The sequence below is a fragment of the Pleuronectes platessa genome, chromosome 7 (genome assembly GCF_947347685.1).
Source record: "Pleuronectes platessa chromosome 7, fPlePla1.1, whole genome shotgun sequence".
Lineage (NCBI taxonomy): Eukaryota > Metazoa > Chordata > Actinopteri > Pleuronectiformes > Pleuronectidae > Pleuronectes > Pleuronectes platessa.
The window spans coordinates 14,812,337-15,096,265 of record NC_070632.1 but is presented as its reverse complement, the minus strand read 5'-3'; the positions used below and the strand labels follow the sequence as shown (position 1 = coordinate 15,096,265).

Here is a 283,929-nt window from a genome sequence, read left to right as displayed (position 1 = left end):
CTCTATCCAATTTTCTGTTAGAATTAAGAACTTAAAGATGTTATATATTCTTTATTAAAATGTCTAAAAATGACTTTTTATCTACCAATTTAAATGTTTCCAACAATATTCAAACCCAGAGAAATCCACAGCTTTATTCAATGTAATGGGACATTTTTGTTGCCTTTTAATTTGGCGTGAAATCCGCTTCACCTGAAACATTGTTCATCTCTGCGATAACTATGTGGGCTAACAACGTATAAAACACATGTAAAAACACGCTGCTAGCCAGTTAGCCAGTTGCTTTTTTCCCCCTCCACCATTAATCACTCGTTGATCATGATATTTCATTGAGGTTTGCTGCATAATGTGAATAAAGGCGATGAAGACAACAACTTCCATGATCCCAATCTGCTTCACAAAATCATCAAACAAGGTCTTTTTTTATAGTTGTGATTAAGAGCCCAAGCAGTCAAAGTTATGTATTGCACATTCAATCAATCAAATTATAATCTGTCTTGATATAGTTCACACCTACAGTACTCACACTTGTTGGTGTTTTATTCTGTAACAAAGCACAGTGTCAGTGACACTCTGTGAGGTGAGGTGGTTGAATAGTTCAGCACTTTTTCTTGGGAAAGTGATGAACTGCATTCATATGGACGTTGTACAGGTACATGCTAATAACATGAATATTGCAGATCTGTCTTCTGTCTTTCCGCTCCGGTTTCCCTCTCAGCTCTGAAAATCATATGCAAAAGAAAAAATTGCCCATGGCTACAGCAGGACGGAATATTCCTCCTGTCCTGTATAATATAATCTGAACTCTGGCCATCCTGTGTCCTGCAGTTCAACCCACAAATCAGTTCAGCTACTCAAGTCCATAACTGTAACTAAGTAGAATTATGGTCGCAGAGTGTCCAGTCTGAGAGTGAAGTTCATCCTCAGCAGTGTCCGGGGAAAACAGTATTCCTAAACACTGAGGTGTAATAAAAAGTAAAGTACCCACCAGTAGAGTTTTACTGGGATCAGGTGTAAGACATCGCTGCCTTGGCTGCACTTCATGCTGTCATTATTACTGCAATTCCCATAATGCACGTCAAATACCCTCTCGGGCTTTACGACTTCAATCCACTTGAGGCCGACTCCAGTGTGGGGTCCCTTTAAAAGTCATGAGTGTGAAGAGAGGAATAAAACAAGAAATCAGAGGAACTAAAGACAAAACACTGATGAGGGACAATGTTGCTGTAAAGAGTCTGAAATCACACTGGTGTGATGAAATCACGTGATTGGTCTTGTGTGTTTTGGGTCCAATTTGTTGATATACTATGTGAAAAGTGAAGAACTTATTTTCTGATCATATGTTGTGCTGGATAAAAAAAGGTTCCAAATATTGGCAGGGTAAAAATAGCACAGGACTTTAAAAGCTTAACGGGAATTCTCAGCACAGTCAGCAGGGATATAAATATTCAGATACCTCTGAAACTATACTTGAACTATATCATATCAGTAAATCTTGATTTTATTAATGGTCAGTACTTGTAATCATTTATTTCTTCACTATTCATGGTTGAAACTTGTGGCAGAGAATTCAATGAATCAGGATTTAGCTTTTACTTTGGTGCTGTTATGTTGCCCTGCACGCCCCCCCAAAGCATGTCTTCCCCTCCTGGGCTCTAACCCGTCTGATACGAAGGCATTTGGCTGAAACCAGCGGAGATGGTGTCTATGATGCAGCACATCATGACCTCCCTAATGAGGCCTGACTCTTAATGACTCATAGCCTCCAGCAGCAGACAGGGATGGCCAGTGGTAGGGCTTATCTCATTGGCCCTCTGTGTTGCACGGTTACACCTGTAACCTTTGGATCACTCCAAATTAGGTTGCTCCAGGAATCCTTCAGTAGTGATTACAAAGTAGATTGAGTGGCCGGAAGACTTCTCATAAAAATTGTATATGAGCCCTCAGCTTGAATTTAGAAGAGGGGTAATGGGCTGATTGCGCAAAGGCATGTTACGCGCAGAAGCCCACAACTGATCAGGCATTCTCTCTGCTGCTCCCGACAAGATTGCAATACCAAGCAACGTTTCTGTTGACTGCTTCCCATTATGTACATGTAGATGAACACGAGCAAGAGTTAAAACTAAGCATTGTGATGAATGAGCACAAAGAAGAATAAAATGAGCCCAAGAAGCGGCAGGGATATATCGATGGGAGGTGAGCTTCTGACTCGTGCCAGTCAGTCATGCCTGCTGAGCATCATTCACGGGAGAGTGCATGAGCTGTTTAGTCAGGGGACGGGGTGGTTAATTGCCTCGCACTTTAATAAGTCACACACTAAAGGCATGTGGCTTTAATCATGCAGATGTCTCTGCTGATAGGCAGCACAGGGGACAAAGGACTCTGTCTCATCAGTGTCAATGTTTCTGCAGGCAGTTGTCCGATGTTAACCAGGCTGCGCTCATGTCAGGAGTCAGAAGTTCTTATCCTCGCATATGCTACATCACACACCTGAACTCTACAGCGAGCATCTTGTACTTTTCAGTTGTGTCTCCATCAGTGGGCTAAAAGATGTTGCTATTTCAGCAGTTTGTCGGCACAATCAGATGCTGCAGCACATCTATTGAGAGGGTTTTGTAGTTGCAGTAATCAAAGGACCAGGAGAGAAATTCATTTATGGTGAATACGATCTCTGGAGGTTTTTTTCGCTCGGTGCAAAGTGAACATGTTTGAAGTGGAAACAGAAACAAACTGTTTTCCCGGATGTCAGCAGATGCAGGAAGGAGGCATACAGGAGAGCCCCGAGTGAGGAGTGTCATATCGATCGGACTTATCTGTCTTATGCAGGGCTCTTTTGTTCATGCATGTTGTATGCAGAATCGACAATGAACAGACGTTCACCCAGTCCACCGAATGGATTATTTTTGTCTGTAAAAAAATCTAATGAAATCCAAATTGCAGGAAATGAATAATCTGTTCTGTAAGGAAAAAAAAAATACTATATCAGTTTTATAAAGGCTCAATACAAATCTCTCAGTGGACATAGATTGTGACCAGATCTAACAGGCCTAACAGACCGATGTAATATATTTTGTTGACTTGTGTACTTGCTCTATCCAAAATGTTTCCAACGATATTCAAACTCCCTTTTTAGTCAGTTAGACATTTAGCTGTTTTAACCTTCCACTGTTTGTATTGTGCACTGGTAGTAGATCATGATTATGCATTGTGTTCGATGCATAAAATACAAAACACTTGAACACATTAACTCATCCGTGAACATGATTTACACCTGAGTCCCATTGGGTAGACTTCATCCGCAATGATGGTAAAGACAACAACTCCCATGATCCCACGCTTCCTAATGACGTCATCAAACTAGGTATTTTTTCATTGCTTTGATGAAAGATACCTTGTCAAAAATTTACATATTTGTACATTTAAATTATTGATGGCACATCAGTGGCAACCCGAACAGAAAATTTGATTTCACAGTTTTGTAACAGTAGCAGTTTTGTTGCACTTTTGATGACATTAGACAATAAATTAATGTTGCCTCCGTTGGGTATAACGATGGTTCAAGAAGTTAACACAATGCAAATTATTTTCAATTCATTACAAATAAAGTATGGAAGCCCTGAGAGACAAGTGCAATTTTTTTTGTCTTTGGCAGGTTGTGTTGCATGAATGGGTCAAACACAGGACTTGTACCCAGGACACTATAGTTTGAATCCTGATTTATCCTTGGAAAAAATGTTCAATGGTCCCTTCGAGCTTCTGTTCAAATCTAAAACCTAAAAACTTACATGTCAAAGCCGAATTCACAAATCTGAAGGGTTGTAAATTAAGCAAAAATGCTTTGTTGCATCTTTTAGGAACCTCATTATTACTTTAGTTGAGCATGAGCGAAATGCAACAACTGACTATCACCGGGGCTGGTGTTGAGTGAAAATGGGTCACAATGGAGAGGCTTCTTACCCAATCTGCTGAATCTAAACCACTAATCCAAATATTAATTATTCTCTATTTATAAAGCCATGCTTGTTGTAGTGATAGTGCAGTGTGCTGTATTTGCTTGCTGTTTGATCACATCTCTGGAGACTGGTCAATTTAAGTCCGGTTATTCATATCAAACAGAAAGTATGAGTGCAATAGACATTAAGGGTGATACACTCAGGATTTATGAATCACAGATAGCTAGAAACAGTATCGGCTGATGCTGATCTCCGTATTTATCTTCAGAAATCATGTACTGCTGCATGTCTGATGGTATACAGGTGGTTGGATTCAATTTCAGAAAATCTGTACTGGACTACTTCCAGTAGCTTGTGAAATTTTTACACCATGGTCAGTCTCTTCGGTTTTCTTCAGAGGATCAGTAAAGCTCTGATGTTGTCCTTCATAATAAAGCTGTTGACATGTATATACACAGTTATAATTGCAGCAGGCATACATCAGTGAAATATGAATGACCTGGCAGAGTGTAGCATTGATCCAAGTAGGACATGAGTTGTCTGAACCCTTCGTCTTGTGATCAGGGAATATGAATTCCATTATTTTGGGCTGATATTTTTTCCATCCTTGCTGTAGTGTAGCTGTTGTTTCTGTGTTGTCTTTGTTACCTGAGTGACTGAGCTGTTAAACTAGGCTCTCCTTCTCCCTTTAAGGTCAATTCATGCTTCTCTGTCGAGAGTACGCAGTAGCCTACACATAGACGTGTACCCTACGCAGAGCCATACGCCGTACCCTGATGTGCACCTCCCCAAAAATGTAACTACGCATGGAGACGACGTAGACTGCAAGAGCTGTTCAGTCGTATTTTGCGTATTCCTGCTGACAAATAGACCAACAGAAGCACAAGGGTGAAAACATAACCTCCTTGACCTATTTAGACTATTTGTCCTATTTAGACAGAAGATTGGCCGATAACGATCTGTAGCTGATTGATCTGAGCCCCCTATTAGACATAATGATTCCACCTTCAATAATTCCCCAGTATTGTCTGTGTCCATCCAGCTGGGCCTTAGCAACAGTTTACATGCAACAAAAAAAAGTTGAATAATTTATTTGGCCAGGAACAAAAACATGCGCATTATTTTGTTTTGATGTGTTTACATCTTAATTCATCATGCACAGAAAATGAGGGGCAGAAGAATCTCAAACCCGCCCTCTGACCTTTTGGGGGATTCATTATGAGCAGTGTAGTGAGAGTAATGATAAACACATCAATGTTCTTTTCATGCCTGCATTATCATCGCACTAACCCTTGTGTAGGCTTTGTTAATGAGAACAGATAACACGATCTTGTCACATTGTGGACAAGCCACTTGTAGTGTTGAAGTGTGAACAGAGTTCATTGTATGAGCCCCTCTTGAGTTAATGTAGGCGTTTATTCATGTGGGTAACTTTAGTGTGTCTGTCGATACGAGGTAGGAGGCAACACTGGAAAATGGAATAAAAACTGTGTGGTCGGATGTGGAGGCTGTGCAGAGTAAATTGGCCTTTCAAGAGTAGGTTTTGTGAACTATACCCCTGTTGAGATTCTTGATCCCATAAGAAATGGATGAGTTTGTGTGCACGCATGCGTGCGAGGGCAATGAAGGGAACGTGTCTTCTATGTGTCATCATAAGCTCATTATTTTTCTTCTCTCCCATAGATCCGCGACCTGTCATCACCTTTCGCAGCGAGTGTGTGCGTCTGAACACAGCGGCACTTCTGTCACTTTGTGCTTCCAGAGCCTCCTCAGCATCCACAAAACACCCAGGTACCACAGGCTGTAGGATTAGGTGAGTTTAAGGCCACGTGCCTGCGGCTATTAGATCCATCACTGTGGCTCTCTTCAAGGGCTCTGTAGCACTAACTTTGCTCAATAACATCACTCACAAAGACCCATTGCTTCACCTCATCTTGCCACATATTCAGGATAATCTTCATTTTATTACCTGCTGGTCTCTTGGTGCAGTGTTGTTACCGAGGCTACATCCACACTACTACGTTTTCATTTGAAATGCATCAACTCTGCTATGGATGCGCCTGCCGTCTACACTACTCCCCATTCTAGAGCTATGGTTGAGAAGTTTGGAAACGCTGCTGGACCCGTTTAAGTTTGAAAACTCCAGGGGTTGCGTTTAAGTCAGGGAGGGCAGAAATTAACATGTTTGAAATTGAAGATGTAAACACTCATAACAGCTTGCTGATTGGGTCTTAATGGTCCTGACGTAGCCTTTGCTGATTCGTCAGGCTCCTCTCACATGACCCCCTTCTAGAAGAGAACAACCAGCATTACCCTCGGCTACCAGTGTAAAACACAACATGGAGAATTAATTACAAGTGTTGCTGATTCTAAATTTTACAATGATACAACTGCTTACGTGTATAGGCGATGAGTTGTCATGTGATATGCATTTTCAGGTGTGGGTATGGAAAACACCATTATCAGAGTATAACTTATGAATGTGTTCTGAGCGATGGGACATTATGCAGGTGACAAGTTATTCTGCTTGTTCAGAGAAATGACAGAGAGTGGTGATATTATCCCACGGGCAATACAATCTTTCTTGTCAATCAAGCAGGGCCCCTTGTATTATTTTACCAGCATCATTTTAAAGAAGGGCCTGAATATGAAAGCAGCTGTTGCCTGTAGCATGTGTGCATCTTGATTAACCATCCTGTTAAGGAAATGAACGTGACTTTAACCTCGACCTGCTCAGACGAACTGCTACTTAGACGAAGTGGAGGCCTGATTGATTTTCTTTCACATGTGAGTGAACTACATGCAGCTATCAATGCAGAAGATTAGCTGAACATGTGAATGACGGTGTTATTGGATACAGTCACTCAGAAATATTGAACCCATCCACTGTTACACCCCCTCGAAGCCCATGCAGAGCACAAACAAGCTAATGTACACGCGCAAACGCACAATCACAACACACTAAGCCGTGCACAGTTGCAAAGACAACTCAGGAGTCAGTTATTTTGTATTCGTTCTCCTGTGTTTGTTGGTAATAATACAACATTAATGATACAACACTGTGTAAGTTTTCTCCAGAGGCCACATCATGCTCATGGTCCAGAGACCGAGAACTATAAATAAGATACAGTTAATGGCGTCCAGGCATAAAACCTACAGGATGCGATATGCTGTGTGAGTGAGTCATCCATACAGTCTTCATCTTGGCCAGCAGTTTACTCAGGTATGACCTGAACATGCGCCGAATCCATCATTATACGTGCTCTTGCTCTGCCTGTGCATCTAATGAAATAACCTCTAAGCAAATCAGCATCTCAGTCACTGTCACACGGAGGTCTCAATCCCGCGGCTGCTCCCCTAGAGCACACATGTGGCTTTTTGAAGGTCTCACTGAAGGAGATGAACCCAAGAGCAAATGTTAAAATGCTGTATATATTTAGATAATCCTAGGCTGCATAAAAAAGCACTTTGAAGTCGCCTACAGACAGTGAGAGGTCAGCAGTCACACACGTTTATTGCAAACCACACTTATGTGATGTGGATCTAATAAACTTGGGTAAGACATTAACTCTGATGCATGAAGACTGTCCGATGATAACCCCTTTCGAATCGTAGTCAACAACACGAGTACATTTACACTGATAAAACTTCTTCAGCGTGCGTCATCCATCTGCGCTGCTATAAACAATAGAGCTAAGCAACGACTGAGTCCTTGCAATAGATGCACTTATCCCTCCATCCCTCTATTATCTATACCTCTTATCCTTTAAGGGTTGCCATGAGGCTGGAGCCAATCCACGTAGACATTGAGTAAGAGGTGGTTACACCCTGGACAAGTCCCCTTTCCATCATAGGGCTGACATGCAGAAACAAGCCATTCACACTCACATTCAAATGGGCAATTTAGAGTCTTCAATTAACCTAACCTGCATGGAGGTTGGACAGGGAGGAGGGTAATATGGTCCCTGTTATCTGTGGGCTCTAGGGAAAAGAAAGAAAGTGTCATTTCTTATGTGACACTGTCAGAATTTTGTCACTGTCTATCTTTGATCTCAAGGCTATGACACCAGACAACTTTAATCCTCTCTCACAGGGCCACCATTTTGGATCCATGAGCGAAGATATTGCCACTATCTTTCACGATGGTCATCTTTCATCTGGGACTGCTCAAATCCACACAAGCTTATACCTCCCTTAAGAAAAGGGCTTGATATTTTGGAAAACAAAGTGTCCCTCAATGTGTTCAGAGAAAAAGCCAAAGAAAATGTCCACCTTGCATCATTTGTGTGAATTTGACCTGAACCAATTGTGCAGTTTATTTGTCCCAAACATCCAATTAACCAACTGCACAGTTAGCTGTTATCTAGCTAGAAAAGTTTACACTCAAGGTGTGTGTCACTTGTGTACTCCTCAACTTCTGACTGATATCTGAAGTCTTTATGAATTCTGGTCCATGTCCTTGTGTTCCTGTTTCCTCTCATCACTGTACATGTATGAAGCAGATTTCATGAAATGACAAGATATGTTTTTTTGCTACAGTGAAGCTTTTTGACCTCACATGCCCATAGTTAAAACTTACTGTGTATACAGTATGTCAGCAGAACACACTGTCAAGCTCACTAATTCAATATCTGATCTTTAGAGGTTGATTTGTTACTTTTGCACAGAGGCGCAAATTAAGGTTTGATGCTACAATAAATTGACAGCTGAGACAGACTTACGATAGTTTGGACGCATGTAAAATTGAGGCCTCGATATTTTGGCTCTATTCCTCCATCACTCCTGCAAAGTATCTGGTTCCAAATGACGCCATATAAGCCCAAGACGGCTGCATTTGTATCCAAGATTGTTCGGCCTCATTTCTGTGAGATGTGTCTTCCATCTTCTTAAACAGTCGGACAAGCTGCTGACTGTTGTTTCATACTGCACAGATATATAAGAATGGTATCTAACCTCTTTTTAAGTCATGGGAAAAACTTCAATGAGTGTTTTTCCAAAAATGATGAACTATGTCTCTAAATAGTATTGAATTACCATAGGTGCACTTCTTCTACACCCAATTAAGTCCTTATTGAAAAGGTCAAAATGAGAGAGGCTCATTGTATCCATTCAGCTATTTATCTTTATTTCCTGTCACCCTCTCACTGTGAAGGATGGGGTCATCTGTTGCCCCGCTGGCCCTGGTCCTCGTCCTGGGCTTCTCCCCTGGTGTATGGAGTCTGAACCCAGATGACCCCAATGTCTGCAGCCACTGGGAGAGGTGAGCGTCTATCCTCTTGTGTTTACCTCAGGACATTGAATTTTAGATTTGAAAGAGAATCTGCAGTTGTTTGAGAACACCGGCTCCCCAGACTGACATTGTCGATCCACAAACTTTTTTCCCTGTGTACCTGCAACAAGCACGGTGTTAACCAAAGTTCCAGACCTATCCTCAAAGTCCAAACAGCAGTATCGATCTCACACGGCTCAAGTCGCCAAGCACTGAGAGATTGTAGGAGTTGCAGCTTCAAATGAAATACGCAGGGAAATTGATCAGTGTACTCTCATTCCAATCAATCATGACAGCCATAGAGCCTGAATAATTATTAGTTGTGCTGGCCAGTGTCACTTTTGAGAAATAAGGAGGAATAATTTTCACTCCTCGATGCAAAGGGGTGGAAAGAAATTTGTGAAGATATATGATCTGGATTATTGCCTGACCAAGGTGAAGGTACTTGGGTATCATGGTTCTACTTTGCTGGCATCAAAATAAATTCCCTAAGTGTTCATGGCTTTGAGGTCCTCAAACTGCTGCTGGCTGCATATATCAATAACATGAATCACCTGATGCCCTTTCAAGTCTTTCCTTTGCATATCAAAGTTATTCTATAGCTTGATATGAACAGTATCTAATGACAGGACCCGTGTGCTGTTTTTTTATTTCAAATATTTCCAAGGACCATGAAAATCTATATTACTCACTAACATTTCACTATGATTATAACAGTCAGTATATTTAGATCCCAAAACTACAGATTCAAGTGTGATCATTTTTGGGGATAATTTGGAAGTTCTGACTAATTGCATGAAGTCACGACATCAATTAATAAAGAAGAAGAAAAAGATGAATCTGCCAGATGGGATCACAATAAACTAATCCAGATTTAATTGACATAGTTTTGCGATACACTTTTGGAACTGTGAGCAACAGCTAACAACTAACATGACAAGTGGTCCCAAGATAAAACCACAGTTTGATAAGAACTCACAGGCCATTACGGTCAGGAAGCACTAATGTTTCACAAAGCTTTTAATAAAATTTTATTTATGTGAAATTTTAATCTGAAAAGTTACTAGAAGCTGTGGGGGAGAGCTAGATGAAGTTAAATGAGTCAGAGGATTTATTGTGTAAACTTGAGCATGCTATTTCCCTCTGAATTATGGAGCTGAAGTATAAAGCAGCATAAAATGGAAAAAAGTATATTACTGGAGTCCCTTCTTCCTTCGACCACTTGTAAATGTACTTCTCTGTCTTTCAGCTACGCAGTGACTGTACAGGAATCCTACGCTCACCCGTTTGATCAGATCTATTACACCCGGTGCACGGACATCCTCAACTGGTTTAAATGCACCAGGCACAGGTACGTTTACAAGAGTCTTGTCCCCAAATTTATTACATCACTTGCCATCGACCTTTACTGTCCCCCAAAACCACATCCAAGTCCACGAAGGTCACAATAAACATACTTGTAAATGTTCTTGTGAAGGAGTCTGATCCAGAATCAGACTGTAATCATTTTACAATAAATGTTCAGATTACTCAAATGTTTATAGTGAGAATTGAGTTCAAATACTGGCTTTTATTTTGTGAGTATTTTACACAAAATTTCACTGGTGTTAATTCTTCTTCCTCTGTCCTATTTTATAAACTTGCCCATGAAAACGAAAATATTATGGTACAGGTAACATTTTCCTACCCTTTAGAAAGGGTGTCTCTGTGCATTACGTCGCCGTCTCTTTGTCTGTTTCTCCAGGATCAGCTATAAGACGGCTTACCGGCGGGGGGTGAGGACCATGTATAGACGCCGCTCACAGTGTTGCCCTGGTTACTTTGAGAGCGGAGACTTGTGTGTTCGTAAGTAACTCCTTTGTCGCTGATGACATTTCAGGTTATGTCTTAGAGAAAAGGAGTAAATATTAGGATTGATCCTTCAGCGCAGCGGCTTTACAACTCCCTGCCAGGCCGCTTTATCACGAGCGTCCAATGACGTTCCACCACAACCTCCTCCTTTAGAATTTATTCACTTTCAAGACGATTGAGCGTGATTTAACATAAAGGAACAGAGTTTAACACCATACCCTGCTCCCAGCTTTACTCTTCCCACAGGAGTCATTTAACTGAAGTTATATAACAATGAGAAAAATTAACGAGCCAAGAGGGCCCTAGTTACAGACTGAGTAGTTATAGCATCCACCATAAAAACTACACTGGAAATTCAATAACATAAAAGAAGCAGAAGCCATGGAAATTGGACCACAGCAATATGCTGATTACAATCCCTCACTGTCATTTTATATGGCTTCGTTAACGGTCATCAATTCTATTTTTACCCGCACACATCAAACTGCATATTTCTGCATGTTGGCCAAATAAAGACAGAACACATAGCTTCTGAGAGCTGTGTTTTTGATATTCTCGCCTTAACTAATGTTTTATTCTCTTTTAAATAAGAATAGACTCGCATTTTAATATTTTCCGAGATCTTTTTGCAGCACGAGGGAGTGACTGCTACGCTGACTGCAGCCATGTGTTTTTTTTCTCTTTGACCACAGCTGTGCGTGTCCTTGTCTATATGGCTTCACTCGCCTGCGGACAGCAAAGCACCGGGAAACCAGCCTGCCAAGAATAAGAGCTGGTGTGATTATCAGGGGGTCTTGAGGAGGGCGGCGCAGATTGATCAATAATGTATTCATTAACCATTCGGCTGACAGCGGAGGTATTTGTTCATTAATAGTCTTTCCAGGGTGTTAACCAGGTGAAGATGTGAAAATGGAGGTGCCTCTCACGTGTGGCCTCCCCCACTGTGGGAACAGTAGGTTTTATTTTTATATAATGTTGAGTTGAGGGTGACAGAACAGCCGGCCCCCCCTTTAAGTGGGGAGACTGCGTTGATCGGGGCCGAGAGGGCAGTGTGTGCTTTCTGCTGTCTCTGCAAACTGTTCCACCCTTTTTAATCCTAGCACTCTCACTACCAGGATTAAGAGATTTGTACTCCCAAAGCTGTTTTGCATGTAGCGACCAAAGGACGCCCCCTTCTGCGACAAGTAAATTGATCCCAAATTGTACTCAAGTCGTCTATTTCCGGACATTTGGTTGTGCACTGAATGCAAAATATCCCTCCCCCTTGTGTATTGTTAGTTTACTGTAGCTTCCTCCATAAATTCTGTTTCATTAAAAGTCAGAAATGTTTGAAGAGTGTTTGCCTTTTAATCCTGCTTCTGTTTTTTTTTATTTATTATCATCATAAACCCTTACTGTAGCTCTACTGAGAGCTAGAGTGGCTAATGAAGCTGGGGCCATGCAGACCTTGAATGAACCCAAATTATCACACAGATACACAGAGGGAGACGCTAAACCACCGACATAATCTTTACGGATGTTTTTACTCCCAACGAGGAGGTTATGTTTTTTACCCCTGCCCGTTTGTGTGTTGGTTGGTTTGGATGTAAGCAAGATTATATTAAAATAACTGAACGGATTTCCATGAATCTTGGTGGAGTTATGGAGCCAAGAAAGAATCCATTAAATTTGGTGTGGATCTGGAGGTGGAGGTGGATTTCTAAGGGAATCAAAAAAACTGCTATGTTTACAGACTGATATTTTATTGTGTAAATCCAAACACAAATTTTGATATAGTGATTTTATAAGTTGTTTCAAAAAGCCCAGTTCTCTGACGACGGGGATGTCACTTACTTCAGGATATTTTACCAGGACCAGTCCCCAAACTATGTTTAATCAGAAATCACACGCAAGAAGAGACACTTTGGGTATAATCCTCCGGCTCTTCTGTGTCATCCTGCTACAGAATGACACATCAAGCTGGAGGAGGTGAAACACTTCAGTGGACATCAGTTGGAAAGACAGCATTGTTTTGTCCAAACCCATCCGAGAGACACTAACCAAGCCGATTAAAGACATACCAAGGGGCATGTTACCACTTCATGTACCTTCACCGCCTTCGTCAGGCTGGTTGTTGCAGACAGGGCTTTAAGCATGGTTCACACTAGGGGGACTGCTGGGCCCTGGTGGGGGTAATTTTGTTTGTTATTTTATTTAATACCATCTTCATATGCAAGGTGTTAAATTTCCGGAGCAGTCCTCTATACGTTAAACTGTTTCGTGTTAGTTTCCGACATGAGGTCTTTATTAATTCTGCGTCCTATGATATGTAGTGACTTATTACCTTAATCTGTAACTAGCCTATACGTCGAGGATATGTAGAACTCGTTTCCCTCCCAATAAGCATGATTGTTATGATTGTGCTTGAGGAAGTGAGAGGAGCTCGCGAATGACAACAGCTTGTAATATCTTCCGAGGCTGGAGGTCTCTGCAGGGCTGTGAGTCCTCTCCTTCTAGCAGGGCATTTACTCCAGATGTCTCCCCCATGACTCTCGCGTGTCCACCGCCGCAATTTAATTCTGAAAATGACGTTCGGCGGCAGAATTAGTTGGGTTTTGATAAAGTTTCAGGCGGCGATACGTGAGCACATCTCACATTTGGGTTTTGATGATGGCGAAGATGATGAGATTTTATTTTTTTCTTCAGAAAGGAAGTCTGAGCTTTTGATTTCTTTTTCATTTTCGGCTTTGTTGCGTTTTTTTCTCTTTCTTTTTAATGCTTCAAAGACACAGTTTTAAAATAAATCTTCTCGGTGCCAGACGATGGAGACATGTGGAAGAAGCTTTGGAGGGAGTTGTTTGATATGTTCCGTAGACATCGCTCTTAAAATGATTCAGCCGTCATCACAGTAATGTTCCAGGTTTTTCACTTCATTTTGCACCACTAAACACCACTGTTACTAAAACCTTAAATAAACAGCATTGTACTGGTGAGTCTTTTCCCCATGAAGATCTGTTTTATCTGACATTTTAAGAGATTGTAGTTTGACTGTGTAAGAATATGAAATGTATTAACACTGCATGACAATCACCAATTAGCTCCATTGTTCCCTGCTCTGATAACACCTCTGCATAATGAGTTAGATGAGCTTTTTATCTAGATGAAAGACTCAATTTTCCGACAGATTCCTTAGACGTGAGTTAAGCAGAGTGATTCATGAATTTCAATTAAAATGAAAGACCTACCTCCTACTTTATTATGCCATCCCTTTAGTACACCGGTTCAGATCTCAGGAGAAGGGTGCGCTTTATCCTTTCTCCCATATTCAAAACTTCATTTCCATATTTCTTTTTTTCCTAAAGGATGTGACACATTTGCATTTCCCTGTTCTTGCTGATCAGAATTCGCTGATTGAAACCAAACGAATCATCTCATCATGGTGACATTGAATTCGTCTCCTCTTCCCTTTGAATACTCTGCATACTGTGGACTCATTGATTACAGGTAGTCGATGTCACACCTTCGTCAGCACAAATGTTCGAGCTCTTCCCCCTTTTCTTTCTGCTGTCCTACTGAAATTAGACAGTTTCCCTGTCAGAGAACTGATGCCTAGAAATCTGCCTTGAATTATCTTTCAATCTCTGGTTTAACATTTTTGCCTCTGGAGCATTTCTGCGATTATCACCGGCTTGTGAGTGTTTGGGATTCACTCCTCTTTCTCCTTTACCCGCTACATCTCTCTTCTGGCGGTGGATCCTAATCGAAGCCTGATTGAGTGATAATCTATAACAGCACTGTCCAGGCCTGCAGCCAGCTTCTGCTGACCTCTCTCTCTGCCTGCAGAATGAGCTCCATGGTGTTGCACACAGAGCTGCAACATCACCTAGGGGCTTATGGTGTTTAAATAGATGGGGTTCTTGTTCCCCTCTTTTCACGCTCTATCAAAAAACAGAAACATTTAGAAGCATCAGAGGAGCGATAGATATTCTGCATGTGTCACATATGCACCTGCCAAGTGAAAGGGTGAAATGCTGGTGAAATCCAGTCATGTATTGTTGAGTTGTTTTGTAGACACACACACACACACACACTGACAGGGGAAAAAAACAAATCCATGCTTGCACCTCTATGCAGGTGCCCAGGGTAAACAAGAGACGCACAGTTTGGATGAAGTGCTGGATGAGGTCTGATCAGTTAAGAGGACGGATTGTCTCTCCCACTGCCCTTGGGTTGTGTACCATTCCTCTTAAGGCCAAGTGGACTCCTGATTCCCATCAGGCGGGGTCTCTCTCTCTTGTTGTATGGGCCTGACTGTCTCCTTCCTCAGATAAGAGCCTGTATGTCTTAACTCTGCTGGCCAAATGCCCTTGCCACAGATTTATTCATGCTAAGTGCTTTTGTGATACTTTTCCTTCACACACAAAACTAGCACTGTAGGAAAAAAACAACAAAAAAACTCCTTGTAGGTCACTTTATTATCCAGCTGAACCAAACTTCCAGCTCATGCGAACACGCTCCCATGAATACTAATGTCGACCCAATCAATCGGGTGCCGTGTTGCTCGATATGAATGATCAAGAAAACTGCACACTTAGTAAACACTGCGGTGCCCGGACCAGCTACATTAAAGCATCACCGTATGACAAAGTACTGGCTGATCAAATTAGAGGGGATTTACAGCTTGTTCCCTCTCAGCTCAGCCTGCTGATAACAGCTCATTGTGCAAAGTAAAGCTCTGTGATACACCAAGATGTTGACCAAAGACTCAATCTCCTCAGAAATCACTGAGTCCAGTTTCAAGTAGAGAAGATGGATCTTGAATATGAGAGCCACAACTAAGATTTAGTTACTTGAAGGCATTGGAGAGAAACTGAGTGTTGAACCTCAAGGGCCATTATCTTTGAGCTGTTATCTTGGTGGTTTTTATTATGCTGTTTATTGGGGGTGTAATGATGTTTTACACTTGTTATGCACTGCTCTGATGAGGGACTGTCTCTGTTTGTCTCAGCACTGTGCACAGAGGAGTGTGTCCACAGGCGCTGCGTGTCTCCGGATACATGCCAGTGTGAGCCCGGATGGGGCGGGCTGGACTGCTCCAGTGGTGAGTGCACTTTGCTTCTTTAACTACAATGCATTTAGATTTATGTTATTTCTAAAGGTGTTCACAGCCAGGTAGTCCATAAGACTTTGCTGTGAATCTGTTTTTTTTCCTCAATGTACGTGTACCTCAAAGCTGCTCAGCTTTGTATCCTCTCTTCTTAGCAAACATAGCCAACGGAACAGGTAAGTCACAATGAATTCATTCTCATTTGCTGGAAGTGGAAATGATTTGCTAGATGAATATAGCGGATGGATGGATGGTTGCTTCCCCCTGTGTCTACACAGTTCTCTGCTATGGTCTTAATCATGATTAGACTGGTGCCGGAGACTTGTTCAGTGGAAGGATGAATCACTGCCAAGCTCAAACAAACCGTGGCGGTGGCCTTTATGTTGACTGGGTTTACCTCAGCTTCCAGAGCAGGATGGGCGGATGGAGTTAAATGTATCCACCCTGCAATCAGCTAAATGCTGGAGCGTCACTGGGGCCAGCCAGGAGGAAATAATCCATTTATACCTTTTGATATTTATGTCTACAGTGAAATATTGTACGTACAAACAGGAGGCCCTTCTTCTCAGGTCAGGACAGAGATAGCAATGACTAAGGCCACCATGTACAGAGTCAATCCTTCCCGACCCCAACTTCTCCACCTGACTTGTCCCAGTAGCATTTAACTCTCATTGCCTATTGCATATTTAGGAATGAGTAATGGGAGCTAAAATGAAATCAGTAGTGTTATTGTATAGATCTATGAGTTTTCATTAGCAAGAGAGCAATTCAACTGATTAGCAACTGTGTGTAAATCAGCTGCGCTCGCTGCAGTGCCGGTCCATTGGAGGTGGATTCATGGGCATAAGTGACAAGCCTGAGCTGTTTGCCTCTGCTCGCTCCCTGCAGACGTGGTGAGGGTCCTACGGGGAGGATGCTGAGTGCAGGGCCCCCCCGAGATGCTTGTCCCGCTCTCGGTTGGTTAGGGGTGCAGCGGCGTGTGCCTTTCAGCCTTCAGGTGCTGGGCTAATCCGCCTTATTAAAATAGACTTGATGATTGAGACAGAGGCATTATTCATAACTTTGGATTTCCATACCAGGCATGATTCCAGGCTTTTTCATTTACGAGCTTTCATCTGTAGAAATGAGCAATGTGTGCCAATTTTTAAATTAAATCTGCACTCTTTTTCCTTAGTGTAAATGGCTCTGCATGTTTATTTCGTCTTTCATTGTAAATCGTACTCTCACCCAGCACTGACGGGTGATGCGAGCTTTAATGGAATTCATGTAAGTGTATGTGACTGTCATGTTATGGTTCACATGGGCTGAAAAGTACATATTAACATTTATGTGGTTCAAACACAATCAATCCTGTGGTAGATCTTGTGTTGCAATATCTGGTTTTGCATCACAAGAGTCAGCTCCTTGATATGATAGCTGGTGAGAGGGCAGAGATGGCTGCTCGCATGACAAAGGATGTGTGATAAAATAAAAAGTGTGTCACCAAGGCTTGGAGATGAAGCCCAGCCGTGGGATGCTGAGCGGCCGAAAGCTGAAGTGACAGCCTTTCAGCCTCTGATCTGGAGCTGCATCAAAGGCTTGGACCATGTTTCTGGAGCAGCACCCACCAGAAAGCAGTTTTGTAAATGGGTCAGGTGGAGAAAATAAAGGAGTTGGACTGTTTGTGGCCAGAAAAGAGAAGGAGATAAAGGCAGGAGGGATTCGGTGTGTTGTGTCGGGAGAGCGCTGGTGAAGGCTGAAGAAAGATATCACATGTTTTTCCCCCGCTGGTGTCCACCTGCTGTAGACAGAAAAACATTTCATCCTCTTTCTCGGCCTGAGGCAACCGTCCCACTGAGATCAGACCTGCCCTGTGACCTGCATGGAGTCCTGGGGTGTCTTAGACTCATCTCAAGGACACACTGTTGGATATGAACCAAAGATAAAACAGCACTACAGGACGCCGCCTGTTGTTGACTGTTGTTTTCAAATGTGGTCTCGTTCGACATCTATGGCATGTGGATTTGGAGCAGTCAGTGTGGAGGCTGTGTTCTCTCAGTAGAGCGATGAATGATTAATTGCTGCTGTCGGTTGGTGCGATTGCCCTAATGCCTGTGTTTCCTGGTTGCGAACCCTAATGCCCTTTAACATGTTTTTCTGATCTCATGTTATGAAATGAGTACAGCTTGTGAGGACATGAGAGAGTGTGGTGACATGTACCGGTTCATGTTTTAATGTTTTCACTGCTGTGCTTGTGTTTTCTGTTGCTTTGCCTTCTGCTTGTTTTTTTTTTTGGTATATAATGAAATGTACTGTTTGTCTTGTGTGTGCTGCTGTGTTTGCTATTTGGGTTTCTCTTGAAAACATTGTTGTCAGTAGAATTATAATCATATAAAATAATACAGGTTTTTCACAGGGTCTTAGATTAAAAGTCTAACATATTTAATCCTTTAATAGAATTCTTTATCCCGGTACACTCGGCTTGGCTGTTGAAAATACTTCATATATGTATTATAATATATATTATTTATACACACCATATCATGGCATATTAAGGGATATTCACTACTTGGCTACTACATCTCATCTTTAATCATGGGGAAGTGTTAGTATTTCTGGGACTCTGATATTCCGTCACATCTTTCGTACTTGAGCATAGACTGTATATAAAAATGGACGACATGGCAGCTCCCCATAAGTGAAGCAGACGCGTATTGGTCTCGCCCGGTGGCTGGTTGAAGTAAAGGTCATAAATCTCGTCTCCTCCATGTTAATGGATGGGACATGGACCAAACTAAAAAGTGAAAGTGATTTTTGTCATTTTATGTAGTTCTTATCACACTGATGTTTGTTCAAGTGTTCATTTTTACAGATCAGTTTGAATCTAATCAGTTATTTAATGCTATAAAAACTGGGTAAAATGATTGACAGCTGAAGGTGACTCACATTTGGTCAAGTGCGTGTATCTTTATACTGTTGCCCCATCCCCTGATCACTGCTGTGCAAACTCGAGATATAGAGATAATTTTTCTTTCATTCCTGGATAGTGGGAGAAAGTGGAGACGAGTCATCCACCTTTATACCCAGTCTATGTACTTGACATTGGTCTTAAGCTAATGAATAGTTTCTTTAAAAGTCTTAAACTTTTTGAAACCTGGAGACATCCTGAAATATATGATGTAAAACCATAGGCTCAATATAATAGAGAAAGCAGCAATCTTTGCTGAGGCAGTTCAGATCGATGGAGCTCTGCTTATGTGTCTGAACAATATTGTTTTGTTCTGCTGAAATATCGTGTTTTACAAAAGTAGTGAACTTATTGGTTGTGGTACACGTTGCTCTAAAAGCCCACACTGTGAGATATAGTGTGCAATGAAATCATTGTAGAATATTGAGTTTATTGAATGAAAGCTGTGTTTTCAGAGTCTTATGAGTTTCTTTGGTGTAAAAGTAGACTTTGCTTTTTCTAAGGTTGCAGAGGAATGACCTCGCCCCTCTGCCGCCATCTCCATATACTGTCTTGCACTCGTGATTGAATCCGCCTTGATGAGCCAGGCACACGGGGTCACTTTATACTACAGTAATAACAGCTTTCAAATGCAGACAACGATAAAGATAGTTGTATGAACAAGGTATATTTAGTTAGGATTGCCATCACTTGGTAGATATTATGTGCATTGAAGCACTATCATTGATTTCATGTGCTTCAGTTGGATAATGACATGTCCTCCTGTGCAGCGAGCTATGCATAAATATGGAGGTTTGATTTTCTTTTTCTTTTTTTTTATTTCTTCCCTGTGCCTTCTCAGAGTGTGCTTCTCCTCATTGTGGAGGAAATGTTCGCCCACTTGTTCCGAGATGCTGCGAATCAATGCCACCGAGATAACGCATCTGAAAAGTCCAAGGAGTAGTTTAGCTTTGTTAACCACTGAGCATCCTTTGTGTTCCAAGAGGAAATCTATCACACTTAATAGCCAAATCTAATGTGGTCGGTCAGCCTTGGTCCAGGAGGTAACATATTCCTCCCTAATGTATTCAAATGGGAGGCCAGCCTCTGCTGCGGGTGCTGTACATACACATGCTTAATTGATGAATGTGGCCTGGGAACGCCTGTTTCTGGGGTATTGCTTGAGACACGCGATCTAACTTCTACTTATTTCATGTTAATTCTCAAATAGAACAGTAAGATTATTCATTATTAAGGGTTTTTACATCAGTGATTGGTTTCATTAGGGTTTTTTAACTCGCTGTGTTGAATCATTCAGTCGGGGTCAAGCAGAGATGGCAGATATTTCCTTTACCCTCATTAGCTCATTTTCTTGCCCCAACAGGCGTAGATGTAATGTGAAAGAGGAACCAGACCAAATCTGAGCAGTTTAACTTCATTTTGGCATGAAGAAAAAAAAAGAAAACAGGACTCCCTCTGGCACCTGTCGACAGTACTTACACATTAGTCTCAGACGTGCGTGTGAGCCAGATGGTTCCTCCTCAATCCCACAGCAGCAGGACATTGACAGGCATCGCTGTCAAAGACTAAGAGAGTGTGAATTACACTGGAAGGGACAGAGATGCTAACACAGATGTTGATTCATCACTCCAAATGTCTTTGTACTATCCTCCTGAAAAAAAAACATCGCTCCCCATTAATAAACATAATTACATTTTTGTGTGGGTGTGTGTGTGTGTCTGAATGTCTACATCTGTGTAAAAGCTCGCTCTTTTGACATTATGGCCCCATAAACAAAAAAACTAAAACAGGAAGAGTGGGATTTGCTCCCAACATCAGAACAAGAAGTCGAAATCGATTGGGTTCCTCATTATACAGGCTTGTAGAGGGAGACATTTTGGGAGAACCATAAATATTCTAACTGCATCATTCTGAAGGGGGATCCTTGCTGCTTGTAACAGTCGATGCTGACTGCCTTATTCGTTTTTGACAGATCAAAGAGTCCAGGATGGTATTTCTCCAGGGGACAGAAGATGGTCTGATCTATAGAGCCTCATGGAGCACACTTAATACTCTGTATGTGCGTGTGTGACCATGGAGCCCTCCTGCGTTGACAGAGCTTTGTTTTTGTGTAGTACACTGGGCTCCTGGGGAGCGGTGCAGCCAGTTTATTCACTGAGGAGTGTTTGAGAGTCATTGTATTTTTCTCCAACGTACATCCATTGAGATACCAACTCTTTTCTGACCCTATATCATATGGATGGACTGGAGATGGTGGAAGTTCAAACTTGACCCATAACATGTGTGTGTTCATAACAACAACAGCCCTGCATTAAAACAACATGAGCGGCTGTCGTGTGGATATATTTCATCGGGTTTGGATGAGGCATACATTAGGATCCACCAAATCTTATCAGATACCACACAAAAAACTGAAGTTAAAAGTTAACACTTTTAACTTCAGTTTCTAACTTTGTGAGGTAAACCATTCATGTTACAAAGTAATTACTTTCACTTATTTTATTGGTTTATCCAAAGTGGAGCCGGGCTGAAGTTTAGCTGGACAGCAACACAGCATCATTTGGCAAGGTGCTGTGGTTTGGGGTTTGTGGTATTACCCTGCAATTTCTTATTTGCCAAAGTCCCCTCTAATGACAACCTGCTGCTGTACGTCCTTGGATTGGCTGAATCCATTTACGTCTTCCAGAAATATATATCCGTGTGTCTTGCATATGTCAAGAATTGTTCATCTTATCGGCTTCCCACTGCTTTGAATTGTTTCTGGCCCATGGAAGTGCAGTGTTGAATTAGTAGGAGTAATACATTCAATCTAAATACACAGTTGACCAGCTATCTGCATCGACAGCGGCTGGGACTCATCAACCTAAGTGTCCTTGTTGATGATGACAACAGCGCGTTCATGACAGCGACAGATTAATCCTCGGGGTTATGCATGCTGAGTCAATCTTCACTGAACTTTGACTGAACAGGTGAACAGCTCTTTTTGCAGCAGTGGTGTCGCAGCTTCAGGGCTCTGCAGACTGCAGACGTCCTGCAGCTGGTCTTTCATCTTCAGCAGGTCACTTTTACAGTTTCAGATAGAAAACTGCAACCAGCGTCACCACAGGCCAAACAAACACGCATGTTTAGAAAGGGCACTGCACAAGTTCAAGTTAGTGAAGGGCCTGCATTTTTCTGCTGGTCTATTTTTGGTTTTCACGTACAAAATTGGATGGTCGCACATACTAATTTGTACAAACAAATAATGTGCTTTTAAGTATTTACACATAGACATTTTTATTCTGTATTACATTATATTTAGTTGTTAGAATTAGGGATGCACGATATGGATTTTTCACACTGATACGATTACCGATAATTACTTGCTTCACATGATGTCCGATACTGATAATAATTTCACGTTTCTTAAAAAGAAACACATAGCCTGTAGGCTGTGCACACCTGAGACTAAAATAGCTAAATATAGTAAACAAATATGGATGAATAAATATTCCATTGTTAACGCAACAGTTTTGACACTTTTCAGAAAACTTCAAACAACTTCAGGTGGAGGAGGAAAATTTCTCCTTCAAAATAATTTAAATAAATATTTAGAAATTTCAAATAAGACATGTCAATGTATTAATTCAGATCAAATAATGTGCATTCAGAAATAAGGGTTAGTTTAGATCTGAAAGGCTGATAAAAACTGACATTGGATATTGTGCTCAATAAAGAAAAGGAAAAAGGTTGAGGATAGCTTATGAACCTTTAGTGCATGAGAGTAAGGAATGGTTCTCTACACTTTGGACCTTTTATCTACTATAATTTCCATTTCCAATAAATAAATAATAATATCAAATTAACTAACCCTAATCATTGAGCCGATAATATATCTGACCGATACATATCGTGCATACTTGGTTAGTACACTAATTTCATGTTAAAGGGTACAATGCAGTTTGATATTGTAAAGTGGGTAGATTGTATTTCTCAATAAACACACCTTAAAACATTAAGCCAAGACAATTATATGAATTGATCACATAACATTGATTTACAGAGAGCTGTTGGCTGTTAAACAGAACAGACTGAACCATGTGAATGTGGACGTCACTACTGTCCCTTTGACAGAGATGCTACAGGATATGTCATGGACAACATGCTTTTCAGATCGTTGCCCGTATATATCTTCAGTTACTCATGTGACTTATATGTGGCATGAATCACCGTGCAGACTGACTTATGGTGAGTCCAGCCGATGAATTGTGGTGCACACATTGAAGCTGGGAGCCCAATCCTTGCTGGCACACAAACACACACACACACACACACACACACACACACACACACACACACACACACACACACACATGAATGCTGATCATGAAACATATTGTCACAGGAAGTGACCAACACATTCTTTTGCAAAGGTTTTGCATCATGCTTAAGCTGGTTTGATACGCACACACCTGCACATATAGACTCACCTACATCTGAAGTGAGTCTAGATGTGCATACATCTAACATTGTCTTTACATATTAGCCTCAGTCACTCAGTATACGGATGGACCTCGTCGGCGCTGAAGATATTTTGCACCATCCCATTAAGCAGGATTTATTGTTCCCCAAGAGCTCACTGCTCCATTACATTTGGTAGGATGCCTGAGAGAGAGAGAGAGATAGAGAGAGAGAGAGAGAGAGAGAGAGAGAGAGAGAGAGAGAGAGAGAGAGAGAGAGAGAGAGAGAGAGAGAGAGAGAGAGAGAGAGAGTGTCTGTGTGCCTTCCGTTCTACACACACAACCTGAGCCCAAAAAGCTGGTGCATTTCATGACACATTGTGGTGATGGTTAGTACAATACAACATTCAGTCCCACTCGTCATTATCACTGTGATGCTTGTCATTAGTCAGTGAGGGAGAGAGGGAGGGAGGAGCTCCTGGAATACACCAACCGTCCCTGAGACTCTGCATAGATGGCTTGATTTAATAAGGACATTAAAACGCCTTATCTCCTGTCCTTAAGAGAAGGTCAGTGTGTCTAAAATAACTGAAATGCTATGATAACAGTTTGGAGAGATAAGATAGCTCCTGAATACTAATGTAGAACAAAGACGTTTTAGGCTCCTTTCACAGTCTATAAGTCACTCTTGATTTTGTCGGGACATTGTTGTGTTTATGAAGTTTGTTTCCCAAGATTCAATTGATTTTTAACGGCCATTGGCTTTCATGAGTTCAGTGTGTGGTAGACACAATCCTGCACATTGAATTTAGGCTGCTATAGTTTTTAAACTCACCTCAGTTTAAGTCCCTCTAAATGCCTCAGACTAAATTTCTCTGTCAATGTCGACTGTTTGTGTGTGTCTGTTTTGACCAGTGGCACATGCTTTAAAGTATGTGACCTTTTGAAGCAAAGGTGTGAAGGCTTGAAGAGTTAAATCGACTCTCTTAAACATGATGAAAATACAAGTATTAAAGAAAAGTAATCAATGTTTCAGAAAATATGGTTTTCTCAAGGAGGTTTTTTCGTTCATTTTTAAAAAGCGAGGGTTTTTTACTCAGTAATATTTTTTCCGGATAATTAACTTTTGGAGTGATCGGCCAGTTTTAAAAAAATAAAAAATAATTCTGTCCCGCCAGTCAAATCTTTATGGATGGCAACGGCCAATGGCCACTGACGGATGTAGGATTTATCCCAGTGCTGCTGATGGTCAGTCTGACTGTGACAAACAGTCAGTGCGTTAGAGTGGGAGAGAGAGGGCGAGCGAGTCAAAGGGCAGGATTACCATTTGGTTTCAACTTTTGAAAATAAACGACAGATCCCGCGATGTAGTTCTGAATACACTAACAATAGGATGTTTACCTGCACACACAAGTGCTTCTGGGCACATGCAGCCCTCTCTCACAGTACTAGGCTGTATTGACAGATTGTTTAAGGGGGATGGGTTTCTGGTTTAAAGCGGATGATATTCCCCTGCATCCCCCTACAAATTGCCTACTGGTTTTCTCAACACAAACAAATCAATGTTGTGAACCCTATAATCACTTTCATTTACCGACCACTCATATTGTTTTTTCTAGTTTTGTTTGAGCAATTTTGAAAATAGAAAAGCCCCAAAATGGCCAATAATTCACAAAACAGAAAAATGAATGATAGAATATTATTTTGAAGATATTTTTATATTTTTTATCTTTAATATCCAGTCAATGCATTTTCGACAAGCGTGAGTGTGGGACCCTTTGTTGGGTTCCTAAACCTCAGACTGATATTTGTAACAGATACAAATATCTTCTCTCAGGACATTGTGCTTGTGGTAAATATAGTCAGAATAACATCCCGGGCTGTACCATTGTTCTTAGGGATAATCACAGCCTTCTGGGTGCTGTGTTGCAGTGTCCTTGGTTTGCTTTGGGAGTGGGAGCATATTAGCAGTCTTTCTCAGATCCTCTGGTGCACCTGCAATCTCCTGATGTTTAACCCTGGACTTCATTGGAGTGTTGCAGTGATTACAGGCCGTCCTGAGGGACATCGATTGTCCTGCTCCTCCTAGGCAAGCCCCACACAATGCTGACGAATGAACTCGTGGCCCTGCCAAGTCCAATTAACTGTCAGTGCCGCATCGACGAGCTCCTCCGTTTGTTGAGAGTGAAGAAAAACAAACTTTTAATCAAATTTGCCTCTGGGCCCTAGGGTATTTGGGGTTGTATTTTGCATTCCACTGTGTTCTGCCTCGCCTGCAGTTGTGCCACCCTCTTAGAAGGTTATATTGTATGTTGTTTGTGTGAGATAGCAGAATGCCCTCCACCTTCCTTTAATGGCAGCCCTATCTTTCCACTGATGAGTGGACTGATGAATCATCTATCTCCAATATCTTATTATTATATAGCCACAAAGAAGAATGACAAAAGTCTGGAAACCGGGTCAACTCATATAAAATGTATTCGCTCACATTTTCATTGTTTTCTATTACGCACAGAGCTTTGATCTGTGAAACTGACTCACTGTATTGTGTGTCTATCGTGAGTTTACTACATGTAGATACCAGAACATACTTTCTCCCTGACGCCCGAGTGCACGTCAGTATCTAGAATATCTATAAGCACCTTTGACTAGTTGATCAATAAAAGCTTAGGTTGCGATCTTGTAGAATACATTGTTTTTTTTTCCAAAGCATTAACGTCTCCACAAATACCCTCTGCTAATTCTACCAAGGTCGAGATAAACAACTCTACTCTCCTCGTCTCTGATTAGAGTAATGCAGACATTAAAAGCCCAGAAATTCAATTAAATTGGTGGCTTTTGCCACAGAGGAAAAAGGAAAAGGACGAAATGCGAAAAGACGATATCACATAGCTAGGACGTACTAAGTGGAACAAAGAGATGTAGCCTGGGATTTAAACATTGACAAAAGGGCATCTGGATGATAAGGATCAAAGGAAATTTTAGAGGAAATGTAATCATTACCAGACACAAGAATGCATTCATAAGCATCCAATCTGTGTGGTGCAGAAACTGATCCAAAATTAGTTGTAAAGCCAAAAAGAAAGAAAACAAGGTCAATGCTAATGTAGTCATCTTGTTTTGCGGAGCAGCTGAGCTCGTCTCCTAGACCATTGCAAAGTTAAGTCTGTCCTGAAAAAGCAGAGCTATAGGAGTACATCATGTCCTGTTGTGTGCACTTCATTAAGACCTTTCAATTGAGTTAAGATGGATAAAAGTGAGAAAAATGCTGACTTACAGATTCAGGCACCCGTATCCTCAAAGTGATGAATCTTCCCTGAGAAATTAGATTTGCAAAGAAACTTGACACAGTGTGATTCTCTCAGCCTCACACTTTAAACATTAGCTTGTATTATGATTCTGGGACTCACTTCCATTGCGGGCGTAGGCATACTGTAGTATGAATGACAAAATCGCCCTCCGCCACAGAACAAAAAGAGGGTTAAGGTCCATGGATCAATATCACCGGTCCTTGTCTTGACTCTGAAATAAGGGTTTGAATGGAAATTTTCTCTCTCGTGTCTTCTGTGTGTCCTCAAACGAGACAACTTCAGTTTAATCAAAAGTGACCAGTGATTAAATCTATTGTTGTGCTCGTTTTAAACATTTTAAACGCTTTTCCTTCGCTCATAGTAAATGTCATGTCGGCTGTAGAATCAGGATTTATGCTTCACAGTGACAAGGGCTGGCTCCTCCTGCTCTTTCCAGAAGGCTCCATTCATTTCTAAACTGTCCAATTTATATAACTACAATATCTCCACTCCATCTCTCTCTCTCTTACATACACACACAGTAATCCCTAAGTTGCTGTTGTATACCTTTCACTTCGCTTTGACTTTGAGAATCGTGGGAGAACACTTCATTGGCCTAGAGAGTTTTAGAGACTGGAAGAACAACACTACTTTCAGAGCCAGCAGTTCATTTGAAACAAACTCCGGGAATTTCTTTTTTTCGGGGGGTGAGAAGTCTCCAAAGTGTCTGCATTATCCTGGAGAGATGATGGTATAAAAGAAAAACCCTTAATCTACAGTTTTCTATGCAAATCAAAGGCTAGATGTTTTCCTCTTTCTGTCCTTTCATATTGCACCAGCCATCCATCCAGCGCCGCAGCTCTTCATACCTAATTGAGCAGAACACTCTGCTGTGGCTTTCCAACTTCTATTTTTCAGGTTTTTGAATATTTCACAAGATCCAGTGCTAATTTAGTAGGCTGTTAAACACACTGCTGTACCACATTTAGTCTGTTTTTAAATAAATATCAGAATTCTGCTCGAAAAATAGTTATCTGGATGTACAATTATCTCTTCCCGGTGTTCTTTCCGGCTTCTTTCTGGATGGTTTAGATAATTCAAATGCACAGGAGTGCAGTTTATAATAAGTAGACGGATGCCAGTAAAAGTCTTTGCCTCAACTTCCCTCACAGAATATAATCCAGTGTGTCAGTCTTTTGGCATGACTGGTGGTCAGACAGGTAGAAACTCCCTGTAAGATTTATGGCTCCTTGATTAGAATTAGCATAATGTGAGATCATTAAAAAGCAATTATCGTTATTTGTGTGTGTGTGTGTGTGCGTATGCGAGTTGGTGTTGTTGGGATTAATTTAGAAGGTGGGTAGGCGCCCTGATTGTCCGTATTTAAGCTAAATCATGTTTGTGTTTACAGTGAGGGACGGATCCATACGCCGTGACATGTTAGATGCATAACTTCATTGGTCTGAGTCAACAACTGACAAGTGCTGTTTGCTCACACAACACTCAGCGGTGGGAAACAGTCATTGGCGTACAAACAGAAAACATAATATCTTCGATAACAACTTCCATTGCAATTGCAGTCATACAACTCGCTGTGTTAGTCAATAGGTTCTGAGAAAAACATATAACTTGGAGGCCTATTTGTAACATCAGCAGAAAACTCTTATTTAATTTACTGTTGGAGCTTAGATTTCAACTTGAGTTATATGTATATGTGCAGGTCTTCAGCTTTTATGTTCTTCAATGTCTTTTCCAGTTGTGTTTGAATTTCTAAGTTCATATGGTTAAATAAAAAGTTCAGGTGTGTTCTTTCTTGCATTGACTGATATTTTACTTGTTGCACTTCAAGACTTGTCCACATTATTGATGACTAGGTTCAAGGAACCAAAAAAAGTGCGGCCTGATAGTTTAGTGTTTACCCCTACAGTTCTTACAGTATCAGCGGTATAGACGATGGATGGACCAAACGAAATAACTAAATTTAATGGACAGTAAAATTCGAGATAGCAAAAAATATTTTACTTTCTTATGTACGCCAGGTTCTTCAGCCCAAGTCCGACCCATATACATATACATGACTGTTAGGTGGTACTTTCAGATGTGAAACATGTCTGACGCTCACACAGAAAGTCTTCCTGGCAGCCAAAAGTGGAAAACTGCCATCACAACAGCTGCTTTTCAAGCAAACCAAGAGTTGAGGATTGTTTCTTTTCCTTTTACCATCGACCAAATGGCAGGTTTTTACTGAGGTTAATTCATGCTGTGGAAAATTTCTGCTAAAGAAAGTTATGGCACTAACTGCACTATACTGTTAGTGCAGTCACTAAAATACGAGTTGGACTGTCTTAGTTCCTCCTATATAGAGCATCAATTACATCCTTGACTGATCAATAGATTATTGGAAACAATTTGATAATAATTATATTGTTTGATTGTTTAAATATTCTCAAGCAAAATGTCAACATCATTTTCTTCCAGTAACTTGATTTTGATAGTAATCAGACTTTTACATCGTGAAATAATTTAAATTGTGGAATACAAACATCACATTCGAAACTATCATGTATATTTGGATAGACCAAGTTAATAATGAATGATAATAATTTTGAGAATAATTGATGATGAAAATAATCATTAGCTTTAGCCTTAATTTAACCTTTTAACTTAAAGACAAATATAATGCGTTTAATCTGGTTTCTTACTTTCAAGAACACATTTTTTATATCATATTAGTTTGGTGTATTAATGTTAGTTCACAGAAATAACAACATAATCCTCTGGGGATTATATCGTGTTGTCAGAGGAAAACAATTTGAAATATAACATTTTTTAAATAAACTTAACTTATCAAACAATTTTCAAAAGTTATTTGTATATGCTGAGCTGTGAATTTGACTGCATGATGGTGTTTGTCATGCTGAGGTTATGCTTTTCTGTTGTGTGTACTGTAATGTGCAGTGTGTGAGTGTGAACGTCTTTGTGTGTCCGCTGCAGGCTGCAGGATGTTGTGTTGTCTGTACAGTGTTGCATGCTGAGCTGCTGCTGATTCTGTGTGGTTATGTTTGATGATGCCCAAACAAACCTGCTTTTAAAACCTGCTAATTTCGGTGCAGCAGCCTGGCATGTACATAGATAATTGATGTCATCACCTAGATGTTAAAACAAACCCGGTTTAAAAAATCTCTTTTAAGCTCGCACCCCCACAATAGCAAGTCCTAGATTATCCTATAGCTGCGTCTTCCTGTGGTTCGTGGAGATAAACACAATAAATAAAAGGCTCCTCATACAGATCTGTTAGTGGACTGAGTTAAACTCTGCGTGCGTGTGTGTGTGTGTGTGTGTGTGTGTGTGTGTGTGTGTGTGTGTGTGTGTGTGTGTGTGTGTGTGAGTGTCTGTGTGTGTGTGGTACAGGACTAAAGTCATGCGATGCACATAGAGGTGCACTAATTAGAACCATGTGTACTAATTTAACAGCTTTGTCTGGTTTAACGCCTCATTTGTTAAGACCACTCATGCAAATACAGTTGGCCACTTTTCTAATTGGACAATAGACCCTCACTCTGCAGCCCTGCACTCAAACTGAAAGACTGACGGGAGAGCACACGGTTTTTGTATTGCTTATGTAGGTTTTCATTGAAGCATGTTTATAAACAAATATTAAGACAAGCCTCTCAAGATCCGAGGACGCACCTTCTCTAAATGTGTTGTACGAACAATGGTGTTATTCCATTTTCCTGCAGTGCTGGATTTGTTTAGCCAAGGGCTATTAATAGTCTTTCATTCAAAACTTTCCCGAGCAGTTAAAGCATAAATGTATTTTTAAAAATGTGTTTTAAATGTTAAAGTAGACACAATGCCGAATTGGCTCCTGTCTGTTGCTGATATTATTGGATAATAATTACTGACACAATAATATTTTTATAATTCATCACATTTTATTAAGTGACGATATGTTGTATATGTATAATGTATAAAGTAACTTAAAATAGAAGTTTGGTAAATAAAACCTAAAAGTTACATGTACTTGGTTACTTTTCATCAGTGAGGGAAACTCTCTCACACCAGAAAAAACGGAAAAAGGGAATATTCCCCCGAGGAAAATTCCTCATGAAGCTGATGAGGACGCCCCAACTGACATTACAGGAGCGTCCATCAGTCTGTAGTCTTTGGCCGCACCCCTTCGCATCGACTAATGTTGCCCTCTGACACATTCTGCTTCATCCTAATTAGATTTAATAATTGAAAATAGGAAATCAATGTCTGCAAATTAAGTGTGTTAACAGTTGTTTTTATCAGGCTGACATTGTTTTTTGAGCAGCCGTGTCAGTGCCAATGACTGATGTACTACTGCCGTGTGTTACATCTGTGATTCACTACAGTCGTGGCTCTATTATAGTTTCTACCCCAGCCCCTGTGTGTCGGTATGCGCTGTAGATAAATGTCTACCTCTCCTGTGATTGCTTTTTTGTTGTTGTCTTGTGGCAAGAGAGCAAATGATTTGTTTTCTGCAGGACAGGGTGAGGGATAAATTATTAATTGGATGGAACAGTGGGCTGTGTAACAATTTGCTCTTCCAGAAGTCATGTCAGGTTCAGTTGAGCAAGTGACTGGTTTACTGCGCTGAGGCGAAGGCATCTTTCACAGTCTGCTTGCACAGCTCAACATACAACAAATATTATCAGAAAAAGACGCTTCCCGTTTTAAGTAGCATCTCCTTCAAGTGCTTGTTCAGCATCAAGTGCAAAATGACCTGTCGTTTGGCGACCGGCAGCCCCTCTGACCACCTGAGAGGGGCGCTGGCGAGGAGACGTCTGGCACCTGCAGCACTCGTATTGATCCAGGTTCAGGTCCTGAGGAGAAGTTGGACAAATGATCAGATCCTCCTCCTCAGGATAAACAACCAGGTCAGGCTTTTTAATCAGTAATGCACAGTCTTAAAAGAATTAAGCTTTTCACTCATTAGTTTTGTGGTTCCAAATGGGCGACGTTTAGATTGTGTTACTTCTTATTTTCAGTCAGCCTTCTCCTGGGGGAATAAAAAAACTCTGTTGTTGAGAGAGTATCTATGTAACGTTGTGGGCTTGGTCCTGTGCTGCTTTATTCCCCGAGGGGGATGTGAACACATGGGGCTCGGCTAAGATGAATTAGGGCCGGACAAACGACACGCCCTGAAGCAGAAACCAGCCGCACACTGTTATTCCAATTCAGCAGACCTGCCCCCATGACTATTGGCAGTTTTTTTCTCCGTATATTTCGAAATTCATTTCTCAAGCTCACAGGGATGTATGTAAGCTGTTATCATGCTTTGCTGAGGACTAATAAATAACAGGGAAATAGGTGTCAGCAGCAGATAGAGCGGACAGTGCTTGGGGGCCGTCCTGTAGCGTATTGGCAGCTTTTGCAACCGCAGGTTTAACGACGCTGAGAGACATTTGTCACCCAATGCAAATGCAGCTACTGTTCTGGACAACAATCATCACTTTCTTTCAAGACCCTGGTACCAGTTTCTTTCTGTTTTCACTCTATTCGTCTGCTTCATTGAGGCAGAGAGAAGTGATTAATAGCTACGTTTTTTCTTCTAATAAATACTTCCTGTAACAAATAGCTCATAGTGACTGAAGAGCAGAATATTTAATATTCCCATGTCGGTTAAATTGCAGGCTGAAATGTTTCATTGTTCTTTAGAAAATGATAATTTAACATTTAAAAGCTCTAAAGAACGCCTGTCTCCTCGTGCTGTCTTGAAAGAGTGACTTGTCTGTATTAATTCTGGTCATGAATTGTAATTTGACAACTGATCTTTCAAAGAAAGAAAAAAAAAAAGAAAAGAACAAAGTTAGTTGCACAATTCATGAATGAGACAATGCAACACTTCTCAAGAAGAGCTGCTCCTCAACTCCTCAAAACGATGTGTCACACTGGTTTGTACGGTGGCCGAGACAAACTTGGGTGAACAAAACACAAATGCAAAAGTGACAACACTTTGATGAGAGAACAGCCACAACATGAAAGCTAAAGCCACAACCCGCATGAAAAATCCACACATAAACACAAACACAACCACTAGGGAAGTCAGTGACAATGGATGATGACAATGGAACAAGGGACTGCTCTCTCACACTACACCTCTCCTCCGCTCCCTTCACCGGTTACCAGTAGCTGCCCGTATCCGCTTCAAGACACTCGTACTGGTGTACCGTGCAGGACATGGTTAAACCTAACGCCCCAGCCCGTTCACTCTCAATGGTGGAACAAGCTCCCCAGTGACACCAGGGCAGCAGAAAGACTACACATCTTCCACCAGAGGCTAAAAACACATCTCTGTCGACTACACCTTGGTCAAGAAGATGATCTAAGTCAAGTTGCACTGATATGTTACACTTACATGTAGCACTTTGTAGTTTGGCTTTTTTGAAGCTAATGGACTCACATGATTTAATGTAATGTCATAATGACTGTTTATAATGAGATGCTTCTCTATTTGACGTGATACAGCACAATGCTTGAAGCATCCAAAAAGGAAGATTGCACCTGTACGATAAAACCTCAGACAAATATTTCATTTTAGGCTTCGACTGACTTTCTGTCCGGGTTTCACAAACGTTGGTTCACTTGACAGCAGTGAGTAATTTTGCACATTTCATGGTCGATATCCGTTGTCACTCACTTCTGTTGTGGTTGTGTTTCCTATATGTGGCTTTTCAATCGTGTTGTTGCTTTTGCATTTGTGTTTTCTTTGAATACGCTTCTATGAGACATCTCAGCCACAGTAAGCAATGAGTAAGAGACTCTCAGGAGCCAGGGCAATTTGTCTATAATGTCTGGTGCGAGTTAAGTTATTCCTCAAGTGTCGACAGTGTGTGTTAATAATAGTTATGTGACAGTGAGTTGCTCAGGCGAGTGAAGTCGGGCTGGGAGCCAAATATTCCAATCGCAGTAATGGTTTTCCCAGTTTAGAGATGGCAAAGCAGCGGGTGACTTGTCTGCGGCAGCTAAATCCAGTGGTTCATACCAGTGCAGCCCTGATTCTAATTGAAGTTTTCTTTTGCCCCTGATGAATAAATGAAGAAGAAAACTAGAATGCCATTTGAATGGTGTGAGACGCTACGTGTTTAAAGAGCTTGACTCAGGCACCTCATTTTAAATTTAGCTCTGAGAAGCTTACGGCAGCTTTCTGTGGCACCAGACTCTCCCCTCTCATACTGCATAGTGACAAACATTTTGCTGAAGAGGCCAAGTTCAGGAGAGTTTTCAGAATGCAGTCGGCTGCTGAAAGCGGTTCGGTTTTAATCCTGTTGCAGCCAGGCCCTGATCATGCCCACTCTTGGGCACACTTCAAAGCTCGGCGCCACCACGATGAAGGCTCTCTCAGCCCAGACTTTGGACACCACCTTGAGAAGTTTGCCGTCTGTCGGTACTTGATCTGTTTTGTTCCAGCCGAGGGAATTAGCACCTTGGGATTGGACCTTTCCTCGTGTGTGAGGTTATGCACATTCTATCTGTTATGTATTATGAGCTGTGAGAGTCGTGGCTCGCTGGTGAACGTTTCCTCTGGTTAGGGCTCACTGACCCAGACCAGACCCGTTAATGGGCTGGACTGCAGCTTCTCCATAGTTTCAGACTTGTGTGGGATTTGCTGCTTACAGACCACAACCCAAAGAGGGGGGCTCATCACTTCACTCAATTTAAGTGGACTCTCTGGAGGCTGAAGCCTCCATGCTACATGTTACACTCTCCTGCTGTGTCTCTCTGTCTTTGCCCACAGCTCATCATGATCTCTGACTCCTTAATCACAGTTAAATGCTGTCAAAGCCGGGAAGTGAGAGAATGCTGGGTAAAGTTTGAGAGCCTCTGTGTAGGAGAGAGACAGCGAGATAATGGGCTTTGCTCTCAATGTGCTGAGGCCTCTAACTGCAAGCTAAAGAAGGTTTAAAACTTCGAATAGTAACATTTCCTGAGCTTCTAAGCAGCAGAAACCTCTGCAAATGAAGTGTTGGATCGATTTTTCTGACCCTTTGTGTGTTTTTTACATCATATTCTAAATTATTAATGTAAGAGTAACAAATGTACCTCTTTAAATATGGTCAAGTCTGAGGCTAGAACCAGAGGTGATGATACCTCTACTTGTTTTTTTCTGCTGTGCTGAGGAACCACTGTTGAGCCGAGGGAGCTCTGATGAGTACTTCCACACTGCTGAACCAAGTTGCAGCTAAACCGCTCATCCATTAGCGCCGCCGCCAGCACAGACCTCCGATTTAATGTTCCTGGGTCGTTTGCGTGGCAGCAGCTCAACCTTCAGGGAACTTGTTCATGCCAGGCTTGAGGCCGGGAGCAGATTAGATCAAATCAATGTGAGCCCTGTAATGTGGCCTCTAGTCTTTCCAGCCATGAGAAGTAATACTGCGGTTGCCCAGTGTTTCGGGACCCCCTTCAGGGCAGACCTGTCTCTACCCACGAAAGGCTGATCATCTTCCAGCTGCGCACATGGAAAAACAGGCTTCACTGCAAAGAATGAAACGGGATTCATTAAGCTCTCGCTCTGGCTGATGAGAGCTCTGACAAAGCGAGCATACAAGGAGAGGGCGTAGCGTCTTTACATTTACAACTGGGTCTGCGATGATGTGAGAATCAATACTGGAATAGTCACCGTCCTGGTTGTTGTGCTGGTCTGGAGCTCAAGCTGTGCTTTTATGGGAGGCAGTACAGCTGCTGCTGATGGAGAGACATATAAGACCTTACCAATCACTTAAATCACCACTAGATCCCTGAGAGCGCAGGACCCTGGTGAGAGTGAAGACAGCCCACTACCCCAGCTCAATGCAGCTTGTTCTCCACATAAAAGCTGGTTGTTCATTTAACCTTGAGGATTAGCTATTTTCTTGTAGTTTATGGGGCCTATTGAGTTATTCTAAAAGACACATCCCTTGAGGAATGTGGAAATTGCTTGTTTTACCTCATCCCCTTAGGGCCCACTTAGTAATGTCACTGAGCTATTTATGCTAACCCATGTAAAGCAGTTAGGTTATATAACTTAACAAATTTTCTCCACTGCCAATACTAATATAAAGCTGGGAAGACTAATTTTGCTGCTCATCATTACTGAGCAATGACACCTCTGGGGTATTTGCAGAGTCGTTACCGAGGATGAACCTGGTCTCATCCAGGTGTTGTTCCATCAAAATGAAACTCTCCACAGAACAGGTTCACTATAATTAGTCAGTTAAAAGTTGATTTTGCAGAATTGCAACAGTGAGTGTTTATGAACAGCGTTCTCACTGCCTCTGGTACGTATAGATTTACTTTACTCCTGGACATTTCGACAGCTGACAGCAGAAACCTGAAAAAGGTGTTAAAGGACGTACAAGAAACAAACTGTTACAGACAGTATGAAGACTATCTTGTTCGTTGTGTTCTTAAACTCTAACTCCTCTTTGGCTATCCCTCTAGAGGTGTGAACAGCTTGCACATTTGCTTCCCTTTTGCAGATTAATTTCAGGGTGTTATTAGTAGGGATGTCCCGATCCGATATTGATATCGGAAATCAGTCCGATATCAGCCAAAAAAGTGAATATCGGATTTTATCGGACTGAATCTAAAAACTCCGATATAAGCGCTCCGATATAAGCTGTCCATTTACCGCTACAGGACTTCTATAATAGGTGACTCTGGTTTGATCACACTCAAACACAGTAGGTGGTAATGCCCCTTAATTAACGTTGGTGCCGGCCGCGGAAGAAGAGCGTCTCTGATCCAGCATGCACAGCCCACGTGATCACAACAACGACAACGTGTGTGCCTGCAGCAAGGTGTAGTGATGTCGGCTGTGTGGAAGTATTTCGCTCAATTGGATAGACCTACAACCAATCAGAGCAACGTAGTATGTGACGTATGCTAAGCAACGCATTGTGAGTTATTTACTAACCCGGGTTCACACCGGACGCTTCAGCGCAGCGCCAAGCCTTAAATAACAGCTGGCTCCCATCCACTCCCATGTTAAAACTTTGTGCCGGTCACACCGGAGGCTGAAGCACCGCGAGGCAGCCTTGGCGCAGCGCGGTGCTTCAGCCTCCGGTGTGACCGGCACAAAGCCGTGCAGCGATCTACTGGATCAACGGGTGATATTATTAGCGCTGCCCGGCGGTTCAGCGTCGCTTCAGTGTCCGGTGTGAACAGCCAAGCGCCGGGGCGATAGGGATTAGCGCGGTGCTCTGGCGTCGCCTCCACGTTCTGTGTTCCTCTTTCAAAATGAATGCGCTGTCGATGTCTTCTAAAACAGACTCAATGGCAGCATCTACACATCTCAGCTCGCCAGCGGCAGGCATGTTTGTTGAAAACGAATTCAACCCGAGGGCACTTTGGTGACGTGGTTGATTACGTCACCGTTGATCATCTGTCAATCATCGTATAAAGCCCGCCCTGACAATCTGATTGGCCCAGTCCGGCCATAATTTTTTCCCAATGGAGCGACCCCAGACCGAACTGCCCGACCAAATCTGTTGTGGGCGGGGCTAAATTCGTCTGGCATCCAGGCTATGACAAACTACCACGGGACAGCAAAAAGGCAATGGCCATAACAGAAAAGATAGCCCAGTTTATTGTGCTTGATGACCAGCCCCTGTCGGTGGTGAGTAATGTCGGGTTTAAACGCTTAATGGAGCACCTCGAACCTCGCTACATTATTCCTATAGTTTTTGTTGTTTTTGTCCCTGCCCACAGTTGTTTCCAACATATGCTGACAGTAGAAAAATAACTGAAGTGAACTTGAATTGTTTGCACTTTAAAATTTAATTTATTCTATTCAATTGTATAATGATGTTGGTAACCAGTGGTTATTTTGCACTTTAAATATAACATTTTGTTTTCATTGGATTTGTTGAGGTAATACTCTTATGTTGAAGGTTAAAATTTATGTAACCAATTGGTTAATAATACATGGGTCAGTTTTTCCTATACCTACTGTTGCTGACTATTGTTTTCTGTTATATCACTACAACATCAGTAACAGTAACATCACTTTATCAAGCCTTTTCTAACATTCCACACAACAAAATAAGGAATAAATATATGTATGATTTGTGCCTATATCGTATCGTATTGATATCGGTATCGGCCAATACTCAAGGCTACAATATCGGTATCGTATCGGAAGTGAAAAAGTTGTATCGGGACATCCCTAGTTATTAGGACCTTTCTCTAAGATGTTGTATGTCAACATCACATAGATTCACTCTGGGTCATTTTATTTCTTTGCCAGTTTCTTATTAACATAAAAAAAAAAAAATTCAGCTGTTGCATTCCATTTTTTGATAATGCAGAGTTTTAGTCATTTTCCATTTAGAGAAATGCAGGGAATTTGAAACAAACACATATAACCTCCAAAAAGTATTTTGATATTAACACTGGATCTAATAACTCAGTGTGTAGGCTGCATAAAGCGCCAAATCAGAGTTCACACAAGTTTGCTAGATGATTTATGCAAAGTGAAAAATTATGAGTGGATAAATCAAAAAGCCAATGGATAATCAAAATATATTTAAAGCTAAATTGTCATAAAATGACTGCTGATTGAAAAATCATACACTTCTTATCCTTCTTTGATTGTTAACTTAATATCTTCACGTTTTGAGCTGTTGGTCAAATAAAATAAAGAAGTTTGAAGATTTGGGCTTTGGGAAATCATGGTGGAAATTTTCCACCACATTTGACATGTTGCCTTCATTCTGTCATTTACCAACAAAACAATCAAGTAGTCTATATCTTAGCTGACAGAATAAGAGAAGTCTACTGTCAGCCTTCAAACTCTGCTGAACCCTTTGTGAGCTGATCATCAAGCACCAGTGACAGGCAAGAAAAGCTTGTATTAGCTGCTGAGTATGGGAGAGCATCAAAGTTATCTTTGTAACTTCCCAAATACACACAGTTAACTAAAGGGGGAGTAAATATTGATTATCAGTTAACAGTAAAAACTCCAAGTAACAAGGCCACTGTCACTGCTAACACATTAGCTGCATGGTTGTAAAAATAGCAAATATTGTCGGAGTACCTGTCCACCTTGTATTAATGCTGTTGTACCTAAACTGTCAGCGACAGAGAGCCGTTGTGAGCTCGTCCATAAAGAATTGGACTAAATGGAGCTAAACTGAAGGCTGTGTATAAAGATGGATGACTTGTGTCTACTTCCTTTCAATTAAGCTAAAATATCCGGGAGACGGTGCAGCCATCCTGTGGTGGTGACGTCATTTTGAGCCAGAGTCAGCACAGTAAGTCTAGTGATAGAGGAATAGAACCACTGTATCGACGTCTGGCCGATACGATCGACCATTTAGGAGTCAGTCTCAGCTGTCAATCATTGTTTTTATAGCATCAAATAACTAATTTAAACCAAACTTACCGCATGAACGCTTGACAAACATCAGTGTAATACGAACTACCTAAATGTAAACACTTTTGTAAAAAATATATTTCACATGTTGTTTGTTTGGTCCATCATCCACTAACATTGAGGAGACAGGGTTTATGGGCTATGCTACAGCCAGCCACCGGGGGGGCAATCCATGTGATTTGGCTTCACATTTGAGGAAATGTCATCTCATATGTCTTCTTACAGTCTACGGGTGTTGAAAGTAGGATGTTGTGGTGACTGAGTATTTGTTGGCATGTTTAGATATTTTTTCTTCCCCCTAGTGACAAAGACATCACAGCTGCAACCATTTATTCATGCTCTTAGCATTAGCAGTCTTTGCGGACGAGGACAAGGAGAAGTTTCTTGGAAGAGAAAATTATCAAACTGAAAACCTTTCAATGATGTGTAGTTCAGCTTTCTTCGTTCTCTTGCCTGAAACACCAACTGGGTACAGCTTGATTGATGTTTTGGCAGACTTATATAGGCAGGAGACGTTAATTTTGCTCTGCAGTGCTGCCTCCTTTATATTCGTCTTACAGAAGCTTTTCACATGCTGGATAGAGGAGTGTTTGTAGGGGTGAAACAGGCTCAGTGGTCCTACACACAGTCTCAATTAGATTACTGGCTCAGATCCTCGCTGTGTGCAGTTTGCATGTTCTTCCAGTGTTTGTGAATGCGATATGATTCTCTTGCACCTCATGACCCTCAGCAGTATAGAAAGTGGATTCAAGATGAGAGTGGTTATATTCAGTTTTTTTTATTGTTAAAAAGAAATCTCTTCGACTAAGACTACTCTGTACATTTCCATCTGTCAATCCTTTGGACTTCTGTACTTTATTGTCTGTGGCTCTCAGAACCATAATTTCAATGTATAATGACTTTTAAAAGAGTGACATTTCATCGAATTGATAGAAAATGAATAAAATTGACAAGAGCTGAAAATGATGTCGAGAACATCAAGCTTACGCAGCACTTCGAGAAAGTAGCATTTAAACTATAAAATATAACAATAACAACATAACAAAAATATTTTTTAGTTTATACATATTTACGACCCATGATAAACAATGTAATATTCAGGATTCATTTCAGTGATTATTATTTTGGGGGTCATTTGTCTTACATGCCTGTTTTCATCTGCCTTTGTTTGTTTGTCTGTTAGTCAGCAGGATAAATAAAACCTTGTGGAAAGATGCAGAATGGGTCAGGAAAGTTTGAGGATCCTGGCTTATTTTTCTTTGCTTAACTTTCTTTTCCAATATTTTTGTTGAGAATAATAAATGGATCAGTGAATTTACACTCGTAAACTGCTCTCTCTTTGAGTGACCTTTTTCTTTCCGTAATTCCTGCCGGAAATTCTCCTGTGTCACTCTTCCCTGTCTGATGCCACTTCTCTCTGTGCCTGCAGGTTGTGAGAACGACTACTGGGGACCTCATTGCAGTAATCGCTGCCAGTGCCAAAATGGGGCTAAGTGTAACCCCATCACAGGCGCCTGTGTCTGCACCGATGGGTACCAGGGATGGCGTTGTGAGGAGCCCTGTGAGCACGGATACTATGGCAAGTTGTGCCAACTTCCCTGCCAGTGTCTCAACGGTGCCACCTGCAACCATGAGACAGGAGAGTGCATCTGTGCACCGGGGTACTCGGGGGCTTTGTGAGTACCCGAAGCATATTTACTCCTTTGACTTTTTCTTTGTGACAAAATGTCCCTTTGGTTTTTGGTGAGTGTTTTTTTTGTTGATGTAAAGAACTGCAGGCGAACACAAGCTATGTGTCTGAGACATTTAACTCTTGACATGTGCGGTGACAGCTGTGGAGAGCGCTGCCCCTCCGGGAGTCACGGGCCTCAGTGTGAGCAGCGCTGCCCCTGTCAGAATGGAGGAACCTGCCACCACATCACCGGAGACTGTTCCTGCCGGACCGGGTGGACGGTAAGTCACATAATAAGCGAGGTTAGGAAAGGAATAAAGAGCAAAGGCGGGAGACAAGAAAAGGGCTGAATATTGTTGTTGTTCTGGAAAAAAACATGTTGGTCTGTAATGTAGTTTGTTCTGACACGCAAAGACTGACATGTTGACACCAACCTTAAGATCAATACGCTGTGTTCAATTATAAATGAGAGAGTGAAATTCCCTGCACCTTGCAAAAAAAACTTGAGGTTGATTATGTTTTCTTTCACCCCAGTTCACAAAGTAATGTCAAGTGAACACTGCCACCCACAGTTTACATTAGAAAGTGTTACTTTAGGATAATGACTTGTGGGTTTGCGGTGTAAGGCTGTTATTCCTGAATGGTGTTGTTTTGAGCAGGGTTTAGGTGTGGATATAAATTCTCTTAAATGAAGTGAACTACTTAACTAAGGTTCAGGAGCAGGGCCACGCCTCAACCACACCTGCCATTCCTACCCTCATCCATTCAACCTCCTTTCCTCATCCCTATCCTTATTCCTTCATCCTTTATTCCTCATTCCTGCCCTAATCCTCTCTCCCCTCATCCCCATCCTCATTCCTTTATCCTCTCCTCCCCCTCTGCCTCCCTCATCTCTTCATCCTCTCCCCCCAGCCTCCATCATTCCTTCTCATTCAGTTTGGTGCATACCTTAGAGAGGCGGTGGTCTAGTGGCAGAAACTTGGACTATGGGCAGAGAAGGTCTCTGGTTCGTCTCTTGTTCGACTCCACGGAGAGACAACAAAAGACGAACCTGGATTGATCTGTCCAAAAATCCAAGAGTCTCCCTACCCTGTCTAGTGCCCCTGAGCAAGGCACCTTACTCCCCCAACATCTGCTCCCCGAGCGCCTGTACGCGGCTGCTCACTGCTCTGTGTGTACTGCACAAGATGGGTCAAAAGCAGAGATTAAATTTCCCTACCTGCATGAGTGTGCCTTTGCATGACTGTGCATGTGTTTGGGACGAATAAATGCATCTTAATACCTCCGCCCGGCCACCAGACCAACCTCTGAGACACATCTTCACCTCAACCCCTTAAATCAATCATTAATTTCTCCTTCAAACCTTTTAGTCACATACTGTTGGGGCGTGGTCCTTGTGAGTGAAACGTTCCACAAACAAATAACTTCAGCGGTCAGTTAACTATCCAAACATTGATATATAGCGAATGAGTTTAGCCACAGATTCTTCATTCCTTTTTCATTTCAGGGTTCAGTTTGTGCCCAGCCGTGCCCTCTTGGCAAGTACGGCAGCAACTGCAGCAAAGACTGCTCGTGCCGGAACGGTGGAGTATGCGACCACATCACGGGGCAGTGCCAGTGTGCAGCGGGCTTCAGTGGGCGCAGGTACGCAGCTGACACCCCTGGCAGGCACGCTGCTCATATGCACCCAAAGCCTTTGAAAATTTTCCATGCAAACTTTTTTACTTTCACTTTTAAAATAGGTCAGACAATGGCATGATTTATTGATATTAGTATTTAATGAAAAGGGATGACTTCATGCCAACTGTCACACATTAAACAGTCACTCATTGACCTATTCTCTTTGTTGACTTCCTAATAAGTCAAACCTGGATGATCTTTTAAAAGAGAGTAAATGCTGGAATAATCTCAGACTCAACAGAAACAAGCATTCATAAATGCCCATTAGTCCATCTGAGGCTGGATGGGAAGCTCTTAATATGAGCGTTTATGTTTAATTAATCTCATACTTCTCACTGGCCGGCAAGGTTTCATGTCTTCGGCCGTCATCCTTCTCAGCTCCCAGCCCGTCCATTGATCTCACCATGGCCTACATGCTGTTTGGATTCCGCTCATTAATTATAAGTAATGGGCTTGTACTGAGGCCTCATTGAAATCCACAGATCTTTTAAGTTCCCCATGCCTGCCAGAGCGCCCCAGAGCAGCCTGGGTTTATTAGTTCAGCTAAACCAATTGTCTCTTGGATGGAAACACTTCCTCGACGAGACCTTTCCTTTACTTTATTATTTTGCGAAATTGCCCTCATACGTTTTGTCTCTGGCAGGTGAATTAACCTGCCAGGAATAATCTGAGATTGTGTTAGCCCCCACCTTCTCCTGTCTCCTATAGTAATACCTCAGTCCCCTGATAAAACTAAAGCCAGGGTAATTTAAACATGAAACATAACTGGACCGCTTTATAATGTAATTGAGCTATTTGTAATAGCTTTGTTAGACCCCTGAGAGCGATAGTCCACCAGGATTGTATAGTTAAGACAGTATATTTAAGTGAAGAAAAAAATCCCTTTTCAGTCTTACTCTGTAAAACTCCTCTGCAGTTTTAGGCTCCGTGGTTGTGTGGTCACTAAGTCTCATCCTGCAGAGGAACTCACGTCCTGAGTGAAGACAGCCGCGGGCTGAGCTCTGTGCTCTTTCATGTTCTTTTTGGAATTTGACTATGTCAGCCTGGGATTTAGGAACATTTTTTCAAATTAAACATTTATCATTTCAATGAAGGAACATAAAAATACTGTTAATAATGTAATAACTTTTACTATATTACAGTAGCTGCAGAAAAGTTGAAAAATGTAAGAATCAAATTATAATTTTGTTGACATTGTGTGACATTCAATGTTGCCAGACATTCAATGTTGCCAGTAATGTTATTAGTTTAACAAGTGACCTACTAAATTCTAAAATAGCACTCATCAAGGTTTCCCACAATTGAAGGTCGCTTTTCTAATTTAGTTTTTGATTTTAAATTCATGGTGATATGAGAACATTTTAACATTTTTATATTGGAAAAGCTGGAACCAGATATTGTTTATGATCAAAAAAACATTTAATTTATAATCCAAATAGCTCAACTAATTGATTCCTCATGTCATTTTGTAGCTCTAATTCCTCAGATTATAATTTCCAGCTATTTTAAAGTGTTTAACTTCTCGATATCATGTTTCAAGCCCTGGCTTTGAATTATATACTGCACTTGGCATTGTTCGAGACAATTTATAGCACAGTGGATGTAAATTTCCACAGGTGTCAGGATGACTGTCCTGTGGGCACCTTCGGGCCTCAGTGTAACCAGAGGTGTGAGTGTCAGAACGGAGCCAAGTGTCACCATATCAACGGAGCCTGTCTATGTGAAACTGGATTCAAAGGGCCTAATTGCCAGGAGAGATTCTGTCCCCCGGGCCTCTACGGCCTCATCTGTGACAAGTACTGCCCCTGCAATTCCACCAACACTGTGAGGTAAGTGAGACATCAGTGCAAGGCCACACACAGCCTCACTCCGACCAAGCCCTGATGTGAAGCCCCCCGCAGCTGCAACTGTATAAAGAGTCCTCCAACTCAATTTCTTCCTCCTCTGAGCGCTAAGCCAGCTCTCATTGTGAAGTCTGGACGCCTCTTAGCCGTGTCACCCAGTTAGCTTTTAATCACAACCTTTGCCTCATCCATAATTTTCTCAGCCACATTCATATTTAATGCAATGTTAATGCTCAGATTCCGTCCGGAGTTGCGCACCGACCGTAGGAGTCATTACAGAACGAAGGAGAAACGGGACATCTCATCCATCAGAAACAAGCACGTAGCCACACAGATGGATGAATTGCTGTCGGCGCAGACCTCACATTTTGACCCCGCTCAGGAATCAAGTGTTGATATTCTCTGCCGAGCTGAATCTCTTTTTCTTCCCCGCTGTTGTCCCATCTTTCTTTCTCATTATGTTGTAGCTGCCACCCACTTTCTGGTGAATGCAGCTGCTCAGCAGGATGGACCGGGCTTTACTGTAATGAGACCTGCCCGCCTGGATACTTCGGCGAGGGATGCATGCTGCCATGCAGCTGCACCAACGGAGCCGACTGCCACACGGTCACAGGTGCCTGTATATGTGCCCCTGGCTTCATGGTGAGTCTCATCTTACTTTGCTGCTGTTTAATTGTACATGGGTCAGTGGGTCTCATCGTAGTGATATTTAAGAAGTAAATAGTTTTATAGTTATTGAGTTTTAATTTTATCCTTATGTTGACTCGTGGTCTCATGACATCTATACCTTTTTTCGGAGTCCATCTTGCTGAATGTCAGCAGAGTTATGATGCATAATTAAACACAGAGCCGATAACATTTACTGAAGGAAGAAGAAGAACGACAAGAGGAAAAGGACGGAAACAAAAGACAAGAGAGGAGAAATAAAGAGGTTTCAAAACAAGTAAAATACACTTAGTCCTTAAAATATGCAGGCCTTTGTTTTTAAATCATTTTAAAGAATTGACACTTTACTCTCTATTGTAATTTAATCTCTGGTGTTTAAACTTTTAAATTTTGCTATTGTTTACGTAACTTTTTCTTTTTGTTAAGCCACTGTTGATTAATTCGTGTTTTCTGTGATGCTTTTTAAATTATTATTATTTCTTCTTGCAAACATTGTTACACTAAAGAAGTTCAGCAGATCTACTTAATAACGATTTAAGGAGAGTCCAGTAAGGGGGTCTCATATCACACATGCTATGAAGCACTTCATCCTCCCACAGTGTGAGCTTTACTCAAAAAGGTTGTAGCAGTGATTTATGCCTCACTTGATTTGTGGCCGTTTGTTTGTGTCATTGTGGTCGTAACGTGCTGGAAGTTGTCCCAGTGTTACTTTCTTGTACATAGGCAGGCAGCAGCAGGGTGAGATGTTTTATTATTGTCTCATAATGGATGTGCTCCGATGCACCACAAGAAATTCCTTTCTAAATGATTCATCCTCTGGTGCAGCTGCGTGCAGACATTAATATTCAGTCGTGTTTATTTTATAAATACGCTCGATATGCCTTAATTGTAGCATCAGAGAAACGAGCAGAGAGTGTGTTTGGATCTATATTCCGGGAACGATTGGGAGCAAATTGAATCTTTGAACTATATATGTTTCTGTTTTAGTCGTTTTTCTCTTTCTCTAGCCACTTTGTCCCTTTTACAACTGTCAAATTAGTTGGGCGACTTCAATCAGTTTTGCCATTGTACTTCTTGTCTTGCAATCTGGAGTTACAGAGCAACAGAGACCGGGAGGGTACATTTCTGCCAACATTACATTTCAGTGGAAATTGCCTGTGTCTTACAGCGGAGCACTGTGGTGAATTGAGCTACCGAGCGCGGCCGCAGACTGTGTCTTAATTTGCTCCACCTGTTCTCTTTGGCGGCTGCTTGGAAGGGTTGCCAGACCCATTAAACAGACCTGGAGGGCAGGAGCTGGATAGGAAAGGAGGCAGTCAGATGGGAACAGACACACCTCATATGGACGATTGGTTTGTGCGTGTAAGTGTGTGTGTTGTGTGTGAAAGAGAGGAGGTGAGAACTCCTGGTAGGTTTTTTTTATACCCTTACAACCAAGCTGCTGTGCAAGCAACACTGGTGGCTTGTTAGAACTGTAGAGCTGTGATCAGAGCTCTTTACATGTAGGCGTGTAGCTTTCTTTTGTCACGTGCGCGCCTGTCGATCATTATCACGCTGTGGGATTTTTAAATCTTGGCTGAGGATGGTGTCGGGCCGTGATTACTGGTGAAGTAATTTCTGCAGGACACAACTGATAGGACTAAGCCTTCCTGCTGCATCTTTGTTCTGGAGCCCCATCAGGGTTTAAACTAAGCAAAGGGTTGGAGCAGACTCCTGCACGCTTGATTTAGCTCTAGTAATTGGACATGCTCTTTTTGACTGGGACAAAGTGATTACATGTTACCTATTCAGGCATTGTCCCTTGCAATTTGCAGCATGTACTCACAGTCGCATTTCCCCCCCGAATGTCGACAGTTTATATAGATTCTATTGACACTGCAGTATCTGGAATATGAATACATAAGCGATGTCTTCCAGTCTGCTTTTGCAGGCGGGAGAAAAAACTAATTTTTCTATCTCTCTGGGTTTCTTCTTGCCTCATCGAAAGGTTCAGAGGTTCATTTTCTGTCTCGCTTGCATGAATTTTTAACTGCAGTCGCTCATGCAGCAGTTAGACGAACTGTTAAGGAATGAGACTGATTGGTAATTAGCGGTGCCACTTGCATCCAGTCTCACTAGATACCAGGCTGATCAATGTTGCGTCAGTGAGAGGATTTCAGGGGGGATACAAATCCTCCACTGTCACATTAAGATACTAATAGGTATGAAGGCGTCAGCTTGGCCACGGATGACCTGGGTGTCTCACAGAGGCGCGGGTCTGGTTGCTGCCTCCTTCGGCTCTATAGTTATGTAAGGTCCTGCTGCTCTCGTGCGATGGACTGACAGCCCGTGTATTAATAATGATTCTTCACATACAGACTTCTATCCTTCACAGCTCAGAAGGAATATGAATCAGTCGGCTAATGAGAGCGCTGCCTTTCCCCTCTCGAGAGCAGACCAACCGCTGGTCTCTGCGCCTTGAGGGTTAAACCAAGTGGAGTCTGACGCAGCCATGGATGCAACAAAATCCATGTGGTCATTTGTGGCTGCATGACGTTTTATCTATGAGTCCAGTCACCAGTAAATTGCCTCTGCTGTGTAGACAGGCCGAAGCCTCCCCCCCCGGCTGGTCGAACTTCTCCCCGCACTTAACCACTGTTACTGAACTGCTATTGTTAGCAGTCTTGAAGCTGTCATTTGCAGCTGAACAAAGGTTATTGCAACCGATTGATAGAAATGTCATCCACAGACAGACACTTTCATGTGATGTACGGGGAGGAGAGATGTTTTAAGATGTGTGTTCTGCCCCCGGCGTCCGCTGGCACATCTCCTCCTGTCTCCTGTTTAAACTGAGTTCAAAATGATAATGAGAGCAGTGAGCAGCCGGCAGTCCCCCAGTGCTCTGGTGAGTGAAGCGAGAGCCACTCAGGACTCCTGTGGGCCACTAATTGGAACTCTAAATCATTGTGTCACCTGTCACTCAAGGCAGGGTTTGGAAAGGAGGATGTGGGGATCCATAGACCGGCTGTGATCTCAAGCTTAGGGAAGGACCAGAATCGTGGAGGTGGGCTGTGCTCAGCCTTTAAAGCAGAGAAATTCTAATTACAGTCGGCTGCAGAGGACAAGGAAGGAGTACTCCATGTACTCTAACAGATTGCTCACTCTAATGCGAAGGCTAAAGGCTGCACCAGCATGGCTGCGGATCCATGTGTTCCATGTCTTTGTCCTTCCACCTTAACATGGAATTTGTTTGGCTGTTACATCTACCACAGGTTACTGATGGAACAGGACCACCAGTTGCTTTTACAAAGAGCTTCACTTTGAGGCTCAACCAACCAGTGGGGGGACAATGACATGACTTAAAGGCCGTCAGCTGTGTCCTTTGGGATATAAGGAGGCTTTAAGTCTGCTCTGTGAGGTGATAAGCGATACTTTAGAGTACTCCATCCTAGAATTTAATTGCTCTTGGTGACCCCGCTGCAGAGAATACATCTATAGAATTACCGCTCAAGTTTATTTAGAGCTGAAATTATTGTGTTAATGAACTAGAATGGCACCCAGTATATATCTCCGCCAAGACCCAAAACCACATTTAAATTCAGCATGTAGATTTTCTTTTGAATCTGCACCACATTGCTCACTCTCAGCACTATTAGTCCCATAACCATACCTTTTTTACTCAAGCATTATTCTCTGGAAAATCTGTAGAAAATGCACACAAGTGAAAATGCTTGGATTAGCCCCTTTTACAGATTTACGCCAAAATGTGGACACTCATTGAAACAAACCCCCTAAATTTTTCCATTTTTTTCCGTACGATTCACACATATTTCTCTTAGAAATCAACAAAAATGTATTATGTCAGAGAAAATGTAAAAACTCCTAGATCTGCCCCCTGATCCGATACCGAATCCTGCCACCAAGTTTTGTGTAGATCCATCCAGTAGTTTTTGTGTGATGTTGCCAACTAACAGACAACCAAACAAGCGATGATGAAAACATAACATCCTTGGGTGGAGGTAATGTACAAGTGGTTAAATAAAACGAGACTTGAAGGGAGCTTGTTAAGGGATGGATGTGTGTTCTCTTGGTTTTGATTTTGTCTGATTGAAATGGGAAACTCACCCCCCCATGGGAATAACCTAAAGGGAGAGAGAGAAAGAGAGAGAGAATAAAGGGGCAGCGGAGAGATTGGGTGGAGCGGGGTTGCTGAAGGCAAAGTGTGGCTGGCAGTAGGTGCTGTCAGATTATATTGACTGCATAATTGGAAGCTAGGAGGCGTTAGCGTGGGGTGATCAGGAGTCGTCCTGCTTCTTGAACTTCAGTTACCATCATACATCCATTCAGTTTTACAACTGCTTTTCTCCTCAGCCTGTATACAGATATGACAGGCCTAAAAAAACCCAGATATAGTTACGTGCAGTGAACCGTCCCAGTCTCTCTGTCTGCATCTGCTCAGACTATATTATTTCTGTTTTAGGACTGCCCGAGTCAGCATTTATTGGCCTGCTGATTCCATGCTTCATGACTTTGCATTATTTATACCACAGGGTGAGGACTGTGCCACAGTGTGTCCCCCTGGTCTTTATGGACCGAGCTGCATGTCCACCTGCTCCTGCCATAATCATGCATCCTGCTCTCCTGTCGATGGCTCCTGCGTCTGCAGAGAAGGTGCAGTATCACCGTCCTGTGGTGGAGTTTAACAACTCCTGAACACTTGCATACATACATATTAATGGGCCGAGTTAGCCTGCAGTCTGTACTTGAATATAAGATGAATTGGTTCTTATACATTTGTAGATCAGACACAACTTCCAGATGACCCCTGATGCCTTATGACCTATTATCTCCTTGTTAACTAGCTTCAGTTTTCTTTTTGATGATAATGTATATTCCTAAAATTAGTCATTTTATTTAAAAGTCCAGTGTGTAAGATTTTGGTGAAAGTGATCTATTGGCAGAAACTGAATATAAATTAATCCTAATGATGTTTTCACTGTGTGTTTCATCTAAATTGAACGAATTGTTGTTTTCTTTACCCTATAAATGGGCCCTTATATCTAAATACTTTATATTCACATCTGGAGTGGTTCTTTCAAACTGGACAAACTAAACACCTTTTGAGTTTGGGAGGGGAAGGTGGGGTGAGAGGTAATCAGCTGCGACATGCTGCTTCACCACTAGATGTCACTAAATTCTACACTCTGAACCTTAAAGGGACATTTGGTGATCCATCCATAAATGTGTTTGCGATATACGGTACCAAACAAGCAGTGTGAGCAATGCAAAATGAGTCAACATCTATATGTTATTAATACAAATACAACTCTTTGGTGATGACCTTAGTTCAGATGTGAGTTGTGAGCTCAACTTCGTGAAGAGAAGAAAGTTGATTGTATTTCAGAAGAAAAGCAAAGCCTCAATTCTTAAATAAAAGCATCACCTATGAACTGCAGCATCCTTGGGTCAAGTCCAGCTGTTGTTTACAATCTCTTTCTCCATGTGTGCTGTGATTGGAAGAAAATCCCCTAAATGATTATTTCAACAAAAACATATCAGAACAAGACCAAGAGTTTTCAGCCTAGCTGCTCTTTCAGGCTTTACCTAGTGTTATGCTTGGTGGTGCAGGGAGCTAAGTGCTAACACGTCTTTGTTTATCATGTGAAAATACTGTAATATTTGTAATCATTACAAAGTATCACCACATTTATTACACAATGTTCAACCAAACAAATCAGAACTACAGACATCAAACCCGTGCTGGCACCAGGCAAAATGTGTGGTTCTCCAGACCTGTACAAGCAATTCATCTTAATTCATCCAGAAGGTAATGAGATTTCAGTTCGAACCGAGGTCTGATCAGCTCCGTAACAGAGCTTCACTAAAAGCAGGATTTTTGTAAAATACTTATCATCTCTTTCCTTCACATCCCTTGAATCTTGTCCCTGCACGACCACTCAGATTTATCTTCAGGATTCAGAATTCAAGGTTTGGAATCTTTGCAGCCACTAAACTAGACAATCATTCCAATCTGTGTAAAATTATTAACTTTAATGCAATGTAACCATATCCATAAAACTTGAATACTAATGTGTAAAGTTGCGTCTGTGTTTGCTCTGTCTCCAGGATGGCAGGGAGTGGACTGCTCCATCCTCTGCTCCAGCGGCACTTGGGGTCTGGGCTGTAATCAAACATGCTTGTGTGGCAACGGGGCAGCGTGTGACCCTATGGATGGCATCTGCACATGTTCTCCAGGGTGGAGAGGAGAGCACTGCCACGAGTCCTGTCCTGTAAGTCGGACTTAAGACTGAGAGAATGCTGCATGAGTCCAACGTGTTGTACCCACGTGAAATTTTAACACACTGAATCTATACAACTGACAGGATGGCACCTATGGTCTGGAGTGTCGTGAGCGCTGTGACTGTACCCACGCTGACGGCTGTGACCCAGTGAGTGGCTACTGCCGCTGCTACCCCGGCTGGACAGGTCAGTACTGCGTTCTCTAAAGTATAAAGTGGACCTTCAAAGCAGTAGTAACATGTACACTATTATCCCCAGCTGCTGAAAATAGACACTTATTGTTGTGGTGTGTGTTTCATAGTGTTTTACAGGAAGTCTCAGCAGTGTTTTGTTAGTTAAATGTTCCAATTATTTTGCCAGTGAGCCGAAGGTGTACGTGAAAGAGAAGGGTTCAGAAGTGTGCATTAAATTAATTCCCTTGACTGCATGCTGGAATGCAGTCATGCTCATGTTGCATCCATTATTGGTTACACACAACTTCTGATGTGATTCACCAGATTAATATTTGGAGACGGAATCAAATTGTTGGCCCAGAATGCTCTCAAGACTTTCAAACGCAGCCTTACGATGTTTTTATTTTCCGCTCTGTTTTTTCATTTAAAGTTCCAGGTTGTTGTGAATTCTCACTGAACCTGCTGCCATATTTATTCATTAGAGGATTCGCTCTATCTGAGGCTCTCCTGTTTGAACTCTGATCCCCTCTAGACCCGTATTCTCACTTTTTCTTACGTGAACATATGTCTGTACTTTGTTTCTTGTCATATCAAACATTTGCATTCAGGGAAAGAACAGGAGGGAGGGAAGAGTGAATGTCAAGGCGAGGGTGATGATCATTATGTTAAAAAAGGAAGCGTCGCATCTGAATGTCAAATGCAGGGGGTTAGCTGAGGACCAGGTCTCTGTGCCTGGGCGGAGAGAGGTGCAGCCAGGGAAGGAATAGATTCGGTAGGAAAGGTCAAGCCTGCGAGTTCTCAGGAGCCCCTTCCATTCAGCCTCCTGAGCTCGGGGCATTTATTAAACAATGTGGGTTTTTATTATCTGCAAGAGCGGTTCTGGCAAAACGGGGCTCTCATGCTCTGAATCCTGCACAGGTCGGCACCATCTGTCAGCCTTAATTGAGTCACCGGGGTGCAGGGCTGGGGGCAGCGCGCAGCCCAGTGGGCCCAACAAACACATTCATATTTGAATTCTCCAGGCTTGACGGTAGACTCTCTGAAGGAAAGAGCACCTTGGGGGGAGGACAATATGGGATTTGTCACAGGACTAAATCAGGAAGAGAATTCATTAAAAAAAAGGCTATTTACAGAAACACTATGAAAAAAAATCTGTAAACACTATCGTATCACTGAGCCTGCTCTCGCCCCAGAGTTGGTAGGGCCATCTTCTTTGCTGTCAGCTCGCTTTTGTGAGGTTTGTGTTAACTGTCAAGAAGCTTGACTCTAGGAGTGTGTGCGGGTAAGTGGCTAAGCCGCCTGTGACCCACACAGTTGTTGCTGGACTGTCGTAAGCCTGACATCAGCCAACAAAGATTTAAAACACGGCTCCCTGAGTAAACTCTCGATGCAAGGGCTTCGTACCAGTCCGCGTTAAATAAGACTTTTAGTTCTGAAGAGATGCTATGGTCCATTTCGTAGAGCAGGTGATGTGTGTATGTGTGTGTGTATACACGTATAGAGGGAGAGAGAGTGTTTCTTTGCTCTGTTCACTCTGCACAAACTGGATAATGGGACCTCTGGCACTTCTCAGCGCAAAGCCTCCTTTTGAAGAGACTTCAGTTCTGGCTTCTCTCACTCTTTCTTCTTCATCTTCTCCTTCTCCTTCTTCTTCTCCTTCTTCTCCTTCTTCTCCTTCTTCTCCTTCTTCTTTTTCTTCTTCTTCTCCTTCTTCTTCTTCTCCTTCTCCTTCTTCTTCTCCTTCTCCTTCTCCTTCTCCTTCTCCTTCTCCTTCTTTCTTCTTATTCCTCACCATGCATCCAAAGCCCCTCTGTTTGTCACCATTAGACTGAGAAGTGTGTTGCAGTGTCCGCATTCATTCTCTGACAGTAAAAGGCAGTCGCTGTGTGTGTGTGTTGTTTTTTTTCTGCCTGGCCCAGCAGAACCTCAAACACACTTGCACAAGCCTTGCCCTCCTTTTGAAGTCCATGGCTTGGCTTCTTACTAAATCACTGCTGCCGTGCCCCCTCCTCATCAGCACCAACACTTCCTCTCTGTTCACTCCTTCACTCGAGCATCGAGGCGCCCTGGTTACTGTATAGCATTGGTCCCCAGAGTTAAAACCAGGTTTAATTCAAAGGTAGTGCACTAATGCTGCTTTAATGGCCACACCATTCTCAGATATTCTCACTCAAAGGAAATTTCAAATGAGGCTGCGAACTACAGGCAGATGCTTGAAAGGTTGCCGAGTTTGAACGTTTGTGTGCGCGTGTGTGATTTTGTGTCAATGTGCACGTGTGTAATTGTCTGTGTGTGCAGCGATCTATTTCATTTTATAACCCTGCAAATATATACAGCTCAGTATATGATTTTTAGTCTATAGTTGTTATTCTTTGTGTGGCAGAGAATGATGCTGCGACGGATGTGCTCATGCATCCATGTGCACAGCGAGAGCTCTTGTACGGATGCTGTGTTTTGCGTTTGTTGGTTTGGAGCTGCGCCCAAACACACAGTGACACTTCCAGCCTGCGCTCTTGTAGCCTGAGTACTTCCCTTCAGCTCTGCACACCACCCTGGTTCTGCTGAAAGAGAATGGCAGACAAGCCTGGCCTCTCCGGAGACCCAACCCTGTTAATCAACACAGTGCACTGGCAGGGAGCCCCAGTCAGATCAAAAATAAAATACATTTGGAAACTGAATTGAAAGGGTGGGCGGAACTAAAATACACATGCACACGCGCACACACACACACACACACACACACACACACACACACACACACACACACACACACACACACACACACATACACAAACTGACACACACACACACTCTCCAACCTGCAGCTTCTTCATTCAGGACTAAAATCAATCCAGGATCCATGCTGGGTGAATAACCCTCCACAGAACTGCTGTGATCAGACACTGTGAATGATGTGTTTTTTTTTTTTTTTTTACAAATCACACACTATCTAGGATATTTCATCACACCAGTCTTTCCATCTTGGTGTGCTCTCTCTGAATATCCGTCATTGTGATGTGCCTGCAGGAATCCACTGTGATAATGTGTGCCCACAAGGCTTCTGGGGACCCAACTGTTCAGTCACCTGCTCCTGTCAGAACGGAGGCTCCTGCTCTCCAGAGGACGGCGCGTGTGTGTGTGCACCTGGATACAGAGGGACCTCCTGCAAACGAAGTGAGCTTCTCCTTCTCTTTCTCCTCCTGTTTTTCTAAGCAGCACTGGCACGAGACTGCGAGCGGTGACGCAACGAACCCAATCATAGAACTGACCTTGTTCTGATCTTTGAAGAATTGAAGCCTGCCGAGGAGAAGCACTTTGTTGTCGGTCTTACCTACTTGAGTGTAAACCCTTCATCAATGCTATCACTTAATAACACTGCCTTTACTCCTGCAGCAAGCCCACAACACACACACACACACACACACACACACACACACACACACACTTGAACCCCCTACCCTGTCCTCGACAACCAACTCTCAGTGGGAGACTCGCAGTCTTCACCCAAGGCTCATCAGAGGGCGTGCTCACTGGGAGAGCCGTCTCTGGTTTGTGAATGAGGTCCGTCTGAAGCCGCTCTCGAGTGATGAGCTCCCTGATTGGAAGAGAAATTTACAGTCACAACCTGTGAAAATCAGTTAGAATGTAAGGATTGTTAGAGAGTGAGGCTGACGCAAGATCCACACGACCTCCTTTTTGTTTTAACATGCATAAACGATAAGTTTGGAAACGCTGGTGGATCTGTTTTAGTTTAAAAACTCCAGGCCGGCATTTCAGTATGGACGGGCACAAAAGAAGTTTGTAAACGATGACATAGACACTCGCAACCACTTGCTGATTGGCTCCTTTTGGTCACGATGTAGTCTTTGCCGAATCGTCAGGCTCAACAACACAACATGGAGGAGCAATAACATGTTTTGACTGTTGTCTCTGCTGACTGCTGTTGTGCGGTTAAATGTCATTTTACTATGATACAACTGTGGTCACATGTTATGCTTTAGTATGAATGGGGATTAAACATGATACGGAGCCGAAATGATATGGTAGGAGACCATTTTAAAACAGAGTAGCCTGTGTGTGTGTGTGTGTGTGTGTGTGTGTGTGTGTGTGTGTGTGTGTGTGTGTGTGTGTGTGTGTGTGTGTGTGTGTGTGTGTGTGTGTGTGTGTGTGTGTGTGTGTGTGTGTGTGTGTGTGTGTTGGTGGTGTGTGTGTGTCTGTCTGTCCTTGGAGGAAATGATGACTCCTCAGGTTAAAACTTCTTATCTGCAGATTTTCTGGTTTTGCTGCTGAAACCTAAATTGAAAGATTACATGCCTCTCCGTTGGCTGATTAAAGTGTATTACACCCGCTGCTTTAAATAAAATGGGTAAAGGTAGGTTGTCAAACAACAACCCAGGGTGTCGTTGTCAGTTCCTAACAGGTTCATATTTCTGAAATACCTGAAACTCCTGAGAATAATGATATTGTAGCCGGATATGAACATAACAGAGACTTTTAGGGTTCTCGCTGTACTGAAATAAAATATGCTTTAATAATAATTGCAGCCTAGTCATGGTTGCACAGTCTTGGTGTAAATTATTGGCACAATTATCTGTGTAACGCCTTAATGGTTCACATTCTTTCAATAAAATTCATGTTATTAACGCACAGTTGTGTGTTTCCTGACATTTATAGAGCTACCCTGAAGATATTATATGAAACCGACTTTCACAATTCTCTTAACTCTTTAAGTATTCCATCTCTGGAAGCAGAGGAAATGAAGTGATTACAATACACACTGACTTTTCCGCTTCTTCCCACCCTTTCTCTCTCTCTCTCTCTCTCTCGGGGCCATGATTTTTTTTGCTGTACTCCCTTGATCACTGTTGTCAAGCTTTGTTTCAATATTATATATCTCTTATATAATGTCTTATCCAACATTGTCAACTGATTCCCTTTCCCCCCTTCTGCCTCGCTCGGACGGCCACAGTCTGCTCTCCGGGCTTCTACGGGCACCGCTGCAGCCAGTCGTGTCCGCAGTGCGTCCACAGCACCGGGCCCTGCCATCACATCACGGGCCACTGTGAGTGCCTGTCCGGCTTCTCCGGCTCTCTGTGCAACCAAGGCAAGTCGCCCTCAGTGTCCCTTTGACCTTTCCCTGCTGTTTCACTAACTGTCAAATTCATTCACTGTGAAGTTTCTGTCCTTGCTGCTAGCAAACGGTAAAGTACAGTTCATATCTGAAAATGTCTTGGCATTTTGTCCTGTCTTAAAATACGAAAATCATATTGAGATGGTAGGAAAATTGCCCGTATTATAAAAACACAAGGCAATGATGCGTTATACATTACAAATGGTATAGTTTTAAAAGTTATGTGCTGCTCCCTACAATATCTCCTAATATTCTGGGCTTTATTAGCAGGATAGTGAACCTTCTCTGTCACAGTGTTTTGTGAAGATGTCTGCAGGTTGTCTGATATTCCTCACTGTGCTTACTGGCTCTAATAAGATCAAGTGACGACCTGCAGCCTCTCCCTCTGGCTTCTTAGCCTTGAAACTTTGAATAATGACTATTATCAATGCGAGCAGGACCAAACTGAAAAAAACTAAAACAAGATCAAGCTTCAACAGGAGCCAGAATATTGCTGAGACCCCCTTTTTTGAGACAAAGGAAACATGAAGTAATGTATCTGTGCCTCGTCCTAACTCAACAAAAAGAGGTGCATGTAAATAGCTTTTCACAAACATGGAGACAAAGACACGAGGAGGCAAGACACCATTAATTCATTCATTAGTTAATTCATTTCAAGACAGCCAGGCAAACTTTTCTTTTTTAATTGTTTTCTGTACTGTTTTAACCAGGTAACAAGACGTTAATGACAGAAAGCATAAAACTTACCTCTGTGCAGTTCCCTGTTTTAGCTCAAGACTTGTTTGATTGGGTTGTGACACTTTTTTAAAAACACATTTGTGTCCTTTTAAATCAACATACATTTTAAATGGAAGATATGTCTGCAAATCAAGGGCTCATGAGTTTGAGCTGGTTGTTTTCTAACCAGAAGGTTGGTGGTTGGATCCCAGATCACCAGTCCCTATATGCTGAGGTGTCATGTGGAGTGGTCAGAAAGGCTAGTAAAGTGCTATATGAATACAAATTCATGTATATGTTTCAGAAGGTTTGTCTTGATAACTGATAATGGATACAAAGTAATGATAGGGTTTCTCTAACGATTCTCTATATGTATCTTGGTTTAGCTCAGAAAAAAGCTGGGCCATACTTTTCCTTTTTCTAATTTAAAATTCAAAGTAACATCATTTTTTTAAGGTGCTATTATCATTAAATTAAGCTCTTTATATGAGACACCAATTATCAGATGCTGGCGTATTTATTGATAAAGAATGAAAATAAAGCAATGCTAATGTTTCTTTGTGATGTTTCTTTGTAGTTATGAAAATTTGTGTTTTATCATATATTGATCATCATTGGCCATAAAGTGCATAAATAACCAGCTCTCCATCACTGCGGAGGAGAGATACCTACAATATACTGTAGATTTTATGTGTAATAATTTACAATTTTTTTTTAAAAGAAATTACAGAAAAGCAGCAGGGGGACTATGGAATTCTCTTTCATGGCTTTGAGCAATGTCTTACAAATAAAAGTTTAATAGGTTAGCTCAAGGAAGAGGGGGGGGGGGGGGGGGGGGAGAGAAATAACGAGAGCCGGTCCTAATTTGTCTGGACTGTAATTACTGGCGTGATGGCCACGAGGGACGAAGGTGGCCAACAACACGCATGTTCTTCTCTTGTTGAGCCCCACCGGCGTCCTCGCTTGTCCTCCGTCCAGCACACAAACCCCCGGCTTAATGAAGCTCTACTGGTGGGTGGAGGCTTGATTCTCCAGAAGCAGCAGGACGGGGGAGCCAGCCTCGTGGCCTAATGACAACCTGCTTGAAGGAGCTTGAAAGAGCTCTCAAGAAGCGGGGGAAAGCCAGTTGAAATGTAATCATTAAAATCACCCCGCATGAAAATGAGTTGGACCCATCCTTTTTGCAGCCAGCTACCTTCTCTGATTCTCTTTATACGAGACTGTTTGATGTATGTGCTGGCGCTGCAGCTCCCTGATCCTGGTGCTTAGACACACCTTGGTCCAATTTGTCCCACGGTCCAACAAGAAAACACAATGGAGGTTTCATAGGAAATTACATGTTTTATTGAATAGTGCCAGGGAGCATTGAAATATTAATTTCATAAAAAATGCATACAGTGGTCTGTGTACATGGTCTATTTTAATTCTGTGGCACATCACTCATGGTGAGTGGAAATGGGGCAGTTGTGCCACCGGAGGCTGTGATCGACTTCTCGTTTTGTCCACAGAACACTTCACTTCATGTACACTCACATAGAACAACAGCATCATTTAGAGGAATGTGTTTACACAGCCTCTCGCAGAATGAGTTTTATTATGTGAAATTGTTCGCAATGATCCAAGTGTGATGTTGTCGCCGCATGTGTGTGATAATATGGAGATGAGAGTTGTTTTTCTCAAAGGGGGGATTTGTCGTTTGTGTATTGTAGTGTGTGCGAGCGGCAGGTATGGGAGGGCCTGCGCCGAGATCTGCCTCTGCACCAACAACGGCACCTGCAACCCCATCGATGGCTCCTGTCAATGCTTCCCCGGCTGGATAGGAGAGGATTGTTCTCAGGGTACGGCCTCTCTCCTTCTCCCCTGTATCCGAATTCCCTCTCTTGTTGTTCTCTCCTCTCTCATTGTCTGTCTCCACTCCTAATTTCTCACTTACCTTCACACACATGAATAATTTAATGAACTACCCTGGCAGATGTAGAACACAGCTTGTTTAAATGATTGTCGTAATGCATTATGCTCTTTGATTCACCACTGTAGGCCAAAGATCAGGAGCAATGCTTTGAGCAGCCATGCAGTGGGAAATTGATGTGTGTGTTAACTGCTCAAAGGACAAATAACCTGTGATCAGATACACGCATGCTTTACCAGTGCTTTAATTTGGGTTATTCATCCTGACACCAGTTTCTATGGGCTTGTGGTCGGGATGATAACACTGGATTCCCTGTATAAAGTATACTGTGGATTATTGAATGTATGTAAGTATGTCGGGAGAATATCTAGGCATTTTCTCTATGTGCTTCAGGTACGTGTTCATGTTCCATGGAGTGTGTGACCATGAGCTTGACTTTGTCTCTGGTGTTTGCAGCCTGTCCCTCTGGGCACTGGGGCCCTGATTGTCTCAACTCATGTAATTGCCACAACAGCGCCCAGTGCAGTGCCTACGACGGGGAGTGCAGGTGCAGCCCCGGCTGGACCGGACTCTACTGTACCCAGCGTGAGTCTCATTACATCCAGTCAGTAGACAAACACTGTCCTCTACTGGCGGTGCAACAGAACTGCTGCGGATGACGAATGAAAAACAAGTTTGGTTTTCGCAGAGACAACTGGATGATGTTAGGTTTTAATTTACAAGTTTATTTTAGCGGGAGCAACATCACAATAAAACTAATGGTCACTTCATTATTTTTGTTATTATACATTCCAGTCATTCACCAAGAATAATGAAGATCATCAACATCAGTCCACTAATATGAATTCCATTATCTATCACCCCAAGGGGGTTTATTCACGTCTCTCTTTTAATGGGGCAACGTTCCTGTTATTGTGCAGGGAAATAACATTTGTTTAACTGTTTTTTTTCTTCATATCTTACTATTTCAAATTGTCTTGTTGTTTCTCTCCTCCCCGATGTAACCTAAACAGGATAAATGCATTTTCTGCTGAAGCAGGAAACGATTAATTTCCACTCATCTCAATGTCCTTTATTGAGCATGCTGAGATAGAATGGTATTGATTTTCCTGTTCTCTCAATATGACCTTGACTCTTTACATTGTCGTCCCCTCCCTTTTTTTTCTATCCAAACCTCCCACCCTTACATTTTATCCTTCCCAGGCTGTCCTTCAGGATTCTACGGCAGGGACTGCTCTGAGGTCTGCCGCTGCCAGAATGGCGCGGACTGTGACCACATCACTGGCCAGTGCGCTTGCCGAACAGGTTTCATCGGGACGAGCTGTGAGCAGAGTTGAGTAGGCCCAGCGCATTTTAGCTCTGTGCAAAATTACCCTGTGGGCAGTGTGGTTGTGTTCTATAAACACTTTGGCTCTCACTCTTGAAGTGCTTTAATTTTGATGGATTTAGTAATGCACCTCTCTCCCATGCAGAGTGTCCTGCTGGCACATTTGGATATGGTTGCCAGCAGCTGTGTGAGTGCCTGAACAATGCTACCTGTGACTATGTGACTGGAACGTGCTACTGCAGCGCCGGATATAAAGGCATCCGTTGTGATCAAGGTGAGGGGTGATGGAGATGATCGAGGCTCTCCAGTGTATGGTCACTCGAGCGCAGATGTGTACGTGCTGTTTAAGCTACTCACTGTCTACGTTTTCTCTGTAGCAGCTCTGATGATGGAGGAGCTGAACCCGTATACCAAAATTAGCCCTGCGCGAGGCTCGGAGCGCCATTCGGCGGGGGCCGTCATGGGCATCATCTTCCTCCTCCTCATCATCATGGCCATGCTCAGTCTGTTTGTGTGGTACAGACAGAGGCAGAGGGACAAAGGTCACGAGATCCAGCCCAGCGTGTCGTACACACAGGCTATGCACATCACCAGCACTGACTATTCCCTATCCGGTAAGATGCTTTTACAGACTTACTTACTATGAATAAATGGTATACAAACATTTATCCTCAAATTAAAATATATTTTTCATTCATTATATTTAATTTATTTAGGTTAAAACCATAGACTGTATATAAAGATGGACGCCCGACTCCAATTTCTCCTACTATCCAGAGATGAAGCTAAAACATCCTGGATATGAAAGCTGTCATCTTGTGCAGTGAGAGCCAGGGTTTGCAGGGCCGTTACAGGGTCAGTTATAACATTTCAGAGCTTTTTTTATAGCATCAAATAACTAAATAAACTCATTGGAAAATTTAGCACTTGGGTAGTGTGATGAGCCACCTAAAATGACAGAAACCCTCTTTCTGTTGACTTTTTAGTTTGTCACATTCATTAACATGGAGGAGGCAGGGTTTATGGAGGCAGGGTTTTATCTTTGGCCTCACTTTAGTGGAGCTATTCCATCTTTATATGCAGTGTACGGTAAAATAAATAATGTGTTAAATTGTCCATTCTTATCAGTACTTTTAAGATAGTAGACACAAATATTTCATGCATAAAGCCACGCGTTGGGTTTTTCACTTTTCTAAAGCTGTCGTTTGAACCCTCAGAGTGTGGCAGCACTGTAGCAATGAGGACCAGTGCTGCAGAAGTCAATCCGAGCCAGAGCAGCGGCAGCGGCAGTGGCCAGTGCTTCGCCAACCCCAGCTATCACACTGTGGCCCAGTGTAACGTTGTGTCAACCATTTCCAACAACCTGGATGGTACCCTGATCCTCAAAGTATGACAGTCCTGAGTGTTCCCGTACAATTTCTGACAGTAACGTGCCAAAGAATGAAGCAACACCAAACTGTGCTCTTCCTTCCGCAGTCAAGCACCCTGAAAAGCAGAAACGGCTCCGAGTGGAGAGCCTACTGCAACCTGAACGACCTAGGTCGGTTCTCCTCTCTCTTGTCATGACACACCACACATACACTGTGAATTTGGACTGTACAGTATATAGGAGTTTGACTTCAAGGGCAAAAGCGCACGTGTCGTTAGCGCAAGCCTTATATTGCCGTCAGCCTGGACAGAGCTACCCTGCTGTGAATGACGATGAACCCGGGGTTTCTCTTGTTAGACGTGACCTTTGCTCTGGTTTTGATAAGATATGCGGGTGGGACAGAGAAATCAGTGGAGCAGAGGTGAGAGCGGGTCAGTGTGAGCTCATTACTCTTCTTTCACTTCCCCCAGTTGCACAATTCTCTTTGATGACTTGCACTGGGTCAAACAGTGCACTCCCGCTCCGTGGATTGTGGAACATTAAGTGTGATCGTTAAATTACTTATTAATAACTCACATCTCAGCGGACAGATGTATTAGGGAGATGTTAGTATGTATTGAACATATTTTCAACAGGTCAACACACGTATATCATGGGCATTTTAATGGGTGAGTCTGGAAACTTTTCGCGGACCAAGGACCCTGTTTTGTGAACCACTGGTACAGATGATGAATGGATAGCTATTACTGTTGACTACTTTAACAAAAATTTCCTATTATGACCACATTTTGTTTTGCAACCCTTAATTTAATAATACAGTGTTTATAAATGTAAGTAGAGGGTATTCATGTAAGGTTTTACTAAGATTACACTTTAAAAACACAGATCCTGCATATGGTCTATTGATTTGTCTTGGTAACAAACTGGAGGAGATTATAAAATATAAAAACTATGCTTGTGTTCTGAAATAAAGAATCATTACAGCCACACCACATGCAAAAATCTAAATATCTACAATTAATGTTTTGTCATGCCGGACTTAAAAGTCAGACTGCTCATTGATTTGCACTTTCCCATTTCGGTGTGGAAGCACAAAGCCCATCAATCACACTGACAAGCACTGTTGTAGCCTTAGACAGACTTGAATTATATTCGTGATTTCTTGTTTGGGAAATATACCATCATGACCACAATTGGTTATATAAGCTTGTACGCCTTGGGGGGAAAACGTGGTAATGAGCGAGTGAAACATTCAATAACGCCTCACATTCCCATTCCTCATATTCTCCCTGAAAAAAACGCCGCTGTGCTTTAATGAGATATTTCCTGTCAACCTTTGCACATTAAGGGAATTCTTGTGAGATGCCTGACTCTCATGTTTTGACATTTGTTGCAGATGTTCAACAGGGGGAGACACAGACACAGAGAGGGTCGAGAAAAGGTAAATAATTAATTAGAGCAACAATGTGTGTGTGTGTGTGTGTGTGTGTGTGTGTGTGTGTGTGTGTGTGTGTGTGTGTGTGTGTGTGTGTGTGTGTGTGTGTGTGTGTGTGTGTGTGTGTGTGTGTGTGTGTGTGTGTGTGTGTGTGTGTGTGTGGAATCAGCATCACCGGCACCAATAACACATGCTCAACAGCCCGTGTGTCAGCTTCCCTCTTTGGTTTCCCTTCCTCTCCGAAACCCAGAATCCCATAGTCCTTATATTCTCTATGATTTATGCGAAAACCCTCGGCACACTGGACAAAGATCATGGTGGGCTGAGGTTTTGATCCAAGGGTAATTGCTCTCTGTGGCTCGGTGCCTGGTCCGTCATTTTGTCTCCCACACTGCAGTGGGTGGTGAATGTGAGGGACCCGGGGTCTAAAGGCGCGTCGCTGTGGTCTCTAATGAGGCCTCTTATCAGGCTGATGAGACTGTTATGGATGAGACGAGTCTTCCACTCTCTCCCCTTTGTACTGTGATTACTATATACCGCCATTAGTCACCTGTCAGAAACAAAAGAAGAACAACTTCTTCAGGTTGGCGACGAGTTTCATCGGCGTTTTCCCGGCCGCACTGTGACATTGTTTTGAATTCTTGTTCCAATATCACCGTCTAGCTTTAAATACCACAACTATAACCGAGTGACCTCCTCAATTTAGCTGATGCTGAATATGTCTTTGTGTCGTGGCTACTGCAGATTACATCAAGGGCTCCATGTGCAGCAACAGCTCCTGCTCCCTGAACAGTGAGAATCCATACGCCACCATTAGAGACCCACCAGGGCTCGCTTGCAAGCACACAGAGAGCAGCTATGTGGAGATGAAGTCCCCCTCCCACCGTGAAGTGCCCTTTGGAGGCACTGCCACCCTCCTGGGCAGTGCGAGCAGGAACGTCTATGATGTTGGTGAGTGAGTTGTTGCTGTGATGTGTGGAGCTCTGCGGGCTCCTGCAGCTCATGGCCTCTCTGGTCCCGCCCCCCCTGCTGGGAGCCTGCACGGACTTTGTAAGCCTTGATAAGAGGAAGTGTGAGCTGCCTCTCTATTGCATGCACCTCCACTTTGTCTCTTTTTCTTTGGCCTGTGCCCGTCACTCTCCAGCCGTTTTCCGACATGAGCTCCAGAGAATGTCGGCACAATGCAGTGGGATATTCTCCTCTCAAAAATGTTAACTACAGAGACATCTCTGGAGCATATGAATACATATTAATTCCTCTTCAGAGATCACATGTTTTTGTTTTTTTTAATGCAATTCAACACAGGCATCGGGTCTTATCACTAAAACCTCTCATGACACCTTTGTCTGTGTCTTCACTACCAGGACATATTTATATTCCTTTTATTTTTTCCATTTTGCGTCTATTAGAAATGACTCGAACGGGCCATTTACATTTTAACCAGGGTCATTACCGGGGGTCTGGGTCGAGAAACAAAAAGTCTGGAGCCTCATAATTGAACATATACGTTCTCACATACAGCCCCTCCGGACAATGTCAGGAGGAGATTATCCAGAGCCCAGCGCATGCCTGAAAGCAACTCGAGTGTCACACACTTTGACTATTTTACACTCTTCTTTCCCACACTATCACAGAGCCAACCGTGAGCGTCCTGCAGGGACCCAATGGAATGGCGACCGGCTTCTCCCAGAGCCCCTACGACCTTCCCCGCGGCAGCCACATCCCAAGCCACTACGACATCCTGCCCATGCGTCACAGCCCGACACACACACCTCCTCCAGCCCCAGAGAGCCCCAGCTCCCTGCTGTAGAGGACTCACCGTGCACCTGGCCCTGACATGCGTGCCGGCATCCAGGCAGCGTTCAGCCAACTTTCAACCAACGGCCCTCCCTCTGTCTCCGTGTGTTTGATTTTAGATACTGAGATGTTGAGATGAAGGGACAGCCACTGCTCCTCTTGGACCCTGCTCTCTTTGGCTCCCTCACTCACTGTCTCTCTGCCCTGAAGGAGGGAGGGGGAGGAAAGAGTGTCCCACACACCAGCGAACCATCCATCCGTTTTATTTTCTTATAGAAACTGATTGCTCAAACTGCTGCCCGGCCTCTTTATGGACCTCCTGAAGTGGAACATAATGGTTCCAGACAGCATCAAGGGCGGCATATATGGATTGTTTGAAGAGATTATTTACAGGGAGAGCGCTATACTCCAACTCATTTTGGCCCAATGCTCTAGGTTTACTATTCAAGGGCAGCCAAGTGTTCATAATATCCCATAAGGTGATTTCCTCCACTGGAAGGAAGGTACAGAAACCTTGACCGTGTCAAAGCAGGCAGGGATTTATCACATAGAGACAACAGAGTTAATGGTTCTTCACTGCGTGCAGCCGTGATTATGATCATCTACTCTGAGGTAAAGGAACATTCAGTCATATAGTAGAGGACACTGTTCTTAATGTTAAACATGGAAACCTAGCTGAGAGTGAACCGAGTGTGATGAAGCATGGATAAATAATGAAATATTGTAATGGTCCTTTATTCATTTTCATTCTGTTATGACCACACTGATGATTCCAATGTGATCTGTGTCACGCCAGAGATTCTTTTGAAGTTGCAGTGGGAAGTAGAATATCACTCGGTAGAGCTCATATCTCCGCCAAGGGCCAACAGTCCCCTTAAGATCAATCAAGCTGCACCAAACTCCACAGTCATAGAGATCGTTTCCCTAAATGTTTGTGATTTTTATCATCAAGATCCATTATGTATTCCTTTGGGAAAAGGTGAAAACGTTGAGAAATATATTGCAATTTTAAAGAAAGCAGAAAAAAGGTGAATACAATCCTGGATCCCCCTCCTGATCTGGATCCACACCAAAGTTTGATGAGCTCCTCCCACATCACATCCCTCCACCAAGTTTTGTGTCAATCCGTTCATTACTTTTCATTTAATCTTGCTCATAAAAAGACATAGAAACAAGGGGACAGGGATGAAAACGTAACCTCCGTGGCAAAGGTAACAAAATAAAGGATGATAAATTTCAAAAAGACACCAAATTAAAAGCTGTTATCGCAGAGATTGGGATTTAAAAGTCATTCCTTTTTGTAGAATATTTTCAGAATCAGGTAAATGAACGAAATCAGGATATTTAATTTATACTTACTGGCCAGTACTTGTTTTTTTATCTCACTTACACACAAACAAACAAATGGGTGAAAACGTAACATACTTGGCGGAGGTACTGAGGCCCAGTGTAGCCAGAGATGTATTCAGGTCGCCAGTGTTCTTCAGTTACACACACACACACACACACACATATTACACACACACACTAGGTCTAAAGTTTGGATTTTGCCCCACACTGATGAAGTTATCAGATCTTGTGTTGATTTCTATGTGAAAGTATTTTCTTGCAAATGTCTTTAAGTTTTTTGAAATATTGGGTGTTGAGACGGGGATTGCTTTGACCTTTTATGTTTTATATTTATAAAGCTAATTGTTTATTTATTGATTTATATTAGTGATGGTGAATCTTTATCAATGTGACACTAGGATTAAAAAAAAAAGATGAGCATGATCAGATAATGGATACCCACTGATGTAGATAACACACAATTTATCTTCTTGTGAGATGATCTGTGTCATTTTGTGAACCGTTTTTGAAGTTATTTATCTATCATGTTCTTTCTCTCTCTGTCCGACTGTAAATTTAAAATAAGATTTCATCCGACCAATTCTAGAGCTACAGATACCTGTGCAGTATTTACAAAGGGTAACCATATGTAAAAAGTCCATTTAAAAAAAAAAAAAAACGTTTATGTTTGTATCAGGATAATTAGCTTATTTATTAAACTGGATTTACTAATTCACTATGTGAATTCCATTTCACCCTCTGTAGAAGCAATAACATGTTGACAATCGATGTCCGGTCAGCGTTTCATTAGTGCTGGACATCATCTCTTACCATCTTTGACCAGTGTGGTGACAGTGAATCATACTTTGTGACTGTTTTCCCTCCCAGGAAGGTTTTTCCAGTTGCTGTCATATCAATGCTGCTTGTTGTTTTGCTACATACATTTAAAATTAAAAGCCTTCTCTGCCATCAGAATCTGCTTCAGTCAGGTTAATACCCTGGAGGGATGGAAGATGAGTTTGAATGAATTTACAGCTCGACGGGACGTGTCTCTCTTCATCTGTTGCTCTGAATATTAAAATGTCAACACAATGCATGTTGACAAGACTGAGTGATGCTGGTGGATGAAGAAGTCCACTCTCATTCCATGCAAGTCCATAATGGAGTGTTTACAATCTCTGACCTACTTCTGGCCTTGTTTAAAAGTATCAGTGTTTTGAGCCTATGTGGAGAATCACATTATTTTTGTTAAACTTCTTCCAGATTCATGAATGAGTCGCCTTCAACAGTTACTTTTAGAGAGGGGACAACTACAAGATTAGTTTTCAAAGGTCTATTACGTTTGTGATTATATGTGAAGTTTTTCATCAGATGTTTGGACATTTGTGAAAAACTTTATTCCGAATCTCCCTCACATTTCAAACATTTTAAAAGAAAGGTTTCCCACATGGAGTCGGTGCCACCGGTATTGAGTTTCTAATTATCTTGGGCTACGTCCATACTTTAAACACTCACACATCATTTTGGACCAATTCACACAAGGAGCTGCATGCTGTGTTGTTGTACTAAGTGATTCAGACTGATAACGGTGCTGTGCCAAAACTACACCTCTACAGTGTGTGCTGTTGGTACTGCTGAGACAATGTAATCAGATAACGAAAATCCAGCTGAAGAAGTAGTGTTGTGTGTTATCACCTATCAGATGTGTATCAGATGTGTTTATCAGAAAACACTAAGCAGCAGTTTGTAATTCCAACAGATTTATGCAACTCTGGGAACTTAATCACAACGGAAACTTTAATCACAGCCATCGTTAAATAAACAACAGAAATACAGTGTTCGCATTACACAAGGATTAACTGCTCTTGGGCCTGCAGTTGTTCAACACCAAGCCACCTTTCAAATCAATGAGACGGCAGCTTGACTCATGCACAGCGTTATAACAAACACTGACAGTGATGTCACAAGGTCCTAGAGTACACATATTCATCACTGTTGCGTGTACACAGATTGAAGCACCAGTGGTCAGCAAAGGTTCTAGGAGGGGTTAGGTTATTCTTTTATTTCCCTATGAACCTGTCCATCAGGTCTGCATTAAACAACACAATTGTTCATAAATTGATTTAGCCCTATGCAAATTGCAAACAAAATGATATGTCTTCGTGTGACATCACATGCACGCAGCAATGAAACATGTAATAGGAGAACAAATTAAATATTACAGTATGTCACAGAGCTGCAGTGTTTTCTAGGCACTAAGTGAGCTATTGGTCATTTGCAGTAAAAACTATAATGTAGCCTGAACGTAGTTTCACAGTAGATTTGTTAGTGATTATTTAACAAGTTGTCTCCAAGGAAAGTGAGGATATTCTGATTCTGGGAGGTGGGGTAAACTCCCTCGTTCTGGTTCTGGTTGGTTATTGGGATCTTTTAGCTCCACGGCTGATGGACACGCTGCCCAGCTGACGGCCAACAAGCCCTGAGTGATGCCCCACGGAAGGGAAATCCAGCCACTAAGTCACAGAGCTAATGGACTGAATACGTGCAAGTACCTCAGAGAGAGTGAGAGGAACAGGGAGAGACGAGGTCATCAGCGACGGGAGCAATCAAAGAGATTTACATTTAGGGGCAGTTTGTTCAATATCCTCTGAAACTGTGTGATTCCTCACCACTCAGGGAGAAAGAGATCAAACAGGGATTTTGTTAAAGTTCTTAGATGTCAGATGGAGATGTGGACAGAAGATGAAAGGTAAAGAGTTTTCAAGCTTTGAAAATCAGACTCTTCCCTGCAGCATGACATTTCTCTGGAGAGGGACCAAATCCACGACTCCCGTTCAAATTCAGACATGAATACCCCTGTTCCTGGATCACTGGGAATTTAAATTGTCTGACGGTTGACTGATTGTTTAGCCATTCTGTAAAATGATTGGTCAGATTTCATTGCAGAGCAACATCCAATAATATAAATCTAAACTTTTATGGAAAACTGGATTCATAATTCCTCATCTGGCCACATCTGTGCCATCATTTCTAATTTAGCTGTCTCCGAACACATTTATATTTCAGGCATAAAATGAATCCTGACAGGATGTAACCAGGATTATAATTCTGAGTCAGACGTTTGAAGGTAAAAAGTTCACATGTAGATCTTTAGCTGAAGTGAAAAGGGGAGGGTTTTCAGAGACTGAGCCAGGATGGACGATTGGAGCAGGATGTGTAGAGAGACTGACACGAGAGGAAGGCAGGTGAGGATCTGGGTTGTGGGAGCAAACTGGAGCAGCAGGATGTAATGGACCTGAAGCAGAGCACAGCATTAGGCAAACATGAAGATATTAGATAAGGAGTGTTGTTGGTAGCACAGTAAGCTCCACAGTACACTCCTCTGCCTGGATCAGCAAATATAAAGACATACGCTCTGTCTAAATTAGAGAGGTCTGCACACGTGATACTATTTCACAGCTATTTCCACATTGGTTCAAATCTGAGGTCTCCGGAGTTGATTCTTTTCCGTATGAGACCGACAGAAGATTGATGCTTGAGTTACCCTCAGGTCAACAACATCACAACTATAGGTGAAATGATATTGCAGCTGTTCATATAGATGTTTATCTGAGGCGTCTGTTTCAATGGTATTTTGTATTTTTGAGAAAACTCACTGCAGACGTCCCGCCTCCTCAGGTGACGTTAGTGGTGAGGTGCTGGTGATGAACTCACTGAAGAGACGTGAATAGAATTAGTTATTTCCAGCTATTGTATGCAGATATATCTTTGATAGATTCACATATGTAAACCAGTAATTTTCCACGACAGGGGCCTACACAGGGATTATTATTTATTACCCAGTTTATGGCCGTGAAGGACAATATTAATCCAATCCCAAGTCCCCTCATGAATTTACAGTCTCCTGGTGATAGAGGTTATTATCGGGTTTGTCTCACTTGTGGAGCCATGTCGCCCTCGGTTGCAGTCAGAGAAGCCTTCACTGGGCCTTCTTGTAAAACTCCCAGTTCAAACATGGTGTTCAGTCATCTGGAGAACACACTCTGCACACACACACAAATCTTGAGTGGAGATGAATGGACGACCTCGTGTTTCAGTGTTAAGTAACATGAATGTAGCGCAGCTCAATATCCCAAACATTTCACCAGATTGTCCATTAAAGTGAATCAACACACGTTAAAAACACAACCTTCATGCATACAGGGATAAACTCTGCCGTTCCTCTTGTTCTCCAGCAGGGAGCAGTGGTTGTGTACAACAGCGTGATTCAGTGAGGACCGTTTGAGAATTGAAAGCAGACAGAGTTTATACTTGTGTTTTCTCTTTACACGCGGTGTTTAATGAACTCATCAAAGTTCATACAAATATCATTCAAAGGTTACGTGATTGTCATTGGTTTAGATTATGTAGGAGTTGATACCCTCTACACCATCACGTGGTTCTATGGTGTAATGGTTAGCACTCTGGACTCTGAATCCAGCGATCCGAGTTCAAATCTCGGTAGGACCTGAATTTTTTTTATCGACGTTAATCAACCTGTGAATCCTGTTTATCTGTTTATTGTAAATTAAAATAAATGTCTTCATATATTAATTCCTTTTATGGCTCCTCCAAAATTAAAGAAGTAGCCCAATCTCACTAGAGGCAAATTCAGCTCATTTTCTCACTATATCTCATTTAACTGAAGTTCTGTTTAACTCTATTTTGTTATTATTATTACTTATTTAAATAAAAAAAAATAATCTATTTCATAGTTTTTATTCAACACTTTTATTAGCCATTTTTCAATTTATATTTATCTGCATTTAAATGAATTCCCCTTGTTTTGGGGAAAATATAGTTTTATCTTCATATCTTATGTGAAGCACTCTGAACTGGACTAACCTGCATGAAGAGTCTATATAAATGAAGTTTGACTGACTGAGTTACAAGCCTCACATACTGATCAAAGCTAAATTTTCTTATTTTTGTTAAGGATGTTTTCTTTTAGTCAGCAAGTTCACTGTGAACTAACATGTTTTGATTTCCAAATTATCTTTTTGTGTTTTTATAATTTAAACATTTGGGACATTGACCATAGAGAGGAGCAGTCTGAGAGGCCGTGAAGGCTCTCAATTGTTAGTGTAGATGTTTGTGATGTCACTTCCTGTGTGAACACATCACTCAGACTGCATCAGAAAGTAGTATCATCTGGATTTTTCAGAGGTGATTACAAACACTGTTTTTAACGTATTTCCAAATACATATATCAGTCATGATGATTTCACAGGTTGACAATAACCTTTAAGCTTTAACTTTTAACACAACTCATTATGTTTTTTAATTGTAGCTGCTTGGGAATATCCTGAATAAAAACCAAAGAATCTCTCTGTGTCTGTCACATGTTTGATGGGAGCTCCTTTGTGTTTTCTCCGCTCTATAAATGCTGTTCTGTAAATTTCGCATTCAGCTCCAACAAGACTAACGAATACAATCTTTTGTTGTGTTAGTGCAAATTAATGTCCAACGTGTTGGTGAAGTAAAAGCCAATGGCTGTCTTCATTGTTTTGTTTAACTCTGTTTTCATTTGTGTGACTGTGGCTGTAGTTATCGACAGGCCTCATCCCAGGCTCCATCATGACTTTATCCTTGTTATGTGAGTGAACACCCACACAATCTGTCTGTTGTTTGATCTATAGCGACACACTGAGCTATACGCTGTGATCAAAGAGTGTCATGCTCTCCTCAGCAGCAAGGTTCAGGGATCATATAGTCAGATAATGACAAACACCCTGGAGGCAGTTCAGCTTTTTATCAGGCCCCTTCAACCGAGCAGATGCTCCACACTGAGGATCTGAAAACCAGGTCCAGATGAAGCCCAGTTCTTGTGACTTAAACCTCTTCACATATAATATTTGCCTTTCAAATCACACATCCAGCTTTGGCAGCTTGATAGTTAAGTTATTTCAATGGCACCAAAAGGGTTTTTTAGGTAGTAAGTTATTTTAGGACAATAAATTATTACTTAGTGATCTTGATATATATGGGAACGGGAAAAAAATATTGTCAGCTAACGCAGATAAATAATAAATAACTATAATTATCAGTAGGTGATTTGGAGGCATCGGCTGAATTGCTATTTGTACTTTAGTCAGACTTAAACACCCAAACCCTGCGGCATTTTAATATTTCATATTTGCACAATTAAATGCACAATTAAAATCCAGAATAGTCTCCTCTCTAGGCCCAAAGGAAATTATAACATTTAATTTAATTTAACAACCATTAAAGCTTTCTTGAGCAATATAAAAGCCTATGTTTTTTAACTCTTTGACGGGGAATCTCATTCTCATTTGGCCTTGAACTTAAGGTATATGGACTATATTTAGAAAACACTTATCCAATCTTATCAACCACTTAAAAACCGCATAGGTCCCATTCATCCATTCACTCACACAGTCATGCAGAACTTATATACCATCCACACACTGCACGTATCATCAGGGCAATTTACCCGAGTCACAGCTACGTGGAAGATTAGTATATGTTATATAAATGTATGGTGCTGTCTATATTTTTATTTTCCACATGACACCATCATGGATGTGCTGAGACCATCCATGAGATGATGGCAAAGTGAAACTCTTAATTTGCCCAATCAAAGGCCTCTGAATTGAATGTAGTGGCTTAAAAATACTGACTATAAATAAATGACCAGCTCTAATTTCTGGTGAAAGCTGCATAGAATTAAGAAAGATTGTTTGAATTCGTATTAGTCATATTTAGTCTTCAGTAATTGGACCTGTATACATTTTATAACCTTGTCCTGCACATCTGAAACCGCAGACAGCCTCTCTGTGTGATGAAAAAGCCTTTAAAGAAAAAGCAAATGATGATTTAATCTTGTTTTTTTGCCTGGACATTGAGGACTAAAGTCGGGGGCTTTCAATCTGTGCATGTTCCAATCTCACACAAACAAATTAAAACTCAGACAGTGTCGGCTGCTGCTGCCTTTTCAATCAATATGTAGTATTGAAGTTATCATTCAGACTCAGGGTTGTCTCTTGGATTTATATATTTCTTCTGTTTAGCAAACCAGAGCTTCTCAACTCAAGTGGTAATCATCATTCATAGATGTATTCCACTCAACCGGCCATTTCTCTTATTTTTCATCAAAAGTCGTCCCTCACCTTCCAACCTCTTCAATCTCTGTAAAGGTGAGACCATGTCTAACACTTTTGATTTAATGATCGTCATGAACGATTATTCCACTAAGCTGCAGCACAGATACCTTTCATGATGAAGATATGAAACCTAATGCAGAATCAGACAAGACACTGCCAAATTCATACATCTATGCTGCTGTTCACATCACATGGGGGCAGTAGAGAGTAGGACAACAGACCAAGTCACTCACCTCACAAGCCACCAGTTCTGTGCAACATCTCAGTTTTACCAATAATGATACTCAGAATGTTTCCACTTTACTACAACTACAACTATGAACTGTTTTCTTTGTCCTATTCACTCATGACCCTTGAGTTAAGTTGAACTAAAACGGTACAATATCACTAAAATATCAAATGATTGAAAATTGTACCATCTGCAGTGCAGGTTAAAGGCACCGGTGAAAATACAAAGTCCAACCTCAATGCAACAAAAGATAGACTATACCTGTGATCACTGCAAGAAACGTGTCTACATTGTGATTTCCTATTTCCATGAACATAGTTGACAAAGAAACAAAGAAACCAGATTATGACACTTTATAATGAAGAGAGGATGCTTTTGTGGGCTATGCACAGCATTTAACCCAACATGGCTTTCAGTCATAAGAAGATTTGATTCCGAAAGAACTGCAAAGGTTAGTTTTTACACAAGGAAAAACTGAAAAACCTCACGAAACAGAATCCTCTGTGAAGATGAAAGAAAATATGCAAAGCATGTGTGCAACAGTAGTTCCATCTTTACCTGCAGGGGGGAGAGGGGGGGGGGGGGGGACATAAGAAACTAAGTTAATAGAATAGTTTTTTTCTGCAGATATGAATATTTCAGTATTTCAAATTAGTTAGCTTAATTTTTTGGGGCTTCAAAACAGATGAATGGAAAATATGTATATAATGCTTCTGCGCAGGAGGTTAATTATTATAAGTTTTTTTAATTAAATGTATAATAACAAAAAGCCAATTAATTTGGCTGAAAAAATAAATTATCCTTACAATTTCAATAGGGCCTCCCTGTCTGTCAGTGCATGTCAGTGCTCGGGCCGTAACTACTTACTTTTATGTGAATATTACTACTACTACTAATAATAATAATAATAATAATAACTAGGGCTACGTTGTAGCACTGGCGGGCCTGAGCACCCGCACGTTGAAGCCTGTTGCGGTCGGTGGAGAGAGCGATCGATGACCAAGCGCACGTTTCTGCGTTGCAGTGTTTTAAGTGCAGTGTTAGCCTCCAGAGCTGTAGCCCCTCCACGATCCCTTTGTGTGTGTGTGTGTGTGTGTGTGTGTGTGCGTATGTGTGTGTGTGTGTGTGTGTGTGTGTGTGTCAGGGGCGGGGCGGTGAGAGGGGGGGGACGGGGCACTCAAAACAGGTCAATCTGAGGAGGGCTGTTTTAGACAGGGTAAAAGGGTGCTGTTTTAAATGATCCTTGTGGTATTTTGATAAAAAAATGTTACAGACATTTCATTAAGACCCCAAGGAACCATATCAACTGTGGTAAAATGGGCATAATATGTCCCCTTTAAATTTCAATAGGGCCTCCCACCATTCGGTGCTCGGGCCCTAATCATAATATTTCAGTATATCATCCTCTGTTCTTATTTCGGTGAGAATTTGTGTAGAAAGTGCTAGTCTTGTTTTCCGTGCCGGCCCTTTATGCGTCGAATCTGCTATCGGGGAAGTTAGGAGACAAGGATCACAAGCAGCAAGGATGGTGAGAAATATGAGGATAGAGATAAGATGGAGATACAAGTTCCGTCTCCCTTTAGTCGTCATGGGGTATGACTCAACAACAAGATGGACAAACAATATCTGTAGTTTTCAGCCGCCATCGTAGTCACCTCTCCCAGTCTGTCCCCCACCACGCCCCAAACTACCCCGAAACTTAAGACCAGCCAGGTGAGATGACAGCTCAACGTACTGGGATGAAAAAGCGTCCCTGTGCCCAAGACGGAGCGTCCAAGTGACTTTGGATTGGTCTTTTTAATGTCAGCTTTAAGAGGATCGTCCCACCGCACCTCGGGCCCAAAGAATGGAAAAATTGCACATGAACACAACTCTGATCCCATCTCTATATTGCCTTGTTTTTTTTAAATAGCCTTGTGTATATATAGAATTATCCCTACTTTTGTATGTATTTCTATATTTATTCATATTTGTTGTCGTACTATATTTCTTGTGCTGCTGCTTTCTTATTGACATAGACCTGCAGAGATGGAGAGCCCCTGTTATCCACCATTTTAGATGGTAAACTGAACATCTAGTATTCATTCTAACATCATCAAGGCAGAATATTAATTCCAGCAATCTATCACAGACAAATAAATATACTGGTGGCATAGTGAGCAGCTTTAAGTACCACTCTATATCGCCACTCAGATTTCCATGGCTGTGCCTTAACAAAGGTCAAGAAAAATTCTTCACGTTTATGTTTCCTTGAAAAACACACAAAATCTGTATGAATTAGAAAAATGCGCTGATTAATGTCTGTTATGTAGGGATATGGCTGTGTAAACTTAATAAATGTTTATATTGATAAAAGATTCTATATCCACAAACATTTTATAGAAGATAATAAAATGTGATATATATATAGAGTCTGACATATGCATACCTGGAAAACCACGTGAACCAAACTGGTGGTGCATGCACAGGCCTAAACTGTGGTTCCATGACTCGTGCATGTGTACATCTTGAACCGTTCTCCGGCTCTGCAGGAGGATGTATCTGATACACTTTCTTGTGCTGCTGTGTCATTTGTGAATTTCCTCTACGGAGGATAAATTAAGGTAAATCTTATCTTACCTTATCTTAAATACATCAACATGTGCCAGACATTTTGTTTTTTATTTTTTTATTTGGTGCGATACTATCATTGTCAATGATCAGTCAATCAATCAAATTTTATTTGTATAGCCCATATTCACAAATCACAATTCGTCTCATAGGGCTTTAACATTGGTGTGACATCCTCTGTCCTTAACCCTCAACAAGAGTAAGGAAAAACTACTGAAAACCCTTTTAACAGGGTAAAAATACGTAGAAACCTCAGAGAGAGCCACATCCCTAACCCTAACCCAATACTATATATCAAGCAGTCCTGCTGCAATAATAGTCTATTGTCAGCAGCCAGCAAGATCATGATCCGCCATCCAGATCGGATGACACTATAATCCACAGTCATTGTCCACGGCCGCTTATTGTGAGGACATTATTATTTTTTATGATGTTTTGAAATCAAATTGTAAATCCCTCCATTGACCTTGACAGTCCTCACAGCAGGTGAGGAAGGTAAAGTCAGCTCAGTTGCTGGGGGATGTTGGCGCCGCTGACTTCTTACTTCACAACCCCACAATGTCGCGGACTCTCTACCACAATGAAGCATTCTTTGGTTTCTCTGTCTTCTCAGGCAGCCCTGTCTCCTTGGGTTTGGGATCAGGGAGGACATTGGAGAGAACCTCTTCCTCAGTGAGCTCAGTTCTGGAAACATAAGGTTTATGTCTTTGGAAGACCTCATCAGCAGTAACCCTGAACTTCGCCAGATTTTCTAGGAGAACATTCTTCTTCCTCTTCTCCTCCTGGAGCTCTGTGTTAACTTCACCTGTTTGATTGCAACACTTTGGCTGACCTGTTGATGAGAAGCTTTGAGATTTTTCAGTTCTTCTTGGAGAACGTTCTTCTTCCTCTTCTCCTCCTGGAGCTCTGTGTTTAACTTCTCCTGGTTGATTGCAACACTTTGGCTAACCTCCTGATGAGAAGCTTTTAGCTTATCCAGCTCTTCTTGGAGATCGTTCTTCTTCCTCTTCTCCTCCTAGAGCTCTGTGTTAACTTCACCTGTTTGATTGCAACACTTTGGCAGACCTCGTGATAAGAAGCTTTGAGATTTTTCAGTTCTTCTTGGAGAACTTTCTTCTTCCTCTTCTCCTCCTGGAGCTCTGTGTTTAACTTCTCCTGGTTGGTTGCAACACTTTGGCTAACCTCCTGATGAGAAGCTTTGAGATTTTTCAGTTCTTCTTGGAGAACGTTCTTCTTCCTCTTCTCCTCCTGGAGCTCTGTGTTTAACTTCTCCTGGTTGATTGCAACACTTTGGCAGACCTCATGATGAGAAGCTTTTAGCTTATCCAGCTCTTCTTGGAGATCGTTCTTCTTCCTCTTCTCCTCCTAGAGCAATTTTTGTTTTTCACGGCGAGTTGATGAACTTAATTGCCACGCCATTAATATGGCATTTGATGAAAAGTCACAGTAATCTTATGCCTACATTATAAATGTCTTGAGACCAATTTGACACAGCTTGACATGGTTGAGGTCAGAGGATGAGGAGGAATACATCAAAGTGTAAGACATGCAAAAAACAAAGACATTTCCTGCTGCCACCAGGGGGCGCTGTGATTTCAAGTCATAATTTCTGTGTAGATGTCATCAGACCGGGACACTTGTCTTAAATGTCTAGTTTGGACTCTATTGGACCATGTATGTCCGAGATACAGAACCTTGTGTTTTGATGCCGTTTAATCAAACTTTGACGCCACGCCACGGTCGCACGGTGTGACGAAAAATCGAACCAGTTTTCATCTCCATCTGGTCGTGATGACACTCATCTAAATTTTAAGTTGATCTGATGAAAGCCCTGGGACAAGAACGTCAAAGTAAAAATGTGGAATATGGCCAAAATTGCCACTAAATGCAAAATGGCCGACTTCATGTTGCATTTTTCATAATGCTCCCTGAGGCTTTCTTCTATGATTAGTCACTATACACCTTTGTCTAGATTTTGGTAAAAAATCGTTTATGTGGAAACCTAGGGGCTGGGTTCCAGGTGGCGCTGTTGGGCCATTTTGCCACGCTCATTTCCAAATACTCCAGAGTCCGTACATTTTCACCACTTTCTAATTAATGCAAACTTTAACAACATTTTGAGCATGTTAAAGCCCTAAAAAAGGCAATTCATTTGACGGAAAAAAATAAAATAATAATAATCATTACAATTTCCATAATAATAATAATAATAATAATAATAACAACAATAATTGTGGTTTATAGAAAAAGAAAACATATGGTTGAGTTCACCATAGTTTATGGTAAAACCTACCCAACATATTTCTTAATTCATCCCGCTTGCAGTGGTTGTTCCTCTGTCACAGCTGCCAGCAGCGTCATCAGTGACGTCAGTGACGTTTGTAATCAGTCACGTGAACGCGCAGGTCTGGATCAAGCGCAGCTCGCCACTACACAGGCTGCTCGTGCGCGTCCATCGCACTGAGAGCGGTCCTTCTTTCATGAGAACACATTCAGGACAGAGACTGAAATCAAAGAGGAGACGGCGCAGAGAATCGTTCTCATCGAGAGGAATCTGCAGCTTGAGTGTGGACGCGCAGCTCGTGTTCGACAGAGTGATCGTCGTGAATCTGGGATGTGAGTAGATTTAAAAACACGCTCACACACACACACACATACAGTCTGTATAATGAAGTGGTTTCCCTTCGTGTCTTTAATATTGTGTGACTCTGGTTTTATTGGAGCTGACGGCTGATCCCCTTTACAAACGGGATCATGTGAAATCTAATTTTAATGCTGGATGGCTGCTGGTTATTATAATTAAAACAACACCATTATAAAACTATCCATACAGCTGCATGCATTGCAGTAATAATTCAATGATTAATATCATTACTGCCTGTGTGTGGTTGACTATCATCACCGTGCGCGCATTGGTCACTTCAAGTCAATCGCAGGCTTATTTCGTTGCATCCCGTGTAGATGCTTCGTAAGATGGCCTCTTGTGATGTGATGCGAGAGAACCGCTCTGTATTATTGTGCTCGCTGAGGTCAGCTGTGTTTTTATCGCCGCACGCTTTCTTTGTGCCAATTCAAACAATTCAAAACCGTTTGCAAGCTCATCACACAGGCTTCCTCCAGTGTTTAATATCCAGCACGCGCACCTTTATGCACCCTCTTCATCTTTCTGCTGTGTTTATCTTGGGCGTGTGTGGTTTCCTCATCAGGCAGCCCGCAGGGTCCCCCTACCACCCCCCTGTCAAATGTGAGGAATGCAAATGGCTGATGTGGGTGAGGGTTGTCTTCATGGCTAAGAGGGAACAGATGCTGAGTGAAATGTTGTGGTGGTTCCCTCCCCACGATCAGACTGCCCACCCTCCCCTGCTGTTAACACAGCCCTCCATAATCCCAGCACAGGCTGTCTGCCTGACCAGCAGCCGCTGGGATGCTCAGAGCAAAAGTCAGAAGGCTTTTATTGCACAGTACCAAATCAAAAGGATTTATGGTTGAACTTCTGCTCTTTTGGGGGAAATGTAGTAAAGCAAGTTTCTTGCATGGGAGATGTGTCAGCACTTACTTTGTTTCAAGTTACAAAAGCTCCCATTTGCCTTGAGTCTAATCACAACCCAATAAAAACAAGAACAGCTTTTCATTTTGTGTAGTTGTCATCCAAATTTAACCTCAAACCCTTTGGCGCTTCCATTTTAACAAAGTAACTCTGTGTGGACATGCACTGTTAAAATCCATTGGAATTAAATGTAAGTGTTCATAGAGAGAAAACATGTTCAGCTGAACTACAAGGGAAACAGACTCATAAGTCCTCTGACCAAAGGCATCTTGTTATATATGAATTACTGGAAATATACAGAATAATGATGAGTTGTGTTTTAAGACAGTGTGGGACTTTTTTGTTGCTCCCTGTAGGGGGTAAATGTTGGGAACAATATTGCACAAGTTTTGAAGAAATTCTTGCAAAGCTGCCGGTCAGAGGTGACTCATAACAACAATAGTGGATGTGAATGGGGGAAGCTGGCAAAAGAGGAAATCCACCATGTCCTTATTTGTGTGAAGAAAAGTGTGGTTAATGAAATTATTGCAGTTCTTCTGTGTAGTACTTCCAGGGTTGTGGTAACATGGTGTCGCACGCATTAAGTGTGATAGTAGGAAGGTAGAAAATTTGACGAAATCTGGTCGAATCAGGTTTGTTTTGAAAGTTTTGGTCACTGAAGCAGATGAGTCTTCCCATCGATGGACACAATAACAACAGTGATGCAGTGTAGAGACAAAACAGAACGAGACACGTGGCCGCAGTAACCTTTCCCTCTAGTGCAGCCTACATCAGTACCCACCTCAGAGACTAATGGAAAACACACACAAAAGCTTTGCTAGTTAAAAAGGGAACAGTAGCTTCCAGGTCAACACAACATAAAGACCAATGACACAGAAAACATCAAACACAGACAGAAACTTGTGATCACGTCATATTCAGGACGTATGTGTTAATATCAAAGCTGTTATTCTAAATGATTGTTTTTTCTCTGTCTCTCCGAGGCTCTGAAATTATGAGCAGAAAACCTCCGTGCTAACGACGCTGCCCAAATTAGTCGACTCTTAACCACAGCAACGTGCTCGGCTCATTTCAGCATCGCAGGGAGAAATATTAAGTTCAATTTGAATGCTGTTGCTATGGTGAGGATTAGATATTAAGCCAGGCCTCGTCTTCCTGTTGAGGGGGAGGAACAGACGCAGTGGATGTCGTGTGAGTTGGAGCTGGAGATTACATCTATATTTAATCCTGAACCTTCCAAGCATTGTACGACACAACTGCGATTCCAACAGCTGTATATTTAGCTGCACCCCTGCAGTGCCTACTGAGAGCAGGGATTTCTTTTTTTAGAGTTATGTCACGAGAAATGAAAAGTGGATGAACAGGATAGTTTGGGCTTTTAATGTTGTGTGGTGGTTAGGTCCCATAATAAAATAGAATTCTGTCTCTTTGTCATAATCAATGTCTTAAAGTGTCAATTCTTGTGCAAGCTCAAACAGGGATGATGAAGAGTTTGTAAACCTTTTAACAAATTGTGTAAATGTACAGTAAAGTGCATGGACTCAAATGATAATGATACCGCTGCATTGGTTGTTACAGTGGTGTGAGTTGTCAGTCCGTCCATCCATCCATCCATCCATCCGTCCGTCCATCCATCCATCCATCTGTCAGTCCGTCCATCCATTATCTGTACCACTTATCCCTTAAGGGTTGCAGGGGAGCTTGAGGAAAAGAAGTATATATCTTCTTTTATAGAAAAATCGGTGCTCAAAACAACTAAAGTCTGCTGAGTAAAAATAGCCTTTGTCAAAGTCTTGGAAAAGTACAACTGGTCGAGAATCATGGAAAAGAGTCTAGTTAACTTAAACCAACTAATTAAGCAACTTTAAATGTGTCAAATTCTGGACTCTTGTTTTTTCAGGAAACGCTTGTACCCATCATAACAGTAGAAATAGCATGCATCCAAACTGCAGTGAGCTAACCAGGGAACATTGGGAATAAAGTCTCTGCAAAGAGAACATGAGTGATGATGAGTTATGATTTGAAAATGTCTCTGCCACTGAAGCACAGAGCGAAAAAACAAAAGGAAATATATTAGAATGATGTTTGTGGTTTGTTTTCTTCGGTCCACGGTTTCTATGCTCACATATTCAAGTAAATCCTTCTCTGACTGTACCAGTTGCAGCTTCTCACCCCTCAGCATGAAGCTGGAAAAGCTGTAGTGTGTTTGCTACTATAGATTATTTGAGGTTTTTAGTTTTTTCTCCAAATGTTAAAGGCCAGTTTCACTCTCTAAGCCCGTAAGCAGTGCTTAGCTTTCTGTCACATCATACGGCCACCGAGGAGGAACGCAGCACAGATCCCTTAGCTTAGTTAAAAGCCAAAGTCCTAAGTGGACGAGATATGGTCACCGCTTCTGGTGTGCCATGGTTCCTAGAAGCGACACATGTATAGCGCAGGGGGAGGAGGAGGAGGAGGAGGAGGAGTGGGGGTAGCTTTATTCTAACTCTGTCAATATCCCAGTGTGGGAAATAACAGGCAGCTGTTTATCAGTTTGCTGGTGAGTGTGGAGGAACTGCTGAGTGAGATAAGCAAGCTCTTCAGCTGGAGCACGAGCTGGCCCGGCGCTCACAGGGCTTCCCGGGCTCCATGCTCTGTGATAAAGCTGTAACAAGCTGACTCACAGGCGCCGGCTCCACTCCTTTCTCTACCACAACATTGTTAATGCAAAATGATACACACGGTTGGAATATCACCTCACTAAAGCCCCTAAAAAAGCTTTTAGTCGGCCTTCTCTTCATTTCTCGACGCTCAATTATATTCTGGTACTTTTCCTTTCCAAACAGGCATGTGTTTTACTTCACATAATCAGTCAGGTCATATAGCAAGGTCAGCGGTCTTAGGCCCGCCCATATTTCTTTCTGAAATATGGTGTTTTTGCAGACAGGAATGCATGTTAAATGCTTCCAGATGCTCCCATTAGATCTGGCTATTGGCACAGTATAGAATATGTATGTAATGTAATGTCTATATTTGACATGTTTCATGAGTCCCATGTTTAATTCAATAGCAGCAAGATAATTCAAACAATGTGTTTTGTAGAGAGTGAATTTAAAGGTGTCGTATTCAGCCCATTCTGCTCAGCCAGGTCTGTTTTCCTGATGCAAAGGGCCATTTTCCTTTTTTCAAGCTGCACCACCTCTGGAATATGTTTCAAATGCTTAATGGAAGCTCTCTCTCTCTCTCTCTCTCTCTCTTTCTCTTTCTCTTTCTCTCTCTCTCTCTGTCTCTCTCTACCTTCAGCCCACAGTGTGGGAATGGGAAATAATGGAGGATAAAGGCCCTCGTGTAGCCGACTACTTCGTGGTTGCCGGCCTCACCGACTCGTGCAAACCTCTGGAGGAGGAGCTCCACTTTGACGATGCCGGTACCAAATCTGTTAAACCCAAAGCCCCCATCACAGACGTAGCGGTGGTGATCCGGTCCCTGGGCGAAGAGGTACCCCCGGGTTTCACCTGTGTGGAAAGCACCCCCTCAGGCCTGTCTGCGGAGCTCAATGGAGCCAGCCTCAGGGGCCCGCAGATCTTCTTGTGCTTCAAGCGAGGCAGAGATAAGCCTCCACTGACAGATCTTGGGTAAGCAGTAATCCTCCGTCTCTGACCCTTTACTCTGCCCAGCACCACTAATCACCTCTCTACCTTGGGTCACTGTAATCTGCTCTTAAACACATCCTTTAGTCTCACATCACCTCAATGAATACCTCATCAAAACTCTCCCGTCAAAATGTGTGTTTTCAAGAATGTCTCGTTTCAAAACTTGTGTTTCAGTATTCTGTACGAGTGGAAAGAGAAACTGAAGTCTGGATGTCACCTCGTCCAGACCACGCCCTCAGGTCGTCCTGCCAACATCAGCAACTCGTCCTCCCAACGCATCTACATCACCTACCGCCGCGCCCCGAAGAGCCAGCCGCACACTTCACTCGCTGTCACTGATGTCTGCATCATCGTCCCCGGCAAGGGGGAGATACCCCCCCACACCTTCTGCAAGGTGGACAAGAACCTCAACAGCAGCATGGTGGGACACAGCTTCATGGACAGTTATATCTCATGTGCAAAGATTCGGATTTAACCGACGTGTGATGTACTGTGTCTTTTCTCCTCTTCCAGTGGGGATCCTCAGTCTACCTTTGTTATAAGAAATCTCTGGCTAAAGCAAACACAATTGCATACAAAGCAGGTAAACTAGTGTGAGAGAGTCTGTATTGTTGATTTGTCAGTAAATATCATATGATCTTGCCCGTTCATATGTTATACTGTGTGTGTGTTTGTGTCCAGGTCTGCTGTGTAGGTACCCTGAGGAGGACTACGAGTCCTTCCCACTGCCGGAGTCAGTGCCTATGTTCTGCCTGCCCATGGGGGCGACGGTCGAGTGTTGGCCCGCACACACCAAACACTCCCTGCCTGTTTTCTCCACCTTTGTGCTGACGGGGGCCTCTGGAGGAAAGGTAGAACCACCTACTTACACGGGTGTCAACAGCATCTGTGCTCCTTTGCCTTGATCTCTTTCACTTATTTATGGCTGTTTTTGTAAAACACAGAAACGACACAAACTGGAATGTCGATATCGCCAAATAAATCCACCACTTACGTCATAGTCCTGCTCGGGATCATTTACAACTTCAATAATTAAGCCATTAACACACAGTTGGCATCTGTTTTTCTGACAGATTCTCCCTTAATTGCTCCATTTCAGGCGGTCCGTCTATCTTTACCGCCCCCTCTGCCTCTCTCTGTGCATTAGTATCCCTTATGGAGTAGTTTGTTGATGAACTGCAGTGGTATTTAATAGCAATCCATTTTAATCAACTTCTCAAGTCGACCTGGAATCAGAAATTGTCTGAAGGATGTGTTTGGAATACTTACCGCCCGGTCGGCTTTTAAAACACTGCAGCATAAAAGATTTTTTTTTTCTGCAGCTCATCTTTTGAATAATGGATAAATCATGCACCACTTGGGCTCGCAGAAGTTTTAAATGCTGAATGACTCAGTGCCCACTCCTTTCCTGCAGCCTCGAGACTGCAGGCGAGTCTCCTGGCGCTTCATGCCTGGTGTGATTTGTTTAATTATTTGGGAGGAACGGCTTCAAAGGGCTGAGGATGATTTCACTGATTTATGATGATGAAAATTCATCATCGGTTCCGAAAGGACATTTTACCTGAATAACTTCTTTCAAAGGTCCTTTCACTACGCTTTGATTTGAGTCTCGAACCGAGTTTTGAACACATGAAGTCTGGAGGATGTCCAGAAAATTGGGTCTGGACATTGTCCTGACTTTGAGTATTGAAGCAGGAGATTGTCTGGGTCAGAGGCTTTCACCACAACATGATAATGTTCAAGAGGTGACGTCTGGGTAGAGCATAAAGGAGACAGCTGCGGATAACATGTGTTTTTGTTACCAGCACATCGACATCTTATGGCCAAAAGCTCTCGAATCTCTTTTCAAGTTGACTTGTTCGTCTACGTCTTCTTCGTTCATTGCTTCTCTTTTTCATCCTGAGATATTGGTATTCTTTTTGGTATTTTCAGTTCTGCCTTTGTCGCAATGTCATCAAAGCGCTCATTCGCTCGCTCTGAATTCTCGAGACAATTTCTTGCTGTATTTTTAGATGGGCTCCCTCAGACATTAACATGTCGAGAGCAACTGACACGGACATTTTAATTATTGCAAACAGCTCTTCTGGGAAGACTGAGGAGAATATCCAGAGTTCAATACATATCTGAAAGCAGCTAGATTGAAGTATTTTTGTGTGTGTGCATACATGTCTTGAATAGATTGTACATATAATCAACACTTATATCCATTTATGTGCAGGTGTACGGAGCAGCCATCCAGTTCTATGAGCCCTTCTCAGAGGAGAACCTGTCTGAGCGTCAGCGTTCACAGCTCAGTCTGCCGAGCTCTGGCCTCGGACCTGACGGGACCAGAAGTGTTTACAGCAACAAGAGCATCTGTCTGCTCTCCCATTGGCCCTTCTTCCAGTCCTTCAGGAGCTTTCTCACTTTCCTCTACCGATACTCCATCTCTGGACCACACGCTCTGCCTATTGAGAAGTAAGCAAGTTTTTAAGTCTATCAGAAGCTGGTTAATTCTTATTCTCGGTGGGCTTCATTTATTCTTTTATCTCTTCACTTCCAGACACATCTCACAATTCATGCAAAATGTGCCATTCCCCTCCATTCAGAGACCACGCATCCTCGTGCAGGTGAGTTTAAAATGTGAAATTTGTCTTGTGATGTAAAGACTTCAGTTCTTCAGTGCTTTACCCGGTTTGACATTAATATCTGTAAACACGCTATACTCACGGGGAAAATCCTCCTCCCACTTATGCTGTAATATTCTTCTGTTTCTTCCGCAGCTGTCTCCACATGACAGCCTGATACTGAGCCAACCTGTCTCCTCTCCACTGCCTCTCAGGTGGGGAAACTTCAGTGAAATATATAATTATAATATGAAGACATACCATGTTTGATTTCTTTATCTGGAACGTCTGTGTTTGTGTGTTTGTGTGCTAGCGGTGGAAGCCTCTCCACATTGCTGCTGAATCTGGGCCCGAAAAATGCCGCCACTCTGCTGGTGCTGGCGGTCACAGAGCACAAGATCCTGGTTCATTCCCTGCGTCCAGCTGTACTCACCAGTGTTACTGAGGCCCTCGTGTCTGTAAGTGCTATGTTCTTTTTTTACTTTCCAGTTGTCACAATAATAAAGTGAGTGGTATTTAATGTGATTATAGTTACAATGGTGGATGAGGTAGGGCAGGGCCGTGGCATCGCTGAATCACCCATAATCACATAAAAGGAGAACCTCCTCTAAGGATATTAAAGGCGTTCAAAAGCAATTACTTCTGAAAAAGGTTTTTTAACGAAATGTTCATTAAAAGGAAAGTTACTGACTAGCTCGCTGTTTAAAGCGGCTGTCAGACCTACACTTAACTCTGGATAACCTCCAGAAAAAAGCTGGGGGACATTTCTATGGACAATCTCCAAAGTCCATGTCTCAAAACAACTTAAATCTTTTTCATTTTTGCAGTTTTGTTGCTGCATTGTTCTGATGCACATCTGTTCCCCTTTCAGATGATCTTTCCCTTCCACTGGCCGTGCCCCTATATCCCTCTGTGCCCGCTGGCCCTGGCCGACGTGCTCAGCGCTCCCTGTCCTTTCATCGTGGGCCTGGACTCCAGATATTTTGACCTTTACGTGCCCCCATCTGATATCAGCTGTGTGGATCTGGACACCAACACAATCTCCCAGTACGTGACTTCTAACAGTGGCTGCTCCCTGATAGATGGCCCTCTTCTACATTGAGACATCCAAACAAAAATCATCTGCCCCTGGTTTAGGTTTTTATTGGTCCGACAACTAAAGTTCCCTCCCAAGGTTATCGGTAACTGTCAGTTAGAGCCTCTCTTATGTAATGATAAGAGTTGGAATGTGAAATATTCTCACGATACACAAAAGCACATGTCAGTAAATGAATCTCCCTCCTCACATAATTTTCTAATGTTTCTTTACTGTCCTCCCATGTAATGAAGACCATATGTTGTGCTTTCAGAAAAGAAGACAAGAAGGCTTTAACATGGAAAATCTTACCCAGGAGAGCTTGTAAATATCTTCTGAACACTCTGAATAAGCTCTATCAGCAGCTCATTGAGGGTGAGTCCCTTCCGATGCTGTGTCATTCCATATGTGTTCTCATGAATAATTTAGGCTGGCTACTTGAGTCTGTTGAGTCAGCCTGGACAATCATCTTACTGGAAAACTCATTAGATCCTTACATTGTTACATAAAAAAACAACCTGTAATGTTTAGTACATCCCAGGAGGTATTATGGAAGACGTGTAATTGAATCTTTCTCTACACTTCAATTAGTCATCTACTGTGATTCCCAGAATCGCTTTAGGCTTTTTACTCAAATTTCAGTGCAGAGCTACGGGCTAATGTTGCCTGTTTGAAGAGAAAATAGAAAAAATCTGTCTCGTCATCGTCACAGTTAAATATAAATATCCTTGAAAAAGAAAGTCCTCTGGTTGCAGCAGATTATCTCTACCAAGGAGGTCATGTTTTCATAGCTGTTTGTCTGTCTGTTAGCAGGATTATGCAAAAAAACGACTTGAAATTAGGTTGAAGAGTGGGGCTTGGGCCCAATTCATTTAAGAAGCAGATTCGATTTAAGCTTTAAAATGACGGGGCTGGGTGAATTTAGATCAAAATAATTAAGTTTCGTCCACTTCTTTGACCAATACCTGCGAAACTGTTGATATTCCCACTAACCACTGTAGGTCTGCTTTGTGTTTTGTGCTAATTAGCATAGCATGCTTACAAATTGATCTCAGTTTACATGCTAAACATACCTGCTAAATGTGAGCATGTTGCCACCGCTAATGTGAACATCAAGTTATTCGATTCCATAACAATTATATCACTTGGTCTATCGCATACCCACAACATACACTTCCCTTTTGTTATGCAAACTGTCTATTTTAATTTGTATTATTTATAATTTTTTGTCTCGCTTTTTTGTCATTGCACCAATAAAGGAATAAAAAACCATGTTGGTTGTATCTCTAACAGGCCCAGCTTATGTCCCATTGTGGAAAGAGTGCTAACATTGGCTATAGCACAAACAAGTAGCTTAAGCACTGATTTGATTTAACTGTAGTAATAGCTTGTGTTGCCATGTTGTTCATGTCCTGAGATGGTTGTGTGCTTCCAGGTGGTCAGGTGAGCCGGGATGATGTGCAGATAGAGCACACCGTGACTGACAGTGAGCTAAACGGGGGGAAGAGCCTCCACACTCTGGAGCTGGAGATCCAGGAGGCCTTCCTGCGCTTCATGGCGGCCATCCTACGAGGCTACCGCTCCTACCTGCTGCCCATCACCCAAGCTCCCTCTGAGACGACCACAGACGCCAGCTCCCTCTTTGACCTGCAAGGTAGGGACCTCTGTCTGTCACATGTTTTATTATATGTGATCATAAAGCACACTGACAGGCTGTTGTTGCCTAGCCTTCGTGTGCTTTAGTATTTCGGTCGGTCAGGGGGTTAGGTTTGTCCTAAATCACTTCTGTAATGACTCTGGTGATTTATCTTAAGCCTCCGTGGAAAAAAGGCTTGGATGACGGGTGAGAGCAACGGCCATGAATAACAGCACAATGTCCTCACACATCTGTGGGCTCTTATGCAAGCGGAGCGGCAGAGAGCAAGTTGTTGAATTAATTTCCTGTGGTCTGCGTCCTGTAAAATGAAATTGCTCTCAACAGCTTTGCGAGATAAATGTCCACCTTTCGTTTGCATGATTTCATAAGATGCTTTGTTTCATAGGCTTCCTGAAGAGCAGGGACCGCTCCCACCAGAGGTTCTACTCCCTCATGATCAAGACTCAAATGTTCAGCCGTTTCATAGAGGAGTGCTCCTTTGTCAGTGATAAAGACGCCAGCCTGGCTTTCTTTGACGAGTGCGTTGATAAGGTGAGGCCCACAGCTCGTCCGACTTTTACGAACTAATCCTTATAAACTTTTTGACCAGTCATGTTTGCGCAGGCTTTGGTTATGAGCAGGTAAACAGTCCGTGTGGAGAGCAAAAGTCAGTTGTGTCAGCTATTTATTTTGTCTTCATTTATATACAGATCGCTGCTAACAGAGCTTTTGTCTAGACTGCAAACAACTGCAAAAAGTATTGCTGTTTGTATTTTGTTCTCATGTTGGTAGTCGGACTGTGTGCAACAAACGAAAGACGATGTCTGGGCCCTGAGGCTAATTCATCATCAGTTTCGGGCTGATTGATCCAAATTGCTATAGTGGCCTCCACCCATTTGCAGATACAATGCTTAGGACGGGAGCAAAACGATAAATCACTTGCTGTCCTCTTAATTAAGCTTTATAATTGAGGTCTTCATTTAATTTGAAAGAGTCAATAAGCAAATAGTGGGAACTAATAAAAAGGACCTGACAGCCCTAACATCTTAGGTTTTATCACATAATCTTCCCCTGTTCTTTTCAGCTCTTTAAAATGTTTTTCTTCTTCTCTTGGTCTTTTCTTCTTCTCTGATTTCCTGCCTTTGTCGTTTCCCTTGGTGCTTTGCTTGTCCTGATCGCTGCCTGGTAGCTCTTCACCAGTGGAGGCAAGGTAAGCTGCTAGAGCTCGTGCTAACTGCGTGCATGTTTTTGCACATTTTCAGTAATGGAATCGGGTATAATTTTCCATTGTCCTCACAGCATGACTCAGCTCCACATTTGTGTGTGTACTCTTAATGGATTAATCACAGCGAGGTTAAAAGGGAGTGAAGCTAAAAGTAGAGAGGTCTTAAATGTGAGGATGTGCTTTAGTCTGTGTCAGCGATTTGCGTTATTGAACCAGGTGCCATTAGAATGAACCACACAGAGGTTATCCAGAATGAGAATTAAGGACTGTGAGATATTCATTATTTCTGCTTTTCCTATATTCTGTGCACTGTCCTGTCCTCTGTGAACTGTCATGTACAATAATAAGGCTTGTTTGTCAAATTGTTGGTTGAGATGTTGAAATTCTGTGGGTTGGCTGCTCAGTTCTCAGTTAGAGGTTGAATCATATGAGGATTTGACAGCTTTTATTAACACATCCCTCCTACACATGTTTTGTAACACCCACAAAAAAGGCAAAACCTCCCCCTCCCTTCCAAAAACCCCTGTGTGCTTGCAAACTTGTGAAATCAGGAAGTCACATTTACATCCTGCGTGAACCTTTTCGAGCTCCTGTATGAATGGCCGCTGCGGTTGTTATCGAGAAGTGGAAGCATTGATTCACTCAGCGTCACTGATGCTGAGGTCGACAACAAGTATGTGATTGGGAAAGACCTCTTGGGTGTAAGAGGAAGGGTAACGAGCGGAGAGACGCAGAGTGAAATGGAAGCGAGGGCGAACGGGTCAGTGACAGTCAGTTGACTGAATCATGTACTCGGCTGAGTAGAACAAATGTTGTAACGTGGTGTCACTGGGGAGCTTTCAGCTGCGGCTGTAATATTCAGGTTTTTATCTAAAGCTCACGTCTGACCTGGTGATCGGATGATTCAAGCGACTGCACATCAGCATAGCAGGGCTTTAGGATCTCTGTAAACTCTGTAAACTTTACCTCTACTTTTCTCTTTCATGCTGGTGCTGTTGTTTGCAGACAGCAGTGGGTCTTTGCACACTCGTCTGGATAGAGCAAATCAGCTGGTCACTTTTGAAATGAAGCAAATGTGGCAGCTAAGTATCGAGCCTCGCTGCCAAAGCAGTAAATTGTAATAATGTCCCGGGAGCAACATGGCAACCTGTCCAGGTCACTGCAGCCTGGATTCATTTAGTCTCAGAATATCCATAGGCTGACGTCCCCGTCTTGGCAGCATCCTCGGGACACGGGCCATATTTCTGATGCTGATGGACTCATTAGGGACATCTGTTTGTCCTCACTGACCCTCGTGTCTGATCTGATCTGAGAGCTCGTCCATTATCAGATGCCTGAGATCTTCCAAGCGGCTAAGAGCAAAGATGAAAAGCATTGATGAAAGTGTGTTTCTCTTTCAAACCAGATGGACAGTGAGCGGCCAGAGGACACCCGGCTGATCGAACTGGATGAATCCCACCGCAGCGAGCACACGGTCTATGTCAACCCCCCGGAGCTGCCTCCGCTGCCACAGGGAGAGGAGTATCCCCTCTGCTATAGGTACCACACTGCGGCTCAGTCTCTTTAGCAATAGATACAAAACAGTATTGTGCACTGCATAGCACTTCACAGACTCTGGCTGCACACAATACGGCTTACAGAGAGAGTGTAAGTTGCCTCTGTTAAATCATTTGTCACTGCTGCAGAGCTTATGTTGAGCTGGAACAAGTCGCCTTTGGACACTTGTGTTGTTGCTCGAGCTTCCAGGATGTGATACTGCGATGCCTGTGCATGACTTTTGTGAAAGTGGAATTATGTCTCTCTTGGTTTCTGTCACAAGATATGAGTATGTGTACGTAATGTCTCCCTGCAGCTACTCTGGGTTCCCTGTACTGAACGCTGAGCTCCTGGAGCCACTGGAGGGACAAAATCCTCCATCGGCCCACGTGGCCTCTCGCCACAGCAGCCCAGCCAGCCCCACGGCCATCTTCAGACGCTCCAAACAGGTCAGCCGTGAGACCAGCGAGATTTCCTAGAAAACGTACAAAGAATAATATTTTGTAAGCATCATATACTGATAACACAGTGGTAGATAATCGCTTTCTACTCAGTCTTAGAGGTGAATGGGGATTCATTGTACAAGACATTCCATACATCAATTAACTTCCCCTGCTTTTGTCTTTCTAACCAGCCTCTGCTGTTTTGCAACCATTTAATAATAGATAAATTGTATATGCATTATTTGAGTAAGCTTCATTTACTGCTACACTCATCTTTCATAGTGATGGATAATAGGGGCGTGAATCTGAACGTAAAATGCAAATCGGTGTCTTGTAGAAAATGAATCATCTGTGCATTTAATGTGTTCCTTTGAATTTCAGGAGATCAAATCGGCTCAGAGGATGGCCAAGACCTACTCATCCATACCTCAGATGTGGTCCAAGTGTCTGCTGAGTCATTGCTACGGCCTGTGGTTCATCTGCCTGCCGGGATTTGTCGGGACCTGTCACTCTAAAGTGCGTGCCCTGCGCACGGCTTACGACGTGTTGAGGAAGATGCAGGAGAAGAAGCTGCAGGCTCCCGATGAGGTAGCAAACTAAATCAATATATACAGTGCACGTATCAATGATATGAATGATCATTTTTTTTAAGATATTGTGCACAGCCTGTAACATGAAATCCCTGTTGTGTTCTGTCAAAGGTGTGTTACCGTGTGTTGCTGCAGTTGTGTGGTCAGTACAGTCAGCCTGTCCTGGCCGTCAGGGTTCTGTTTGAGATGAAAAAGGCAGGAGTCCAACCCAATGCCATCACTTATGGATACTACAACAAGGTGTGTGCTCTTGATATAAACTGTATCTGCAAATAATAGGTAATTAAAAATACATGATTCTAACATGACGTGCTTGTTCCGGCTCCAGGCGGTGTTGGAGAGCACGTGGCCCTCCACCACCAGAGGAGGCTACTTCCTGTGGGGAAAGCTCAGGAACGTGGTACTCGGCGTGCTCCAGTTCAAGCAGGCAGGGAGAAAACAGCCGACTCCGCACAGAGATCCTCAGCTTTCAGGTGAGAAGAGCAATGTCCTGGCTCAGATATACCTTGTGTGATATTTTTTATTTTGTCACATAATATCCGCAAACATCTTGATAAATATGCTTCTAGAAAACATTGATTTTTAGCAGGTGGCTACTTGGAGGCTTCCATTCACAAATGTTGTGATTATTATAAGCTGAAATATGCCTCTTATACCTCTTTTACTTTATAAAATTAGAAAGTAGACGCAGGATTTTTTAACATGGACAAACCCGCCAGAAATGGGGACTCCTCTCCCAGAGGTCTCTCCCCGGTGCGTCATGTTCGGGCACACCGAACAATTAAAAACTGGCCACCTTGCCAAATCAGCACGTTCACCCGGGTGTCTTGTTTTCATCACTACCGATCAGAGCCGATTAAAATCCTTTGTCCATTGCCGAGTCATTTGACCAGGGAGTGAATGCAGATTAAATCCATTCCCGCTGTAGACAAAAGCGGGAAAGGAGCTTTACAATTCTCTCTGAAGCTCTTGGAAATGCGCAGAAAATTAGATATGAGCATCATTGATTTAGAATTTAATAGCTCATCCTCCTCTAATACCCCACACTTAAAATGACTTTAACTCCAAGACTTTTTAGCTCCTAAGTTGTTTGGGTTTGCATTAAGTTCAGTCCTAATAGACTGACAGGAGCTTGTCTTACTTCCTGTAGTGCTTAGTGAATCAACATGAGTGTGATCCTGGGGGTGCAGTCATCTCTTTCCTCGTCTCATAACAAGGTTCATCCCATCTCTCTCCTCCTGCAGCAGATTGTTCCCATCCTGCATTCCTGTAATGACATTAATTAAACGATGTGAAGACGGTTTCCTCCCCAGTGTCAGCACACAGGTTGCTCTTCATGTCAATCCCTAATTCCCACAACAGCCTCCAGACTGTCATGACCATGATGATGTATGAGTGTGAGGGGCTCCAATGAAAACATCATGCTTACTATACTGCAATGTACAAAGAGCATTCCAGAAACAGACACGTGATCATGTTGAGTAGCATGCACATTTTTGATATTTATGACCTGATGATATGTGACTTAGTGTGAGTCATTCATCGCTCTGATTCCCTCTTTTGAGGAGCAGTGATGGTGACGGCCTCGTATGTGCTCTCAGAGCCTCCCTGTTTCTTTGTGGTGGATGTTAATGATTTCTTCTCGGTTCAGTGATTGTAAAGTGCTCCTTTTTCGGCTGGGCTCCGGTCTCATAACCCTGCTGGAGCTCTGTCATTTGCTTGAACCTCTCCTCCTCTCTCTTGTCAGACGGCAGTGATCTGGACACCGTCAGTCACGGGAGTTTGGACAGTACTAATGACTCTGCCGAGCGCACGTCCATCGACACCGACTTCACCAAAATGGACTCCAGTGATGACGGATTCAGTACAGGTAGGAGGCAGCAGCTTTGTTCTTACTCCAACTGTGTCACTCTGACTCGGCGCTGCTGCTTGTGTCTCAGCTTCTTTCTGTCAGATCTGATTCGATTGACCACCTAAAAAGTCCCCGAGCCACATCATTACTAAACCTCTTTTGAGCTGCTTGAATGTCACTGTACTCAACTGTTCTGCCATCATTGTATTCTGCACATTCTGCTTTCTGTCAATCATTAGACTCCCACATAATAAAAAAAAACAAAAGACACCAGATCCAAGAAACGCCTTAAACATCACGTGATTGTATTATGTCCCATAGTGACTAATGTTACATCTGTACCAAATCCATATCCGTCTTCGGACATAGTTCGAGAACGGTTTCTTCGTTGCTCTTTGCCTTATATGATGACCGGTGTACAGTAGATACACAGATCCCAGCATTGATAGCATGCTAAGATACTAACATTATCATAGACCTGCTAGCTGCTCTGTACTTCTTCCTGCAGTTTGACCTTGTGGACATGATGCAAGTTTTCAAAGCCTCTTTCACTCTCCTGCTACTCCTGCTTTTCTATTCTGGGAGTGTTGTGTGCTAGGAGCTTTCAGATCAGCTGTCTCCTAAAAACGGTCCATGGAGACTATATGACAGTTTTTCTTTGTGCTTGGCTGTTTGTGAAAGAGAAATTGAAAAAGCGAGAGGAAGTATGGAAAAAACCGCTCGGTGGTTTTCAGAGGAATAAGTCCCCTTATCTTTTTTTCAGGTGGACAGTCAGACCAAGGTTACGATTCCCTTTCGAAAGAGGAGGAGAGGATGTGCGGCCGAGAGAGCGACAGCACGCCGCCGGGAGAAGACAAAGGGCCAAGGCAGTCCAGTGAGTTATGGATTAGCTGCTCTCTCTAATCTTCATCACTTATTGTGACCGTGTCTGCAGAAATGAATCCCTGCTCACTGTCTGCATTATGAACTACTCTCTGTGCATCGCCTCACAGAGTGGGTGTAATGTATTCTCTCCCCGTCGCGTCGCAGATATATTTAGTTGTTTTTTGGAGAAACAGATTCGGCTGATGGATAAATGTGTTACATAAGCAGCTGATTGGTTGCATGAGAGGATTGGTTTCAAATCCTGTTTTAAATAACAACAGGCTTTTCTCTCTGTCCCAGTCCTCATGAGAAACAGTCATCATATACCAGAAAATGGGTTTGGCAAAAAATAATAGACCGATTTATTTTGTCTGGTTTTTAAGATAAACACCCGTCCCATAAGGAACCACACAGCTGCCAGTTTCTCCACCTCTGCCCCACAGCTTTAGTTTTTCATTGTCACAAACAATAGCACTTTGTACATTAATATCTTATAGAGCCCCATCACTATGGTTAGCCGATAATATCAGTCAATATGAGCTTTTCAAAGACATGCGTTAATGCGTTAAAACGTAAATGCTTTTCAGCATTTACGTTTGCTGATATGTAAACTTTTATTTTATAGAATAAACAATGTAGAAAATATGTGTTTTGTATATTTATTTGTGTTTGTGCTTTCTTTTTATGGATAGGTGTTTATAGTTCAACAGTAAAATATCAAGCGTAAAATGACATTTCTTGTTTTTCTTTGTTGTTACTGGCATCTTAAGAGTCATTGTTAAATTATTATTTAAGATATATCAGCTAACACATCTGTCTATAACATGTTTATTACCTAATTTTTGCATTGACACCCCAAATAATCCAATTCAGTAAGGATCTGTATTAAATAACTAAGCTTTTGCATTGACAAAATGTATGTTTTTCTATGTTAAATGCTGATTTATGTATTCTTATGACAGAAGTATTATGTATGTATTATATCATTAACATTTTGATATGATTTGATTCTCCAGCACCGGAGATCGAGGTTCCAAACAGCAGCAGCATATCAACTTCTACTCAAAGTTCTAAATCACCAGACGCCAACGCAGGTGAGTTTTATTCAGAGAGAAGATTGACATAAGGCCCTGATGGTGCTGTAAAACAGTTCCACATGTTTTCATTGTATCAGAGATTAATGTGTTGCTACGTTTTGATGTCACAGGTAATGGCAGCAGGCTGGTTTCAAGTCCATCTGGTGACACCATTCTGTGTAGAGCTGTGTCACAGACAGAGAGGCCAAAATCTCTCGACCTGTCTGGTGGACTGGAAACCCTGAGGTTCAGCGTGCCTCATCTGGGCTCAGCCAAGCAGCAACACCTCGCCGCTGACAGGCTGCACGGAGTAGAGGAGGAGGAGCTGGAGACTGACAATCACAAACCTCTGGTGGAGAGGAGTGTGAGCTGCAGCGGAGTCGTGGAGAGGTCAGACGTCTCCATGGAGAGGAGTGTCAGCTTCAGTGCCGGGACTGTGAGGAGGACAGGGATAGAGACAGGGTTTGACCCCCTGTCACTGATGGCGACAGGGACTGTACAAGAGTGTGACCAGGACGACTGCAGCACGCCAACCACTCGCCGCAACCTGGCTAAAGAGATTGAGACGTACATGAGCAGCTGCAGCAGCCCCCCGAGCAGCCGCACAGCCAGCATGGACCCGCGGAACCCCTCCAGCCCCTCGTTTGGATCCAGCCCATCTCCTCACACCTCACCGAGACCCTCCACTCTACTGCGCTCCAACACGCACCTCCCGCTGCCCGTCAAATCCAAGGAGAGGCTGAGACCGTCGCCCTCTCTTCCTCTGGGTTTCTGTAACATAGACAGAGAGAGGCCTTCCTCATTGGTGTCACCCTCATCCCCCACTCCCTCCACCTCGTCGTTCTCCATGGACTCTCTCTTCACGCCGACACTGGACATCTTCAAAAGCAGCGTCATATCGGCAGGGAAAGGCGTGGCTGAGAAGGCCAGCCGCTTTTACTCTCGTCTGTCTTCCCAGACTTCACTGACACAGGTTAGCAGTGCAACTTTTGTCACAAATATTTCTGTAGACGATGTGAATCTGTGTCCCTAATGACTCTTTTTCTTTCCTTCAGGATTCCAACTGCGACCGCATCAGTGTCTCGTCACTGACGTCAGCGGAGGCCGACTGCTCCTCGCTGCTCGATAATGACTCCTGCCTGGACCCGGATGGTTTTACGTCCCCCCAGCACGGCAGCATGTCCCGACTCAGGAGGAGCCCGGTTGTGGGCCACGCTACCCTGAGCAGCCCCAGCACACCCAACAGAGTGTTCAGACACAACTCCTTCTCTGGTTGGTTTTACATCATTTCATTAATTTCTTTGCCACTTTATCACCTTATTGCATATATTACATGTATTGCGATTAGATACATATACCATGTACACAGAAATGTTATGCAAACTGTTTCCATTATAAAACTACTAATAATACAACTTAATTTATGTAGGATTTACCCAAATAAGGTTTCAAAGTGCTTTACAAATTACATGGAAATATAACAACATAGAAACAAAGCAAGACAAAACTAAATGAATGAGATATCATAAATGGAAATATTAAAATCAAACAACATCCATTAAAACTAGTTTAAGTCTCCTATAAAACATTATGTTTTAATCAATTATTGAAAAACAGTTAAAAGTGCAAGTCTAATGACAGGTCTAAATCAAGTCCGAACACTGGCAAAATATCCATTCTGTGATGTAGTTGAAATGAAACATTGTGTTGGTTCCCAGTAAAACACCTAAAATCCATATAACCTCACCAAACTAAAATTAGAGTGAGAGTGTGACTCAGCAATGGGAAGAGTTGGGTGTTGTTATGTGGGAATCTAGGCCAGCAGGCAAGATGGCTGCAGTGTGTGGGCTTTTCTGCCCTCCGCCACAGGCCCTATATGCTAAACATGTGCAAGTGAGCATACATGTGTGCACGCACACTCACGTGCACACAGATGTGAGACATTGATTCACTACAACTGATTGCAGACTATGAGACACGGGGTGCTGCTTTGTTTCAATCTTGTAGTCTTGCTTTATTTAATTGAGATATGTAAAGCTTTGATATTTTTGGTAAATCTTGCATTTAGCTTTTTCCTGTCTGTGTCTTATTATATAATCCTCCATCATATCTAGGTGGTTTGGCACTTCCCTCTAAAACTCCTCACACTCCGGATTCCTCCCCCGACACCAGCCGTTTCCAGCCCTCTCCCAATTACACCTTAGAGGTAAGTTACTCACTCATGGAAATCCCTTAATAGAGACTGGTTTTGAGAGTGACTCAGACTTTGCACTGCCTCCGATTTCCTCCACAACCTGATGATTCTCTTTGTAGGTGCAGATGTCCAGTTGTTCGCTCTGTAAGACCTGTGACTGTCTGGTGTATGACGAGGAGATCATGGCTGGCTGGACGGCAAACGACTCAAACCTCAACAGCACTTGTCCCTTCTGCGGCACGGCCTTCCTACCTTTGCTCAACGTGGAAATAAAAGATCTGAGACCAAAGAGCAGGTAAATCCTCCCTTTACACACAACAAAAGAGTATAGACAGGTTCTATTGAGGGAGGAACACGCCCAAGGCCACTGGAACCACCGCTATGCTGTTTTATAAATGAATGGAATCAGTCAACAGAAACGCAGGAGTGCCTTTATTTTGAAAGCAGGTACAGGAAGTGTTGCAAACATTTACGTTTGCGACATATTTAAAAAATAATATAGATATTTCTTCAGAAATATTAGACATAGCATCAAAACTGTGGTGAAAGATCAGTTTCACTGTTTATTCTCTTGAGAACAACAGAAAGCTAGAAGAGCAGCAGGACTTCCATGACTTCCCCCAGCAGCAGCTGGTGTGGAAATGAAAACCAAGTTGTTCAGCGGTCGCTCCGCGTTCAGTGAGCCCCAGACCTTATTTACTGTTATCACTAAAGCTTTGAGCAAAGCCACATTTCACTGAATATATTTTGGAATTTTTCCCTTTTCAGCCACATCGTGTTCTTCAATTAAATCTTGAAAATAGCAATTCATCACAAATTGTATTAATTGTTGGTGTTGTTAGTAACTAGTTTATTTAAAAACAAGACAGGACAGACTTCTGCCGGCCCCAGTGCCCCCCTCGCCCCACCATTGGATCAACCCCTGGTGTCTGTTTTGCTGTCTAGCACTTTTCTGAAAACCACTTTCCCACACTGACCAGACATCGTTTATCCCTGAGGCCTCTTTAAAAAGATAAATTGTGTTTCTTCCTTCAGGTCCTCTAAGGAAAGTAATCCTGTTATAGAGGAGGACACGTCTGCATCACTCAATCCTGAAGCCAAAATGTCCGTGACTGACTGTGCGGCTCAGTCATCTGCAGCTCCCTCGCAGAGACAGGAGAGCAGTGGGAGTGCTGGTAAGGCAGCGCCAGCCTCCGCTCCGGTGACAGTGCCCTACCTCAGCCCTCTGGTTCTATGGAAGGAGCTCGAGAGCCTGCTGGTGAATGAGGGCGACCAGGCCATCTCCTCCCTGAGTGTTGTTGACCAACACCCCATTGTCTTCTGGAATCTTGTGTGGTACTTCAGAAGGCTCGAGCTGCCAAGTATCCTGCCGGCTCTTATCCTGGCCTCCCAGCACTGTCGCCAGGGTGACCAGGTAAATAAGTCTATTAAGCTCACTAACATATATCTGTCTCTCGATTGACCCATTTAATATAGTCACCATTTAGTCACAATTTGTTTTTACAGCTCTTGTGTGGATCTATATAAGGAATAGGATATTGAATATATATAACTTATGTTAAAGTTAGCATGCAAACATTTGATCTGTTTAACATCTAAGTAAAATGACAGAGAGCATCTCTGAGATACTGTTATCGAACAAGAACGTAACTTTTTTGTTTGATCCATGTCCCATCTATTAACATGGGAAGAAGGGATTTAAAATCCATACAGCAGCAAGCCACCAGGGGGCAATCAAAATGCTTTGGCTTCACTTTTGTAAGGGATGTGAACATTTCTAACATAGGCGACTCCTAGTGGTTAGGAAGTTGTTAAATAACACATCTCTTTGAAAATGTCATTAAAAATGCCCCAAACTACCAAAAAACAAGTAATTTCAACGCTTTAACAGCATTAAAACTCTGCCCACCAGGGCCGTAAGTTCCAGAACAAGGGATTAATCCTCCACACTTTCCCTCTCTTCAGACTCCTCCCAGCGTCTCATCAGACGACAGTAAGCAGGTGCTTGTGAGGATTATGTGGGACAACCTGAAGCTGCACCAAGACAGAGTTCAACCCTGTTACGTCCTGTGGAACACACACTGTAAGTCCTATCAGCAGTGGCTCAAACAGACTGGTGTATATGATGAATCAGAGGGTATAATAACTTTCAGACTGTGATGGTAACACTGTAGAGTTTCATCGAGGTCAGATATTTACATGCAAATTAGATCATTCATATGAAGTAACTAGAAACCCATGAATACTTCAGCTTCACAGTTGAGTCTTGGTGAATGAGAGGAACGAGTCTTTGATGAGCGCCACTTTTATCGCTCTTGCGTTGCAGGTGCCAACTCCCTGGTTCGCTCGGGGCTGTGTGAGGAGGGCCAGCTCTTCACTGTGGAGCTACTGCAGGGTTTTGTGAGGAGCATTAAGAAGAGTGATGTCTATCAGCCCATGAGTCAGATCCTCCAGCTGCTGGGGCCGGAGCTGGGTTTCAAGAGACAGAGGTGAGGAAATCTGGATGTCAGCGTATAGTAGGGAGGATGATGTGAAATGAAAGTTTAACACTGCTTCTTCTTTTTTTCCCCAAACAGGAGCCTCTACAGAGATTTACTGTTCCTTGCTCTAGTGGCTTTGGGAAAGAACAACATTAATATAGGTAAGTTCAAAAGCCTGGTATCCTTGCGTTACTGTATGGGATGGTAATGTCCTTCTGTTGGACTTTGTTTCAGATTGAAACATTTCAACAACTATCAGTTGGATCGCCTTTAAATTTGGTACAGACATCAGGGGTGCCCTGTGAGAGAATTTGAATGCCTTTTGGTGATCGCTTGATTTAAACTTTAGCACCACCTTCAGGCCAACATTTGAATTTCACCAATACGTTGGCTCTAGCACTCTCAGAGGAGACGTGTCATCCACCTTTATATAAAGTCCATGGTTGTTAGTGCTGTTTAGAAAAAGTTAAGTCCTTATTGCAAATATGCTAAACCAAGTGAATTTTGATATCCATATTTTTTCTAACTAATCTTTCTTTGAAGATGCTTTTGACCGGGAGTACAAGTTGGCATACGACCGCCTCACACCAGACTTGGTTAAACTGACGCACAACTGTGACCGGCCCCCTGGACCAGGGGTCATGGAGTGCAGGAGAACATTTAGGGAGCCCAGCCTGTAGATGACGTCTCCCCTTCTGTCCCAGGATGTTTCCTCCTCAACCTAGGTCACTGCTTTCCTCTCTTTTATTTTGGACTGATCTTCAGACTCAGGACCATCTCACCTGACTGAGGCACTGAGCTCTTTAAAGCACAACTGCTGAATTACACTTAATGTAAAGCAACTGCACCAAGGATCTTATACTGTTAGAGCTGAGAGACATGATGGGACAGGACTTGTGTTTGTATATACTTGAAATTCCACTGTATTTTCAGTATAACTATAGACAGTTATATATACAGTTAATATACAGTCTATTTTATGACTTGTAATTCCTGTTAAAGCTGTGAGTAATTATTTCAAAGTATATGATCACATCGTCTAAAGTTCTCAGTGGTCCTGGTGACCTTGTTAAGACTGTTGTTGAGTATGTGTGTTTGTGCAATTTGTGCGTGCGTGCGCGTGTGTGTGTACAGTATGTACCTAGCTTTTAGAGATTCATGTTTTTACAAAGCACTTTGACGAGATGAGCTCTCGCTGTTCATTTTCAGAAACGTGACTCTGTGGCCAAGCAGCCGACACTTAAGTGACTTTTCTGTTTGGCAGCTGCAGGACTCACTGTGCTGTCTGATGTTTCCATTACATGCAGTTCACAAAAAGCAAAGAAATTCCTCCTGATCTGCATCTTGTTAAGCCGACAGGGTCATGTCCATATGCCTGAGTACCGTTAATTATCTAAACATTTGAAAACAGAAATTCTAATTAAAAAAAGGGAGAACTCCAATTAATTTGAATTATTTGCACAATGTTTATTCATATATATTTTTTTGTACCATGTACCAAAAGAGCCCAAAAGGGAAGTTATACTTTACATTTAATTTTAATGCAATACCTTTCTTTTTTAATGAAGAATAAATAATTTGTGTTATATGGGACCATCAAGGATAAATGTCCTTAAAAACGTTACAATCAAACTATAACAGACAAATACAAAATTTTGTTGATTTAATCAACACACGTTTTGATAGAGATTCATGTATTGACCTAGTAACAGATTTATGAAATTGTACAGAGTATTTGATTCTAGTATTTTGTATTGTTTTTGTTCTGATCTTCACTCTGTTGTAGATGTCAGTTTTAGACATTTGGACAACAGTGCACAGCTAATGGTCATTTTAACCACTTAAAATAAAACTGACTGTTGAAAAAGGTTGATAGCAGATGACAATGCTGAACTCTTTGCACTGAACATTTAAAGTACTGTTAATGTGTCAAAGGTGTTAAGTGTGATTGACAGCTCTGACCTGCCCTGATTCAAGAGCACGTTCAACAATGAGTGTGTTTATTCTCTGTGTTGATATTGTCCCTCACTATAAATACCCTGCTGTCCTCAGTGTGACGCAGCTGCACAGCTCAGAACTGAACTTCACAGTTAATCATAATGATAAGATGCTGGATTAGATGCAGCTCTGTGTTGGGAATAAACACCAGTCCCATAGAGAGCACATTTGCATTTTAACCACCGTGTAAGTCGTAACCAGAAACAAGCAAATACTGATGACCAAAACATCGATTGATGTCCACATGTTGTTTACACTATTTGTCAATTTACACGATGTCTATGACGTATTATTTATCATTTGTAACACAGATACTAATTTGTATGATTTTGTACCTAAAATAAATCTGTCTGGATCTATACTTTGCTTTCAGTTATGAATAAACACGTTTTTTAATGGATATAAAGTAATTTCTTTCCCCAGGATATGTTCTATGATTATTCTTGTTTAAAATCTGATGTGAATGCAAGAAGAGTGAGGTTCTCTATAATGTTATAAAACAATATTTGGAGCAAGTGTAAACTTGCATTTCATACAAAATCTACATTTAGAAACCTACAATTTTCCAAAACGTGCCCATTATCTAGATTTATATTTCCCTTCTGTGGATGCTGTTTCATAACCAGTGAAAAAAAATGTGTCTTATTAATGTAGAATATACATGCACTGCACATTCTGCCCTATATAAGACAGTAGATCTACATCTCCTGATTTGAATAGAAAAGGTAAAAGCTGCCATTTTTACTGAAAGTGAAAATGTAACAAGGTCTAGAAAATGTTGTAGTAAACTATATGTACTGCTGCTGAGAAGTGAGACCAGTGTCACCGGCAGCCGCTTTCTGTAGTTTCTTCAGATATGCAGATCCATGCGTGTAAAGGTTCACAGTCGTTTAAGAAAAAAAGGGAGAACCTCTGTTCAGATGGAGACGGGGCAGATGATGATTCGATCCTCCAGCATCACGCTGAGCACCAGGAAGACGAAGTAGAGCAGGAACATGGTGAAACCCAGCACCTTATTCATCTTCCACTTACAGGACGCAATGGAGATGATGACAAAGAGCAGCATGAGGAAGAGGAGCACGATGGCACAGAAGAGCCCATTGCTGCTGACGGCCACAGGGGCGAAACCGTGGATGGATGAGAAAATGAGCCAGGGGACCGGAAGCCTTTAGAAGACAAAGTGACAGAGTGAGAGAAACGGTAAAAACTAAAGACTAAGAAAACCGTTTTTTAAGGCTACTGGTTCTCACCCAACAGTGATGTCAAAGATGTTACTGCCCACAGAGCTGGACACGGCCATGTCCCCCAGGCCTTTACGTGCCACAATCACACTGGTTATAAGGTCAGGGATTGACGTCCCTGCAGCCAAGATAGTGAGGCCCATGATCTCCTCTGAGATGCCGATGGTCTCACCCACCTACAGGAACAGACCAAAGGCTTTCAGGTCATAGTTATGGATTGAGATTTTTAGAGGAACCCAAACTGCATTTTCAGTTTCTTACAACTCTTCATTCATTAATACAAAACAGATTTCTTTGCCAGCACCAACCAGATTTGTACTAAACTGATCAAGCCTCACTCACACACACACACACACACACACACACGGCCTCTGCCTGAGCTTTGTAGTGTATGGATTGTCATCTTAAATATCTAAATGTCTAATGAACAAAAAAAAAGTTCACACTAATTTATATGGAAGATGTTTGTTATTTAAAAATGCAGCGGAAAACGTTTCAAATCTCATTTTTAAAATGTTAGATATGTTTTGAGTAACTGACCTGATGGGCCCACCACACCATGAGATAGGAGAAGACAGCGATCCACAGAATGGAGCCCAGAAAGGTGCCCGCAAAGAATTTTCTGGATTTCTGTTGTAAAAGCAAAACCAGTCAGTCTACAGACCTCTGAGATTCCACAGCTGATCTCAGAGATGTGCGTGTATCTCACCGGGTTGCGAACATCAGGAACTGTGAGCCACAGAGGGAAGACTATGGGCAGCAGGAAGAGGTAGGTGGCTTGTTTACGTCGCGTGTCGGGCCACTCTAAAGACAGAGGCTCATCCTCGTTCTCATCTTCCTCTCCCTCATCTTCCTCATCTTCCTCATCTTCACTGGACTCACCGCTGTCTTCATCGCTGCAATTGTCATCACTGTCAGAGTCCTCCGATCCCCCTGACCCATCGTCTCCTGCCGGCACATCCTCCTGACGTGTTGGGTGAAAAAGAGAAATAAGAACAAAAGAACACAGGACCTCAAAGAGGCCTTCTGCTATAAATTGCAGCTCAAGGCACCAATGACTGACTTCTGGGCTTTGTGATAATCACCAGGGTGTGGTTGGAGCGTACCTTCTTGTCCTTCAGCTGCTCCTTGTTCTCGACAGCCTCTGGCTCCTTGGTCTGCTCAGCTTTTCCTCCACCATCTGCAAAAGAAATCCCAGACATTCAGTCTGTTTCCCTCAAGCTTCTCAGTCCGCTATCTAAAGTAACTCCCATATCATTTAACTTCAGGACTGGTCTTTATGGAGAAATAAACTGTACTGAAAGATACTGAATCGCAAAACTCTGCTGTAAAAAACAAAGGTATCTTATTACATTAATGGAGGGAGTGTTTTATGGACTAATCCTTCTATTGTCACAGAATCTCAGACTCATCTATGGTTTAACGAGCAACAGCACAGACAGCAGACAGAAACAGAATCTGAAAGCTTAATGAATCGTATGACCAGCGGATGCTTCCATGTTACCTTCACTTTTGTTTTGAGTTTTGCTGTCCTCCTTCCGGCAGGCCACATTATTCAGAGTCTCAGCCTTATCCATAAATTTCCCTACGAACAATCAAACAAGCAGAAACATGCTCAGAACACTGTGGTGAACCATACGATGGCAATTACTCAGTGACACATGGAGGACAAAGAATCAGTCTCAGCAGAGCATCATGAATTAACCACAAAGTAAAACACAAGCAGTTCAACATCAGAAACAACACCAGCAGCATAATTCATCAGGGAACAATGACACGACAAGAAAGATTTGCTTATCAAAGGAAGTGAACGAGAGATCTTTCTTCTTCTCAGCACAGAAAAAACAAGATAGCTAGTTACTGTGCAGAACATGGTCGGCCAGGGGGAAATTGTAAACATTATTTTTGATTATGATATTCACAGCATTTAAACCTTGAGTCAAAGCTTTTTTTCTTTGAATTGTGCTCATATCAAGTATCTGGCTTTCTGTAATGGCGACATGGTACTCACCCTCTCCTAGAGGGTCTAACGTGTGAATCATGAGTTGGAAGATGGTGTTTCTCATGGTGCTGTTGTGTAAGGAAGCGGAACTTCCCCCTCGCTGAAGGGACGGCTTCAACTGGGGAGAGAGAGACACCTGAGGTCAGTACAGCTACTGGCAGTAACAGACAGGGACACACCACTGTTAGACATTCCTGTCAGAGTGGAGGTCAGCCCTGTCAATTCATTCGACAAGTGCATATGCATGTGATGGATGATTGCTTATGAACATGATGCTAAGATAAATGTGACTGCAGAAAGGTTTACAAGAAGCTATTAAAAACATCAGCTAAAGATAATGAACATTAGTTAATTGAGTGCTGGATTGATTTCTTACCTTTAACCGTTTCTTGTCCTTTTGAAGAGGAGGAGCATTGTCTTCATCGCTCCCATTCGTCTGCGTGCAACAATGTTTCATCAGTGATAATCATTCATTGGTTGAGATAGACCAAAGGCATTTAAAGGTTCAGTGTGTAGAATGTAGTGACATCTGGTGGTGTAGTTGCATGTATGTATAAAAAAACATGGCGGCCTCTGTGGAGAGGGCCCGCTCCCGATGTTAACATAAAGAATTTTCATTAAAAAAGGGCTCACTATAGGGTAAAGAAAACAACAATCCTTACAATTTAGATGATTAAACACTTTTAGATGATTTATTTTATATAAAATTGCTGCCAATAGATCCCTTTCACCTAAATCCTACTCACTGAACAAGTAAAAGTTGTAAGTATAAAGTATAAACTGAACAGTATAATCTGATGCATTGCTATTTCACACTTCAACTAGTGTTACGTGACATTAAAACAGATGTTTGAATAATGTTGATGCACTACAATTTTGGGAAATTACCATTTACCCCATTAAAATATTATCTATAATATTACTATATTATAGATAATTACTAGATAATTAATGATTAGTTCATTGGGGACTCGGTTCCAAAAGTAAACTAAAGTGTGCACAAATACTGGCGCTTACCTTTTGTAAATTAAGCCTCAATCACATTTTCCAGAGCCACACATAGTAAATGTTGATGCTACAGTTTGCAGAGAGCTGGAGCTCCTCTGAGGATTAGTTCGCTGCAGCTGATTAGCTTTGGTCACCAGGGTCTCTGCTCGTGTCACTTCACTCTCCTGACATGTACTGTACATAACTCGACAAGTTTGATGAGAGATGTGTAGTGATGACTCATATGGTTTTCTATTCTAGTAATAAACTGTTTTTTGATTATACGTGAGTGCATGTGTTGGTTTCACTTTTGAGTTTATATCTTTTTTCTTGCAATGTTTGATGTTTACAACATTAAACACCAAAATAAATTATGCCAGTAAATATATATGAGGCATCACAAAAAGCGACGGATCATGTGCTCACCTCGTCAGGTTCCTCCACAGCAATGATTTTCACGATGTTCTTGTGTTTGTGGAGTTGGCTCTTGAAGGCCCGCTCTAATTGCACGTTAAACTTCATGAAGCTCACATAGAGACAGTAACTGGCCACCAGCATCATGCTCTCCCACCACATTATGACATTATCCAGGAAGAAGATGATGAGTAAGATGAGGTCGAGTATGTAGAAGGACACGTCTCTGAAGAGGGGCCACCAGGTGAGATGAAGCACCTCCCGAGACAACAGAGCACACATTCCAATCACGAACAAAATGTTGAAGACCGCTGAGCCAACTATCGTGCCGATGCCCACGTTGCTGTGGGCGATGAAGACCCCTATCAAAGAGACGAAAAGCTCAGGGGCGGATCCTCCAGCTGCCATGAAGGTGGCTCCTGCCACATCATCAGAGATGGCTAACTTGTCTGTGATTACCCCCAGAGCAGGAACAAAAAACTCATCGCACACAATTGCAAGTGACACAAACATGTAAATCATCCCAAATATGTGGAGGGCCACCCAGCCTCGTCTGCGGTCCGCTATAGTAAAAACATCTTCAGGGTATTCTCCTCTAATATGTGGAGCCTCACCAGGAGAAGCTGGAGTGATGGTGGTGAAAGGAGGAGCTGGAGCTGGGGTGGGGGTCTCTGGTGGAGGCTCAGGGGCCATGTAGATGCAGTTCACGAAAGTCCGTTTTGTGGTTGTCTGTGGTGGAAATTCAGTGGGGGTGGATACTTTCAAATCTGACGTCGTTGTATCCGGATGTTTCACTACATGCACCTCAGTCGTCGTTTGATCTGTGGGCTCTAATTCATGAGTTGCAGTGGCAGGTTCCTCCAGCACCAGAGTCTCCACTGTAGCCTCATCAACCTCCTCGGTTGAACCTTCTCCAAAGTCCTGTCCAATCTGAGGCATTGTCAGAGGCTCGTACAGCCTGGCACTGATGGTCAGCTGGTAGAGGGTGAGGAGGAAAACCCCAGAGAGTAGAAACACCACCCGGCTCAGCTGGAGCCTCTTCCTTCTTGTATAGTGCATGGTCCTGCAAAGCAGCGCGGGTACTGGCTATGACGAATTAAGCTGCATAAATGGGCTTTAGTAGACGACAAGTCCTGCTCCCTCCCCAGAACACCATGGGGTGACTGGATTTAAAACTACGGTGGACAGATTCATGCCACATCCTCGACTCCTTGGAAAAGAGTAAACAAATTTAAAGAAGCACCATAGATAAGTAATGTATGCTTCCAAACATCTGAACTGTCCATGCAATGCACTTCGTAGATAAGCTGTTATTACTATATTATTTACATTTTTCATGGTTTAAGTGTAAGACTACAACTGAACTTCCAGGAAATAAACTACAACACCAAGCAAAGTCAATGTTTACATGCTCAGAGAAATAAAACCTGTGTGATGATTAAAATAAACAGAAGATGTTGTATGATAGTTTAATGACAAATGCAGACTTACCGCTGAGTGAAGATTTTGCAAAGGTCTCCAAAAAGCAGATTTCTAGAGCTGGATATTGTTGCACTAGCAAAAGTCCAAACTATTGCAAAGAGTGGCCATCGGGTTATGTAGGACACAGGACAAGTCTTCACAGTGGATCAGCATAATACCTAATACCTGAGGTCTTCTAAGAGGATTATGTGCATTGTCTCACTCTCACTTTGCCGTGAGCCGACCATAGTAATATTTCATTTAGCACAAAATGAAAGTGGTGCTTGGGTTCGATATTGCTGTATTACAAAGGCAGGACTATTGAATAAAATCCTTTTCTGTAACCTGACACAGTGACAAACTGTTTAACTGTTGATCAGACAAAAGAAGGATAACAAAAATGTCTTCCTAGGTTATGGCAACTTGAAATGGGAAACTGACTCTTTATTTGATGTAGTATAACTTCCCTGATAAATGACTTACACATTTGAAACTATGATCAATTGCAGCTCTTAATATTCTAACTTGCTGATAGAACAATAGGACTAGTTTGTCAGATAAGGACTATGGCTTAAATTAAGAGCATATTTATATAGAAAATGCGTGGGGGTAGAAAAGGATGTATAATATTCCTACTTCTACCATCATTTGCACTGGTGGTCTATATGCATTTACATGGAAATATTATTGTGAATATCAGGGGCTGCCCACACTAAAACCCTGTACCTCAATTTTGAATTTTTTTTTATTTCAATATAGAAATATAATGATTTATACACAACATCATGCATGAAGAAATCAAAATCTTGACAAAAGCAATATTTTTACATAATTTAATATGCAGACAATTAGACGAATCAAATATGATCATTTTTTGTACTTTTCCCCGGTTTTATTACTGTGCTGGAAAAAAAACTCAAGTGTGGTTGAAACCTATTTTGTAGAAGAAAAGTATATTTTTGCAGACCTGTCTAAATACGTTTATGACCTGAATTGTTTATGATCTGAACTTTTATGAACTGAAGCCTTTATGACCTTTTTATCACTTATTTACTCTCCAAAGGACTGAATTTATGTCTGCTCTATCTCCAAAGGAAACATGTAAATCAGTTTTGCTGTGTTTGGATTCCTGCTTCAACCAGAACCAGTATGAACTGGCTCAGACAAACAGCCTTAGTCACTCTTAGATCCCTGTGACTCTCTGTGTTGATCCTTTCTGCAGAAAGCCCCTATTAGAATACACAAAGACAAATTTGATGTTCCAGCCTCTTGTATTTTCAGATTTGCATTACATTATGAAATGAAAAATATAAAAAAATCACCAAAAAAATCCAAACAAGGCAGTTTACAGAGCGAGAAAGTGAACAATTTAGTTATTGATATAGGCACAATATATATTCTGTAGAGAAGGGGATGAAATATACCAGGAAAAGCAAAAATAAACAGAATGATAAAAAATCGAATATATTGATAATATGTTTAATTATAGATGTATATTTGATAGAAATATATATATATATTTCTTGATATGTCAGTATACAATAATGTTCAAGTGAGCAGTGTATTTTTCTCAACTTGCATGTGGACATGTAAAAATAATCAAATGAAAAAAATCGAGCAGGTGGTCATCTTTTTCTAATATTAAAATATTCACTGGAAACATATAACATACAATCTTTAATATGAATCATAAGAGGAACAAACATGTCTCCTCTAAACAGCTACTATGTTTCATACAGGTTTACATCACAGAGCAGAGAGGTCTAAGATGAGAGGAGATATTAACAGTTCTGTGTAGAGTTCTGTGAGTCGTCTTCTTTATAACGCTGCCGGCTGCAGAGAGTGTCATGCGAGGCACGTTATGTTGGCAGTGACCAGCTGACTCATATCTAGCATTCCTATTGGCTAATCCTGAATTAACCTGTGCTGGTGTGTGTGTGCAGATGCAGAAGTAGATTCAAGATGTAATGTGATAATAATATGTTTGGACATTATGGTAAATGTAGCCTTTTGAGATGTTATACTTTCATCTGTCTGTGTCATGAGCGGATAAGATTTACTGTGCACAGAAGATTTAAGGCCTTTGAAATACAGGAAGGGGCAAGTTAATGTTGAGCTACTGAACCATGAAATTAAACAGCAGGAAGATGAAGTAGAGCAGGAGCATGATGCAACCCAGCATCTTATTCATCCTCCACTTGCAGGACGCAATGATGACGACAAAGAGGAGCATGAGGAGGAGGAGGAGTGTCACGGCACGTAGGAGCCCATTGCTGCTGACGGCCACTGGAGCCAAACTGTGGATGGATGAGAGCAGGAGCCATGGGACTGGCAGACTTGTGAAAGGGATAAGATGGAGCAGGGGGAACAGACGGAAACACCCAGAGAGAAAGACAGAGGGAGGGAGAAACCTGTCAGCTGTAGGTTAATCAGGATTTCTTTTTTAGTCTAGTCGTGACTATGAGAGCTCACCCCACAGTGATGTCAAAGATGTTACTGCCCAAAGAGCCGGACACAGCCATGTTACCACGACCTTTACGTGCAACTATCGCGCTGGTAATGAGGTCGGGGGCGGACGTCTCTGAAGCCAGGATGATTAGAGTCTGATGTGAGACGCCGATGGTTTCACCTATCTACAAGAGCAAGTGTTATCAAATTCAGTCTTCAATATAACCTACAGCCAGGACACACTCTTAATATGACCTATAGGATGCACTGTTTCTGAAGGACTTTGGACACAACAATTTAAAATAGAAAAATAGAGGACAGGCTATGATAGAATAATATAAAATCAAATAGATTTTGTTTCAGAAAACAAGGCAACTCATTTAAAAGGTCACCTGTAAGAATAACAACCTCCACTGACCCGATGTGCCCACCACACCATGAGGTAGGAGAAGACAGCAATCCACAGAATGGAGCCCAGAAAGGTGACCACAAAGAACTTTCTGGATTTCTGTCGGTCCAAAGCAAAAACACACAGTGTTCAGGTATTTGAGTTTCCAGGATCCCAGAGATGTTTGTGCCTCTCACCTGTCTGCGAACATCAGGAACTGTGAGCCACAGAGGGAAGACTATGGGCAGCAGGAAGAGGTAGGAGGCTTGTTTATGTAGTGTGTCAGGCCACTCTAAAGACAGAGGTTTATCCTCATTCTCCTCTTCTTTCACCGTCACTTCCTTCTCATCATTTTCACTGGAATCATCTCTGTTTTTATCCTTTTCGTCTTCATCATTACGGTCACAGTCTTTTGACCCACCCTCTCTTGCAGACATGTCCACCTATAGGAAATAGACATTTGGTGAGTAGATCATGATCAGGATAATAATAATAATAAAGTTCCATAGCTTTGTTCTCATGATGAGTCAGAGTTGTACATCAACTTTGTTCAAATGTCTACTAACACTTTCTCCAAACATTTCTCCCAGTACAAGACAATCAATCATATTGTAAGTTAATGAATATGGGAAATAGAAAATAATGCATTCCATCTGATTTTAGACCAGAACAACATTTGTCATAGCCGTGCTCACCTCGTCAGGTTCCTCCACAGCACGGATTTTCAAGATATTCTTGTGTTTGTGGAGTTGGCTCTTGAAGGCCCGCTCTAATTGCACGTTAAACTTCAAGAAGATCACATAGAGACAGTAACTGGCCACCAGCATCATGCTCTCCCACCACATTATGACATTATCCAGGAAGAAGATGATAAGTAAGATAAGGGGGAGTATGTAGAAGGAGACATCTCTGAAGAGTGGCCACCAAGTGAGATGAAGAACGTCCCGAGAAAACAGAGCACTCATTCCAATCACAAACAAAATGTTGAAGACCGCTGAGCCAACTATCGTGCGGATGCCCACGTTGCTGTGGGCGATGAAGACCCCTACGACGTAGGCAAACAACTTTGGGGCAGATCTTCCAGCTGCCATGAAGGTGGCTCCTGCCACATCATCAGAGATGGCTAACTTGTCTGTGATTACCCCCAGAGCAGGAACAAAAAACTCATCGCACACAATTGCAAGTGACACAAACAAGTAAATCACCCCAAATATGTGGAGGACCACCCAGCCTCGTCTGCGGTCTGCTATAGTAAAAACATCTGCAGGGTATTCTCCTCTAATATGTGGAGCCTCAGGAGGAGCTGGAGCTGGTGCAAGGGTCTCTGGTGGAGGCTCAGGGGCCAGGTAGATGCAGTGCACAAAAGTCCGGTTTGTGGTTGTCAGTGGTGGAAATTCAGTGGGGGTGGATGCTTTCAAATCTGACGTAGTTGTATCCAGATGTTTCACTACATGCACCTCACTCGTCGTTTGATCAGTGGGCTCTGATTCATGAGTTGCAGTGGCAGGTTCCTCCAGCACCGGTGCCTCTGCTGAACTGTGGTCCTCTCCAATCTGAGGCCTGTAGAGTGTGGCACTGATGGTCAGCCGGTAGAGGAAACCCCCAAAGAGGAGAAACACAACCGAGCTCAGCTTCAGCCTCTTCCCTGTTGCACAATTCATTTTCACAAACATACACACATGAGCTCGAAGCCAGTTTCCTCACAGGCAGGGCAAGGAGTGAAAGACTCCAAAACTTCAGCCGACCGATCTTTCACATCCTTCGATCCCTGGATAGAAAAAAAACTGCTTGAAATTTAGATAATTTATACAGCAGATGGAGCAAGCTTCTTTTATTCAGACACGAGAGCAACAGCAATAAAAACAGAGTGCACTTTTATCCCAGATCCAAGTTAAACAAAAATCTCTTCAAGTCTTCACCAGATGCATCATCACAGTCCTAAATCTTAAGGGATTATGACAGAGTCTTGTCCTCACACTGGTTCTGCAGCCTGACAGACCTTTACTCTATTTATGTTATTTATCATTTACAGCAGTAAACACAGAAACGATGTGAGCTCTGTCTTACCTTTAAAAAGTGGCCAAACTTCATCAAGTAATTTTTATTTTATACACAACAATCCAAGATAATGTTTTTTAAAATCCAGGGCTGAAATCGAGTGGCTCAATCCTTCGTGTCCGATGTTCCCTGAACTGAAAAGAAAAAATGTTGTTTATTCTTTCGTCGACGTTTTTTTTCCAGCACATCACATTTAAAAATGAACTAACATCCAAACCCTAAACTCAAACTTATAATGTGCACGAGTAAACACGAGTATTGTTTAAATTACTGATGATACTCCCGGATTGTTTTTATGTAAATCTCTTAGCGCACAAACATTAACTTTTCCTCACATAGGAACCATTAGATTATAATAAACAGCACACGTGCTTCACCCGGACGGATATAACGTTGCACACTGCAGAACAACACAGAAGTGTATGGCGAGCGAGCCACTGAATGGCATGTATATGTCCTAATATATCTATTGATTTGACTCTCTGCTAATTCAAGTTCACACAAAGTTTGAGGCTTGTTTCTGTTTATTTTCTTATATTTGTTCAATAGGAACTGGGCCTTTACTTCGGTTACTACGGTCTTTTGGACGTTTTGTTGCAGGGCGCTAGCGAAAATTAGCAACTGTTAGCCTCCAGCTCTCTGCTGTGATGTGTCCTTCACTTTTTTAGCTCTGAACGTCATTGCATGTTTATTTTGTCATGTCGGTGACATTGATACCGCTACTGTGGCGTCATAAGCCAGATAACTGACGACTGCTCATTTCAATTATCTCTCAATTAATCAAATGTTATTTCTATAGCCCATATTCACAGATCACAATTTGTCTCATTGGGCTTAACAAGGTGCGACATCCTCTGTCCTTAACTCTTAGAGTCAGGAACAACTACCAAAAACAAACTATTAACAGTGGAAGTTATTGTCAGTAATGGTAGAATATGTGAGTTGGGGGGTATATGTCAAGCAGTCTTGTTATAATCATAGTCCGTGATCAGCTGCCAACACGATCCACGATCACGATACATGATGAGAAGCTTATAAACATCAGTGTTGTGTTTGCGGCGTTCTCACATTTGTCGTCCTCTTGTCTTTTCCTACAGTGGGAGCACACTGGAGGCCACTTTAAATCCGCTGAATTGTTTTGAGTGTATAAGCAGCGAGCCATGCCTACCGTCGTCTTGATGGACGTGTCTCTGTCCATGACACGGCCGGTGTCACTGGATGGCAGCGAGGAGTTCCAGAGGAAGAACCTGGCTGTGCACGGACTCAACATGTTGTTTGAACACATGGCCTCCAACTACCGTCTGGAGTTCACAGCTCTAATGGCCTTTTCTTCCCTGTGGGAGCTGCTGGTGCCGTTCACCAGAGATTACAATGCACTACAGGTAAAGTGGGCCCTAATCAGTCAAAAAGAAGGTTTCTCTCACCTGAGCTCTGAGGGAATATTTACTGAATATGTCCTTTTCTGTGCAGGAGGCTCTGGGCAGCCTGGAGGACTATGACAAGACTTGCGTTGAATCAGCTCTTCAAGGCGTTAGTAACGTTGTCGTACAGGAGTGGGGCAATGCCTGTCCCTGCCAGGTACTTTGGAAAGCTCTCTGTCTTTCATCACACCTCTGAATAGTAATGAGGTGTTTCCACTGGGGAATGTTTAAAATTGAACAGTGCACAGTGTTCAGTGCCCACATGTGTTCAGTGTCCACATGTGTGGTAGTTCTTTCTCCATGATACAGAAGTTGGCAGGCTGTTATAAAATCTCAAACAAGATCCACATTAAAATGATTAGTTAGTTTACAAACAACCAGGTCAGAATGTATCTCAATATGCTCAGATTGTGGGAAAGACTATGGATACCTACTCTCTCTGACTGTAGTTTAAAGAGAGAAATTGCTGTTTCAAAGGTTATTCTCTAGTAGACTTTCATTTTCTTCAATAATGAGGATATGCAAGTAATAGGTTCTGATATTACTTCATATCGGTCTTCAACATGACATATGTTACAGATTTAATTCATTTAAAGGTTCCGTGTGTAAGATTTAGGTGAAAGGGATCAATCGCCAGAATTTTAATATAAACTAATCCTAGTGATATTTTCACTTGTGCGTTTCATCTTAATTGTACAAATTGTTTTTTTTACCCTAGAATGAGCCTTTCATATTTATGTGGGGAGCAGGTCCTCCCTAAAGAGGCCACCATGTTTTTTTCACAGTAGCCCAATCTAGACAAACTAAACACCTTATGACCATTTTTTTATGACAACTGAAGGCTGCCACAGGTTCTCTTTCATGCTTGGAAGGGGACGGTGAGGTGAGGGGTATTCAGCTGCCTCATGCAACTTCACCACTAGATGTCACTACATTCTACACACTGAACCTTTAACTTGTAAGGTGCAGAAACCCTACTAATATTGATCTCCGTTTGTATTCCTCTTTTTGATGACCTCTAGTTGATGCTGATTACTGATGGATCTCTTGGTATTGGAAAGGGTTCTCTGCGCCACGCTCTCCAAACACTGAAGCACCGTGCGGATGATAAGAAGTTCCCACTTCCTTTCCCTTTCCCCACCAAGCTGTACATCATGTGTGTGGCTAATGCAGAAGAGGTACTGATAACCTTGTTTAGGTTTCCTGTTCAGCAGTTTTTTCTGTTTACTTGTATCTTTATCCAAATGCAGTAAGGTTAATACCCAGTTGGAATTTTGATCAGAAACCATGCATCCTGAAGCAGCTGCTTATAAACAGGATCTAAAGTGACGGCCTATACTGGGTCTTTAAATCCTAAATATTATAGATGTTGATAAAGAAATCTGTTAGTTTGACAGTTTTGTCAAGCCCCATGTTTGAAGGAGAATCAGAAAGAGTGATGATAGTATTCATGAATGTGTTTATGAAATGTCAGTGACTCCTTGAGACTATAGTGATTATGGGTTTGGATGATTAGCCTACGACACACTGAGTTGTACTTCCCTGAACTGGGATGAAAGCGAAAAGATCTGCACATCCTATGAGTTCACTGAGTCATGTTTGTTACAATACAGTGTTTGCATGGTGGAGTACTTATGACTAAATTATTAAAGCATGCAAATATGTGACCATTGAGAGCATTTTGTAAATGTTTTTTATTCCTTTAGTACTTAAGAGGTGACACATTATGTGTACTGTTACTTAAAATGTCTACAGTGTTATATTTCTCACATTTTCGTCCAGTGCGTATCAGTTTTTCAAATGTACATCTATGTATAATTTTGGAATCTTGCGTTACATTGGATTGCTGTTACAAATGAAACGTCCTGTCGTGTGTACCTGCAGTTACAGATGACTGATGCCATGGACAACCTGGAGGAACTCCTTCGCCTCAGTGGGGGGGATGGACAGATCTTCACTATGGAGGGACCACTTTGCATGAAGAGTGTACAGGCCATGTTTGGGTATGATATTATTGCGCAAATTATCTTATATCTTGTTTTTTTCTTTCCTAAATCATCTTTTATAACATTTTATCTTTGTTTATCTCCAGGAGGCTGATTGATTATGCATACTCTCCTTTCCATGCGGTCCTGCACTGTGGGAACCTGTCGTCGGATGTTCAGGTGTTCCCTCGACCTGAGCCTATTGTGGTGGATGATGAGGTGGAGCCCATGCCACGAGCAGTCAATACAGGTACCCAGCCGGCTTCACATTTATTCATTTAGAGTCGAATATAAACTATCATTCTACAAAGTAATTTTCATATGTATGTTTCAGATTTGGAAATTGTGGGCTTCATCGAAATTGCTGATATTGCCAGTCCTCCTGTTATATCCAGACACTTGGTCCTGCCTTTCGCTGTAAACAAAGGTTAGTGCTGAACACTTTTATTACTCTTTTAATATTCATATAGGAAACCGCTGTACGTCGTGCCCTGTGGATCATCAGATCCTTTTTAATTGTTTTTTTCACCTGCATTGTAAACCCTCCACACTCAAAAGTTCTTGTTTCAAAATCGGTATTATCCACAGTGTTAGCTCAGATTGTTCAGAAAAACTCATTTAAAAGAAGAACTAGGAGAAACTGCAAACAAGCTGCTGAAACTGCACCAGAAAAATTAGATTAAATACATTTTGGAAAAATAATCTTTAAAATAGTGTGCGAAGCAGATGCATATTGTCTGATGTTTACCAGTCATATTTAACATGTACACATCATTTTTACACTACATGTCAGATCATATGTTATTAGCAACCTGTTCTATTTTTGCTTGATTTCAGAAGTGGATGAAGTTGGCACAGGAGCCACAGATGAGCTTGAGGAGGAACCCTCTGCCAGTCAGATGGCAGGAAAAAGCCCCAATTTCTGTGTCCTTTTACACGGCAGTCTGAAAGTTGAGGGAATGGTGGCGCTGGTCCAGCTGGGGTGAGAATCAACAAAAAATATTATATTTAGCATACTCGCAAGATTTACTTCCATTTAAATTTTAAAAGAGTTGATACATTTCCATGAAAAGATCAATTTTTTTTCTCCTAAGGCCAGAGTGGTATGGTATGCTGTATTCTCAAGCGGACAGCAAGAAGAAATCCAATCTGATGATGTCACTGTTTGAGCCTGGTTCAGAGCCCCTGCCTTGGCTTGGCAAGATCTCATATTTGGGACCAATCTCAGGTAAACGTTCACAGACAAAGAGAATGTTGTCTGCAGATTCACCGGGGGAAAAAACGCATAAGCAGACTTTTCATAAACATCATCATTCCTGAAGGCATCATTTTATGTAGTTGTATGACATTTTGGGATATTGTGAAATTGTATTTTCATGTTAAGACACATTAACCTATGCAATGGTAAATGACTGCCTATTCCTAAGGGACTGTTTGTGTTCACAATCAAGCAGTTAATGATTTACACAGTTGTAGAACAAAGGTGAGCTGCTTTGATAGCGATACGGGAGATTTCACGTTTCATAACTTCTCTGCTATTTCAGAGGCTCCTGAAAATCCCTATGGAGAGGATGATAAAAGTCCCTTTCCCGTGCAGCCGTCGGCCAAAAGAAGCTACGCCCAGAACGTTACTGTGTGGATAAAGGCCAGTGGACTCCAGGTAAACTCAAATCACTGATGTATCACAGCATTATTGTCTTTGGAAAAGTGACACAAATAGTGGCTTATGATTCTTCAATAAGAATTGGGACAGAATACCATTTCATAACATGATAATGCAATTATAATATCCAAGATTAGAGTCGTTGTAGAGGCCATTATTAAGAGCAAGGGTTCCCATAATGCATTGCAGCTTATATATTCACAGATTTGACCTAGAAATGAGCCGGGACAACTCTAACTAAGCAACATATGGATGTAACACTCACTTGACAACAATTACAAAACAATATTAAACAAATATTAGAAAAGTTTTAACATCATTGTCACTTTGCTTCAGACATTCAATAATATGGTTTGGGTCTCAGCTCAGAGAAGTGGATTCATGGCCGAGTCTGTGATATCTCTGTTTGATAACCCCCCTCCCCCCTCACTTTCTGTTGACCCCTTGAATCAGGTCCATCTGAATAAGACATAGCGTCAGTCATATCTCTTTTTTCAGGTTAAAAGTTTGTTTGGATGAACTGCGTCCCTTGTTTTTGTTTGATGTCCGAAATGGGGGTTTAATGGTGTGAAGGTTGTAGTGGAGGTCAGTCTGAGGTTGTAGGTTTGGTTGTAGTCATCTTGATTCAGTAACGACTAAGCCCAGTCAAGAAATGCCCGCATCAAAATGAATCAAAGAAGGTCCTTTGTGTGGAACTTGTCACTGAAGCAAAGAAGTTTAAAATGTATCTCGTCTATTTTGCGACAAACGAGCAGATTCTTGTGTGAAAATACCGAGCTGTCTAACACAGTCTGTAACATCACAGACATGACCTCCCTGCAGTGGAACCTGGGTAATTCTTACTCACAAGTCATGTCTGAGTTCTCATACATATTAATCAAATACGGACACCTCACATTAGGAAGGTCGCTGTTAAAATGTAATAACCCCCAGAACAAATGAATAAGGTGCTATATTGTCCTATCAGAGTATTTTCACTCTGAGCGTTAACTGTTACTGACAACCGCTCTGATGACCTAACCACTCGCAAGTTGTTAACATAAAAAATTCTCATCTCTGCCTATATGATGTGATACAGTGATGAGTCTAAATTATAATGCTTGTCATTTTGTGTGTTACTTGTCATTCTACAGACTGATGTGCAGAAGATTCTGAGGAATGCAAGAAAATTACCAGATAAAACTCAAACCTTCTATAAGGTAGGTTTGACTAAAAACTGCTCAAGCTTGAAAACACAGCTGAACCTTACAATGTAAATCATTGTTATTTATTTGAACCTGTCAGGAGCTCAACCGCCTGCGGAAGGCTGCCCTGGCGTTTGGTTTCTGGGAGCTCCTGAAGGGAGTGGCTGATCTGCTGGAGAGAGAGTGCACTATGTTGCCCGACTCGGCCCATCCTGATGCTGCCTTCCAGCTCTCCCACGCCGCACAGCAGCTCAAACTGGCGAGCACTGGGGATTCCCAGTATGCTGCTTTTGATCAGAATATCGCCCCCATGCACACAGACTTCTCCAGCTAAACCACATGTGACTTGGTGATGATGGACTTAGATACAGCAGCTTCAGCCTGTGTGGACCACGAGGAGACCACGCCTGCTGCACCCTGGATGTTGGAAACGAGTCCTGATGGATTACAGAAACTCTGAACATGGCAAAAATGTAGATAATGATGTATTTGTAAAAACGTTTGCGTGTACATAATTTTTTTACATGTTAGTTTGTAGGATCTTTTTTCACAAACAAGATACACATTTCAATTTTATTCAGTGTGGAATAATTGCCACAGTTACAGGAAACCTGAGACGTGACTGTTAATGTTTACTTTCAAAATTTCACGTGATCAGCAGAATTAGGAAGGGATACAAATAAGAATTCTTCATAGCAAGTTAGCTTTGAGCCAAAGGGACACACGACTGTTTCTGTATTAAAAGTCACCAGTGTAATTTTCCCTGAGGTTTGTGGGATGCATTTGAAATCTGGAATAATAACATATACAATACTTCAGAATTGTTTGGCTTTCTTCATTAATACACAAACCATATGATGACAGGAGGATTTCCTGACCACTGCTTGTTGCGATGTATTAAACCAAAAATACCACTGCACTAACAATACAAAAACATTAATATAGGACATCAAAGATTATGGCTTACAGCGTTTCACTAATCTACTAAATTCATATTAGAAATCAATAACCAGTAAGTGAGAATTAAATATTGAATAACCATTACAATATTCACATGAACTATAAAGGAAGTAATTTTATCCATCGTAAACAAGCTGGGAATCAGAAGATATCTTCATAACATCACTGATAGGACGGGATCATCGTTTGTTGTGATCATTTAAAGATATCTTCAGAAATAAGCAGGCAGCCGAGGCGTTTGAGGACAGTTACTGATGTCGAGTCTCAATTTGATTTCCTCTTCTTGGTACGGAAACGCTTCTTCCTCTGCTTGTAAAGATGACGAGAGTTGATAAAAAGCCCTGAGGAAGACGAAGGACCAACAGGTTGGTATCAAACTAGAAAGTCTTGAGATAATACAATATTTGTAGAGAGATTAACACAATGTTTTGACTTACCCATCGCCATGAGAACAAGGTAAACGTACAGGACGTAGGAGAAGTTGATGGAGGTGCCGATGGCCTTGGGCAGAGGAATGCTGAAGAGCTTGCTCTCGTTAAAGATGGGAATGGATTGTATGACAGCCACAGCTGCACGAGAACGGAGAGGAGATTAACTTCGGTTTATTTTTGTGGAGAATTATATAAACACACAGATGTGGAGAGACTCACCTTCAGCTAGAACACCTAGTGGGTACAGTGGGATCCATATTGTGTACCGCAGCCATGTGAGGTTTTCCCACTCGGTATTACAACAGCCCAGCATGTAAAATGGATACCTGAGATTAAAACATCACGTCAGTTTTAGGCAGGAAACAAGTCGTGCTGCAAGAATCCATCCACATGATGATGATGTAGCATAATGTTGGTCACTGAAACGTTGATCCTTGAGGTAACAGTTCATCACTGTTGGTCGGTAAACATTGACCATGTCTCTGTGAAGCTGCAGTTTGGATTTACATATTACGGTTTTACTGACAATGCTTCTTGTGTCAACAGTTGATTATTTGCATAACCGGTTTTGTTTAGAGGCAAATGTTGCTGAGTGGGTAGAATCTAAAGCTAAACGCACACAGTTGGTAACTGTCGACAAATTACATTACATTAAAGAGAAAGAATTCAGTAGCGGAGCATTTAGAGGATTTCTGGATTCTCTGTTTCCGGTGTGTTGAGACTCTGGCTGGAAAATAACCGTCATTCCTACGGCTCCACCCTACATGACTGCTCACCCTGAACGATCACAAGGCAGGTGCTGACCTACCTGAAAATCTCGATGCCGCTCCACAGGTAGAAAACGAAGAACACGACTGGCTGGTGGTGCATTTCCTCCAAACTACCAAAAATGATGAAGAGGATAAAATTCCTTCCAACCACCTTGTAAAAAAAAAAAAAAAGAATTAAAACATTTGTCCTCACTCTAGAAATGAACTGCAGCACATCTGTGACGCCATTTGAATTTCCCTCCGGGGACAAGTAAGGTTGTTTGGATTTGAATGAGGCTGAACATTTTCATATACCTGGATAAGAGTTGGAACAACGCCTGTTTTGACTACACCAAAAGCAGCGTTGAGGACCTCTACTGATGCAAGGATCTGGCAGAAGAACATCACGTCCGATATGGAGTTGAATGTGTCGTAGAGAGACTCTGGAATGAGAGGAGTCATGTAAATGAAAGGTTTTGCCAGGTTTTTCAGAAGTAACTGATCAATGGAGGAGCAATAGCGTAAGACTTTAGCGTTACAATTTCTCACCTTCTCCGAAGATGAAAAGGCGCACAGTCATGTTTACAAAGATCCATGAAAAACCGAGAAACTGCACCAGGTTATATAGAAACAGATATCCTGTTTTCAGACTGACAAACCCTGAAACATTAGAAGAGAGGAACTTGATATGACAGGAGCCTGATGCAAATAATAAAAACATCAAAAACATAAACACAATTTAACCGCATAAGATATAAATAAAAGGTTTTCATTAAAACCGGTATCAGGCTTTGTACGTAATAGAAGAGACATTCCCTTTAGTCAATATTTGTATTCACCTTCCTGTTTATGCCTCACAGCCTTCAGCTTGTTCTTTTTCTCCTCCTTTCCAAAATAAAAAAACAGAACACATTTACACAAACCTTCAGTCTCTTGCTATTCAATAAGAAACAAAGCTGCTAAATGCACATGGTGGTGTGTCCACGATACAACTTTAAGCTCACCTTTTCACGGATCTCCATCTCTGCGTCCGACTCCTCCAGCCAGCGGTCAAAGTCAGGTGTCAGGAAGACAGGTTTACGCTCCTGTGCGGTCAGTCGCTCCCACCAGCCACGCTGCTCTTTCAGCACTGTGATATTTACCTGCCGCTGGGTGGACTTATATTTCACCTGAGCACACGGGGTCATACAATGAGCACAGTCAGCAAAATTTGAAATCAATAGGAAGAAAGAACCCTACATATTTATGAACACTTTTTAAAATGGGCTCATACCTCTGGCTTTACTGGTGAGAGAAACTCCAGGCTGAACTCGTATTCATTTTGTCCTTTTGCACCATTGCCCTGGGCTACACACAAAACACCACACATGAGCAGTGACAAAACTACACTTAAAAATGACACATTTGTCGTAGAGCCAGATGTACAGGAAACATATTTCACCTCTGAACAGAAGAACATTTTCCTGCACATGGACATCGATAATCTGCAAAAACAGACACACATGATAAGTTTACTTCCTCCTAAAGTATGAGAATTCACACATCTTGTTACTTCCTGTGCGTGCTACCAAAGAACATAGATAATAATCAAACCTTTAACAGACAGATAAGTCAAACTAAGGTTAGAATAGCAACATATTAACCAGCAATATCAGTGACACTCAATTTCCTAGCATAACTCGGTCAACCAGAACTAACCCTGATCCGGCTCTGGTTAGGATCACTGTAAAATGAACAGCACAGTAAAATATGGTGCTATAAAAAACTAACTCTACCACTATGATGCCTGACTTTAGAAAAGAGAAGAGAATACAAATATGTACTGGAGGCAGTTCCTCCTACCAGCCTGGGGTGTGAAGTGAGAGAACATCTTTAGGTGAAGTGACACATGCTAACCACCTTGTGTGTGACACACACACACACACACACACACACACACACACACACACACACACACACACACACACACACACACACACACACACACACACACACACACACACACACACACACACACACACACACACACACACACACACACACACACACACACACACACACACACACACACACACACAATAATATTTCCTCTTAGAGACATAAGGCAGAGCTGGAGCTCAGAGCCTTCCAGCTGAGCAGTGTATTCGCCTCTATTCACAGTCTATGGTCCGAACACTGGTCCGCTCACCTGAGCGTCGGTTAGCTCCACTCGCAGGTAGATGTCTTCATGTCGCTGGGCCCAGTTGACGAGCGGTGTGAGCGGCATCGTGGGATCCGTGGAGTTAAAGGGGAATGGAGGCTCCTCGCTTCATGCTAGCTCCTCATTAGCACGAAGCTTCTGTCAACGAGCGCGTTCACCGGACGTAAGCCTAGCGACGTGCTCGCGCTCGCGTCACAGCTGTATGTTGTGCTCTCCTCTGATTGGCCGACTGCGAATATTTACGGAAGTACTGAAGTGGAGGTGGTTTGACAGGACCACCACACAGCCCGAGCTCTTCTAGTCCTTCTAGTCTTCCACGTGCCAACATGCAGGCCGAGGAACACGGCTGTCGGCAAGTTACTGATTTGGTGAAATCCCCCGGGACATTCCGGATACTTGTTGCTGTGACCGGAAGCGTCGCAGCGTTGAAGCTGCCTCTGTTGGTCTCCCAGCTTCTCCAGCTCTCTGGGGTGAGCGGCTCCATATCTGTTACCTCCGTAAGAGGAGATATTCCCGTCTGTCTGTCTGTCTGCCTGTTTTACGCCTGTCTGTGTTTCTAAGTGTCTGTCTTCCTAACTTCCTGTCTGTCTGACTGTGTGATTAGCTGGGATGGTAATCAGACATGAGATGGACGACATGACAACTTCTCAAAAGTGAAGCCAAAGCATTATGATTGCCCCCTTGTGGCTGTTTAGTAAATGTCATTACCCCCCCGTGGACCAAACTAAAAACTTACAAGAACACGTTCAATCATTTTTTTACAAAGTTGGTTTCTTTCATGTCGATTGTCCTTATCATAGTTATGTATATTCAAGTTTTCATTTTGCAATGACAGTGAAATAACAATAATAATAAGTTACTTCTATTTCATTTAACAAAAAAAGATCACAAAGTGCTTCACAAAATAGATAAAATTAGGTTTAATGTCATGAATCACACCTGAGACTTTCTCTGATTTATCAAACTGTGCATAATCGTTGCAAGATCAGCCATTGTTGTCAGCTCACAGATGCTTTGTAGTGTCTGCAGTTATTGCTGCTTAGCTTCTCCGCTTGTCCTGTACGTTGGCGTATCTGAACCACAAGATGGAGGTGTTGCATCTGTGGAGCAGAAATACAACCACAGTAGCCACACTACAGCATTACAGTCTTGTTATTATGGTTTGTGAGTCCATATAGTCCATATCAAAACTGATCATATTCCCTAAAGGCAGACGAGAGATATCATAGGAAAGGATTCTCTTGGTGCCCAATGTTATTACACAAAATTCTGTGAGAAATATGATATGCTATGTTAAATTGTAAATCCTCAACCCTGTAGAGAAACAGCAAAATAAAAATAAAAATGTAAACCCTGTGAATGTCTTGTTTTATGGTTAAGGTGGAAGTAAGAGTCGTCACTACGGAGCATGCCAAGCACTTCTTCAACCCTGCAGACATTTCTGTAAAAATCTACAGCGACCAGGAGGAGTGGGAGGTAACAAATTGGTTCAATATCCTAGTAATCCATTATCCATTAGTCCTCAGACATGATTGTTGATTATTTTTCCGTTTGTATTTTTAATTAAATCTCAAAATGAATGGATGTGCTATATATATCATCTATCATTTTCAAATTATTTGAAGCTCCCGTCAGGCCAGTGAAATTAAATTATAATCTAATCCCACACTCGAAACCACATTAAGTGAATTAAAGTGTGGCACCAGTCGTCCAGTATAGTGACTTGACAGATTTTCAGATGCTGAGCCTACAGATAATTGTGAAACATCCACAAAGGACAGGAAGTATTGAGAAACTCTGAAGTCCAAATGCTCATAAGATGTGAGGAAGTCCGTTTCTGGTCAGTTCTGTGGGTAATAGCTTTTTTTCTGTTGTAGCTGTGGGCACAGAGATCTGACCCTGTGCTCCACATTGAGCTCAGGCGCTGGGCAGACCTTCTTCTCATTGCTCCCCTGGATGCCAACACTCTTGGAAAGATTGCTAATGGCATTTGTGACAATCTGCTGGTGAGAACTTGTATCTGCTTACCTACAAATTATAATGGCAAATATTTATTTATAGTATTTGATTTTTCTGATTGGTGTTTGTTATTGGCAGACGTGTGTGGTGAGAGCCTGGGATACCACTCGCCCTCTCCTCTTCTGCACTGCGATGAATACAGCTATGTGGCAGCATCCCATTACAGCCCAGCAGGTTTCCAGGCTGAAAGAGTTTGGATATGTGGAAATCCCCTGCATATTTAAGAAGTTAGCGTGTGGGGATGAAGGTGAGTTTTAATGCAAGGAAACGCAAAGGAAAAAAGATATTAGAATGCCAACAATATTCAATCTGTAGTTTAACAGCAACAGTTTGAATTCGAATGACACTCAGCAACTCAATGTTAATTGACTCCGCCGAGGCCTAACAGTCCCCCGAAAATGTGATCAAACTGCCGACTTTTCATTACGATCCATCAATATTCCCTAGAGGTGAAAATGTAAAAAAAGAACACCATATCTCACTAAGTTGAAGATAGCAAAAACCTGGCTCTAAATGTTTGGGTTCTTCCCTGACCCATATCACATCCTTCCATCAAGTTTCATTGGAATCCGTCCTGTAGTTTTTGTGTAATGCTGCTAACAAACATGAAAACATAATCTCCTTGGCGAAGGTAGTAATAAACTGCATTGTAGTCTTTTAATGTAGATTTTATTGTTACCTTGACAGTTTTGAAGTCTGCAAATCATGTACAAATAGAGTATAAAGTAGTTATTATCCTAAAATAAGAAGGTTTAATATGGTTTAACAATCCTAAACCATGACATCCATGGTTCAATGGTGAGTAAATAGGTTAAACAGGCAGAACTGCATAGGTAAAAGTTGTATAACAAGATCAGTATACAGATACAAAAATTCGTTTTTTTTTATCTGTATACTTAACTGAGTTCAGTGTGGTTATTTTGAAACAGCAGCATTTGTTGTATAAAAACAGGTTTCAAAACTGGTAGTTTCCCCTGTTGCTGTTGATTAAATAAGCCACGTTTATTTCCTCCAGTGTTTGAACTTCTCCCTTGGCTGCATTTATGTACTCTGTGTGATCGTTAGGGGGACTCTACATTGCGATGCCGTCCGTTGGGTGTGGTTACACCAGTGTATGGGTTACACGTGCGATATAGACGACACTCATGCTGCTCCACTGAGAACTGCTTCTCGCCCAGTTTTCATGGGAACTTTTCAGTCTCTGTAAGGTGTGCCTCGATCAGGTTTGTCTATCACGAGATACAAACTCCGTTGTTCTCATAACCCAGACTCAGTGATCCAAGAGCCTTCCGCTGCTACTCGGCAGGAAGTGCACCTAATTCTTTTGGCCCTTCACCGTGATTGGTTGGACCACAGGAGTGCTCTCCACATAGTTGGGAACTTTGGCAGGCAGAGCAACCGGGCTGTCACCTGCGATCCTCGGTCACATGACTTCATACATGGAGATGAAGGAATGTTACACACAAGAAAAACAAGCGTAAATGGCCACTCATTTACTGGCAGTTGAAAAGACGTCAATTATCCTTACAAATGTTTTCAGCCTGCATTTAAATAATCAGCATAAATGGCCTGATTTTGGTGTCACAGAGTATGTCTTTAACCTGGTATGTGCTCTGTATAGATTCTTGCGCAGAGGTTGTGTTACCACTTTGGGTTGTCACCCTCTAAACTTCCTTTTTGTCTTCTTATAGAATTGAGAACTATATTGTGGTCTGTGCTGCTTTTTGGCACACACCCTGACATATGTGCCTTTAGTCTAACCCACCCCAATGTGAATTTAATCTTTAGATATTGTCATGGAAATCTGTTTATCACTCTTATAGTTTGACAGGTAAAGCCATTAAAATCACTAGCTGGTTTTGTTATCTTTTGTATTTGATTAGAACAAGAACAAAATCTCAAGGGTGACTCTCAAACGTGCAATCTTTTTTTTTTGTAGAAAAACCTTTGACAAGCATCTTAAACACTGGTTATGAGCATTGAGATTGTGTAAATAAAAACAGCCATTGGGACAGTCCCTCTTGAAATTGCACCCATTCAGCGAAGCATGTTCAATCGATTATTTGTTACACTAATTGATGACAAGCACCAATCACACAGGTTAAGCCCATACATAGGCATTATTAAATTATAATATATCCATTATAGTAGAATTTAGATCATTTTGAAAAATGCAGCTAGACATCTCCGAAATCGAATAAAGTCAGAAACAGACGCTGCTCCATTAGAATCGACCCATTGTGAAAGTGTATGGGGAGACAAATTCAATTTAGAAAAGTATGATTCCATTATGTTTGAGAAAAGGCAGATGTTTTAAACCAGAAAGGAGGTAGAGACACCCACCCCCTGATTGGCTGAAAGGGTGAGAGCAGAGACGAGGGAGGACAATATAAGCACAAGGTTTGAAGCTCAGTCTTCAGTTGGATTCCGGAACCAGCTCGGGTTCACAGCTTGTGGGAGAATGATCTCTACTGAATTGAACTATGAACGTCTCCAGTAAATTCGTTTGACCAACTATTGAGACTCCAGGAACAGCAAAGTACACGTGTTGGAAAAGAGGTCTAGACTTAGTGTCCATAGTACATAGACTGACCGCAGGAGAGAAACTGCTGGCCAGAATATTTCCAGCAGTTTTGTAAATTCCTTTGTCATATTTTTTGTGGTGATGCAACGAAAAATGCACCCTGCATATGTAGGATCATAACAAATTTTGAATGCTTGCACAAACCACAGTAATGACAAACACTTATTCTTCTGAATAAAATCATATGGAAAAGCAGGCAAATGAAGATTGAAAAAAGAATTTAAGAATCATATATCAACAGACGTATTCAAATGGTGACTTAGAGCAATTTCTAATGTCAAATAGGTTTTCTGTATTGGGAACTACTGGGAACCTTTTACTTTGAAGCAACAGCGAGAGTAAAGTTATTATTAGCAGTGTAAGTGTAAGTCTTGGCACAGGCAAGGTTTCTCATAGTTCCTTGTCTCATTGATTCACTGGTAAATTCTATCAAAACACGCCACACACACCTAGAGATATGCAAACCCTGCGCAGGTTCAGAATATAATACAGTGCATGTATTCATCAAAGTGTGTTTGTGAGTGTGGAGAACGTGCACGAGGGCTTGCATCATCATTTGAATCATTTGTCCCCTCCCTGCAGAAGCTGTTGGTGGAACCAGTTAATCTTCACTTTTTACGTTTCAGGTAAAGGCGGCATGGCAGAGGTGTCGACTATTGTCGGTGTTGTGAAGCAGTATCTTCAGAGAACAGATGAGTCATCTGAGAACGCTTGAACGCCACGTCATGTTGCAGCAACGTGTCCACAAAGACCAATTCAAAGTCACCACGATGACCTGTCTTCAAAACCCCACTTTATCTCGTGACTTGTCCTCTTGCGATGGCGTGAACCGACGGCTATTCATTTGCATATCTTTGACTCTTTCGTTGTTCCCCTTTTCGACAGTTACATGTTTATCCCCAATTTACACTAAAATGTATAATGTTCCATTTCTGTATACAAAGCAGAATTTCATTGATGACTTCATGAAGCTGACACACATGATCTGAGTTGATCGCAGTTCGGGGCTTTTACAGTGTGTTTACAGTCTATATTACTGTCTGCCACACACATCTGTCTTGTCACTCCAACTCCAAGAATGTTCACTATGCATGTCATCCTTGTCTCATCCGAGAAAGAAGTTGGTTCGGAAACAGTGCCTTGAAAGAGTGTGGAGTAATGTGCTCATTGGAAGAAGCTTGATCAATACAGAAATAATCAATGCAGTTATGGTCACTGTGGTTATAGCTTTTCACATTGGAATTGTGTCTTTTATAACAGAAGAATGAATATAAATGTTGTCATTATTTAAGTACAAAACATTGGATTAAAAATACTGTTTACAAAGTTTCCGCCATGTTTGTGAACATTTTATCTTCTTTTGTTTATCCTGAATAGCAAAATGCACTTTAAAAAAAAAAAAACTGTTTTTGTGTTTCATTATGAGATTAGATTAGATCCTGCAGTGTGCAGACAAACAAATGTTCACTGCGTCGCACGCTGCAGGTGTAGTTCAGCAAACTAGTCATTACAAAAAAGGGTTTAATGCATTTGCGTGTCATTTTATAGTGAACAACCTCTCCTCGTTGCCGTCATGGTGCCTATGGGGTTAATTATGAGAAGGGGAAGCAGCGTTAGGTGGCCCCTTAAGGCAGTTTCACAGGAAGGGGCCTTACTGCAGTGACACATCAAAACTGTTAACTGAGGGGAACGCATGCCTCTGTGACCATTGCAGTGTTAATTGCAGCCGTGGTTCACTGTATCTGTGCCGGTAACATGTGTAATCCCTTTTGGAGAACATCTTTTGATTTTAGAAATAATCCCACAGAGAGACCATGTGGAGGAAGATGCATTTTCCAAAGGGTTTTTCTTTTTGGTCAAATATGACTTCAAGTACCAAAGGTGAAAAGTGATGAAGCCAATGGTTCACATTAGCGTTAGACATGTTTATCTATGTGAAAAGGCTCCATCTCCTAACAGAGTGAAACGTACCAGTCTGGATTGTGTCACCTGAAGACAGACGAGAGTAGGTTGAACCAAACCAGACAATGGTTTGTTTATATTGTGTCAGTGAGAAAAAGCAGGGTAGCGACTGTGTCATATAAAATTGCTGAATCTTGAAAGTACTATAGGAGGTTTGTCTCCTATTACTTTGAAGGACAAGCATCACATGCATTTTAGACTAGAGCTCCAGATATTAACCCTCAAACACTGTCGATGAAACCGAAGACAGTTGACGAGAACGTAGCTGCCAAATGTCTCATTCGCAAACACTAAAATCTAAAAGGGGGCTTTAAGTATAAACTTGAAAGTTTTGTTCCGCTTTTTTTCCTGTGCTCTTATATCTTATCCTGGTATCTCTGTGGCCACCAATTCCGAGGTAAACAGGGGAGAAATTTGGTTTGCAAATAACCCATGGGGCTTCGCTATTGTTGAGCTGCGGAGCTTGCAGCACATGGAGCCGTGTGAATGGCTCTGCAAAACGAAAAGCATCCTACCCTGAGCCATAATTTGTCCTGCTGCGATTGGCTGCCGCAGGTGTGATTCTGCTAATGAGGCCAGAAAGGCAAGTTACGTCAGCCACGGGGGTGAGGGGAGGGAGTGTCACCGTGGCCTTGGCAGCGCTGGGGGAGGGTGTGTGGCCTGCAAGGTGGGCATGATGGGAATAAACACTGTGTTCTCACAACTATACTCAAATCACCAAAACCGCAGATATGGCTGTGGCTGTGCTTTCTAAGACAAAACATGTTGCTCCTCTCTCCTGACCTTTTCATTCCTGTTTATCAAAACACAATATTTATTACTAGACATCTCTGAACATTGTCACTGATAATATGATCCCAAGCAGCTCCATCAAACCTTTTTGTTGTTGTTCTTCATTCCTCAAATTGTAGATGCAGTCGAATGTGACCCAACATGAAAATAACAAGAAGAGACTAACCCTGCAGTTCCCGCTCGTCACAAAGCAGCCTTCCTGCTTCACACATAACTCACTACCTCCAAATGGTTTTAACTTTATTAAATCAGATCATCTGGTTTTAATCTGGGAAACGGAGAATAAGGAACATTTATATCGTTGTTCTAACTACAATGTTAGAGCAGCACATCTCAGGTCATGAAATATAATTAATAAAATCAATAGCAGGAAGTGAAGATTACACCTGACACACCTGGTTACCTGGAAGTGTGGGTTAGGCAGTATAAACATGGATACTTTTAATCAGAGGTTATTGTATTGTGTACTGTATAGTTACAAGGTTTAAATGAGAGATTTGAGGCACACATACACACAGACAACACACACACACACATATATATATATATATACAAAATAGTGATACATATAATACAAAAAGTTTTTACCAGATTCAGAATTTTTAACAAACTGCATAATAATGCATTTTTTGTTAAAAAAAAAAATTGCTGTTTGGCCTAGGTTAAACATTTGCTTCTGTGCAAACCACTACATGTAGGCTTTTGTTATCTGTGCCAATATGTGCCCATTCAGGTGCACATGCATCTGATGTGACTGATGCAACTTGAGCAGTCTCAAGGCTCCACGTGTAGTTTCTGGCCTCAGGGAATGTTCAACAGTGTTTCATCAGAAACTCCATCTTCAGAGACTGGCCGCTTCTCCCCCTGTGTGACACATTGAACTCATATTTACATATTGTTTACATATTATTTGCATTAGTTATGAATACTGTATCCTACAGAATAAAGCTGTAGTAAAGTCATCTACCTGTTTCCTTAGAAACGGCATATATCTTTGAGTCACAGTTATTCCACATCCACGGCAAGGATATAAACCCACTGAACTCTTAAATAAAAAATGTTGACCTTGTTTATCTACTAAATAGATGTTATGAGTTCTTATGTATTCGAAATTTAACAGTTGCAAAAGAGGAAAATTATATATATATTTGTGCTTCTATAAAATATAGAGAACCTGTGGTTTTCTGCCCCTGGCTCCAGCTTTTCACTTTCGTGTCTTTGAACGCAGCATTGTTTGCCTGTGTTTATTTTCCCATCCAGTTGTGAAACATAATTCTAAAACTGACTATAACACTGTACAGGTTTAGAGCATGCTTTTTTTGGAAGACCTGTGTTGTTGTGCCCATATGGCACATTGTTAGCCCCTCGACGCCGTGTGTTGGTTCGCCTGAAGCCTTTATGCCATGGTAACTGGAAATGGGGGAGATGCGAGAGCGCTCAGTGGGGACAAGTCCCTGCCTCCCCTCCTCAGTCAAACCCCCCTGATGAGCATCTCTTTCCCTGCGAGGCCACGGGGACTGATGGATGCCACCAACTTGTCTAGACCAAACTACTGCAGCCCCTCCGGGACACGTAAATGAGACTCCGGCTCACAGGTGAAGAGGGACTGGAATGATGCAAGTGCAACAGGAGATGAACTCATTCAGAGAGTGAATCAAGTGGAAGAATTTAGGTTTAGGATTAAATATGTCTCATCGTGATGATTTTATTAAACTACTTTACCAGCTCTATTTAAATGTAAAAACAAAGTGATTTGTACATGTGTGTGTCAGTGCTCATGGATTAACTAAGATCTGGGACATGAGGTAAAAAAAAGAAGGAAAAACACATTCCTACTGAGGCAATGACTGACCTAATTTTAACTTTGGTCAATGAAGTCAATTATTAACTATATTAGTCTGGGTCCAACAAATGGTGAATCTCTGTCAGAGCTGCTGTGGAGCCTTCAGCACCATTACATTTATACAAACGATCCCTATTCGTTATTTCTTCCCTTTTTTAAATGAATTAATATAGATGGTGTATTCAAGGTAAACACATGATCGTGTCCGGAGAATTTATTCAAATTCATTTTCTCCCTAAGATGTCACAACAGATGTGTGTACTACTAATCCTTGACTTTCTCGCTGCGTCATTGTGTAGTTCACATCATTGTGTAAGTGCAGTTTAGGCAGCTTCGGGTCCAAGGTTCCTAAACTAAACATGAGTCGATAAGTGATGAAGAAATGGAGGGATGTATCTAAAACCTGCTGTGAACCCTGATTTCCAAGAATAATCTCCATGGAGAGGAAGAATGAGTGTGATATCATATTATTTTATATTTATGATGATGCTGGGTCACAGAATCCTGTTCCTTCAGTATCCACACGACTCAAAGATGTTCACTGCAGAGTTTGTCTCAGTGGAGTTTGTAAGGTTCCCTGAATAAACCGTGAGCTGGTACCTGAAATGAAGATTCACTTTTATACTCTGAGAGTTCTCAACCTACTCCTTTTTAAATAATTTCCATCGTGTCATTTTATAATGGTGTCTGCCCATTCAGGGTCCAAACTAATTGGTATCAAGACTATCCATATATTTCTGAATGTCATTTAACTGATGTTGTATTAAGCATTTCCATGTATCATTGTGTCCTAATGACATCTTAATGGAACTCACTGATGACATTGTGATGCTTGGTGATGTTTTAACTGACTGATAATACATATATAATGTAATATAACACTAGAATATGTTTAAGACTAAACTTAACTTGTGCTTCATGTCCCACTTTACCCCACAGCCACCATTTTAGAAAAAACCACATCTCTTAGCAATTCAGGCTAATCTTCAGCTAGCATAAATCACATGATTTTATATAAGATAAGATGCATTTATTCATCCCAAACACATGCACAGTGATGCAAAGGCACACTCATGCAGGTAGGGAAATTTAATCTCTGCTTTTAACCCATCTGGTGCAGGACACACAGAGCAGTGAGCAGCCATGTACAGCGCTTGGGGAGCAGATGTTGGGGGAGTAAGGTGCCTTGCTCAGGGGCACTAGACAGGGTAGGGAGACTCTTGGATTTTTGGACAGATCAATCCAGGTCCGTCTTTTGTTGTCTCTCCGTGGAGTCGAACCAGAGACGAACCAGAGACCTTCTCTGCCCATAGTCCAAGTTTCTAGACCACTGGACCACCGCCTCTCTAGTGTTTTGACACAACAGTGTCAAAACACAAACACATTTTTTTGACACAACAGTTTATTAATTCAAAGCAAGAAAATTTACTTTTACATGCAAAAAACACATTTTTGTGAATAAACATACTTACCACAGCACCAGCTTCTCCTTCATGGCAAGGGGGGAATGGAAGGGGCTTGAAAACATAATGGTCAAATGACCACAAATGTGTTCCATTGCCTAGATACAGGGGGTGTCTCACATTACCCCTCTCTCCCCTACTTGCTTTAAAACATAATGTATTGAATGTATTAAAAGTATAAATACTACTAGCCTATTTGCTAACACAACGGTCTACTACTATCAGTAACTGTGCCTAATATATATTGTTTAATTCAAGACTCATATCCTAATATTAAGAACGCTTCAGATGACTTGTGTTTTCATATTAAGAGTCTTGGTGATGGCCTGATCCATTTGAGGTGTTTCACACAAAGCTTTGTAAAAATGTAGAGGAATAGAAAGTACAGAAATGTGCTGATGTATGCAATGGAGTAAAAGTAAAAAGTACCCCATCAGAAGTCAACCAAGACAAGTAAGGATTCATGAAAAATGTGCTTGAGTACAGTAATGAATTAAAAGTACTTTGTTACATCCCATCAGTTGTTATGAAGAAGTCCAGTTTTACCAATGTATAACAATGACCCTGAAGATTTAATAAGGACAAAATGCTTTTTTCTTGTTCAGGAACAGGAAAGCCTGTAAAAACGAAACAACAGCCGGCAACTTGTTGAACGTGCCAAGGAATTATCATAAACATGACTCATTAATGTGTCATCCCTTGTTTTGGCGACCGCAGCAGTGGATCGAGCCAATACAGTTGAGAAAGTGAAGCAGCAGGAAAAACATCACATGAGTAGAAAACAGACAGAGGGTGTGACTCCGCCTATTGATCAAAGACCATCCTCCTCCTCCTCCCTTTTGTCTTCTCAGTTTGTTAACTTCTCCTGCAGCAGCGTGGACGCAGGACGCGCCGCTCCAGCCTTACACCCGTGCCAGGCCTCCCTCTATCTCTCTGTCTTCATACAGGGACTTTTCCTTTTTTTCTTCTTCTGGCGCATCCGGGCCTGACCCTAGTCCACTGTGTGGCGAGCAGAGGCAGACACGGGACCACAGGCTGTAGGACTGTTTCCTTCACGTCTTCTCCCGAGCAGCGGTGGTTCATGGAGTCTTTGTGGAAGGCACCTTTTGGCGTCACAGCAGCGAGGTAAGAAAAGTTTGATTTACCGCTCGGACCCGCTCATGTGAGGCAGATCATCTGCTGCAGATTGCGAAAGAGTGGACGAGCAGAAGGGGGCAACAAACAGGAAAGCATGTGGAACTATTCAATATAGAAGTCAATGCGTCCGTGGCAAACATTTGTATCCACTCCAGGTTGCGTTTTTACGCACAGCCTGGTTTCAGTTCTAATCGTGTGAAAATGGCACTTTCGCAGCTTGGATGGCAATCACTTCTTCTGATTTTAATATTTTATATCTTTGTCTGCCTTTCTTTGTTTTGACACTGTTAAGGAAAGTACATGTCATGTGTTTTTAACTCCTGCTCAGCACGTACACTCGCGCCACAGTCTTCTACAACCTGTCGGTCTGTCTGTCAAAACAAGCTGACCAGAAACTTTTTGGAAGTTCCGTTTTTTATTTTGAGTCAATCTTGACACCATTTCATGAGAACTTGTTGACATCCTCTTTGGACCTGGAACACTTCGCTTGTCAGCAGATTAAAGCTTTACACGTTTTTAAAAGACAGGCTGCAGGGAAATGAAGTTGTTCCCACTCTCTCCTCCCCCCACGTGGTTTGTGCGTTTGGACGGTTTGCTCTCGGAAGTCTCCATCAGACCCGCGTGCCCCCACAGAACTGGGAGCACAAGCGCCCACGCACGCATGCACGCGCACAAGCACACACGCACACACACATAGTCTGTTGCAAACACCTTTGCGCGCAGTTTCCTCCACACGCATACAAGCCACAGATGTCTTCGCTGAGCGCAGATAAGCCATCTCTCTTTTCTGAAAGGTGTCAACAGGATGAGCTGATAACATCTGGCAGGACTGATGTGTTCTCACCATCACACTGGATTCACAATTAACGAGGGTTTCTGTCAGAGCAGCAAACTCCAGAGGTGTCGCATAGATCATCGCTATTTCAGTTCATACATATTTGGCTCGCATGCTCATTAGATCTGAATTTGGAATTGGCACACGCCATCCTTTTGAATGTGCCTCTCACAGGCCCTCGCTTTAGTTTCACAGAGAGGAGCCAATATATTAAAAATACAAAATTCATTATACAGGGTGGTTGCCCGGCCGGTTCTTGCAGATTCTTGTGTGGCAGAGTTATGAGTTCATCACGTGATGAGGTCATCTTTCTTTCTCCTCCTACAAGCTGACACACTGTCAGATAACATGCGCTGCCTTCAAGTGCCCGTGGGAAAAGCCAGAATTGGGAGATAAGCATGGATAAGTCGGTTTAATTGTTAAAGCACATTTCATACACAGAGGTAGATTCAATGTGCTGTACAACGGAAAAACATCACAGAAATCAATAGATGCAAGGGGCACAGTCAGGGATATACATGTGTCAGCTTGGATGGACTCCTGCCCCCATGCAGCCCTTAACAAACAGTATTTTGTGAATGAATACTGTCTGACACATACTAATTTCCCATAAGTTTTTTAATAGACTAATATGAGACCAGCAGAAGCACAAACATCTATTTATCATTTGTCATAAGGACTTAACACATGCGTCATTTTAATAATAACTTCAGCTGCACAACAAGAGAGAAAACCTAGCTAGAAAAGTTACTTATCTTTTTTATGATTTTATTTTACTTTCTAAATATTGCAAATAACCGTATAGCAAATGTATTGGGTATTGTATGATACGGCAACTATTTGTTTAAAGTACCAAAGAAAATAAATTGGAGAAGAAAAAAAACTGTAGATAATTAATCAGCAGCTATTTGGCACAGTTATTCATCGTTTCAAAACTATTAACTGGCTCAAGCCACTTTAAGGCTTCAGACTGTTTGTCAGACAAACCAACATCAGAAGACATCACAGTGTGTTATGGAAAATGATGAGCGACAAAATAATCAGCACAATTATTCAAAAAGATAACAAAAGTTACTTCTTTGGAGTGGTGTGCGATACAAATGAACTGTTTGGTAATGGAATGCAGAGTAGAGAGTGTCCAGCTGAGTCTCAGGACCAGGACAGGATCAGGTGATAAGTTCTGCTTCGATCAGAGTGAAATTGAACCTTGATCAAAAGAATTTCATAACAAATTCCAAGTCATTTTCATAGGACCAAAATTGTAGCAGCATAAAAGTGTACATGAGAATTATTTGAAGTAAGTGTCATCGTCGTATCTTTATAACATAAAGATACGACGATGACTTTATAACACAGACACAGTTCTGTGTACATAAGACAGACAAACATACATTTCAAGGTTACATATTTTTTTGTAATCCTCAGCAATCCATTGTTGACTTGCTGAGTCTATAGGAAGAATCTTTCCGTTATGTTGCAATTCCACTTAGTTATTTAATGATTAGTCATTGGAAACATAATTGAATATATCTTAAAAAATATGGAATATAAAATGTATATACAATGCATTGAACATTTATTATATGGCGCTGATAGTAAAGAATGTAGCTTACATTAATGACCTATTTTAAATTGAAACCAGGAAAAACCCACGTATTTCTTGAATCCAACCGATGTCTTCCAAGGGACAATAGGTCGTCCCTTTCTTTGGGTAAAATTGTGCCCTAAACCATCACTGACCTGATGTGTCTGTGAAGGGAACATAGATGGATTTCCCCACCACTGTGTATGAACTGATAAGGACGTTCGTGTGATACATGCAAAGCCACAAGGTTGCGAAAAGGCCTCAAGCTAGTAGTTCAACAATGAGTGTTTATTTTTCTGTTATGTATTCTGCCCTCATGTTTACTGACGTGGCTTTATCCCAGCTAATGCAAGAGACTGATTTCTTGAACTAATTTTAGATTTTTTTCCTGTTTTTAGATCTGGAGCCACTTCCTTGAACGATCACAGCAAAGTTACCAGATGATGAACAGCCAGGCCATACATACCCGCGTGGGTCCAGCGTTTCAAAGCAAGATGCCTTTATTCGACGGGACTACAGCAGCCACAGTTCTGTCAAAGCCACAACATATGCCTGGCTTCCTGGATAAGCAGGCGCTGCAGTACAGCGGGGCTTACTTAACTTACGACCCCAGAGGGAAGGACGGAGCCGGATTCCCTCCACCTTGGAGCAGCTCAAAGACCTCGCTGCTGGATGGCCGAAGTCCTATGAGTCACCTCTCTGGCATGGAGGGACAAAACCACATATTTTACAGGCAAGACAGCAGTTCTCCAGAGGAACGCCATTCTCATTCTTCCTCCCTGTGCCACAGCCCAGTTAGACAGGGCTTTACCTTGTACACTAAAAGTCCGGAGATGGGCAGCCCCACAGCTGCTGTGAGGAAACCGAGAAGCGGAGGGGAGAATTCATCTCCTCCATCCGAAAACTCTGTTTACCTAGCAATCCCGAAGCCGGTTTACAGACATACGCCCTGCTGTAACGAGCTGGGCTGCGTGATAGGGCACCGGTACAGCGTGGAGCATGGCTCTCCGAGGATACCAAACCCTGTATACAAGCACGACTGGATGCAAAGTGATGCTCACTACGCCGAAAGACCAGCTGTCCAGAGAAAGACACAAGAAGTGCTGCTGCAGCAGAGAGGCTTACAGTTTGATCCTAGTGCTGAACAACTGAAGAGGATCAGTGTGGAGACGTACAGTCCAAGTGCAGGGAGGACATTGCCTGCTGGGATTGACCCCAACTACAGCGGTTACCCCTGCACCCCGACTCGCACTCTGTTTGGTTCTTTAAGCGAGCAGAGCCAGCGGTTACAGTCTTCCCCTAGAGGCTATCCCAGCCAATACCCCTCCCATCCTCCATATGAGCATATGACCTCAGAGGTTTATCAGGAACGCTCTCCCATGTCCAAATATGGTCAGATAACACATCACCCAGTGTTTTACTACCCCCACGCAAATGAGGAGGTACAAAACAGTCCACGGTGTAAAAACGCGGGCAGTAAGCAGAGAGATGTCCCTGTTATTCTTAAACACACAAGCTCGATCCCCAGGGAGCATTACATCGTGCCTCAGTCACTTAATGGTGAAATTCCTTTGCCCAGCACTGAAACATTACCAAGTCATTCCTTCATGCAGGGCTTCGACTATCCGTGTTATGCAGTCCCTAGATTTAATGTAAACACAAGCCATATAAGAGTGCCCCAAAAAAGGCCACATGCATCGCCTAGTTTTCACAGCAATCTGTCCCCAACCAGACAACATATGAATCACCCCTTAACCTCTGCAGCCAATCCACATAAGGACAGTCCCAACAGCAGCCTGCATGGTGCCCAGTCACAAATTCACTCACCGTACCGTGGCGTGGATCTGACCAGTCCCACCAGATGTCGGAGCCAGCTTGGCCTCTCACTTCCCATGATAAACTTGAACAGACCGTTCCCCTCGCTCGCCAGCTGGCACATGGACCCACACCTCCTTTCACCTGGTGGCTTGAAAAGACTCATGGACTATTCCTCCTGCGAAGCCCAGGCGACGCAGCATCCTGTTTCCACGCCGCCATGGCTGCCCCAGTCTCCCAGTCACAGCGCTGATCGCATCCAAGCATCTGTAACCAACAGTGCCAATGTCAGACAAATTATTTATTCCCCTGCTAATGCAGCAGGAAGTAAGGACAACGCCCCCACGTCTACTTCAGGCAGCTCTGTTCCTAAAGGTTGCCTGAAGAGACACATTTCTCATCCATCGCCACCTGTCAGAATAAAAGAAGAGGCTAGGGATTTATGTGAAGCGGGACTCATGAAGAAACGTCAAAGGGTGGAAATGGAGAACGGACAAGCAGGAAATAAAACTCCCTCTCCTCCTATGCCTGTCATTGACACCGTCTTCAGCCTGGCACCGTACCAAGCGTACCTGCATGTCTCTAAAGTGCTATTTCCTGGGAGAAGCGTCCAGTCCTCCGAGCCCAAGCCAGACTTCAAAGCAAAAAAGTCTGACAGAGACGAACAGCGGCCTGTTGTCTGTCCCGTTCCCCCAAAAATCTGTCCAGATACACCTGAAAGAAGGAAGCCCGTTGTTGAAACCTTTGAACAGAAAGATATTAAAGTGGAACAGGTCGATCCATCGTACACAGAAGAGTGTCCTGTTGGTCAGAAGGACTGCTTCAAAGTCACAATCAAACAAGAGCCTGAAGAGGCTGGTTCTTCTTCTGACTGTGGGCACATGTTGGTGATAAAGAAATGTGAACCAGATGAACCCAAAATGGAAGCCTCGGTCGCAGATGAAGACGAGACTTCGGATGAGTCGAAAACCGTTGAGTTGAGTCGACCGACGAGCTCGTATTCTGATGGCGATGCAAGCGAGCTGAAGGAGCAGGTGTCCACTCTTCAATCCAAATCCACTCCTCCCCCTCAGCCACCTGAGAGCAAGCTCAATTTCAAAAACATTCCTCCCCAGTGTTTAAAACTTTCCAGCTACAGAATCATTCTCCCTGATATGAAACATTCCAGTCCTGCTCCACCACCACCACCTGAGAAACCAGAAACTGAAATGATTCCAAAACAAGTGCCAGTCCGCAAGCGTTTCTTTGAGTTGCACAACTCCCTGTGCAAGCTAATATCCAAATCGGTGTCCGCCTCTGCGGAACAGGATCTCAGAACCTGGTTGACCCAGTTGCCACTGACGGAGCCTGCAGCCACTTTTACCAAAGTCCAGAAAGTGTCGTGTCTGTTGGGTGCGAGAGCCCGAGAGGTGTGGCTCAATGAGGAGATGAAGTCGGCCCTCCACGAGGTCCTGGAGAGGCTGAAGGAGTACACCACCCAGGAGCTCTGTCCCTTTCCGCACGTCATGCGGACGGGGGCGGTGTTCCTGCCCATGCTGGTGATGAAGGAGCTGCTGTTCCCGATGGTCCAGGTCAGCTTCATCGACCAGGTCCTGCACGAGCACAAAGTGGCTCTTCGGCCCACGACGCTGTCCGAAGAGAAGATCCTCATCCAGCTTCACAAACGGGCCTGCTCCTCCCGCCTCAGGAGGCTGATGTCCCTCAAACACTTGCCCGACATCTACGCCGACGTGGTCAACCTCTTGTATTACGCTTGTGTCTGCAAACACCTGGGTAAGTGCATCTAAGAGTTACTGAATTTCTTTCTATTAGAAAAAAAGGAAAGGAAGTTTCGAGTGGTATTTTTTGAAAAACAAATTTGTCCATTTTCCATATTAATGTCACTCTGGGATGTAAAAATGCCATTTGGTGTCTTGGTACTGTCAAGCCACACACTGGAGACATGTCACAATGATCAACAGTTGTGTTAATTACTCCTCCTGGGGTATACTGGAAAGTGGACACCAACCACCAATGACAAACACTGACACAATCTTGTGTTGGTGAAGGAGCCAGGAAATGAAAGAGAACAAACATTTACGTAACCGACACAAATAACTTTTTTTAACTACTCCTGCTTTTCAGTGTTGAGACTGCAACTTATTTTGTCAGTAAAGTCCCGTTTATTAGACAGGCAGTGATAAAAATCTAAGTCATGAGTTAAAGGTTCTGTCTGTTCTTCTTAACGTTGCTAATAATGGATCACAAGACACATTGAAATTATTCATATGATGCTGTTTCACGTACAAATCCTTGTTTCCTGACACGTGTTTCTTTAGTGTGATCATTTGTTGCACTGTGTGTGTAACATGACGGCCAAAACTACGGCACGTTCTGCCTTCCCTTGCACATATTTGGAAATCCCCTTTGGGTGTGATTTAGAGATTTGCCCGGACTTTAGAATAAAACATTTTGACAGCGGGCTATAACTAGTTTTCCTTCAAGCTGCCTTTTAGTCATATTTTCTGCATTACTGGCCATTTCTTGTAAAGAACAGAGCAACATATTCATTCGATACATACATTTTCAATATAAAATCCATTTATTTTTTACAGAATCCACTTCACCTGACGTCCAAAAGAGGGTCCAGGTATATTAATTTTTTTCTGTTGTCCCTCAATCTCCTGTTCTTTGCTCTCTTTTTTTTCCTGATTTGGAAAGCACAAACTATTTCTGCACACTGCCGATGACCAATCACAAGAGGCTGCATGATTACATTGTTATAGATGGGTGGAGGGAAGGGGTGCAGAGTGTGGGTCCAGCTGTTGGGCCAAAGCACAAGAGGAAGGAAGTCACATTCTGCAGCACACAGAGGATCGGACTGAGCACTGGCACGTTTCTGAGCCCTTTGTGTTTTCAGAAGATTGTGATCATGGTTTCACCATCTGCGCTGAGTTTAAAGGACAAGACTGGCGGTGGTCTGTTTCGTTACAGTCAAATCAAATGAAACGTATGAATCTTTAGTTTGGTTGAGTATTTTCAGTTGAATATTTGGTTAGCAGGAGAAAAAAAATACAGTAGGCAGATAATGCCTGTTGCAATCTAAACAATTTTCAAATCCCCTATGATTATTATTTGGTTATTTGTCAAGGTTCTTTTCATGTCCTGATAGCCCATCTTAAATAAACTTGTCTGTGGCCCTTGCAGGACGGTAATAAACGAGTCATTCCATTCAATACCAAGGAAATGACAGGTCGGCGAACCTGTCTGTCACTAACTGATCTTCTTGGTTTTCATTGAAAAGTTTGTCCATCTTCTCTCTCCAAAGTATTTACACTGTTGGCCGCCATGTTTTCAGCTCTTAAGACAAGTACGCAACTTGTGGTTGGTGACCCTTCTCCGGTCAGCTCACTCTCATTGGCTATTGGGAGGTTTCTGCTGATGGGACCAGAGCTCAGCCGACTGTTGTGTTTGTCTTTGGTTGCAAAGGCAAAACTTGTGAGAAGGATCAATTGGTCCTTTCCTTGACGCCAGGGAGAAATGTAGAGCATCGCCAGACTTGTCCTTTATCTTTTACCCTTTTTACTTTATGTCCCTTGTCAGCTTTCATTTTGTTTGGCACATGCTAATCACAACTCAATGCATTGGGTTTGATCAGGTTTCTGTTCGGTGCTGACTTTATGCTTGGTAGCTCTTGACCGTGGTATCTGAACATTTCCCCCGACTCGATGCTGTTTCATCTTCGGCGGATGGCATCCCTTGTAGAAGCTGAGTCCCCCCCACATTTCCTCCCACAGACTTCTATTCTCTCTCTCTCGCACTGCAGACTTCTATTTTCCCTCTCTCTCTCTCTTTCACTGCAGAAAGGGTGATTCATGGTGTGGGATTCTGCCATCCAGTCACCATATCTGCTGATATTAATAGAACGGGGTTCTCGTGTGCAGAATAAGCTTGATTTGTCAACCTGTGCTGAGGTGTTGGATTTTGTAGTTGGCAGCTTTGCTTTTTGGTGATCATCTCCGTGGTGTTTTTTTATTGATAACGTGTGAACGTCCTTATCTCACCTGCTGTCCAAATACGAACTAACCAAATTCTTTTCTAGCTTTAACGCTTCCCATTTTCTCAGCAAATTAAGTTGTTTTAATCATGTGGCACATTTGTGTAATGATTTGACTTCTCCTTATTCCCTGTTTGCAGGATTAGATATGGACGATCCTGCCAACGGGGAGAAAGACGACAGTAGTGAGGAGGCCCCGGTGTTTTCAGACATCAGCACTTCACCGGCCTCACCCCCAGAGTCAAGCCCACAGAGCAACCCAAAGGACGTGGAAATGAAACCAGATTTGAACCCTAACTCAACAAAAAGCAGGGTAAAGAGCAGCTCCAGGCGCAGGTTTCTGGACAACAGTTTTTCAGATGAGGAAGAAGCAAGCGACTCAGTAAAGAATGTAGTAGAAGAATGCAAAAAAGACTTGAGAGCCTGTCAAGCTGAAGCGAGTAAGGACAGAGGAAGTGACGCTGCGGTTGCAGAGCCGGATTCTTCACTAATTCCACTGAGTCCACCATCTGAGAATTCATGGATGTGTCCTTTAACCTTGGACGAGCTTTCTATGTCTCCCACTGAGCAATACTCCGTTCTGCAGCCTGCTCATCAGTCTTTAGTACCAGCCAAGGCTCAGGTTAGATCTAAGACTTGCTCAGGTGTGATTCTCAAACTGAGAAGGATGTTTAGCGAAGGTCTCAACAGAAAAAAGGCCCGCTACCAAGCAGTGTCAGACTCTTGGACATTGGATAATCCTTCTCTCTTAAAAAAACAGGGTTTGGAGGGAGACGAGACGACGCCCCAAGCGACCCACAAGTCGAGGAGAACTGGTGGCTTCGCTCATGCCTTAAGACCCCTCAGCAGCTCTTCCAAAAGAAAACACAGATCCCTCCTGAAGATCAAATACTGTCCCTACTTGTCTGCCTGCCACAGCGCTGAGCACAGGAGGCGATGGGTGCTGCGTTCGGCTGTGCACAGGGCTCAGAGGGCCCTGAGGATCTACTACCCGGACCTGGTGGGAAAGAGAATCCGCCATCTGTATGAAGAAGACGACAAATCCGAAGTGTGGTATAGTGGAGAGGTGCTGCGTGTCCATGAGGCCAACACGAACCCTTTAAAGACTTTATTTGAGGTCAGGTATGACAGCGAGCCAGAGTGGAAGTACTACTTAGAACTGCTGATAGACTATAAAAAGGGCTGGTTAAAAATTGATGACTAGTTCTGTCATACAGATGTAACTGTGCCTGTTTTGTTTTGATGATTGTGCAGATGGAAATTACTTTGTTCGCTGATAAGGCTTAAATTATCTTCCTTATTGGCTTCCTGAGTAATGAAGTTGGACTGGATTTTTTTGTTTTGGCAGGTCAGCTTTGTCACTTGAGCCACAGGTCACATTCTTCTTTAAAGACGTATGTAACATCATGTTCCTAAACTCATTGACTCATCCGGTGTCTCTGGTTTATTAACCAATAAGTTTGTCACAGAAATGGCAGCAGCCATAAAGAAAAAAACTAAAAACATGCCTCCCTTATACAAATGCATATATATATATATATATAAGCACATGTGAAGTTTTGCATACAGCTTAAGTCACCCTTACTCCACCTTTTTACACCAAAAAGTGGAGATAGTATCTCCCTTTATGTGCTACTGGGACAGAAACCAGCACATTCACTGTCAGACAGTGCGAGCCATGTTTATGGGTTTACAGTAATAGTGCCAGTGTTGAATGTTGTGATAGCCAAAGGCTTTTTTTTACCCTGATTGTGGTTATTTGCGTTACTGAGGCTGGACGGACTTTCAGATATTCTGTACTGATCTGCTCAAGTTGTCTCTGTTGACACGCAGGCTGCTGAGATGTTATGTCCCAGTTTTTTCTTAATCACTGTGAACCTGAAGTCTTCACTTCATTGTATTTTATTTTGAATTTTTGTATCATTTTATAAGACTTGTGCAGACTGAATTGTTATATTTCTTTCACTGTTGTGATAAATAAATGGAGTGATTCCATGTTCTCTCTGACATGGCTTCTCACAAATACACATTTGAATACTTTCATTACAAACATTCTTTAAACCATGTTGCCAAATCTCAATCAAAAATACATTTCACATATTGCGAACAGATGTTACCACTGACCTTACGATCTTATCTCAAACCGTTAATGTGGTGTGATTACTAAGTCTCATGCAGCTAAAAACTTAACTTCTCACACTACAGATAACGACTGTCAGTTTAATCTCTTCCGCCACATCAGTGTGGGTGTCATGCTGTAAATGACAAAGCACTTTTTAAAAAAAAAAAAAAAAAGGAGCTGTTCCTTCTGTAAACATTACCTTTTAAGGAAACCGTGTCTTTGTCCCCATCCAGTGGCAAAGTTTGGAGTTGCAAAATACCCTTTTAAAAACTATCAAAGTGCTGCTGCGTTTGCAAGGAATGGGATTGTTGTAATTAGTGACACATTCAATACTCATTCATTGCGGAGAAAGATTTTTTTTTTTCTTCATTTAATTAAAATGGCTGTTGCCACAACAAAAAGCATCGTGTCCATCATCAAACAACCACCCGTGCCAGAACAATGTTTGCAACATTTTTGCACTTTAATATTTTCTCCAAAACAGACAACTAATTTCTCCCACATTTTTACACTAATAGGAAATAACACCTTTTGATAGCATAAAGAAAAGATATGTAGAAAAGTATTAAAAGTTTTTGGATGTCTCAGATTAATGCAAGTGGATGCTTCTGTTACTTCAATCATTATGAAATGTTTATCTACTAACAGACACAATGAAAACAGAGCAAGCCCTGGAGAGCTTATTAGTCTAATGATGGTAGCGATAGCTGCTGTTACCTGCAAGACAGATTAGTGAAAAGAGCCTTTGGATCTTTTGGATATCATCATTGGTTTGTTACTTGAGACAAAATGAATTGAAAAAAGTGACATCAAACAAACAACCACTTGATTGTTTATCGTACAATCTGCAAAGTAAAAGTGGTGCAAAACAAGCAAACATTTTCGCCAAAAAATCTGAATGATTCCATAAGTTACCAATTGAATTTCACGCTATTCTGGAAGACAGTGCTATCTAGTTCTGTAGAACACTAAGTCGCAAAATACATAGCGCAGAAATGCATCATGGATGTTTGAGTTCTTAATATGATTGAGACAAAACCTACTCTAATGACTCACACAGTACTCCCAAAAACGAGATTTCTCATGACATTTATTCAAATAAACAATACAGTTTATAATTTGCTAGGATAAAATAATGAGTTTTAACACATAAGAAGCATTTGGGAGAGATTACCCCAAAGATCGGAAGCTGGGGTAAAGGATGTGTTTTAATGATGGCTGACACTTTGGTGTCATCTCCTGACTTGTATCAGTGCCTGTGTATATATGTCCCCTCCAGTCAATCTTGTGAAGACTGCCATATTCCAGAGACATGGACGAGCATCCACAAGCAGAGAGCTTGACAACCAGAGCAACCACCACACAGAACAATGCAAAATCTGAAGGGGCACTGACATTTCAATGTTGAATCCTCAACCTATTTGCGAAAAAAATAATAATACAGTCTTTAATGCAAAAGCATATCAGCGTTATAAAGCAGTCCTACAACCTTTGAAAGTTTGCCCTATATTCCTCATCTGCCAAAGAATCACGCAAGTCCATCTGCGTAGCTCTGTTTAAAGCAATGTTCAGTCTCACTGCAAGGCTACAGATCGCTTCAAAGAGGCGCGGCCATCGTCAGCCCCGTCCCGTCCAAGTCTTCCCAGCGTAGTAATGCAAATGACTGACCCTGTTTGTCAGTGATCCAGCCCAATAAGCCGCACTACAAAGCTGTGCTGTCAGTACATTCTATTACCTTCCTTCAATCCCCAAGGTGCAAGCTATGCTTTAAGAGGGCTACTCCAAGCCATGTTGGGAAAGAGAAAACGAAAGAAGCAAAGAAAAAAAAGAAAGAAAAAAAAGAAAGAAAAAAAAAAAAAAAAATGAGTGAATGTCACTCAGTTTGGCTCTTGCAAATAATTAGTAATCTTCTTAAATGTTAAACACCTTTAACAACAACTAAGAGGGTACAGCAAACGGCTAGAATAGAGGGGCACGGAATCGGTGCGTACGTCCTTTCCTCTGTACTGTAAAACGGAATCCTTTATCTGATCGCTTGGCAATTAAGAGAAATCCTTTCCATCAGTCCCCATTGAGATCCACTGATAAGGTGTAGCTTGTGCATCGCTCTGAAGAGACTGAGGATGATAGGGCGAATGCCTTATTGCCAAAGACCAAACTCCCACAAACTGTGGAGGGATCACAGACTCAACCTACGTGGCAAGTACACCTTCATCAATATTGGTAAAGAATAAATATTTCAAAATTTCAAAATTATGCAAACACGTGCCACTCTTGCTCTTTTACTTCCATGCATATGGACTATTTACAAATTGAAAAATACAGACTTGCCATTTTGTTCTTTTGATGTTTTTTTTTTTCCTCCCCACTCCCCTGAAATGTCTTTGCCCCTTTGCAATCAGCCTATTAACATTCATCCACCCAGACAAGGATCTCATCACATATAGCAGACATGGCCAGGACAATTAAAGCTGTGTTGAAAACATTTTCACACTAATGGGAAAACAAAAGTCAAAATCAAAACAGAAAAGATTCACAAGCAAAAAACAGGAAAATAAGATAGTTCAGGGGAGGTGTTACAATACAAGCCAAAAAGATGTAGTTGTTTAAGATGGATTTTCTGCTTGCCCAAGACTCCACTCTGTTGCTAACAATACTGTAGTACACTTTCTTTTTATTACTCTACCTTTTATTTAAATATAATTTACTTTTAAGATTTTGTTAAACAAATCCAGGAAAAATGATGCAAAAGTGGTTGTTTTGCCAAAGGAAGGCGGCAGAAGGCCAGTGCTGCCCTGTTAAATTGCATCAGCGCTCTAGTTTGTCAAGATACTCAAGAGTCCGTTGCATTGGGATGTGTCCTCAATCCTCAATGTACTCCCACAGGTCCTTCTCATAACCTTCATGCACGTGCTGTAGCAGCACTCTTCGCCTGCTCTCACAGTATCTACAGACACAAGAGACACTAATTTTAGTCCAAGAATGCACAAACAGTGGACGACGTGAATTACCATTCCTCCGTCACTGACCTGTACTTATCTTGTACTTTCTGCTTGATATCCTGCAAGGAATCCTGGGATATGTCCCGCTCTAGGTAGCCAGACAGCACCTCAGTGGCGTTTTCCAGGTCTGCCTGGTTGTTCTGTTCACAAAAAAAGTGACACACAATATTGGTTTATGTCCAAACACAGACTACAGAAATGTCAGTAATCCACGATGTCCTGCAAAAGGCCCGGCTCAGACTTCAGGAACTATGGGCCCATTTCTTTTATATATATATATATAAAAAAAATAGTTTAATACTTTTCCCAACTATAAGTAGAGAAAGCAATTATTGTGATTCACTCAACCAATCAACTTTAAACCTTGTGTCATGATGTCACTGATTACATCAAACGTTGTATGCTTTCTATAGCCCATTACAGTATACGAGTAAGCTTCTGCTTTCCTTGATAAGTTTTGAGGCAGAATCTTTGGTATAAAAACAGGGCTTAGTTCAAGTTGAATATAAATCTTATCAACTTAAGAATATTACATAGCTCATACCTCAAAAATAATGGACTGGTTGTTCTTCTTGAGGTAGAAGGCAAAGACGTAAGTGAACATGAGTGTGGAGCGGCACTGGCACAGCACATCCACAGCCTTCTTCAGAAACTGCACCTCAATCCAAGACATGTTGTGCTGCTGCATCTCCTCCATCTTCTGCTTGACCTGAGCATACAGCTTGTGCTCGAAGCGCAGGCTCTGCATGTGGTTCATGTAGCGGTTGCAGTAGAATAGGTACCGCTGCAATGCCGCCCTGGATCGCTGCTCACACACACACATAGTATGGAACAAAATTTTAGCTTTTACTCCAGTCGAGCTCACAGGTACTGGATAACCAGCTATATATAATTACTCATCTAGATTTTATAATGCAAACATTTCAGGCAACACATCATTTATCAGTGTGGGACAGTTAACCATGTTGGTTGAAGATGTAACAGACATTTATGATTTCAGCCACAAAACACAAAGCACTGAAGCAGTAAGTGACCAATATTGATTATGAGATATATTAGTTATTTATTATAGTTAGTGTGTTGGAAGCATTAACATGGGCAAGTAAGGAGTTGATCAACTTGTGACAAGGGCCAAATTGTGATCACGAGATGAGTTAGAGCATCTCCAAACTGTCAGGTGTAGAGTGATGTTTCTGGTACGCAGCAGTAAGTACCTCCCAAAAGCAACAAACAATAAAGTACAACTGATGAATTGGTGACACGGTCATGGGAGTCTTTCATAGCTGTGCATGGGGAGGCAAGGCTGGCCTGTGTGGTCAAATCCCACATAAATGCTTCTTTAGCAGAAATGCTGGTTATGAAAGAAAGCAGTCAGAACACACATAGCATCACAGCTCACTGTGTAGCCGCAAATCTCTCCACAACCGAAATTGTGCACAATGGGCACATTTCACTCTGAGCTGGACCATTGAGCAATGGAGGCCTGGTCTGATGAGTCATATTTTCTTTTACATCATGTGGATCGTCGGGGTGCATCATTTACCTGAGGAAGAGATGGCAACAGGATGCGCCATGGGAAGAAAAAAATCGAAAGGACGAAGCCGACGGAGACGGCGTGACGCTCTGAGTAATGTTCACCTGGGAAACCTTGGGTAGTGGCATTCATGTGGATGTTACCCTGACACCCGGCTTGACATTGTTTCAAATTAATTAAACCCCTTCATGGCAAGGGAATCCATCTTAAACTAGGATAACCTGCACTGCCACTCTGCAAAGACTTAGCCATAATGATTGGGCTTGGATATTGGATAGGTCTCCAAATTCACTAGATTTTAATCTGATGCTATGATACACCTTAAAAGATTTTGTGCATTCAATTCTTTGACAGTTCAGAGGTACTTTGGTGAGACCTGCATATTTTTTTCAGGTGGACTTAATGTCGTGGCTGATCAATGTCTTTTCAGGCCAACGCAGCAGCATTCACTGTACTAATGTTTTGTACAAAAGGAACTGATGTGTTTAAACAGATGGTTTTGGAGATTATCAAATTGTATAAATTTCTTCTGGATTTCTTGTATGAATGAGCACGTGTGAGCCAGTGCAGAAGGATGGAAACAATACTTGCAGCGTGCTGCTGCATCTGTGTTTATAAATGGAAGTTACATGTTTTTAATAAGACTGAATGCTGCACACTGATATTAAGTGATTATGTAGCAAATATACATCAAAGATACAGTGTGCTAATGTTTTCAATGTCTTTCAGGATCATTAAATACCTCTTGTGCATCTCTGGCTGCCTTGGCATCATCTTCATTGTAGCGATTGCAGTTGTACCTGAAACAATAAGACCATTCAAAATGTTTTGCAGGATAACACACATTGCTACTGTTGAGAGCTTTCCATAAACACTGGCTGCTGGCCAAGTGGCTGATTATTCATTTAAGTCCAGCCAGACCATATTTCTTTAAACACTTAAATAGGCCTGCAGTCTCCTGGTATGTTATACACAACCACAGTGGGCTGATTAAGCAAATAAGGATGGAGAAGAAAAAATTACCATATCCTTGGTTTACATTTATGTATAAAGATACGAAATTGCATGAACATCTACATTTATACCTGTGAAGGTTATACATGTCCTGCAATCATCTATTTTCCACATACTTAAATGTGATAAAAAAAAGTTAAAGCTTTTAATTTAAGTGACAATACCATCATCAAGACTTTCTTGAAGTTGAATCCAACATGGAAAGAGTAATTTACTCATTTGCTCTCTAAGCTGTCAGTTCTTACCAGGCTGAGCCATGGGGTTCCCATGGACCAAGGCACACCCAGCAGAACTCAGCTTTGCAGTTCTGGTTCCGACAAACCATATGATTGCAGCCACCATCTTTCTCAATGGTCACATGGCATTTTGGACACTCCTGTCAGGAGAGGGGATCAGGATTTTTGTAAATATCTGCACTAGATCAATTTGTTTCTTTTTTTTAAACTGGAAAAGTAAACATATACAACCCTTAAAGCAAAGAGGAAATACTTAAAATTACTCAAAGGACAGTAGATGTTTACTTTTAATGACGCTAAGTCTGACATTTTGTCCAAAAGAGTAATAAAGGCCTGGTAGCTTGGAACAGTATTCAATCAAACAAGTCATTTGACTGTAAAACATGATTTAAAACCTTTAAAAACGCCTTAGGGTTATTGCCATAATTGAAATTTCTCTGATTCCATCGCATGGATTCTCTACAATCATGAACCAGTATCTGAGGAAACCTAACAGACCTTGTTGATTCCATACCTTAGTATTTGCTGCAATCCAGTTTGAAGTTTCACTGTCATCATCACATTTCTTAATCCATTTTCTCAGCCACTACAAAATAAATAAGATGAAGAGGATATAATCATGTTAACAGCAAATGTTGATTTTAATTCAAGATGAGATAGTTTAGCTCTTTCTGATAAGGTGCTAAGATCTCTTACCTTACACTTAACAGGATCGTGCCAATTCTCTCCACAGTTGAAACTGCAACAACAGATCAGAAAAATAAGTCATATTCAAAAATCACTGTTAAATGCAGAGTCGACAGTCAAGTACTGTTACTGTCATTTCTCAATAGTCTAATAAACAATTTTTAAAACAAACTCTCGTACCAGAACTGACGACCACACTTGCACCTCACTGGTTTGGCATCTGGGTACTGGACTTTGACAACGTGATGGCAGTCTGGCGCAGGGCACCACTTTAACAGTCGATTGCACTAGACAGAAGTAATGACACAGTATATAAACTTTGTTTCATGGATGCTATGTCTTTACAGGTTTTTTACATATCCATTTCGAGGACAAACAACAAATCAAAGCTTACCTCTACAAAACTATTTGTAATTAGATGCTGGTACTTCAACTTCACTTTTGAATCTGTTATGAGGCGCCTATAAGAAAAGTCAAATCAATTACAATTAGATTCATTACAGAAAATGGATAACTGATCAAAAAACCTTTTATGCTGAATTGCACCTTCTTAACAGCAATGAAACAAAAAAAACTAAAAAGAGTCACACCACTTTGTTTTTCCTTGAGTTAACATTGCAACAACAACGCATTTTATATTATTACAAAACTAAGAGCTTGGATGCAGGCAACTAATTCCGGAAACACATGCACATTATATGTTGACATGGGGAACATGTGTGGCAGTGCATGTTACACCCTTAACTGATGAGTGACAACACGTTTAGGTCTCTTGCTAGCTTGTGAGATCAGAATGTAGGCTAAGACAATTACTGTCAGCTTAAAAGCTGGTACATGAGATTAGTGTCCATGCTTCCAATATGGAGGTAGGTTTCTTTGGAAAACCAGCTGAACATAAGTACTGCGAAAGCAGTGAAGCAGTGGCCTGATCGAAGACAGACAAACGTCAGGTTCAAATTTATCCAATTTACAGTTTATATTCCTGTAAATCAGAATGACGGATTAAAGGACAATCGTACTAATGTTCCCGTGCTGATTATTGCTGACCAAAATGAAAGAAGACATAGGAACAAATACCAGTACAAAACAGATACTCACATGACTGTGTTGTCATCGACCAAAATGTCACAACTATGAGCGGGACAAGAAATGGTCTGAGAAGAAAACAAAGCAGGTAGATCATTAGTCAGACAGCTTTTACTTAAATGACTGAATACATCTCAGTAAATCTCAGTGGGTACCTGTCCCATTCCTTCTTCTATGATTTTGGTGGTCAGGTAATCTCCCCAGCACTGCATGCAGAACTTGTGTCCACACTCCAGGCCGGTGAAATACTGTAAGAGAGAAGGAGAGAAACCTCTACTGTGATTCCAGATAAGACAAACAAGGCGTCACATGATTATAAGCATTTGAACTTTGGTGACCAGGATAGTCGAAGTGATGCTATTGAAAGAAAAAATATCTTGAGTTGACAAAACAGCTTTGTTTTCACAAACTGTTTTTATAAGAAAAACGGATAATCCTATGTGTTACAAACTCCAATGTAAAAATATTATACTTAATTTAATATTTAATACACTAAACCTGCTCCTACATGAATTAATCATTTGTTGAGATAATACGCTGTATTATATGAGTGAAACCATACACTCATATAATACAGCATTTGATTCATTTGTTTTAACCTTGACCTTTAAGCTGCTTCTGCTGATAAAGGATTTAATAACATTGTTTCCCAGGAACCCTCTTGCTCTTCCACAGGGAGGAGTGTTTCATTGGAGGGAACCATATGCACATATGCATGTATGTATGTATGTATGTATGTATGTATGTATATATATATATATATATCTCTCTCAATGAAAACTGTAACTTCCAGCAAAATGCTTTTTCAACAGATATTTCCTCCACCTGTTCATACATTTCAGTGTTGTATGTACTAGGGCTGCTTGATTAATCGAAATTTAATCGTGATTACGATTATGGGGTCAAACAATCTCCAAACTACTATAATCGAGTTGAAACGATTATTTGGCATTTTTTTCGAAAGAGACGCCATGCGCAATTCAGTCCTTCCCCCAAAGCATTTAGCCGCCCAGCTGACTGGCACTCACTCTCAAGCAGCAGTAAAGTGAAGGAGGCGAGTTGTGTGTGTAGTGACCAGCGGTGAAAAAAACTGCGCGATTGGAAAAGCAGGGAGGGCAGCAGCAGACCATGTAGCGGCCGCCCCGCGCACCGCTATTCTCAAGCGCGCTCCCGCCTGGCTGTTCAGACTGGTCAGACCGGACCCGCATTTCTCCGCGCCGGTCAGTCGGTCATAGAGTGTTAGGGTTGCCATCATTAAGGGTTTGAATAACCGGGCACCGATATCCTGGTTTCACGGAGGAATAAGACACGCAGCCGTCATCGGTGTTTACCAGAACCGGAAGTGATTACAAAAATAAAGCATATACTTCAGAATAAGGGCAGATTAATAATTGTTTAAATAATCGTGATTTTGATATTGTCCAAAATAATCGTGATTATAATTTTTTCCATAATCGAGCAGCCCTAGTATGTGCCCATGGATAATGGACACCCTGCACTTTTGGCGACGTCCACATAAAATCTTGTATTATTTTTTAACCAATTTCGAGACAATCATTTGCTATGATTGGTAGAAACACAATAATTTGCTATTTCCTGCTGAAATCGTATAGCATTGCTACTAAACAGCTGTTCAAGTAATGCCAAGTGAGATGGAAATATAAGCATTAAACTTTAAAAAAGTCATGCAACACTTATAATACAGTTTCCAAGTTCTTTTTGTATTAACAATATTTACTTACAATTGGAACAACTTACTGTTCAACATTTTTATATGAAAAAACATGCCTTGACATTTTTCTATTGTAACCCTGAGTGAAAAAGCAGGAAGGTAGACAGCTCATTACAGGCTCCGTCTTGGATGATATCATCATAAAATTGTATCATCCCTATACACACAAGAAATGGGTACACCAGGAACCTCGCTGTTCCTTGAGCAGCGAGGTTCCTGGTGTGACTCCCTGAGGCTAAAGTCCAAAAAAATACTTTTTTGGACTATCAAAATACTTTATGATACTTTACTTTTAGCATGAGAACTAAAATCAATCACAGTGCTGTTTATAAATCTAACCCACAGTATTAGATACGGTACAGTGATATCAAGTACCTTTAAGTTACATGATATCTGTATATCACAGCTGTCAGACGACAATAATCCTGGTTCTTCATAATAGATAATGGGTTACTTAACACATAACTAACCAAATATGATTAAAGGTCTGTGACAATGCGTCAGCTAGGGGATCCCTTTAAATGAAACAAATTAAAAGCAAATCTGTTGTGCTATTGTGCCAAAAAAAGCTTAATTATCTAATAATTCAACCTAATCTCATCATAAAACTACAACTTGCAACATTCAGCTCCTGCAGCGTAATACAAGTTTCATAACAGGACTCACAGAGTTGGGGAAGTTCAGATAGCAAATCTGACATGGCAAGTCCTGTGCCGATGATCTAGTGTTGATTGGAGGACGGATCCGAGGCTTCTTACTGGGGTTAATGACATGACACTCAGAGAAAAGCTTGTCCAGGTTACCATCAAAATACCTGTATAAATGAAAAACAAATCAGAATTTAAAAAAGCATTAAGCACAAAAATGGGAAAACAAATAATTTGTACGGCAGAGATTGTTACCTTTCCATAAGCTTTTCTTTATCCCAGTTGAAGTGACTGAGAAGGATGCGTGTTATTGTTGCAGGATTCTGAAGAAGGGAAAAAGGATTGATCAGAAATAAACAAAGAGGAACCTATGATGATCTCTCTCTCTCTCTCTCTCAAAATCAGATATCGATTAAGACTACTGTTAGTCAAGACTGGTCCAAGATTACAATAAATTAAGTCAATGAAATCGCCTATAATAGTTGTAAATTTAATAGTTCTCACATTACGATTCAACCATGTATGATGTTTGGCTTTAACAAACATCTGAAACATCATTCATTAGAGTAAAATACATTGCTATACCATCACAAATGACAGCCTCTTAAGTAACATAACGTTCAATTAACTTGTCTGACACCGTCTGAAGACATTTTCTAAATGAATCAGCAAGAAGTATTCCCTGCAGGTTAGAGTTTCAGATATATTTTTTCTGTTCGCAGGACAGCGAGAAACTGAGGCCTTTGTACGTCTAGTGGAAATACATATAAATAACTTTTTGGGAGTGGGCTATTGGCCTAATAGAAAGTCAAGCAATTCTGAAAGTGAAACAAAAAACTAAAGTGAACCAGGTTAATGGCAACATTTAATTCAAAGGTTCCATCGGATCCATTTCTGCACAAGTTCTGGTTTGAAATGAACTACTCCGGAGTAAATTTCAATTTGAATTACCATTTCCCCCCCCCGCATTGTTTCTACAATGTGAATATGATGGTTCAACTTTACAGAAGCACACCATACTGTACAGCCCTGAATTATTGGTGATGATGCTGCAAATAAAGATAATGTCACAAACACAATTGCATTACACTGTACGCAAGGTATTTTCAGTGCATATGAGGCTTAACATATTCCTGTATTATGTGAACACGAATGAAAACAGTGAATATGGAGTATTGCTGAATTAATGAAGTCACTACCTGAAGCCGGAGTCAGTTGAAAATCACTAATGGAAATTTTGATTTAGCAAGTGGCACATTTTAAAGTTAAGTTTGTGGATTTGTTCTCTATGCAGACCACTAAGTATTGACCACACCATTAACTATGCAAACCTACTCTCTCCTGACAGTTTAAATAAAAGAAAAACCCAACATAAAGTATCTTAGTAAAGGGCTTGGACAACAAGAGCCGCTAAAAGAGCATTGGTGTTCCTTGGCATATATACTATAGGCCCATATAATATTGCAGAGATACAATAAATATATGCTCCAACCACCAGTTTCGTGGTTCAGGAGCAACACAAAACTCTATGCTTAACTCTTGACCTGCATGTGTGACTATGTGATGAGAGTAGAGCTGGGGCTCTTCTCTGTGGCATCCATTCAAGCTGAAAAATTATCAGCAGCAAAAACACAAGTAATGCTTCTGTTAATTTTTCATTTTTCTGAGTCAGGGCTGTCATATGCTCATATACATGATCTAGTTTCTGTGTGTTGTAACAGGAAATAGTATGTCTGCAAGCTTAACTTGTTGATATGATGTATATTTGAAAAATGCCATCTCAGAAGGTGGCATGAAGTGAAACACGAAGATGTTTCACTCTGTTGGATTAGCTGGAACCCACAAAACAGTCTGGTGGCTGTGTCTTCTTTGAAAAGTAGTGACAACTGTGTGCAGAGAGCAGACAGACTGACAACAGACAAGTTTAATTCAGGCCTGTTATCGAGTTGATTAGTTACAACTGATAAAACAAACCACCAGCACGTTTCTAATTTTAACCAATGAGGCAACAATCAGTGCCAGTTAAAAATGTGAGGTTGCAGCTGAATGTTTTCTGTTGTTTGCCAATGATTATTAGCGGTAAAGCTAAGTAAAAGTATAAATAATCAAAACAAATCCTCAAATAAATTCAAATGACTAAATACTTTCTCACTGTGCAGCTGTCAATAGGAAAAATACTAATCCAAAACACTTCGTAGAGCCTTCAGTTTTGTAATTGTTTATCAGAGATTCATGTACTTATATAAAAACATCTAGAGTTTAAATAAGATACAATAAAAAAACAATAATGACATTAGTGTCTATGTATCCATAACGTATGACAGTGTGAAAGCATAATAAAATGAATACTAAAACTGATCCAATATGACAGCAGTGAAATAAATGTTATAATGTACATTTTATGTTGGTAATGAATTGGTAAGGTGCTGATATAATTTCATAGTGATTTTTAGGGGCTGTAGTTTGTGGGGATGTTGATCTGTAGTTATCTATCCTGACAGCGTTTTCAGACACAAGGCAAAACCCCTTCATGTGCAGAGTCACAAGAGACCAGAACATAACATTCAAGTGAATTAAACCATCTTGTCAATTATTCCACTCACAACTTGGATTCAGAACACAGACATGTGATTTTTCTTTGTCACTGTGATTAGGTAGTGTTGCAAAAACCCTGAAAATCAAGGAGTTACAAATAAATACTATTTATAGTAGAATCACGATGTCTGTTGCTTCTGCTGTAGAAATAACTCCCATGTGTCTCCACAGAACTTACAATTGATATAATCTAGTTCTATGGGCTTCTCCATAGTGAATGATGACACTCACATGTATGTGATACTCGCTGAAGGCAACGCAATTTCTTACAATGGTCAAACGTGACCGATTTATCAGGAGCACTTTCCATTTTATTCTGTGTCCAAGTGAAGCTAAAGGAAAGGAAATGGAGGCATCAAGTAAACGCAAACCTGAAGGACTCCATTGAGTCCCCCCCCTCCTCAAATCTGATCTTTAATGGCCAACAGATTTCAATGTCTTCTTTATGATTCACCTATCCGGCCGTTTTACTAGAAGATTTGCAATGAAATAGTTTGTTAACATAAACGCAAGTCACCTAGCATGGAACTTGCTAAGCAACTCGATGACCAAGCCTTTCGTCCAACACTGGAATAACGTCCACGGACATTCGATTCTGTACATTTCTTAAGGTTCAGTTTAAATCTGCTCGACTAACACATCTCAATTGTCACCCAGCCCGACTTGGCAGTGACCTAATTGCAGACGTAATGCAGTTAGAGCCAGGTGCTACTTAAACGGTAACAGTGAGCTAGTTAGCAAGCTAGCTAACTTGTGAGCCATCATTAGCTTAGCAACCGTTACTGCCAACTTCTCAGCAGGGATGAGACTACTTCCTGGAACACTATTGGTTTAGAAATGGTTGCTTTAATGTGCAAATTTAAAGTGGTCCACGTCTTGGTTTCAATTGAACCGCACACAAACGGGGGGCTATATTAGGAATAAATATATTTTTTTGTCTTGAGTAAATCGGGTCACTGAAACTGCCAACTTCCAGCAAGTAAACTACTCCTGCCATGCTAACGGCTAAGCTAGCGTCCACGGCCTGTTTACGCTCCAGCCAAGCCCGGACCCCGGTCTTTCCTACCACTGACACAACAAAATACCCACCTGGATGACCTCGTTGACCTCCTTGATACACTCCACCATATGCTGGAGGATCTGCTCGGCGGTCAAAACCTCAAAGCGGTAGTCCTCCTCCTCCTCCTCGCCGGGACCATGGCTGCCTCCGCCGGTCTCCCCGCATTCGTCTCGATCCCCACCGGCCACCACGGGATCGACCAACTCCACCTCTCCGAGCTCCAGGGTGTCGTCCTCGGGCTCCTCTTCGGCGCTGTCCTCGCTACATTCCTCCTCCTCGTCGTCATATTCATAGTTATAACCCTCGTCTGAGTCCATTCCTGGGGTGGTTATCGAACCCGCGACACGCACACCAGAGGCTCTGCGGTGTGTGGGATGTCGACCGAGGAACAATACGGGAAACTCTACCAAAAATTATCCGAGCCTGATTTCAGCTGCAGCGAAAATAACACAGTAAGGGCAAGCTCAAATCGTGGCAGCGGTAGCTCGCGAGGCACTTCCGGTGTCAACACGAACTGCCACTGATTTAAAGGCAGCTGCTTTGGCTGCCACACCGTGTAGAGGCCGCTGCTTTGGCTGCCACGCGGTGTAGAGCAGTGATTCTGAAACTGTGTGGCGCGGAGGCATAACAGGTGGGCCGCGTGACCGGGAGGGGGAAATGTGAGGCGGAACTAATATTATAGTCGAAATAATGTTTTGACGTCCGCATCTCTTTAACAGTGGAGCAGTAAACAAGGGGTCGCCAGGGGTCGGCAACCCGCGGCTTGAGCCACTCTGCAGTGGCTCCGTGTACAGTGTGGTGCATGTCGCTCACACTCTCAGGCCCTGGGGCTCCGTCCCACACTCACTCACTTGCTCAGAGACACACACACGAGATCAGAGCTTCGGGGCTAAAAAGAGACGGTGTTCAAAAACCATCTTGGGTTCACAGTCAATGGGGTAGGACATGGGGAGAGACCAGTGTGGATTGTATGTCTGAAAAGTGAAAACTCTATGAGACCCAACAAATTAAGAGGACACTTAGAAACATTACACCTCAGTCACATGCATGTGTAATTTTTGGTTGAGCTTTATCATCTTAGTAACAAGGTTATTATGATTGAATTAATTGTTTAGTCCAAATCTCCCTGGTTGAGTCACAAGCAGCGGTAGTTGCCCTCAAACAGGACGGCAGCAGCTGCAACTGCCCCCAAACAGCAGTGGCAACTGTGACAGCTGCCTCAATGTGTGGGAGTTTCTGCTGCCACCGGAAGTGTCTCTACGAGCTGCCGCTGCCACGATTTGAGCTCGCTGTCTCTGAAACAACAACAAAACGTCGCCGCTGCTCAGCCAACAAAGAGACACAGCGTCATCCGCTGACTGCGGCCTGACGTCAGCCGGACTGTACGAGACCAGACTCCACAAAGATGAAGGATATTTCAATGGCAAACTTTTTCATTTCACCCGGACACGCCTCCATAACGATTCCAAACACGCAATTAATAATAAAAATAATATAAATATTAATAATATATGTATTGTCCACAACAGCCCATTAACGTCGTGAAAACTATTAGAAGAATGATTTTTTTGAATAACGATAGATAGAATGAACCCATGTGATATAACGATTCCTAAATATTCTCATTCCTCAAACTGATAAAGTAGGAAGTAAAGAACAAAATAAAATCCACATCTGTAATTAAATAACCAAGTTAAAAGACACATGCAAGTCAGGTTTGCGGTTAGTTAGCTTTACTAAAGTTTATTTTACTATTAGGCATATTATTCATACTGGGATTTTCTCCTTTGGTAAACAGTTAGTGTCATAAAAAGCAGTTAATGACAATTTTTGGCCCAGATTTTGCTTTCATCCTACATCCCACATACCAAGTGGAATGATGGCACCTGGACGGTCTAATCCTGTTAGCCAGATCTGCAAGTAAGCATAGCAGCTCCGCATGTCAACCAAAGGTGACAATAGCTAAACCCACAATTGTTTAGCTATTGTACATGCTCATATCCCTTTTTTTCAGCCCACAAGAAGGCACAAAGTGCTGCATAATTCTCAGAATGCTCTCTAGATCTGCTCTGGATGCACATTGGTCAATGTTAAGGTTTGAATAGACGTCAATACTGAGTCCTAATGAGGATATGTGCACAAACCTTTGTGTGTGTGTGTGTGTGTGTGTGTGTGTGTGTGTGTGTGTGTGTGTGTGTGTGTGTGTGTGTGTGTGTGTGTGTGTGTGTGTGTGTGTGTGTGTGTGTGTGTGTGTGTGTGTGTGTGTGTGTGTGTGTGTGTGTGTGTGTGTGTGAGCTGAACTGAAACCGGAGGAAGTCCTCAATCTCACTCTTTTTCGCAAAAAAATGAGGAAAAGAAAAGAGAAGGACAAATATTTGATTTAGTATATCCAGTCCAAACATTAGTCAAGCTTCACAGGATGAGAATGTTTAATCAAAAGTAACAACTAGAGACCTCAACAGTTTGAACATTTGCAGAATTCTGACTTACTGAGACAAAACTAATTCTGAGACAAAAGCTGACTGAAGGTTTCCAGACACCTGCTTATTCAATTTTAGAATAAAATCAACAAACCTTTGCATCTGCCGTATTAACAGAGAGATAATTAGGCCAATTATGAAATATCCAGTAGCATAAGAAATCCAGGGTTAGGGTTCTCTTATTTAGTGTAAGAAATTTAAATTATTACACTCAATTTTTCATAGATTTTTTTATTAATTTTAAATGCACACACATTCTGTCTACTTTAGTTTTGACAATGTTAAGTCAAACTACCATTAGTCTACTAGCTACCATTCAAAACACAAACTTGAGGCAGTGCTTCTCTGCTCTAGTGTCACTGCTGGCTTTAGGGAAGGTATAGGCCCACACACACTGACTGACTGATGAGCTGTTTTCTCTACAAAGCCCATTGATCCACTATAAAAGCCAACATTACAAACACACCAGTCAAATCAAAGCAAGCACTTTGTTTTACAATTGTGTACTTTCATCATGTACATTCATAAAATATCACCAGATAACAACACACACACACGCACACACACACACACACACACACACACACACACACACACACACACACACACACACACACACAGATATGCATCCAATAGTGATCAAGGTGTTTCATTGGCACATTGTTGATGATCAACCCTTGTCAGAGCTGCACCTCTTCAGATGAAGTGAGCTGTTAAATAACCAGGAACAATAACAGTTATCTGCACATGTGCTATAATTTCTATTGCAAATATTTTAATCTACATCTTATTAAATGAAACCCAGCTTTCTAGTATCCTAAATGTTTTCGTCAAGTGGCTTAATACGAATGGAAAACAATGAAAAGTTGCTTCCACCCTGAACAAAGGCATCTGCCTCTAATTCAAGGGGTTTTCCAATGACTCACATCAACTCAGTCAGAGGGGAGAAGGCTGATCTCATTTGCCAGGTTGAAGGGAATCAGGTCCTGCCTGCAGTTTTATTTTTCTGGTCTTGCTAAATCACAAGGATAAGGACAAATTAATAACCCAAATGAACCACATTTACTAAAGATTCATATAATCTCTGTGTGATCTTCAACGACATGCTCTTGTTCTGATTTTCTTAAACTACAAATGGTAACAAGGTGCACTACATCTACCCATCGTTCTTATCTAAAGGGCTTCGTCAGCTGCATTACATTTCTGAGCTCAATATCACAATACAAGAAACTCAATTTTGAACAGTCCCTACAAATTTTGAAAGCTGTATCCATTTCAATTCATCCACCAGGACAATCTGAGCGGTTGACGCTCGGCTACAGAGGGGAAACCCCCACAAGAACTTTAATGCCAAACTAATTCCATGTAAGCCTCCGTCCACTACTAGATGAGACTATTTAAGGAAGTGTTATCAGTGTTTCCTGATTCCTATATCCACACAAGAGTGCAAAAGGCAGATTGTTCCTGCTGGTAAAGGCTCAGACGTGACAGATCATTTAAATGCCTCGGTGTGTTGTGATTTTAACCAGGATTTCCCGGTTTTGATCAGAGGGCCCCATCCTTCTAAAGTAAGAGAAAAACATGTGAGCTGTGGCTATAGTTTAACTGCTGTGATTTCTAAATTTAATGTAAAGGCAAAACCTGATTTCCTGTTAAATATAGGATAGGCACAACCTTTTGGCAATTAATGCAAAGACGTTTTTAGCATCACCACTAGGGGACAGTAAAGACTGTCAATGCAATCATTACACAGACATTCAGTGTCCTCATTCCACGTTGTTTTCTAACTGTATAAATAATGTAATTCACTCGAGTTTGCAAGATGTAGCTTTGATGCATGTCAAGCAAACTTCACGTTATCACGGATACATGTTTTTCAATTATTTGTTACCTACTTTATATTTTTTTAGATTTTCATGAGTGGTGTCACCAGCACCTGCAATTTACTTGAACCTTCTTATGCAGCATCAGAATCACTTTCATGTATCCACCTGAAATTCTGCAAACTTTGTCCGGCTGAAAGCTTGCTCTTGTTGGTCCAATTTTATATATAATGACTATATGATGTTTTACTGAAAATGACCAAATAAAAGTATTGCTGACAGCTCAAATGGTTATATTTATTGGTATAAATAAAAAAAAAGCTGTGGTCAGGGGGTTTCCTCATCAATTTCAATTTCTTTGATTGATATGTTGATTTTTCTTTGACCTGCTTATATACCAAGCAAATACAAGTGTAATGCAAATGGTTTAAATTAGCATGGATGTGGCCCAGGAGATGTGGTTACAGTGATTGTACTGTGATATGTAAACCTATACATGTTCCGTGCTCAAACAGCCTGTCAGACTCAGCAGCTGCTGCAAAGACCCTGTAAACAAACTGTTGTGATACAGTCAGAAGGCGTCTGTCTCTCTCTAGAGGCCAACCTGGGAACGACAACATTAATGAACACAAGAACAGCTCTACCTAGAACTTCACTAGATCTGAATTTTCCAGCCTAGTCTCCTAAAATGTCTGATTATTAAAATAAATGAATTATTCTCTGAGAAAGACACAGGTTATCTGGCAATGCTTAAGAATCTGCCACCGCACTCAAATTTCATGTGTACTTTCCGAATCCATTCCACATACTTCCATCACTTTTCATCGTAATCCCTTCAGTAGTTTTTGTGTAATCCTGCTAACTAACAGACAGACAAAGAAACACAGACGAAAACATAACTTCCCTGGAAGATGTAATAAGACGATCACCATAGGCCAGAAAGGTTACATTCTAATTTATCTTTATTTATGTCTGATTACATGCTTCATGTACACCATCGGCAATATATGTCCATCTTCCTTTTACCTCTATAAGCCAGAAGGACACTCTGCCAAGGCCCAACAGTCCCATTCAATTCAATCAAGCTGCAAATTTCACACACTCATATATATCAGTCCCCTGAACATGTCTGATCTCTTTCATCAAGATATCAATGAATTGTTCCTTGGGAAAATGTTGAAAATGTCATTCACAATGTTTTCCAAATCCTCACCAAAGTGTAATGGGTTCTTACCTGACCTTTTGTGTTGGGTTTTAGGTTGGTTTGTCAGCAGGATTGCGACAAAAGTACTGAACAGTTGACCATCTTTACCGATGTATAGATTGGACATGGGCCAGTACATATTCAATTAATATTTCAGGTGGATCTGGACAAAGATCCAATTTTTTTTTTAAATGATTCGGAACATCATCTCTATAAAGATTAAGAGCTTTTATTTCTAGAACTAAATAATTTCCCCCGACCCCTTCATCAGCGATTCGATCTTACAGCAGGCCTCAGCGATGTAAATTTACCTGTTGAAATGATGTGACATGACTGTGATGTGGACTGAGACATGAGATTTTCTGCATGTGTGGATTAGGGTAGTGGCAACAGATGGCAAGGCGGGGCGATCCCTGGTAGCCAGAGTGCTGACACCTCAATCCTTCTTCTTCATCTAACTTGGGGGGTTGGCGGAGGGGGCACTGGAAATGCTGAAGCTAACCTAACAAAGCTCAGTTAACCACTCTCTGCAGCGACCTGGAATCAGATAGACATGCTGAGTGCAGTGTAATAGAAGCTTATGCCATGACTTGATAACAAGGCTGGAAGAGGATTATCCTGCTCAAACATTTGACCGCCTTTATTCATTTTGTTTAACTTTAAATCTGAACATTGTGCAAAAACAGAAAATAAGAATATGTTTATTGTGATTAAAAGTCATAATTAATAATTACATTTTTTTGGACCAAAATGTATAAAACAGTCTTGTCTATGACATATGTTACGAACTAGCTACTTGAGGCCCCCGTCCCTGTGTCTAAAAAGAACAGTGACCACTTTAAAAGTTAATCTCACTCTTTGACAAAAGCTGACATTCACAGAGATTATATCAAAAAGCTGCTTAGACTGATGTGAACTAGCTTTCAAGGGCGTCATCTGAAGGACAATAGAACTGTCTATGAACTGTCTATGAGCTGCAATTGATTACAGTGAAAAGTTTGTCATAGGCGAAATGTCTCGAAGGCTAGTGGCTCTCAGACGAGTGAACGGGAGATCTCTCTGATCTGCCAAGAAACTGAGCTGGGGTTTTACCGGTGACATGTGTTCAATCGCCCGCAGGCCTCTGTCATCACAATTGTTTCAGCTAAATCCATAATCATCCAGTTGGCTGATGGCAGCGGGATGCTAAAGATTGGCTGCATGCGTAGGACACACGGAGGGATGAGGCATAAAGAAACGTGACATTAATCCACCTGCCACCTTAATGCAGCATTTTTCTGATGGCGTCAGCATCTTACCTGTGCTGACACCTGGAGAGTCAGACATCATAGAAAAAGACAGGGAGGTCTATAACAGGTTTCACTGTTATTGATAACTCTACTATATGTGTGACTTGTTTAGAGCCCATATATTATATTAGTGTTAAGTTATTATCAGTGACAAATTACCCTATATGAAACCATCCAATTGTTTTTCTCAGAATTGACCTGTGAGTACACACCTTAAAGTAAATACCTCTGCTAACGTGCAGCACAAGATAATCAGCTCCTTCTGACATGTGAGTAATACGTGTTATGTAATCTGACATGGTTCTCCAGATTACAATACTCAGTGTTGCTTAGGTCAGTGTAAAATGTACTCCAGGCTTATCAGAGAGAAGGAACAGAGAAGGTATATAGATTGACCGTGCAATGTAAAAGCAAGTGTTTCACTGTGAAAGATAGTGTTGTGGAAGAAATTATTTGTAATGGTCAGGTAAAACTCTCTCTCTTCTCTCCCCTCTGTTCCACCCACCTCTCCTTTCTCCCCCATTTTTTTCTGCTCCCCTCAACCAGTCGAGGCAGACGGCCGCCCACACCGAGTCTGGTTCTGCTTGCGGTTTCTTCTTGTTGTGGATCTCAGTGTTGAGTGACAGAGTGAGACTCAAACAGATAAGCAACACATCTATAACATTATTGGCTGAACCAGTGATCCCATGGTCCATCAAACAAGCTTTAACAAGTGCACATAACAAATAATGAGTGATAGTGAATGAAAACACTTACAGGGTAACGGAAAACGTTGATACAGAAAAGTTATTAAGTGTTCAAGATCATTTCACATTAAATCTTTCTTAAATCAACCCAAGTCATAAAGTAAAAGAATAACTGTCTGTCAAGCATTAACTTCACAACACTATTCTGTCACATTTCTCATCCCAATCTGTGTAACGAAATGCAAAAGTGCATTTTACCTTTTACCCCCAACCCTGTCTGTGTGTATGTTTCTTTGCAAGCAGGAATACAGATAAAGAATTTATCATAATTTGGTGTGTATCAGGATCAGGGGACGGATCCAGGATTTTGTTTTTCATTTTCTTTGACGTTGCGTTTTTCAACATTTTCACAGTTTTCACAGGGAATAATTCATGGATCTTGATTTGTTTTTTTAAATTAAGGCTACTGATATCCGTGAGTGTTTTGAATTTGGTGCATCTTGAATTTAAGGAAACTGTTGGGCCTTGGTTGGAGGTATTTGCAATTGTTCCAGATTGTTACCGTTTTCCATGGACAAAATAGCTGAGAAAAGAATTCAAATTACAAGTAGCTGCTAAAGGCGCATTTAAAACATTTGATTGTGACAACATGGTTTGAATTCAAGCGGCTCTGCTCCACCCCTGTGATCTGTAATCCTTTTATACACCAGTTTAAGTCAACAGAAAGAGCTCTGTTTTAGTACTAAGCAGTCCTCCTAAAATCAAGTGTGACTTAATAGGGATTACGGATGTGATAGAAATCAAACTGCAGAGGACAGAGCAGACAGTCACTTCAGCGTCTTGGTTGTTAGTCTGATTTAAGAGCAGAACCCCATCTTCCAGTAATGATTTCAGCCACGACTGTTGCTTGATAGACCGGGAATGAAAAGAGCAAGCGCAGCTGCTGATGTTTCTGACATTGCCTTGTGGCGACCTGCTGTTTTAATACCTCAAGGTAAGAAAAGAAAGAGAGAAAATCCTTATTAACAGTAAATTGTACTCGGGTCAGTAATTAGCCCGACTGAGGCCTCAGAGAGCAGCCACCATATGGCCGAAGAATGGAATTAAGGGTCAACTCTTTGCTGGTCTTTCAATCTCTGCACTAATTGTTTTTCTTCTCACCACCCCCCCTTTATGTGATCCCCCGACAGGAGGAGGCCCATGTTTCACGGAAGGTTAAGCTACTTTGCTGATTTGGGGTGAATGCTCCTGAGGCCATTAGTGTCATTGACAGGGCCAATATGGCACAGACTGCAGGGTAACATTGTTAATAGGATGGTGTGGAACATATGTGTATAAGGAGAAAGACAAATAATCAATAAGCAGTCTATTGACATATCTTTTTGTGCAGTAATACCATATAGTCTAATAAACTTCTTTTTAAGCAACAGGTGATAAGTTGATGCAGTCCTGGACTCACTGATGGTTTCAAACAGCATCATCAGATTTGAAATAAGCTAGATAACATGTAAAGCATCTTTATTTATACACAGGCAAACATCTCTCCTCAGGTTTGTTCATGATAATAAGGATTATTACAAAATATGTTTTGTGTCACACACAATTTGTGACATTACTTGTTGACTATACTTGTAATCAGGAGACACTGGTGACCATCAATATGCAGCAATCTTTTCCATTAGGAGTTGTTTATTGGCAGTGAAGGTGTGAAGAAACTATATATTATTTTGCTTTTCCATTGTTCACCTGTTGTGGAATACGGTCATACTTGTGAGGAGTGTGACTGATTGATTCATCCTTATGGACAGTAAAGATTAAGAGGATGGCAAATCAGCATTTGCTTACACAGCGCATGTTGCTAATCTCCTTGTCTTCCTCCAGAAAGCCCCCATACGACTCAGGCTCACACACTCACTCTAGCAAGAGAGAAAGAAGCAAGACAAACTGGGACCCAATATTACATCAAAAACCACAGAGAGAGGAAGTCAGCACCAGATCAAGATCGTCTGAGTAAATTTAGGTTTACTCTCTCATGACTTGAGAAGAAACTACATCTGAACCATTAGATTTTTTAGTTTTTTAGGGCTTTGCATTGGGTCAATACATGACTTGATAAAATGATTTGAATCAGCCAGGCAACAACAGAAATACACTTTGTACAGGAGAGGACACTTTAAACTTAAATTATCAAGTTCATATATTAGAACTCATCTCAAAATGGAGGATCACATGACCAGAATTAACATGTTTTCTTCAGACATCTCCGATGACTGCACAGATGGAACTGAGAACTCAGGTGAGCCGCCAATCGTTGTAATATGTTTAACATTGTACAGCAAATTGATTTGTTAGAATGATGTTGTCCATAACGTTTGCGTTTACTGTGTATTGTTTAGGAAGACCGAGAATATGAGGATATAACAATGTATATATGATTTCCTTAAAATCTGTAAAATTAAGACCTAACTTTAGTTTAGTTTGAAGATAAAAAAAATAATGACAAAATAGATAATCAGCAACATAAGCTGTAGAAAAAACACAATTTTCAGTAACCTAAACTTAAATTAATATTTTATTTTCTGTCTGAAAATTAAAGTACTGATTGTTTATATTCTTTCTTGACAGAAACAAGGACATTCCCAGATAAAGCCATTGGCCAAGGCCTGCTTTGCCAAGTGTGTTCAGATTCCAGCAGTGGTAAACACTACGGCATCTACGCCTGCAACGGCTGCAGCGGCTTCTTCAAGCGCAGTGTCAGACGTAGACTCATATACAGGTGAGCGAGATGCGGGCTGGACTCAACGCATAAAACTGCATATCCTAGGAGGGCTCGTGTAATTAAGAGAAAAAACAAATCAACATTTTTGTGTTTTAAAATGACACATTTGTCTAAATCATAGGTGTCAGGCTGGAACTGGCAGGTGCCCTGTTGACAAGGCTCATCGGAACCAGTGCCAAGCTTGTCGACTAAAGAAATGTCTCCAAGCAGGCATGAACAAAGATGGTGAGAAAAACAAGTTGCCTGTAAAATATATAAATCCTGTAGTTTTGACTGCTGACCTACATGATTTATTATTGAATATGTAGAGTAAATCATAACATGTTATTTACCTGTCGCCTTGGCAGCTGTGCAGAATGAGCGACAGCCCAGGAGCACAGCCCATGTCAGTCTTGACTCCATAAGCGTGGACAGTAAAAAGGAGCACCTGGCCACCACACGTGAACTCACCTCCTCCGCTGCCTACTTGTCGGCCGTCTGCAGACCTCAGGTCACCTCGTCCGTCAAAACCTCGGCCTCCATGCAGCCCTGCAGCAACCCCAACAACAGCCACCGCTTCATGGTCAGCCTACTGACGGCTGAGACCTGTGCAAAACTGGAACCCGAGGATGGTAAGATCATACGGGCACAGCGATTACACGAGTCAAACAAGGAGTCAAAAAAAGAAATATGGTCTTTTTGTATTGCCTCTAAATTTGATGGACTCTCTTTTTCTAATGTGCAGTGGAGGAGAATATCGATGTGACAACCAACGATTCAGAGAGAGATCAGACTCCCTCTGACTTCCGTATGTCCCCGTACACTGCCAGCTGTTCAGAGGGTGTGTATGAGACATCGGCACGACTCCTCTTCATGTCGGTCAAGTGGGCAAAGAATTTGCCGGTTTTCGCTCAATTGCCATTTCGAGACCAGGTGAGACGGACTGCCATATGATGACTGAAACAAATGACATACGACTGAAGGAGTAAGACTTACCACACAGGGGACATTTTTTGTGATCTCTTCAGGTGATTCTTCTTGAAGAGGCTTGGAGTGAGATGTTCCTCCTGTGTGCCATCCAGTGGTCTCTACCCATGGACAGCTGTCCTCTCCTCTCTCTGCCTGATCTGTCCCCGACACAACAGAGCAGGATCGGCCTCCCCATCGCTGACCTCAGCACCCTGGAGGAGGCGTTCAATCGTTTCAAGGCCCTGGCTGTTGACCCCACTGAGTTTGCTTGCCTTAAGGCCATTGTACTATTCAAGCCAGGTAAGGGGTTGTTCATTCAGTGATAGATTTTCATTTTTTTAATGGACATTGTGACTAATGTTGTTTTTTGACCTCCTGGAGCAGAGACACATAGCCTCAAAGACCCAGAGCAGGTGGAGAATCTGCAGGATCAGTCGCAGGTTTTGCTGGGTCAGCATATCCATTCAATCTACCCCGACCAGAGCGCCAGGTGAGCCTGCTGTAATTCTGTTCTCTGACGGCATGCAAAGATTTTCAATCATTCATCTGGAGTCTGTGAATTTTGTCATGCAAATGGAAATATAGATACATTAAGTTCAGGCTACTTTGCTCTTTGTCCATCAAGGTTTGGGAAAATGTTGCTTCTGCTGCCGTCGCTTCGCTTCGTGAGCTCAGAGAAAATAGAGCGGCTGTTTTTCCACAAGACGATCGGCAGCACGCCCATGGAGAAGCTGCTGTGTGACATGTTCAAAAACTGAACAAGCATCAAGAGAAGCTGAACTCTACTAGAAGAACACAACACACAAGCTCAACCAAGTTTCCTCAGAGTATAAATTACACCTGCTTTTGACTTGTTTTTAAACTCAACATAATAGACAGTAGGTAAGGAACAAGTGTGTATGAATTAAAATGGAAGAATGTCTGTCATTGTGATATTGACTCACTTGGGAACTCAACCATCTTTTTATGTAATTTAAAATACATGTAAAGGTTTATGAAATGCTGATGTAAGAAAGTTCATTTCTTAATTTTTTTTAATTTTTCATTCACAGATTTAGCAAATAATTTATGTAGGTAAATGTTTTTCTTTAAAATATATCATACAATGTATTTGTCCTAAATAAATTTTGTAATTGCTTTATTTGAAAGCTGCATTTTGGGCATTTTCCTTCTTTTATCTATTAGGTCATCAGAAACGAAACATAATATATAACTTAAGACATATTACAAAAAGCTGCAACAAAGGATATAAACTATACAAAACATATAAAATATAGTTTAGGTAATTTAACGTAAACTCGTATAGTTGCTATTTTTGGCTAATTTATCCCCATTACAGAGTTATCGATGTTGTCGTACTTCACAGCCAAAAAGATTTAAATGTTATTACAGAACTTACAGAGATATGTTTGCAGTATTAGAAACTAAATATTGGTTGTTCTGACTGTCTCACTTCATTGGATATAATTATTTGATGGAATCAAATGTTTCTCTACAAACAAGGCTCCTGGATACTGTGCAGCGGCCCTGGGTGATTTCTCTTCTCCTCAGACGCTAAAACAAAAATGTGGGGGGAAGTGAATACAGGGACATTTGGCAGAAACATGCCTGAAATGGGAAACTTTAAAGGAATAGTTCACAAAAATTGAATGGAAATTCACTCATTATCTACACACCCTTTTAACAATGGATGGGTGGGTGAAGTGTTTGAGTCAACAAAACACTTCTGGATGTTACAGAAAAAAAACTAAACATGCCTCCATTCTGCCCGTGTGTGTCATCCAGGTGTCCGCAAGCCCTGACATTCATACTAAAGGTCATTTCCACCGTGTTTTAGGCCTAATAGTTCACCAGAAGTGGCTAAGCTAGCGGACGGTTTCTTGGGTGAACTATCCCTTTAAACTCTGCTGGGTCCTGAACTCTTTTACATACCGTATATGGTCCTCAACTGGAAACTGCAGTTGACTACATGATCAGAGGGTGGCGGTAGTGAGCGGATTTACTGGTGAGTCAGTAAACAACGAGAGGAAGAGCTGCACCAAAACACGGAACAACGTCACAGTAGCTTAGCTTAGCCTAGCCTTACGACCTAAAGCCTCCATAACAACGTATTCACCGCTGGTAAACAGTACGAAGAGACCCAGCATTAGAAACAGCGTGAGTTCGACATAACAATGTCCGGTAAGTACGAGCCGCTGCCTCGGGGAGACTCCGTGAGGACTCCGGGTCTGTTCGTGCACAGAGACACGCAGCGCAGCTCCCACAGAGGACTGTCATACGACTACATCCCCAATGTGTCTGAAAACGACTTCACCGGTAACTACCACATGTTATTGTTCTGTAATGACCGTCAAACACACCCAACATCAAATAACCAGATCTAAGTAACTAAGAGAGTTCCCTCTACTCTTTAAATAATCGTGTTTAACCATTTATCAAGAACAGTATACGTTTATGTTTCCACTGTTTTTGTTTCAAACTCACCATTTACACTTGGTTTTGCAACCCCGTGACAGTGACACACGATTAGTATATTTGAAATACATATAAAAATAACATACATTGGATATTATTATACAATATATATATTTGTGTTTTTGTGTGTATTTTCACATGTCTTTCATTAAAGGAAAACTCAAGATCACAAAGTAAATGAAAACAAAAATAAAAAAATAATAAATATATATATATAATAAGAAAATACACAAAAATTTAATATAAAAAAATGAAATTAAATGAAAAAAATTAATTAAATTAAATGTATCCTGTGCAGTTCACTTCTGCGCAGGAGGTGCGCAGTCCACTTCTGCACAGAAGGTAAATCTTCTTCTTCTTTTTATTAAATTAACAGCAATGATAAATAAAAAAAAAAAAAAATGACATTAAATAAATGAAATCAAATTAAAAGAAAAAAACGTAAATTGGCACTACTTTCTAAGTTTCTTCAATTTTTTTTCAGACTGGTTTTCTGAAAACACCCGTAATAACAGTGACTTTAGATTGAGTGTTTGTTTCTTCTCTTTAAGATAACTCCCAAGGTTGGATCTCTTGGACTTGCAACATGATTGTCATCTTTCTCATCTACATCGGCACCTTTGTGACCTTCCCTATCACAGGATGGTTTGTACTGAAAGTAAGCTGAAATGATCCCCTCATCAGTCTCACCCCAGCTTGTCCAATCGCTCTCTGAGGATAAAAGCAACCAATCATCTGCTACTGATCTTGTCTGCAGACGGTGTCTAACTACCAGAGGATGGTAGTGTTTCGTCTGGGGCGAGTTTGTCCCCCGAAGGGCCCTGGGATTGTCCTTGTGCTGCCTCTCATTGACCAGTGGCAGAAAGTTGACCTGCGTACCCGGGCTTTCAACATCCCTCCTTGCCAGGTAAACAACCAAACAGACTAAATAACTTATGTTTCTGAAAACCAAACAGGAGAAATAGATGCTTTATGTACATAGATGCTTAGAGTTTGTTCATTCAACTTACACCTTTATTTCCGTTGGTTGTGTATTTTTTACTTTGTCCTACAGATGGCAGTGTGGGTACACTGTTGTTCAGTATGAATGTGAAGAGAGTTGAGATAACTCTGATTAGTGTGTAATACTTCAAGTTGTATCATCATGCTGCCAGTAATTAATGTGACAATGCTTTAATGTCAGCAGAATTTCAATGTCTTTTTTCTCATGTTCACATTGCTTAGCCTTGCAGTTGTCAATACAAGTCAATGCAAATGCCAGGATCAAGGCAACATTATGTTTTTATAAGAATATATCACAATAACAGTTTCATCAATGAAATACCTCACTCCCCATCGTGTCATTTATGTCACTTTTCTTGATGATGGTAAGATTTTCCTTATGAGCACTTTGTTCTTAATTTTTCTCAAACAATTTATTTGGTATTAAACAGTGATTCATTTTTGGCGGTTCTTTCCATAAATTGTGGCAAATGTTAGAAGTATTAGGTCAAAGTAAACGCTGCTGTCATTTTGATACAAATGTGCTTCTGCTGATGCAGGTTGCCACTCAAGATGACGGTTTGTTGTCAGTGGGAGCAGACATCCAGTTCAGGATCTGGAACCCTGTCCTGTCAGTCGTATCAGTCCAGGACCTGAACGCCTCGACCAGGATGACGGCGCAGAACGCTCTGACCCAAAGCCTGGCCAAGAAGACTGTGCGGGAGATCCAAACCCAGAGGCTTAAACTGGGAGAATATCTTGGGGTGAGACGAAGCTACTCTGCGCTGGCTTTTCACTGATTCAGCTCAGACTTTAATCCTTTCTTGGTGTCTGCAGATGGACATTAATGAGATGACTCAGCCCTGGGGGTTGGAGGTGGACAGGGTAGAGCTTACTATAGGCTCTCTCCTGAAAGCCCCAGAAGAATACCCCTCTGGATCTGGATCCCTCGTCATTCCTCCATCTGTACCTGGACTGGAAGGCCTCACTGGCCCAATCCAGCAGTTGGCCATGCACTTTCTAAACCGTACTGGGAGTTCACATCCTCAACAAGGTTTTGCCCCAGAACACAATACTTTATATTAACTGCTAAACTGTTCCTGTATAATGATGGTGTACAATAAACCTATGAATTTTCCTCCTCAGAAGACGGCATTACATTTACAGATGAGCTCAGCAATGTCCCTGAGGCTGCTGTGTCCACTTCAAGTTGTGTCGAAGAGCTGCTCAGCCAGGTAAAGCCCCTGCTTTCTGAAACTTTGGTTTGCCGAGTTGGGGCCTGCTTCCAGTTTGACATCAGCTCAGGAGACGGACACCATCGGACTTACTTCGTGGATTTAAGCCAAGGTAATGGTTCATATGTTTTAGTAAATATGCAGTAATAATTTTTATTGAGATAAAACCTGTAATTGAATGCAAGCCACTTAAATTAAATGTATCAAGCAAACGAAAATTGTATTAAGATGATCAAATATCTCTGTTACTCTGTGTGTGTGCTCTGTAGGCAGTGGTGCAGTTGGTGCAGGATCCTTGTGCCGAGAGCCAGATGTGACACTGAGTATGAGCGACAGAGACCTTCTAGCCATGTTCCATGGCGAACTCCGACCATATGCTGCATACACCAGTGGTAGACTTAAAATCCAGGGAGACATTACGACAGCCATGAAGCTGGAGGAACTCATAAATCTACTTAAGAATCAGAAATCTTAACAAAGCTGCAAAACTTAACTGTAAAATAGATGTTTTTCATGTGTGCACTGATTATATTTGTTTTAAAGTGGATTTCTGTGACGGCCTTGTCTTCCTTTACAAATCAAAGCAAATGCTTGTTTACAGAAACAACACATATTTGAAGGTCTTCAGGATATATTTCTGTTGGAGCAGTCACAACACTGGGCGAAAAAAAGAAAAAAATCCTGTGCTTTTATTTTGAAGGGGATTTTTTATGCAGCGGAGTGCCTTCTATTTCCACTCCTTACTTAAGTTATTTAAGTACTTACTTAAGTTACTGTATCGTTATGTATGTTGTATTACCTTGTGTCCTTAAAATGCACTTTTTGGTCTTAAATTAAAATGCAGCTAATTGAGTGTTGAATTTTTTTTTTGTGTTGACATAGTCATACTGTGATATGCTGTACTATCTCAGGTTCAAACTGCAACATCTTTTCATTAAATACATTTGAGAAGTTGAAAATTTTTGTTGATTTGGGTCGAGGCTTATCAGTAAGGGGTGATGATGGGTCCCGAAGACAGACCAGTTGAGATCTACTGCTCTACACTGTCAATAACTCTATATCCTTCAACTTCAGCTAACTATCTATATGGTAATTTTGGTTATAGTTATTAGTGTAATTGTTAATCAGAGGTCCAAATTTGTAGTTAGTACTTTTTTGATTATATATATTTTTTGTAATATCAAATACTGTAAGAGATTTGTGTGACTTTCCTCATTGTCATAGTGGGATTACAAAATTGCCATGATAGAGGGAAGGAAGGATTTAGCTTTTATTTCTTTTCTCGCCTATGTCTCCAACATAGCCAGGGCCAGCCCTGACTTGCCTTGTTGTGATCTTCAGTCTCCAAAGTGACTCAAACAACATCAGAATTGGATCTGCAGATATTTTTCTTCTTGCACAACAACAACCTTGATAGGAGCAGCAAGGGGGTGTGTGTGAGTATTCAGATCAGCCTCCTTGTTCAGCCTATGTCCCTGGGAGAGCCGGAGTAGCTGCTGAAGGTAGAGCAGGGTGAGCCTTTCTGTTGGGAGGATGGCCAGATGGAGTGTGTGGCGCAGAACTGTGAAGCTGCCCCTGTCCTGCAGAGAAGGTCAGGCAACATTAGGCCTACGCTGCAGCAGCAGTGTGCCAGGGACAAAAAAGGCGTTCCCAGGGAGCGGCAGCGTCGTCAGGCCTTTCGGTGAGATTCCTGGGCTGTGGAAGAATGGAGTGGCCAACTTGTACAACTTCTGGAAACAAGATGGCTTCAGAAACCTTCACCGCATTATGGTGCAAAACTTCAACAAGTTTGGTCCCATCTACAGGTATAAAAAGCAAGGCCGTTTGTATAAATAACTGCATAGTGCTCTCATATACTGTCTGTCATTATTAAGAAACTATATTAAATGGCTGAAATGTGAGTGTATGCAATTTTCCTAGTCCAAATGCACCAGTTTTTATTCATGAAGATTATCTGTGACCAGCAATCCTCTGCAAGGTCACATTTTCTAAAGACAACCAGCTGCTATGCCATTTTCACTCCTTGTTTTGTCTTTGTGTACGTCAGAGAAAAAATAGGTAATTATGAAAGTGTAAATATCATCAATCCTGAGGATGCTGCCATCCTCTTCAAAGCTGAGGGCCATTATCCAAAAAGGCTGAATGTTGAAGCGTGGACAGCGTACAGAGACTACAGGAATCGCAAATATGGAGTTTTACTCAAGTATGTTGTATCATCACTATCCCCTTCTAACTGTATCATTTCAGTTGTTTTGATATTTGGACGTATGTTTTGTTAAATGCAATAAGACTGTCCCTGCTAGTTTTGAGTTAACGCCCATGTCTTTCCACAGGAACGGAGAAGACTGGAGATCAAACCGAGTGGTTCTCAACAAGGAGGTGATCTCCCCCAAAATAATGGAAAACTTTGTTCCTTTGCTGGATGAAGTGGGACAGGATTTTGTGGCCAGAGTTCACAGGAAGATAAAGCGAAGTGGCCAAAACAAATGGACAACCGACCTCTCTCAAGATCTCTTTAAATTTGCTCTAGAATGTAAGACTGGTATTTTTCTTTTCTCAATTGATATTTATATATTTTTCTCGTTGGGAAGGCTTGTGCCATTATTTTTTTCCTCACATCATTTGTCTCTCTCACCCACAGCGGTGAGCTCGGTGCTGTACGGTGAGCGTCTGGGTTTGATGCAAGACTACATTGACCCTGAAGCCCAACATTTCATTAACTGCATCACGCTCATGTTCAAGACTACCTCACCCATGCTGTACATCCCCCCCGGTCTGCTGAGACTGGTTGGAGCCAAGGTGTGGCGGGACCACGTGGCGGCTTGGGATGGGATCTTCAACCAAGGTTAGACTCGGAGGACGATCAGGATGAACATTCATGTATATAGCTTTGATATCATAGTGTTTTTGGTTAGGTCATTTGAAAACCACAATCTTTACATTTCAATTACATCCCATTGTTGCCTCAGCGGACCGATGCATACAAAACATCTACAGGCAGTCGCGACAGGAGACTGGAAATCAGCAGAAATACCCAGGGGTCCTAGCCAGACTTCTAATGCAGGACAAGCTCTCCATCGAGGACATCAAGGCCAGCGTCACTGAGCTGATGGCCGGAGGAGTAGATACGGTAAGAAGCAGATCATCGCTTTCCAGACTTTTTAAAACCACATAACCTTTTCTGTGTATTTCAGACTTCTATAACGCTGCTGTGGACGCTGTACGAACTGGCCAGGTACCCCAACCTCCAGGAGGAGCTGAGGGCGGAGGTGGCCGCAGCTCGGGCTGAAAGCCAGGGAGACTTGACTGGGATGCTGAAGCGGATTCCCCTGGTTAAAGGGGCTCTGAAGGAAACACTGAGGTGATTGACATAGTTGCACAACAACGGTACTGCAGAGATAAAGGGCAGTGGGCATAAGATGCATTAGAAGACTTTGATTTCGTTTTGGATCTATTCAACATTACATCACAGCATCATTTGTCACAAATATTTGGATATAAGACCCACTAGTAAGATCTTGGATAAATATTTAACATTTGTAATAATACATTCTCATCTTCCACATATCTGTTGTTGCTCTGATATTGACTTTTCATCTGTTATCCGCTGCCACATAGATAATAGATGTTCACTTTCATACCTCAGGATACACCCAGTCGCAGTGAGCCTGCAAAGATACATCGCAGAAGATGTCATCCTTCAAAACTATCACATTCCAGCCGGGGTAAGAGACAGTGAGAATTAGAAATAATCTTGCAGATGTTTTTCTCAAGTTTTCATTGTATTTCTTGTTTTATATTTGGTGTCCTTTTTTGTGTTTGTGTTTAGACTTTAGTTCAGTTGGGACTTTATGCAATGGGAAGAGACCCCAAGGTGTTTCCTCGTCCGGAGCAGTATCAGCCGTCCCGCTGGCTGAGGACGGAGATGCACTACTTCAGAAACCTCAGCTTCGGCTTTGGCCCCCGTCAATGTCTGGGACGCAGAATAGCAGAGACAGAGATGCAACTCTTCCTCATCCATGTGAGACACACAGGGAATGAAAGAGCAGGTTCACACTGCTTTGTTGCACGTTTACACATCACATTTACCATTTGCGTTATTTTGTTGCAGATGCTGGAGAACTTCAGAGTGGAGAAACAGCGGCACGTGGACGTGCAGAGTACCTTCGAGCTCATTATCTTACCAGAGAAGCCTATTATATTGACTTTGAAACCACTGCAAACGAGTCGGTAACGCTGTATTTGTTACTTAACTTACTTACTTATTTTTGGAGCGTGATAAAGTCAGGTTCATTTTTGTAGATCTTTATCACAAATAATTGTAAAGAACTTATGATACAATACAATATAAATACTAAATACAATCTTCCAATCTGATATGTTGACAGAAAGCAAGAATTAAGCATTAGGAAAGAAAACAGCATAAATGTCCATGTATGAATTACCTCAGTAATTTGAACTGGTGAATAAAGCAATTACATGTATTGTACTTACATTACTTAGTAATGATTGAAATGTGTAGTCTGTGAATTTCAGTACAATGTACTGACATGGTGTAAATGCCCCCAAAAAAATCACAAATGAATAAAAAAGTTCATAAACCGTATTTATTATAAATATCATTTATTGTTAATTTGATTTTTATTTCAATTTCTTATCCCATTCCTTCACCCAATGTTAAATTTACTGGTAATTTTTCAGGTTCCTGTGTGCTTTGCTGATGTAAGAATATGATACAATCATCTGTAAGCAGTAGAAAACAGTAGGGGAAATAATTCCATGTTAAATACCTTTTAAAATGCAGCACAACGGGTAAAATGGAGGTGGATCTACACTCAACGGACTGAAGACACATTATGAAGGATTGTGGAGGATGATGTTCCGATGAAGCCGTGCCTGTGCTCATTTAGTTTAGTCAACATTTCCTGTTTCTGTTTCCCCCACTCTTTAGAGTTCTCCTCCAGCTGTGACAGATGCAAACAAAAGGTGAAAAACGCAATAAACCATTAATGAAAAGGTGATTATTGATTAACTAATAATTTCGTTCCACTGTATCTCACCTGAGCCTCCAGTGTTTGGACTCTGGCATCGGCCATCTCCAGTTTATTAAATAAACTCAGTCTCTCCTTGAGTGATAGTACCTCTTTTGTCTGAGGGATACATGATATACATGTATAAGATATAAGACAAAATTAAGATATTGTCCTACATTCTAGTGGACATGGAGAGTTGATGCTGGGCTGAAGTCAATCTTGTATTTGAACTCTGACTCCGTGGTTGTACCTGTGCTGTAATGACGGGGAATGGCTGCTTGCGAATCCTGTCCAGCTCTTCATGTAGACGAGAGTTTTCAGCTGCCAGGGCTGACTGCACCTCTTCTGTTCTGCAGTCAGTCGAACCTACAGCACAGAGAGATGTGACAAGTGTGAATATACACCAACTGTACACCTGCTCCATCAATTATCCACTTCAGCCAATCATGAGTTTTCTCTGAATAGTGCAAAAAACCATAATAAAAAAAACATTGACACAGTCATTCAGTACACAGTGCACAGCTCCATTGAGGCCCAACAGTCCCCCAATGAAACCAAATTTAAATTCACTAGATCCAGATTTTTATTTGGATCTGCACCAAATTGCACACACTCATAAATATCTGTCCCCTAAACATGACTGTTTTTTTTTATTTTCATCGTGATCCATTAAATATTCTCAGAACTGAAAAATTCGGGAGGAAGAAATGCAATGTTGAGGAAAAATTATTTAAAAAAGATTCCTGGCTCTGATCCGTTGTCCAGATCTGTGCCAAAGGCTAATGGGTTCTTCCTTGGCCCAAAGCTCAATCTTTAAGTTTCAATAAAATCTGAAAAGGGCTGTGACTATTCCAACAGAAAAGACAAACAAAAAAGAATGCTTGGAGCTGACAGAACAACTGTAGCAGCTCAGATTATCATTCTTTACAGCAGTATTGAAAATAAAAGTATCACAGAATATAAATGTATCCACCTTGATCAACAAAAGATCAAGATTAAAGACTAGAGAAGCCTGGTCTAATGAATCTGAATCTCTGCTGAGGCACACCGATTGAACCGGCCGAGATAAACACCAACCTGCCTTGTGTCCAAAGTGGTGGTAATGGAGTTGTAATGGTATGTCTGATGGCATCCTGAATACCGATGAATCCACGTTCGTTTGGCACAGCTTACTTGAATATTGCTGCTAACCATATGCATCCTTTACGGCCACAGTATGATATAGCTCCACGTCACAAAGTAGAAGAAGAATGAGCATGACAATGTGTTTGGTGAACTTCAGTCACCAGACCTGAGTCCAACAGAACATTCATTCAGTCCTGATGACATTGAGCAGATTCCAGGAACCAAGACCGACTCAGGTTGTTTGCAAGGGGAGGCACCACCCAGTATCTGTTAGGTGGTTTCTACTGATGTGCTCTGTGAGTGTGTATTTTCACCTTTGCACTCACCTCTATGCTTTTCAATCACCAGCCCCTTGTCAATACTTGGTCTGTTCTTCTCTCTGCATTTATTCTCCATCTTCTCAATGACCTGGAAAATTGGGATAGCACAAATAAAACATTTATCCAGACAGAAGTGTTCCCTATTGGAAAACAATCTGTAAGTATCAATCAGTGCAGAAGAGACAGTGTTGCTCTCTATTCACCTTTTCCTGTTTTTTCACTGTTGTCTCCAAAGCGGCCATCTTTGCTGTGTAACTCTGATGCTGCAGATCCTCCTGCTGCTGGTGCTGGTGCTGCTGGTGCTGCTGGTGCTGCTGGTGCTGCTGGTGCTGCTGGTGCTGCTGGTGCTGCTGGTGCTGGTTACCTCTGGTGCGTTTTATCAGCTCCTTCTCTCTGTCGTTCTTCTGCACAACACATATGGAAATCAGGGAAAGTAGTAAACTTCATAAACAGTACAAATGCATCAACACAAACTGTTTGAATTGAATTTGTATATTGAGTGTTTGTTGTATCTTCTAACCTTGATCAGCTCATCCTGTAGCTGTTGGATTCTGTCTCTCTGCGTCGCCCCTTTACTGGTCTCACTGGCCAGCTTGAATTTGAGAGAAGCTTCGAAAAGAATAGCAGGACAAATCGTACTCTGAAGCATGAATCTGTGTGAAGATACACTTACGTCTGATTTGTGCCCATTCAATGAACGATGTCAATGAATCAAATCTAAGATGAGAGTTAACGTAAGATGTATAAACAGTGGAACTATTTCACATTTTTGAATGATGAATATGTCAAGTTTGAGGCTAGGACATTTGAAAGATAAATCATCAAAACACAGAAGTCCTTTGAAATATAAAGGATTTTGCTTCTGGAATGGACTTAAATATTGGCCCTCTGCTCGGATGCCAGCAGAGAAACCTTCAGGAGGCGTCGTTTTCACCGAGGGTCACAAAATGTCCTTCAGGAGATAAGGGATGTATACCCGTGGAGCTTATCAGGGTCTGTGGCCTAAATGAGCTGCCTTATCACAAAATGGCACAGTCTGCATGGGCAGAGACACTCACAAGGATTAGCAAACACAAAGTGGGCCAGCCTCCACACCATTACTTCATCTGCCACAAAATGTCTTTAAAACCAGAACAACACAGAGGGACGCTTTAGCAACTGCTGGCTGGGAAGAAAACTGTACAACTTTTTTACGGGTATTTTTACTTCTTTTTATGGGTCATTTATTTTGTATGGAATAGTAATAGTTGGAAAACAAATGGTTGAGTAATTACCTACATGTTCCGTTGTGGCTCACCTATACGGTCAGCAATCTCAGCTTTGGTCATGACGGCAATGTCTGTGTCATCCAGCAGATCTCGGCCAAGGTCCTGGTGCAGAGACAGATCGGTGCGGAGCCGACTGTTTTCTGTCTCCAGCGCCACCACCTGTGTCCTCAGTGCTATGATGTCTTCTGCCATCCGACTCACGGCCGAGCGATAGTTCTCCAACTCCTGATGGAGAAGTGTTGTCGGTCAGTCTCACACTAAGAGCTGGTTACATTGTAAATTGTAAATTGGTAATCTCCTGCCTTGTTTAGAATTACCCTTTCAGGCAAATTCGCTTCAGCTTCCCTCCAAGGTCATTTAGAAACACACCCTGTCTATTTTGTTTCTACAAATTTCAAGAATCAAACAGGGCCCATGCCTTACAACTGTAAACACAGGTTGGTTTCGTTGTTCTACAAGATCTCCACCTCTAGATGTCTCTTCAGCTCCATCTTTAAATCGAGGAGGATGTACTCGAGTCATGGTCTCAATAAAGATGTGATTTCTTCTGGTTTCGGGCAAGCACATAACATGAGAATTTAAAAATGGGACATATCTGAGCCAAAAAGAAAGATAATTAATCCATTAAGTGTTAATCAATTGTCTGAGGGTGAGTTACAATGTGTTCAGCAGCTCCTCAAATCCAGAGGGACAATAACACCCTCTCCTGTGAAGGAGTTTGGTCACAGGAGCTTTAACTGAGGATTTTGCATAAATCGGGGCGCTGCATCCACAGAGCTTCCTATTGTGAAAACCCGTTTGCTGAACTGTAGCAGGAAATGTCAAAGTCCTGCGAGAATTTCAGGGGGCAAGACAGAAGAAAAAAATTCATATAGGGTGGGAGGGAATGTATATGCACAAAGTGAGATTATTTTACTGTACTATGTAGCAAAATGTAATGAAGAGAATTATAAAAGATAACAAAAATTTTGCATAATACATAAATTGTATTGACTGAAAAGGCTCAGTGAGAAATGCTCATATATAGTGTTTATGTATGTAAAATGAAGCTACCCTTCATTAAGAATCAAAGAAAAAATATTCAATTAAATCTACGAGCTCTAATAATAATAATAATAATAATAATAATATAATAATAAATAAATATTGAACCTTTATTTATAAAACACTTTTCGAAACAAATTTTAAAAGTGCTTTACAAAGTTAAAACAATATACAATATGACAGGGCAGACCATGTTTACACCATTTCCCCTTTGAATATCTCTTTTTAATAACTTTTTGGGCTTTTTGTACCATAACGGGTACCGTTGGATCCTATTTGTTCTGTTGTATTGAAAAAAACTTTTGTACACAGTCTGGGAGTGGCTTCGATTTTGCTCTGAACATTGTTTGCACATTATTATAAATATAAAAAATTATACTATTACTAAATTATTACTATTTAGCCAGAGCTGTTTTGTTCTTTTAGAGACCACACGGCTATCAAGGCTTCTCTTTAAGGTATGTGCCTGTTGTATGTCAGCATTTTTCACATTCTTCTCCATCCAGTTGAATAGACAGAATTGAATTGAGAGCAGGGTCCTGCATCGGGGTGACGTGGGGTGTGTGGGGGGTGTAGGGGTATATATCAGGGGATTCCAATCTAAGGATGGTGCGCTTGTTACTCCCGTGGGACACAATGGTGAAATCGAGCATCTAATTGAAAGGGCAGGCGGGAGGTGACAATCATGACTGTAGATGAGATGGTGTCTCTGTTAGACCGAGGGGTGTCCCCCACAGGCATGATGGGATAGACGGCTCCCTGTGATGAGTCTGTGTCAAAAATAAAGAAAGGAGTCTGTGTTTCTACCGGTGAACACTCCCACTGCTCTCCAAGAGCAGCAAACTGAAGCTGCACTGAAGAATGAAGTTTAAATATTGGAATCTGTTATCAATACCATCATTCACATGCAGTGGTATTAGCAAGAATGTATGCAGTTATAACCCGATCTTATTCAATCCTCAGATCTAAACAGTATTGTTTATCCATCCATCCATACCACTTATCCTTCTAGGGTCTAGGAGGGAGCTGGATCCAATCCCAGCTGATATTTGGCAAGGGGCGTGTCACACCCCTGACACCTCGCCAGCAAACCACAGGGCCGATACTTAAAGATAAACAACCATTCACACTCACGATCAATTTAAAGTCTCTAATTAACCTAGCTTCAATCTGCATGTGTTTGGACAGTGGGAGGAATACGGTGTACGCGATGAAAAAACCCACACAAACACAGGGAGAACATGCAAATACCCTCAAACAGAGATTAGGACCAGGAACCTCCTCGCTGTGAAGCTACAGTACCGACCACTCTTCAGTTCCATTCTTTAGGGTGACTGTGGCAAAGGATTGATTGTGAAGAAAAGCTCACAGCAACAGGAGAAAATGCCTTTAGCACAACAGTCTCAGACTTCAGCAGACGTTTAAACCACATCAACTTTACCCTCAGTCCCTCTATGAAATGTTAATCTGATCCACGAGCTGCCATTTTGTGTCCCAGTATACAGTGGCAGTATAGTGGCTAATCTCACAAGGGTCTCCATTTCCCTGTTCAGTAACTAATCCTGACAGTGGGGATTGCCTCACTGATTGATTCAGTTCATGTATTGATTATATCCATTCACCTTAGTTTGGAGGTCGTTGATCTCTGCCATGATGGGATCACCCTCAAAATCATGCAGTGGGGGTCTGAAGCAGGGACAAATTTAATAAAAGAGACTCACTACGGTAGAATGTGTCCATTTATGCAGAGGCTGTTTCTCACAGGGTCTGTCTCACCGTCTGTGTGGATGTTGCACTTGATATGTTTGGTTTATCTTGGGCTTGTTGGCCTGTGTAGCTTCTCTCCTCTGCTGCTGTGGGGTTGCATTTTGGAGCTCAGCCTTCACTTCGTTGTCTAGGCTCCGGTAACCAGGAAGGATCTGTGCCAGGGCATCATGGGATGGGAGATGATATCCATCCGTCTGAGGCTGCAGAGGAAATAATGTCCTCAGTGGCAAAAGCTGCGAGCAAAAAAATTGGTCTCTGGAACATTTTAACCCTAATGTTCTTCTTGTTTTCTTGCATGGAGAGCCTCTTTATCCACTCAAAACGTTTTTACGATGTTGATACTGATATTTAATGAGAATTGCTTGTTAATATGGATTCATACAATAAATGACACACAATCTCTGTTTGAAGTAAACACACATTTTTTGTTAAAAATTGTGCTCTATAAATAAAGTATATGCACTTTTTAGTTTGCTGCTCTATCCGTCCCAAATCCCATATTAGTCTGTCGGGGTTCACACTTCTGCAGGTTGGCCTTTAATTGAACCCAGACAAAATATTAATCCACATGATATCTGTGAAGTCCCTTTGTGAAATAGGTAAAGTTTATCATGTCAGTACTTTCCTAAATATTAGGATTTAATAAGGTCAAATGAAAGGAAAATACTAAAAAGTTAAAACGCATGTTGTTAGAAGTAGAGCCAATTTCAAGTAAACACAAGGGTTAGATACACAACCGAAACAACCCAAGCAAACAGCAATGTGTCCGAGAAGCAAACTGTTTTCAAAAAATTTCCAATAACCGCGTGGGAGGACAAATGTTCTATGGTAACATTAAACACAGCAGCCCTTTTTTTACAGAAAATTAAAGCTTTTAGACCAAAACATGTTGTAGCTCTGACCTCACATCACTCACTGTGTTTCTATGTGGCCTGTTCCTCCTCTTCATCTCCGGGATATCAAGGCTGTTACGTTGCTATGCACACAGTACGCACTTTACATCTAAAGAGCTCTTAGTCAATAGTCCTTGAAGCATGAGCCTTGCATATACAATGCACACTGTCAGTGGTCATGGTTGCCAGGTAGCACGGAGTCAAAGAAACAACGTGGAACAGAGTCATTATCTATTATCTTCCCACAGGCTCTCGTTCTAACACAAATACCTCCACTCTGTCAGAGCCTACCTTCACTGCAGCTGCACGGCTGCTCAGAGATTTAGTCTTCTTGGAGGCCTTCATCGAACAGGAAACGTCAGATTGCTTGTTAAGAAGAACTAAGCACCACAGTGATGTGTGGGTGTGGACGATCCACCTGTAACCACAACAAAAACCATAGCAACAGTTTCAGACCCATGAGGAAAAGATTTGTGTTGTGTATCAAACGCAGTATCAGGTTTCACATTCAAGAGTCGATGTACAGGCTGCAGAGATGGAAAAGAAGTATGTGCTCAAGATTGGTTTAAGCTCATTTTTGAGATACTTGAACTTGTATTGTACATAGTCAGGTTGTAAACATTTAAAATGTTTAAATTATGTATTTTATTATATGATATGTGTGTATAATGGTGTGTAATATGTACATATTCTATTTAAAGACTCCCACATGTAAGCTCCTCTAATAGAACCCCTGTATCTTCGGACTTTCCCATGAACTGAAAAACTCAAGATTTGCTGCCTAGAGTGGATTTTGATGCTGTCGCTGCACTTGTTACTTTAGTCCAAATCTGAGTTTAGAGTATTATTACTCTGTGGTACTGCTTCTTAAAGTAAATCTTTAAAGTAAAAGATCTGAGTACTTTTGCTTCGTTTACCATTATCAATAAAATATATAATCAGGCGTTATATTTATGGCTGGAAGCTGCACGTAACAATCAATGGAAGCAAAGATGGGATGAATCTGTCTAAGCAGATTGATGAGGATTGATTAATGATTTTTTTTAATGACATGCTGAGCAGCACCTGTGGCTCCGCCGGGTATTTGTTTCCACCTTAGGGTCTGATGTCAACTCATTAATGCTCAGCATATTTTGAATTTAAAAACGTTTTTTCATGTGAAAACGCCATGTCTATGAAATATGTCCTTTTCTGAATAAGTGTCTTTGTTTCGTCTTAAGATAAATTAACTATTTTTAACCACATTGAATAATCCAGTCTATTGTCACTAAGATGAGAACAGGAGCTGTTTTAGTCACTCTTCATGCTTCTTTCAGGACAATGACAACTTCTGTATGACTGAGCTTAAAGCAAATAAATAATCGACTAGTTGTGAGTGCTTTTTTTGTCTATTGTGAATAAAATGTAAATAAAGAAAAACTTAACTTGCTAAAAGTGTTTAGTACACGTCTTTATATTCTAATGTGAAGTCCCTCAATAGATCAATATCTCTCCCTGGTTAGGTTGCTCATTAGTGGTGGAGAATGAGGCTGACGGACATTGATGCAACTGGATCTGCCAGAGACTTAATGATTAGGGTGGGGGCAGCCAGGAAGAGGCATCAGTCATCAATGGAAACAATGATGTTAATACTCTTTTTAAGAGGTAAAAGGTTCACTTCTTAAACATCTTAATTTCAGTAGTTTCACTAGCGATATATTCTGTTGGACACAGAAAAAAAGATATGCTTAAAAAGCCAATCTTTCAAACATGTACATGCCACAATCAGACTTTGCCAATACATGTATGTTCTGATCCAAACCTTAACAGGGAATTAAATGTATCATACTTATCATACTCATAACAAATTACATATTAATGAACACATGCATGGATCTGTTTAAAAAAAAAAAAATCGTTTGAATCATTTAAAAAACCTTCTCTATTCAGTTTTTGTATAAATATTTCCATAGCTGACTGCTTTAATACATGATGAATAATTCACTGGGTGCTTGCAGCTATGTGCTCTGCTAGAAGACATATTCTCATGTAATCCAACGAGGGAGAACCTGTACAAGTGAAAACGCTTCCCGTGGACTCTAATATGGCATTAACATGTATGAAACTGGCTGACAAATTTATACAATCCTCAGAACACAATCATTCATATTCACATGTTCTGTTTTGGTCGCGGCTCGTGTTCAGAATGGCTCTGACCCTGTTATATGTAATCAGTGAAGAGCTGGGGAGGAGACTGGGACGTGTGTGTGTTTGTGTGTGTTTGTATGTGTGTGTGTGTGTGTGTGTGTGTGTGTGTGTGTGTGTGTGTGTGTGTGTGTGTGCGTGCGTGCGTGTGTGTGTGTGTGTGTGTGTGTCAGTGGTGTTCTAGGTCTGTAGCCTGGGCCCTAGGTAACATCATCAGAATTCAGCACACATCCTGCAAAATGCTGCAAATGGCCTCTTCATTGGAGTGACAGCTGTGAGGCGCCTGCCACACAGAGCTTCAATTAGGCTGCCAGAGCAAGGCGGCTCCCAGGAGCTTTCTGGACACCCCCCCCCTACATATCCCACCTTTTCTGTCCTCCACTTCTTCTTTTTTTGCTTCAGTCCTTCATCTGACCCAGACGTCAATCCTTTTTCCTGTTTTTTCTCCCACATTTGGCCTCAGCATCCTTACCGTCTCTTCAGCCGCTGTCTACTCATGACAAGCCGAGCGGAAATACTTGTAGTGTGCTAATGGACGCTGGGGTAAAAGGGATGTTGGAGAACTGATAGCAACTGAAGTTGAAAGAAAAAAACACAGAAAGGAGGATACAGAGGTGGATGGTCTCTGAGTCACCAGGAATTTAGCAAAGCATTGTAGGTTGTCTGGTCTGTTTTTCATATCTGTGCTGATACAGTGCAGATCTTAGTCGAGCAATAATTGGATTAGATGAGAGAAGCAATAGCAGGACAACAAGTGATCCGCATTTATACACATCTAAACACAGATGATTATATTTTTGATAAGCTCGCTCATTAATATTGATATTCAGTAAAAAATTTAAATTTTAAAATTATTCAGTCTTTATTTAATCGGACAGTCTCTTGATATGCATGACCAGACGTGTATTTGGAAGATTGACCAAATTGTTTTTCGAAAAGGGCAACTTCAGGTTTACGATTATTGTTCAGGGACTTCTGAAGCCTTAACTTTATGGTTTCTCTTTACAAATGGTTGGGATCTCACACCTGGGGTCTCACTCTACAGGAAAGAAGTGTTTGACTTTGTGCTTGATTCACAGAAATTGCCACAACATATTAAATTGAGTTTGTATTTTGAATGAATTAACTGGATTAAATCTATGCCTGATGGTAAATACAACCCTAATCTAATCTACCTGATGCACCAAACAATAAAAACCTACATTAAAGATGCTGTATGTTGGAATTTCTCCATTCTTATTCTAATTCGGTCGAATTGGTAATAATTGAGATGCATCATGCTCAAGATTCAATAACATTTATACATGTCAAATTGAGTTTGAGATAATTGTTGTTTCGACCAGTCGTGACTAAAATGTGTCCTTAGGCATCAGCAATTTTAATCACTGGGCTCCCTTGAGAAAAATGATATTGTGCTCAGCGTGTAATCACATCTGTGCTCTGTCAGCAGAATAAAATCACATCTGCAGTGAGCCGTTAGTGGACTGTGGGTATAAAGGATTTTAAAATATGGCGACAGAGAGAGAGAGAGGAGGGGGGAAGAAAGAGAGAGAGAGTGTGTCAAGGGCAAAATGCAGCTTTGACTCAAGGACGTGTGAGGCGAAGAGCCAGTGTCACCACTCCCTCCGAGGTCCACACCGAGAGCAAAGCCAAGGATTATCAGTAAATCAACATCTGTCAATTGCGGTGACGCTGCCGTGGAACCACAACACTTCATAAACAAATGGTCGCACACACGTAAAAGCAGGGTCGGCCCTGAAGATAATGAATAGTGAGGTTAGTGAGTGCAAACACACAGATCAGTAACAACAGCGGGGAGCGGTTCATACAAAGCTGCAATAAAACCTCCAGACTTTACACAGAAATTATTTCGGTTATTTGACAGGAATATTGAGGAATATTGAACTGTTTGAATCTCTTGAATAGATGATTTAGTTGTGATTAATATATATAATATAGTAATATGAACTCCCTCTGCTCGTAAAAGTAATTAAGAGCCTAACATCAGGTCTCTCTTTAGTTAAATTGGTTAAAAAAGCCGTATAATCATCAGGTTTTAATCTCCCCGATCCCAAGAAAAAAAAAAAACATAAGATGCATAGTCTATCACAGGCGTGGTGTAAGAATTATTTTCAGATCCTTAAAGTAAATTTGTACATTAGTTGAGTATGTGAATAAAATGCAAGAAAACAACACAGTAATTCCAATCAATGAAAAGATTGTTGTTTCCAGTTCCAGTGTGTTTTCATTGACTGAAGTATGATCAAGCCTCATGGGACACTGAGGCAATCCAGACCCGCCCTGTGATGCTAACAGCTGGTTGTGGTGTTCATGCCACTCTCAGCCACAGCACAGCCAGTATCAGTGGCTGCTTTTCCCCCGCTGGCTCCACATGACCTTTCCAAAATGCTACACAACCACAGTTTAATGACTAACACATCAGTTGACATTTGCCGGAGCCAGCTTACCGTCGAACATTTCAGAGAAACATTAAAACGCTAATGTTGCTTGTACCCAAGGGGGACTCCCTCCCGAGAGGGAAAGGTGGTGAGTTTTGTCGCGTGTCTGATAAAAACTTTCACAACAAACTTTTCAACGGGTTTAGCAGAAATGATTCAATGTCAGTGTTGAAATTCAGCCTTAACAACAACACAACAAGACAACAAACGAAGCTAAATGAATTAAACATATTTAAAATGATCGGCACGCCTTGTTCTGTCTGAGGCTGTGAAAAGGCCACGGAGATTGATGAGGGAGTGGTTGGCACGCCTGCAGTCTAATGCATCATTGCTCTTTTGGCCGGACGGTGACAGGGATTGAATTTACATCCGAGGGCAGACAAGTGGTGCAATGATGTCAACACCCAGGAAGCTTCACCCCCCCACACACACACACACACACACACCCCTTCCTGAAAACATGGGCCTGAGGTCACACACAGTCAACTGCTGTAATTAGAGAGCTGGGAGGGAAATGCCAGCTTCCACAGAACCTAACAGTAGGACATGGGTAACGTCAGATAACATTTTGTGTGTGAAAGCCACCGACATGTTTAGATTATTCCAGTTGTGAGAGAACAGGTCAGTGAAACAATAGCCATACAGAAAAGGGTCAATGGATCCCATGATGTCTATATAAATGATATGCATTCCAGTGTACATTGCTGTGGAGAAGATGGCTGTTTGCAATGCATTCATCACACAGAGCTTCTATGCAACCTTGGAAGAGACCAGTTATCATGTGCAGTGAGGAATTAATGGCATTAGCCTAGGGTCCATCAGGGGGTTAAAGACTAGCATTAGCCTCATATCGACCGAGGGGAGTGAAGGCACAGGGCGGGATTCTTTCAGTCTGGGTGCATCATTCACATTTCTAAAATCAGATAAGAGCACGGAATAGAGAAGTTAACCTCTTGAACGTTTCTGCCCAGAACAATGCTCACATCTTTAATGACCAGGCCAAGCTATTCAGCAGGGTTTCATTAGGGACAGCCCTGCAGAGATGGACACGCGATACAGGCCATTAGAGCGGAGACAAGGCAAGTCACACAATAGCTAACATCGTTCGAACAGCTTCATTGTGCGGCGGCGGCAGCAGCAGCACATCTGTATTCAGGGGCGATTGTGCAGGTTACACATTTAGCTGAGGCGGGAATAACAGAACGGCTCTAAATCTGTTCTGCTCCAGCTGCAGGGTGTAGATACAGGCCTCCACATGGCACTTCAAACAGAGCAGCCGGGCCCGACCTGGGCGCCGTGCAGGAGCCGAGGAGCTCCTCACCATCCTCCACTCCGCCCTTATCACAGAGCAACAGCAGAATGAGGTAAACAACTGAGGAATTAGCCCTAAATAAACCCTGTAAGTGCCGTTTTAATGACGCCGCTGTCTGGTAGATGTAGACTCATGAGGTGAGGCATGCAGAGTTCGATCATTACAGTTCTTTGTGGTAAGTTAAACTGGAAATTGACATAGAAGGCTCCTTTGTGCCAGATGATTTATTACAAACACGATTTAACAACATTAAAACATGATTTAAATGTGAAAAAAAGGTTTTCTTGTTCTCTCCATGTGACAGTAACATAAAGACATGTCCCTCCAGCTGTCAGAGCCTTGGCTCATGATGACCCTCAGTGTTCAAGGTCTCTATCGCTCTCAGCTCTTGTATTTGGAGTCAGACTGAACCGCCCACGTTCATGATTCCTCCTCCCACACAGGCCTGCCGGGCTCCGGAGCTTCTTTTTTTTTTCTCTCTTCTTGCTTTTGTCTGTCAAGGCCAGCGTGTATCTCATCAGTTTTGCCCACATTTCAATCCAAGACTTATATGTATACTGGACTGTGTCTCCTGGTGTCCCTCTTGATTACATTAGTTACAGCAAGTCTTCCATTTCTGGGGAAAATTCAATAACCGGGAGGGGGGTGTCTACATTCCAGCTCAGACAAAACACCAAGATTAAGAAATCACAACAGTGAGAGAAAAAAAGAATAGAGAATAGAGAATAGAGAGATAGTAGAACAGGAATAAACAAGAACAGATTCAACCCGACCCCGGATAAGCGGATGACGATGAGATGAGATGATGAGAAGATTCTACATTATAAAAGATTGAATAGTTTCAAGTAAAGAAGCTCAAATAGAGAGATTTCGTTCAAATTTGTTACCAGCAGTTTCCTGACACGACTGTCTTAAAAACATTTTCATTACCTATGGGATCAATAAAGGATCTTTCCACATAAATTGGATTGTAAACGCATACGTTGACCCATAAGTAAAATTAAAAAAATTATGAATATATGTTCATCTCATCTTTTACTTTAAGAGCAGTGAAGGAAATACCATAATAAAATATTAATTATTATAAAACAAATGTCACATGTAACACAGACCGATGTGTGTTTTCGATCATCACACTCATGTATCTTTCTATCTTTCCGATCTCAATCCAGAAGACACCTCATAGTGAGAACACGGAGCCACTAGATGTCACTGTGGCCCCATTTCCCCTCATGTGAGCGGCTCAACTGACACTTCCCTCGGTGCCAGAGATTCAGGGGACCTTCTCAGTGATGGGATCCTCACACTGCTGTGTCTGAACTGCACAGCTGTGTGGAAAAGGGCCCATACAGCTATTACTATTCAGGACCACTACCACACATTCTTTCCCTTCTGTCTGCAATACTCTCAAACCACAGCAGAGGCCGGAGGTGGAGGGGGGGCTTGGAAATTACTGTACGCTGCAGCTCTTGTGGAGTAGGACTGCATATATTATGCTGCATCTGAACCTGGGGTCCTGCCTTCAGGGAGAACCACAGCCCTGCCAATAAAAAACAAAACACCCAGAGGATTCCACTCATGCTCAGTGTTACTGCTGAAACAATTGGAGTGGGGATGGTCCTTGAAGAACCAGTTTGACAATCAGATGCCTGAGAATTACAATATGATGCTGACTAATATTATGTGCAAGGTTAATTTCCCTTTGGCTGTAAGGAGATAAATGATTAAATGCAGAGAGAGATCAAATGTAATGAGACGGAAAAAGGCCTTCTTTACATTTAAATCTATACACCTTTCAGTCAAATAAAGCAACATGACTGAGTGGAAGTATTAATGCCCGACGCATCTGCCTGAATGCTGCTATCAGTCCTCTGTTTGTTCTGACTGTTGGAGGAAAAAGTAATCCGATTCTTTTTCTGGGCAGCCACTGCACAAAATCAATACCACATAAGGAGGTCTGATGAATTTGAAATTTGTACTCAGAGTGAGTATTGATCAGTCTCCGTCAAAGACTTTTGAAAGCCCATGTAGATTTGTAATCAATATGTACTTTAAAACATATAACTCCAACATCAAGAATAATGCATGTAGTAATATCTGCACATGAATCCATTACTCAAAACACAAGAATCTTAGCTTGCTCATGCTGTATGCAATAAGCAGGGCTGCTGCAGATTTCACATTCAACAGATACAGTGAAGACATCACATACAATAGCACAGGGAGTCTGGTAGGAGGACATACTGGGCGTGGTGCTCTTGCCTGGGAGGGATGAGTAAAGGCCCCCCTCCTCCTCCTCCTAAGGGTCTGTCTCAAGAAGAAAAGATTGGACAGTGACTAATCTTTAAACAATTAAACTATTCTGGTTTGAAAAGCATCACACAGTCAATGCATTACCACAGCCATTAGTAATATCAGTATTTTAAATTGTGATAATATGGTAATACTACATTTATTAATGTTAGTCTTCCGTGGTTATGTATCCTTGATTCAGTTAAAATGACAGACTCTCAGTATCCGACCGAACATTTCAGAACAGCAGATGCAGCCTGCGTCATGTCCATGTCGGTTTTGCAATGATCTCAGTTTCCCTCTGGCTCGTCAGAATGAGCGCTGTGTGCTGGAAGGTAAATTCTCCAGACTCCCATCTAATATCATTAAGAGCGGATATACCTCGCTCGGACTAATCCAGCTGTTCCCCACAATTACATTTTAGCCTCTTAGACATATCTGTCCCAAGTTTATTGCAGCAGTGCTTTCCTGGCAGTGCGTAATGATTCAGTTATTGGCTGTAGCGGGAGTCCAGCCAAAACATATGAGTCTCACTCATATACTGTCTATTATCAGGAATCTGCAGATTGTTTACTTGATTATAGTTGTCATTGTTCTTTTCTCTAAAATATAAAACCTTGATTATAATTCTAATACTTGTCAATGAACAGACTAAAACCTAAAGGCCTTAAAATTACACATGTGATGAAGTGACAAATCTTCACATTCGATGAACTTAAACCGATTAAAATAATCAATTTATTATCAGAATCGCAACTAATTAATCATTGATGAAAGTAGGTGGATGAACTCATCCTATTTACATAAGCTACATTTCAAATTCATAGGGGAACGCTGTATAAAATAGTTTCACATCTATAGCAATTGCACATAATGCTACACATTTGACAGAGTATAGTAGTACAAGAATGTTATTTATCCTGAAAATAAACCGACTACATGACATTCACAGGAATCAAATCACATCAGGATGAGGCTGCATGCCGCTCAGAGACAGACTCTGCTCCTCTGAATGCTGTAGTTTGAATCCTGGCTCTCAAACGGATCCTTCATTAACCCGGCATCTGGAGGTCATCTCGTAAACAGACTTTTCCTTGAAGCGCAACCCCAATCTCCAGTCTGTCTGAAATGAGGCAGCCGAGCTGCGAGGAGCGGCAGAGCTGTGTGGACTGTGTCTGGGCGTGTTTGAGAGAGACAGTCACAGAGGAAATATGAGGCACTAAGATATGCACAGGCACACTGTCCTGTCTTTGTCTTCTTAACATTTGTTTGTTCTGCTTGTCTGGCACCACCTGCACACTGACACATGAATCATACTGCAGGGATATAACTCTGTCTTCTTTCAAATCCAGATTAAATGGGGTATTGAACGTTTCGATCTTAAGAGTGGGCCGGTTGCCACAGTCTAGAGATAAGTAATTTATGTTTTTGTAGAGTACAACAGACCAGTCTGCAGCCTCAGCACAAGAGTGTGACGAGAGCAGCCGCAGAGACAGCGACTGTCAGGACGCTGCAGCGAGCATGGGGCTCTCCATCCAGCAGCAGGCAACTAGTTGCAGCGAAGCCCCATGGCGCTGTCCATGGTTCTGAGGAGAACAAAGGCATCAAAGCCGAAGCTCTCCTTCTCGCTCCTCTCGTACGGGGAGGGGCCGAGCAGTGAAGGGGGAGGCACCATGTGTACTTGATTCAATTAGGCAGTCTGTGAGGCCTCCCCTGGGAGCAGGCTGCAGAGAAGGGGGCTGCAGGCCTGTCTAACAAAGACGTTCATCCCACCCCTTTGCCCCGAATGAATCCACCTCATTAGCCGGCCGAGCAAGTGTTGATCATCGCAAAGAGTGTCCTCGCCACACAGCAGTGAGAGGAGGACAGATCTTCTTCTGATTCTGTCAGGCTGAGGTAACATGGTGGAGAAAAAAACCTCTCATTGCACAGGTGAGTATTTGCACAATGGAGGAGCAAAAGACCCCTATTTTGTTCATTTTATGGAGCCAATATATATGTATATTGTGTTAAGATGGCAAGTTAAAATTACTTTTCTGTAAAAGTTATAACATGTTTCTGTTGAGCCCCTGCAGCCCAAGCAAATATTGATACAGAAAATGAACCAGTTGCAATATCTCTGTCAGTCTGAGGTACGAGAGAGCATCAATAAAAATCATATCTCTCTGCAAACATCTGTCATATTCACTGACTTACGCTGCGGAAAGTCCTGAACGTTTCAAAGTTTCCTCTGTATCACAGAGAATAAGGGAAGCATTTAGATCTTTTTGAATACCAGACTGATAAATGTGGTCCGGCAACATTAGTATTCATCGCTGTGTGCAGCAAATGCTGTTTCAAAGCACAGACACTGCCGCTTTGAAACGCAGCAGATGTCTGTGTTTCTGCATTTGCAAGTTGTCAGAGTTGCTCCGAAGCAATGGAGGAATTTTACAGGAGAAAAAAAAATGGAGACATCTGCTTGGGTCTGTTTTAATCAGTGCCATGACGTATCTGTCAACACTAATGTTTACAGGATCGTTGTACAGCGAAGCGAAACACGGTTGAGTTATTGGATTTAGTTGATGATTGAAATCACACAACACTGCACTGCAATCATTACGTATATTCAAATCACAGGGGTTGAAAACACAATAAAGATCAAGGGCTTATTTCTACTGTGGTCTGCAGAAAAAAAAGAAATGTCTGAAAACAACATGTTAATGCTGTGATTGAATGTGTAGGTGTGAGTAATACAGGCCAGACTCAAGGTTTGAAATGTTAGGACACAACCAGTGTGATTTATGGTGTTTGATCCCTCAGGAGACTTTAGATTTTCATGGCTAAATTAACCACCCTGCAATAAATCAAACTAAACCCATTTCCTTTTAATCTAAGAGAATAAAAGGAAATGAGATTTGTCCAAGTAAACCACTAGTGTGTCAATGTATCGATAAGAAATAAACCTCTGCACATGTCCGTTCGGTCACATTCAAATCCACAAGCAGGCCCTGCACCAACCTGCGGTCTGCCACTCACACCTGCTGTGCTCGGGGACCACTCGGCTGTTTCAGCAATCATTGCCATCATAGGAGCCAGAGATAATTACACAGCTTCCACCCACCAGCCTGCTCTGATTCGCTCAAACCGTGTTGCTCCAGTCCGGCACTCTCACACTCGTCTAGATGAATGCACACCACTTTACTGCACAACTGACAGCGGCCCATTTATTCAGCCGTCCAACTGGAAAGAAAAAACAAATTAATTTGGCACTTAAGGCCCCCACCCCTTTGAATAATGGATCAGCGTTCTGCCAAACCACAAGCCACCCCTCCATTCCCCAATCACCGATATTCAGCCCTCTTTATATGATTCTCAGTTTATCTGTTAAAGAGACCATTAACGCCTTTTTCACATTTATTCAGAAAGATGAATCCCTGGTGTCTGATCTCAATCTGTTCTCATCTGCCTTGTCATTCATCTGGTGCTGCTATTGCATCTATCGAAAACAAGCATTTACTCACTGTATCCTCATTAAATACAATGAAAAATCGCCATCTGTCAAACTTGAATAAACATGTGAATGTTACCCGTGCTTTGGAAGCAAACTAATTGATGTAAACATTTTTAAAAATCTACTTTTACCGACCATTTGCCTGTCTCTTTGTTCTCTTCACACTGTGTACATTATGGTCTGGGTGACAGAATAACAGCTCTCTAACAATTATCACTTCTGCAGCAGATCCCAGTAACACCTCTCTTCCTCCCTCCCCCTCCGGGGGGACGACAGACATCGGGCTTTACACTCTCTCGTGCCCCATTATATTTATGCAAATGAGACTAAAATCAGGGGAAATCAGGGGGCATCCTTTCCTGTTAGTGCTAATTAGCAATGAATGCTATACATTGTATACATTATGTATGAGATCCCCCTTTGCGCAGCTACACTGTGACCTTGAGGACAAGGCCAAGTTCAGAGTGCGGCTTTGAGAAAAATGTATTTTCTCGTCTCTCAGTGCACGAGAGGATCCTAGTCCGCGTCAAGGTGACAGATTCTGTTCACACCTGCAATGAAAAGTAAAAGCGACAGACTGGGCAATAGCTTTTTTTTTTTTTTTTTTTACAAATCTTCGTCCAGGGATATAATACTTACGAGCATAACACACTAGAGAGCCGTTGCTGCACGGAGATCTATTAATATCATCTGGTCAAAGCGTTCCAATGAATCAGGTCTCATAAACAGCAGAGAGACGCAGCAGGGACATCGGGGACAAGATACATCAAAACCAAGACTGCCACTCTGCTCCCGAGTGCCAGTAAATGGTATTTCTGCTGGAACCCATAAAAGAGGATGCATTAAGATAATAATGTTGAAAAGCAATTATTAAAGAGCAATAAAGGACGTTTAGTGCACTCTCAAGGCAAGTGGTACATATATATTTTTAGTAACTGAGCTGTGAAATGAGGCCGGGGTGTCTGGGTGCAGGCTACATGTGGAAGAAAACAAGAAATGCTATGTCAATTGACCTGTGACAAAGTAGTATGAATATTTTATAGTTACAGTCGAGCCTTTGCAAAAGAAAATGTTTTTCTAGCTAATCATATTTTTTATTGAATACATGGTTAATGACTCAATTCAAAATCATAGTGGCTCCTGCAGTAACATGCATCTGCTGAATAGAGGAACACACCTAGAATGACATCGTAGAGTTAATACCATCGCCAACAGTCCTCTTGAATCCAAAATCAAGTTGCACCAAATCAGTCCCCTAAATGTGCAATTTTATCCATTTCATTAACACTTCTTTTGGGAAAAAAATTATACAATGTGAAACCCTGATCTGGATCTGCCTCAAAATTGAATGTGCTCTTCCCCGACTCACACTGTGTCCTTCAACCAAGTTTCATTTTTACGTGATCTTACTTACGAAACAAATCCTTTTGCCCTGCTCTCGCTGAGTCATGTTAATGTTTTGTTGCAACTAAGCCGTTTATGATGAGAGATGGAATATTGTAGCATTTCACAAAATGTTTTCATGAAATATGACACAAAGGTGGAGGTAATGAACCTGTAACTTGGCCAATATGGACTATAAAAAAATCCATGCAGGGAGACCACATTTTTGTAGGTAGGAAAGATGTAGGTGATATATTACTATTTTCTTTAATTGAATCAAATTGTAAGATGCACAGCAAAATAACTATTCATAATTCTGCTACAAAGTGAATAAATCATCAACGCACAAGAAAGACTCAATGTGGTTTCAGTAAAGATCATCTGCATTCATCAAACATTTTAAACATTCTCTGAATCCGTGGTGAATCTTTATTAAGCACAGCTTGTCCCTGGGTTAATTAAAGAGTCTCTGGGCCGGATTGAGAGGACATGACGAGCAACAGTTGGCACGACGAGGCAGATCCCAGCAGGCAGTGCTGTTGTGGCATGGCTGGGGTGACAGCGTGCCCAGCACCTGGCCGGTGCCCTGCTAGGAGCTGGCAGATGGTCCTGAAGCCATTGGTGTGCATAGAGGGAGGGAGGCTGCAGGTGAGGAGAGGAGGCAGGGCCACACAGAGGGCGGGGGTGTGGGTGTTAGGCAAAGGGACTCCAATGGACTGGGCTGCAGCGGGGTCACACCATGCCCCAGGCAGACAGATGTTTCAGCTCAGCGGGGCTCACGACACTGACCTGCATACTTCTCTGAACAACTGAATTATTCATTTCTGCAATGTCTGCGTCCCTCACTAGCCCGTCTCTGACCCCTGTGCAGTGTTTACGGGCTTTATGCTTCACTTGCGGCTTATGCTGAACGTAACTGCCGACTGCTTCTGTGCATCTATACGTTCTGCCACAATGACCGCTGTTTAGAAACACACAGAGATTGCCAAGAGTGTCATTTACACTCCACCCAATCCGCGGGGACCTTTGAGCTTAAAATGTCACCGGCTGAGGCTCCTGTGAGTGCACACAAAGGTCACCAGTGACACCCGCTCCACAGCTCCGTATTGATTCCCAATCTACCAACATCATGCCTGGCAGTCAGAGAGGGATCTGAAATTCTAATCGTGGAAATAAATTCAGCATGAGCATGAATCTGAAATTGTAATGTAATACCAACACATGTATAATTCAGCCTATCTTCGGGGATTCTCCCGTGTTGGCGGACACTCTGCCCACTGCTGCGTCAACATTTGCTGTGATTTAATGATATTATTATTGATTCATCCGTTTCAGCTTAACTTAAGGCAAATCTTTAAATGTAAAAATGGTGATGAAAACATGCATATGAACAAACAAAAAGGGACGTGATTACAAAGTAACTGTCTCTATGACTACACTGTTAAAGCGAAGGCAAAATAAATAAATACTAAGCATTCAGCTAACAATTATAATGTTTAAAATAACTTGCGGTGTTGCACTGTTCCCGCTAAACTAACTAAGCTAACCGCAGAGGAAAGTGCAGGTAAACTGATAACATTAATACAAGAAATGGTTTTTCAAATACCTCAATAACATGCCCTCAAACTTAAGCTAATCTTTAAATCAACTGGTTTGCCGAGATTATCTTTAAAGTTACTCAGCAATAATCTGTTATATATTTTTGTTTATTTGTTTGTAAACTAGATTACTAGGCAGGGTGCAGGCAGGCAGATTTGATCCGGTTAGAATGAGACATGAAGAGGATTTCAACAACCCTGCCTTTAAACAGCACCTTCAAAAAAGCTGAGGTAAATTGACAACGTCAATCTTTTTCAAATAAGTTCTTACATAGTGTATATTAAAACAATATTAATTACTCAGCAATTATTGAGATCGACTGTCCTTTGACAACCATTTTAAAGTTGAATAGTGAGCACATATTTAATATTTTTGGTAAAATGAAGATATATTCACGGTTTAAACAAGCTAAACAAACAAACATAAACAGATCTATATGTGGCTGTGTGGAGAGGCTGAGTGTATGAAGTGGCCTGTTGCCTGCCTGGGCACAGATGGTGGCAGAGCAGGAAGTACTGACCAGCGATCATGTCCACATGCACATTCTCGTGCACACAGAAACACACATGCATTCAGAATAATCACATATGCACTGATGCCTATATACTGTCCTCACACACACACACACACACACACACAGAGAAAATGAGGTGCTGATCAGCCAAGTTAGGACCTTATACAGGAAGTGACTGCAGATTCATCAGACGGGTTATTTAAGGGGGCGTCACACTTGTTTTACAAATATCAAAAGTCTAAACTCGACATATCCTGTAAACAAACAGACCCTTCTCCTTTTTCAACAGCGATTCAAGACATTCAGACGTGTCGATCAAAGGCAGTTCACAGAGAGATCCAAGGCCAAGCAGGATAATTAGTGCACTGGAACGATCAATACGCCTCGCATGGGGGTTGGATGCAGAGGAAGAGGCAATCTACGGAAGAGCGGAAAGAAAACTGCAGGAGAGAGCAAAATCCAAACCAGGCGGTGCGCATTAAGAAGAGAAACCTTAACATCAGTGCTCCAGATTTAAGCCACTGTCTGTGATTTAATTCAAACTGTTTTAAGAGCCATAGTAAAACCTCCAATATTTATTATTTATCATTCTAAAGTGAGAGGTACACAACTCATTGATTACTCACAAAGGCCATTGAGATATCCACAGTTAGTGTACAGACGTGTATAGTAAAGATGGGAGACAAATGGCGATGCTTAAAGACAGGAAGACTGATGGATAGGTGGATGAATGAGGGCGAGGGCTGAGCAGATCGATTGGCGGAGGAAGAGCAGAGGTCCCTGGGGGGGGAGCGGGGCCTTTTTAGCACTATGTGAGGAGAGAGGGATGACATGTTTCCCCTTTCAGGTGTCGAGTGTGTGAGGGAGGGCTGGATGGAGAGATGCATGAGAGGAGAGAATGTGTGGCCGCGGCGCTCTGCGGTGTGACAGACGGTGATAGCGAGCGACAAACAGAGCTCTCTGAGAGAGGAGTGGAAGCCATGCCGCTTCTCCAGACTCCAGCTCCCCGCCCTCGACTCTGGGATGTCAGCCATGTCCTGTCCGTCCTCGCTCAGTTGACAGCCAAGCAGAGAAACACAGAGCTTTTCATTTGATCTGGAGGCTTTCGGATACATCATCCCACCGATCTTTCTGGAAATACTTCAGGGGGAAACCCAATTAAAACGGGCCAAAAAGGCCACGACAAGACCATTTGAAGTCAGCCTGCAGTCATGTCTGTGCCGGGATGTGTGTGGAAGGTGGAGGCATGAAGGCGGAAAATATATTATGGCCACAGTCAGTACTGCTCCTTGTGGAGTGGAACGCATCATGACATCCTCTGAAACCAAAAGCCACATAACTACCACAACATTAACACATTATAAAAAATCCTTCTAACAAAAATGTTACAATAGAACAAAATAAAACAAGGAATGTTGAGTTGTCACTATCCTACATACAACAATTACATCAAATTCAGTAGTGGAAACGTGGCTTCGATGGAAACAGAGAATTGTGTCCCGATCTCTAGAGTAATAAGGATATGTAATGACTACCCCCACCCACAAAAGGCATAAACGAAAACATGATGTGGTTCGTCTGCCTCCTCTCAGCAGATTAAGGTTCTGACACTCGGCTACGCATTTCATTTCAACAAGAAATACATAAAACATCGAGTTGAACCTTTGGCACCCTGGCAACAGCTTTACTGTTATTATAAAACTGGAGGCTGCAGGGGAGACGGGAACACAGACTAAAATTACAAGTATTATTATTGTGAGGCCAGACGCTCTAAATACACTCTCTTACTGTATCTATTGTTATTTATATTAGATATCAGAAAGTTGTTTAAATGTATTTATTACCAATAAACAGTTATATTATATATAATATAATGCTATTTAGTATATGATGAATCTATACCCAAATATATTCATCTATATATAGCACACTGCATTTTTGTCCTTCTTTTTGAAAACCATAACTATATACTTCTATACTATACTATACAGTCTAAATATATATATATATTTGTATATTTCAATATCTCCTTTTACTTTGGGAGCGGGTCCTCTGTACGGAGGCAGCCATGTTTTTTACAGGAGCCCAGACTGGACAAAATAAACATCTTTCGAGTTTTTAAAACAAATGATGGCTACCACAGGCTCTCTTTCATATTTGGAAGGGGAAGGTGAGTTGAGGGCTATTCAGCTGGAACATGCAAATTCACCACTAGACGTCACTACATTCTACACACTGAACCTTTAAAAACTAAGACCCAGTATAAAAGTGAACAAAATGTCACTTCATCCGAGGTCTGATCATTGATGACAGTTCCTTTCACCTGATAAACATCCACATTTACTTCATGCATTACAGTCATAAGTGTTTTTAGCTTGCGCTGCAGAGGGCAGTTGGCCATTGTCTCTCGTAATTGATGTCAGAGCCCTGAGGTGCATTAGTGCGTTACATGATGTGCCCATGCTGGTGTGCATTTGCCCTCTCGGTAAGGAGCACTCGGCCTCGCCTACCAGCTGCACAACGCAACCAGAGCATATTGATTATGCTGCTTATGGAGGCAGAATAAAAGGTGTGGACAGTTTCTTTCTCACTGACCTGTGTTAGTGCTGGCTAGGAGGAGGTGGGCAGGATAGGGTTCCTCATTAGGATATTCCATGGCCTGGAGAAACACCTAAAAATGATTTATTGAGCAGGAGACAAACTAGACGGAGCAAGAGGAAGAGCTCATGCATGCCAGAAATCCCTCACATCGTCTGATCTGCAAACATGGCACATCTCTGCTGGTCAGTTTAAGTTATGCTCTATCACATACAGACGTTTGAACACGTTCGATACCACCTGGTGGGCAGACGATCAATGGACACCTCCAGCTAAAATCAAATTCTCCGGCTGATTGAATTACAATCTTTTTCATCTCGAGAGCTGTGAAAACGGAAATCTGAGATTGGGCATCTTATCAGATTCTCCGAGATCTAATTAAAACAAAATGATCTGTCAAAATAATAATTGCTCGAGTCCAGAGCCCATAAACCCCTCTTCATTTATAGCTGGATATTTATCACCGCCAGAGGTTTTAATCTATTTATCAACCAAACCAGAATATAAACTAATTCCGGTTGGACGGAGAAAGTGCTCGGCCCAAACAAGGAGCGGTGGGGCAGCTGAGGACGGATGTGGACTTTCCCGATCACAAAAGACCTAAGGATTGTAAAAGGAAGGAAACAGCAACAATAAAAATGCCACAGTGGGGCAGTAGTCCATTAAACTGTAGAACCCATTACTGTAGAATGAAATATCCTCTGCCGCACCATACAATGCAAAATCCACCTGGTGAGAAATAGTCCAGATGCTTATTGAAGCTACAGCATCGGTCTTGGAAGAGAAATAAAATAATAAAAAACAAGAATCACTCGACTTCACAAACAGTGATTATTGCTCAATGCCCTCAAGAGGGTCCTCCATTATTAACACGGCACAAATCAATGTTTATGGCCATCATAAAAAACCTGCAAACTAGAAATCCCCCCAAGACTGACTCATCCATATATTCTATTTTTACTCACTATTTTCAATCAGCTGATTCAAACTGAGACCAGTCCACTGGTCCTCTCTAGCTGACCTGTGAGGGACTGGTATACAGCCAATAGACTTTGATTTGGTAGTAGGCCAAAATCTAAAAATGTAAAAATAACTGCTGCTTGAGGCAAAGAATGATCCAAACCTGCAGAGAGTAAAGTAGAGAGTGAGATGGCTCGGATACTTCCTGCTGCTTTTCCAATGTTATTTATTTAATAATGATAATACCGTCATCTTTGTCTGTATGTCTAAGAAATAGTGTTAAACAGAGGAAATAAAGTTGAACTTCTAAGGGCATTGAACTTAGAACACATACGATTGTGGTCCTGTTGATTCACCTTCACTCACTTTCTTTTTAATAGAAGCAGTAATTTGGAATAAATGAAGACGTAAGTTATCATGGTTTTTGTTTTTCAAATCAAGGAGTCAGTCACAGTATTTTTGATGCACAAGATTTAAGTCTCACACTATGATCATACAGTATATCCTAAAAGCTTTTAATTCCACAGGTACTATCATTGATTAACTAATATACAGACAATCTACATGCAGCATATCAGCTCTGCCAGATCTGTGTTGTTAGATAGGATAATAGGAAGACTACTGGACGGATGACCAACAAAGATGTGGTATGGGTCAGGGAAGAACATATTAAATTCTGGATCTACTAGGATTTTTATTCATTTTTCCACATTGCTTAGTATTGCAATATTGGCATTTTTCTGCATTTTTCACAAACATCTGGCACGTGTAGGGGACTGATATTTATGAGTGTGTTTGTAAATTTGGTAGGTGCTCTACTGAGTGCCATTTTATTAGTTTCGGTTTAAGTTATATCTCCCAGTAAAACATTTATAGAAACAGAAAAAATCTATATTTTAAATTCAATATTAAGTAAATAAAAAAAGCAGCGGCTGGATATTTGAAGAAAAAGACCACAGAGAATGTGATGGCATACGCATATTGTTGCACAGGAAAGGGTAAAGAAAGCATGGATTATTCATGTCTATTCCCACAGAGCAAGCAGCTCCTTTTTGATGGATTGTGCCCGGGGCACTCCTCCCCTGCTCAATACCAACAGTCCCAGGCAGCCCAGCCTCACACTGCTCCACAGAGCCGGGATGATGAGCTCCCAAGAATCACAGACGGGGCCAACAGCTCTCATCCCCCCCGCTACAGTCAGACATAATGATGGTGTGTGGTCTGAGGTGAAACTAAATTTAAACTAGAGTAGCGAGAGGAGGGTCGTATAGAGGAGAGGCAGGGTGAGACAAGTGCTGATGGCGCTTGACTGAGCTCATTTTAGTTTAAGTGAAGGAGAGGAAAAAACATGGACGGTGCATAATGGTCTGTCATAGCGATGGGCTGACAGGAGGAGATGCAGAGAGGTGGTGGTGACAGGTATGTAGGTAGAACTGTCGCCTCCAGTGCAGTGCAGTAACGTGTGCTGAACATGTTTCTCTGCACCAGTTTGTTCCCCAGAAAAAGGGCTCAGGTGTGTGTGTGTGTTTGTGTGGATACAGCAGGTGAGATCACCTGGATCAGTTCCAACAGAAACAGTGAAAAGGCTGCAGGGGTTTGGAGTCAGTGAAGCTCCGACTGTCTCAGACAGCCGCTTCAAGTACCAACACTGCAGAAAGATTCAACAATGGTTTTATATTTGCATTCTGGATAATTCTGGTATCAGGCAATTTTTTGTTATATGTCAAAATCTATGGGAGAATATTATTAGCAATAGCAAAGTTATTTGTGTGTGGGGAGTTGTTATCCATTGTATCTATACCGTAGTCACATCTGTAAACAATGCACACATGCTTCAGCAAATGTGAATTCAGAATCTTTGTTTGCGTAATCAGATTTGTAAATGTGCAAAGAGATATCTGTAAATATGTAATAAGATTTGTACTACAGCTCGTTGACAGTTACCTGTTTGATTGGACAGTTTAGGCACCACCTTTTTCGTGTCTAGAAACGTGACAGGAAATGGCCTCCTTGCTTGCGTCAGCTCAGGGTAAAAAAAAATCATTCTGGACACTGACAAATTCCCAGGTGCATTTGCAGATCTGCCTTGACAGGAGTTCAGCAAAAATCACAAGTACAACAACAACAAATTGTGAGGCCCATCTGAGTTGTGACTGTAGTTCTAGCTCTTAGAGCAGAACACTTTTACACATTTAAACATTTAAATATTTGTCTATGCATACACAGGTCTATCCACACATTTACATGTATGTCTACACAAGTACAAATTTCAATATTCATGTATAATCTCATACACATTCACAGATTTTGTACACGTTTACTAATATGATAAATCACACACAGATTCTAAATACACACTAGCTTGATTCCTGACACCTTTTCAATCTGAATACGCACATGGATTGAGATAGAGTTACACAGCTCTCCACACACACAGACACACAAATGATATTGCTCCAATATTGGCTCCATATAAAGAACAATCTAAAAAGAGACATATAATGTCATTAGGTTAAATAAAAAAGCAACGACCATAGTTAATGGATACAAATCAAATAAATCTGCAGTGGGACCTGTAATAAATTAGAATCCAGACACTAGTTTGTCTTTTAACTACAATATAAATGTAGAAATAAAAGAAATATGGGGAAATAATGTTAAATATTCTGTTAACAGAAATACAATTTAGAAGTTAAAACTACGTCATTGATCACAAGATGAATACTTGCAGAGCTATCTGGGTTTAAAGAAAGCTTCTTTGACTCCTCTGCTCAGTCTGCAGAGCTGAAATAGCTTCTCTTCTAGTGGAGCCCTGAACTGAGGGTGAACCTGACCTTATTCCTATCTGCAGACAGCGTCAGTCTGTGCCAATTTCTCTTGGCAGAGGATTTAAAAGATGTTCAATGTAAAGAAATCCAGCACAATGCGGGTCAAATCTCAATAACGAATGTTGCCTGAAGCCATCGACTCATTCAGACTGGGAGTGGACGTGGAGACTGTCTGGCTCGCTGGCGAGAAACTGAGTAATCCTGAGATTTCACACCCGAGCCCTCGTCATTCTCCAGCCGTCTCCCAGCATTTCTGCACGTGGAGATTGACGGCAAATGAAGTTGCGTAATGGCGTAATAACCATTCAAAATACCTTAGCAACAGTTAGAATCCTTCATGCTGCGGGCATCCAGCAAACATCAACCTGTGACTTTGCCGTCCTCCAATGAGCTTGCTTCGCCGGCCGCAAAGGGGAGGAGGCAGGCATAGGGAAATGAAGCAGGGGCTCAAACAAAGGCAGGAGGCTTCAGAAACATTTCACTGCCTCTGTCGAAGCATCAGTATTCCCTCCACATCCACAGCTATCACTCCCCACCTTCCCTGAAAGTACTATTTAGGCTTGTGTGTAATTATTCTGTCACTTAACAGGCAGACCCAGGCTCGACAATTATCAACGACACTGAAATCTTTCCCTCTGCCGTCAAAAGCAAAGCAATTTCACACAGATACGTTCTGCTGACAGTATTTAGCATGAACAACACTGGGGGAAAATGTTGCGTTAACATGCAGAGTGGCCGTTCAAGTGCAACGCTTTCCCAGGAGAATAATAATCCAGGTTTTCACCCCCACAAGGAGGAATGTTCAGTGGCAGAGAGACTTCAGAGACATGGGCAGATCAATACATTTTTCTTCAGTAGCAGTGTGGTCAAAGGATTTTATGAAACATCCCACATTCCGAGGACAAATATGCATAATTACATTTTGACAGAAATGCTTATTTCATAAAGAAATACAGCCAAAGCATTGGAGAGAGTAAATTCATACCTGAGCATGAGGCAGCGTAATGTGCACGAGGTGGCCAGCAAACAGCCTGTCACCGTGCACACAAGATTGATATCATATCAGTTATAGATTCAGTTTTGTTTTTCTAAAATAACTTTATGGTTTGGGCTGATAAACTGTTCAGACGACAGCAGCATGCAGGGATGTTTACAAAACAACGCATCAGAGCAGTTAGTTCTTAGCCTGGATGCCAGACGAATTTAGCCCCGCCCACAACATTTTTGGTCGGGCAGTTCGGTCTGGAGTCGCTCCGTTGGGAAAAAATTATGCCCGACCGGGCCAATCAGATTGTCAGGGCGGGCTTTATATGATGATTGACAGATGATCAACGGTAACGTAATCAACCACGTCATCAAAGTGCCCTTGGGTTGAATTCGTTTTCAACAAACATGCCTGCCGCTGGCGAGCTGAGATGTGTAGATGCTGCCATTGAGTCTGTTTTAGAAGACATCGACAGCGCATTCATTTTGAAAGAGGAACACAGAACGTGGAGGCGACGCCAAAGCACCGTGCTAATCCCTATCGCCCCGGCGCTTGGCTGTTCACAACGGACACTGAAGCAACGCTGAACCGCCGGGCAGCGCTAATAATATCACCCGTTGATCCAGTAGATCGCTGCACTGCTTTGTGCCAGTCACACCGGAGGCTGAAGCACCGCGCTGCGCCAAGGCTGCCTCGCGGTGCTTCAGCCTCCGGTGTGACCGGCACAAAGTTTTAACATGGGAGTGGATGGGAGCCAGCTGTTATTTAAGGCTTGGCGCTGCGCTGAAGCGTCCGGTGTGAACCCAGCGCTAGTAAATAACTCACAATGAGTCGCTTAACTCAGCTGAGGTGGTTCGGGCATCTGGTAAGGATGCCCACTGGGCGCCTTCCTTGGGAGGTGTTTCAGGCACGTCCAGTGGGGAGGAGACCTCGGGGAAGACCCAGGACTAGGTGGAGCGATTATATCTCAACACTGGCCTGGGAACGCCTCGGGATCCCCCCGTCAGAGTTGGTCAATGTGGCCCGGGAAAGGGAAGTCTGGGGCCCCCTGCTTGAGCTGCTCCCCCCGCGACCCGACCCCGGATAAGCGGACGAAAATGAGATGAGATGAGAAAATGAGATGAGAGTCGCTTAACATACGTCAGATACTACGTTGCTCTGATTGGTTGTAGGTCTATCCAATTGAGCGAAGAAGAATTTTACTTCCTGGTCAGTTGAAACACGCCCCATAATCACAGCCCAATGGAGCGGTCTCAGACTCACATTCTGACTAGAATTGTGAGTCTGACAACGTCAGGCTAGTTAGTTCTACTAATCTTCTTATTTCTTCTAATAATAATAAATCTATTTGTATAGCCCTTTTCTAAACAAGGTAACAAAGGGGTTTATAAAATACATTGCAAAAAACAAATGAATAAATATAAAAGGTATCAATTCAATATCCCACATACGTTCCAACAATATGTCAGATCTGTGCCTGATAGGTTGAGTTTGATCGTCACAAATCATAGATTCAATGCACCTATTGTTTGGCTGCATGATATGAACAGTCTCCCTGTCCCATCATGTCCTCATTGGTGTTTGGTTGTGGTTGTAATTTGATGTCTTGATTTAAATCTCTTTTAAAACTCTTGAAGATAATCTTATTCCTGGCTTTTAACTTGAACTCATGTGTGGTCTCTTTTACTTCGTGCAGCCCTTTGCAGGTCGTGACTACAACTGTGAATGAATTTGTCCCATATCACATTCCTACTGAGATGAAACTCAACAAATTAGTAAAACCTGACCCGGACTGGTCGTGTTCTGTTCTCTGGCACTATGTGCTCTCAGGTCTTCACTGTTATGTTCAATGTGAAGTTGAGCCCACACAACATTACCCAATACCTTCATCCTATTTGCTGGTGTTACACTCTTTGGCTGCAGCTCCTGCAGCTCAGCGGAGAGCCTTTCCTCCCGGGAGGGGCCTGCATGTGGGATTGTGGGTGCCATGGGTCACCTCCTGACTCCACCGCCCACAGGACTCATCTACTCCTCTCTGCCTGTAAATGCAGAGATGAAATCACATGAAACAAGTCGTACAGGGTTTTTCGTTCTAATTTTTTGAGGATCTCTAACCCTGAAAACGAAAGTCATGGTGTTTTCTGTAATTATGTGCTTCAGATACAAAAACTCTTTGGTGCATAGCAGCACATATCACATATTAATTCCCAGCATTTTTATTTTACGAACAAAGACTCATCTTTTACAGCTCTAGGATTTAAAAGCAATCATGATATAAAATGTATCCTTTCCCTAAAGTATTTAACAACAATAATGCCCCCCGCTCCTCGTAGTCAAATGATTTAATAAAAAAATCATATAATTCCTTACACACACACACACACACACACACAAGCATGCACACACACATGCACACATTCCTGAGGAGGCAGAGAGCCAGGCCGTCTCTTTCACAGAAATTACAGTTGTCTTTCGCAATATGTTATAAAATCCGGAGTCCAACTCAACACGCCTGACTAATCACATGCACAGCCCAATCAAATACGCTCCCTCTCCCTCCAGAGGCCTAATCCCTCTCAGGGAGTACGTAAGAAACGTGCCACCTGCTTCCTCTCACACAGCTCAGGGCCTGACTGCCCTTGTGACACTTACGCTGCTTTTAATCTCTCCAAAGAATGCAAAGCTTCATCTGGATGTCCCTGCTGGATCTGCACCACTGCATGGTGAACCGTTTTCCCTCCACCATCACTCACCACGGGCACAATCATGTGAATTGGTTTGTCGAATGGGATTGAAGGACAAAATAGCCATGAGTAGTTTTTTTTCCCTTTTTGTTAATGGCACTGAAGCCCAGATAAAAGTAAACTACTGGGATTTACATGATCAAGAATGGAAATTATAGACAGAGACAGAGTCATGAATAGGGCAAGGAGCATTGTGGGTGATGAGAGGCATCCTCTGTCCTAATTTAAACTGCTCCGAAAAATATCCTTTGCTCCTCATTATCCATCCATCCAACTATCCATTTAATCAATTTCTTTTTCATGTGGGCCAACAATTCAAATGGGAGAACTAAGACAACTCCTCACACTTCTCTTTTATAATATTTGTGTTCTGATTTAAACAGAATAAATGTACAGGAATGAAGCCAAATGTCCTCTGCTCTATCCCCACATACAGGGAAATGCATCAGTCCAGGTCAGCATTGAAAAATACATCCTTCCTGATTCAGTCTGCTTTAATCGCATAAAAGATGTTCTATCTACTGACAGATGTGGTTAGAGAGACAACTGACTGACTGATTGAGGTGATTATATGTACATGTATGTTTCATGTTTAAGGATACATTTAGCTTGAGGTATCAAACTAGAATGAATTGTATTTGACATGTTATATCAAACACATACACATTTGCACAACATATGTAAAAAACATCCTTTCGTTGTCAGGATCAAATCAGACCAGGTTGAGATAGGACCGTAGTGAAATAGTAGAGCAGTAGTGTTCAGACAGAGATCCTTAAAGTTGCCTCTAATGTTTCCCGTGCCCCATTCAAGCGAACTCGGTTGTTTAAACAAGGATGGAGATGTCAGGTTGCATTAGCAGCCAGACCGACTCTGCACCCAGAGGATTCAGCAGTTCCGGGAAGATCGGTCATTAAATTTGCAGCCGTTCGGCAGAGCTCCACCGTCTGCTAACGGGATGAGGGGCAGCTTTTTATGGTAGGGGAAGCTTTTACCACAGCACAGGTTCATATTTCTGATCCACTTCACCGATAAAGAGACGTCTGTGACATAGGACACTGGCGACATTTGGTGAAGTGTAGTTTTTATAATATATGGGTTATATGTTTATCTCTGAATCGTGGGGGAGGTGGTATATGTGCCGTCTTTGAACAGCAGGGTCTTCAAAGGGCCCATTCAATATTTAGAGCTCACTAAATTTTTACTAGCTACCAAAAAAGGATTGCGCTAAAAATACACATTAGCCTGCGGTTCATGGTTCAAATCTTTGCTTCTGATTTATAACTGTAAACAAGAGTTGTTAAATTTAGTTCTGGTTTATTTCAAAATAAAAGCTCGGTGCCAATATGAGGCTCTGATTATGGATTTTTTTTTAATTAAATGGTGATAATCAACGTCTAAGTCTGTGTTGATAATTTATGTTTGAAGCAATTTAATGACTCAGAGAAGGCTTGGTCCTTCAGTGTTCAGAGACATAGAAGCAAATTGCAACTTTCAATCTATGAATCTGGGGTTTGTCGTTGTGGCAGCTATTATTCTGAGGCACATTCACAATTGTTGCTCTGCCATTCATTTCTGATTGCGTCGATATATTTTCCATTATTCCTGGCAGTTTTTTTCCCTCGGCTGTTGCGGCAGCTGAACATTGACTTGTTTACAGCTCTTTGCTCGTTCCATTGTAAACAAAGGATTTTTTGTTGTTTCTCATTTCGAGTGCCCTTCCCCCGTCTACCTTTTGTCTCTGAAAGCCCTGGTTTGTTGTCAGAAGCTTTTAGTCGGGGCCGTGCCGGGCAGCCCCCCTCTCCTGCCTCAAAGCCGACTGCAGATGAAAAATGTATGACTCCATGACTTGAAAACCTCACATTCCATTTGAAGAGCTGCTGTTCCTCTGATGCTGCCCCCGATGATGGAGACTGCGTCTGCCGTCTTCATTTGACCAGTGCCTTGGCTCACAGTGGGAGTGCAGATCAGGGAGAGAGGCTGGGATGGTGTCCAGTCTTTACTGGGATTCACTAATCAAGGACAGATTTCTCTTGGCGGTGCAATAAGACATTGATTAGCTGCTTTTGAAAGCCACTGACTGTAGAGGCACCCCCACACAGTTCCCCCACACAGTTCCTAGACAGTCCAGCAATATGTCTGTGTTATGGTCTAAACCTTTGTCTCGGATGTCATGAAAAAATCAAAGTAGGAAAATGTTGTTAGTCAAATTATACACATGGGATGTTACACTTTGGGATGTTACACAAGCAGGGTCTAGAACCGTACATATATACACATACAAATATATTAATATATTAAGCAACAAGGTTAAGAGAAATTTATTTAGAGAAGATGTTGTGAATATATTCTCTAAATGAATCTAGAGAATATATATTTTAAAACCAAAATTCATCACAACAACATCATGCTAGGTTTTTCGGACAAGTAATACATAATGTTTACATTCTGCATTACAGTGATTGTGTAATCTTTAAATACGTGTATTGTGTAACTCTTCAGATATGACATTCGCACTGTTTCCAATTGCCATGTCTTTCATTCAGCAGGGGAAGAATCACTATCCAGAGCGACAATGGAAACCTGAGCGCCACATGTGGGCGTCTTCTCCCAACACCACCTCCCTGAGACTTGAAGAACCTGGAAACGATATTTCTCACACGTCCCATTCGACGGTTGTGAAACATGCAAATAGAGGAAATGTTAAAAACAATATGCTATGATGTGAATGTGTAAAACTACACAAACACACAGATTATATGGTTCTCATTCACAATTGGTCGCATTAGCAACACAAGGTGTATCCTGTCTTGAGATACCGTGACAAGAGGCCATTTTAAAATATATAAAGTAGGGATGAAATAATTTGGGTCCATGGTGTCATAACACAAGACAGAACAAGATGCTTTAATTTCTGAAAAAACATCTGAAGTAATATAAAGAGTTGGAAATATGAATGAAAGTTAAAAAAAAGCCTAAAGAATTTCCCAAATGAGCTTAATATATTTTGAAAAGTATATAAAGTTTCTATGTTAAAGTGGGTTAAAGTAGTTACAAATTAAAAGACTCAGGAATATTAAAACTAGTTTTGAACCTGAGATGGATCTCACCACTTCTTTTTTTCAAAGACCTTGGCAAAGCCTCCTCTTATGCATCAATCCCCACTGGTTCCTAAGCAACAGGTAATTTCACAACACACACACACACACACAGCAGCAGCCGCAGCTTTTCATATGGTGGCGTTTCAAGTCAATTTAATGTCTCATCAGCTGGAAACCTTGAGCCTCTCAATACTGTTCCAAGCTGTGTTCAGAGGTGGGGGACGATGTCACACTTGTCACGGGAATAATTAGCTGAGGACAATGAAGTAGCATTCATCTTCAGCAGCAAGGTCTTCTCCAGCTGCATATGAATCCACATTCCCCTGCACAACCTGCGGTCTCCAGGCACAGAGACTCGTGATGAAAACCAGTTCATCACGAGGTGGTTTCACCATCAGCTTTTACAGTCGTCAACAAACTCAGGCAGGATTGAGTATTATTGTCATATCAGATTAATCAACGTAAGTTTATTATGAGAGTGACGTCAAAATACGGTTCAGTACAAGAAAAAAAATTGCACCAATAACTAAGCATTAAATTATATTGAATTTTAGGTCTGTCGATAGTCTCTATTTTTATTTTATTAACACCTGTATAAATACCAATTTTTTTTGTTTTGTTTGTTTTTTATTTTATTAACCTCCTGCGCAGAAGTGGACTGAGCGGGATTAATTTAATTTAATTTAATTTTTTAGGGCCCGAGCACTGACAGGCACTATTGAAATTGTAAGGATTATTATTATTATTATATATTATAAATTATTCTTACCAAAACTTGTTTTATATTTCCTTTTGTTGTTGATTCCTAACGGTTTAAAACATTATCATTTACAAAATCAAAATGCTCAGTATGTGGAAAAAGAAAATAGTCCCAGTAAATGCTCTATTTCTTACTGTTTTAGTAACATTTTTTAAATAGTGTGGAAATTCTTTAGGAGATCACTGAACCTTATCATAAATAAATAAACTATATATTCATGACCAATGTTTAAATATTTACATCTACAATAGCAGGAAATGGACAGGGTAGTGAGGCAGATACATGTTACAGACAGACATATTGGGCTTTTTTATCTTTTCATGGTATTTGTTGACAAATGGATAAATGTGGAACATCGCTGGCCTTGTCCACTTTGTGTTTTCTAGGAAATGATATGTGGGGCTGGTACGTGTTCATCTCTGCTGTTTTCCTTCCAAAACAGAGTCACTGTGTGGAACAAATTTCTCAATATTCTATCATTCAGAACCCACTGATTATCTTAAAAACCTATTTCCTGCAATAGATTGGCCGTGACAAAGTGCAACACACAAACAAGGAAATCAATAGAAGCCAAGAAAAGATTGAAATTACCCAGTTAGTCTTTTTTATGGCAAACTAAAAACTCTTTTCTTTCCATGAGATACCGATGTTGTCGTTCACAATTTTCTGCCCATCACAATAGTATGTAGCTGTTATTATGAGGCAGACCGATAAACGCGAAATAAATAAGTATAAATCCATGTTTTCATTTTGGTTTTGGGATTCAACAGAAAAAAACCACTGTGCTGCTGCTGATGTATAACAACACAACACTGGCTCAGTCTCACGGGATTCCAGACTGGTCAATAATTCAGAGCTGGCTGAGGAATCTTATGAGGAGGCAGAGGCATAAAAAGGCAAAGAGTAGATATGGGGGGATATCGAGGCTAACTCCGGTTTGCCTGCTCCTGACTCGGAGCAATAACATGTCAGCAGAGGCTCTCAGGGATTGTACCTGTCAATCAAACATGATACGAGGAATGGTCCGAAGAGTCCTCGATCTTCAGCGGCTCACGTTTCATCAGAGAAGTAGAGAAGGTGAGAAGATAGGGCGAGAAACACGTCGTCCACAGGTCTAAGCTGCAGACACCGGGGAGGACAATGGAGAAGCGGAGCACTGAGGGGCGTCTGCAGTGCACATGCAAATCACTGCAGAGAATATTTGCATGAGCCTCAGTTAGCGGCTTAATGAGAGTGTGAGCGATGATGTGAGATATTAAACTGGCCAGCAGCCTGTGTACATCTGACAACCAGCCTGACAAATGACACAGATAATGAACTGCAAAAACAAATTTAACACTGAGGATGGGGATTTTTTTGTACATGACAGATGAGGGTTATATCTTAAATACAGTACAAGGGCTTGTTCTCATTCAGAGGAGATAGGGATTCAGATAAGTTTAAGATAAAAAACAAGTCTATTTTTCTTGGTACAGGCAGTCAAAGGGCAGTTATTGAACAGCCAATAAGAGGAATCCTCGTCAATACGTCTGTTTACCTGTTGTTGTTATGTATCTGGTATATTCTGTTTGAATTCAAAGCTTAAATGTATTGAAAAACTAAAATGGCACCGCCCCCTGCTCCACTGACCCGATCATGTGCTTCAGATACAAAGTGTGTGTAACATCAATACTGTCACTTAATGTTCTCATTATCAAATGTTTTAATGAAATAATACTAATCTAATAAAATAACTAGAATATGCATATCTCTGCCAAGGCCCAATTGTCTCCTAAATTAAATCAATATTGGCAAAATTTTACACACATCAGTTACCTAAATTTGCCAGAATGTTTTCACCTGAAAGCCATGATCCTTCACCCTTCAACCATGTTTAATGCGTCCCCTAGTTTTTGTGTAGTGGTGTTAACCAACAGACAAACAAACAATCAACGAAAGAAAACACAACCAAGGAGGTAAGAATAATGTTTAAGGCAGGTTATGTTTTCAGTCTCAATGACACCAGAACCCCACTTCACACATTCCATGACTCTTTCCTCTAATCTATGAAGCTACAAACTGATGCCACAGAATAAATGTTGTATCAGTGTTAGAACAAGGTGGCGTCTCCGTGGCAGACAAGGCTGTTTTCACTTAAAAGCAAACAGCCAGAGGGATGTAGCGTCTAAATGTTGCTGCGCGCTGGATGAAACGGAGTCTTGCGGGGATGTGCAGCTCTTTTCTCCAGAGGCAGAAATTCCCAGCAGGTGTGGGGCGGATCTTTCGTCTGTATCGGGGCACACTTTGACAACTAATGACGCTCTGTGGAGTTTCCTCTTGTGTTGTGCATATCAAACGCTGCGGAGAGGCGCGGTGGCGGCGAACAGTGCGAAAAATCAAAGACAAACTATTTCCATGCCATCTCAAACAATGCAAAGTCAAGAGGACACGCCGACATGATAAGTCAGGTTTATGTTCTAATTTATCGTTTGGCTGCACATGCTCGCCACGCAACCATCTCTCTCATTTTAAAGGCCAACCTGGGCACAATAACTGCTACAATAACAACACTCACTGGATGGTACCTTTGGGGTCTGTTAAGCTAACTGGCCCTGAAGTGCCACTATCCTTCCCCCATATGCGCCACCTCCCACCTACTCACCGGGGCGCGTACATGCAAATGACAATCTGTTGCAGCACTAATTAAGGTCTAGGTCACGTGAAAGAGAGCTGTGCGGCTCCTCGAGCTCAAAGAGGCTTTTTTTTTTGTGGATCCAATCACACAGTGAGGAGCCGGTAGAGGAGGACGGCGACTGTGATGTTATGAAAAGTGTGTCAGGAATCATCTTTGAAGAAGAGACTGTGGGAAATAGATGTATTCTGCCCTGCCCATACCAAGCCCACAGGGGGTTTTCTTTACTGGCTTATCTTCAAACCTCTCAGGGATACATGATTTGGCAGTCGTATGGGGAATCGATACCATGATGTCACTGCGACGGCAAGTGGATATCAAAACCAAAACTGATAATACATCAGGGGAGCCATGATCACACATGCAGTCACACAATACTGGGCCAGATGTTCCAAAAAGCACTCTGTGTCCGAAATCACTCAGTAATCATCAGAGTGGTGTCCGAATGTTTTGTATATTGTTTTTTTTATAACTTATACAGTGTACTCATTGTTTCCCACAATGCATCATGACAAATAGTGTACAACCAATGGTCACTAACAGTAACCGATTCCCAGCAGGAACAACCTGACCTCTCGTACGAATGCAGAGCATCGCAGCAAAAAACAGCTCCAACCAAATATACATCTACATTTAAACACGGCCATCAAATGTAGACTTTGAAAAATAAACATTTACAATTTATTGAAGGATTTTTCACCAGCTGATGTCATTGTTGTCATAAACCTGCATAAAATGTGCTAAGTAGTCTCTGAAAGCATTTTTTTTTTTTCTTTTGCTGATGAGCTCACTGTATAGTAGTGCTTAGTGAATTAGTGGGTGGTTTCAGACACAACCTAAATCTCTTTCTTCTCTGTTGAGATTTTGACATTGAGAATTCACTTATTGTCAGCAGCATCAAACTGCAGAGCAGGGTTAGTTACAGGAGCAACAGTAACTGGAGCTGACACCACCGTTGCTTTGACAATCAGCTCCTGCCTTTAAGAATCACTTCTCTCTTAAATCAGCCGATCCCGACTCTGGAGCACATCAGTTCCGATTATCTCAACGTCATCTCATCATGTTAAGTCCATCAGTTAAACCAAACAATGCAGCAAACGCTCCAGTTTAAGCATCAAACCATATTGTAAGTTATAAATCACAAAACCGTTCTCTCGCGTCACTCCGTGTTTAGGCAAAACCTGATTTACGGCAACGAGCGTTCCCCCTTCAGACCGGGATGAATACACGTGCCTTTGTTCAGGCGGTGACACATGGAGAGCAGCCTTTTGCTAATGGAGGCATGAGTAATCTTCGCAGGGGACCCACACAGTGTGATGGCACTATATAGTCTCAGTGGGATTTACCGTCAGCTTCAGACAACACCCAGATTCCCGCTCGTCTGGCCATTTGTTGCCGAGCTGACTTTTACAAATCATCACCCTGAGCACTTCCCCGCCTTCAAAGCAGCCGCTGCAATCCATCGGAACTCTGACAGGAGGCAATAAAGTCCAAAAGGACTGTTACCTAAACCTAAGTCCTGAAAGTACTATAGTGTTATTATCTAATCATTATCTAAACATTATCTGCAACCTTGATATATAGTTAATTATAACTCATACGAGGAGGTCATGATCATAACTATCATCCAGTATTTAATTAAACAAAAATAATGATATCTACATATCATTCCCTCATCTCTTTTCATATTATAATTTGTCAGATTTTTTCATGAATAACCACAAATGTATTTATGTTCTCAGATAACAACTGTGTGAATTATACACTTCAAATATTTAATGTCTGCAGGTCAAAATACTTCCCGCTTCAGACCACTACAAACATTGTTAAATAATGTATTTTTAGTACTTTAATGTATTTATATGAAAAGAAAACAGATCTGGTTGGTTTGATCCTTATTATTGATCCTCACATGTAACCACAGCAGTCTCATAATAATATTTGCTGATGGTAGAAATATAAATTGTGATAAAATTAATATTTATCTAACACAGTAATCACAAAATTATCATTAAAAGTCAGAATATATTGCTAAGAAATATGAAAATAATAACAACAATCCTGCATCTCCTGCACTATCAATCTATTTACCTTGTAAAGTTACATTTTTCTGCTATCCATTACACTTATGAACCAAAAGCAAATAAAAAAGCATCAGCAGATTCCACCACGTGTTGCCAAAAACTATGCGTTCATACAGGAGCCACTACAAAGCCTCTGAAGCCAACATGTAGCCTTTGGAACACTTTGCCCTGCCTGCCGTTCGTAGGATATTTCCCACATCTGTTGATAACCCAGACAAGCTCTTGATTCAGCGTCATTCCAGCAGAGACGTGTGAAAGTAAAGCCCCTCTGAACACACAGTGAGACACGTCTGCAGCCTCACACTAGGAATCCATTATTCATCAGAGACAGCTCCGGCTCTGCAGACCAGGAGACATCTTCTCTTATGAAAACTGGTCAAACTCGGGGCCCAGTGGTACCAATGATACACTGATAAAAAGGACACGCTAAATATCCAGACAAGAGATTATTCACATTTTATTCTATAACAACGGAAAATATAAATATATTAAATATAAATACAAATATAAAAAAGTGTTCATCTATTGTGCATCTTTTAAACAGATTTTTCTAATTTTTTATTTCAATAATTTTTAGAGCAACCACAATACTGCCATAAAAGTTTGGATGGTTTCATGTCAGAAACAAACAGAACGTCGACTAATTGGTGAGGAATTGAATCAGAGCAAACAAGAACACACAAACATGAAATATTAAATCCTCTTCGCTCAGGGACTCAAACCTTAGAAAAACAGTGATCAGTTTTTTCTCTGCCCTGAAATCTTTTGGGACAATTTGGAAAATCTCTCATTTTGATAGCAATTATGTCGGGCATGCTGTGTTGAATTTTTTATTTCATAATTAAAAACCCTGAGATGAGAGAAATGCAAATCTCCCATCAGGCCGCGACAGGACGTGTTGCTCTGACGAGGAAATCCATATTCATGACCCGTTTTCTTGGATAAATTCTGTGTGCGGATCATTTCACTGCAAACTGATGATACTGCTGTTCATTTTCTTTTTCCTACTGTGATATTTGTTGATTTAAATGCCAGACGTGTGAACTGGTTGTAGCTAATTGGCCTTTCCCTAAAACCTGAGAAATGAAATACATTTCTTCAACAGCAAAGTTCAAAACAAAAACAACAACAGAGATAATGCTCCTAATTATAGGAACAAATGTAAGGTCATGAAAATCTATCAGTGTGATTGAACTTTCTGCCCTGCAGCGTTCATAGGTCAGATAAGATTGAAACATCCCAAATTCCAAAACCAATAATCCACTGCACACACGACTCAGAGCAGCACAGCACAAGAGCCTTTAAATTTATGTTTACACACACACACACACACACAATGACAAAATAGAGGCCACAGCAAGGACATCATCTATCACACTGATGTGTACAACACCCCGACTAAAGCAGACATCAAAACACACCGAGGGTTTTTCGCAGCTATCCTTATAAGGACACTGCACTGACTTGCATTCATTGTGGACAAAAGCTTAACAAAGAAAGCATCCCTAACTTTAGCCATGACTAATTAATCCCTAATCCTAAACTTAACACATAACCACAAATCACATCTTACCACTAACCTTGACCAGGACCTCAGAAATAATATTTGCATTTGACTGCCTCGGTCCCCATGAGGTCAGCTGGTCCTGACAAGATCAGTGTTTATCCCGAAAAGGTCCTAAAGAGGCAACAGAGACACAATTTAATGTTCACGAAAACCACAACTTGCCTTACCTTAACCTTAACCTTACCAAACCTGACCTTAACCTACCATTAACACATGTCTTCACCTTTAATTTTAAGGATTTACATTGTGAGGATCTGCTTTTTGTGCCCAAAGACTATGTCCCCACAACATGAACAATTTCTACAACCCACACACACACACACACAGACACACAAACACCATCTCAAAGAGCAATAACTAGCTGATCTCAATAACATTGTCCTTCCTCTGTTTGCTTTACAACCTCTGTAAATCACCTTCTTTATCTCCCCAGATCAACTCCCTTCCTCACAACACACAGTTCATACCTCACACCGAACCACCAACGCACAATGCAACACAGTGTTATGTTACAGGTATGTGAAGGCTGTATTGTTCAGTTTTGGGTACACACAGTTTCAGAGGATATTGTTTCATTGATAATTTACTTATATTGTACCGTGTTGTATTAGACTGTTGCATTTTGTCTATTTATACACATGACAGGGACATTGGTTTGTATAATCGCGGCTAATAAACTGTACCATGTAATGTCTGTGAAGTATTTCTTCAGTAAAACATCAAGTGGAGCTGCCATTTAAAATAAACACATCATGATGATCTCATTAAATACTGAAGTGTGCATGGCGTGTTTGCTGAGGCGCTCGACAAACGCTCGTATAAAGACAACTCGACCCCCCCGCCCCGCCATGAATTCAAGGTGCTTGTCAGCCGATCGCAGACAGAAACGTGACAGGCTGAGCAGTAGCCAAGAAGCTCCGCGGCAAAGTGATCATGATCACTTTAATAACTATCAGGAAGATTTGTGCTTGTCAAAGTCTCTGCAGATATAACATCCTATTCTCAGTGCTCATAAAGTGGGAAATAAATCTTTCAGTCCCGGCCCACTACAACAACAGTGATGCATCCAAACGATCTGTGTGACTGAAATTAATTGTTTTCCTCATGGCCGTTTTAGTCCAATCAACCTTAGATGTCAAAATGCAATACGGAAGCAAGTCTGTAAAAACTAGACGATTAAAATCCATCACAGGAAAGTAAAGTGTTGTGGATCGTTTCTTTTAAACTGAAATTAAAATCTATTCATGCAAAGAAATCAGTGTTGTGGGTGTTAATCTTCATATGTAAACTAATCTGTAACGATCGATGACAGAAAAGAACATTTATATTCATGATTAGATCATGTTCTCCAGGAGCCATGAACCTTTGGTTTGAGAACATGATTGTGCTGAATACTTCACATACTCAGTCAACTGTCATGGAACTGACACATTAATGTTAATAAAGGATTTCTATTATATTCTAAGCATGTTCAAAATCTTTTGTTCCAAATAAAGGATGTAAAGAATATTAGAAAAAACAAAAAGAAAAACTTAAAATTGATGTCATGAGGATTCATTTTGTGTATGTTTTTAAAGTTAACTGTTTAAACTAACTAAATGTGTCTCCTATGTGTGAACAGAAATTATACTTAGCTAATGCTATGTGCCCAAGTGTAAATCATTAAGTAAACATTACATTGTAAATTTAAGTTTCTGTTAAACGAAGCCAAATGCAGTAGTCGGGGGGATTGGCTAAATTTCTCTGAAGTTAAGAATTAGCCGACCCAATTCAGCTTCATTACAGCTGTCAACACAGATAAGCAGTTCTTGTTCATGTCCATTCAAATGTACATGTTTTTCCACCTCCAACACATGCAAATCCAATTATGTTCTAATTGAGTGTTACAAGGCTCATTGATTATGACAGAGGCGAAGCCGCAGACTGAGCGGCAGAATAATATCCCCAGTAATTAGCCCGCCGCACCCGGGGGGCATGATTTAATACGGAGCCCATATTTCTCAATATTACTCAATTTGAATTGACTTTACCAACATTGGAATGGTAATATTTATGGAGCACAGAAAAGGAATAAAATAACCAATTCAGGAGGTTTCCAGGCAGATGCAATTGGATTTGTATCATATTTATTTGAGGCCTCAAGTCAAAAGTAGTGTTGGAAAAGTATTTTATTATGTATTAACAAAGCTGAATTCAACACTATATCAGAATCCAGTTTGATGATATGGCCGGTAGACGTCTCAGGCTTGGGTTATAACAGCGGTGAGAGCAGACTGTGAACTCCTGTTTTTTTTTCAGAGAAAAAAGTGGAGTCAGCAAGTTAATAATTATGACGGTAAACTTTGCTCTGACCCCCATTCATTATTTTACAAAACAGAGTGATTTACTGGGAAACAGCAGTCAGGGGAAGATGTCATCCCCCTCCTTGCAAGGTCAGATGAACTGGGAGGAACGCATTCAGGCTCTTTATAGGATAGGATGCATACAAATCCAGAGATCTCCACTTTAGCATCAGTGGAAGGAACCAAAGCAAAGGGAGTTTTTATAAAAGGCCAGAATATGATTCTGATAAATAAAAACGATCTACATTATCTCTCCCTCTCTTTCTCTCTCTGAACTAATGAGTCAGTGGCAGGGCAGTGACAGACAGCAGTGAAGGCTTTGGCTGAGATGCATTCCAGAAGAGGCATCTTGTTACCAACAGACCTGAGAGCTAAAACCAGAATAAACTACTTTTAGCTGTGCCATTTTATATCACAACTGCTCTGGCTGCGTGTTGGATTTCATGATTTTAGCTGCTCCTTTGTTTGATAAAAGCCGTGGTTAGCACGGTCATCTCCTGGGTTCCAACTGGACGGCCGGCTGTGTTCTCCACCGTGCCGGAGTGAGTTTCAGGTATTGCAGCTTCCTCATTCAAGTCAAACACTGGGTTAATTGAGACTCTGAATCGAGCGTAGGTGTGAATGGATGTTTGTCTCTATATGTCAGTGCTGCATTGCACTGTTGAGTTGTCAAGGATGCATCCTACCTCATGCCCAACGTCTGCTGGGATTGGCTCCAGCCCCCCTGCGCCTCGCAAAGGATAAGAGATATAGATGACAGACAGAGGGATGGATGTTTGAAGAAAAGGACGTAGGCCTCCAGGATGTCGCTGGATCCCTGCAAATTAAAGCCAGCATGCAATCAAGTCAACAAAAGAGGAGTCAGAGAGTGTGACTCCATGAGGGGACACTTAACACCAACTGTCCTCAGTGCATCTACATAAAGTCACAGCAGGGCCAGACAAATATCCTCTTCTCTCTGACCAGGAAGAGATGGCAGATTGACACTTACCAGCTTAGACTTCAGTGTTTATCTGAACCTCTCACAAGCATGACATCTTTAGGGTTACAAAAAACAATATACTGTGTGTATATATATATATAAAGACCAAACTTTTTATGAAAGTGCAAACCTTACCTGAGCTGTTCTGCAGTAAGGTCATCAGTGTACGTCAAACTTGTCCGAGTGACATCTCCATGGCCATGTTGCACCACGTTTCCTTTTGCATCCATCGTTGCAGCTCCCTCTTTCACTATGACAGGTCTCCCTGCTGTAAAATCTGAAATATATTTCAGAATACATAGAAGTTCTCTGCCGTGTTAATGCAACTTTCTTCACAAAGGCCACTGAATGTACGACATTAAGACTCAGCTGAGAAACAAACAAAAACCTGCGCAGCTAGTAGAAATGTCCAACCCAGATGTCAGAGGCTTCACGTATCATTTCATTGACTGATATATATTGTACAGGGCCACCATTCTGCAGCTTTTACTTGAACTTGTCCTCATTAGTCACCTCTGCACAGTCTGTTTCACAACAGTTTGCAGCAACAGCTTTATGATGCTTACACCACAACAAGATAGAGACAGGCCAAAGTCCCAGCCTGACACTTCATGAGGTGTCCAGAGGAAGAACACAAAGAGTGAGGCTGCTCTTGAGATTGTTGTTTTGTAATAATTATTGAACTTGTTAGAGGAGGGTGTTCATGGTGGAAGCTGGTGAGGACTCAGTCATTTAAAAGTTCGGGGTTCACACAAGGTAAGGATCATACCCAGAGGGACTTGTGGTGGATTTCACTGTGATACTTGGAGCAAAAAAAGTGTTTATCAACCGATTTTAAAGCGTTTTCTACGGTGGCCAAAGTTGGCTGTCGGTGCCTCCCTGGTCCGGACTCGTTCAACACTCACCTGGCTCTGCGGCACGACTGCAGGCGCTCGGTCAGGTAAGTTGCCTACATGCGTTTATTTAAACTGATTAACCAATTACAGGTGATGTGAAACACGCGCTCCTGTTGTGAAACGCTCATGATAATAGTGGCCACAGAGAGCCGCGCGTAAAAGTCCCACAAAGCCTGCGCACGTTTCCTTCCTCGTGTGAGAACGTTGCCGGATGAGGCGCAGGTGACTGTGGTTACCGGTGGAAAGTCTCTTTGATGTCACTGGCTCGAGCTCAGTTTCAAAGGGATGAGATGTGTCCACGAGCTCGGTTTGAAACTGAATCCTGGAGCTGCACCTCACAGAGCGCAGGGACCTGCCACCACGTTCAGCCGAGGCGAACAATGAGCTGCGTTCCTGCGCCACCGGTGGAAGAAGTATTCACATCCTGTACTTGAAGTAAAAGTACCATTTCCATGCATTGAAGTGTTCCACTATAAGTAAATTACCTCCATTTTAAAACCGTATCCATGCTATTTCCACATTTGAAAAGTGCTCAGAGTAAAAAGTCCTCTATTTAAAACCTTACTTAAGTAGAAGTACTATTTCCTCGACTCAAAAGTACTCCACTTCAAGTAACAGTCCTCCATTTAAAAACCTTACTTAAGTGGAAGTACTATTTGCAATCCTTTAAGTACCTCACTACAAGTAGAAGTCCTGCATTTAAAGAAAAACTATTATCAGCTAAATGTTCTTAAAATATAACAAGTACAATGACTCAAAGTGCAGTCAAATGTTGTAATATTCCATCTGACATTTTGAGTGATTCATCTCTGTGTCGATTCATTTTCCAGCTGATCCAAGAGACTTGAGAGTTGATTTAGAATTTTTGAAACAAAAAGGAACCATTCATCTTGCAGTTTTTCAAATATAGCGGAGGAGTTTGCATAAATGCCAATACTAAAGTTAAGTGAAAGTACCTCAAATGTGTACTTAAATAAAGTGCTTGACTGAATGTACTTAGTTACTTTCCACAACAGTGGCCACACTTGATGGTTACAGCAACAGTGTGCTGGAGTGATGATGATATGGATGTAGAAGTCAGTTTGTAAAGATATGGAAAACTTAAATTATCATATCAGCTCTGCCTGTTATTATAATTTATATATTTTTATTTGCGCTGTTTATAAAAACCGTTCAGTCAATCAGTAATTTTACTCTTTTTGTGGCTTGATTTTCAGACCAATGTTTTTTTTTAAAGTCGACTTCCTGGTACGAGTGAGACGTCTGTCTCATCAACCTGCCTTTCTCTGTGAAGTCATTATAACCGTTCAAAGCATTCTTTGTTCACTGACCCCTTTATTTTTGGCTGCCTTTTTTCCCGTCTGGAGCATATTTGATTTGGTGGCTTACTATGCTTGAGAAACAATGTTTTTCTCAGGAGTGTTAGGAGGCTAAATGTGTTGCTTTTAAGGGTTGTGTGACTGTAATCCCGGCTTAATGAGCGTATGCTGACATGGAGGCAGCGTTGCAAAACTGACCTAGTCTCAGCTGGCTGCTGCTGAACGCAGGGGCAGATGCAGACCTGTTGCACAAGACGTACAACCTTTCAAAGTATATGGCGGTCAAGATAAAAGTATAAGTGGAGCTTCATTCACCTCGTTGCAGAAGAAAGAAAATAATTGGAGCTAAGGTGTTCGCCAGGACCTTTGACCCCAGGGTGTCTCTGCGGGCCTCACATGCTTCTGCTTTTCTTGTGTCAAAAGCTCCTTGTGATAATTTTCCTTCTTTGTACTGATATTGTTGACAAAAAGAAAGTTCTGCCATCAAATATGTCACCTTAGCAATAAAAATGCAAATTCTATTTAGAATATGCGGAGAAGTTAGAAGTATCCATGCAGCTGATGGAAGAGGGTAAGCAGGTTACCATGCAAAGAGGGAAACGAATGAGAGCCTCACATTCTAGTGTGATCGACATCTGTTTGGTTGTCAGTCACAGCGGGCTATGTCCGTGGGCTGCAACAGAGATTTATCATGACTCAGGAGTTATCACTGAAAAGCTGGTATGATGAGATGTGCCGGTGCATTCCGTCAAATGAAGAGTAACAGATAAACAATAAAAACTAGGCTGTGGTGATTATTTTTAAATCTCTAATTTATTTAAATTACTGATGGTCACAAACCCCAGTTACACTTTAGCAGAGCTCAACATAACATCTAATTTGGTCTGAAAGGACAAAAACCCAAAGATATAAATGTTACAATGATATAAAGTAGAGAAAAGCTGAAAAACTTCACACTTTAGAAGCTTCAGCCATTTTATGTGGGACTATTTCTCTTAACGCAATAATGAAAATGATTAACACAGTAATCAATTAATTAGTTGGTTTTAGTTGGCCCGGAAATTGGATAGACTTAAGGTGCCTGGAGAAAAACACGTTTTTCCGTCAACAATACATAGATTGTTAGTTTCTTTTTTTGATTGTGATCATTTAAATAATTGCTTCGCTGAATTAAATTATTCTCTGAGGGATGTATTTTAATATTCTAAAGACCACTCTTCATTATAACTTATTCAATGAAGGTTAGTCCATATGGATTGTTGGATATTACACTTATATCCTGAGCTGACAAAAGACAACACTTTTAACACAGTTTAGATAAAATTCCTTTCCTCTGGGCGGTGTGACGCGGCCTTTTGTGAGATCCACTTCATTCACACGTATCATTGCTAGAATCTTTCTCATGAATACCTCCGCCAAGTAGGTCATGTTGTCATCGTGGTGTAATGTGGTGTAGATCGAGATAGAAATCTGGATCCTTAGGGCCTTAGTGGAGGTTTGAGCTCTACTGATGACATTCTAGTGTTTGTATCGTCTTGATTTGTAACCTACATGATTACCCCTTGTCTTATTTCTGACTATGTTTTTCTAAGACTTCTACACATTAAAATAACTATAAATACCCAAGTACCTTATTTAGTGAGACAATTATTTCCACATAAATATGGCCTTTTATCTGGAACCTTTTATCTGAATTGATCTGCTGAAGACAATGAACCCGTCGTTGATCCTTATCATGCTGAGATATGAGATATGAGATGAGCCGTGATCTGAGAACAAGTGACTTCTATCCTCCTGCTTTATTTGCTTCTGCTGATTTACCTGGATTGACTTTTGTTAACGTTTCACAACTAAATCAAGACAGTAGGGAACAATGTGAGAATTTCCCTGTTATCATGTGGAGCCCTGGATCTGGCTCATCGCTCCCAGCCACCCACACAGTCCTAGCTGGAGTTTTATAACCCTGCACACCTGACCCTTACAATCACAAGTCCAATAACACAAGTCCAAAACTTGATGTAATCCCAGTAAGCCGCAGGTGGCCGTGCAGATTGGCTGCCCAGATCTCCACCACTTTCCCTCCTTTCACACACTTACTCCCCCCCCCCCCCCCTCTCTCTCTTCCCCAGGCTCCCAGTGTGGTGGCAACCCTCAGCTGAAATAGGGCCTGTGCAGGGTGGAGGCAACGCGCTGCAGCCAGGACCTGTCACATTACTCTCAGCTCCACAGTTGGACCCGGGCACCTGAGTATACAGGCTGTGAGGAGGAGGGAGAGTTAGTGAGAGCAGACCAAACAGAGGGAAACGAGGACGTCTCTGCTGCAGTGTCTATAGTTGGTACTTAGGAGACACTTTTTCCCTCTGAGTCAAAGGGGGATTGCAGCCGAGTGCCATCAGAGGTTGTGGTAAAAAGTTCTTCTTTGTAAAACTTTGGATCCGCTTGAAAAAGAGAACAATGGATAAGGATGCTTTTGTGGACTACGAGTATCCAGACCTGGATCCTCCGCCGTCCAAAATGGAAATGGAGTAAGTACACGTTTGAATTCGTAAGGAACAGATTTAAAATGCATTTGTCGTTAATCCAACTTTTGTGAGTCTGAACAATATCACGGTGAGATGCAGCTTCCATTGAGATCTCAGATGACACTTGGCATCCATCACCACGGCCTGTGTCAGCGTGTGATCTTGTTTCCGTTCTTATAATTTGTAATATTATAGTAGACGATGTATCGTTTTTCATGTTTTGAGAGTGCAGGTCGCTATGGAAACTGGCAAGCCACTGGATGTATTAGGTAAATAAAGAATGAACCCAACCCTCATTGTTTAAACATTTTACTGGACCTATTTTTAAAGGTGTAGCACATCAAGGAGCCAGGCAACGTCGGACAAAAGATCCAGAAGTCTCATCTTTACTCCCGATCCTTGTGACAATGCAACAGGGTGCTTGCACTTACTTTTTTAGGGGATTCCATCTAAATTGCTTTTGCATGTTTCCTTTTGTAAACAATGATTCATAGTAAAAAAATATTGAAGTTCAGTATCGGCCTCAGATGAACAATTTGACACAAAATACGGAACAAGTTTCTGTGAGGCCACTAGCAAGCCAAGTTGGCTGAGATGAAATTTTTCACCAGATCAAATTTTTTCAACAGGTAAGAGACTCTTGTGAAATATGTCCAAACATCCAATCATGAAGCTGCCATCTCTGCGCCCCATTAGGAAACCTATGGAGTATAATTCTCCAAACCTTTTCACGTAATTACCACCCCATGACCAGGCATTCCTGCTCCGTTAGTGTACAGGAACGTGAACACAGAAGTTTTTTGTTTTCCCGTGTCACGTTGATGCCAATCCCTGTTAATGCAAATCTCTCTGCTGCCGGATTTCGACCACAAGCCACACATGCTCCTCACAGTGATGCGTGAACGGTTTAGCGAGGTCCATGTTAGGTCAGCTCAGCGGCTGAAGGATTCCGATTGATTGTTTTGCTCATGTGTGAATGTTTCTTTCCCTGTTTTCTTTTTTTAGAGTAATCCCTCCATGTGACCCCACTGCTGATGACAGGCTCTACCACATATGCATCACCGCGATTTCTGTAAGTCCACGTTCCTGTCGGATTGATGAGAGGCAACATTACACATCCATTTTCTGTCGTTCATTGGTCATCATCAACCCGGTCTAATGACCTAATGTAATGATTTCAGTACCATTTGTGGTCTGCTAGTAAGGAAAATATCTCAAACACTTGTGAACTTTTGTTCACGCATGTTAATGAAATCTGGTTGAATTAGTCAATGGAACAAATGGGTTTATAACATGTTTTGTTTTTTTAGGCAGGTCCAGGTGTAGAGAAAAGAATACAGGAAATATTCACATCACAATGCTTCTCAATACAAACCACACTTACTGCATATAAACAACTGTCCCTTCTACTCTATAATGGCCTGTTAATACGTCTTCACTTGATGGGGATCCTAATCCCAAAGTGACAACTTAATATAATAGTACTCAGTAGAGCACTTCAACATCTATATGAAACAATATGAACTACTTCCTGGGAAAACTGTGAAAATGCTGAAAAATAACTTGCGAAGTTAGAAAATGTAAAAAAAAAAAATCTTAATCCAAATCTGCACCAAACTTTACAGAGTTCTTCCGTCACACATACGGCACCACTTACCCTCATCTCGTGGGAAACTCTTCTCTTGTTGTTTATAAACAAACCAACCAACAGACAAGTGTGAAAACAAGTGTCTGTAAGTCTCCTCCTATGTTTACATAATGATGTTATTTGGTATCAACTATTTTCTCAATCGGAGGATCTTAGAAGTTCACAAGGAATTCCTCCCACCCTAGTGTTTCCTAAATGTGTCACAGGGTCACGGCAGGTCATTGAGCTCTTACTGGTCGGTGATCTTGAGTGATGACACTTCATTCACTCCACATCCACGGGGTGCACTAATGAGACACGGAGGTTTGGCCTTTTGTGGCATCAATGCCCCCTGATAATTAGTCAGTTGCAGGGTGATGCCTCAGCCCCAGGAGGTCCACAGCTGCGCCACTGCTGTGCATCTCATGCTAACAGATGTACCTCTTCTTCCAGCTCGTCATCATGCTGATCCTCGCGATCTTGGCCAGACGCACGAAGGCCAACAACAGACAGAAAGGACTCCCGGGTTTACTCAGGTGAGGCATAAACACCAGGGTTAAATGTTAAAAGCTGTAGCCCTTTAAAAAATAATCTAGTTCCAACTTAACTCTCGTATGATAAACGTTATCAGCGCTTATTTTACCTTTTTTAATGATGTATCCTTGAGTTATTAACCTCAGAGTCTGCTCCAGTGGAAATATCCAGCAGATGAAAGTGACCATAGTGGCTAACTTGGTCATTGTGAGCGCGTGAGCTGGGTGGAAAAAAGCTTTCATACTTGTTGTACCTTCACTGGATTAACAGAGTTTACAGACTGTGGTGGATTTTTGTGTGTTGAGCAAGTTGCAGGCTGTGCCATGCTGATAAGAGCCAAGGTTTTCCTGGAAGAAAATCACACTGTACTTAAAAGGTCTTTGCATACCAAGTTTGTATTTTTCATTGGGAGAAGTTTGCAGCTCCTTGATGAGAGACAGGCAATTGTCCTTGTCCCTGACTGCTTCTCAGGATTTGATGGACCCAATGTTTTCTTTTTCCAAAAAGGGCAACAGCCAAACCATCCTCACTGCTTGACTGGGAATCTTTGGAATTAATAGAATAATAAAATTCATCGGAATCAGTGTGCAAAGCTTCTGTGCATGATGATTTTTATTGGTTATGTTTATTGGTTTTAACTGGCGTAAAAAATCATGTGGAAAAACTGTGTGCAAAGACCTTAAGTCAGTAGAAATGACATAGTTGTGGGTTAAAACCACTTAAAAATAAGTGTATTTGCTCCCTTTTGAAGTGTTATCATTTCTGGTCAATAACAGTTTCATCTAAATGTGAGGCCGGTAACATGTGGGCTCTAAATACCTGCTCCTTGATCTCACAGTCCGGTCAACTTCCTGGACCATACACAGCACAAGGGCCTGGCAGTGGCTGTGTTTGGAGTGCTCCTGTGCAAACTGTGGGGCCTGGTCATTTCCCCAAACCCCCTCCCCTTCACAGCGGACCCAGAGAACAAACGTGAGGAGGTCATCTTTCTTCACAATCTAATATTAGATGAGCATTCCCCCTTTTCTCCCCCACAGATTGTAAATCTTCTATAGCTGCTGTTAAATCCTAATTTATTAATAACTTATCTACATTTGTTAAATGTTTGTTATATAATTGGATTATCTTGCTTCAGTGTGTTATTTTCGAGTCATGAGTTTGACTGAAAACTTCTCAAGCAGCTTTTATTTTTTGTCTGAAATGAAATTACGTAAGATTTGACTGTAAGGAGTCGATCCCCTGCTACTTCACACAATCCTCAAATAGCAGCTTACAAGTTTCAATAAGAGAGAGTTTCCATGTTTTTCCCAAAACACTGAAGCAAAGCAGAACTGATGTAGAAGTTGTAGCTTTTGTATCAGTGTATATTCCCTCTGATGCTCACAGACACATGTTGCTGTATTTGCAGAGAACTGGGTGATTCTGGGAGTCTTCTTCTACCCCGCACTTTACTACCCTCTCCTGGCATGTGGCACCTTGCATAACAAAGTGGGCTACGTGCTCGGCAGCCTCTTGTCCTGGACCCACTTTGTTGTTCTGGTCTGGCAGAAAATTGACTGTCCAAAAACAACGTTGGTAAGCAACAATCACTTCTAACAAAACAATGATCCACAATAATTTAAGACGACAGCAGTTTGGTGAAGGTTCCAGCGTCTTAGCAGCCTTTCAAATGTCATTTTCTCTGATGTGTCATCCGTCTGAGGTTTAAGGATTTTGCATCAACACAAAGCTGATCTGTTTTGCTGTGGAAACCCATTGATTATCTAACAAAGTCTCGTCTTTTGTCTGTGTAAGAGATGTGATTTGAAAAGATGGATAGATAGATGGATCAGGATTTTGAGCTACATTCATGGACTCTGCCAGTCGAGCATTTACACCTTGTTTCTAAATCCTAGATTTTGTGTCACGTCCCTGTTGTTTTGGTTTTCTTCTTTGCAACGAATGTCTGCGACTCACAACCATTCGTTCCACTGTCTGTTAGTCTTAATTAAGAAGCTTTGTCACAGTTAATCAGTTTAGTGTGTGTCAGAAAAAAGAGACGGGACCAGGCTTTACACCACACAGTCATGGTTGTCGTCTTATTTTAGTTTTTTTACACCATGATGACTTGGCACGCAGCAAACGCTGCCAGGAGCATTTCAGCAGACCTGAAAGACTTAATCACATGAGGACAACAGATTAAACTTGACTGATTATTCACTTAGAACTGTATTTCTTTTTAAACATGGAAAAAAAAGAACTAGTATTTTAAGATTTGTGTCGTAAATTTTGATAATTTTGAGGTTGAAGTTGAGGTTTTAAATTTGTTGTGTTGGGTCATTTGGCCAAAATGTGGACGCCCGCCAAAATCCACTGAGCCATCTGTGTCCACCTTGTTTGTGACCATACAATGGCTTGGTTATGTATTCCTTAATTGATTCTCCAAATCTCCAAAAATAGTTTTCTAGGTGATGTCAAGTCTTCTTTTATTCCTCTGCAGATCCACAAACACTACTCCCTCTTCTCCAGCCTGCCGCAGATAGCCTGCTTGGCATTCCTCAGTTTCCAGTATCCACTTCTGCTCTTCAAGGGCTTAAAGGGCACGGAAAAGCACAACGTTGCAGAGGTAAGTTTTCTTAATTAAAGTAGTTCCTGCCTTCTTGCCTCAGGACGGATGCAGAGCTTTTGTGGCACTGGAACTATTTTGGTCAGCTACCACAACACACTCAGTGGTTTGATCAGTGGTCTTTGTTCATGTGACTCTGAACTATTTGTGGGGGGAAAAAAACAAAAATCTTACTCAGATGCACATTTCGTCTGAATCTGTGCATGTGAGAAACCTTTCGTAAGCCGCCTGCTATTCAACGGAGCTTATTGTGCCCGTTCTATCTCGGACCGGGGGGGGGGGGATCTGAGGCCCAGCAGAGCACACGCCAGCGGCCTAATCATTTTTAAGTAGATTTGACGTAATTGGTTTATGTTATGTTCTCGATCAGATTATGAAAAGGTTGCGTTGTTGTTTTCACCGAGGACACACAATGCGGTGTTTATTTGATGCTAATCTCGGCATGGGTGTGACAAAGCTGCGGTGAAGCCATCTCCTGGAGTTTGACCCACCCCCCACCCCCCTTATCAGTGGTGGGCTTAACAGCTTTTTCAACGTGTACAAAATAAAGTTTGAATTCAGACAGTGATTTATACCACATACTTCTAAAAGCTGTTCATGAAGGAGGAGGCCATTCACCAAATCAGTCATCTTTGCCACATTATGCCAGCATATTTCCTGTCTACTATTAACAGTTGGTTTCTGATACGGTTGCTGTGTTTTTAGGATCTAAGCAGCAGCTACTATAAAGAGTATGTGAAGAAAATCCTCAAGAAGAAGCCCAACCAAATCAGGTGAGAAGTGCATCAGTTACCAGTAACACATTTACATCTCCTTGACCAACATTTAATCCCCAAAATAGTTACGTTTGATTTATCGACCTTTGTTGTGTCTCCAAGTTGGCGACAGCCAGTGGTCGAGGGTCAAGGTCAAAAGTCAAGGTCCAAGTGACCTCTTTTTTCTTTGCCTTGTGAATGTGTTGATAGAATCCTTGCAAATTTGGCACTTTAAGTTCACTAAGAGTAATTTAGACTCAGGGAGGATCTGATAAGATCTTGGTGGTCAAAGATCAAGGTCACGATGACCTCATGTACTTGTGCATGTGATGTATCAGGAGCATCTTCAGGAGAAAGCATTACATCCTGGACAAACATTTACTTGTGCTCAACAACAGCTTGATTAGAACTTGGAGGTCATAGGTCAAGGTCACTGTAACCACACAAAACCCTTTTTTACCTTATGAACTCTCAAAAGAATCCTTCCGAATTTGGTACATACGTTAACTTGGACTCAAAGATGAAGTGATTTGTTTTTAGTGTTCTAATGTCAAAGGTCAAGGGCACAGTGGCCTAAGAAACATTTTTTGGTCCTCTTGAAGACGTTATCTTAAAAGTTAATTTGTCCTCTACTGGTTGGTGGAGGCGTTTAAACACAGGGTGGTGACCGTGGTAATCCTAGTTTTATTCAATGTTCTTGTTTATCCTTGGTGTAGCATATTTAAGTCTTTATTATAAACATTACTGAGATGGCAGGGAATGAGGGAAAGATTGAGATACAACAAAGGACCCACACCAGGGACGTTGCACAGTCCTCCTCCTGAGCCCCTGTAGTGCGCCCCCTGGAGGTTTCTATCCTGTAGTTAAAAGCCCTGAATTACCAGAACTGGCTGTTCATTACATTTGGGAGTTTAGGAGTTTCCCAGCCTTGTGTTTGTCCACTGTCACTAGCAAATTAATACGTAACTCTCCACTGGGGGCTGTGGGTCAAGGTGAGTGACGTGCCAAAGATCCAATGTTAGTCATGTGATGGAGACGAACGAGAGGAAACTCTTGCTCTTCCTGTTGAGCTGTCCTAGACACTGACACCGAATTAGAAAGAATCCACTGGGAATTTTTTTTACCCTAATCAGCACAATCAGCGTTTTTTTTTTAGATCTTAAACTCATCCGCTGGCCTGTAAATATTTCCTCATGTATTCAGTTTCACAGAGAGTTGTTTGTGATAAAGCACCTGGAAATACTGACCCATCTTTCTACTGCACCATGTTTGACTACACAGAAAGAACCTCTCTTGAAGTTGACCTGAGGGGAGAGGATGGCAAAAAAATGTCTTATCCAATCATCAATACGTCCAAGGCTGGGTTTAGGTTTGTAACTATGTTTATCTTTCACGTCAGCACATCGAGCACAGAGACGCCGAAGCTCCCTCAAAGAATAATGGATGCTGTGAAGTCGTACATCTACAGACCAGAGGAAGGTAAACAAGTGATCGTTGTTTCTTCCATGACTGGTCATGATATAATGTGTTATCTCTTAAAGTTAAACCTTTTCTTATTGTCTTTTTTGAAACAGCTTTCCGTTTTCCACTGAAGTTGGCTATATCTGGTGTCGTGTCATTCATAACACTGTATCAGGTAACCACCATATCTGCTATTAATCATTGTAGCTGCTCTCAGATATACCCTGAACTCTTAATATTCCTGATTTCCTGATGTTATGAACTCGTCTGAAGAGACAATTTCCTTATTCATATGTGAAAGTCCACATAATGTCGGGACCCAATTGTCCGGACATTATCCAGAGTTCATGCCTGAAAGTGGCTTTTAAAATAAAAAAGTACTCCACATTTTTGCACAGATGTATGATGTAACAGCACATTAGAGGGGCAGAGCTCGTACAGTTCCTCTATATCGCCATATTGAAGAAAGTGATACAAAACACATACTGGCGACGCCCACTTATCCAGATCTGCTCCAAACTTTAATAGAAATCAGTTTTGAATAGTTCTTGAGCAATTTTCCTGAAAGGCAGATAAAAAAACAGTAATGACGTCCCTGCTGGATGTGATAAGGTCAAAATTTTAATCGCATATTGATTAGAATCAGTCCTTCCCCTGACCTTTTGTCCATAACCTCAGCTCAGACTCTGAATATTATCAGATTATGTTTTATGTTCCTATAAATATAAAAGTAAATAAACAATATCCTGTATTTTTTGTTTGTTTGGTTGTGTTTTAGGTGGGTCTCCTTCTGATCTCGGGAGTGGTGCCTACTCTCCAGATGGCTCGTCTGGGAGTGGATGAGGACATCGCCAACGTTTTGGCTGGATTCAGGATAATGCTGTCTCCAGACAAACAGGAAGTGGTGCGAATCGTGGTGTATTACATGTGGTGTGTAGAAGGTGAGTGGAAATCACAAATTGCTAACTCAGCCACTTAGTGACATGAGAGATTCTGAATTCAGTTTTAAATGCAACTGAATACAAGCTGAATTTTTTGCTATTTAAATTTGCAGGAAATTATATTACATGCTAATATTTTGTGGATGCTGTATTTTCTTCGCAGTGTGCTACATCTCAGCGATGACCTTGTCTGGTTTGGTCAACCTGGCTATGCTCATGCGCTCCATGGTTCTGCATCGGTGGGTTTCAGAGGAAACCAGTACTGCTCCTCTCTTTCTCTCTATTTTTATATTCTCTTCCAAAAGTTTCCAATATCCGAGTGTGTGCATCGCATCCTGCTCCCCTCATTAGAATGGAATGGTTCACCCTGGAGTTATTATAACATAATAGAGTACTAATCACCCAGACCGACTGAATAGCATTCACTCTGCGTCGACTGCTGCTAGAATTGAAAATGGCTATTAAGATAAGACATGAAATACTGTGCTATTACCATAAATTACGTCGTATTAAAATTAATGTTTTTTGCAAGTCGAGTATTGAATTGCATTTCGGGTCTATCCCCTGCTAAATTACCTCTTCAATTGACAATGTAGTTTTTACATTTAGAGATAAATCATACATTTTGTGTTGATTGTGTGTTTTTTATATTCTATAGGTCAAACCTGAAGGGGCTGTACAGAGGAGATATCTATAACGTTTACAACTGCCAGAGAAGCATCAGGGCTTCTCGGCCGGCGCTCGTCTGCTGGATGGGATACACCAGCTTTACAGCTGCTCACATCTGCATCGGTACAGTTACACTATGAAATCTACTCGCTTATATAGTTTCTATGTGAGGTTCCCACACATTTTCCCTTTACTCCTTCAGAAATGGTGTAAAATGTGATTACATCTGGCAAAAACATTCAGTTGAGCTCGAGGCTGACCTGATTCGATTTGGGAATTTCTTAAACTTTTAAAGAAAAAATGAAATTATTAGATTTTGGTTGTAGAGGGTCCATTTTAATCTGTTGGTTTTCATTCCTTCCGAAATTGTAATTTTTTAAAAATATTTTATCCCTCAAATCTTTAACTCTGATCGAATAAATACAGAGCTGTTTGCACATTATATCATAGACTATGCTAAATATATAGCAATTCTTCACTTAATATGGCCAGCAGCCACGCTAGTTATAATTTCCTTTCCCTTATTATTCTTTTTTCTTCTGGTCACACTCTTGAAATGTATCTAAATGCATCTTTGGATCCTTCAAGCAACTGACCGAGCAGCTAGAGACGTGTCAGGGTTTTTTATGAGAGAGATGTGTGTGTGGGCAGTGCCGATTTGTTGGATACTGGACATGGTTTAAGCCTTGAGGCCCTGAAGCTCTGATCTTTTCCCCTCAGGCATGATGGTCCAGACTATGGTGTTCTTCCTCTGCCTTCTGATCACCGTGTTCCTCATCATCATACCTGTCCTGCACAGACAGAACCTGATTCTCTTCCAGATCCTCTGGAGCATGTGGTGAGCATCGTCGCGTCCCACACTCATCACCCTCCTCTTTCGATGTGACCAAAAGAAAATTCTGTTGTACACAAATGGCCTTGCCTCACATAATGTCCTGCCAGATCCAAATGTATTTGGCGCTCTCTGTGTTTCACCGCGGGAGATGTTTGATGTTTGATTGTTGATTTTGTCCTTTCAGGCCCTTCTGGCTGATGATTCTCCTGGTTGTGTTGATTCAGCACATCACTGCCAGGTTTTGCTTCATCAAGAAGACAGCAGGCACTCGAGACCTAAACAACAGGTATTTTTCTAAGATCGTCGTGATTTATTATCAGAGGTGCTTCTTTTATTTGCAGTGTCTTAAGTGTTTTATTCCCTGATAATTGATCCATCCTGTCTGACAGGGGGAATCTGTTCCTGCTGACCTACCTGCTTTTTCCAGTCAATGTCCTGATTGGGGTGCTCCTGGCAGTCTGGCGCATGATCATCACCGCCCTGTTCAACATTGTTCACATGGGACGTTTGGACATCAGTCTTCTTAACCGCAATGTGGAGGCGTTTGACCCAGGTGAGGGAGATTCTCTGTGTAGATAATGATTCACACTGTCTATTCTGGCAACATGAAGGCATTTGGTCAGGCTCAATGTTATCTGCATGAAATATACCAGTGCAGTGCCCATCCTGTTTGGACTGGGCTGTTACCTTGGTCTGTGGCTGGTTGCAGATTTCTTTCTGAAACTGTACAAATGACCTGGAGTAATTGTGTCCACAGAACCCTGAGGCTGCGGCAGAGCAAACAACTGTTCACCTGTTTATTCAAAGTTACATCAATAGACTGGTAGTAGAGGTAGAGAGAGGGGGAGAGAGAGAGAGATGTAGAGAGTGCGGGAGAGAGAGAGAGTAGTTAGTTTTGTTAACATATTCATTGGTATAAACCTTTTGCTTTTACCTTTGTGGATGTCACTGTGTTCTCTCCTTGGAGGCTTAAAGAGAAGCAATTTTCTGTGAGCAAATGCACTTTTACTGATCCCACTTAGAAGCCAGACATGCGTATCCTCACCACTTTACGCTGCCGTCGACTCACTGCAGCTCGTATGATATCTGTATTCTGGGCAGTGCAGGGGACTCTAATTGCCCCCCCCCCCCCCCCCCCCCCCCCGTCTCTGAACCGGCTGTAGATTTAAGACATCTGTTGTCAGGAAAAGCAGGTGGTTTAAAAAAAAGAAGTGAGATTGTTCAGCCATTATGTGTGATTGCCTCAAAGCCAACGTGGGGTGCAGCCCTATGTGTTTATTGCTTTTGCCCAGTCTGAGTGACCCCCCCCCCCCCCCCCCCCCCCACTGTCTGTCTGCAGCCTACCGCTGCTACGCTCATTATCTGAAGATTGAGGTGAGCCAGTCTCACCCTGTGATGAAGGCCTTCTGCGGGATGCTGCTTCAGTCTGTGGACCAGGAGACCGATGCTGCTGCACAGAGGACACGGGATGCTGAGGAGGGTCAGTGGTGCAAAATTCACTCCAGATCATAGACCGCACCCTCATTTCTTTACACAGCACATTGATTTAGCATGGAACTGGGGCTTCACTGTATTCTTAAGACTTGAAAACAATGGCCGATGTTTTTTGTTTGTTGTTGTTGTCTTTTTCATCAAATTCCATGAAAAAAACAAAACCAGCAAACATGTTCATGAATCTCTTAATTATTTTTTACTTTCCTTCCTTGTCTTCCTGCCTTCACTTTATCCAGAGCACTTGGATTTATACTGAAGACGTAAATCTTTGAAAAAGTGCCAACATGCTTTACATGTTTAAGTCCTAGAGGAATGAGCTTTATTAACGCAGACACTTGTTGGAAGGGTCAATACATTAATGGTTTTAGATTTCATGATATAAGGAAGATGTATATTTTTACAGATAGACCGAAGATTAAAATCTCCATTGAAGACAGTGTGTCATCTTTAATTCCTCCATAGTACTTTAAGAACACAGCAGCAGGTCACTGTAACACACAATTAGATCATAACACTTTCATTGCACCGACAGAATAAATGAAAGCTTAGCAGTTCTGATTCAATATGTCAGGAGCAAATTGAGTCTCGCTGTGGAATAATTTACAGAGCTGCCGCTGGTCTTAATCAGATCTGTCATAAACTAATAAGCTGCCCACATGGCACACCTACACTCACCTGAGCCCCCAGCCGCTATCACAGAGGGACGATAAGGACAATATAGATTAGTGCTATAAATATTATTTAACCAGTCCAAACAAAACACAATGTACATTATATGTAAAAAATAATGTTACCTTAAGCACGAACAGCAACGTTAAGGCCGCCTCCACATCTGGTGACTGTCGTTGTCAGGCCTCATCTGTTGCTGTGGAATCTGTCTGGTATTCAGTCGCAGCTGAGTCCAGTTCCAAACTGGAAAGGTTGCATGTTTGTATCTAGAGAACAATGCGTTCTGCGGAATAATGTAATATGAGGATGAGTCCATGAGTAGCTGATTACATAGATGAGCTACGCTAATTGCCTGTTTCATATTCATGTAGCCCAAGGGGATTAGGCTTTCAGTGTATAAATGGCAGACACAATATGCTCCTACCATGCTTAGAGGATTAAAATATGATTGCTTTCTATTATTACTCTTTCTGTGGCATGTCGCCCGTCCTGGGTGGCCCTCAAATTAGTCTTTTCCCATTCCAGTTAAGATGGGGGGGAAAAGAATATATAGTGTGTTCTTGAGGGGACCTGGGACTGTATGAGTGACATACCTCCGGGGCCTCTCATGATGTCTTTATGTCCCCAGGGATCCAGCTGGTCCAGCAGGAGAAGAAACTCTGCAAAGTGTCCAGTGCCAAGAGGGCCCGCAGGCACTGGCACCTCCTCTACACTCTGGTCAATAACCCGTCCCTGGTGGGCACCAGGAAGCACTTCCAGCGTCAGGCCGCAGAGAGCTTTGTGAATGGGAGCCTCAGCCGCAGTGCCAAGGAGGGGAGCAAAAAGGAGGCGGCAACCAAGGAGGTGTAGGCTGCTGCCAGCGTTTCAGCATGAATGTGACCTTGATGGAGGATTTTCTACAAAGTCTCTCGTGGTTTTGGGCAAATTCTACCATCACAGTATTTGTCCATATCCTACTGAAGATGTGTGTGCCTTCGGTACAAAAATAAGTGCACTTATAGCTCAGTGTCTCATCTGCAACCAGCCTTTCTTTCTGTTTATCTGGAGATTGTGTGTTTTCTTTGTGTGCCTTTGTGCTGCTCTGGCTGTTTTGAGTGTGAGGGCCACCGACTTCAGTCTGATGTGAAAGCTTGTGTGGCCCCGCTCCCCCAACTAAACACACTCTTCATGTCATTTTCAATACGTTTATGTGATTATTTTGGGGCAGCACTCATGTTATATTTTAGTTATAATCACGTATGTTTTCCATTATGCTGTTCTATTCCTTTGTGCACAAATAATGCAACATGGTGCACGCCCAAACTAAACACATACTGTACAACCCACTGAAGCATCCCCTTAAAAAAGTATTTATATGTAGAGCTGTTCACTATTTATGACTTTACAGAATGAACTGCTTTCATCGGCGGGGTAATAATTGTTTCAATTGTACACATTCTATGTAATTAACAATAACCTGTGGAATAGGAATTACCAGACAAATTAAGCTGTCTTTTCTTTTATTTGTAGACGTTTGAGTCCAAAACCACTTGCTGCTACACCAGCGTTTGCTTTTTGTTGTGTTGTCCAAAATCCTATCTGGTTTTCTGATATTCACCAACATTGAATTTCTCTGCGTTGACCTTTAAAATGCTGACTTTCAAGTGAAAATATAAAAAATAATGTTCTTTCTGATTACTGTGAAAATAAAACTTAAACATATACTTGTTTTCTCCATTATTTATATGAATGTTTGCCTTGTGGATTAATTCAGCTGTAAAAATGCACCGTGTGATGCTGCTCCTGCATGGACTGAGAAGAACAAGGACAAAGGAAGGATGTTTTTAATTCATCAGCACTATTTAACACAGCAGGGCTTTTTCTTCGCCTTCTGCATAAACATACTATCTAAAATACTGCAGTGTAGTGTCCCAGTGTAGCTTTATTCTCTTATTAGAAATTATGACACTAAAATGTTCCCCATAATAAGAAGCACAAAAAGAAATGCATCAGAAATTGGCAACTACACCACTTTTTTTTTAAAGCCTTATCTGAATCAATATCAACACTGTATAAAATGTTCGTATTTGGATAGCGTATGTTTTTCAGATTAATTTAGAAAATAACGAATTTTTTAAACAATGTGAGCTGTGGCTTTTCCCCTCTAGAGTCAATGACAGATCCAGAAAATGTCCTTCATAGTTTTCATCTGTTTTATTAATTTCACGTACATAAAATGATATCAAAAACTCTCAAAAGGTCACGGGGATTTCTGTTTTTACAACATAGTTCACAAAAAAACTCACTATGCATTGAAATTACAAGACACGTGAAGCCGTCGTGACGCACACACACGCGTCCTTCTTTTAGACTTACCGTCGTAAAAAAAACCATCGGAGTAAATTTCATTTGACATGGCTTTACATCACATGTTGACAGCAACATCTACAGTCCTCTATAGACTACACTAAGAAACCACACAAGGAAATTACGTGTGACATGCCATGGACACGTTCATTCGGAAAAAAGCGAGAGGAGGCTATTGGCTATATCATAGAAAGCACCCGTCGATTAAAGAGGTCAAAATCGTTTGGTTTTTAAAGCAGAAAACGTTACGTGAAACAACAGCTTGTTGGTAAATAACCCGGGAATATCCCGTCAAGCACAACGCACCAGAAAGTGAAATGTCCCTTTTTGGAGTCACAGGACAGCGCGCAGGGTGCTGCCGTGCGCAATTACGCCGAATGGAAATTTCTCCGTCTGTAATAAATCTTCAAATATAATCATCATCACCACCATCGTCTTCATGATCATCCAAATCTGTTGCTACGTTGGACGACCGAAGTGGAGTCGGAGCACCGACACCTGAGAGGATGTGTGAGAATTGTTTCCCAAAAAGAAAAGGTTCATTCACCGCTTTGCACAGATAGAGCACATTTTCCCTGATGTCACTTTATTAGGAATGGCTTATTAGGAATGGCTGTTCTTAAAAACTGTGAGTATATTTTTTATAAATGTTATTTTTGCATTATGATTACGCACAGCTCTCCGTGCCTCGCCGCTTGCGCACTGCGCGCCGCTGCCCGGCGCTGTCTGTCCTACGGAAAGGGAACAAACACTTCATGGCTGTCCTGTCGCTTTTGAGGTCTCGGTAATAAACGACGGATTTGTGCTTGCATTGTAAACGCGTGTTGCTCGTTTTAACCTTACAGTAGACTACAAATGTCACATGAATCAATTCACGTTCTCGGTGATTGGCGGACGTTCTGAGGTATAAAGAAAAAGAGAGAGACAGAATTATAAGTTCCACCTCTTTCATCAGGCGTTTTTCACGTGTGGTAATAGTGGGTGAGTTACCTGCTTAGATGTAGGCTATTTCAAAGCAAAATATTTTACATTGGAGCCGCACAGATCCGCGGCTCAGCGGCTCGGCTGCTTGTAGTTGCCGTTGATCTCCTCCGAGATGTTGACCGCCTCCGCGCCCAGCGGCAACTTGTCACTGTACTCAGACCCCATCTCGAACTCCTCCTGGTTGGTTTTGGACGAGGACCCGGGGATGGACTCGGTCACCACGCTCCCCTCCGCCTCACCCTCTCCGTCCCCTTCCTCCCCCTCGGCCTCGCCATCCCCCTCGCTGGGGTCGAAGGTTTTCTCGGACTCCAGTAAAGACGCCCTGCGATCAAAATCTCCGGCCATTTGTTTCTCCATCTGATCCGGGTTGTGCGCCTTCATGATCAGCCTGTAGGTCTTCCCTTGGTACTTGTAGAGCAGGTGGCAGCAGGTGGCCCCCAGTAATGGAACAGTGGCCAGACCCAGAAGGAAAATGCTGACAACAACGATGATGAGGAGGGAGGGGATCTTCTTCCTGGTTGTGAAGACAACTTGGACTTGGCAGTCCTGCCCCCCATAGGTGAGACAAAGTGTGTAATTGGTGCCAGGCTTTAAACCATGGAAGTGGTAGGCATTAACCCCCTCCTCTATGTTGGACCACTGAACAATGGAGTGTCCATAGCCTGTGTTTATGCAGAGGTAGAGCATGTCCAGGGTGGATTGACTTGACGAGCTCTGGTACAAACCTATCGGCTCTTTATCCACTGTTTCCTCTTTTTCACTTTGACTCAGATGAAGGTTGGATTTGCTGCTGGGAAGCTGCAGCGGATTCAGCTGTACCTTGGCCTCCGTCTCCGACACCTCTAACGCAATAACACCAAAATCAAAGGTGTACTGCTTCAGGTCGTCCAGGCTCAGGTTGAAGGCGTGGTTGGAGATGTGTTCACTGCTATCTCTCACTCCGCACTTGCTCGCAAAGGTGGGGTCCTTCGGGACCACCAACACTGCGTCTGTTTTGTCCAAAGAACCTTCCTCACTCTTTGTGTTCTCATCAGGCTTGGTCCAGTTGATCACTTTGTTTTTGAGTTTTTTTGAGTCTGTGGTTTTTTTACCAGATGGATTGAAATTGTCCATTTTAGGGTCAGGTATTGAGTTGCTGGGATGTTTCGTGGTTCCTGCCACAACCACTCGAACGCTGCTCTCTGCTCTGCCCAAGTCATTCACCGCAGAGCAGCTGTAGTTTCCTTCCTCCTTTTTACTCAAACGAGGGATGATGAGAGTGCCATTTCTAAAGACAAGGAATCGATTATTGGTGGTTTTATCATTAACTGGCGCGTCGTTTATTTCTACAGTGGAAGGCAGGGGGAAGAGATAATTTTGATTTCCTGCTATCACCTCCCACGTGAGTTGTGGTTTGGGACTTCCTTTGGGCTCACAGTTTAAGATGACCAGGTAACCCTCTTGAAGCTCTGTGCTCTCGAGGTTGGGCTGATTGGTTATAGCGACAGTTGGGGCCCTACAGTCCAGTTTAGGGATGTTTGTAACCATTGCACCCTTCATGTGTTCGGGGGCGTCACACAGAATTGAATTTGGATCAGGAACAGAGATCTTGGTTGTTGAGATCCAGTCCCTGAGCCATTCCAGGCGGCAGGAGCACGTGAAAGGGTTGTTGAAGATCTGAAGGTGGGACATGGCGGCGAGAGCAGTGAAGGTTCCCTGCACAATGGTGGTAAACTTGTTGTTGTTGATTCGCAGGGACCTCAGTTCTTTGAGCGTGGAGAAGGCATCCTTCGGCAGGTTCACCATTTCATTGTTGTTCATTTTCAGGAGCTGCAGGGCAGTGAGGTTGTGCAGATCCTCCCATGGAAAGTTCACAATTTTGTTGTAACTGATGTCCAGGTTGCGGAGCTGGATGAGGGGGGCCAAGGTTCCCGTCTCTATGGTCACAATCTCATTGTGGGCCAGCCAGAGGGAGGTGACCTGGGGTATGTTTACAAAGCTTTTGCTTTTCAGTAACTTCATCTTGTTGGCGGAAAGGCTCACAGTGGTCACGTTGGAGGGGAGACCCAAAGGTACCTCCAGCAGGTCCTTGTAAGCACAGTCGGCGAACTGGTGGGCAGATTTGTCTTGGCAGCTGCAGAGCTCCGGGCAGCACTGCACAACTCCAATCATGAAAGTCCACAAGGCGACGAGCTGCAGGAGCCTTCTCGCCATTTTCTGCACATGCAAGAATCAATTACCAGACATTAGACAAACAAAACAATATCCACATGAACGTCCATTATGTCCATTATGGGCTTCGGCAGCGGAAATGTTACATGGAAGCTTTTATCTCATATCAACACAAATGTGTTTTAGTGGTAGTGGGTTAATTAAGAGGCATCACAAGGCATAGAATAACATTACAAACTAATGAAATCAAAGAAGCTGAAAACAACGACACAAGATGAACAAATCCCCTGCTGCTGCTGACACACAATCAAAGAGCATCACATGCAAAGTTTCAGTTCTCCAAATAACACCACAAAAGCAACATGGACAGTTTTAGCTGAGGACTTAGCGTGCACTTTACAAAGCACATGCATGCACATATGGTGAGTATCACATTTTCAGCATGTGGTCTCTCCTGCTCTGAGTCCGGTGCAGACACACTGAGTGTGTGTGGTGTCCAAGCCTTTGATTTAAATACACTTTAATCCAAACAAGAGTTAAATATCAACACTTTATGCTCAGATGGTCTCGTGCGATTCTTTTTAATTACAACTGTCCCACAGCTTAGATTCAGCTCCTGATCGGTGTTATAATTTTTTATTCTAAGGAGTTACCGCCCCATTACGCGCTGAATCCTCTTACCTTGTCTTATGTGAACTTCAATCCAAACGTCTTATAAATCACCCTCTGAGTTTTTACGCTCCTCTGAAATAAGTTTAATGATGTAAGAAAAGGGAAAGTCCTCGTCCTCCTATGTGGTGGATCCCTTCACATGACTCCTGCGGACCTGGGCAGCGCTGCTGAAGGGCGGTGGAGGGCACATCTTTTTTCCCGTTGAGTCGCTGCTTCCAGTCCGTCGTGCGCTTTTTTTTTTCCTCCCCTCTCCAGCGAGTGTGGTCTCCACTGCGCGTCCACGCAGCCACGGAGCGCAGAAAAGCAATCGGGAACGCGCAGCCTCACCCATCTCTCTCTCTCTCTCTTTCTCTCTCTCTCTCTCTCTCTCCCTCCTCAATAATAAAGATACAGAAGCTCCGGCTCCTGCAGCCGCAAAGACAATTCATAATTCAGGATGGGCATGTTTAATTTATGGCCCGGACCCGAGCCTGTAATCTTTGACCTCATTCCTGCTGCCTATTGTCTTTAACTACAGAGGCAGGCCGAGAGTTTCCAAACGCATGATTCCAACATTTAAGTTGTACAGCTCGAGTGCGTAACACACGGATCTCTGCAGCATTGTTGTATTAGAATAACTATTTCACTGAACAAACAAAAAGAGGCTGAATTAAGAGTCTAAAGTGCACAACTATTACGCAACAGATTCTGATCATTTGAATGCATTTCAGAATTCTTCGGTAATATGTAAAACCTTATTAGATTTATAACCTAAATCGTTTTAATTCAAAAACAAAAAAGTGTTATTCTTAATCATCTTAACCTGAACTTCACTGTGCTCCCTCTCTGTGCTTATTTTGTGATTAATCCACTTGATTGTTTTTAATTTTGATTTCGAAGTATCGCCCATGATTCATGTCTATTAATTATTTAAATCACCATCATTAGTCATTAGAGTTCACTAAGTATTTAAGTCATTATTGTTAGAGGAGACGTTTCCTGCTGAAATGTTGCCATCGTCTGGTGAACCACAGTATAGCTCTCTCTCTCTGTCATGCAATTCAAACTGAACACCACTTGGCTAATAAACAATAAGCTCTATAAGGCAAAGAGTTTAAGATTCTAAGGAACAACCATAATATTTTGGCATTTCCTGCAGCTTAAGAGGCCTGTTCGATGATTCAAAGACATGTTCATAAATCTTCAAGTCTGAAAACGATATAGTCGGATGCCGGCTATGTTTTAACGCAGCCCAATTTTTATGTATTCAACGTTTCTTGTGTTGTTTTTAAAAGTGCCCCCTACTCCCTGACCTGTTGAGTATGGAATTTCATTCCCATGTTTGCTGCAACATGGGAAAGGGACAATTAAAGAGGAACCAGAATCTGAGATGTGCAGGAAAACTGTTTTTGTTTGCTGGAAATTGAACCGTATTTTTTCCCTAATATGCCTAAAAGGATGGAAAACCAAAGTCGCAGCCCTCATACTGTGTGAAAATGTATTTCATGCTATATTTGAAAGTTAATATGAGATGTGTGACTCTAAGTGAGGCAAATCAAATGTGTTTCAGAGTAACAGTTTCTTCTAAATATGAGATAATGTGATGATGTGACTAAGCTTTATATTTCCTGCATTCATAGATTTACTGTATAAAAGGTGCGTGTTCAGGGCTTCAACTAGACTTAACTAGACTCAGGAGACTTTTTAGAACTTTTTGTGAATTTTTCAAATTTTCTAACGTTTTTTCTTTAAAGCTTCTTTCCTTGTGTGTGTGTTTCTTACTTTACTTATTGTCTTGGTCTGGTTTCCTGCTCCTGTGTTTGTCTGCACCTCCTCCAATGTGTCCTGCCTGAGTTCACATATCACTGCCTCCTTCAGTGTGAAGTCTCTATGCTCCGCTCTCTCCTCTGTCAGGTCATCTGTTAATATCCCTTGAGCTTCCTCTGGTTTGTTCTTTTTGTTGTCTGTAGTTTGTGAGGTTGGACTTTTAGTATGCTTGTTTACCTGCTTGTATGCCTACTGTCTCGCTTGATATACCATGCTACTACTTCACATGCATTAATATGTAATGTAGTCAAACAAAAGCTCAGTATTCTGTTAAGGGGATGACTAGCCAATATTAGATGTTTAATTAATTCCCTTTGTCTCTGTGAGAGAACAACAAGCACTACTAATAAAGTGGATATCAGGTACTTAAGAGTTAGATTAAGTTTGAAAACGTTGAAACATCAACAGTAGTCATTGGTACTGGAGGTGCTGAGGCAGTGGGGTAGATTCAATTCTGCTTGGGCAACCTTGGAGCTTGGATCAGCCACTTGATAATATGTTGTTCAGCAGACAGTGTCAGTAATTAATGAGTTGAACTGTTCATCAAACTTTCAAAGTTTAAAGTTCAAACGTTCACTGTTCTCTTTGGGAATATTTATATCATCTGATGTGTTAACGTCAACATTTGTGGGAATTTCAGTGTGAGTTTGAGTAATTATATTTGAAATGTTGCATTATGGATACTAATAGTGGCGTTTCTGTTATGTTCTGATACCTAGAAACGACACACAATAGAAGTGCACAAACTTTTGAAGCATCTTCCATTGTATTCTAACTCATACACAGCAGTAATTATAATCTCAGCGGCATTTATCAAAAGATCCCCCAGCACCATCGACATAATTGAGATACACAATTAACTCAAACTGCTGAGGCCTCAGACTTTGAAAAATGGTTAAAGATTGTGGTTGTCAATATTTCCGTCCTGTGAAACGACAGTGCCCTCTGCTGTCAGAAACTGCAGTTGCAGACAGCATCATAAAATCATCCATTTAAATATCAATATTATTGTAAGAGTTGACAATTCGGTTAAAGTTAAAGTTCCTTTACAGTGTCGTCTCTACTCTGATAAGTATACAGCGCTTCAGTACTGACTGAAGAGCTCGTGGTTGGGATTTAGGTTGCCCTAGTTATGTTTGTAAACATGTAGGTCTGGACAGCAGTGACCTCTGCTGATAGAACGCAGTAACTACAGACGACAATTGCTATCATTTTTGTGTAACTAGCTGGAATAGGAAGTACTAAAACCTTTCACTGAAGTTTATGTACAAATAGATTAAAAAAAATGTAATATAGTATAATCGAAGTATCATATTAACGTTTCTACTCAAGTAAAAGTAAGTGCATACTTGCTTTAAATATATTAAAGTAAAAGTAATTGTTGAGTGTTGCATCCTCCAATATGCATCAGTGTACTATATCATTATGTCCACTGTGACTGCATCCATGAATCAATTCTAAATTTAACAAAAAAATATATAAAAACATTAAGGACCTGTAAAACAGTGCTTTGCAAAAATGTAATGCAGTAGAAAGTACAGATGTTTGCTGATATATGTACTGAAGTAAGAATTAAAAGTACCTCCAAATAAATCTACTAAAATACAGTACAGTACAGATACATGAAACACGCACTCAAGTGCAATGAGGTAAATGTACTTACTGTGTACAACCAACACATCTGGAAGTCACTTGTTTACACACATATTTGAGATAATGGGAATTTCCTGTGTCGAGCTGTGCTTTGTACAGTTGCAGTGGTTGTAATAGACTGGGTGTGTTCCAGCTGTTAAAGTCATGACCTGGAAGAAAATTTGTATTTGTTTGATGATTATATTAATCTCACATTCCTTCCTCTAGATTTCCCCCCTCATAGAAGCACAACAGGAAAACCTGGATCTGTAAACTATGCTCCTCGTTGGGGGTCAAGGTTTTCTTTGCACTGATATCAGAGACCAGAAGCTCAAGGTTTGAATATCTCACAGATTAGACTCACAGCTCAGTACCAGCCACACCCAGGCCTGTTGAGAGTAAAGAGATACGCAAGTATTTGAAAATAGACCTTCGGAAAATCCAATCAGTGATGCTTGGCTACCGTATGAAGCCAAAGGTTGCCATGATACCATGTTACCCAGCATCCCGAGCAGAGAGGGCCTGCAGGTGATTAGTCAGGGTGACTCATGAGACAACACTTAGGGACACCGCAGACACATTTATGGCGTCTAAAAAACAACAACATGTTGGAAATCCCTGTCTGAAGTACAGGCCGCGTAGACACTTAACCACAGGTATCGGGTCAGGTGTCGCGTAAGCTCGTGCTTAAGCCTGAGATGTCATGATCTTCGTTAAAGTGACCTGAGGCTGACAACACAAACAGAAAACTAAAAAAGGAACAGCTAGACAGCATGCAGAGCCACCTCTTTCTCAGCCGGGACGAAAACAACTTGCAAGATCGGTGGTGTTGGGAGTAGCCTGTTAACATATTTAGCTTTCTGTGTAACATAAAATAAGGGTGGATGCGAGATTTATCTGAAAGTATGAGTTGCTGTGTGGATCCTCCGCCTGGATTCAGTGATAAACAAATATAAACATGAGAAGTTCTCAGGAAGCGTCACAATAAGTTCATCAGATAGAAAAATCTGACAAGAATCTGGAGGATTTCCAACCGGGTGGCTCTGGAGTGCATGAACAAGATGTCCTACCTCGACCTGAGCAGGGCTGAGACTTCAGATGCAGGAAGATAGATTACTGTAATTACAGTGTTATCATTCCCCTGATTAAACTACTCGTGGTTTACTTTAGGGTGTTAGGTCTGGTGACGTACTAAAGAAAGAATCAGTTGCTCTCTCTAAACTATGTACGAGGGGAGCTATGAAGAGTAAGGAAGAAAAGTAAAGAATGTTGTGATTTTTCAGGTCTTATTTCTTTTTAGATTTAATAATCAGCACATCAGTACAGTTTACATACATTTTCAAGCAATCATTAGTGAACAATTGTAGGGAGGTGACATTGGTTGCACTTATAAAATATCTGATATGAAACAAGATTTAGTAATAAAATATATGATAAAATTTAACTAATATGTACATAATAAATATCAAGCTTAGTAGTTATTAAAGAGTCTCGCATTAAACATCCAGTGTGTAATATTTAGGTGAAAGGGAATTATTGGCAGAAATTGAATATTCAAATAATCTTAGAGATGTTTTCTCTAGTGTGTTTCATCTAAATTGTTTCTTTTCTCTATAATGGGCCCTTTATATTTAAATACTTTATATTTACATCAGGAGTGAGTCCTCTCTATGGAGGCCGCCATGTTTTTTAAAGTCCTCCAAGCTGGACAGACTAAAAACCTTTTGAGTTTTTATGACAACTGAAGGCTGCCACAGGTTGTCCTCCATTTTTGCAAGTGGAGGGTGAGGTGAGGGGTATTCAGCTGCAACATGCAACTCCACCACTAGATGTCACTAAATTCTACACACTGAGACTATTGCAGAAAAGGTCAAACGTAATTCTTCTTACCAATGATAAGTTGAATTGAAACAAAATAAGTCACACTACTGCTCACCTCATTGCACTTTGATAAATATTAAATAATATTAACGTCGCTCTCGCCAATTGACCTGTTTAGCATTAGCTAACTCTGACCACAGATAATGTTGATCCCTTTTTCTGTATTTTAATAGAACTCAGTGACATTTACATGTTTTGGCCAAAGTTGATGTGCCTTCCAGAAGGAGTTGTACATTTTTCAAGCAGCTCGCTGACACTGACTGTTAAAACCATAGACTGTATGATGATGGACGACATGACGGCTCCCGTGAAGAAGTAAAGCCAAAGTGTACTGATCACCACCTGGTGGTTGGCTGCTGCCACAAATGCTTCCTCCTCCATGTTAGTGGATGGCAAATGGACCATTATCACAAATTGCTCCTGTCATTTTAAGTAGTTCTTAACTCAAGTGATCATTTTCCAGTAAGTTTGTTCTTAATTAGTCATTCGATGTTATAAAAAAACATTGTGATTGACAGCTGTGACTGACTCACGAACGCTCAAGCAAATGTATCGACGGACCTTCCTGATTCATATCCCTTCCTTCATCTCTACAGCTCTAAAAGCGTTAAATATTATTATATTTTAGCTTCCTTTCTGGATAGTGGCTCAACGGGTAGCAAGCGTTGTTATTTAACCAGAAATTCGGCAGTTGGTTCCCAGCCTTCCACATGCCGAAGTGTCCTTGGGCAAGATACTAAACCCAAAATTCCCCCTGGAGGTTGCGCCCTTCTCATAGAGAAAGGGCTGCCCATAGATGCACAGTGTGAGTTGGTGAAGGGAAATATGTTCTGTACTGCGCTTTGAGTGGTCATCAAGATTAGAAAAGCTCTATATAAATACAGACTATTTACCATTTACTTCCCTAAAGGGGCCACAGAGGAAATTCACAGAGGAACATTACATTTTTTCCTGAGCTCTAATGAAGCAGAGAAGGAGAAGCTGGCCTCTATATGTGTCGTACTTAGAAATACACCAAACCCAATCACTGCATATTACCTGTGGCCATGTGACTGGGAGCTTATTCACTCGTGATCTCAGCATTTAACTTTTGTGCTTGGTTTGGGTGTAACACTTAAAAGAAATTCCATCAGATTCCTTCTTAAACCCTCCGTTATTTCCTTTTCTTTGAAGAAAGATAAGTTCTGATTGAAAAGTTGCAGGGCTTAATGCTTCATGCTCAAAGTCAAGATCTAAACAAACACCATTAGGGCGCCTCAGAACAAAGCGGCATCTTGCTGCCAATATGTGTTTTGCTTTCTCCCTCCATCACGCCATCCTGTTCCTGTTCTGGTTTCTCTTTAAGAAACTCCACTTAACTAACCTACAGTTACTTTTCTGCCAAGCACATCTACTATGTGAGCGGTTGCATTAAGAAGGTTTTAGGATCACAGCGGGAGTGTTCCTCTTTGAGCTTTGTTGATGTTACTGCACAATTCCTTTAGCACCGCCTGCATCCTGGCCGGACTCTCTCCTGCAGTGACCCAAAGCCTGAGAATTATTGCTGATAGAATAAATTAATTAGTGCAACATTTCTACAGCCAGTGCTAGAATGATAAGTACTGTCTGTGACACAGCAGCCGATGCATCATTTATGTCATGAGAGCTGTCGCTCCCCATCTTTGTCTTTGTGTCTGCGATCAGTTGCTCCGTAAGCTGATATTTTATCACCACTTTTCTGTAGTCTTTCTCTTTGGAAACACACTCGTAGTCGCCGTAGTTCTCTTGTGCCATGGCAGGGATGAGGTGCAGGCAGTTAGACTGCATCTGCAGACACGGGCTTCTCTGGTCTCTGTGCTCCCAGGTGTAGACAGCGTGGTAAGAGTCTATGGGGCACGACAGGTAGAAGGGGACACCCAGGGGAACTGAATGAACAGCTATCGGATTCTCTAGTGACGCAACTACATCCCGTTTGGTGCGGTTTACTGTCTTCGGTTCTAAAAGAATGAAAAAAGATGAAATAAAGATGTGAACTTAATTTTTCTTTGAAGAAAACACGTAGCATGAATGATAACAAGATCGTCATCGTTACCTTCTAAGGATTCAGAGCACACATTTATTTGCCCATTCATGATATTCTGAATGCCTCCACTGTGAACAAATACAAAACACACAATGCATTTTTATCAGACAAACATTTAGCAAGTAGCTTTGTTGTTGCCCTGATGATACATTTTATACTGTAAAATGTATGAGTCTCCCTCTCTAGTCTAATGAGTCTTGTTAGGAACATTGTCCCGACTTACTGAACAGTCGAGTTGCATCCAAACTGAGTCCAGGCACAGTAAGGGTCCCGGGCCAAAACACATTCAGCACAGGAGTTGTTGTACCGCTGACACCTCTGCAGGTCCATGATGGAGACTTTCTCTGAAAACCCCACGACTAACTTTTTCTGAGCAAAGAAAGGCAAATTCATTATTTCCCTTTAAGCCTGCGTTAATTGCTTTTTGTTCAATCGAGTGCAGTGCAATAAACTCCACATTTCTTTGCCTTTTTACACATCTAGCACCTTTCGGGCAACATTAGCATTAATTTGACTTTGCAATGTTAGTCCAGGGTACTGCTTTATTTTTGCTCGGTTTTTGGTCTCCACCGGCTGACTCTTGGGTTATATGCACCTTCATGTTCACTAAGTTGTTGTTACTTTTTCTCTCTGTAATTTATTGCCAGACATGTAGCCTACAGAGGATTTTATGAAGACTGACGAGAGCCTAAAGGCTGAACTGAAATATTAGAGTGGCCAGCCGTCACACTAGAACAATAACTTGACAGATGCACATTACTACAAGCTACGTTGCACACGATACATTCAATTGAGCTGTCGTTAATAAAGAAAAACAAAAACCCTACTGACAACATTGCATTGTGGGGCAATTCAAGGTGACTTTTTAAACGAGCTGTACCTTCTTGGAGTCAATTTTCATTGATTGTACAGTTGAACTGTTGGAGAGTTGTGTTTCTGAGATGATAAAAGCTTCAGATCCAGCCTCAAGGATTTTATGGACCTTTCCGGAGTCTGTTTGAGCAGCACACAAACAGAAGTTGGACATGTCGTTATTTGGGGAATGCTACATCGTATTATTAGCCCATTGTTTCTGGCAGAGGTTATGAACAATGATAGTCAGGTCAATATGGAGGAACCGGATTCAAAGCATTGTAGATTGTCTCCGTATAGAACAGCTTACCCGTGGCTAGAAGCAGGACGTTATACTTGTGCCCGTCCACAGCTTGAACTTGGTCCACTGCTAGTTTGGTGTAGTTGTTTCTGCTGATATAAAATGGAGCTGTGTATTGCACAGAGTGAACCCACTCAGTCATCTCCGGGTAGTCCTTCACCATTTTGACTGTGGGCAGCGGCAGACTCTTGCTGTTTTTCACACACTGAAAGATACAAGGGCACAAATATTTATCAGTTTCAAAATAGTCTGTAGATAGTAAGACATGGGAATATAAACCAGGAAGCTCAAGTCAAGCTGTTCTAATGTCTTCATACAAACTAGAGATAAACATTTACTTGAACTTTAAACTGAAATGGTCAAACGTCGTCTTTATCAAGCGTAACCTCCCCGTGCAAGTATGTGTAATCATTGAGTCAGTAAATCCTTTACATCTGCAAATCTTTTATGGGCCCCTTTAGTTCCTTAGTAACAGGGCTGAACTCAAATAGACTTTATGTAAAAATAATTCCAAAAATAAGAGATGAAAACACTGAACCACAATTGATGTGGAGACGAAATGATGACACATTTTCCATGTCTCCACCCCTTTATGTAACATTTCTGTTTTCTGTAGCTTACAAGCCCACTCAGACACATAAACTGCCCACATTAAAGCCAAAACAAAAGAAAAAAACACCCTTTGACTGCACAGCAACATAACAACAACAAAAAATCCTTACTGTTCCCGGCCGTGGTTTGGGAATTTCTTTGTCGTAGCCTTTGAAAGTTGAGTTCTCAAATATTTCTTCAATCATTTCCATGGAGTAGATGCAAACTGCTGTTGAGTTCCTGCATGTTAAAAATACAAGTGAGGGTTACCATTATAAGCGGAATATTTCAGGAGCAATGATTACAAGACTCATCCTCATCTATCAAACTTTGAGTATCTGACATAGTTCCACCCTCAATCATAGATGTCCTGCCAGTTTTCAGAAGCCTGATCTTGTGGTATTTGGGCCGCTCCCTTGGCCAGGGAACAAATAACTGTTCAGGCTTTAATTCAGTAAAGCATACCCCACTAATGACTAGCATGTGAACACACTTCTGTTGCTCTGGTGGATCTTTGTCCAATCTGATCAGACAACCCTGACCATAACATCTGCTTGGGCTTGGAGACTACAAATTAAAAGCAGAGAACCTGCCTATAAGTGCAATACTAAATTGTAGGAGCATCCCTTTAAGCAAACAATCAAGTTCAACAAGCAAAATGCTGAAAAAGTGTGCATCTCCTATTATGAGGTTAACGAGTGGTACTGGAATGAAATAATAACTAATTGTTTTTGTGGGTCATTAACAGCAATATTAACATCTGACCTCAGGAGCACATCCATTTTTGTTGCCTCATTGAACTGAATTGGTGGAAAACCTACTGTTCTTGCATTTGTTATTCATAATAAATGTCTGAACTATCACTCGGTACACAGTGTAGGTCAAAAAACCTCCGGACAAATGTAACTTGCTTTCACCAAAATGCTGAGCCTTCAGTTTGAAGGGAGCGCCCTGGTGTGTTCAAGGGTAACTTAAGTTACTGCTATATCTGCAATAATGAAGGAAGGGAAAGTGTCGAACCAGCTGCTTGAAAAAAGTGCGTAGACTCTGGTGTTGCGCCAATCGTCAGCGTGAATCACAAAAATGTCAAGGAGACGGTTGAAATACAGAGACTCTTCTGGAAACCCACAGACGAGACGGGCCTTCAGGAAAGAGGTCCACATGTTCTGGAAAAATCTTTTTGATCCGCCTTCATCCACCTGCATGAAGAGTAGAGATACATTACAGCAGGGAAGATGTCCTTTCACTTGCAAACTGAAATATGTGAACTGGCCAAGTCTTGTTTTGCACAGATGTCAAATTACAAGAGGAGGAGATAAGACCACCCGGCAACACACAAATGTACGCCTGTACTCCTACATCATTCTGGTTTAATGGTTTGATCATGTGCACACTTGTCAAAGCTTGGCATTGTATCCACAAGACTATACCCACAATATTTCCATTACCCTTTGTTTTACAGCACAGCACAGGCAAATAATAAAATTCCTGCAAGGTTCTCATATTTTCCATATCAGCCACTGATATGAGCATATCCACAAAACACAGTCTGCTGATAAACCTGAAATACTGGCTGACCTTAACCATTGTCCCTGCAAAGATTAACATCAAACATCACTGGTTTGCCAGATAGGGGCATTTCCATTGTCTGGCAAATTCATAACAGGTTACTTTATGAAACGCAGCAGACACGCTGACAGAGCAAAACATTACACTGAGAATATGAACTGATTACCACCTACAGGTAACATACTAAGGAAATAGGATCTAAAGAGTGTGTTGATTACGATATGGAGCTTGTTATTTTTCAGAATTATCAGACAATATATATATCCAGGTTTTTTGTCTTACTGGCCTGCTAGCGCCCCCCAGATGTTGTGCTTGTCCTTCTCATACAGTCAAACAAAAGTGCTATAAGCTACAGGTGTGCAGATTCATACTGAATATTGATAATTCCAATGCTAAAACCTGTTATATACTGATGATAGCACCGGAGAGATTAATACCGTAGACTGTAAATAAAGGTGGACAACTTGACTAAAATCTAATCTAATCTAATCTAATCCAAAATCATCTACATTGCCCCCTGGTGGTTGCCTCTAGTTTGGGTCACAAAACCAAGCCTTCTCCATGTTAGTGGATGGAACATGGGACGAACTTAAGAGTCAAAGTACGCATCGAATGCATTTTTCTCGATCTGTGATCACATTTATGCATTGAGCATGAATACTGCATCTTCATTTCTAACATTTTGCACATTTTAATAAGCGATCTCCTGGTATTGACCTTTCATGTGACTTGAATAAGACTTGGGGTGACTATTAGCTTGATTACTGAAGCTGAACTAATGAGGATTTGAGCAGCTTAGAACCCAAGCAAGATAAGAGCTTCACTTCATCATCCAGCGTACCTTGCAAACCCTGGCGACCCTAGATATCCAGGGGTCAGCCTCTGGGCTATGGTCCGAGTTCTTTTCCCGGAAAAAGATGTAAATCTTCTCTTGGTCTGGGTCTTCAATTCGCTTCACCCAGGAGGCAGAGATGAACGTGGGCTCTGTGGATAGAGGAGGATATGTTTACCAAACTGTAATGTTGACAGTACAGTGAAAGACCAGCACACAACATGACGCAAATGCTTGGACTGGTATGACAAGGTAATTACTCTGCTCCAAGCAGCAGACACAGCAGTATGGTCTATATGAGGGTTAAACTACCATGTTAAGTAATCAGATGCACCACGTCAGGCAAAATTATACAATTATTGTCCCTGTGTGTGGGAGGAATTTAATTATATTTGCTGTCACACTGCAACACCAATTAAGTTTAAGCATAGTCATAATTCAACATCATAAGCTGACTTCACCCACCTGAGACCCAGCTGTCATACATCCAGACATTAGCTCTTCCACCAGCTTTCCTTCTGAATTGTAATGAACTTCTATCGTTATCCACAGAAGCTGCAGCATAGAGATCCCCGTCTAAAAATAGCAGAGACATCGCGTGTAAATGAGCACAAATGTTCCCTTATTCATCATATTTATGGGACTTGCCAACTCAACTATCACACTTGATTTAATATTGTTACATAAGTCAGAATCACATGAAGAGTCACATGAAGCACAAAGCTGCACTGTACCTACCTACTGTGAGGGACAGGGAGTTTTGTGTGTACACAGATGGAGAGATCCCCGTTCCCTCATAACTCTCCACTATTTCGTGAGATTGATTGTTCACTGATGAAAACTATAGGACAACAGATAGTTGAGAGGATATTTGATGGTTAGTTCAGCACAACTGTGATGGAACAAATGACCAAGCACCCAACACCTGCCACCCAACACCCTGTAAATTATAAAAGACGTTTGTCGCAGCCACTTCATCGGTTCCATGCTACTAAGGGTCGCATGGACTTTAATGGTGTTTTATTGGTAGTTATGATACCCATATAAGATGTATTTGTGGTTTGAAACAGATAGGGCCTTCTGTATGAACTCTGAGTTCATTTTATCTTTATTTGTGCACTATTTCTGATCCGGAGGAAGCAGATGAAACGGAGCAGTTCCATCGGAAATTGTGGTGGTGCAGTATTGATGATAGTTCAAGCAACTGTATATAAAGATGGAAAACATCAGTGCTCCACTTATGTGAAGCCTGGATGGCTCATTTAAAAGTTGGTGTGCATTTCCTTCCACATTATTTATCTAACACCTATCGACCTGCTTTAAAATCAACAGAGACATGGACATTGCACTGTCTACAACACGTCACAGAGAGATATAACATTAAGTGATACTCAAGTGCAAACACTTACTAGTTTCCAACACTGGGGCTTGAGTCCATTCGTTCCACAGACAAACGTGCTGTCCTGAAACATCTCAATAACCGTGATGACATTTTCACAGGAGCCCTGTGACACAAAGGCTGTTCTTTTCAACTTGTAAAACAGAACTGATTCTTTATTTCATTTAAAGATCCATAATTTTTTCTGATAACACAAATCATCACTCTCTAGTTACCAACCTCTTTGCAGAGCTGTTGGCCTGATGTTTTCAGAAGGAATTTCTGCAGGGGGAAATCAAAGAGAGGACAAATTAAGGTGTATTAGCTTTGAAGGAGACATTACCAATGGAAAATGAACATTTCACATAGGTCTTATCCCTTCCTAGCCTTTAAAGAATCCTGCACTCAAACAAATGAGTTTGACTGCATTCATTTATTTATATATTTAAATATTTATTCCTGCATTCATTCATTTATTTATGTCATCTTATGTCATTTTGGTCCCTCATATGAAATACCTTGAGGTTGGATAATAGATTAAAAAACGATATCCATCTTTCTCAGGTCAGCTAAGGTTTATAGTCTGAGGGCCAAATTCACTCAAGAAAATTGATAGTGGAAGACCTCAGTGCTCCAGCCAGAAACGCCAATCCATCAGTGAAATAAAGATGTGTGTGTGTGTGTGTGTCTTACGGTCAGAGCCATTATAAAGACTAATCAATACACCAAGAGAGGCCATATTACGGAAACTCCAGTATATCATATGTCAATGTTTCCAGTTCACCACCAGCACTCAATGCTCTATTTGTATGGTGGCTTGATACGGAAAAAGTGAACAATGGGCTGCAGCCACCTGCCTCAGTATCATATGATCATGAGCAGCTGAACCTAACCAACGGCTTAGCGTGTGATTAGTGTATAAAAGAACAAAAACTAAATAAAAAAGTTCTAACGTTTTTTTTTTGTTTTTTTTTACCTCTTTGACGTTATTGTCATCCATGTCTAGTTTTAACACAAAGTCAGTTCCTCCCACATATATGTCCGCAGAGTCTTCATGGTAAAAGATAACACTGTGTTTCTGGGGCTCTGGGTAGTCAAATCCACCTTTGACTGTACCTGAGGGGGAAACACATGAAGGGTCACATTATACTTCAGTAGCGGGGAGGCTGTTAGTGCAGACTGATCAGTGTCAATGACAACAACATGGTATCACATCCAAACAGAACAGCCAGTGTGATCTCTTCCCCGAGGAAGAGGAGAGATGGGTCAACCCTAAACTGATTAGCTCGGCGGGTTTGGAGAGGATTTGAGGATTGACCCCTGCAGCCAATTGTTCTTAACACCTTCTATTCAACTCAATGATTTTGACATCTACGCATATATTACGGCAGCCTGAATGGATCACTGAGAAGTGAACTTACCTCTGCTCAGAAGCCTTGGAGTGTTTTTGGATCCAAGTCTCGGTGCGTCCTTCAAACCAACACTCAGGACGAGGAGAAAATCCCTCGCGAGCCAAATGTATATCACAACAAACCGCCTCATTTTGCCTTTTAGATCCCGAACGTGTATTATCCCCTGTCCGCAGCGTCCTTGAGCTCTCCTTCCCTGATCTACCGTGCAGATAAATGTGCGGCTGTAACGTCCAGTAAAAATAAATCGTCCAAAGAAGTTAAAATCACTTCGCAAAACACTAGAGTTAGAATAACGGTCCGCACTCAGTGGAACGATCCCCCAAAACTGAGGCGCCACCTGCAGTGCTATGGTTGAGCGTGGAGTGGGCGTGGTCTGGTGGCTTAAAGTCCTGTATACTTTGACAGGTCACATACTATACAATACATATTTTACACGAGTAACATATGAGATAAAGGAAACCAGAGTCCTCTTTCATTAAGATGCAAATGTAAAACTGTTGAGAATAACTTCCCCATTTTTCGCCCACAAAATATACATATTCAAACACTAGCATCAGTCTCTAAGAGAGATACAGTTACAGAATAACACTCTTTTCTTTTAAGCTTTGTGGCAAAGTTATTAAAGACAATCTTAACAATTTCTGAAAGTTCTAGATCCACCTACAGTTGTTTTTTTCACAGTGGTGTGCACTTGAGGGTTTCACAATAAGTAATACAAAAGCACAGTAAATATTGTAGTTTGGTGCAGTTGAATTGTATTTTCAGGTTTATTTGTCTGCTTTTATTGATATTAATGCGATGGGAATAAACAATAGGTGACTGCATTGCACGCAGGCACTATGATGAAATGTTACCAAGTACACGTGTGTTGTGTAACTGGACACAAAAAGCACATTACAAACACATGATGAGTAATTAATTAATTATAAAAACCCTTTTCTATACAAACTGTATATAGATTGTCATTTCATCTACCATCACTTGTTTCTTTGAGGAGACGCCCCCGCTCACATATGAGAAACTTCTTCCGGATCACGTTACTTGCAGCGGCTCAGCTGACTGGTCATCATGGTAAACACGTCCAGTTATCTTTTATTTAACACTAGTTTGCGTGTTTGTGAATAACAGTACTTATTTGGGAGTTAAGCTGTTTGGGTCGCACGATGTACAAGTGTCTTACTGAACTATTTAGCTCAATACTGTCAGTGTTGAGTCAGGAAGCGCTAGCAGGCTAAGCTAGCAGGCTAAGTGACTAGCACCCTGGGATGTAAATACTCCGCCTGCCTCGTTCTACCTGATGACTCTGTCACAGCTGATCGTGTGTTTATGTCTCGTCTGTTGTAGCGGTTCCGCTTCTGTGGAGATCTGGACTGTCCGGACTGGGTGCTGGCCGAGATCAGCACATTAGCGAAAATCGTGAGTAGTCCCACCGATTGTGCACCTAATCAATAAAACAATCATACACTGCACGTGTGTTTTGTTGTTTTAATAACACATGTTTTCCTCTGCCTTGTGATTTTACTTTGACAGTCTAGTGTCAAGATGAAACTCCTGTGTGCTCAGGTGCTGAAGGAGTTACTTGGGGAGGGAATTGATGTAAGAGTTAATTATGTACTATTCATTTTGCACATACTTTCACATTTCACCCACACTGATACATGATGTCTCCTTCTATTGTTTTAGTTTGACAAGGTCGCAAAGCTCACTGCAGATGCAAAGTTTGGTAAGTGTCTCTTCTCTTTGGGGTTTATATATTTACTACATCTACAAGCAGAACTTCTATAAAGGTGCTGATACTACAGTCTGCAGACTCATGACACTTCATCCAGTACTTAGCTCCATTCATACAAGTGTTACCTTTTCTTTACTTTGTTTTATTACTTTATGTATACACTGTTTGTATTACAGCGTCATTTTCTTTCTTTTTTATATTTTGTCTCAATACACATTTTCTACAAATGAAACGCTCGCATTCAAAATCTCACTTCAGCTGAACACTGAATTAAAATGTGAATTTCTAGAGTAACTTGTTTCAGTATTAAATGTTAAAGTACACATTATCCAGCTGTGAGTATTATGTAATATTTTTGCATTATAGCAGATGCCATAGTGTTTGAGCATTTTTTACTGTAGATTGTCAAGGAGAAGCTACTTTTTATACTTTAATGGATGAACAAAAATTAATATGTGTTTTGTATGTAAAGTTTAAATCAACAAGTACCTCAAAATGTTCTGAAGCACAGTACTTCACACACACAGCACTTCTTCGTTACATTTTTGCACTACTGGTAATGCCTTTAAATTATTTATATACAAGCATATAAAGCTATTATACTTCCATTAAATATTTTCTTACATAACATGCACTTCCTTTGCAGAGAGCGGAGACATCAAAGCCAGTGTGGCGGTGCTCACCTTCATTCTCTCCAGTGCAGCAAAGCATGATGTTGACAGTGAGTCGCTGTCCAGTGAGCTGCAGCAGCTCGGCCTTCCGAAAGGTTAGTCCACTGGAGCTCTCCTTGTTTGGCACAAAAAAGTGGTCACACATACACAAACCTCTTTCTCCAGGAGCAATGCACCAGGACTAATGACAAACGGGTGGTTACAGCAGAGCAAAGGTGGAAAACATCATCTGACCAGTCTTTCTTTTTAAAACTATTAATCATATTTCCGAGCAATGTTGGCACAAGATATAACTTATTTATCAAACTGCTGTAGCTGTCAGACAACCAAGGGCTCCTGAATCCATACATAAATGCAAAACTTTATAGATTTATACATTCTTTAAATAGAACTGTAGCTTGTCAGATGCAAACAATCTCACCATTTCCAGATACATTAGTCTTAAATCACAGCCTATTGTGTTATTGTCTGAGGTTATTTCACTGTATAATATACTATTGTGTAACTTATATGTGGCCCCACTGTATTCAGCGGGTACTTGAACAATGTCCATGAAGGCTGTCCTTGATGGATGTGTGGGTGGTGTGGTGCTTTGTGACTGTGGTGCATGAATAATACAATGAATTCCCTGTTGACTCTCTGCCGGCTTGTGATTCTATTTTCATTTCTCAGATATTGTGAATATATCTAAGTTGTTTGATGTTGCTGTATCTTTGTTGTGCAGCCTTAGTACTTTAATGTGATTATACCTATAAATCCTGACTATTAATTAAACACACTCTGCCTTTCAGAACACACAACGGGACTCTGCAAATCATACGAGGACAAGCACTCGGCGCTGCAAGACAAACTACGAGAGACGAGCCTGAGATGTAAGTGTTTCTGTACATTCAGCCCTTTTCAAAGAGGGAAGACGAAACTTGCTGATGCTTTGCACTGCCATTCGAGCGAGGCTGCTGACTGGAGCAGCCACTAAATCTGCTCTGTGCTGCATTTCAGTGGGACGTCTGGAAGCGGTTTCTTGGCGGGTAGACTACACTCTGAGCTCCAGTGAGCTGAGGGAGGTAAATGAACCAGTAATTCAGCTGAAACTCCAGGCACAGGGAGCCGAGTCCGGCTGCACTGACACGACCGTGGTCTCGGTTTCTGCTGACAAGTTCAGAGTGTTGCTCGCAGGTCAGCTCTCCATCTTGTCAAATCATAATTTACTCAATTGCTCTCCAAATAATTATATTCGGCAGGATTGTGTTGTGGTAAATCTTTTCTCATGTTTGTTTCCACAGAGCTCAAACAAGCCCAGGCTATGATGAATGAACTACAATGAAGTCTAAACTCAATATCTGAAGAGCTGGACATAATCGGTGCTGATAGACTGCCAGAAGTGCCATGCATACATCTTGTACAGCATAATTTGTTTTTGTATGAATGTAGCTTTGTCAAAGGTTAAAGCTAAGGTTGGTAATGCAGGAAAAGCTAGCAAGAGCAGGCTACACTTTGAAAAAAGGCGACAGATACATCCCACTCCATCCCATCAACACTATTGTCAAAGCTACGCACCCCAAAACACATGAACACTGCCTGACAACTGCTAGAAGCCAACTTGTGTGTGACTCGCTTGCTAACTTCTGGCTATAGTCACTGCTTCAGGGGTGCATGTCTCCCCGGCTGAAGACTCTGGTCATGCGCAGCGAGAGCACAGGCAGGGGGCTGGCAGACACGCAGGTCAGTTAAAGCCATTTTCAGACATGAACTCTGGAGAATGTCTGCACAACTGGCTCCGGACTTTCTCTGGGGTTTGCCCTTCACACATGAACAATGAAGCGGGAGATTCTCTGCACTGACACGTTCACATCAACACAGTAATCTGCAGAGCGTTCAGGTGAGAGAGGTTGCAGCAGTATTCATTCTGCTATGGAGATTGTGTTTCTGCTTCGATACTGGTGTGAGCTCTTATCACAAAAAGTTCTCATGACATCATCGTCGTTGCCTTCTAGGTGTGTGGCACCTATTTTTCATCCTGAGATATTTGTTTCCCTTTTTCTTTTTAGTTTCATTTTTGTTATTATCACGTCCACTCGCTCGCAGTAAATCCTGCAGAGGATCACCTACTGCATTCACTCACAGCCTCATTTGGACATCACCCTGTTTTACTGCTAGGGGGCTGGCTGGAGAAACTCCAAAGAAAGTCTTGAGCCTCTCACTTAGACATTTCCGTTCTTACTTAATTCTTCTGGAGAATAAGAGGAGATTCTCTGCAGTTCAGTGCATGTCTGACAGCGTGGCTATCGGGACTGGCTATGGCTACATTTGAGGGCTAACGGGATGTGAAGAGGATAAAGATAAAAAAGTGTTTCAGTAACAAAATACTAACCCTGCCTTTAAGTCGAAGTCTCATTCCTCTTTCAGAATGACTGATATTTAGCTGTATTTTATTACCAGGTGAAAAATAACTGCTGAGAATGTTTCTGAACTAAATGGACCATTTATAAAATATTGCTGAATAATTTGTATTTGATTCGTGTTGATGGTTTGTATGTTACCATGGTTTGACCAGAAATAAAATGTAAAACCCGGAAATATTTGTATTCTTGCTCCAGATGTGCAGCGCCTACATTTCCCATCATGCATCGAGCTGCTCTGTTTGCTTGTGCTGTGTCTCTGTGGAGCCTTTACTGATGTTAATGTTTTCATCAAGTTGCTGCAGATCACAAACATCCATCTGAACCATTTGTGCTGAGTTTAAATGCAAATAATGAGCACGAGAGTCCCGGAGATCTCGCGATATTTCGGTGGGTGAACCTCGGGCTGTGAAGTTACACAACGTGTTTGGTAACGAGCACGTAGTGAAAAAGCTGCGTTGAGTAACACACCTGCACATGTCCTGCAGCACAGTGCAGGGACAGGGTACTTTCTGCAGGTTCGGATCATCACATACTTTCGTTCTGCACATCTGAAATCCTCGGCGGGGTCTATTTCCTGGTGTGGGTAGGTTGTTCGAACCTATGACCTTTCAACTCAGGAAACAGCTTGCTTTTGAATTGTTTGTTATGATCACCGTTTCTCTGTTCCATGCAGTAGAAACATGAGCAATGCAGTAATAAGATTTTGATTTGCTCACGAAGTTAAATGATCGGGCAGTTGCACGCACGGTGTTGGTTTTAAATCTGTTGTGTAGTAACGTGAAGTCAGCTGTGTGCACTGAACGTGTCGTGTAGTATAACGATTAACGTGTTTTTTGTCTCCGCCTGGATGTGTTTTCATGTGTTAAGATAATTCATTCAGATTGTTAGTTGTTTCTTAAAAAGAAAATTATTCTGCAGGGAAATGTTGAAGTTTGCATTTATAATACGTTGTTGATATAAAAGAAGATCTAGACTGGCACTCAGTAGAGTACAAACCTCCCCCAAGGCCCAAAAGTCTCATTATGAAACCACATTAACTAGACTCTTATTTAGATCTCGAGCAAATCACAAACACACACTCATAAATATCGGTCCCCTGAATATGTCTGAGTTTTGTTTTTCATCAAGGTTCATTAATTATTGCCTGAGAAATCAAAGAGAATGTTGAAAAATGTCCTATCTCTGTATTTTAAAGACAGCAATTAAAAGGATCTGTCCCCTGAAGACCAACACTACAATTTCATAAGTTCTTCCTTGGGTCATACAACACCCCTCTACAAAATCACATAGAAATCGGTTACGTAACGTTTGCGTATTCCTGCTTAATAACTAATAAATAAACAAAAACTAAGGTCTTTGGCAGAGGTAATTAAATGCGGATAATTTCAATTTGTATCATGTAAAATGTCCATAGCTCGTTAAAAGATGTGGCTTTGGATGTGGTCGTTTGTGACTTGTTATTCACTGTTAGACTCTTTCCACAGCTTCATCTGTTCCTACAAAATGCCTGAGGGACCGGAGCTCCACCTCGCCAGCCTCTATGTGAACAAAATGTGTAATGGGGTGGTGTTTACTGGAGCGGTCCGAAAATCTGAAGTCAGCAAGAGCCCTGAGGTGCCCTTCACCTGTGAGGACTACCGCATCACAGCTACTTCCAGAGGGAAGGAAGTGAAGCTCACGCTGACGCCTGTAAAGAGCGAGGCGCCCGAACAGTCAGCACAAACAGACCAGGCCGACCTGCCCATGGACATTGTCTTTCGCTTTGGAATGTCGGGATATTTCCGCTTCACCACAGACGATGAGTTACCCAAACACTCCCACTTGCGTTTTTATTCCAAAGAGACGCCGTGCAGAGTGCTGAGCTTCGTGGATACACGCAGGTTTGGCAGCTGGCAGCCCAATGGGACTTGGCAGCCTGACAGAGGGCCATGCATCATGTTTGAGTACAAAAGCTTCAGGTTGGTCTTCCTGAGAGTGTCACATGTCACCCCGGTTCAATCAAAGTAGCACTGGGTCACTGACAAGTTCATTTTTCCTGCAGGGAGAATGTTGTGTCTCATCTGTCCGACCGGGCCTTCGATAGGCCCATCTGTGAAACCCTGCTCAATCAGAAGTACTTCAACGGCATCGGGAACTATCTGAGGGCTGAAATCCTATTCAGGTAATTGAACTACACAAATTGTCCCCTTATTGAGTCCTGTATTATTGATGCACAGATACAGCTACTGAATAAAAAATGGAGAAAGCAGAGTTTAAAACAAATTTCAAGCCAAATGAAAGAGATTGAAATAGTAGAATAAAAGGGATCAAGAGATTAATAGAAATATACAGGCAGCATCTGTACTTAAAAATAAATAAATCTGAAGCATTTTATTCTCAGTCCCAGATGCATCAGGGAGGGCAAGTTGATGAGCTGCACAGAACGATAGGAGTTGTATCTCCCTCACCAAATCTGAGCTGTCCTTGCAAAAAAAAAAAAAAGAGTATTATAACCTCAACAAGTTACAGTGGTCACATAACATTAGTCTTCATGTGGAGCTTCTCTATTGGACAATAGATCCAAACCTTGGCTCGTATCTCAAAAAATATGTTTTTCCTGATTATCTTTCTCCAAGAAGGTCGGTGTCCTCTCACAGAGATATCATGAAACGTCATCCAGTTGTAATCTGTCTGACTCCCTAACTCAAGCTCAGGTCCCACGCATACTGCCGCATGGGGGAGTATGTGGTGAATCTGAATTAAGGCTATGTACTTTCATTATTGGTCAGCGAGCCAGCAACAATTAAGACAAGAATAAACAAACTTAACAAATAGACCAAAACCATTAACAGTTCCATAACAAGTTAGTTTAAAACCCCAAATATTCTGTTAATCAAATTAGATAAACGGCCGCAGATCTTTTGATTTTGAGAAGTTGGAAGCTGGGTTCTGGGACATTTTTATTTTTGAAGACTCACAATTTATCATGCATCCAAATATCTGTTACGAAGTATATGTACAACAAATATTAAAAGTTTTAAGCGAATACGGTTCAGGTACCAGAGCAATTCAAGTTGAATCCGCATTTGGAGAAAAGAAAGTTTGATCAGTGCATTTCTTATCAGTATTATAGTTTATACTCGTTCAAAGGTAAACGAGTATATTTCTGAAGATCTACTCATGGGACTAGTTTGCAGCTGGATTACATGGCCAGATGTAGCTTGTGGTCACAAAGAGCAAAAACTACATAAATTCGGCAAACGCAACTAGAATTGCACTTAGTAGAGCACATACCCCCTCCAAGGTTAAACGGTCCCAATATGAAACCACATTGCAATTCACCAAATTATTCTGTGAGATTTGAATTGAAATATTGAACACTCTTATTTGGATCTGCCCCAAATTGGAATGGGTTTTTCCCTGACCCGACCACATCCTTCCACTACTGTTATCATGCCAATCAACGCACACAGTAACAATATTAACAGGATCTTATAAAGGAACCAAAAGTAAAAGATCACTGGCCTGCATAAACGTAAGAAAGAAAGCCTGGTGCCAACAGACCATTGTCATAAGACATTTACTTCCACAGGAGGAGTGTTGTTTTAGTGCTTGTTTATGTGATGGTTAAACACTCAGGGTCAAACTTTCTGAGATTACCTTACTGTTCCCTGTTTCTGCGAGGTTCTGTTTGTTTTGTTTTTGTTGAAAATGACCCCCACATGGCACCGGCTCTCAGGCTTTCAAGGCCTGTTTCCTCAGATTCGAAATGAATGGTTTCTTTCACGTCTCGGTTCCTTGCTTCCCGTGGGGAGGCATAATGATTCAGACACTGTAGACAAAAGAGTCTTGTTGTTTTACAATGGAAGGAGTCTTTAACTGAGTTTCTCTCTTTCATCGTAGGTTGAACATTCCGCCTTTCGTGCCGGCCAGGACTGTACTGGAAGGCCTTGAGTCAGAAGATTCATGCGAAAGTGGTGACTGTGTGAAAAAAGAGAACACAAAGGTGAAGGAGCCCACACAATCAGACCCTCAAACGTTATCACTGAACAAGTTTTATAAACACTGCCTCTGTTCACATTCCAGAAGAGCCCCGACGGAGCAAAAACACAGGTGGTGAAGGAGGAGGCGGCGGACCTGCTCAGACTGTGTCATACAGTCCCTCTGGAGGTGGTGAACCAAGGTGGGTTGTACTGTCAGCTCCACTGAAACTCCATAGCCCAAATCTACAAATCACAATTTGTAGATCTGTTTGTTTTAATCTCCAGTGGAAGGCTTTTCCCTCATGTAGATTTTTGATTCCTGTGACACCTCTGGTTTTTTGATTTAGGTGGGAAAGGCTATGATCCTGAGAAGGCGGACTACTCTGACTTTAAGGCATGGCTGCAGTGTTACTACGTGGATGGAATGAAATCTATCCGGGACCACAATGGCAGAACGATGTGGTTCAACGTGGGTTTAAGGAGAATTTTTATGTCGTAATCTCTGGAACAATATTTAAAGTATCACTGATAATAATTTGTACTTCATCTCCAGGGCGATCCAGGCCCCATGGCTCCTAAAGGTATGAATCACATTGAAACCACAGAACTGAGCACGTCAGATGAAATTCCTCTGAGAACAAAGCATCTGACTCATCTGACGTCATCTTTTCTGCTCATCGTAGATCCAAAGTCACCCAAGGTAAAGAGGAAAGTGAAGAAGGAAGACGACCATGATTACACACAGAAGAAAAAGGTATTATCAGACCTTTTTTATTTCTTTTCTTGGCATGTAACAAACTCTACAAACTCTCTTTAACAACCGTTGGTTTCACCAGGTGGCCAAGAGTCGCTCTGAAAGCACACCAAAGAAAAAAGTGGTCAAACAGGAAACTGCTGCCAAAACACCAAAGAAAGAAAAGGATGCACGTCCTCAGGAAGCCAGGATAAAGAATGAAAAAACACTGAGCGTAAAAGTGAAGCGTGAAACGACAGAGAATGCACGCAGCAGGAAGAGCAGTCCTGCAGGTGAGCTCTTTATATTCTCTCAGATTGAAGTTCTTTTCCTACTGTGGGAATTTTGAATGTTAATAAAATAGTCCTTCTTGTTGCAGGCGTGCTGAGGCGGAGCTGCAGATCTACCAGACAAAACAGCAAATAAAATGAATGGACGCAGCCTTTTAAGTTTGTTTTTAAACATTTTTAATAAAACCATGTTTTTATAAAAGTTCTGCACATGTTTGTTTTGAACTAGAGCGAATCCATTCATTTTGGCATTTCAGCAAACAATGTGTGCCTCAAACAGATGCGCTGCATTCAGCCACTGGGTCTACCTTCAGGAAACCTCTTTATAAGAACAACGGTCATTCAATTGTTGATTTGACTGATTTTATTTTCTAAATCAAACGTTCATTTCACTTGGATGGCGCTCATGGAGATCAATAAATGATTCCCCAGGAAAACATCAAAAAACACACAGTAACAATTTGTTGATCTGCATCAAAATTGAATGGGCTCCTCCCTGATTTATTTTGCATCTTTTCACAAAGTTTTGTGGAAATCAGTCCAGCAGGTTTTTGTTTAATCTTGTTAACAAAAAGAAGAAAAAATAACCTCAGTATTCCAAACGGGAACAACCCCCCCGAGGATGAATAATCACAGGATGAGGAGAAGTGAAACAATTTGAAAGGGGCTGAAGTTCAGAGCGATCCCTCCCGACTTAATGGGCGCTGGCTGGTTGGGGTCCTGTCTCTCCATGAGGTCACAGCTGAAGGGAAGAAGAAAAGGGTTTTGCTCTCGGCGGACCACATAAAAAGATTCCAGACAGCATGTATCACTAGAAACAACCACACTCACTGCCAGGCTTCCCTCACTGGAAGGGCGGTGCGGAGCGTTGCCGTCACGCTGCTCCCATGTGACTCAAAGAGTCGGACTACCAATGCCCCCTTCCGGTCCTCGGCCTGTTAAAGTAAATTGAGTAAATAACATGAAGCAGGCTTAGTGGATTAAGTCACACTGGATCGAGCTCGGCGTTAATTGGATACCTGCTTAACGGTTTCCAGGATGACCGCTTCGGCGCTGACAGAAAAGGCGCTCCACGGTGCAGAGTCGGGGGTGCACTGGATTAACCTCAACGGGAAGTTGAGGTTGTACGCACACTGGATTACAGAGGCATCTTGGAAGGATCCTGTCGAACACGTGTAACAAATGTGTTAAAACGATTAGACTCCGTTTTAAATGTTATCAAATGTGAATTCTTTTTTAAAGACCAGTAAGACCTGTGTGTGGCATGATTGCATATGTGAAGTGATGAGTCCCCATGTCAGCGTTGGCGTCTGGGGCCTTCGGGGCTCTCAGTCTAAAGACACATACATTCACTGTTAGATGCACTGGTTACAAAACAAACCTGGTATAAGTGAACTTTACTGTTGGATGAATGTTATAGAAACGTTGTGTAGGAACTCACAGGGACAGAGTCATTGTGTTCTTATGGACTGAGTAACCGTATTTGCAGTCGTTCAGCAGCGCAACCCCGAAGTTGTGCTCTGACAAGTCGGCCCACTTATGACCCCAAACCTGGGAAAGAAACCGTGATGAGAATCAGTAAAGAGCAAAGCACTATGGGTAATTTTCCCCCTATCTTTATTCAAGAGCAGGACCTATTGATTTCATGTTCTGATTTTTTTATGCTTTCTCTCAAAACCCTGCAGTCTCACAAAGCCCCTGCCTGTGCTCAAACTGTGCACTTGCAGTCAGCTCTTATCACGCTGCTTCTGTTTGGAGTGAAACATCTGCTCCCAGATTTCTCTTCTGCTTTGGAATTTTTTGTTCAACAAGTTTGTCACACCCACAATGATGTTTGCTATCATTTTGGTTGTGTTAGTTTGGCTCTTGATGGGCAGCAGGTGTAATAACAAAGCCGTGGAGGGGGGGGAGTGCATGGACCCGGTTTAAGTTACCACCCGTACGGGACTCTAAAAAAAGTAAAGCTAAAGCGCCCGCAACACAGGCGGGGTTATGAGTGAAAGCTTTACAAATGGTTTAAGTGAAATCAGTAAGTCCTATTCTCCAACTGAAAGGCCAAACGCTAGAGTGAAGATAGGAATAACACAAAATACTGGCATTACTTTCATCCTAGCAGCATCACTGACATCTGATACCTGCAGGGATCACTGTGTATTAAAATAACACGTTTATTAACACCACAGTGCTGTACCTCAAATCTGGCCCAGTCCCATGAGGTGTTTCTGTGTGTGGGTCTCTGCAGGTGGCCAAACTGGATCTCATACGTGGCGTTGGGGCTGTGCACTCGCACTGGGAATTCCACCTTGAGGAACTTGTGTGACTCTGCCCACTTCACCTGAAAGTGCAACGTTGTTTTTGTTCTTTTACATGTTGCAGAATTCGTCTGTATATTTCTACACATATGGTTAATGCTGTAAAACCTCTGTGCTGAATTTGATGTAAGGACACATGGCGTCCATGATGATCGTCTGCGTGATGGTGCTTTTGTCACTGATCCTGAGGGTGAAGCTGACGCTGCCTCGCAGTCCACCTGAGGACGTGACCTGGACGGGCTGCACCACCTCCAACACCGGCTTCCTATAAAGTCACAGTTGTCATATCTATAACAACTGCAAATACACTGATGGGTCTTAATAAGGTGGCGTCAGACAGACGAGAGGGACACCTTGTCTGAAGATGGTAGTCCATCACATCCCAAGCATCCCAGTAGAGGGGGACGTCATCGAACATGACAAACTGGTTCCCATGACAGCTGTCAGAGATGGCTTCTCTGAAACCAACAGAGTGAGACAGATGTTAATAGATTCATGTAATGCTGTAGATACAGATGTTTCATGGGGTTTCACAGAACCTGTTTTCATTGATCAGATACAGCGACGCCAGAGTGCCGTCTGTGTTCACGACCGTCTGTAAGATCCCGTTCTCCATGACGACAGCTCCGTTGGCCTGTGACGTCACACAGCAGCTCAGTTATTTTAGTGACATCACAACACAGCAACGCTTATGACATGCTCTATGTGCTTCACACACCTGAACAGTGACAGAGACTGGAGTCACAGGCTCCATGTTTGTGACGGGAGCTGAACCCACACTGGGAACTGTCACCAGGGCTGCAGCGACAGGGATACAGCATCAGATATGAAGCTGCAGACACAACACAAAAAGGCACCAACACACTGTGAACACTATAGAAAAATCAAACATACCCAGATCAGGTTCACCGGTGCCTTCCTGAGTCTGGATGACTTCCTGACGCTCCCACGACAGAGAGTTGAACACACCGGCACCGCTTCCTTTGGACGCCAGGGCTCCACATGCATCACGCAGCAGTGAAGTACAACCGCTGCGGATGTCTAACACAATGTGATGTACTGTTAAATTTGGAAAACTACATATGTATATGCATACATATAGGGCTTTCCACAAGGATATAGAGAAAATGTTAAATAAGGTTTATTTACTGTATATATCTCTTTTCCATTCATTTTATCTCCTCATTCATACAGCTATTCTATACGCAGTGCTTGTTCTCTACACACCATTCATACACACACAGGGTTATTTTGGGGTATCTATATCAGTATCTTGCCCAAGGACACGTAACATGTAACTGCATTATGTACTATGTGGTTCTGATAGTAATGGACAGAAACTGTACCTTCATAATACCTGAGTGCATCCTCCACAACCATCTCTATACAGCTGCCGGGGATCACGTCGTGGAACTGGTTTAGAAGAAGCAGCCTGGAAGAAAACAGATCGATGGAGCTACTTTAAGTACAGCAACAACAGAGGCAACAGATGTGTGTATTTATCCCCATCATGAAACTTTAATGGGTCTGCACCTCCACAGCTTCCGCAGCTTTTCCACCGGATACTTAAATGTGGGCTCCCGACACAGAGCCAGGCAGCTGGCTACCTCCACATCGTGGAGGAGGGTCTCACACTGACGGTTCCCTCGTTTAATCTGGATGAAAAAACACAAAAAGTGGTATTTGGTGTTGTTACAATGCATAACTCCAGCATTTGTATCTCTTCATTCAGGTTTACACTTCATCTCTATTTCCTGTGTGACGTTGCAAGAATTGTTGTTTTCATTACTATTTTGTGGTGTTTGGTAAATATCCTATAAAATATATTTAAATCCAGCATATTAGATGCCAACATAATTCATTTTCATCTCAATAACATGTATTTATACATGCTAAATATATTTTACAGCATTATTATGCACTACTGTTGTTATTTTGTCTGTTTTCCTTCTTGGGGCAGCTGTGGCTCTTGGGCTACAACGGGTCATCCACTAACCAGAAGGCCGGCAGTATGATACCCGGGTCCTCCACTCTGCGTACAAAAAATGTCCTTGGGCCAGACACTGAACCCCAAGTTGCCCCTGACGACTGTGAGCAATGTGTGACAGAGAACGTGCTGCACAAAGATGCACTGTATGAATATGTAAATGGTAAAACTGTACTGTGAAGCGCATTGAGTGGTCATCAAGACCAGAAAAGCTGCTCTATAAATACAGTCCATTTACCATTCTGACATTTTTCCTGTTTCTCAGAGAGAGATCCTTTTAGTTTTGTTCTGCAAGTATGATTTTTTATTTTGAAATAAGAACTGTGAACAGATGTGAAATCTACCTGCGCCTCTGTGGTGTAGGTGCCGTTGTGCAGCTCCAGGAAGAGCTCACCGCTCCAGGTACACAGCAGATCTGAGTCAGCGCGAAGCTCAGAGAAAAGCTTGTCGGGAGAAGACGTCTGGACTCTGGGAACCACACAAGAGTTAGAAGTGAGCAATGTCCTCCCCGACCGCACCTTTGTTGTTCATTGTGACTAAATCATGACATTGTAAGGCCCCACCATGGTGACATCAGTAGACATCACTCATATCCTTTTACATTCAAACAGGTTTCGAGTGGTCTGCCGCCTGCTGATGACACACCCCTTTGAAATCCCACAGCCCAGAGAAACAAAAGTAAAACCCTTGAACCATATATAGTGTTTCAGGCTCAGATTCGGCTCGGTCATAGTTGCTGACGAATGTAGAATGAATGGCCCTGTTTAGACCTGGGATAAACATCCTGGCAATATAATGTGTCCTGAATGCGTCTCCTGTGTCAAGCTGCGATCAAATCTCACTTCCCGGCTGTAAATTCAAATAATCAAGAATGTTATTTCTGTTCCTGAACACCAAATTATGTTACTTTTTCCCTGGAGTTTACAGATGGGTGTGGTGATAATGTTTGTGTGAGTCTGTGGGTTGTCGGCATGAGCGAGCGAGAGGTGTGGTCCGAGGCATAGAGAGGTGGAATGAATCTCGTGCAGCTCTGAAGAAAGATTTTTACCAAAGTACCAAACACTATGTGGTGAATGGGGATCAACGTTGATATCGTGTCGTAAACAAATCAGCGTGTGGACACAAACAAGTGTGAGAATATGGATCGGTTCCGTAGAATGTCAGAGGATGTAAATTGAGTGGGTGGTCTTTCATATGTGGCCCAGGATGGATTGTGCTCATACAGTAAAAGAAAGTGTCCATCTCAGACCACCTCCCAAAGAGATTCAGGACACACCTGTACCCTGTCTCTCCTGCCAGATGTCAATACAAGGTGTGAACTCTGTCTATGTGAGAGGCGGAACTGACTTTGGAAGCCCGTCTGTGTCCCGGACCCGGTTCAGTCGGTCCAGCATCAGCTGCGTGGGTCCGCCCCCGCCGTCACCGAAACCAAACAGCACCGCACTGTGGTTGGCTCTGCCTTTGTCTTTGTTATTCTTCATTGTTTTCACAAGCTGTGGGAGGATAATAAAAACAGGATTAGCTGGGAATGCAAATATTGTCTTCGCAGACTCCTCCTTCACCCTGTTATGTGTTTCAAGAAACCAGACTCACTTCTTCGATCTTGCCCTTCATTTCGTAAGAATTTCCTGGTGGGAAGTGTGCTAAAACCTTGGACCCATCCAGACCCTCCCAGAAAAATGTGTTGTGCTGTGGGAAATCACATCAAAAGGGAAAGTAAGAACTTTTTATCCTTTCAATTTAAGCGTGTGGTGCCGACAGTACTTACAGGAAAAGTGTTGACCAGGTTCCAGCTCAGCTTCTGTGTCAAAAAGTTGGAAATGCCAAATCCCTGCATAATTTGAGGAAGCTGGGCGGAGTAGCCAAATGTGTCCGGTAGCCAGAACTGAAGAGTAAAGAGAACAGAGTCTTATGTTTAGGTCAGGAATGAAAACAAAGGTAAACTCAGGATGTTTAATGAATCCTCCACACCTCTTTACAGTGGATCCCAAACTCCTGGTTGAAAAAGCGCTGGCCCTCCAGGAACTGTCTGACCATGGACTCACCTGATGGCAGATTTCCATCCTGATGAGCAGACGGTAATAAAAATGGGTTGAATGACAGCAGGCTGCAGAATACAACCACATTATACTACATGTGGGATTTATGTTTCTGAGCAAGTTTTACCATCTCCACCCAAGTTCCTCCGACTGGAATAAACTGGCCTTTCTTCACAAAATGCTGGATCTGGGAGAAGAGTCCTGGGTACCAGCTCTTCACCCACTGGAACTGCTGAGCCTGCACAAAAAGTAAAGAAAAAAAAAAATGAAAATGAGTGCTGAATTTTATAGAACATTTTACATCTCATATAAAGCTACAATCGTGTGGAAGTACCTGAGAGCAAGTGAACACAAAGTCCGGGTTCTTCTCCATCAAACGGATCACAGTCACCCAGCTTCTGCCACATTTACGGATGGTCTCTTCATAGGGCCACAGCCAGGCTACGGATTAAAGTCATAAAGATGAGAGTTCATTCTATGCTGTTTCTTTAATAATACATGGTTTTCTTTCTTTATCATTTTACATAACAGCGCACACGCCTAACATTATACATGTTGTATGTCTAGATAACAGCATATAATCTGCAAAATTAAGATTTAAATCAGTAAATACCTTCAAGTATTTGAGAATAAATATCAAGAATACAAATCTGACTGATCTGTTAGTGACCCAGAGCTACAGGCAAAGTTGATTCACAGGATACCGACCACAACAGTCCCCTAATGAAACCTCATTTAAATTCACTATATCTGTTTTTTTATTTCTATTATTTCTATTTTAAATTATGCTCATAACAATCAGTCCTAAAAACAAGGCTCCATGAATTATTCTCAGAGAAATCCACAGAAATGTTGAAAATGCTCTATCTCATTTCTCTTAAATTCCTGGAATCTCTGATTGGGATCCACACCCCAAATGTTACGGGTTCTTTCAGGACCCAGGCACACATCCTTCCACCAAGTTCCGTGGTGATGTGTCCAGTAGTTTCGTGGACTCCTGCCAACTAACAGACAGACAAACCAACAAGCGGAGGTCAAAAGTGGAGACCTGAGTCTATGTGGCAGTGACCCATCGCATGGACGATGTGCTGGCTTTCTCCGTTCCGCTGGCTGAAGAACTTGTGAGCCAGACTGTGTGTTCTGGGGAAAGTGCTGGGATCAGAGGGGACACACAGGTTGACCATCTCATTCACAGTGAACAGAGCCTGGTAGCCTCGCTGCTCGCCCTCCCCTAGTTCCTGCAGAGGAAGGGTCAAGAATTCACAGGAAGTTATGTTTGGCTGAATTGAATTCCATTCTCCTCGCATGTCATGCACTGTTTTGAGTCGTGCAGTACCTTCACAATGTCAATAAGCATCTCAAAGTCAGTCAGCAGCTCCCTGACGTCACGGTTAAATATCACCAGCTCAGCTCTCTGCACAGAAAACTTCCTGTTCGGGTCTGGAGCTGCAATCATGGAGCCCTTACCAGCTCCGAAAAGCCCGTTACAGGCCATCTCTACATAAAGGGTCACGCTAGGGAAAAGGAAAACTTTCAGGTTAGGAGTCCAAACATTCAATAAGACCCGTTGGTTACAGAAGCAGCATTGAACTCATCTTTTACTTCACTGACCTGTGCGGTTCTTCATCTTTCAGACAAGCAGAGAGGATGTAACTCGTCTTTTCACCCTCTTTGGTCAAGCCCTGCAAGTTCATACAGCACGTTACACATCGTCATTTCATCGACACATCGGTGTAACATAGACTACTTTGATCTAATCTCATGTAAATTTAGCTGCTACTACATCACCTGCACTGGCTGCCCATCTCTCCACACCATCGCTTCCCCATCACTTTCCCACAGGAGGTGAACCTCTCTCCCTCTCCATGACTCAGGGATGTTCAGGGTCAACTTGAACCAGCAGGTCCACCACCTAGAACAAGCAACAAACTTGGATTAGCGCCAAAATCTGAGGGATTAAAAGATGTGAGGGTGATAAAGTATGTTGCGCTATCTCTCACGTCGGTCCAAAGGTGTCGCCCACTCGATAAGGTGCAAAGTTCTGCTGGGAGGCTTCTGTGAATTTGATCCGTTTAGCAGACAGGGAGGAGGCGAGGGATTCCAGTGGACAAGAGTCTCCATAGAGTCTGCAGGAAATAAACAGAATCACAAAGCAATTTACAGACCGAATTCATGCAGGGGGGGAACCGGGGGGGCACTGGCCCCGGCTGAAATCCGAATGCCCCCTAAAGTGCCCCTGTCCTTTCAGTAGTCTTCAAAATAAACTAACCTATAAACAACACTAAACAATAACAACAATAAACACGACAATTTGTGACAATCTTTTATTTTCTAACCTTCTTTGGAGAACACAATGTGCTTGAGCTGTAGCTATGGAGCTCACAGTGAACAGGGAATGACTTCACTGTGCACCTCACTATGTCAGGAGCTGTGCATGGGTGCTTAACATATAATTGGACCCTCAATGTAAAAGTGGCCCCTTTATGGCCCCAGATTTAGAAAAAAATCCTAGATCCGCCCCTGAATTCATGAATGAATGATCTCAATACCACTAAATAGGCCACAGAGGATCTCTAACGTCTTCAAATCTCACCAATGTATCGATTCATGTTGTTTTGAATCGAACTAGTCTTGCAGCTGAGCAACTAACAAAATGATGTACTATTTTGTCTCTTTCAACTTATTCATACATTTCCATGCAGATGCATCCTTTTTATTTCTTCTATCTGCTCTTTTCAATCTTTAAATTAGCTTGATTTATTATTTTTGTAAACTGTTCTTTCTGGTTTCCTTTGCTGTTTGAATCCACCTGTGTGTGTGAAACCTCGCCTTGCTACTTGACCAACTCTGACATCCTGTGTTCACACTGCAGGGAAATATTAAAGCCAGGAATGAAGCAGTAAGAATAAGGAGGTCAGTGTTGATTTGCTCTGATGTTTCCTTTTCTCGCATGATGGTGTCCAGTCGGTGCTGATCTGCACAGACACGAGCTGCGAGACGTGCAGCTGGGATGTTCCTGATATGCACGAGTTTGACTTTAAGCAACTCTCTGCAGAAGCGTGCACCGGTGGAGACAGACACACGTCTGTGGTTGCGTCTTACCGTCCTCTCAGATTACAGTCGGTGAAATAAATGTCCGAGACGAACTTCTCTGCTCTCTCCAGGAGGGTGCGCCTGTTCTTCAGCACGGGCTGGTGATACATCTCCGAACCGACACACTCACACACCTGCGGGTTTAAACTACAAGCGGGATCCCGCAGCCTGCTGACTGACACCTCACCTCTCCTGACCGGAAGTGAGGAAGTGAAACGCTCACTGCACTAAAAGCAACCAGGCGCTAGATGGCAGCACTGTTCAACATCTGACTGCAACGTTCATTCATTCACAGCCAGACCAGGTGAGAGCGCCCCTAGTGGAGATATATCGGCTTTAAATAAGATGATAAAATCCTTTATTACTCTCATAAAGGGGAAGTTTGCAGTATTAGAGCAACAAGACTCAGAAGAGGCAGTACGTTATAAGCAACATTCAATGCTCAAGTGTAAAAAAAAGTATAGAAAAATATGAATGGGGTTAAACTAATATATTCAGTGTAAAGACAGGAAAGATATGTTCAGTGTGATAATATGTACAGTGAATGGATTGCACATGAATCTTCGATATTGCACAGACAGTTAAGAGTTAAACAGTTAAACAGAAAGAATTGATGAAACATACAGATATTGGTTGGATTATCTTTTTTTTATACATTGTTTGTCAGTGTTGTGCATGAACGAACGCAAAAGAACGCGTTCAATGAACACGTTCACTTTTATGAGAACGATGAACTGAACGCAACTCAATGACCAATAACGAATTTGAACGTTGAACACGTTCATATTGTAGCGTCCTCGCGTATAGACGACAGGAAACTTCTCTCTTTATGTGTAACTTTATTAAAGTCCAGCGAACACGACACGCTTATTGTTCGTAACTCTGACACTCCTCTCATCCACCACTGTATTCTTCACTCCCCTTCCTCATTCACCCTTGATACGCCAACTCATCAGCCAATGAGAGCCTGGCATCCCACAAAACCCTACAGCCATTGGCCTAGAACTTTCACGTGCCCCACCCCT

The 283,929-nt window shown here is 41.8% G+C and overlaps 18 protein-coding genes and 1 non-coding gene across 25 annotated transcripts; 12 read left to right on the top strand and 7 right to left on the bottom strand.

Moving 5' to 3' along the window:
* The first annotated feature begins 10,991 nt into the window (after positions 1-10,991).
* megf11 (multiple EGF-like-domains 11) lies at positions 10,992-65,229 on the top strand. The gene is made up of 22 exons (XM_053426858.1): positions 10,992-11,067; positions 16,061-16,153; positions 40,647-40,893; positions 41,050-41,170; positions 42,397-42,533; positions 44,186-44,398; positions 44,881-45,055; positions 49,609-49,729; positions 51,185-51,348; positions 51,442-51,544; positions 54,559-54,705; positions 56,501-56,635; positions 59,089-59,217; positions 59,745-59,873; positions 60,492-60,620; positions 60,761-60,889; positions 60,993-61,229; positions 61,833-62,002; positions 62,092-62,155; positions 63,381-63,425; positions 64,164-64,370; positions 65,054-65,229. Exons 1-22 carry the CDS (start codon positions 11,007-11,009, stop codon positions 65,227-65,229), a joined length of 3,132 nt encoding a protein of 1,043 aa, XP_053282833.1. The 5' UTR covers positions 10,992-11,006.
* Positions 65,230-70,982: 5,753 nt separating this feature from the next.
* Positions 70,983-71,054, top strand: trnaq-cug (transfer RNA glutamine (anticodon CUG)). The gene has a single exon. It is a non-coding gene; the product is annotated as a tRNA-Gln (tRNA).
* Positions 71,055-78,953: 7,899 nt separating this feature from the next.
* On the top strand, positions 78,954-103,707 carry dennd4a (DENN/MADD domain containing 4A). Its single transcript, XM_053427195.1, has 30 exons — positions 78,954-79,163; positions 83,377-83,708; positions 83,901-84,147; positions 84,240-84,309; positions 84,408-84,577; positions 85,945-86,183; positions 86,269-86,335; positions 86,489-86,547; positions 86,646-86,790; positions 87,204-87,379; positions 87,682-87,782; positions 88,843-89,061; positions 89,450-89,595; positions 91,674-91,807; positions 92,121-92,253; positions 92,629-92,835; positions 92,949-93,077; positions 93,166-93,310; positions 94,585-94,707; positions 95,453-95,563; positions 96,570-96,647; positions 96,761-97,602; positions 97,685-97,901; positions 98,744-98,835; positions 98,943-99,118; positions 99,859-100,237; positions 100,789-100,906; positions 101,150-101,312; positions 101,400-101,464; positions 101,847-103,707. The coding sequence occupies exons 2-30, from the start codon at positions 83,401-83,403 to the stop codon at positions 101,981-101,983; spliced, it is 5,196 nt and encodes a 1,731-aa protein (XP_053283170.1). The 5' UTR covers positions 78,954-79,163; positions 83,377-83,400; the 3' UTR covers positions 101,984-103,707.
* Positions 103,708-104,217: 510 nt separating this feature from the next.
* LOC128444627 (sodium/potassium/calcium exchanger 1) lies at positions 104,218-109,004 on the bottom strand. The gene is made up of 9 exons (XM_053427194.1): positions 107,958-109,004; positions 106,921-106,980; positions 106,554-106,662; positions 106,047-106,127; positions 105,649-105,722; positions 105,252-105,506; positions 105,083-105,172; positions 104,552-104,718; positions 104,218-104,467 (listed from the first exon to the last, which is right to left on the bottom strand). Exons 1-9 carry the CDS (start codon positions 109,002-109,004, stop codon positions 104,218-104,220), a joined length of 2,133 nt encoding a protein of 710 aa, XP_053283169.1.
* Positions 109,005-111,070: 2,066 nt separating this feature from the next.
* On the bottom strand, positions 111,071-114,643 carry LOC128444339 (sodium/potassium/calcium exchanger 1). Of its 3 annotated transcripts, XM_053426755.1 has the most exons (7): positions 114,310-114,643; positions 113,922-114,010; positions 112,938-113,817; positions 112,440-112,685; positions 112,273-112,362; positions 111,879-112,039; positions 111,071-111,742 (listed from the first exon to the last, which is right to left on the bottom strand). In XM_053426755.1, exons 1-7 carry the CDS (start codon positions 114,331-114,333, stop codon positions 111,523-111,525), a joined length of 1,710 nt encoding a protein of 569 aa, XP_053282730.1. In that variant the 5' UTR covers positions 114,334-114,643; the 3' UTR covers positions 111,071-111,522. The 3 variants fall into 3 exon arrangements, with proteins under 3 accessions (XP_053282730.1, XP_053282731.1, XP_053282732.1); XM_053426756.1 differs by having other exon boundaries at positions 112,938-114,010; XM_053426757.1 differs by lacking the exon at positions 111,071-111,742 and having other exon boundaries at positions 111,908-112,039; positions 112,247-112,362.
* A 41-nt stretch (positions 114,644-114,684) lies between these two features.
* On the top strand, positions 114,685-121,374 carry ints14 (integrator complex subunit 14). The gene is made up of 12 exons (XM_053426523.1): positions 114,685-114,744; positions 115,398-115,682; positions 115,771-115,878; positions 116,744-116,899; positions 117,606-117,724; positions 117,814-117,956; positions 118,041-118,133; positions 118,544-118,688; positions 118,801-118,934; positions 119,251-119,366; positions 120,503-120,568; positions 120,654-121,374. Exons 2-12 carry the CDS (start codon positions 115,461-115,463, stop codon positions 120,885-120,887), a joined length of 1,536 nt encoding a protein of 511 aa, XP_053282498.1. The 5' UTR covers positions 114,685-114,744; positions 115,398-115,460; the 3' UTR covers positions 120,888-121,374.
* Positions 121,026-125,065, bottom strand: hacd3 (3-hydroxyacyl-CoA dehydratase 3). The gene is made up of 11 exons (XM_053426524.1): positions 124,882-125,065; positions 124,135-124,177; positions 123,967-124,040; positions 123,698-123,862; positions 123,533-123,578; positions 123,243-123,353; positions 123,009-123,136; positions 122,753-122,865; positions 122,164-122,270; positions 121,951-122,082; positions 121,026-121,854 (listed from the first exon to the last, which is right to left on the bottom strand). Exons 1-11 carry the CDS (start codon positions 124,957-124,959, stop codon positions 121,778-121,780), a joined length of 1,074 nt encoding a protein of 357 aa, XP_053282499.1. The 5' UTR covers positions 124,960-125,065; the 3' UTR covers positions 121,026-121,777.
* A 35-nt stretch (positions 125,066-125,100) lies between these two features.
* On the top strand, positions 125,101-130,825 carry ppcdc (phosphopantothenoylcysteine decarboxylase). Its single transcript, XM_053426525.1, has 5 exons — positions 125,101-125,363; positions 126,274-126,369; positions 126,771-126,899; positions 126,991-127,159; positions 130,123-130,825. Exons 1-5 carry the CDS (start codon positions 125,220-125,222, stop codon positions 130,209-130,211), a joined length of 627 nt encoding a protein of 208 aa, XP_053282500.1. The 5' UTR covers positions 125,101-125,219; the 3' UTR covers positions 130,212-130,825.
* Positions 130,826-136,402: 5,577 nt separating this feature from the next.
* On the top strand, positions 136,403-146,991 carry c7h15orf39 (chromosome 7 C15orf39 homolog). Its single transcript, XM_053427766.1, has 4 exons — positions 136,403-136,681; positions 139,512-142,701; positions 143,523-143,557; positions 145,105-146,991. The coding sequence occupies exons 2-4, from the start codon at positions 139,554-139,556 to the stop codon at positions 145,108-145,110; spliced, it is 3,189 nt and encodes a 1,062-aa protein (XP_053283741.1). The 5' UTR covers positions 136,403-136,681; positions 139,512-139,553; the 3' UTR covers positions 145,111-146,991.
* A 1,168-nt stretch (positions 146,992-148,159) lies between these two features.
* On the bottom strand, positions 148,160-161,208 carry arih1 (ariadne ubiquitin-conjugating enzyme E2 binding protein homolog 1 (Drosophila)). 2 transcript variants are annotated; one of them, XM_053427767.1, is made up of 14 exons: positions 160,709-161,208; positions 157,280-157,347; positions 157,044-157,191; positions 154,801-154,893; positions 154,658-154,713; positions 153,954-154,020; positions 153,740-153,846; positions 153,569-153,611; positions 153,387-153,458; positions 152,882-153,012; positions 152,365-152,422; positions 150,633-150,896; positions 150,116-150,228; positions 148,160-150,033 (listed from the first exon to the last, which is right to left on the bottom strand). In XM_053427767.1, exons 1-14 carry the CDS (start codon positions 160,994-160,996, stop codon positions 149,949-149,951), a joined length of 1,593 nt encoding a protein of 530 aa, XP_053283742.1. In that variant the 5' UTR covers positions 160,997-161,208; the 3' UTR covers positions 148,160-149,948. The 2 variants fall into 2 exon arrangements, with proteins under 2 accessions (XP_053283742.1, XP_053283743.1); XM_053427768.1 differs by having other exon boundaries at positions 150,633-150,893; positions 160,709-161,207.
* Positions 161,209-170,378: 9,170 nt separating this feature from the next.
* LOC128444887 (photoreceptor-specific nuclear receptor-like) lies at positions 170,379-172,646 on the top strand. Its single transcript, XM_053427567.1, has 8 exons — positions 170,379-170,457; positions 170,787-170,937; positions 171,062-171,165; positions 171,288-171,551; positions 171,665-171,852; positions 171,948-172,188; positions 172,273-172,378; positions 172,514-172,646. Exons 1-8 carry the CDS (start codon positions 170,379-170,381, stop codon positions 172,644-172,646), a joined length of 1,266 nt encoding a protein of 421 aa, XP_053283542.1.
* A 1,238-nt stretch (positions 172,647-173,884) lies between these two features.
* Positions 173,885-177,432, top strand: stoml1 (stomatin (EPB72)-like 1). Of its 3 annotated transcripts, none has more exons than XM_053426602.1 (7): positions 173,885-174,204; positions 174,915-175,021; positions 175,121-175,270; positions 175,905-176,108; positions 176,182-176,398; positions 176,494-176,691; positions 176,849-177,432. In XM_053426602.1, exons 1-7 carry the CDS (start codon positions 174,063-174,065, stop codon positions 177,052-177,054), a joined length of 1,224 nt encoding a protein of 407 aa, XP_053282577.1. In that variant the 5' UTR covers positions 173,885-174,062; the 3' UTR covers positions 177,055-177,432. The 3 variants fall into 3 exon arrangements, with proteins under 3 accessions (XP_053282577.1, XP_053282578.1, XP_053282576.1); XM_053426603.1 differs by having other exon boundaries at positions 173,886-174,069; positions 176,491-176,691; XM_053426601.1 differs by having other exon boundaries at positions 173,886-174,204; positions 176,491-176,691.
* Positions 177,433-177,989: 557 nt separating this feature from the next.
* On the top strand, positions 177,990-181,185 carry LOC128444488 (cholesterol side-chain cleavage enzyme, mitochondrial). The gene is made up of 9 exons (XM_053426994.1): positions 177,990-178,384; positions 178,627-178,782; positions 178,913-179,112; positions 179,221-179,424; positions 179,549-179,709; positions 179,774-179,940; positions 180,226-180,304; positions 180,409-180,600; positions 180,691-181,185. The coding sequence occupies exons 1-9, from the start codon at positions 178,113-178,115 to the stop codon at positions 180,811-180,813; spliced, it is 1,554 nt and encodes a 517-aa protein (XP_053282969.1). The 5' UTR covers positions 177,990-178,112; the 3' UTR covers positions 180,814-181,185.
* Positions 181,186-231,377: 50,192 nt separating this feature from the next.
* stra6 (signaling receptor and transporter of retinol STRA6) lies at positions 231,378-244,063 on the top strand. Its single transcript, XM_053427434.1, has 17 exons — positions 231,378-231,627; positions 232,630-232,696; positions 233,705-233,787; positions 234,624-234,757; positions 235,194-235,360; positions 236,265-236,390; positions 237,096-237,163; positions 238,545-238,624; positions 238,720-238,781; positions 239,385-239,547; positions 239,711-239,786; positions 240,206-240,339; positions 240,937-241,054; positions 241,236-241,337; positions 241,441-241,604; positions 242,391-242,531; positions 243,843-244,063. Exons 1-17 carry the CDS (start codon positions 231,557-231,559, stop codon positions 244,061-244,063), a joined length of 1,977 nt encoding a protein of 658 aa, XP_053283409.1. The 5' UTR covers positions 231,378-231,556.
* A 1,329-nt stretch (positions 244,064-245,392) lies between these two features.
* Positions 245,393-249,601, bottom strand: islr2 (immunoglobulin superfamily containing leucine-rich repeat 2). Its single transcript, XM_053427011.1, has 2 exons — positions 249,377-249,601; positions 245,393-248,740 (listed from the first exon to the last, which is right to left on the bottom strand). Exon 2 carries the CDS (start codon positions 248,735-248,737, stop codon positions 246,614-246,616), a length of 2,124 nt encoding a protein of 707 aa, XP_053282986.1. The 5' UTR covers positions 248,738-248,740; positions 249,377-249,601; the 3' UTR covers positions 245,393-246,613.
* Positions 249,602-254,074: 4,473 nt separating this feature from the next.
* Positions 254,075-264,031, bottom strand: sema7a (semaphorin 7A). Its single transcript, XM_053426981.1, has 14 exons — positions 263,693-264,031; positions 263,248-263,387; positions 262,512-262,553; positions 262,303-262,398; positions 261,632-261,734; positions 261,359-261,469; positions 260,903-261,045; positions 259,513-259,691; positions 258,624-258,732; positions 257,911-258,106; positions 257,629-257,741; positions 256,972-257,117; positions 256,758-256,816; positions 254,075-256,662 (listed from the first exon to the last, which is right to left on the bottom strand). The coding sequence occupies exons 1-14, from the start codon at positions 263,811-263,813 to the stop codon at positions 256,247-256,249; spliced, it is 1,974 nt and encodes a 657-aa protein (XP_053282956.1). The 5' UTR covers positions 263,814-264,031; the 3' UTR covers positions 254,075-256,246.
* Positions 264,032-264,673: 642 nt separating this feature from the next.
* commd4 (COMM domain containing 4) lies at positions 264,674-268,663 on the top strand. Its single transcript, XM_053426620.1, has 8 exons — positions 264,674-264,754; positions 265,028-265,099; positions 265,214-265,279; positions 265,367-265,406; positions 266,062-266,181; positions 266,878-266,958; positions 267,086-267,262; positions 267,370-268,663. The coding sequence occupies exons 1-8, from the start codon at positions 264,752-264,754 to the stop codon at positions 267,408-267,410; spliced, it is 600 nt and encodes a 199-aa protein (XP_053282595.1). The 5' UTR covers positions 264,674-264,751; the 3' UTR covers positions 267,411-268,663.
* A 187-nt stretch (positions 268,664-268,850) lies between these two features.
* Positions 268,851-273,675, top strand: neil1 (nei-like DNA glycosylase 1). The gene is made up of 10 exons (XM_053426619.1): positions 268,851-269,071; positions 269,973-270,446; positions 270,530-270,649; positions 272,371-272,473; positions 272,554-272,650; positions 272,798-272,919; positions 273,004-273,031; positions 273,134-273,204; positions 273,287-273,476; positions 273,563-273,675. The coding sequence occupies exons 2-10, from the start codon at positions 269,992-269,994 to the stop codon at positions 273,607-273,609; spliced, it is 1,233 nt and encodes a 410-aa protein (XP_053282594.1). The 5' UTR covers positions 268,851-269,071; positions 269,973-269,991; the 3' UTR covers positions 273,610-273,675.
* Positions 273,201-283,114, bottom strand: man2c1 (mannosidase, alpha, class 2C, member 1). Of its 2 annotated transcripts, XM_053426617.1 has the most exons (26): positions 282,914-283,114; positions 281,812-281,937; positions 281,600-281,723; positions 281,423-281,493; positions 281,148-281,325; positions 280,860-281,049; positions 280,146-280,252; positions 279,939-280,049; positions 279,744-279,836; positions 279,541-279,657; positions 279,366-279,461; positions 279,120-279,265; positions 278,117-278,240; positions 277,319-277,440; positions 277,132-277,217; positions 276,680-276,826; positions 276,504-276,583; positions 276,325-276,419; positions 276,139-276,243; positions 275,894-276,050; positions 275,665-275,808; positions 274,915-275,024; positions 274,727-274,806; positions 274,493-274,635; positions 274,305-274,408; positions 273,201-274,215 (listed from the first exon to the last, which is right to left on the bottom strand). In XM_053426617.1, exons 1-26 carry the CDS (start codon positions 283,012-283,014, stop codon positions 274,104-274,106), a joined length of 3,069 nt encoding a protein of 1,022 aa, XP_053282592.1. In that variant the 5' UTR covers positions 283,015-283,114; the 3' UTR covers positions 273,201-274,103. The 2 variants fall into 2 exon arrangements, with proteins under 2 accessions (XP_053282592.1, XP_053282593.1); XM_053426618.1 differs by lacking the exons at positions 281,600-281,723; positions 281,812-281,937; positions 282,914-283,114 and having other exon boundaries at positions 281,148-281,225; positions 281,423-281,498.
* Between the last annotated feature and the right edge of the window lie 815 nt (positions 283,115-283,929).

What these genes read in the sequence shown, in the direction of transcription:
- stoml1 (XM_053426601.1), top strand. Translation starts at nt 174,063, where the DNA reads ATGTCCGGTAAGTACGAGCCGCTGCCTCGGGGAGACTCCGTGAGGACT. An exon ending in AACTGGGAGAATATCTTGGG is followed by an intron (nt 176,109 to 176,181) that starts GTGAGACGAAGC and finishes TGGTGTCTGCAG; the next exon opens with ATGGACATTAATGAGATGAC. An exon ending in GAGTTCACATCCTCAACAAG is followed by an intron (nt 176,399 to 176,490) that starts GTTTTGCCCCAG and finishes TTTCCTCCTCAG; the next exon opens with AAGACGGCATTACATTTACA.
- ints14 (XM_053426523.1), top strand. Translation starts at nt 115,461, where the DNA reads ATGCCTACCGTCGTCTTGATGGACGTGTCTCTGTCCATGACACGGCCG. An exon ending in GTGTGGCTAATGCAGAAGAG is followed by an intron (nt 116,900 to 117,605) that starts GTACTGATAACC and finishes GTGTACCTGCAG; the next exon opens with TTACAGATGACTGATGCCAT. An exon ending in GCCACGAGCAGTCAATACAG is followed by an intron (nt 117,957 to 118,040) that starts GTACCCAGCCGG and finishes TGTATGTTTCAG; the next exon opens with ATTTGGAAATTGTGGGCTTC.
- sema7a (XM_053426981.1), bottom strand. Translation starts at nt 263,813, where the DNA reads ATGAGGCGGTTTGTTGTGATATACATTTGGCTCGCGAGGGATTTTCTC. An exon ending in AGCCCCAGTGTTGGAAACTA is followed by an intron (nt 261,735 to 262,302) that starts GTAAGTGTTTGC and finishes GTTGTCCTATAG; the next exon opens with TTTTCATCAGTGAACAATCA. An exon ending in GTATGACAGCTGGGTCTCAG is followed by an intron (nt 261,046 to 261,358) that starts GTGGGTGAAGTC and finishes CTCTATCCACAG; the next exon opens with AGCCCACGTTCATCTCTGCC.
- LOC128444339 (XM_053426755.1), bottom strand. Translation starts at nt 114,333, where the DNA reads ATGAAGTTTGGCCACTTTTTAAAG. An exon ending in CTGTGGAGGAACCTGACGAG is followed by an intron (nt 112,686 to 112,937) that starts GTGAGCACGGCT and finishes TATTTCCTATAG; the next exon opens with GTGGACATGTCTGCAAGAGA. An exon ending in TGGTGTGGTGGGCACATCGG is followed by an intron (nt 112,040 to 112,272) that starts GTCAGTGGAGGT and finishes TTGCTCTTGTAG; the next exon opens with ATAGGTGAAACCATCGGCGT.
- neil1 (XM_053426619.1), top strand. Translation starts at nt 269,992, where the DNA reads ATGCCTGAGGGACCGGAGCTCCACCTCGCCAGCCTCTATGTGAACAAA. An exon ending in AGGGCTGAAATCCTATTCAG is followed by an intron (nt 270,650 to 272,370) that starts GTAATTGAACTA and finishes CTTTCATCGTAG; the next exon opens with GTTGAACATTCCGCCTTTCG. An exon ending in TCTGGAGGTGGTGAACCAAG is followed by an intron (nt 272,651 to 272,797) that starts GTGGGTTGTACT and finishes TTTTTGATTTAG; the next exon opens with GTGGGAAAGGCTATGATCCT.
- dennd4a (XM_053427195.1), top strand. Translation starts at nt 83,401, where the DNA reads ATGGAGGATAAAGGCCCTCGTGTAGCCGACTACTTCGTGGTTGCCGGC. An exon ending in CACGCTCTGCCTATTGAGAA is followed by an intron (nt 86,184 to 86,268) that starts GTAAGCAAGTTT and finishes CTTCACTTCCAG; the next exon opens with ACACATCTCACAATTCATGC. An exon ending in GAGTATCCCCTCTGCTATAG is followed by an intron (nt 91,808 to 92,120) that starts GTACCACACTGC and finishes GTCTCCCTGCAG; the next exon opens with CTACTCTGGGTTCCCTGTAC.
- commd4 (XM_053426620.1), top strand. An exon ending in CACTGCAGATGCAAAGTTTG is followed by an intron (nt 265,407 to 266,061) that starts GTAAGTGTCTCT and finishes CTTCCTTTGCAG; the next exon opens with AGAGCGGAGACATCAAAGCC. An exon ending in GCAGCTCGGCCTTCCGAAAG is followed by an intron (nt 266,182 to 266,877) that starts GTTAGTCCACTG and finishes TCTGCCTTTCAG; the next exon opens with AACACACAACGGGACTCTGC.
- LOC128444887 (XM_053427567.1), top strand. Translation starts at nt 170,379, where the DNA reads ATGGAGGATCACATGACCAGAATTAACATGTTTTCTTCAGACATCTCC. An exon ending in AGACGTAGACTCATATACAG is followed by an intron (nt 170,938 to 171,061) that starts GTGAGCGAGATG and finishes TCTAAATCATAG; the next exon opens with GTGTCAGGCTGGAACTGGCA. An exon ending in AGCAGGCATGAACAAAGATG is followed by an intron (nt 171,166 to 171,287) that starts GTGAGAAAAACA and finishes TCGCCTTGGCAG; the next exon opens with CTGTGCAGAATGAGCGACAG.
- arih1 (XM_053427767.1), bottom strand. Translation starts at nt 160,996, where the DNA reads ATGGACTCAGACGAGGGTTATAACTATGAATATGACGACGAGGAGGAG. An exon ending in ATCTGAACTTCCCCAACTCT is followed by an intron (nt 154,894 to 157,043) that starts GTGAGTCCTGTT and finishes TCTCTCTTACAG; the next exon opens with TATTTCACCGGCCTGGAGTG. An exon ending in AAGTGTGGTCGTCAGTTCTG is followed by an intron (nt 153,612 to 153,739) that starts GTACGAGAGTTT and finishes CTGTTGTTGCAG; the next exon opens with TTTCAACTGTGGAGAGAATT.
- hacd3 (XM_053426524.1), bottom strand. Translation starts at nt 124,959, where the DNA reads ATGCCGCTCACACCGCTCGTCAACTGGGCCCAGCGACATGAAGACATC. An exon ending in AAATGTTCTTCTGTTCAGAG is followed by an intron (nt 124,041 to 124,134) that starts GTGAAATATGTT and finishes TTTTGTGTGTAG; the next exon opens with CCCAGGGCAATGGTGCAAAA. An exon ending in AGATGGAGATCCGTGAAAAG is followed by an intron (nt 123,579 to 123,697) that starts GTGAGCTTAAAG and finishes TATTTTGGAAAG; the next exon opens with GAGGAGAAAAAGAACAAGCT.
- islr2 (XM_053427011.1), bottom strand. Translation starts at nt 248,737, where the DNA reads ATGGCGAGAAGGCTCCTGCAGCTCGTCGCCTTGTGGACTTTCATGATT.
- c7h15orf39 (XM_053427766.1), top strand. Translation starts at nt 139,554, where the DNA reads ATGATGAACAGCCAGGCCATACATACCCGCGTGGGTCCAGCGTTTCAA. An exon ending in TTGTGTCTGCAAACACCTGG is followed by an intron (nt 142,702 to 143,522) that starts GTAAGTGCATCT and finishes TATTTTTTACAG; the next exon opens with AATCCACTTCACCTGACGTC.
- megf11 (XM_053426858.1), top strand. Translation starts at nt 11,007, where the DNA reads ATGTATAGACGCCGCTCACAGTGTTGCCCTGGTTACTTTGAGAGCGGA. An exon ending in CTCCTGCGTCTGCAGAGAAG is followed by an intron (nt 49,730 to 51,184) that starts GTGCAGTATCAC and finishes CTCTGTCTCCAG; the next exon opens with GATGGCAGGGAGTGGACTGC. An exon ending in ATGGTACCCTGATCCTCAAA is followed by an intron (nt 62,003 to 62,091) that starts GTATGACAGTCC and finishes TTCCTTCCGCAG; the next exon opens with TCAAGCACCCTGAAAAGCAG.
- man2c1 (XM_053426617.1), bottom strand. Translation starts at nt 283,014, where the DNA reads ATGTATCACCAGCCCGTGCTGAAGAACAGGCGCACCCTCCTGGAGAGA. An exon ending in TTGGGATCCACTGTAAAGAG is followed by an intron (nt 279,658 to 279,743) that starts GTGTGGAGGATT and finishes TTTACTCTTCAG; the next exon opens with TTCTGGCTACCGGACACATT. An exon ending in AACACAATGACTCTGTCCCT is followed by an intron (nt 274,807 to 274,914) that starts GTGAGTTCCTAC and finishes ATGTGTCTTTAG; the next exon opens with ACTGAGAGCCCCGAAGGCCC.
- LOC128444488 (XM_053426994.1), top strand. Translation starts at nt 178,113, where the DNA reads ATGGCCAGATGGAGTGTGTGGCGCAGAACTGTGAAGCTGCCCCTGTCC. An exon ending in AAATATGGAGTTTTACTCAA is followed by an intron (nt 178,783 to 178,912) that starts GTATGTTGTATC and finishes GTCTTTCCACAG; the next exon opens with GAACGGAGAAGACTGGAGAT. An exon ending in GCTCTGAAGGAAACACTGAG is followed by an intron (nt 179,941 to 180,225) that starts GTGATTGACATA and finishes TTCATACCTCAG; the next exon opens with GATACACCCAGTCGCAGTGA.
- stra6 (XM_053427434.1), top strand. Translation starts at nt 231,557, where the DNA reads ATGGATAAGGATGCTTTTGTGGACTACGAGTATCCAGACCTGGATCCT. An exon ending in CATTCATAACACTGTATCAG is followed by an intron (nt 238,782 to 239,384) that starts GTAACCACCATA and finishes GTTGTGTTTTAG; the next exon opens with GTGGGTCTCCTTCTGATCTC. An exon ending in TGTGGAGGCGTTTGACCCAG is followed by an intron (nt 241,605 to 242,390) that starts GTGAGGGAGATT and finishes GTCTGTCTGCAG; the next exon opens with CCTACCGCTGCTACGCTCAT.
- ppcdc (XM_053426525.1), top strand. Translation starts at nt 125,220, where the DNA reads ATGCAGGCCGAGGAACACGGCTGTCGGCAAGTTACTGATTTGGTGAAA. An exon ending in GCGACCAGGAGGAGTGGGAG is followed by an intron (nt 126,370 to 126,770) that starts GTAACAAATTGG and finishes TTTCTGTTGTAG; the next exon opens with CTGTGGGCACAGAGATCTGA. An exon ending in GTTAGCGTGTGGGGATGAAG is followed by an intron (nt 127,160 to 130,122) that starts GTGAGTTTTAAT and finishes TTTACGTTTCAG; the next exon opens with GTAAAGGCGGCATGGCAGAG.
- LOC128444627 (XM_053427194.1), bottom strand. Translation starts at nt 109,004, where the DNA reads ATGCACTATACAAGAAGGAAGAGGCTCCAGCTGAGCCGGGTGGTGTTT. An exon ending in GTTAGACCCTCTAGGAGAGG is followed by an intron (nt 106,128 to 106,553) that starts GTGAGTACCATG and finishes GATTGTTCGTAG; the next exon opens with GGAAATTTATGGATAAGGCT. An exon ending in TGGTGTGGTGGGCCCATCAG is followed by an intron (nt 104,719 to 105,082) that starts GTCAGTTACTCA and finishes CTGTTCCTGTAG; the next exon opens with GTGGGTGAGACCATCGGCAT.